Here is a 288,358-nt window from a genome sequence, read left to right on the forward strand (position 1 = left end):
AGAAATAATTAAATTACATACTTTTAAAATTTTAACATACTTGTTAAATTAAAAATATATTTACATATTTAATCGCATGTAATATGCATGTAATTAATTATTCAATTAACTAATCCCTGGATTAATTAAAAACTAATGAAGTCTAATATATAATTAGTAGCTAATTAAGAAACTCTTCTATTAATCAACCAAATAATCCATTTAATGTAACACATAAGTTAATTAAATTAATATTATTTAATTAATTAGTAATTAATAAATCAATTAATTTATAATTAATAATAAAGTAAGTAAAAAAGTACTTACCTAATCATTTGTGCTACTTAATAATTAACTAACTAACTAAATAATTAATAAAATTTTAAATATATTTATTTATTTAATTAATAATTCATTGAATCGATAAATTAACTTAAAAGGATTAATGGAGTAGGTGGGAAATATAATTGGATCGCAACTAAATCAGGTGCACCTATCATAATCAAACTAGACCAACTTCGAAATCCACCTATCATAGCCGGTATAACCATGTAAAATATCATTAATCAGTTGAAGCATTAGTGTAACCAATTGCAATGTTAAGTAACTAATTAACCATTTAGTGAAGCAATTAATCAGGTACTAATAATATAATTAAGTAATTGAGTAACTAAGTACTTAATCATGCAAGTAGTTAATTACTAAATTCTGTAGTCAATTATTTAATTACTTAAATTACTTAATTCGGTTCATAATCAATGTTAAGAAAATTGCTTTTTTCTTAGATGAAATTTAATTTTCATTCTTTTACGTGAGATAAAACTAAATATTGATAATTAACTGTAGTTATAAATTAAGATTAACAATTTTGATCAATTTTTATTCCATTAACTAAGTTAGAAAAGTGATTAATATTTTGATTATCAACTAATCTAATAACTAATTAATCAACTAATAATTAATAATATAGACTAAGTATGAAATTAATAATTTAAAAAGTTAATAATTAATTTCTTTCTTTTTTATTTTTTAACTTTTAATAATTTTTTCATACTTTTATATTTTTTCCTTTTTTCCTTTTTTATTCTTCTATTTTTTATTTTTTTATTTTTCTCTTTTTTTATTTTTAATTTTTTTCCCTTTTCTTCTTTTATCTTTTTTATTCCATTTTTTCCTTTTTTAATTTTTACTTATTTTTTCTTTTTTATTTTCCCTAAGTTTTTTATTTTTATTTTCTTATTTTTTATTTTCCCCTTTATTATTTTTCACTTTTTTCCTTTTCCTTTTCTATTTTTTTCTTTTCCCTCTTCTTCCTTTTTCTTTGTCTATTCTTTTCTTTTTCCTTTTTTCCTCCCTCTTTTTCCCTTTTTGTTTTCCCTCCTTTTCCTCTTGATTCCCCACTTCTTGCCGCATGACTGCTAGACTACATTGGACAATGTTGATGGAGCCCTGGGTGGGTTCTAGGCCATTCTGGGTTGATCTGGATTTTTAATATTGTGATTATCTATTATAATTTTTAATTATACTGATTGTGAGACTTTTTCATACATTTAGGAGAAAATACCCATCAATCATCATGAAAGAGGGAGAGAATATTAAGATTAGTTTGATCAGACATACTATAACAATAACTTAAACATGTATAATAACAGAATGACATATAGCATTAAAAATGAGCATAAAAATGGCATGTAAACTATAATTATAATAATAACATAACTCTAACAATAACTTTAACATAATTATACATCTATATAAGAAGATAATTAACATAGTGCCACAAACTTTGACATAATACATTAAAAAATGAGCATGATAAGAATTTTAATTTTTGCAATACGAAGCTAAAAAGGGCACAAATTGAAACTAAACGTAGGAGTATCATTAAAATTTGTGGATAATATGAAAGCATAAATCATAACATTGTGCATAACATGTAAGATGCTTATCAAACTTTAGCTTAGGTAGTTGCTGACATTACTAGTCTTTTTGAAATACTTGTCTTTCTATAATACATGTCTTTCGTTGTTTATAGTGTAGTTCTCACAAGTGTCTAATGTCTTGCATTTACACTGTTAGATTGAAATGTGACTACTCATTCAAGAGATTGTAATGTATATGTTAGCATTGAACCAAGTTTGGGATTTATATTATGTCCAATAAATTGCACAAATAATAAACATACTCATACAACTCTTGAATTGTCCTATTGGACAGTTCATTACTCGCAAAAATGTTTACTATTGTTAGTATTATAATGTCATCATGCACTTCTCGATGCATTTGTATGCATCTCCCACAAATTCCTAGAGTGTTCTACTACGTACTTAGTTGACTAGTATGCACTTTACTTTGGTAACGGAGGTGCATGCACGTCTACTAATTATGTTGGTATAACATGAGGGAATGAGATTTTGGCAAGTGTCTTCAACTATAATCATTAATAGTAAAAAATTGCTAGTCTTGGATGGGCGAGATGGAGTCAAAAACTCAAGTGAAAAAATAACGTTGGATGAGATTACCTCCCCCATCTAGACTTAAGTGTGTTAAAGTAGAGTATTCGCTAATATAGTTGGACGTTAGCGATGACTGATTTTATGGGTTTTTATAGAAAAGAGTTGGACGAAAATTGTTCGCAACAGACCCTTGAACAAAGTATATGACAAGGGAGTAGAGGTGTTTATTCTTATGGCATACACCAATCGTGTGGTAGGCAAGACAATAAGATGCATTGTCCATGTAGGTAGTGTGCTAATGAGTTTTTTCAAGATATACACTCGATAGAGGATCACTTGTACGTGAGCAAGATGTGCCTAGCTATACCTAATGAACCTTACATGGTGAACAATTAGATACCTACAAGGAAACCCCTCAAAGGCAAAATTCTACAACATTAACAAACCGTCAAACAGGAAGTGAGAATGGTGGTATCCATGATCGCATCCTTGATATACAAGCTGAACAGACCTTTACCAATGACAATCAAACATAGTCTAGTAGTCATGTTGAAGAGTCGGAAGTTGGACCAAGTGGGCTTAATAAATTCACTCGCTTGTTCATTGATGCTAACAGATTATTATATCCTAGCTGTCAGAAGTTTTCTAAGTTGAAGTTTCTCATCCATTTATTGCATATCAAAACAACTTCTAACATGAGCAATAAATCATTGGATAATATACTCTCTCTTCCCAAAGAGAAGTATTTCCTTCTAGGGAGTCACTAGCTCACAACTATTACGAGGCCAAAACACTTTTACATGAGTTGGGATTCCATTACGAAAAGATACATGCATGTAAAAATGATTGTATTTTATTTTAGAAGGAATATAAACAAGTATCTACATGTCACAAGCCTAGGAATATACATACAAGTATTTGCAAAAAGATACAAATAGACGTCAATTTTGCAGAAGGTCTTACATTATTTTCCACCCAAACCACAACTTCAGAGGTTGTTTACATCAAAAGATACAACCAAGGTTATGAGGTAGCGTGTCGAGGTGTGTTTGGATAAAACCGATACATTGAGAAATTCGATTGATTCTGAACTTTGTCATGAGTTTAACAAAGAACAATTGTGATTTGCTGCGAACTCATAGAATGTATGTTTAGGGCTTGCAAGAGATGGTTTCAACCCATTTGGCAATATGAGTACATCATACAACATATGGCCCATGGTGTTGATGTCGTATAATTTGCCCCCGTGGAAATATATGAAAGATCACTACTACATGATGACTTTACTAATTCTTAAGCCAAAGTCCCCGACAATGACATTGATGTATAATTACGCCCTTTGTGGACAAGTTGAAAGAGTAGTGGTTGGCAAGTAGGGGTGGCTTCGAACCGAGCCGGCTCGGTTCGGCTCGGTTCAATTCATCATGTATCGAGCTTGAGCACCGAAATCGGCTCATTTACCTTAACGAGCCGAGCTCGACCGAAGCTAGGTTCGGTTTGTCGGCTCGCGAGCCGGCTCGAAATGAGTCGGATCGGTATGAATCGGCAAGATCGAGCGAGCGAGCGAACGGGGAGCGGGAGCGAGAGCGAGGGGGGGAAAAATTTTTCCTCCCTCCTCGTCACCGCCAACCCCTCCCATCGGTTGTTGTCGCCGCCTCTACCGCCGTCGTAGCTGTTTGCCGGCGTCTATACCACCGTCGCAGCTGCTCGCCGGACGCCACTGTGGCCGTCCATTCGATTTCTTCCTCTCCTCGCCGTCGCCTCTGTTTCCGTCACTGCCGCTTCCGTCACTGCCGACTCCATCGTGGCCGTCATCCCCGACGATAGGTCCTCCCCGACGCCGTAACGCCCTTCCCTCCGCGACGTCTCGGCAGAAAACCAAAACAGGGGAGAAATAATCTCCCCCTTCCTCGCGAGAAGATGATCTCGTACGTGCGATTTCGCATGTGCGAGATCATAAAATAATAAAAAAAACTTTTTCCTCTGGAAAAAATTAAAAATAAATTTTATAGAAATAATTTTCTATAAACTATTAGTGTCTCATGTTTTTTTAAATATTTTTTTAATTGAAATTTTTTATTAAAAATCATATAATTTTCTAAGTAAGATTTTTCGTACCAAGATGGGGTAGAAAACTGTATAGAAAATTTTTGAATAAGTATTTAACAGTTGATGTTGTAATACTTTTAGCATGAAATAATTTTCATTGCAATTTTGTGTTTGATATTTTATTTAATTAAAAATTTATTGATAAGTATAATAATATATTAGATTGATTATTAATTTTTATTTATTTCCCTAGAAGAGACAATAAAAGGTCCATTTAACTTTCCTAAGAAAATTTTAAAATATTTCCTGTAATTTTCTAATAAGTCACTAATAGTAATAAGATTTTATTTAAAGTTTTTTTTGGGAATATGTATCATAGGAAAAATATTTTTAGTTTTTCCTAGAATATAAATTTTTATCTAGGGGCACTAAGGAGGCCATAATAAATTATGGCCAGATTCAAAAATTACAAAACAAGCTAGACAACAATTGGAGTAAAAAATATTAATATTGGTGCATTTTAATCCATTATTGAAATTCAATCCTGAACCTCCCCTATCATTATATTTTTTAAAAATGTATGCATAATTTTATATATAATTTATTCAAAGCCACCCCTACGTGCGAGATCGTAAACAAGGAAAACAAAAACTTTGTCCCTTCCTCATGGCTCTTAAATAAATTGAAAAGATATTTTAGTAGAAATACGTTTTTAGGGACTATTAGTGGTTTTTTCAATAAATGTTGAAAAAACATTTTTAATAGAAATATAGGGACCATTAGTGCCTCATATTTTTTCAAAATATTTTTCTAATTATAAATTCTTTTTATTCATATAATTTTCCAAGTAAGATCTTCTTGCCAAGATGGGATAGAAAATTTTTGAATAAGTATTTGACAGTTGATGATATAATACTTTGAGCATGAGGCAATTTTCATAGCAATTTTGTGTTTGACATTTTATGTGATTAAAAATTTATCGATAAGTATAATAATATATTAGATTAATTATTAATTTTTATTTATTTCCTTAGAAAAGGCAATAAGAGGTCCATTTAACTTTCCTAAGAAAAATTTAAAATATTTCTTGTAATTTTCTAATAAGTTTGTAATAGTAATAGGAATTTATTTAAAGGATTTATAGTTTTTATTTGGGTGATTGTAAATTGATAGTGATATTTTATTTAATTTTGTTGTGTTTGATTATTGTATGGAGTTTATTTATAATGTTATGCAGTGTTTAGATTATTTTATGGAGTGTATAAACAATTTCATGAAGTGTTTATAGAATGTTTATGCAGGTATTATGTATATTGATTATGCCCAATTTTAAGTAGAGGTCGTGCCAAATTTTATACAAGTATTATATATATAGATTATGCTAAATTTTAAGTAGAGGTTATGCCCAATCTTATACGCATATTATATATATAAGTTATGCCCAATTTTATGTAAAATGTATGCATAATTTAATATACATTTTTTTCGAATATATTTTTGAAAAATTTTAAATATATGTTGAGGCTCGAGCTCAGCTCGAACCTCGGCTCGAACCCGTTGGGCTCGAGCTCGATAACAATTTTAGGCTCGAGACGAGGCTCGGCTCGAAGCTCGGCTCGAAATATTTAAATCAAACTCGACTCGAACATAAGCAGGTTCGGGCTCGGCTCGGCTCTGCTCGATGCCACCCCTATTGGCAACTGTGCAGAGTTTTGATGCACATGCAGAACAGGTGTTTAAAATGCATGCTACACTTCTTTGGACCATAAATAATTTTCCAGCTTATGGATCATTTTCAGGTTGGAATACAAAGGGAAAGTTGGCATGTCTAATATGTTCGAGTGAAACACACTATGTGAGATTGAAACCTGGAAAAAACATCAATAATAGGTGATGAAGGGATAGAAAATTTGACGGCACACTAGAACATCGATATTCCCCCCATGGTAGTGTTCAGTGGATTTGACTTTGATCAGCAATTGCAAGACCTCCCCCCTAAAGTTTATGACAAAACTCAAGCAAATAGGAAGAGAAAATAATCTAGTAATGAAATGAATTGGAAGACGAAGAGTATAGTTTTTGAGTTGAGTTATTAGTCAAAGTTTAGATTGAAACATAATTTTGATGTACTGCATATAGAAAAAGAACATTTGTGACAGTATTTTGGGCACACTGTTGAACATAAGTGGTAAGATAAAAGATTCGGTGAATGCTAGACTTGACTTAGAAGATATGGAATAAAAAGGGAACAACATTTGAAAAAAGACAATTTTTTACATGGCTCTGTAGCATCAAGTTCCTTGATGATCCTGCTTCAAATATATCACGTTGTGTCAAGGTAGATCACCTAAAGTGTTGGGTTTTAAAAGCCATGATTGTCACATAATGATGCAATGTTTGCTTCTGGTGGGATTATGTGGTTATCTATTAAACAATGTAACTACTCCAATCATTGAGCTAGGATTATTCTTCAGAGAGATGTGTTCAAAAACACTTGAAAGTTGAGGTATTGAAAAACTTACAATGAGACATCGTTGTGATCGTATGTAAGTTGGAAAACGATTTCCACCTTCATTTTTTATATAATGTTTCATCTAGAAATTCATCTATCTCAAGAAGCAATACTAAGAGTTTTGGTACAATATCGATGGATATACCCAATCGACAAATTCCTTCATAAATTGAAAATATCATATATAATAGAGCTCATTAGGAGGGTTTAATTGCATAAGAAAATATTGACAACAAAAATTTGACATTGTGCTCATTGTACTTAGGTGATGTTGAGACAAAATTTAACGGGACGGATGAGAATTATGACGGTCCTTTCAAACGCCAGAAGGGCAAACTCTTTGTTTTTTCACCCATTGTACGTGAACTAAGTAGAAGAAAAGAATTAAACCTTGACATGAAATTGTATGACACGAAGTTGTATGACACGAAGTTGTATGAAAAGATATCATGGATTATGTTTAACAATTGCAATGAGATTGAACAATAGATCTTGTTAGTACTATGAACAACACATCTTTGTCAAGCTTTTAGTTATTGAATATTATTCATTAATTGTGTTGCAGTTTTATTATACAGTGAACATAAAGAAATTTTGAAAACAAAATGTACAACTAACTTAAACCAAAGACATGAGCAAAAATTTATCGTTTGGTTTAAATAAAAGTTTACTTGTATCGATTAACTATATGGGCTCATGATCTCTAGGTTTATTGAATATTTTTTATGTCATCGAATTTATTACATGCCAAAATTCTATTAGCGTTTGGCCAATTTGAAATGAGCCATGATATATTTCATCTTGGAATGGGTTCAATACAAAGTAACGGCTACTCGAGTTGTATTATCAATAGCATGTGCATCCACACTAAGTAACTTGAGGCAAATTGTAGGAGTCAAAATAACAACATTGTTGTAAAGGGGTACTACGAAGATAATTGCTTTGATTAGTATGGTACTTGGGCAATAAATTTAGCTTATGTGCTCAAGTACAAGTGGTTCGATACAAGCAATAGTATGAAAGGTATTAAGACAGATGATTGGTTTAGTAATGTTAATATACCACAAACTTGGTGCAATGACAACCCTTTTATATTAGTGTTTCAAACCGAATATGTATATCACATGGAAGACCTAAAAACTGCTAGTTCATGGGGTGTAGTTCAAAATGTGGTTATGAGACATGTGATTGATGTGGTAGAGCATCAATTCTCCACGACTAATGAAACGACTGTGTACCAACAAGAGTTGTCAAATGCTAATCTCCATGTTGACCAAGTGGACAATGATGTTGGCAAGTTGACAAGATCAGATGTTCCTCTAGATCGTATTAGTCTATGAGTGGTTGAGGATGGAGACAAAAAAGAGGATGTGGAAAATGAAGATGAAGTTGAGGTAGGGGATAGGTTCGATGACAAAAAATATGAAATGGGAGAAGAAGAAGGGTTGGCAGAGAGGTGGAAGAAAGTGATGAAGACATATGATTTTCTTAGATAGTAATTATTAAGTTGTGGAGCTTAATCAACCCTACACTAAGTAAGTATGCGGATCAACCTTCATGGTAAGGTCGCCACAAGGGTTTGAAGGGGGGCGGGAAGCCCCCTCCCAGGGGTGTTGGGGCGGAGCCCCTGCTCGGTCCACGATATATTAATTATTGTTATATTAAGGACAACTTGGGAATTTTACTCTTGTATCGCAGTTGCCCTAATTTTTTCTTTATAATTGAGGGGTGCTGATACTAGGGTTTTATCATCATTGAGATGGAACTGGAGCTATAGCCCGAGAGAGGTTAGAGAAAACACCTATAAGAGTGTGCGATTTCTCTTGTAAACTATTTCATCCTTATAGTAGATTACTGCAGCAGTGGAAGACAGGACATAGTCTCACCTTGAGGCAAACCTCTATAAATCTTGTTTTTTCATGCATGTTTTTCTTTTCTTCTGTGTTTATTATTATTGCTCTCGTTAGTTTAGAATTAGGGTGCCTAATTCCTAACAATAATAAATTGAAATTTTTATTTCATGGGTCTACAATGTTAGTTGTTTTGTAAAATTATTTATTTCATACATCATTAGTGCTATTCTTTTCTTTCTAAATAACATTATTGATGTTATAGAAATACTCCAAATGTAGGTTAATCTGATATCATGCATCTTTGTCAACTTAAGCAATGACTTGCCGCACTTTCTGCATCATTCGAGACAACGTCGACACCACCACCATCTGAGATGCATGATATCGAGTTATGTGGGAGGTGTCCTAGAGATACAAAATAAAAAAGTCAACTAAACCCCTTTCATTTATGGTAAATGATATTTTGTCCTAGTAATTTATGTTCCTTATATATAGATACATTCACATCTTCTCCATCCACATTGGCTCCATATGCATCCTTCCATATGAGATAATGACGAGGCCCCAACAGGGGCACCAGAGTTGATGAGTGGTGGCAGACCTCGTTGGAAGGAGGATCCTAGTGGATTTCTAAGATGGGAAGAAGAGGGTGACGAAACTCCATACTGCCATTTTCACTCATTAAGTGGGTCATGTACTGAGGACATTTATGGAGGTAAAGGTGAAAAAGTTCAAATCTTACATTGAGGATCAAATAGGATGTGACTATCCTTATATTGAGGTAAATATTACAAATTGTTCAATTTAATTTTCCTTTTAGTTTTCTAGTTTACAATTTTAAGGTTGGTAATATTTTGTGTTTTAGGAAAATTTTGATGTTGATCTTAATCGTAATGAGCAGCACAAGCTGTCTTGCATGCTATATTCGATACTACATTTTAATTAACATACTCCGAACTGCTATGAATGGGTGGTATAATGAGCATGGAGGCCACCCTGTGACATTGTCTACTCCTTATAAGGGGTTTCCCTTGAGGACAAGTAATGGTTGTGCATGAACGTGTTTCAGGGAGAGGTTCAAGGTAATTAGATTTGTAAGAATTTTGTTTTAAAATCTCAATTATTTTCTATTTTACTCATGTCTAATTTTCATTCACAAAGACATTTACGAATAAATGCAAAAAAATATTAGAAAAAAAAATATTCAACATACCATGAGATCAAAGTATTTTATGCAGATCAGAGAGGAGATGGTTTGTAGGTTTAATTTGGAGTATATTTTATTTCTAATGTACTACTTTTCTAACATATTTACATGCATGTCCCTATAAATATATAGGGTACAAATTGCTCTAATATTGAGCAATCTTGGCTTCCTCATCAGTCTGATGAAAGCAGGTGGATTGACGGATCTAAGGAACAAAATGTACGTATAATTTTATTATAAATATTATATTTTATTTTAAGCTTGAATAATTAGAAATTACCTCATGTTATTTTTTTCACATGAGAAGATATCGCGACTAGTCCTCACAGGAGGTTGGTGAGCTAGTTGATGAGAGTGTCATTGTGTATTGGACTTGTGGATCTTTGTCTGGCTACATTAAGGGGTTGGGATTGTGTCAACTTCCTCTATCCAAGATGGCTCGATCGTCTTTGCCCCAGTCACCAAAACATATAGAAGATGAGTTGCGGATAACTAAAGAGGGGTTGTAGGCGACTAAATAGAAGCTATTCGTAATTCAAGAAGCTGACCAACGAAAACCGTCATACTGAGGATCAAGAGAATAAGATAAATAACTTAGAGATGTAGATGTAGTGGTTCTTTTAGTAGACGTAGACTCAGAACTAGTGGCCACCATATGCTCATGTAGATGGACTTTAGTTATGTATAATTTTTGTATAATTTGTAATTTTTTATTTTGTAAAATATTTTTTAAATTTTTATATTCAATAACATAATTTTTTCTATACATTGTTTATTTTATTTTTAAATTTTATTATTTTATGAATCATTTAATATGCAAGAAATAAAAAAATTGCTAGTGAATTTAAAATTTTTTGGTAGAGATTTCTACAAAATAAAATTTATCTTAATGAAATTAAAATTCATTGTCAAATATTTCTACCAAATTTAAATTCGCTAGCAGAGAGAAATTCTCTTGACCACGTGGTTTGTGCTTACGGAGTCACGAGCAAACTTGGGGTTTCATATATGGCCGACAAAGACTTGTCCAGTCTCGTCTAAACCACTCTGTTCATGTTTTATTTGGAGATCGATTGAAGAAGACACAGAGATATATAATAGATTATAATTGTTGGGTTCTTTAATGAGATTCGTTTGCTAGCAAGCTTCTCAGGTTCTGAAGCATCCAGTAATTACATGGACAAAACACAAACAGGAAAGATTTCTGAAACGATCAGTGGAGCTGACTGATGGCCATCATAAGAGACGGATTTGCAGCGGTAAATCCGCCGTCGACGAGGAGATTGAGGCCACTGACGTAACTGGCGTCATCACTGGCCAAGTACAGAGCGGCTCGAGCAACGTCGTCAGGCTTCAGTTGCGCACCCTTGAGATTACCCACCTCGCTCATGAACTTGGCGAACTCGTTCGGATCGGCGACAGGCCCCTGGTTTTTGTTGATATTAGTTCCGACTACGTACGGCGAGACGCAATTGACTCTGATTCCAAACTCGCCCAACTCCGCAGACAAATTCTGCGCCAAACCCAGTAATCCTCTTTTGGATGCGACGTAGGAGTGCTCCGGCATGCAGGCGATGGACGCCGTGGCACTTCCGGTGAAGAGGATGCAGCCTTGTCTTCTGGGGACCATAACTCTGGCGGCGTGCTTGGCACCCATGACTGCTCCGACGAGATTCACCTGCAGTACCTTCTCCAGCTGCGACTTCTCTATGGTGAGGATGCTCATGCAGCCGACGTTCATGATTCCGGCATTGTTGAACATGATGTCGAGCTTCCCGTACTTCTCCACGGCGAAATCAACCGCGTCCCGGATGTCGTTCTCGCTGGTGACATCGCAGTGGACGTAGATGACGTTGTCGTCGAGTTCCTCGCAGATGGATTTCCCCCGCTCGGCCTGCACATCCGCTATGATAACATACGCTCCATGGGTCCAGAAGAGACGGGCGGTGCTCTCGCCGATGCCGCTTGCACCGCCGGTGATGATTGCTACCTTCCCTTCTAGTCTCCGGGCTGTGGTCGCCATCTTCGAGGTATCTGCAACTGGGTGTGGAAGAGATTGGATAAGTGTGGAGGCATATATAAGCCAACTACAGATTAAATTAATACGGGATATCAACGATCTCGAAAATATTTCACCACAGGAATAATAAACTTACGGAAGGTCCATTTGAAGGAGATCCCATCGAGAGATTTAACGTGGGAAGGAGCTCGTGGGAAGCCACTAGGCGTAAGAACGTTGACTGCTCTGGTTTGTAATAAACTGGAGATTTGTTTACGGTTCGGATCTCCTCCACTTGTTTTATTAGATTGGCGTTTTCACTTTCTGGATTCATTTAACGAGTCATTGAAGCACAATGCGAAGATATCGGGGATGAAGCACGTGGGATGATTTGTTGGGATTCTTGGGAATGGCAAGCTCACCATTGAGGTCCGTCCAAGAGAAAGATAAAGAGAGAGAAAGATAATGGATAATGAGAGAGAAAATAAAATAGATATAGTTTCTCTTGTTTGAATATACATGAAAAATAAAAAATAAAAGAAAATTAGTAATGTTTTTAATTTTTTAAAATTTTCTCTCAAATTTTTATTTCATTTATTCTTCCCCCGAATTCCATTATTTTGTAAGAGAGTGATTTTCTCTAAATGATTCTTTGCTGCCGAACAATAGAAAATATTTTTCTCTCTCCTTTTCTATGGGTTCCAAATAGGCCTTTAAAACATCATGCCTATTAACACAAAGCTAATAAGCGACACAACACACTGCACTAAGCATATGTAAAAAGATCAATAAATTAAAGATATGCAATCTATGGAATGATCGTGTCACTTCTAAGTTTAATCACATCTGGTAGTCTTAAATACCTTCAACTAGCAAAAAAAACTCTACAGGATGCACAAGATGAAAAATGGGTCCTGAAAAAAAAGCTTACCATTCAATGTTGCCCTTTTTATTTTTTTATTAATTTTATTTTATCCATTATACTTTCTAAGAAATCTTTGAGAATCGGTGCTTGGGTTGGGACACCGTGATGGAGGAGCTTATTACTACATCTATGTTATTTGGTTCAAGTTGGGATCATTACCATTACCTCCAAACTTAGGGGGTAAAGTACAAGAAAGAGGTATTTTATTCTATATGTGTTATGCCCCGGATCGAACACGCGATGAAGACGATGAATAGGGAGGATGGTTGTGATGTTTTGAGCCTTCGAACGGAGCTCAACCCTGGACCTCAAGGGAGAATCCAACCTAGACATCAGAGGGGAGAATCTGACCTGATTACAACTAATTAATTCAATGCTTACCTTCTCATTCATCTTACGCCCTTATATAGGGAATTAGGGAAAACATGCCAAAGGCCATAAGTTCTACAAATTACAAACAAACCCTTAATAATTACAAATAAACCCCTAATGAATAGATAAACCCCTAATATTCAACAAATTACAAATAAACCCCTAATGAATAGAAATTGCAAATAAACCCCTAATGAGTCCATAACATTACTCCCCTCCTGCAGAACGAGCTTGTCCTCAAGCTCAATGTAGAATTTTGTTCGTACAAAAATAGTGCAACCTAGCAGAGGAACAAAATTTTTTTATTTTTTTTTAGGTAACCTCCTCACTGCAATTCTTGCTTATGTTAGTATCATGCAATGCACAGGTTCCAAAACCAGGTTTGATAACTGGTGGTAAACAGAGTCTACTACCTCTGCAATTTCATTATTCAGGCCAGCACTAGATCAAATAACAGCCCACAGAACCTTGGGAGGGTGTTGGTTATCTTTGGCAAGGAGCTCAGTTAAGCACCTAGCCAATACTATCCAAAAGACCGGCCTGGGGCTTTTGTCTGGATCTGACCTGTTGACAAACCCATGGCCATATCAGCAATAAAGGTATCCTCAGTTCCATCACTCCAGTGACTGTTATCAATGCTTTCTCCACACGCTTTGAGTTAGTAAGAAGAAAATGATCTCCAACACTCTGAACTTGCTCCCTAATCTCCTTCGTTAGCTTGTTGTAATGTTCCCAATCAGCCTTAGCAATTCGATCCGCAATAGACACAAGTGGGTAGTAGGCCACAAAGGACTTGTAGACAATCTTTAAGTTGTCTCCTGAAATTTTCTGGGAGCTATCATGGTTTGCCACATTGAAATTCAAATCATATGACTTATCCTCATGGTCAGAGAACTCAGATGCGGCGACATCCATGCCAATCACCACCTGGCCAGGATATCCGGTTATGGCTCCATGAACAGCACTATGGGCAAGAAGAGTACAGTAGATGTTGTCTGATGCATTACTAGGAATTACACGGATCATGTAAGTTGGATCAATATACTGCAGGTTTATTGTTGTCTTCTAGCTGTTTGGGAAATGATCATTGACTTTTTGAGACTACCAGAGGCCAACATGAAGGAGTAAATGAGTCCTTGATGTATCTTTTGTATCCATATGACTCATGTTGTGAGCAACATACTCCTGCCCAACACCTTCGGCTAACACAATGATAATATGCCCATTTTCTTTAATTCGCTGCTAGAAAAATTCAAAAAGTCCACCTTCCCCTTCTAAGTAAAATTGAGACTCAGGAATTAAGCAACAATCCACATCTCGGCTTGCCAAAGTAGCATACATAGCTATAAACCCACTGTAACGACCCCTAAGTTTCACAATTCCAACACCATTCTCAACAATTTCAAATGCAATGTGTGCAACATTAATAGGCCTCTGAGCCTCTTCTACAGCTGTGTCAAAACCGAAGGATTTGTTGATCACTGCAATGTCATTATCAATAGTTTTAGGGATTCCAGCAATAGTGACCAGGAGCCTGCGTTGCTCAATTTCCTCATATATGGCATATGCTCCTTTTTGGGTTCCATGACCTCCAATTATGTAAACCTTCTCCTGAGGACCTGCACGTCGAAAATGTACTCCTCGTTGCCTATTTTGCTGGACAACAATCTTATGGGTAACCACAACTTCTGGATTGACAAAGTTCTGGTTAAGGCTTTGAAAGGCAGGGGTTTTTTCCTCTGAAAATCGGTTTCCAATTGAGAAACCCAGAAGGACAGCATCAATTCCATCCTTTGATAAAGCAAGGCATCTGACAAGCTCTGTTACTATGTCCATATGAATCAACACCGTATCAAATAGCCCCGGAGTGTCAATAACATTCACAACATGTCCATCTCCAAGAAAAGTTTTATGCAATTCACAGTTAGTCGGAACACCAGAAGCCTTAGTCTTTGAAAGAAAGACCTTCCGTCCAAGTTTCAGCTTCAACTTGACTACCCAAAAGAATTCTATCTCCCTGAAATCCAGAAAAGGAAATCGCCCCTCTACAATTTGACAATTCACCTCCCCACAGCTACTGTACACATCCACCGAAAAAAAAACCCACCAAAAAAAAAATTCCCGACGTTCCTAGAAAATTAGTTTTACAGATTCTAGCATCATCCCAACAATTTGATCTCGACTGGCATAGACCCAAGCCGAAATTCCCGCATTTGGGCTCTGGTTTGTGGCTTCCCGATAGAGAGAGCTTTCGTTCCCAATTTTCGAGCAGCGTTGCTGCTGCTCAGCACCTTGGAGGCCCTTCAACCTCATGGAACCATAGATTTGAACATAAAATAGATGGCGCTTCAAAATATTACCCCAAATTTCGTTGGATATGGTTCCCCGCTGGGCTTCTGAGGGCAAGGGTGAGGGTGAGGGTGAGGATGAGAATCCGGAAACCAAAGCCCACCAGATTTGTTTCCGATGGCGCCGACGGAGCCTCCTCCATGTCCGGTGGTGAAAGGCAAACCTGCGCTGATGTGGTGAATATGGCAACCGCTCGTCGGCCCGTTCCGGCGGAATTTGTGCCCCATAAACCTTTAGTTCAGCTAGTGTCGTGGTTTTCTTCATCGGTGGAAGATGTATGGTTTTGTGGGAGACAAGGGAGGGGAAACACCCCTCTGATGTGCATGATTTGGGGTTGCCGCCGTCTGATGTCTGGGTCGAAATAGTCACCGGAATATATTCCTTTTGCAGATCAGGATGGGGTTCTGCTCGCCGTGAGTCATGTTGGTGTGCTTCCAGATTTAAGTTCTCCCCCGATCTGACCAACACCAACGATGTCGTAGCCAAAAAACCCTCTGATTTTCCCAAATCGTCGTCATTGTTCGGCTTTGAAATTCCGTGTGCGAAAATCTTAATTTGTGGTGACGCAAAGCCTCTTTGCTCCACCGGATCTGAGGACCTCAAATCCTCTGCAGAGGCTTCGGCTGGTCGACGGGACAAAGTCGTTACTTGGTCACCCGATTTGCTGTCGGAGATAGCTTCTCCAGCGAATGCCTCTCGATACTCCGTTGTTAGCCAATACTTCACCCAGGCATCACGCCATTTCTGTATCTCTTCCACTGCAAAGCCATCTGTAGCCATTTCACGGACTTGTCCGTGCATCGCCAAACATGGGTCTTCATGGCACATCATGTTCCCGCTCTGATACCAAATGTCAAGTACCTAACCAATACTATCCAAAAGACCAGCCTGTTAGGAACAGAAGACATAGGTACTTAACCCAAGACCATAACATCACACCCCACCTTCACGAGCCGACGACCACAGCGGCGCAACGACACTGGCCCAACCGCAGCATCGCAACAGCGGTGCGACCTACCAGTATTTTAATCCAGCCTTTATGCGCAACACAACGGCACTGGCCCAACCGCAGCATCGCAACAGTGGCGCGACCTACCAGTATTTAAATCCAGCCTCTGCGCCGTTCCCGGGATTCAAACTCGCGATCGAGCGCTAGCTCTGATACCAAGTTGTTATGCCCCGGATCGAACATGCGATGAAGACGATGAATAGGGAGGATGGTTGTGATGTTTTGAGCCTTCAAAGGGAGCTCAACCCTGGACCTCAAGGGAGAATCCGACCTAGACCTCAGAGGGGAGAATCTGACCTGATTACAACTAATTAATTCAATGCTTACCTTCTCATTCATCTTACGCCCTTATATAGGGAATTAGGGAAAACATGCCAAAGGCCATAAGTTCTACAAATTACAAACAAACCCCTAATAATTACAAATAAACCCCTAATGAATAGAAATTGCAAATAAACCCCTAATGAGTCCATAACAATATGTTGTAGTAAGTTTTATGTGACCAAAATATTCAAGAAAGGGAGAGCACAAAAGACGAAGTTTTTGCATCTATGGAAAATTGTATTTGTCAAGAACTTTTTTCAGCAAAAGAAAATTGAAGACCAAAAATCCTTTTTATTGCAAGCTAAAGTTATAAACTCCACCTTGAGGGAGAGTGTTGAAGAGCAAATATAGAAGAGTCTTACATGATTCTCACAATAAAAAGTCTTACAGAGCCACAATTATTATAGAAGGAGGTCTCACATAAGATTTCAGTTTAAAGGTGTTTTAGTTATACTAGTTTTTTATTTATGTTGAGTTATTTAATTAAGCTTGGACTTATCTTTAAGTGGTAGAGTTTGGGTGTAATTGGGACAAAGGTAGTTTAATTGTAAATGGACTATACTACTTTCCTCTACTATAAATAGGGGTTCATGTACTCTTATTACACCAAGTCAATACAGTTTTTTCTCTTTTCCATAAATTCAACAAATTGTGGTTTATGAATAGAAAAAAATGTTCATTCTGAGCTAAACTTGTAAGACTCTATATAATAGGAGTCAAGGTTCATATACAAGAAGAGACCAATTGAAGTTTAAATTGCAATAAGTATCATATTAAGATGCAAAAGAAGTCAAGCATAATACTAAAGGAGTTGAGTTGTTATGCCCCAATATCTAACTTGCAAGATATCGGGCATGACAAAACCTCTTTTGAGTGTTTTTTTTTTTTTTTTTACCAGACATCATTACAACGTTTTGACACTTGCCATAATATCATACTCTCAGAAAAACACTCCTAAGTTACAAAAAAATATACATACATTGAAGGGCCTATTATCATATGCCTTTCTTTGTAAGCTACATACTTAGACACATTTCCATGTATCCCAAGGTACTGACCTTCCAAAGTGTAAGTTTAAAACATATAATTATCTCAACAAACTTAAACTCTTACACCTACCCAATCTTCTATTCATGACTCCTTGTGTGTTTTTGCCTACGTGTGAAGCAAGCTACCTAGCTCCCTTAGTCCTCTGAAAAATGTCAACATATAGGGATGAGCTATTGCCTAGTAAGTCCTACTCATGGTCATTAAGAAATGCAAATAATATAAGCAAACAAAAAAATCAAGGGAACTCCGGTTCAATACTCAATTTCAATTTGTAACCAAATCATACATTTGCTTGTTATACCACATTTTCATTTCATAAGAAAAAGATCATTGTATATTTTCCTTACACACACACATGCCCTTGTTGGTCATCAAACAAAGTCTTTATAGTTGCCTTACACATATACATACCCTTATTGGTCAACCAACAAGGTCCTTATTGTTGATGCCCTTCTTGATTTGATAACAAAACTTACTTGAGTTAACAATTGCAATTCAAGTATTTTAAATGCATTTTTTTCAAGAGACACAAAACTCAAAGCTCTAAGCAATGCATCAGCACAAGCTTCTCAATGACCTCAAGCTCTATGGAATGTCAAAGAATTCTTGAAGAAGTACCATAAAAAATAAGCGAATAATTGAAGACTAGGTAGTCTAAGAAAATGTCAAAACTCAGTCTATGTAAGAGAGCAACCCAATTCTTCCAAAACTTGAGGTACAATATAAATTTTGACTACATAGGTGATTAGTCAACGATGGAAACGGAAGGCTCAAGAACCATGTCTAAGGATGGCTTAGCAAGGGGCTCTAGAAGAGGTTGGTTAAGTGCCACAAGAGATCGAGCAAGAATTTAAAACCTAGAGGGTATGTTTGGGCATAGTACTATGCAGATCCTCAAGGAGACTAACATTAGCAAAAATAAAGTTTATATGAAGAGATGAAGGTAAAAAATATAACCTTTTTGCTTTTTTAAGTATCCATGAATGATCAAATATATTGCTACCAAGTGAGAGATAATGAAGAAAACAACTAAAACCAAACACACAAGGAGGCAAAGGAAAGAGTGCATAATCTAGAAAAAGTTTTGAGAAAGGTGATTTGTCATTAAATACACTAAAAACATGTGATTAGTAAAATATCAAGTGGTAAAAACAACATAGGGCCAATAAAATTATGAGACATGCTCGAACAATATTAAAACTCCTAATAGGAAACCCCAACTAATAATCAAACTTTAAACAAGACTTTCACCAAGAAAACAGTTAAACTACTACTAGGAGGCTGGTGCCCCTCTCCTTCTTGTTTGTAGCCCAAGGCATGTTACAAACTTCCCGATTATCCTTCTAACATTACTTGTTGTTGAATTTATGGAAAAGAGAAATACTTCTTTGACTTAATGTAATCAAAGTACATGAACCTCTATTTATAATAGAGGAAGGTAATAGAGTCTAATTACAATTAGACTACCTTTGTCCCAATTACACCCAAATTGTAACACTTAAAGATAAGTCCTAGCATAATTAAATAACCCAATATATATATATATATATATATATATATATATATATATATAGAGAGAGAGAGAGAGAGAGAGAGAGAGAGAGAGAGAGAGAGAAGACAAACATGACTAAAACTCTTTTAAACTGAAACTCCTCTGTGAAACCTGCTTTCATAATAATTCTAGCTCTGTAAGACTTCTTATGCTACCTCACGTGATCATGGTGGGTCCCACCAGCTCGTGTGAACATAGTGGATCCATATCTTATGGGTTTGGGCCCATATTCCAACACACTTGGATATGTGGGTCTTCCTTAGTCGTGTGGGCTTGGGCCCATCTTCCAACACTTGCTTACTCCAAACTTAAAAAAAGCTTGTAATACAAAATTTTTGAACTCCATCAAAGAAGAGGCTCTACTCAAGAATGTTCACCCAAACTTCAGAATGTCTAGCTCAAAAAGAGGGTAAAAGAATAAAAATGATTAAAGGAGTTCACTCAAAATTTAGAATGTCCAACCCAAAAAGAGGGTAAAAGAATAAAAATGATAAAAGGAGTTGACCACATCGCAAAGAATCAACCACTTCAATAAGATATGAAGAAAAGAGGCATAATGAAAAAATAAGTCAAGCAAAAAGCAAAGTGTCGACTACTTGAAGAAATAGAAAAACATAGAAGTCTAATAGTAAGCAAAGTAGTCAATCGCTTGAAGAAACAAAAAAATAAAAGGAGTCGACCTCATGAAGAAACCAAAAAGAAAAGCAGTTCGCTTTCAAAAGCAATGGGCCACTTAAAATAAAAGCATTGGACCACTTCAAAGCAATCGACCACTATCTCTAGCAGAACTAGGCAGAGAAAGAAAAAAATCGACCATTGTGAGAGGAGTCGACTACATTTACTCACAAAATCAAGCCATTTAAACAAAAAAGAAACTGGCCAAGTTTTGTAGAAATTCAAATTTTATAAATTTTTGAACCCAAACTAGAAGTTGTAGGTCTTATAATCTTGTAAGTGTCCTATCAACATATTTAGTAGCAAAAAGAGGATTTATTTTTTATTTTTCATATTTTTTGGAGTTAGTTTTCACCTAGTTTTGCTACATACCAAAAGGAGCCTTATCCAATCATAACAACTAGGTTTTTTTTTAAAACATTTGGAATCATATTGTTTAAACCAAACTTGCCCCAAATGAACCATCCCTTTTGTCACAATGAAAAATAAGTCTCCCAAGCCCTTACACTCGTTTTGAGAAATTTTAGTTTCCTCCAAGCATTGAAAAGGAAGCCAAATTATGAAGTGTTCTCCGTTGAGCTAAGTATTTCAATGGTTATATTTCTAAATATTGATTGAATACTTAGAATTCAACTTGCCCAACGTGTGCCAAGAAATTTTAAGATTATATTTAATTTACTACTTGAAATCTGTTTTGAAAACCTATCCTATTTTCAAATATTCTCATTCATGTTAAGATGATGATTTATTGAAAGGGCATTTCAAATCCAAGTATTTACATGTATATTACTTATTGAAAACCTATCCTATTTTCAAATATTACTTATTGAAAACCTATCCTATTTTCAAATATTACTTATTGAAACTTGGGGATAAGATTTCAAATCCAAGTATTTACATGTATATAACTTGAGACATATTTCCAATACGTGGTCGAGTACAATAAACTAGTGTCATAACACTGAAACCATTCATTAAAGTTCATATTACTACTTGTGGGTTATATTTTGAAATCAATTATTATATTGAGTTGTTTTGTGTATATTGCCCAACTTGAAAACCAATCCCAGATTTACATTGAGCCAATATTTCCAAATCAAGTCATTGAAGACCATTTTGAGCTCCCTATATTTTCAAATCAAGTCATTAAAGACTATTTTGAGTTGCCTATATTTTCAAATCAAGTACTTGAGGACTATTTTGAGGTGATGATTACATTGAGTGGCATAAGTCCCTATGTTGGTAGCATTATAATTTGTTATAGATGTTGTAGGGCAATCCAATCTTAATGGACCCTCAAGGTGCTAAAACATCTTTGTTGGTGGACTTGCAATCCGCATAATGATTATGAACCACCTAAAAACCATGTGTGTGCTTGTCTGTGATTGCTTCCACTTGTACTTTGATCACTCTGCATAAACATAAACAGTAAAATTGACTCTTCACATTGAATTAATTAAAATAAAAAATTAACTAACCTCTTCAGCCTCCCCCTCTAGGTTAGTCTAAAATCCTTCAAAGAAGGGATATTCATTGACATCGGTGTATTTGATAATGGTTTGTGCATGTTTTTATACTTTGATTAAGATATTATGTGAGACTTCTTATGATTGCATGCATGCATAAATTAAGGGGAAGTAGAAAATGATGTAGTTGTACACAAGAAAACTATACATGTCATAGAAAGGGAGAGTAAAATGCAATAGCCGAGGAAAGAGAGCATGCATAATAATAGGGGGAGCATATTTGTAGTCCCCATAAATTTTTTAATGATGTCAAAAGGGGGAGAAAATATTAAATATGCATATAAAATTCTAACAAAGAGGGGGAAAAATTTAGTAGAATTCTCATATTAAACAACTCAAATGGGAAAATAAGCATAGTTTTAAATTTAGGGAGAATCAAGATAGAAGTATTAGATATCATACTTAGGGTGAGTTTTTTACAATTCTCATTTATATTTATGCACTCACTTGCAATCATATTTTTATAAGCTTGTCAGTATTTATCATCATAAAAAAAGGAGAATGTTGTCTCAAGATCCCCATTGAGAAAATTTGGATGGCAAAAAACACTTAAAGTTACTAATGATGTGCATTAAAAATGATTTACAACTCAAAAAGACCCTAAAAGATATTTTTGAGAGCATACTCATTCAACTTGCACATGACCAATTGGACGACCTATACAAAAAGGAAGCAAGCAACCCACAATAGAAAGTACAGTACAAAATGGCGTAGTAGTATCATTTGACAAAGCAAGAGATCTCTACACAACAAGCATGGAAAGTCTTAAAAAAGAAAGAGAAAATAAAAGAGAAAGAAAGAAGAAACACATGGCCAAAGAAGACCATCTGACTAGACATCATCTGTCCAACCAAATAGAAGAAAGAAAAACCATGTAGTAGAATATATGAAAAAGAAAAGAGGAAGAAATAAAGGCATATGAAGGAAGTTGCCCAATTGGGTTAGAGTCAACTAGATAACTCATACAAATAGTCCAGAAAGGTAGGAGGGAGGAGATAAAAGCTCATTCCTCTGAGTTTTGACCAATAAAATAGTGCATAGAAAAAGACCTAAGAGCAAAGATGCAATCGACTGTTTGGCTACAACTTGACCAACTAAGTGGAAAGAGAAAGTCTTGGGTCATAGTCTTAGATTGAGATGACCAGACGAATAAAGAGCACAGAGGCATGACGTAAAAGGAGTACTAAAGAAGTTGACCTACCAATGTCAAGACGACCAAACGAGTTCAGAAAGAAAAATGTCTTTCTTGAGTCGTTCGACCAGTTGAGCATACAACCAGTTCAAATGAAGTCAGATGAGAAAGAGGCGTCCAATGAAGATTGGCCTATTGAGTCAAAGTCACCTGGATGACTCACTTTAGAAGAATAAGATTGAAGACTTCAATTAGGCTAAGATAGATGTCCAATATCTATAAGTGACATGTCCATACAATTAGTAACCATTACAAAAAATTTAACCATTTTCTCATAAATTTTAACATAGATTTGTCAAGATTTCAAAAAGGACAAAAGGCCATTTTTGAGCTCCATGGTTCAATTTTTGAACATTGAGAACTCAACTATATAACTTGATTTCGCCCCAAAATATATCCCTCTTGACTCCTATAGCAAAAACTACCACTCCTAAGTTTGGTGCTTTGAAACTGAATTTGGAGATTGGAGTCGTAATTTGAAAAGCTATATAAGAAAGAGTTAAGTACTTCTTGTGATTTTATTTTGAAACCCTATTTGCTTACCTTGATTCTTGCTAGTCTTCATATATAATTACTTTGAAATCATATTGATTGTTTTAGTAAGTGAAATTGAAGTAGTTGTTGCATCTATTTGAATCCATCCAAAGTAGTAGAAAGGAACCATTTATATTGGTTTATTGGTGGTGGTGGTGAACTTTGATTATGTTTACTTATACATGAATGTAAAATTACTTGTACAGGTTGTCTTAATTGAATAAATAAAAGCACACATAGAATTTTAAGTCAAAAGGAGTCAAATTAACAAAGCTATTCAATGTTTCAAAGTCCTATGGACATATTTAAGTTGAAGTTTTCACAAATGTAAATTGGGCCGGTTCTCCTAATGATAGGAAGTCATCTTTAGACTATTGCATTAGGGATGTTAACAATCTTATCACTTAGCCAAATAAGAAATAAAGTGTGGTGGCAATATCAAGTGCAAAGGCAAAATATTGTGCTATGACTCATGTGTTGGTCTAGGTGGCTTCTCAAGAGGGGCGTAAATCAAGATTTTAAATTAAAATTGTAACTAAGCTAAACGTTCATATAAGTTGTGATCAATTTAAACGCAAAAATCTTATTGTCCATATAAAGGCGATATAGATAAACACATTCAACACATATGCACACAACCAAGGGACACGAGATTTTTTTTATCGATGTTCCCCTATTGGTAGTCATTGCCCAAGAACCCTTGCTTGGGAAATTTCCATTATATGCTCTAATAGCTAGAAATTTCAAAGAGTTTCAAACATTCTTAAGCTACGTGTAATCCCACTTACATGATTTCTAATCTCCCAATAGATTCGATATAAAGGAGTAGATTCTGGATCTAGTCATGTACTCCCCCTTCTAGATTCCTGGTTCTAGAAAGCAATTCCTCTAGCTTTCTAGGCACTAGTGAACCTATAAAAGAAGAAATGAAAAAACAAAAGTCGAATAAAAACTTAGAATTTCTTCTTAATATGGGGGACAACCCTTTTCCAAATGAGAAACAGGTTTCCAAAATGTGTAAACAAGAATGTCTAAAGTGAAGGAGCTTGATGGAACTAAGTATGCTTTGGAAATTTTGTGAGATGTAGGAAGATTTGAGAAAATTAGGGTTTTTCTCTCAAAGGGGGTAAAATTGGAACTTTGATGCTCAAATTAATTTTATAGAGTTTGGGTATGCAAGTAAAATCTCAACTCATATTCCTCAAGATGTTTGGAGTGGTATTTATAAGTTTCTCAAGCCAAATTAGCAATTTTTTGCTCGTTTTCAAAAATCAATTTGTTGATTGATCGATCACTATAAAGTGATTGATCGATCAATCAATCATAATGGTTATTTTTCTGTCAGGATGTGACTTATTAATTGATGGATTGATCAATTAATAAGTTGTCATTGGTCCTAGAAAATTAAATTGATCAATCATTATCAGTGGATGATCGATCAATCGAAATTCCATCTGGTTTGTGCAATACAAGTATGATTGATCAGTGATCTTCCAATGATAGATCATGCTTTATGTCACTGATAGGGAAGATTATGTCTAATTGATCAATCTGGTGGGATGCTTGATCATTCCATATAAATTCTGCTTCCCTAGATAATATTGATCAATCAATTTAAAAGGGATGATCGATCATGCTTTATAGCATGATATGACCATGTTCTGGATGATCAATCGATTGACTTAGGTTGATTGATCATGCTTTATAAGCTTGACCTATGTGCTTCCCAGTGCCAATTCATTTAAATGAACTTTAAAAACATGGGAATGAATGATCCTAAGTGCTCTAACATGTTTGAAAAGATGTATATGATATTTTAAAACATGTATGAATACAAAGTACGTCCTAAAGTTTTTTCCTGAGTTCAAGTGATATTTTAGTTTTGGGAAAAGGCTAAAACTTGTGTTATGATTTCAAAACCTTTGTATGTGATGATTTTGAGCATGGTTATGAAAACATGAGGTGTCCTAAAGCTCCAATGTAAATATGTGCTTAAATATCAGAATTTTGGATGACTATATACTTACATGATTAAAATTCTTAAGATTTATAATTTAAACTCAACTCTTAAGTCTTCAATTCTTCACTCATATTTTTTTTGTAAGTTCTTCTTAGCAATAATCTTCAAGGTCATTTTGCTTTGGGTTTTGACTTGGTGACTTGATTTATCATTCTTTTTGCTTGAACTTTGCCATAGGTCGCATAATGTAGGTGTCAAAAGGTTTTTACGTCTAATCACACTAATAACACCGCTAGTAGCAAAATTTCAAGGTACCCATTTTGTTATCATAAAAATACTGGAGATCAACATGATTTTTTATTTTTCCATAGGTCTAACATCATGGAATAAGTGAGATGATTTAGCTGAAATAATTATTAGCACTTTGTCTGAGAGAAGGTACAAGCTGGAATCATTAACATGTACTATATTCCAACCAAGAATAAATTTGTAGACATCTTTACAAACGCAATTCCAATTGGTCCATTTCATAGTTCTTATTCCAAGATAGGAATTTTTTTGTATTTATACATGTTTTAAAATAGTACTATATTCATATTAACTTTCCCTTTTCCCTAGTTTGGTTTTTCTCTTTATTTAGGAGTCTTTGTTCCACTCTTATATGGATAATGTATTTTTTTGTTATTATGCAATATTTTTTACTCATTATAAATAAAGATGAAAGGTTGTACCCAATTCAAGGGAGTCTCTTCTCCTTAAGACTCTGTTCTCTCTTCAATAAGCTTCTCTTTTTCCTCTCTTCTCGAGCTTTTTAGTTCTTCTTTTCTCTTTTTCTCTCTCTTCACCACTCTCACTAAAGCCAAGTATAACATGTGTTAAGGCTCTGGAATTTAACAAAACTAAACTATAGATTTTTTTGCCTTAGTTCAGCCTGACCTGCTTGAGATACACTAGTAGACTACATGGGTCTTGACGAAGCTTACACTAGTAGATTACCTGCTCTTTACAAACAACAAAACAACCCAATCATTTCAATCTATTGGAGGTTCACACGAAACCTCTAAATTTCTAGGCACCAAACCCATAAGAGAAAAGAAACAACGCCTCATGTACCGCGTTAGCCACACCTCTACCAGAAAGAGACGAGCAGAGAAAAAAAGAATCTTTACTGTGTGGACCCCATTGTCTGTGGAGCGGAACAGCGATAAACAACAACGTATTAGAACACTCCACCAACCTTTTGTCTTCTGTCTCTTCTTGATACTGGTTCAAATCTATGTTGGTGTAGGGTAAACTGTCTAATGGCGATACCTCACTTGTTTAACTTTTGCGTTATACCGCCTAAATGCTATTCGTTTCTAGGCCCACCGTTTCCGTCTTGTAGGAAACTGATCATTTCTTGCTCTGCCGAGAAGTCCAGGTTCTTCGCTCTTTGCTGAAATCTTTTTTCTGTTTAAATTTCATGTGAGTAAGAATGATTCCGCTACTAATGTTTGCCACTGAGTTTTTTAACATGTTTGTTCATATGCTTGTCTCGTAGAGTGTTTTGCATTTTACTCAACCTTTACTAGTTTGGTTTTGCTCGTGGGTTTTGAATTTTGATGTTCTGAATTTTTCGTTTCTTTGTTATCGATTCATTTGATGAGTAACGGTATACGACCTGGAAAGATGCGTTTATTTCTGCTTATAACCCGTTCAAGCCTTTATGGCCCTTCTTTTGATAGGCAATAATTTTTTTTATCTTCTTTGCTTATTTGCTTTTCTGAAGCTGCTATCTCTAGCTTGATTGCATCTTCATGTTCAGAACTTCTGTTTGTATTTATGAACAAGCGATTAATAGAGCATGATTTACATTCTCATTTGACGATTTTCCTTTCCCTGAGCTGTAAACCAGAAAAACAAATGGGTCTCCTTCAACTAAACTACGAAGCATTTTTTTCTCTAACCTATTAGTTAGTTGATTCATTGAAATTATTGAGTTGTTAAACATATTTCAGTGACAGGGGTAACAAGAGGGTCAAAGCATCAAGACCGACTAAGACCAATGAGGAGCTATGTAGAGATCTCCTAGAGTTTATATCTACAGTTGGGCTTCCGGAGCAATCTGTGCCTACCATAAAAGAGCTTTGTCAACATGGAAGGTTTTTTTCCTTTTCTAGTTTTTGAACATCTTTACATTTTCTTTTAACTGCATGTTCCATGATCTCTATCTCAATTTGTCCATTTTAATATTCCATGTTTTGTCTAGTTTTAGATGGGAATTTTGTGATAAGTAGAGTGGCCTCTTATTGTGCTTAAAGTCGAATAACCCTGAAATGCATCCATTGCCCTCCAATTCTCTCTGTCTCTGTCTGTTTGTCTGTCTGTCTGTCTCTCTCTCTCCCCATCTCTCTCTGTCTCTTTCTGTTTCTTTCTCCATTGTGTGTGTGGTTGTGGGTTTTTGATGGAGAAGGAGGTTGCAATGCAAGAGAACAGGCAGAAGTGAAGTAGTGCACTTCATGATAGATGATTAATAACATCTATATTGAGGCCCCCCTTGTAGGTCTTTTAGTGTGTTATGCTGTTTTCTTTTTGATAAGTGTATTTAGTGTGTTATTCTTACCACCACTGCTCTACTATCTATAATGATAAGGCTGATGTAGGTTCCACCAAATATCCAACCAAGACGAGGTATCCCTTTCCAGTTGTCTTGTGCCACTTTTCTTCATTATTTTTTAGGGCCTCCATTTTTACTATTTAAGAAATAACGACAATGGATTTTTGAGCTTATCCATGTCAAAGCTTTTGACTGGCAATAAAACATGCCATACGCAAATGATCGTAATAGTTGTTATTTTACCTTTTTTTTTTTTTTTTTTTTTTTGAACTACAGTAAACAGCTTCCCCATGCTAGCTCTTTGTTGTCAGACCTTCGACACTATGTACCAGGTAGCAACTCTCATGCCTTAGCATATAGTGACAAAGTAACAGACCAACTGAAATTGCTTAGGATATATCAGATCCTCTTACTTTTTGTTAGTCTTTGAGGTTTTTAATCTGCTGCAAATTGGAGAAAGAGGAGCAGTTGTCTATAATATCTGGATTCATGAAATGTAACCGAAGGAATTTATTCTATAATGAAGAAACAAGTACCTTTATATCGGAGAAAAAGGCAATTTATTCTTTCTGAATTATAAATGTCCATTGAGTGTCTGAATCCTACTAAAAGCTGGATATGACAAAAGTGACCAATAATAAGATGCAAACGTAAGGAACTTGCTGCACACTCTAAGCATTAGTCTCCCCTGGATATTCATTATGAGAACCATGGAATATTAAATGCGAATCTTTCATTTCCAGCTGAGCTGTATGTTTTTCATGTCATGCTTATTTAGAAGGGGCTAGCTGCCTAGCTGTAGAGAGCCCATATCATGTTTTTTTGGGTCAAATTTTGTTTTTTGTGTTTTTATTTTGGTGTTATCTTGCAAAATTCATAGGAAGGACCTTGCATACCTTGTGAGGAGGCGAGGGTACAAGCTAATGCAGGAGCTTCTATTGAGTGCCTCGGAGAATCAGTGTATTGAAGTGGGAAATGTAGAACTTTCATCAAGTGTGACAATGGAGTTAGCCAATCCAAAGGAACCATTAGCTGAAATTCAGGACATTGAAAGTTGTCTTAGCAATAAATCATCAGGTTTGCCTTTTTCTTGTAATATCATACATTTTTCCCTCTTTAGAATGAACCTGAGTATCTGTTGATTGCCTTATATATTTGTAGAAGGTTTGGACTGCAGAACAAAAGAATTTGTTGAAGGTACTTCGTCATTGTTTGAAATATCTACAAGATAATGTTACTCTGACTAACGCTTCTTTGCATATGAAATCGAACCTCTTTCCTCCCAAGACTGAAGACCGACCAATTAGTCTATCTCTTCATAGTGGAGAGTTGGATATCTTTGAAGGTGGACCAGATGGTTCTTTTTTTGCTCTTATGCTATGTAACATCATGAGTTAAAGAAGGGAAAGACAGAATATTTATGAGGTTTGCAGTAAAAGAGTGAATAAGAAAGAGAAAAACTAGAAGAAGGAAGAAGAAGAAGAAGAAGAAGGATATTGCTTATATATTAAGCATAAATTAGGTCCAATTACAAAAATATCCCTCAGCACATACCTATGAATTAAGACCTACAAATTAACTGCCAAAACTACCCCGACAATGTGAAGCACATTTTGACAAATTTGTTTATTATTTTGTTCAATATCTATAGTTGCACATGGCACATATAACATATGACAGCTAAAGGCTGTCATGTAAGGAAAAATTAAAAGCAGGGTTGTAGCATTTCTATTGAAATTTTCAGCTAACTAATGAAAGCTGCAATTCGAAAGAAAAATCTAATTAGATAGGGCTCAAACTGTTGCTTTAATGGCCACTACCTATTGGCCCAAATTTCAAGTACAGTAGTGAAAACCCTTGGATAGATTCACTATTGTCCCTATTGACAAGACTTTTCAAACTATACGTATCCTTCTGCTAGATTATTGGAATTGTGATTCTGGTTGGAAGTAACTACATATGTGGATGTAGTCCATAAATTTCTGTCAATTCTTTTAAGTTTAAGTATCATGAAGAATTATTCTAATGCTCATCTCATGTTTATTTTGTCCCAGAAGCTGAAAATATGGATTGCAGCATTTATAAACTAATACATATGAATCTCTAGGTACATTATCAGTTGGCAATAATCATTCCTTGAGCAGCTTAGATCGTGGATTTTTAATATCATCTTCAAATGATGATGAAGAAGGCAGGAGATGTTCTGAAAGAAAAGTTGACATAGACTTTCAAAATAAAGGCCTTCCCATTGAGACAATGCCAAAGTTGAATAAGGGTCGCATCACTTCCTTGGAGGCTGCAGTAGATGACAATACTAACAGGTTATTATCTTAATGGAGTTCTGCACACTCTTTATTTATTTATTTGTCTGGGGAAGAAATCTTAATCTCTCTCTCTCTCTCTTCCTGTTGTAAATGTAGGTGTGCCAATAGTTTTATGATGACTATTTTTCTTGTGGTACACGACACTGAATCATGGTCATGCTTTCATTACTAGGCTATTTTTGTCTATTAAGGTTTATGGAACTTGAGATAAACATTATCAATCAAGGGTGGCATGCAGTTGAACTTACACGCAACTCAGTCAATCTGTTGCTGTTTTCTTCTATAATTGCTCTCCACCATTTTTAATCTTTGACCTGTTAACTCGCTGATAAGTTCAAGTGTATCGAAGCAAACAACAGTTTTAGCAATGTTATGTATGATATCTGTTCTGTGTTGGGTACCTAACAGTTTCTGCTAGTGCTCTTCAGGCAGAGCTATCCTGGGAACTTCCATTTTTCTGAATGAGGTACTTTTGTAGTATCCTTCATATAACATGAAAATAAAAGCAGGAGGATTGATCCATGTGGTGGTTAGCCTATCCCTTCTCCTCCCTCTTATTTTCTCTCTCGTATACTTTTTTCCTCTAATATTTTAATAGTTTCCTTCTGTTTCCTCTACTCTTCTTTTATTTTTTTGGTTTACAATGCCTATCTAGCTATACTATTGACATATTGATTGTCTCCTCATTGTACTAAAGAAGTTTAAGGTTTGATTATTCGAAGTTAAGAGATTGAGTAAGAAGAAGAGTAGAGGAAGGAAGGAGAGAAAGAGAGAAGATGGGAAGAGAAGAAAGAGAGGAAAAAGAGGAGTCACATTTCAAGAGAGGGCAAACCCCTGAAACTCGAGGGCTACACCTCTTAGGGTATTCTATTCACTTAAATAAAAAAGGCTTACATGATTACAAAATGCCCTCAACACTCTCAAGTAACTACAATCTATACATTTTAAGCACAAACCGCATGCCACTTAACTTATCTTTTAACACCCCCCTTCAAGTTGGTATATATGCATTAAATAATCCCAGCCTGGGACAAAGAATATCAAAACGAGCTCCAAGCAATGTCTTAGTAAAGATATTTGCTAATTGATGTTCAATTCGTTCATAAAACAAAATTGATGTTCAATTCTCACATAAGGAGTTATGATTTTCCCACTTAACACTTAGTCTTTGATTCTCAAAAAATAAAAAAAGAAATGACAATCTATTTCAATGTGCTTGGTTCTTTCGTGAAAGACAAGATTCTTAGATATAAAAATGGAGGCTTGATTGTGAAAATTCATAACCATTGGTAACCCTATTTGTGCACCAAATTCTGACGAAAGGGAGTGTATCGAGATCATTTACATGCAGTATGTGCCATAATTCTTATGTTTTGCCTCTGCACTTAATCTTACATTCTGTTTTTACTCCTTCAGGTTACCAAATTTCCTCCAACAAATGTACAGAAACTAGTAGTTGACTTCCTGTCACTCTTTGATCCATCATAGTCTGCATCAAAGTATCCCATTATTTTGGTGTGACCATGGCACTTGTAAAATGGTCCTTTTCTAGGTTTTCCTCTTAGATAATGAAGTATTCTATGCACAACTTCAATATGAAGTTTTCTTGGCTTCTCCCTAAACCTACTAACCAGTCCTACAATGAAAGTACATATGGTCTAGTCATTGTAGCATATATGAGTTTTTCAACTAGTCGTCTATAAGAAGTAACATCTTTCAAGGAAGGAGAATTATCATCAAACAGATCAAGATTAACTTCTAGAAGTGTATCAACCGGTTTAGCTCCCAACCATCCTGTTTCACTTGAGAGATTAAGTATGTGTTTTCTTTGAGATAGGAGAATTCCTGATTTGTTCCTTTGCCACTTCTATACCCAAAAAATATTTGAGAGTGCCCAAGACTTTGATTTTTATTTTATTTAATGAATAGTGTATTTTTTTAAGCAGAACTATAAATAGTACAAACTAGGGGGCGCCTCCCATCACAGCAAAGGATTGAAGGGATGTGCCTTGTTTGGCCTGACCGTCAACAAAGTGATTTTGCTACCCGAGGAACATGGGTCTAAGTACAATCAAGAGTGGAAACATTATTACAAATATCTAAGTAAGTGTCCCAATGTCTCCAAGGGGGAATTCTTGATTTGGCGCACCAATTAATGACAACCTTGGAGTCGCCCTTCACAATAAGGGGACTACAAAATCAATCTTGGAAGATGATGAAGCCATTGAGAAGGCCAATGAGCTCTGTAGAGGTGGAGTCAAAGACACCAAGGGGGCCGACAATGGCAACCAGAAGGGTACCATCGTCAGAGTGGATGTCGCCACCGAATCAAGAAGAACCAGGGCAGCCCAGAGTGCTGCCATCGAAGTTCAACTCGAGGTAGTCAATCAGAGGGGGTTACCAAGCTTCCATAGTAGGAGGCCGGGGGGTACTAGCCATCGCAGTTGTGAGTCTCCAGTTCCCTTGGAGATGGATGCCTTGCAAGTGAAGGAATTCCTTACTCAAGAGTAGCCAGGAGGAGACTTGACTGACGATGGATTCAGGAAGAGAGTCGGCGTCGGCATCTGTCGATTTTAGTTGGAATCTCCTTTTGTTTCTCTCCTTTCAGAGAGACAAGGGGATGCAACCCACACAACTGGATAGGAGCAACTTACCCAGTTTTGGCAGCCGGGAACCTAGGAGGGAGTGGATCATGGAGGGGAAGTCATGTGTTGTGCAGGTTAGGAAGCCAATCCTATGGAGCCAATTGGACCATATGTCACGGGCGTAAGGGCAGTGAAGAAGCACATGGCTGATTGATTCAGGCATCGAGTTGCACAGGGAGTCTTGTATGGAGTTTTCACATTGGAGGATAGAATCTTGCTTCTGTAGGCAACCCAAGTGAAGAATTGAGCATGTGGCGGGGCAACAAGGCGCTAAGTAGTGGCGGCAGGGTGGCAGGAGTTGGATGTGGGGGTGATGTATTGCAGGTTATAGGCCGAGGCAGCCGAGAAAGAGTTGTTGATTTTTAGGACTTCATGGATTACGCCATTGAGAAAAGGAGAAAAGGCATGTTGGAGAGAAAACAGGAGGAAGAATGAGGTTATGGACTTGTGTCCTAACCCTCCCCCTGAAGCTCTATTTATAAATGAATAAAGGTACAATATTACAATTATGCCCTTCACCATAGAAGAGTGAAGAAGAGACAAGAAACTTCAACTAATTATATCATTGCCATCTTTATGAGATGACTTCTTATTTGCCATCATGCCACCTCGCTTGGACTTGTGGGCCTTCTCCTTGGTCATGTGGGTTTGAGTCCATCTCCTAACACACCTCTCTCTTTATGAGATGACTTCTTGTTTGCCACCATGCCAGCTCTCTTAGATGTGTGTGCCTTCCTTAGTCGTGTGAGCTTGAGCCCATCTTCTAACACCCCCTCAAGCTGGGTAAGAGAACATCATAAATGCCCAACTTGCTACAAATGGTGGATACGATCTTCGCATATAAAATAGCAGTCCACCTCAATTACATCATATTTTCCAATACTCCCCCTCAAACTGGTGATCTCTTTGTTCTTTACCAAGAGACTTAGCTGGCATAATATAATAGTGAGAGAAGAAAAATCACTCCTAGCCATATGACAAAACTCCATACTCCAGTCAAAATGGTCACAGTTTGAAACACTCTCTGCTCAATTTCAAAGGCAGAAAAGTAGCCCAACTGTGAGGCATAGTCTACTCACTTTCTAAGGGTAGCTAAAAAAAACATCTCTTGGGTGAAAAATAGACTTGATTCAAGCTGGATGTTGGGCACACTCCTATACTTTGTAGGTAGTGGGTCTATAGTCATTGTTTAGAAGTGATTTTAACAAATAATAAGAGGGTAATGGGAATCAAAGAAAGATAAGATGGTGGGAGCTACCATGTGCTTTATTTTCTTCATCAGAATAACCAATGCTGACAACCATCAGCAATCGAGGAGTCCTTCTTCAATAATAATGTCTTAGTCCAAGAGACACAATAGCAACAACGGAAAAGGGCCAGGGCCCAAATAACACTTACCAAGTAATAAAAGTCCTTAATAAGGATGCATGAAATAATCCGCTGCGAGTCCATCAGAAAGCTGTGCACCAAATAATACGCTGACCGAGTAATAAGCTGCCAAAAAATTCAAGATAATAATTTGTGTCAATAAATGAGTCACACCGAGTCAAGAGACCGGGTTGAGATGGCCGAGTCAGGCTGACCTGGACCGAGTTTACTCCATTAAACCTGACAGAACAACAAACATAATGGTGGCTGTCTTGGTCTGAGTCTGGTCCGGCAATTAAATTAAATCAGAGGGTGTATATTCGTCTTCCTTGTGATGCCAGTGTGGTAGCAGAACTGGCAGTAACTTGGAGAGATATTCTACTTGCACTTGGTAATAATGCCACCTTTCTTCTCTCCCAGCAAGCAATAACAGAAACCGGAAACAGAACTTGGCAGAGTTTTGGTGTCGTCATCTTCAGCAACAGCAACAGCAACAGCAACGGAGTTGTTGCTCGGGAAATAATCAGCAAACAAAAACTTGAAAATAAGAGCAGTCAGCCAGCTGTGAGATAAGCTGAGAAATCAACAACATGTATAATCCTCCGCAACGATCAAGCTGAGACAGGAATAAGCCAGCGAAGGAAAGATATCTTCCGGATTAACAACAGGAGCAACAACAATGTGCGAAGGAAAATGTCCGAACAATAAAAAACAACAACACAGAACAGCGAAGCTATGTGAAACTTCAGCTTGGGGTGGAAATCTTGTTCTTCCAGAAATAGACGATCTGCAATCAAACAGCCAGGGATTGACTGGATCGCTGGATAAATCTCTTTAAATAAATGGCTAGTAGAGATTAATTCGCTGGATCAGGGAGACTTCGTTAGCAATGCACGACAACAATATGGTGATGCTTCTTCAGAATAGAGGTAATGATACAATTTCGGAGAGACTAACTTGGAATGAATCCGATACCAGTGAGTAGACAGAAATTTGAATCAACACGTATAATCAACAAGACGTGCTCTATTTGGAACTTGGTCCGAGTTGCCTTGGTTGTCTGGTTCACTGTTTTCTCGGCGGACGTCGAGGGAAGCAATGTCAGGAAAGACAAGCAGTGCCTTTTTTCTCCGTTGCTTGGCAATTGACGACGAAGGAGTGAAACAACACAGAGCAGGATGAGAGCGCTGTTAGCAACGAAGGAGCCAATTCTCATGGTTGACAGAAAGTCACGTATCCCAAGTGCCAACGGAAGAATGCCAAGTCTACTATAGATCCTAATGGAGCTGTCCATAAGCCTAATGTTTTTTGGTCGTTGGATCAGCAAACGGCAGAGCACCGTTCCGTTCCTATACTTGACCAACGCAAGTTAGTTTCATCAATTCATCATTGCTTCCTCCTTTGGGGAATTTTTCCTTCGTGAATGCCTACTGATGTATAAAGATCACCAGCTTGGTAAAAACAGTCAACTGAAACTTGGTTTTGAACTTCATCGTGTGTATAAACTCTGCTGTAATCAGCAGATAGTAGCAATGCCAAAAAATACCAGAAGGACTGAAGACGCCAGAGTTCCAACAACCATATTGCGGAGGAAGACGAGCCAGAAGGTAGCAGAGCACCAGATTAACAAGAAGGTCTTGAACGAACAGCAACAAAGAGACGATGATAATCAAAATACCAAAGTAGAAGAAAAATGAGTTCGGAGTAGAAAAGCAAATAATTTGAATACTAAAAATTCATAGCTACGAGTCCTGAAAATCTATGCTTTGATACCATGTTGATTTTCAGGACTCCATGGATTACACCATGGAGAAAAGGAGATAAGGCATGTTGAGGAGGAAAAATGAGGTTATGGGCTCGTGTCTTAACCCTCCCCCTGAAGCTTTATTTATAAATGAATAAAAGTAAATATTAAAATTATGCCCTTCACCCTAAAAGAGTGAAGAAGAGACAAAAAACTTAAACTAATTACATCAGTGCCATCTTTATGAGATGACTTTTTATTTACCATCATGCCACCTCTCTTGGACATGTGGGCCTTCTCTTTGGTCTTGTGGGCTTGAGCCCATCTTCTAACAAGAGCCATTGGAGTTGGGAGTCCAGATGAGTTGGTCTAGCATCAAAGGTCCATGCTTCACTTTTGCAAGGGTCGGAAGAAGGTTAGAAGCCTCAAGGGCCTTAATTTTAGTAAGTCACCACCGGAATTGGAGGTTCCAATTCTGGGACTCCACCAAACCTCAGCAACAATAGCAATAGTGGAGTTGGAGAGGCCAATGAGGTGGCTGAAGGATTCTGCCAACGGTTTGTCGCCTAGCCACCAGTCGGTCCAGAACTTAATCCCGGTGCCATTGCCCAGATAGCATTTAACCGATGAGGCGAACCTAGGGAGAAGCAGGAAGATGTTCCTCTAGATTGGGGAGAGGCGATGGCGACGAACTCCTCCCATCCACCAGCCATCAATCTGGTTGGCTTTGGCAGCAACCATGGCTCGCCAAGTCAGGAAGGGCGAGGAGTTGAATCTCCAAACCCATTTGAGGAGGGCGGAGTTTGTGCTAGTGACATTTCTAATGCCAAGTCCGCCAAGGTGGAGGGGTTGACAAACATCAGCTCAACGAACCAAGTGGTATTCACGCTCCCCGTTCGGTCCCTCCTAGAGGAATCGTCACTTCAAGAATTCAATTCGATGGGCTACAATAACAGGGCAAGGGAATAAGGAAAGGAAATATCTGGGGATACCATGCAAGCAAGACTTGATAGGGATGAGCTTGCTGACCTTGGAGAGGAGTTTGCCCTGCCAAGTGGCAAGGCGGCATTCAAGCTTCTCAATGACTGGATTCCAGCAATGCTTGTTTGGAGAACAATCCAGTAAGGGGAGGTTCAGGTACTTGCTAGGTAGATTTATGACCTCACAACCGAGGTAGTGTGCCATGGATCAAAGAACACTAGGGTCAATGTTATAGCCAGTAATGGAGGACTTATTCCAGCTAATCTTTTGACCCGAGGAGATTTCATATAGGCCAAGCAAGGCATTGATTTTCTTGATTTGGTCCATAGAGCCCTCACCAAACAGTAGTGTGTTATCGCCAAGTTGGAGGGCTGTAATGTCTTGATCGGCATGACTGGAAATTGGGGTGAGCCAACCGATTTGCTTAGCGTGCTGGATCATGGTAGAGAGGTGGTCGATGACAATTGTCAAGAGGAATGGTTCAATGGGTTCTTCTTGCTGGATTCCCCGAGAGCCGTTGAAGTGCCCGCATGATACACCATTGATTGATATGAAGTAAGAGGCAAGGATATGCAGCTACACATCTAGAATCTCCATCGGGTGCCAAAGCCTATGCGCCAAATGAGATGATCAACCAACTTCCAGTTCACGCGGTTGAAGGCCTTTTCGAAATCAAGCTTGAGGGCAAATTTGGGTAGGGTTGAACGCTTGAAGGAGTCCAGCAGCTCATGGGCAGCCATAGCAGAATCCAAGATGTTTTGGCCACAAATGAAGGTGCTCTAGCTGGGCTGAATGATCTGAGGGAGGACTTCCCGAAATCGGTTAGCCAATAGCCAGGTGATCACTTTGTACGTGCTGGTGGTAAGGCTGATTGGCCAGAAGTTTTGAGGCTGTTCGAAATTGATATTCATGGGCACCGAGGCGATAAAAGAGGCTCCCATGGCACGGTAGGTAATGCCACATTAGTGGAAATTCTTGACCAAAGCATAGATGTCATCTTGGATGGTGGTCCAACCATGGCGGTAGAACTCCCCGTTGAACCCATCAGGCCCAAGGGCTTGGTCAAGGGGCAGCCCGAGGGCAGCAAGTTCAATTTCAGAGATGGGGAAAGGAAGTTCCAGCTTGAGGACAAATTGATTGCTGATTTGATGGTAGCTGAGGTGCTGGAAAATGGGCTGATTGAACTCCTTTTCAGTGTACAACTCTGTGAAGAATCTCACAATTGCATTAGTGATTGAGAGCGTATCTGAGCTCACCTGACCCTCAATATTGAGAGGTGATTCGGTTAGCTCTTCGTTTGGCTGAGGCTTTTGGAGTGAAGGATTTTGTATTTCCGTCTCTATCAGTCAGCCAGCGAAGCCAAGCCCCTTGTTTCCAAAGGATGGCATTGAAATTCATGAGTGAGATTATTTCTAAGAGAGTTCAGGGGGGAAAAGGGTCCTTTGTTCCTCAATGCAGTTGAGTGTGGAGATTTGGTTGAGGAGAGAGTTCTTCTTGGCAGTAGAAGTGGAGCGGCGGCAAGAGGACCAAGATCGGAGTTTAGCTTTAAGTAGTTTGAGCTTGAGGGGGAAGGTCCAGTCAGATTTGGAGTTGGGCAGCAGGCACTGCCACTACGCTGTAAAGTTAGAGTCGAAGCCAGCAGTTCTTAAGCTGGAAGGGCTTGTGACCCCAATGCATGAACATTGTGTCAATGAGGATAGGTCAATGGTCCGAGCAGGCACGATTGAGAACACATCCGGTGGAGTTACCATGGAGCTGAAGCCATCCGAGGTTGGCGAGGAAGCGGTCAAGTTTGGAGAGGATTGGCCGCTGCTGCCCGTTGGATAAAGTGAATTCCTTCCAAGAAAGGGGGATCTCCTCCAGGTCACTATTACCGATGAAGTCTGCAAACACGCACATGGACGAAGTAATTCTACTGGTTGGGGGAGACTTCCCCTTGCAAAGGCGGATAACATTGAAGTCGCCAGTCAGGATCCAAGGTAGATCCCAGCGTTGGATCTGGACGAGCAACTCCTCCCGGAGGAAAAATAGAAGAGGAAAAAGAGTTCTAGAAGAGGAGCAGCTTTGCTGCCTTGGAATCTTCTGTTATTCTGTTCTTTGCAGATATGGGCAACTGCATGCCAGTTGGTGCGCAGGGAGACATGCTTGAAGCAATCAAATTCCTTTATGATGTGCAGCCAGGTGGAGATGAGACCGGTAGTGTAGCAAATGACCTTGTCAGTGGTATTGTACTTGCTATTGAATCTTCTGTTATTCTGTTCTCTCTTGATGCACCAGGGGATGTGGGGGGTACAAGCTGAGAGAAGAAGTTTGCCCGATTGGGGAGGCAAACCCCAAAGGAGAATTGACACATCTCTCCCAAGTCTCGGGGGAGACATAAGTGAATACCCACTCTACTAAAAAGTGGAGTCCAAATTTGCTAGGCAAAATAATAGTGGAGGAGAAGGTGGCTAACAATTTCCTCTTCCAGATTACAGTGCGGGCAATGAGGGCAAGCGACGGAGTTGCCCTGTTTTTGGAGGTTATCAGCTGTGAGGATATTATGGCACACTCAAAACCCAATTCATTAGAAGCCTGACTACTTGAATTTGATTCTCCTTTTTACGAATGTCATCAACATTCGTTGTAAATGGATAAAAGGTGTTGATTTCTTGTTGCACCCTTCTCATCTCAGTGAAATAATTTTTCAATGATCTATCTTTGTGCTTCATATTAAAGTACTTGACATATAATTTATAGGTTCAAGACAAATTTCTCTCTTGAGATAACATAGGCTCCAAGGTAGTCTCCATTGCCTTTGCTATAATATAACTCAAAATTTGGTCACTAATTTGTCTCCATACTATTCATCAACCAAGTCATAACTAGATTGTTTTCTGTTTTCCAGTCTTCAATAATTGGTACTGGGGGATCATCTCTAATATGTCTAACCATCCTTCTAGCCTTCAAATACATCAAAATAGACTTTACCCAATTCACATAGTTTGATCCATTCAATCGGATCATAGTTATCTGAATTGGTTGAGGGTGTTTTCCATCTAAGCTCTTAGTTGTCCTTTTGACAACAACTTGTCTGCTAGATCAGCCATTCAATTCCACAAAAAAAAATCACAATTCAACCCAATATGACGTCAATAACCAAATAGAATATCTTTCCCCAATTTAATTTTGCCTGCTTAGGCAAGTGGGCTCCATAATCAACTCAATTAGGGCAAAACAACAAGCTATGTATCAAATTAGCAATCCAAAGTTCTCATATTCAGCAATCAAGATCTCAAATTCATTGAAGAATGATCCAATTGATGATGATGCAAGCTTCTGGGTCGATGATGTAGGCAAGAATGAAGCATGCTTCAAGTAGAGAGCATTGAATGGCTTAAAGTCCCAATAGTCATTCAATTAAGAGTAGTAGTCACTAACCAATAGGCTATGGCAGGTAGAAAAAGGGTAAAGGAAAGATTTTTACTCTACCAGTTTAAGTTTCTGGGAAGAACCTTCAATAAAGTTATTGAAGATTGAGAAAAGAGCCACAAAATTGGAAGAAATCGGCTCAAGATTAACATTACTGCTCTGATACTATGAAAATGAAGCAATTTGAGGGAGAAAATGAGAGAACAAAGAGAGGACAGCAGGCAACCTTGGCTGTATTGAAGTTTGTGCTGGAATGGCACTTGCTTTTTTTTTTTTTTTTTTTTTTGAAATAGCAATGATTTTATTTCAAGAAAAGAAGAAGATACATAAAGGGAGACCTCCCCTTACAACAAGAGATTGAAGGGAGGGACCCAATTTAGTGCAAGAATCTACAACCAAATTGGCTGATCTGAATACATGGGACTAGGTGCAAGGGATAGAGGGTACAAGATCCATATTGTCAAGATAAAGCTGCCAATGAGGCCAAGGCGAAATGTGGAAGAGGAGCACCATCAGATGACCACCCATGAGTCTCCTTCAATAATGAGCAAACTGCTGAAATGATCATGGAACATACGAAGTTCATAAAGGGGACTGAATAACTCCGCCATAGTCGAATCAGCAATGCCGAGAGGACCTAAGTAGGATATAATAGCGTTTCCACCAGGGTCGAAAATCACCCCACTGAAGCCCGCCAACCCAGGGCAACCGAGAGCACATCAATTGGGGGAATCTAAACAACCATCTAAGGGGGTGGAGCGGGAGTGGACATCTGAGCAATCACCTTCCAGTTGGTGTAGAGGGGGGCACAAGAAAGACACTCAAATTCCTTTCAGGAGTGTATCCAGGCGGATATGAGGCCCATGGCAATGCAAGAGACCTCCACAGTTGTGCAAGAGATATGATCAAAACTCCTAGAATTCCTCTCCTTCCAGAGGCACCAAGGGATGTGGGCAACACAAGCTTGCCTAGTCTAGGGAGGCAAGTCCCAGAGGGGCAGAGATAACATGCTCAAGTTCTGAGGTAGGCAAAACTGGAGGCCCAAGCTGCTGAGGAGAGAGGACCAAACCTACCAGGCGAAGGAGCAGTGGAAAAGATGTGACAAGTAGATTCCTCCTTAAACCCACAAAAAGGGCAAAGAGGATCCGATGATGAGTTGTAGCGCCGAAGAAGATTGTCAGGTGTGAGAATCCTGTTGCAGCAACCACTCGAAAGGAAGAATCTGACACGGGAGGGGGGTGCATGAAGTGCCAGGCAGTAACGGCTGGGTGAGTAGTAGGGGGTCTGGTCCAACCCATGAGGAACCAGTAAGCCGAGGAAACCGAAAAACGGCCACTGTCATCGGGGAGCCAAATCATCCGGTCAGCCACGTGAGCCCTAATCGTAACATCACTAAGATCATCAATCAAGCTGTAGATGGCAATAGCCTCCTCAGTAGTGAGATCACGTCTCAAATGGAAGTCCCATGAACCATTTACCCAAGCATCAACAACAGAGAGGTCACGACATGTAGTAAGTTGGAGAGGCTGTGGGAAGGAGGAGGCAAAGAGGGCCAACACCTGTCCACCAGTCAGTCCAAAAATTGAGACTGGATCCATCACCAACAAAAAATTGGACAGCAGACCGGAAGACTGGGAAGAAATGGTGAAATGAGATCCAAAGGAGACAGAGGTTGTGCCTACTGCCATCGATGATCCTTCTAGACCCAAGAAAGTGGAGATTGGAGGCCACCATCAGTTTCCAAAAGGCCGTTGAGCAAGAATTGAGTTTCCAAAGCCACTTGATGAGGAAAGCAGCTCCCATATCCTTAGTGTGTCTAATCCCTAGTCCACCCATAGTTTTTGGCATATAGACATCATCCCAACTTTTTTTTTTTTTTTTTTTTGAAAAGGATGTATATATATTAACAAGAGACAAATTACAAAGGAAGAGGGAGAAAATCCCTTACAACAAGAGATTGCAAGGTCGCTCCCTGCTTGACAAGCACATCTGCTGCCGAGTTTGCAGATATCAGAATGTGAGACCAAATACAAGAAAAGAGTGAGTCAATTTCTAGAATCTCCCAAAGAATGTCCCAATGGCGCCACGGGGGAGGGGATGCGTACTCACACCAACCAATGACCACCTTCGAGTCGCTTTCAATGTGGAGGGGGCTACTGTAGTTGTCTCTGAAAACGCGAAGCCCATTGAGGAGGCCATGGAGCTCCGCTCACTTTGAATCAGAAATGCCTAATGGGCCAGCATACGAGAAACATTGATTGCCAGATGAATCCGAAATGACTCCTCTAAAGCCAGCAAACCCGGGATTATTGAGAGAAGAGCTATCAAAGTTCAACTTTAGGAAACCAGGTTTAGAAGGAGTCCATTCTTGCATGACTTGGACCTCGGTCCCAATCTGCATCATTGCCAAGTTGCTCCAGTTTTCACGAATAGAGGTACCCACAAAGGAGGAAAAGGGCTTCTTAGTCAGAAGCCAAGCCGAGATTTGGCCCGACACCCGGTCCGTGACTCTTACCGCTGATTCACATTTGATATCAAAACGCCTTCGGTTGCGTTTATTCCAAAGCCCCCAAGGAATAAAACCAGCACATGCGGAGATCATTAGTTTTCTGACACCATGAAGGGGAGTACCAGTGAGCGACAAGCTGAAGGAGATCAGATCTGCCGTTACAAAGTTGCAGCCCCGTCTTGCAAAGAATGGAAGTCCACACAATCCAGGAGAAAGAGCACTGTACCAAGATGTGACTGGTGGTTTCAGCCTCTGTGTTGTAGAACGGGCGGACGGGGTCGATTGATGGGTGGCCCCTTCTTCTAAGCACATCTGTCGTGAGAATCTTTCTTTGGCAAGCGTTCCACATGAAGAATTTTATCTTTGGCGGTGCACAGAGTCACCATACAATGTATACCTCATGCTCCCTTTCATTTGAATTCCAGCCATTAATATATCTGTATGCAAATGATACTGAGAAGGTACCGCTTTTGTCGGGCCACCGAATGAGCTTGTCCCTCTCCGAAGGTCTTATTCTGACAAAGTTCAAAGAATCCATCAATAGGCTTACCTCCAAAGCCTCCGTGTCGGAAAGACCCCTTTTGGGGTGTAGGCTCACACCCCAACCCCCTCAAAAGCATCGGCTACTGATATCTCCCTTTGTGAAGAAAGGAGAAAAAAATTCCTGAATGAGGTCTGTAAAGGTTCTTGTCCCGCCCACCAATCATCCCAAAATTTTAGGGATCTACTGTTTCCAACGAAGAATCTATTGGCAAAGGAGAATTTTGGAAGAAGTGAATGTAGTGATCTCCAAATTGAGGATAGGCATCTCCGGTTCTCACTTGAAATCCACCATGGAGTAAGACAACCAAGCTTAGCAAGAACCATTTCCTTCGAATGATTGGATGATATTGTGTTGAATTTCCATACCCACTTTAGGAGTAGAGTTTGGTTCATTTCCTTTGATTTCCGAATTCCCAGACCTCCCATGCTTTTTGGCAAACAAACTTCATCCATATTTAAAGGCATTGCTCGATCCCTTCTAGAGAAATCTTCTTTTTAACTTATCCATAACTTTTCATATGGAGGTGGGGCAAGGCATAAAGGATAATGCATAGTTCGGTATGCCCGCAATGCAAGACTTTAGGAGGATGAGCCTCCCGACTTTGCTGAGCAAACGCCCTTCCAGGATGCTGGTCAGGACTCAACCTTTTTGACCACAAGATTCCAAAGACTTTGGTTTATGCGACCATTGAATAGGGGGAGTCCTAGGTAAGTTGTTGGGAGGTTAGGTGTTGTACAACCAAATAGATTTGCCATCTTAGCAAGGAGCTCAGGTCTGACGTTGAAACCCATGATTGATGTTTTCCCCCAATTAACTTTCTGCCCTGAGGCTAATTCAAGGAGTCCCTAGGCCGCTTTGATCTTTCTAGCTCCTTCCATATTTTCGATTCCAAAGATGATGGCATAATCCGCATACTGGAGGATGGGGACATTAAAAGCCTATTGGAGACTAGTAGGGGGGAGCCATCCAAGATTAAAAGCCAAGTAAAACATTGAGGAGAGGAATTATGCTACCATGTTGAATAAGAGCGCAGATAACGGATCACCCTACCTTATTCCCCTGGTCCCTTTGAAATATCTGTAGATCGAGCCATTGAGTATGAGTGATTAGGAGGCTGAACCCGCACAACTTTTGATCCAAGATCTCCATTTTTCTCCGAAACCCATTTTTTCCACTATCTCATCAAGCAAGATCCAATTTACTCTATTGAAAGCTTTTTCCAGATCGAGCTTGAGGGCAATTCTCGGATCCTTGTTATGGCGGAAGTGATCAATAAGCTCATGTTCTGCCATTATGGAATCGAAGATTTCTCTCCCTTTGAGGAAAGTGCCTTGCCCTCTGTGGATGACGATCGGGAGAAAAACCTTTAATCTATGACCCAAAGGCCTAGGAATGTTTTTGTAGACACTCGTAACAAGACTGATTGGTTGGAAGTTTTCTGGTTTCTCAACATTGGCTTTCTTCGGAACCAAAGTGATAAAAGATGCGCCGATGCTATGCAAGGTGATGCCATTCTTTAAGAAACCTTGTATCATTGCTATGATATCCTCCTTGAGTCGTGACCAAAACCTTTTTAAAAAATCTCCATTAAAGCCATTAGGACCCGGGACCCTATCACTTTCCATGCCTAAGATGACACACTCGATTTCTCCACTAGAAAAAGGGGATACATAATGAAGTAATTCAGTTGGATCTCCCGATGCGATGACATGAAAAAATTTAGTATTTGCATCACCTTCCATCAGGACCCAGGTTCCATGCCTAAGACGGCACACTCGATTTCTCCACTAGAGAAAGGGGATTCTAACGAAGATGCAGCTGTTGGAGAGAGACGAGAGAAACTGATGTGTTGAACCTTTGGCTTGATTGGACACTCCTCCGAATATAAATCTGTGAAAAACTGAATCAACACATTAGTGATCGAGGTCCGACACGATGTTACCTCATTATTAATACATAATGAAGTAATTTGGTTGGATCTCCTCTTTGCCGATGCGATGACATGAAAAAATTTAGTATTTGCATCGCCTTCCTTCAGCCATTTAAACCTGGCTCTTTGCTTCCATCGGATCTTCTCTTGATGCAGGATGGTATTGAGATTAGTATATAGAGAAACTCGGGAAGAGAACTCAGCAGGAGTTAAGTACCTTTGTTCCTTTACCAGGTGCAGGGCAGCGATTTGAGAAAGGAGAGAAGCCTTCTCGGCATCCAAAGAGGTACGATGACTTGTGACCCATTCCTTTATTTTTTCCTTGATGAACAACAACTTTAGAGGGAAAGCTCACTCCCTTCTTCCAAAGCTTGGACCCTCAGCCCACCATCCATCAATAAGAGTTTCAAAGTTTTCCTCAACCAAGCATGAATTTTGGAAACGGAAAGGGGAAGGTCCCCATTTCTCAAAAGAGGTGGTCAGTATAATAGGCCAATGATCAGACCCAACCCTGTTGAGCACTCTTTCAGTGACGTTCCTAAAAAGTTGCGACCAGTTTGGACAAGCCAGAAAACGGTCCAATTTTGAGAGAATTGGTTGCTGCTGGCCATTAGACCAGGTATAGTTCTTTCCGGAAAGAGATATCTCATCCAGCCTACATCCTCCAATGAAGTCCGAAAAGCCTCGCATTGAGGTAGATATGCAGGTTGCTGGTGGCTTCTTTTCATCGTAGTAGTGTATGGCATTAAAATCTTTTGCAAATAGCCAGGGGTGTCTCCATGTTTGATGAAGCTCACTGTGCTCATCCCAAAAAAGGCTTCTCTCCCGATATCTAGTCGGGCCATATACTCCACCCAAGCACCAAATTCTACCGGAGGAGTGATCCCGGAGTTGGATACCCAATGAGAAACGACACTCAGTAACATTAAGAGAATCAAAATTCACTGAGTCCCAGGCAACAAAGATGCCACCGGAGTGACCAATGGCGTTTACCGCCACCCACTTTATCGAAGGACATGACCAAAGTTCCTTAGCTATGACATTGGCCATCTCTTGACATTTTGTCTCTTGAAAAATTACTATGGAGGGCTTAAATTGAGAGAGGAAGTTAGATATCATGCCGCGCTTCCTGACAACACCAATTCTTCTTTTTTTTTTTTTTTTTGAAATGATGCTGAATTTTATTATGAGAGCTCAAACAAGCAGATTACACGAGGGGAAGCCTTCCCAAACAATGAGAGATTGTTGGGATGTTCCAGATTTTGCCAATTTATCAGCCAAAGAATTGGCTGGTCTAGGAACGAGGTTCCAATTACAATGAATGGATGACACAATGTCAGCAATACAATCAATGATTGGCCAGTGCCGCCAAGGAGGGGTGCTTTCTTTTGAACACCAGTTGATGACAATTTTTGAATCGCCTTCAATAATCAGCTTGCCATGGAGCTACTCTTTAAAGATTTGGAGGCCGAACAGAAGAGCACTCACTTCAGCAGTATTTGAATCAGCAATACCCACCAGCCCTGCATAAGATAGAATAGGATCTCCACTGCTGTCTCTGAAAACACCACCAGCTCCAGCCGGCCCAGGATTGCCTAAAGCATTGCCATCAAAATTGAGTTTGATGCAGTCGTAAGGGGGAGGATCCGAGGTGGCCATAACCGGATTCCTACGTGGGCCCACCATATGCGCTATCAAACCTAATTTTCTCGAAGGGAGACGCCCGATAGAGAAGGAAACTCCTTCCTAGAATGTAGCCAGCTTGAGATAAGGCCCACCGCCTGAGAAGCTATATTATCCAGGTTGCTAGCCTTGGAGTTGAATCTCTGGTAGTTTCTCTCTAGCCATATACACCATGGGACATGCGCAAGGCATGCCAAGAGAATTATCTTGCCCAGCTTAGGAAGGCGTATCCCCATAACCATCTCAAAGGTGCCAAAAAGGTCCTGATGTAGCCCTATTTGGTGACCAATCTTTTGAAATATCTTCATCCAGATTTGCCATGAAAAGCCGCAATGTAAGAGAACATGCTGAACACCAATTCTTCTTAACATTCCAAGATAACAAGATCATTTGTTACCTTGTTTCTGGATTCTCGACGTGGTGCTGACCCTTGTAAACAACTCCCATAAGGCGCTCCAAATTCATCATTTGCTGCCACGTCTCATCATCATATCTATGGTGTTCAACTTGGAGTTCCTCCACTAGACGAAACGATCTTTCATTTGGGGGAGGGTTGAGTACTGTTATATCTCTCAGGAGATCGAAGATTGCCTAAACTGGGTTGATCCTACGGGATAACATTTTCCTGGTACCATCTTCTTCTTTGGTAAGTAGCTAGGACAGGGGGGGATGCTGGGTGTAAAGGAGGGGGTGATTTCGAATGTGGATTTAGAATCTGGGTGATCGGGATTTTCGGACTCCATGTGGGGGTGAGGAGGAGAGGCAGGAGGCAACGCCATTTCTGTTCTCAGATGAGAGGTGTCTTGCTCAACAGGGGTACGTTGGAAGCTGGATTCACTATGGTCATTTCCTGGCCATTGGGTATGCCATTCTTTGAGAGATAAAGAGCTTGAGGGGAAAAGGATTCCATCAATAATATCAATGTTGTTTCCCTCTGTGTGATTTCCAATATGATGTGACCAATCAAGAGGGTTTGGACGGGTGAAAAGGACATTATATGCATTGGGCAGAGGGTTAACATCATCCCAGCTGACAAGATGATAATGAAACTCGTTGCTGGTTCCACGCCACAGGAATCACCTTTTAATCATGTCAATGCTTCGACAAATGGAGGCAGGGCAAAGAACAAATGAAAGGAAGTAGTTGGGTATACCTGCAAGATGAGTTGAAAAGCATCAATCTGCCAGCTTTAGAGAGGAGCCGCCCTTTCCAAGTAGACAAACGTCGCTTGAGTCTTTCAATCACCGGGGCCCAAAGCCCTTTCCGGGGACTACAGTCAATGAGGGGGAGCTAAGATAAGTAGAGGGGAGAGTCATGATCGAGCAACCCAAAGTGTTTGCCATAAGCTGTAGTAAAGGGGATCAATATGAATTTCCATTATAGTCGTCTTGCTCTAGTTGATCTTCTAGCTGGATGTGATCTCAAAAAAACCAAGGAGAGCCTTAATATTGCGGATTTGGTCAAGAGTGCTAGTGACGAAACAAATGGTGTCGTCTGCAAACTGGAGGAGTTGGATATCAAAGGCACTTTGATCCGATATAGCATCAAACTAACTAAGGTTTTAGGCTGAGTTGAACATGGAGGACAATTACTCGGCAATAAGATTGAAGAGTAGCGGGGAGGGAGGGTCTATTTGCCGAATGCCATGGGAGCCATGAAAGTAGCCACAAACGGTGCCATTGAGGAGCAAGGAGTAAGAGGCCGACGAAATGCAACTCAGAATCCAAAATCTCCATCTGTCCCCAAAGTCCATACGCTGCATTACATTGTCAAAAAGTGTGCAATTCACGCGGTCAAAGGCTTTCTCAAGGTCAAGCTTGTGGACGAAGCGGGGGAGGCCCAATTTGAAGAGGTGGCCGATAATCTCATGAGCAGCCATGGCGCATGCTTCATCCTTTTATTTCAGGGTTTAAGTCATAATTACATAAATGACAGAAATTCCTCTAAATACAAAAATTCACGAATCTCCTAAAATACACCTCTAATTTGAATGAAACTTGAACCACAAAAATATTAAAACATTATCTATCTAACAAACATAGGCTAGGATAAAACATAATATGGGAGATAACCAAAATACCCCTGCACTGGTATTTTAACAAGCTTGTTCAAATACATTGCTGCGATAAATTTCTTTTGTGCACTTGAAACAATATGGCGTAGAAACTCTGTTACTAGACTAATTGCTTTATTCTTTTTTATGTCATACAGGAATGATCATGTGTCTCTGGATGAGTGTAATTTTTTAGATATTGACAAGGAGTTGGCTGCTGAGGTTAGTGTCATCTATAGCTTTTTTTTTTTTTTTTGTTGCTAGTTCCGTCTTTTATTTGATTTATTTCTGTCTCTTGTAGGCCAACGAAAAGGATAACCTAGTAGAGGTTGATCATTTGAAAGCAATGCTGGTATAATTGCTAGTGCTATTTTTTGTCTTTCCTCTTTATTTGTAGCATATGTTCTGGTCGTATATTTTTATTTGAGGGTCTTATGTTGTGTTTGTATTTCATGTCGTAGCATCAAAAGGAGCTGGAGTTATTTCAGTTGAAAAAACAGATTGAGAAGGAGAAGGTATATAATTTCTGATACATATCAAGTTAGAAAATTAACATCTCTTAGCTGCTCCTAGGTGCTGGATGCTTGCTTCTTCCATTTTGACCGTCTTCCACATACAGCAATCCAGGTCAAGCAAGTGTAGTCCCACAGTGGAGTCGTGTAAACGTAAAACTTCTTCATGTAGATAAAAGTGTAAATTTTTATATTATACATTATTTTGTATCTCTAAGTCAAAGGCATTTTAACCTTTTAATGTACCATAGTACTACTATTAATTTGAATGAACATGATGGCTGGTTCCTCTATTGCTGCCTGCAGCACTCTAGCAGTCCATTTTTCTCCCTCCTTTTTCTTGATTTGAATGTCGATAGATCACTGATCAGAGACTAAATGTTAAAGTTTTACAGTTCCTGCTAAATCAAATCAAATAAAAATTGGTTGTCTATGTGATGGTAAGAGGAGGTGGATCTTTCATCATGGCAAACTTCAGTTGAAAGGTGAAGCAGAATTTTACCCTGCTTATGTGTGACTTGTTAACGTCACCTAATTATAGAAACAAAGTTAATACAGAAAGCTGGAATACAGGTATCTCAACCTTTGTCTTCTCAACTCTGGAAAATGCTGGTTTTCAAGTTCCAAGGGAAGAACTTGAATATTCTGGTGTTGTTTTGTACCTAGCTGTAGCTAGCACAGGAGAAAAAAATGCACTAGTAAATTATTCTCAACCAAATAAATAATGCTCCAGTATCCAAAGAGAGAATCCGTATTATTTTTGAACAACTTATGAAAGTTACCATAAATCTACCTATTTATATAGACTCTAAAACTACCATGTCTTTGCCAGAATATACCACTTTTTTTTTTTTTGAAATAGAGCTGAGTTATATTAAAAGGTTAAAAAAAACAAGATTACAAGGAGGGGGAACCGAGTCATATCAAAAGGCCCTATTTACAAGGAAGCTTAAAAGATTAAAAGAACCAGAATATACCACTTTGGTAGAATTTTCCTAGGACTAGAATAGGATTAGAACATTGAACACCTCATGACTTTCCGAAATTGACTACTAATGAAGGAAACTACTGACCACACTTTCCTAAATAAAGCTCTCCTAGTTGGTACATATTAACAAACTAGGGAACTTCATTTAAAAAAAACAAACAAACTAGGAAACTAATAAAAATAGAAATTTGTTGACTTCCTTTAATAGAAATTACTAAACCATATTACTTTCCAACAGTAGTATGTTATTGTCTTTTAGTCTTCCTCTTTCTTTTTCTGCTTCCTCCTTTTATAAACCTTTAATGGTTTAAGATGAGTTAGGTGATTCCAAGACCGTCATTATTTGGGCTAAAGGTTCCATACTCATAGCTGGAGATTTGACCAAGAGTTTGTTCAAATTAACACTTTAGCTGAGATGCTTAACATAAGTTGGAATCAGGTCCCTGACGAAGCCAATCTCACTGCTAACCATTATGCTCGACAGGGTCATACCCATCCCGGTTTGATCTTTTGTACAGATTTTTAATCTTTAATCTGGCCCCAATGCACCCCCATCCCCCCCATCTTTTTGTATCCTTTTCTTTTTTATTAACAAAAAATGTGCCTTTTCGAAAAAAAAAGTTCGTCTTCATACTTTTCAGTAATTTCTTCAACATTAGAGTTGTATACTATGACACTTGTTACAAAGCTTATAGATATGAGAAATATTTTCTTCTGTACCACATAAATTGAGTTGCTTGTGATTTATGTGAGTAAAAACATGAAAGTTAAGAAGAAATAGAGGAGAGAAGAGAAGAAAAAATAGAAGAGAACACGTTGAGAAGGCTTCGTTGAATAGAGCCCCAGCCATTAGGGTCCGGAAACAACCCTAAATTCACCTATATACTCACTTAAAAAAGCGGTACTAAATTATATATATGCCCCTCTACATATAAACCCTTATATCTCCGTAAACATCTTCAATTGAAACAAAAATTTAGCAATGTAACTCTAACATTTCAAAAAAAATATATCTCTAGCATAAAGATAAGCTAACTGCTATCCTACGAGGGATATACAACAATAGTAAATGACCCAAATACCCTTTTCAATAGATATTTCAACACTCTCTCTGAAGCTAGAGTGTATATATCAAGAAGCCCTAACTTGTTATAAACATTCCCAAATTGTCTCTTTCCTAATGCTTCAGTAAAAATATCACTAAGATGATCCATGGGCTTGACATAGGCAGTGATTACAGCTCTACTTATTATAGCATCACAGACAAAATGAAAATCAACTTCTACATGTTTAGTCCATTCATGGAACACTAGGTTGTTGGCAGCGAATATTACAGCTTGGTTGTCGCAAAACATCTTCATTGATTCTGTAGGATGAAAACCCAACTCTTGTAACACTGACATCCCACACAAAAGTTCATTAACTGTGTGGGTCATTTCTTGGTACTATGCTTCTGCATTAGAGTAGGCTACAACATTCTATTTCTTGCTCTTCCAACTAACCATGTTTCTACCAACAAAACTACAATACGTTGGGTAGAATTTTTATCCAATTTAAACCCCGCATAACGGCATCAATAACCCTTTTCTTGGTGCACCCTACAGATATTGTAATATCTTGTGTGCGACTTCCAAATGTATCTTCTTCATATGCTCCATAAAGTAGCTAACTATACTTACTGCAAATGATATATCAAGTTGAGTCACTGAAGCATAAATAAATTTGCCTACTAACCTTTTGTACATAATTTTGTCTTTAAGCTCAGCACCACCATCTTTATGGAGATTGTGGTTACCTCCATAGGCGTCTCAACAAACCTAGCACGTAGCAGCCCATATTCCTAAAGCATACCAACAACACATTTTGTGTCAAGACACTGCTTGTTTTATTTCTTGCTACCTCGACGTTGAGTCAGCAATGCCTAATGGGCCAACATACAAGAAACACTGATTTTCGAAGGTATCCAAGATAACTCCCCCGAAGCTAGTAATCCCAGGATTACAAAGGGAGGAACCATCAAAATTCAACTTTAGGAAACCAGGCTCTGGAGGGGTCCGTTCCTGCATGATTGGGGCCTTGGTTTGAAACCGCATCATAGCCATGATGCTCCAATTATCTCGGATAGAGGAACCCACAATGGAGGAGAAGGGCTTCTTGGTAAGAAGCCACGCTGAGATTTGGCCCGACACATGATCAACCACTCTTACTGCGGATTCACTTTTTGCATCAAAACACCTGCGATTGCGTTCATTCCAAAGCCCCCACGAAATAAAACTAGTACAAGAAGAGATCATTAGCTTTCCAAGCCCAGGAAGGGGAGTGCCAATGAGCGACTTGCTAAAGGAGATCAGATCTGTAGGCATAAAAAATTGCAGCCCCCTCTTATAGAAGATGGGAGCCCACATGTTCCACGAGAAAGAACACTGTAGCAGGATGTGGCTGGTGGGTTTGACCTCCGAGTTGCAGAAAGGGCAGAGAGGATCAATAGATTGGTGGCCTCTTCATCTGAGCACATTTGCCGTGAGTATCTTTCTTTCGCAAGCACTCCATATGTAATTTTTTTATCTTTGGCAGGGCACAAAGACTTCGTGCAAAGTATATCTCATACTCCCCTTTGATTTAAATGCCAGCCATTGATGTATTTGCTTGCCTCCAAAGCCTCAGTATTGGAAAGAGCCCTTTTGGGGTGCAGGTTCAAACCATCTCCCTCAAAAGCATCGGCGACCGATATCTCCCTTTGTAAAGATAGGAGAAAAAGATTCTTGAAAGATGTCTGTAAAGACTCCTGTCCCGCCCACTAATCCTCCCAGAATTTTAGGGATCTACCGTTTCCAACATAAAATCTGTTGATTGAGGAGAATTTAGGAAGAAGTAGATATAGTGATCTCCAAATTGGGGGTAGACATCTCTGGTTACCTCCTGAAGTCCACCATGGAGAAGGACAACCAAGCTTAACAGTTGCCATTTCCTTCCCAAGATTAGAAGAAATTGTGTTGAACTTCCAAATCCATTTTAAGAGCAGAGCTTGGTTCATTTCCTTCGATTTCTGAATCCCCAAACCTCCCATCCGCTTTGGCAAACAAACTTCCTCCCATCTGACCAAATGATATTTAAAAGTATCACTCGATCCCCTCCATAGAAATCTTTTCTTTAACTTATCCATGGCTTCACATATGGAGGCATATGTAAATCACTTACCTTAGGAATTGTAGATGAAGAAGGCACTGGTGTGGGTGGAGGAGTTGCTCCTTGTGTGATGGCCTTGGAAGGTGTCATTCGTTTATAGATCTGTAGTTGTTTCTTTGTTGGTGGATCAAACCCACTATCAGTATGCAAAACGTGAAGTGAGGCACCAAACTGATTCATTATTTCACTATACAAATTTATGAATATATCAAAGACTTTGGTTTTCTTCCATAGGGAATATATCCATGTGGACCAACTAAAGTCATCAATAGACAAAACAAAAAACTGGAAACCAAAGATATTAGATAATTGATAGGGACTCCATACATCTAAGTGAACTATTTCAAATAAATTGTGGTGGGCAAATGCGCTATGGTGCTCCCTGAGCTGACAAGATTCCACTGAAATGATAAAGTAGAAGGTAGATTTAGAAATAATTGGAGTAGCTTGTTTGGGAGGGATGTCCTAGCTGGAAGTGCCACTAGAAAGAAGAAACGGCTACATTGAATGCTAAAGAAGATAGCTATACTGAACCGTCCAATTGGTAAAGCCCCTCTTTCTCACATTAGACACCAAATCGACCTCCTTCTTTGGAGGTCTTGAAAAACAATGAGTAGATAGAAAGTTACTGAACACTACAATGATTTAGTAAGTACACTAATCAATGACAAGTTAATAGGAAACTTAGGTACAAACAGAGCAAAATTTAAAGACAAGGGTGGAGTAGATTGAACTGTCCCAAATTTACTCATAGGCTAGGAGGAACCATCTGCGAATGTGGCATGTTTGAATGAGGAAGAATGAGTGGGGGATGAAAATGATGAAGACATATCTAACATATGCATTGATGCACTGTAATAACCCATGAAAAGACTGGAGATGCATGTACTGCAGAAATACCTAAATTTGCCATGGTAGTTGTATTGGTGGAAATATTCTAGGCCATGGATAAGGAGGACGCACTCAACTATGCCATGTACCGAGCCAGCTATTGAAATCCATCTAGAGCACCAGGAACAACTCCAACTACACTACTAGTAGACGGTTCTCCACTTTCAGACAAACTCGAGTTAGGACAAATAGGCTTGACAAATGTTGTGCCAAAAAGTTCCCAACATTTGTCTAAAAAATAGTTATTACACCCATAATGGATGCACTTTTTCTGACACTACCATCACTATGGCCTCTTCCACGCTCAGGTTTATGTCTGCCTCATCCTCATCCACCCTGGCCATGTCCACAAAGTGTCTCTGAATGACCCTGAACTGGCTGGATATTGAGGTAGCAGCTTTTGTCCATTTGTCATCCTTGCTGCTATGTGGAACTGCAAGTACCTCTACACGCATTACTCTATTAAAAGCTTTCTTGAGTGTAGGCATAATATCATTAGAGTACTTAGGCACTAACTGCATCCTATTCAAAACCCAAACATGAAATTCGAAGCTTAGTTCCTTAGTAGTGAAGGTATGATAAGTCTCAAGTTCCTGTAAAATACTCTGTAATTCAGTGAAATAATCAATAACCAATTGATCTCCCCTCTTTAACCCAAAGAACTTGTATACAATTTATTGATTTGAGACGAGTTGTTCTCTTGATCATACATATCTTCTGGTGGCATCCAAATTTCTTTTAAGGTCCCATAATTCATCACTTTCTTCCTGAATTTTGATTCCATGCTGTTGAATAGCCATGTCATGACTTTATCTTTTGCTTCCTAATCATCAGTAACCGGCTCAAGAGGATCATCCCTCAGGTATTTTTTTCATCCACTAAGCCTTCAGATAAATCTAGACAGTTTTGGACCGGCCCAGATAATTTTGCCCATTCAAGTTCTTTGGGGCGATACAATAGTATTCTTACCAGCCAAATTACCAGACTCTTAAGCTGGTGTAATCACTTCGCCTGATTCAGCCATCATCTACTATCAACAACAACCAGAATTTTCACAAATAACACACTGGAATACACTACCAAAAAATAATCAACACCAAAAACCACTAAAAATTAATGTGTACACTTGCATAAATGAGGTGGGGTCCACACAACACAGAAAATCAGGACACCAAAAGTGCAATTGAAATTATCATTCTGCTACCATCTATTAATCAAGAAAGCGAGCTGAATAGGAAATCAACTAGGGATGACCTTAGCTCTGGGGATGATGATGCAAGCAGTTTGCAAGACTTGCTTAGGTATAATATTGGGAGAGAATGACCTAGACAATTCTCTGGGGCACAAAACTTTGTAACGCTGTTTAATTGACAGCACAAACCACCAATTCTAGGGTTATGACAGAAATAAAGGGTAAAAGGTTTCACCTTTAACTTCAATCAGCAATAATTTTGGAAAATCCCCCTTCCTGGAGAGTTTGCTAACTTGATGAGTAGAAAAAGCTCGTGAAAAACTCACAACAATCAGATCGTATGTTCTGATACCATGTAAAAATATGAAAATTAAGAAGAAATAGAGAAAAAAAAATATAAGAGAAGAAGTTGAGAAGGCAACGTTGAATAGAGCAGCGGCCATCGGGGTCTGGAAAAAACCTGAATTCACCTATATATTCACTTAAGGAAAGAGGTGAAAATAACATAAATAACCCTCTACATATAAACCCTTATATCTCCCTATTTACATTTTAGAATAAAAAAAATTAACTTTATAATTCTAGCATGAAGATAAGCTAACTGCTATCTGTGAGGGATATTTCAACAATGTGCATTTAGTAGAAAGAGAAAGTGTACTGTCACTAGATTTCTTGCGGACTATTTGGTAAATCTCAAACTTTTGCTTCACATTTCCCATGATCTAAGCCTAACCACCAGAGAGTAAGTGCTTTTCTCTAGCATGTTCAACTCAGGTGACTGTTTAACTTTCCTTTTCTTGCCAACAGCTTGGGTTGGCTATTTTGCAAACCAAAGCAAAAGCTGAGATTGGGGATGCTGAAAGAATTATTGCGGCAAAGGATACAGAACTAGTGGCAGCTGAAGAGAGTCTTTGTGACCTAAAAGAGGTAGACTGTTAGACTTTTCATGCTTATTTTCTTTCAGATATAGAGAGATGTTGTCTGCCTTGATCATCTGGCTCTTGTTTGAGCATGTTTGTATGCAAATACAATGTTTGGTTGTAGTAGGTTCGGATAGAATACCAAGGAGTAGGCGAAATTGTAGAAGTAGCTGGCAGCTTTAACGGCTGGCATCACCGAGTAAAAATGGATCTTCAGCCTTCATCAGAAACCATGCAACAAACTGTACCAAGGTGGATACTATACTGAGGTCTATCTAAGAATTTCTCCTCTCTTTTAACCTTTTATGTGGGTAATCTTCATTTTCATCCATATTCCATAGTCATATTAATTTTTTTTTCAAAGATAATTCGTTGTCTTCCTGCTAGATTTTACTTTTCTGGACTAATTTGAGGTGTTCGTCTAGGAAACCTTTACTTTGGTCAACGATGTTATGGCTTTATCCTGGAATATATGAGGTAAGCAGAACTTTCTAAGTGATTGTCTTTGTTGATGAGTTTAATGTCCAATGTGCTTCTTACTTGGAATTTTAATCCCAATCCTGAGACATCTGCTATGTGCTTCTTATGGAGAATTTTAATCCTAATCCTGAGATATCTGCATGTTTTTACAACATTGGGTGAAGACAGATGTTTGCTGTGAAATACCTGTGTGCATGAGCAGTTGTGATTATCTTACTATCATGGGTAGTTTGGTCATTATAGTACATATGTTTCTTACATGGCTTGTGTATATATTGTGGTAAATGCAGGGGTAATTTAGTCATCTTAATTTTTATTTATAATTTGAGTGGGGAATAGACTTGACCTTACAACATATTTTTTGAGTTAATGATATATTAGGTGGGGATCGTGCTTGACCCTTCCTAGTTCTATTTTGATTTCAACTCTGAAAGCTCCTTTGTTTCTCCATTGTTTTTCTATTTTCCTTCAATTTCTCAACCCTAAACCAATTTTACATGGTACCAAAGTGGGATTAAGCATTCTTATGTATTAACTGCCCACTCTTTCCTTCATGTTCCAATAAAATTTGATGTCTGAAATTAAGAGAAAGATGGCATCTTAGTTTAGGGGTTTCTCTTTTTAGAAGTTAAGTTGACAGTAGACTTAGTTTAGGAGTTGGTGTCTAAGTTTGCCTAAGATTAGTTAGTTTCTTTTCCTATTCAAAATTTATGTAGCTTCTTATTTAATGAAGGTTTAAGGAAGTGTGGTATCCTTGGGCAAAACCTAATTTTCTTCCTAAATTCTCTTCTTTATCTTCCTCCTAAAATTTTTCGTCTCTCTAGATTGAGTTCTCTCTCTCCTTCTCCTTTCTTCTCTATTTTTTTCTCTTTTCTCTTTACCTCTTGTCCTTCGCAACCAAAGTTACTGGAGAAGCCATGTTTCTTAAAATTTAGGTTCATAACAATATGGAATGCTCAACATCATTTAAAAAAAAAAACAATAAGGTGTACTCATTTCATCTTATACATATTATCCTTCTAAGGTTAGAAGAGTGTTATGTTTTTGTTAGAGTTTGTTAAAATACAAGTTCTGGGGTATTTTGGTAATTTCTTATGTAAAGTCTTCTGACCAATTGGGAGATATATTTACCAAGCCGTTGGGGAGACATGAACATGTATCCATTAGTGACAAGTTGGGATTGTTTGATATCTACTCTCTAGCTTGAGGGGGAGTGTTAAAATACAAGTTCAGGGGTATTTTGGTCATTTCTTATATTTTCGATATTACATTTTTCTCTTATAGTATGACTATTAGATAGAGAATGTCTTATTTTATCTCTAGTTAAATTTTCATTGAAAAAATTGAAGAATACATCAAATACTTTAGACTTCTCCTGTAGGAGATACACCCAAGTGACTCTACTGAAATCATCAATGAACAACACAAAATACTTAAAACCAAATAGCCTAGGAACCCGTCCCCATACATTAGAGTGGACTAATTCAAACAACTTGGTGTTTTGACTAGAACTAACTGAGAAACTGGAGTAACGATGCTTTCCTAGCTGACAGGATTCGCAATCAAATGAAATATCGACGGATAGTAGGTAAATTGATCTATGCTATAGTTACCAGGCCGGATATGTCATTTGCTATGGGAGTTGTGAGCCAGCTCATGGAAAATCCTCAAAAAATCCATGTAGAAGTTGCTCAGAGGATTTTGAAGTACTTGAAGGGTGCACTTGGAAAAGGTCTTCTGTATACTCATAATGGGAAAATTGATATACTTGGGTATTCTGATGCTGATTATGTTGGGTGTAAGATGGATAGACTTTCTACATCAGGCTACTATTGTTTTGTTGGAGGCAACCTGATAAGTTGGAAAAGTAAGAAACAAACAGTTGTGGCTAGGTCTAGTCCAGAGGTCAAGTATCGAGCAATGGCTCATACAGTTAGTGAGCTTATATGGATTAAGTATGTGCTTCTTGAGTTTGGTTTTATGTTACCTGACCCTATGGTTATGAATTGTGATAAACAGGCAGCCATTTTTATTGCCAGCAATCCTGTATTCCATGAGAGAACGAAACATATAGAGGTTGACTGCCACTTCATTAGAGATGCAGTTATGCAGGGGAAGGTGGTAACTCCTTATGTAAAGCCTTCAGACTAGTTGGGAAATATATTTACCAAGCTTTTGGGGAGACGTGAATATGTATCCTTTAGTGACAAGCTGGGATTGTTTGATATCTACTCTCCAGCTTGAGGGGGAATGTTAAAATAGAAGTTCAAGGGTATTTTGGTCATTTCTTATATTTTCAATATTACATTTTTCTCTTATAGTATGGCTATTAGATAGGGAATGTCTTATTTTATCTCTAGTTAAATTTTCATTCTCTATCTAATAGCCATACTATAAGAGAAAAATGTAGGATTGAAAATATAAGAAATGACCAAAATACCCTTGAACTTGTATTTTAACAGAGTTAAATTGGTCTAGCGTTGGTTTTTATTCCTTTCCTTCGAATGAAGTCCTCGAGATTCCTGATTCCTTTCCTTCAGTAAGTGGTCATTAGAACCTCAAAATTATTTCCGACAACTTTGCCTTTTGGATCCACCTTGCTTTTAGTGATCTGGAAGTCCTCTCCCCCATGATTCCCAACTCGCGAGATCCCCAACTCAACATCACTCGCTTCCCCCATCCTGCCCCGACTCGCGCTGAGTCAACTTGAGCTCTCGCCACCCCAATCCCTCTGACTCGGCCCCAACTTTGTCTGAGTTCACCCACTCCCTCATCACTTGCCCAAATTCGAATTTCAAAAAATCTCTCCATGTCCCCTCGATTGGTCCGCCCCTCCAGAGCCTGACAACCCTTCTTGCCAGCTCAGCCACCCTTGTCCATTCCGAACCCTTGACCCTATAGTCGGGTGGTCTTCTCAACCTTTGAGGAACTGCACCCTCATGATTGATCACAATCAAATCCTCCCTAGCAGTCACCAAAACCAATGCTCCAGCCTTATCCTCTGGAGGCTTCCCTAGCTTTGGAAATGATTTCTTTGACATTGTTTGCCCATACGCCTCCCGGCTCCCTAAAAGAACTCCCCTCTATCAACACTTGTCAACCCCCCTGCTTCCACCTGTCCCCTCCCTCGCTGAACCTCTCCTGTCTCTTCACTTCCCTAGTTCGCTGGGCACCTAGGAAATTGATGACAATCAATTCTCTCTGGCTTTATGTTAGTTCCTCGAGGATGGTCTCAGAGACCGATGTACTCCCTTGTCAAGTCACCTGGATAAGTCTGACTAGGTGCTCGATGATTGCATGCACGACACGGAACCATTTCTCTCATGGAATCTCGAGGTGCCTGGATCTTCATTTCAAAATCCTCTTCCCGACATGTGGCACCCACTACAACTCCTTCCGCTGCGCTCACACACCATCAATCAACCAGCAACTGCTATATCTAACCGAGCCCCCTCCATTCTGTGCCCCACCTTGCTCACCATCATGAAGCCAAACACGACCCTTTCGGCCAAGCTCTCTGATGCCGAATCTTCCTCCCAGTCCATCACCGCTACCCAACAATTTACCACCCTGATCAAATACACCTACATCTGGTGTCGAAGTAAATCCCGGCCCCAAAAAGATGCTCTGGCCGAATCCTGCAAATCTACTACTCTCCCCATTGGCTCCCAATCTGCTCCTACTCCATGGCTACCAGCCCTCTCCCCCAATGGGCACTCCCGGCGGTTCATTTAGGCTATCCAACCTGAAAAGCACCGATACCCACCTCTCACGAATGGGCCAAGATGAGTTGAGCTCGTCATGTAGTTCGGTGAAATCTACAATGGCCGGCTGAATAATGGAGAGGAGCCTGCACCAATCCCCCAGATCTCCCTCCTACGATCATTCTTTCTTGGAATATCAGGGGAATCAGTCTATGCTCGAAGTGGGCTACAGTCAAAGCTATCCTCTCCGAATGTAAACTGTCTATTGTAACTTTTCAAGAAACTAAAGCACAATATCTTGATAATGCTATAATCCGTGACCTTTGGTACTCTCTGGACCCAGAGTGGATTGCTATTAATGTAGTTGGTCATTCCAATAGTACCCTCATTATTTGGAACCCCAACAGTGTTGAAGCCTCTCATTGCCTCTGCCACGTACTTCATTGGAATCCAATTCCAGGATCGTTTTTTGGGCCATACTTGGGCCCTTGCGAGCATCTACAGCCCCACTAGCCATCATGACCGTGCCAATTTCTGGGATGAACCTTCCCTGGCTCCTTGTTGGGGATTTCAATGCTATCCACCTCTGCTATGAAAAGTCCCTTCTATCCACAAAAATCACCTCCACTATGCGGGCCTTTGCTGACCTTATCGACTGCCTTGAACTTTCAGAAATCCCACTCTCTGGGAAAGAGTTCACTTGGTTGAATGGGCAGTCCCCTCAATTCTCTCCAAACTTGACAGATTCCTTGCAAACTTGGACTGGCTACATTTGAATGGAAATACTTCTGGCCATGTCCTCAATCTCGCTTGCTCGGATCATTGGAACATAGATGGAAGAAATAAATACAAGAAACTGACAACATGAAGAAGACAATCGATGGTGAGAAACAAAGTTTGAAATAGGATGAGAAGTGGAAGGCCTAGTGCAAGTCCGATGCTTCTTCCGTAGAGCTATAGGTCGAGTATCAAATTGTAAGCCAAATACAACAGGGAAAGATGGACTTACCTCAGAGGGATCTTTAAACTCCACAGGTGTGGTGTTGGCCAAGTCTTCAGGGGGTTGAAGTAGTATTGCAGCAAGTGGCACAACGGGCTTCAGAGCTAGCTGAACTGATGAAAGACCAGGGGGTGCATCTTTTGAGGAATAAAAGGATTTGTCCTAAAAACAGGTGACATTCCTAGAGACAAACAACCTCTGAAGAGAGGGATTATAACGGACATAACCTTTTTGGGTACGAGAGTAACCCAAAAAAATACACTTAAGTGATTTTGGCTCAAGTTTACTCTTTTGAGGGGATATGATATGAAAAAAGCATGTGCAACCAAAAACTTTCTAAGGGAGAAGGAGTCTTCATTCGGAAATAATAATGAGCATGGGGATTTATGACTAAGAATTGAAGAAGGTAGCCTATTAATAAAATAGTAGGTTGTAAGAATTGCATGAGGCTAGTAAAAGTAGGGTACCTTCATAGAGTAGAGTAGGTTGCGGGCTACCTCAAGAACATGTTGGGATTTTTTTTCAGCTACACCATTTTGTTGAGGGGTGTAGCCACATGATGTTTGATGAATAATGCCATTATCGTGACAAAAGCATTGGAATTCACTAGATAGGTACTCTTTGGCATTATCTGATCGAAATACTCGTATTTGTTTTCCAAACTAAGTGGACACCATAGTATGAAAAGATTTAAATTTGGAAAAAAATTTCAGACCGCTCTTTAAATAGAAATAGCCATGTGACTCAAGTAAAGTCATCAACAAAAGTGACAAAATATTTTACTTGAGATATGTTCGAGACACTTAAGGGTTCCCATGCATCTGAATGAATTAATGAAAAAGGAGCAACACCTTTAGTTCGGTTCAAGGAGAGTATGATGTCCTCTGGTGTTTACTCAACTGACAGACTTCACAGTTGAAGGTTGGTAAAGTTTTTAAGGATGGAAGTAAGTGCCGCAGCCATGCTCTAGATGGATGACCAAGTTGGTTGTGTCATAACCTTGCCTCTGTCTGAGAAGTGGCAATCGCAGTAACTGGAGGTAGGTTCAAGTAATAAAAGTCCCCTTGTTTATGGCCGCCACCAATCACTTGCTTCGTTGTGAGATCCTGGAAGACACAAGAAGAAGGTGAGAAGGTGATAGATCAATTAAAACGTTTGGTTAACTGGCTAACAGATAATAAATTTAAAGGATATTAAGGGAAACTAAGACATCAGTAAGCGGAAGAGATGGTGTAACAAGGGAGGATCCCTTCCCAAAAACTTTGGTTTGGGATCCGTTATCAATGATAACAAACTTACTTTGTAGACGTGGAGATAGAAAATGTAATAGACTCTTATTACCTGTGAGGTGCTCGGTGGCCCTTGAGTCGATATTCCAGGATAAAGAGGAGGAAGTGGCAGAAAACATAATTGAAGCAGTGGTGGCAGCAGCAGCAGTAGTTGAAGGTGGTGGAGAAGATGGAGGAGATACCATCAAAGTTTTCATCCTCTAGAAGAGGTCATAATCATCATCGATTAAAGTCTGTTTTCTTCGTTGTGACTTGGATTGGGCAGCTTTCTTCTCATTTTCAACTGAGGCTTGGTTGGCAGTGACCCAGTCTGGTTTGCCATGAAGCTTCCAACATGTATCCACCAATTGGTTCAGTCCACTACAGTGAGTGCATACTTGTTTGCCTGAACTTGAATGACCAGAGCCATTCCTACCACTTTTTGCTCGGCTTCTATAATTTCTACCGCGCCCTTGGGTGGTAGAAGATGTACCCCTATTTCCTGAGTACATAGTTGATGATACTTCAATATGAGAGGTGGAAGAAAGATCTGCTATTCGAAGTAAAGTTACACTGATATCAACGAATGATGGAAGTGCGGAGGAGCTAAGTAGTTGAATTTTGGCCACTTCAAGATATGACTTAATATTGGACAAGCAAATAGCAGTTGTTCAGGCCTCCCTTTGCTTTTCTTGAACCGATATATCGGTTAAATAGGGTTGAGCAAGTTTCCACTCCTGAATCAACCCTCTAAATCTAGCCAAGAAGTCATGTAGGTTCACTCTTTGTTTTGTAGGAAACATGTTCTGAAACACATTATATAATTTTTGAAAATTTCCGGTGCTAGAGTACAACTTGGAGCCAGTGTCCCATATCTGCCTAACGGTCTCAAAGTGGACAACATTATTAGCCACATGTTCCTCTATGCTATTGATGAACCAACTAATGACAAGTGTGTCATTTTTTAGCCATTTGATACAGGAACTATCATTTCCATCTATGGGTGAAACTGATGTAGTCAAATGTCTTAAGATATCTCTAGTGATAAGGAATCTCTTAACCGACTGTGCCCAACTTAAGTAATTGGATAACCCTCTTAAGGGTATAGTGGTAATCTTAAGTAGGTCATTTTTACCACTCATATTCACATATTCTTCACCCATCACTAATGAATGAGCATTGCACTATATCAACCAACCAATAATAGAGGAGAGGAAATCAAGCAAGCCAAACCGAGCCAAGTCAATCACTAAATCAACCAAATCAAGCCTTAATCATGCATGTAATCAAGGAGATTTTGACTCCACGTGGTAATCCAAATCATGTAAAATTGATTCTAAATCTTTCTCAATTAAGAAAGAATTATAAAGGCAAGTAAAATCTCAAGAGATCTTGGACAACTTAGAGGATCTTCTTAAAGAAGGAAACTTTCCTTATATGTCACTTGTGCCAACTACCAAGATAATATCACAATCTTTGACTTGCTTTTTTTTTCCTAAATGATTTAGGAACGAAATTTCAGAGAATAATCCAATATAGGAAGCCTAAAATTAAACCAATCACAGCAATATAGTATCACAATCTTCAAGTGCACCAGCTCTAAGGAAGGAGGAAACTTTCCTTCTATGCAAGTGCGCCAAATTTGTGATCGAAATTACAGCTAGATCTTACCTTTTCTCCTTGATTTTTTTTAGGTAAGGTAATCCAGAGGATAACACATCTAATGGAAGATTAAAAATCGTGCAAAAGCCCAGCACCTTTTTCAAAAAAAATCCTCCTCTCGGTAATAAATAAAACAGCCTTCACCAGGCTCTTTTAGATAGTAATCATGCAAACATCAACATAAACCAGTCTTGAACGAATTTAATCATGCTTTGATCATGATAATCCTCATATACTGCAAGAGGACAAGAAAAAACTTCATCCAACATATGTCTTTCTAGGAGAGAAAATTGAAGCATATGCTTAAATCCAACATATGCTCAAACTGAGCATTTAACATTGTCTTGCATGATTCAAAGTAAAACGAGCATAAGAGATCTTGCATGAGATGGAAAGCTTATCTTTTATCCATAGAAGGTTCAACCAATGAGCCTCTTACCGAGATAAAAAAAACCTATCAAAATCATCTCATGAAAGGTAGGAAAAAAAACTTATCTTGCTTGCTTGCTAAGCCTTTGCTTCACCAACAAGAACACATGAAGTTTGATAAAACTCACTTAATTACCACCTTAATGTAAGGATCCTAAACCCATTGCTCTGATACCATGTTGTTTTTGGATCCCATGATAAGGTCCTCGACCAAAGTGGTGAGAGAGGAGAGGAAGAAGAAGAGGAAGAAAGAAGAGAAGAGGAAAAAAAGAGAAGGTTAGAGAGAGATGGAGCTCGAGAGAGCTTGGGAGAAGGGAGAAAGGCTACAAATGAATTTGAGGGAAGAAGGGAAGACTCAATGATCTACCCCTTACCTTGAGTCTCTATTTATAGTTGATGGGGGAAGGTTACAATGACTACAATCTTTCAAAAGGAAAAGACATAAGTAGCCATACATCATCTTACATAATTACACCCTTGTGTTATCCTTATGGGAAGAACACTTAATTACCCTTTGTGCCACCTCCTTGACATGGGCAAGGATATTACCAATTGAGGTGTCTTCCAATAGAGAGAAACAAAAGAAGATTCCAGCTCAAAGCCACTGATGCTGCCTATCTTACAGAATTTATTGCCGGGCATGTCTCCTCCCGGCTCCTATCAAGAAAGGAATTCCTCCACCTGCAAGGCATCCACCTCTGGGGGAACTGGCGGATCATGGCAATGATGGCTTGCGGTCCCCTACCACCTGCCATGGAAACTTGGCAACCCCCTCCAATTAGCTATCTCAAGTTAAACTTCGATGGCAGCTCTTTGGGCTATCCAGGGCTTGTTGGATTTGGTGGTGGTGGTATTCATTCTGTTGATAGCACCATTTTGGTTGCCTTCACTGGCCACCTTGGTGTCTCTGAAACCATCTCTGCGGAGCTTGCTGGCCTCCTCAATGGCCTCATCATTTTCCAAGATTGATTCTCTGGTCCCCTTATCGTGTAGGGTGATTCCAAGGTCATCATTGACTAGTGCCCCCCCCCCCCCCCCCCCCTCTGGCCGACATTGGGACACTTACCTCGATATTTGTAACATTACATCCACCCTTGATTGTACATGGGCTCATGTGCCCTGCACAGCAAATCATTTTAGGGGATCTCCCTCTCTGATGTCTGTTGTTTGCTTGGCTTTAGGTTTATGAAATTGCATCTTTGTTAAAAAAAACAAAGACAAAACAGTAATGAATTTATAAAATAAAGCACTGCTGGATCAAGAGGAGAATCGACCTCTATTCTGACATCTCTTCTTCATCCACTCTTCTCCTTTCTTACTGTTCTTCCTCTGTCTTGCTTAGTCGCTCTTATCTGCAATAAAACTTCAGAGTGTAGCAGAAATATCTGATTCTGAGATGTAAGTACTAATATCATTCTTTGAAACCCATTTTCTTAGGTCAATTTGAAAAATCCTTTTTGAAGATAGATTGCTGCAGAATATGTAGAGAATCTTTTAGAGCAGAGAACTCTGTTCCCTTTAATTTTCAATCATAACTCTTCAGCTGAAAGTAATTGTACAGTTAAGTAGGGCTCATGGAGTATCTGAAGTTGAAGAGGTCCTGTAACGGAAAAGAGTAGAAGAGAAATGACAAATGATCTTGAGAGAGGGAAGAAAGAGATAAGATGAAAGACGATTAGGAGAGCTCAAGCATGAAGAAAGAAATTCTAACATGAGAAGGCTTGAGCTGTCCTCTCTTATTTAAAAGTAGGATTGGAACTATACCCATGTTTATATACAATCAGAAGAAGAAACTAATAGGGATAAGAGCAGAAAATGAAGCAACAAGACAACCTATAACCTAATTCAGGGACATAAGTGCTCTTTGAAAAGAAACATAGTATTGAAATCTTGAGCCCGTAACCTGGTTACTGGACTAGGCTCATATGCCTTTTCATATTATATGGAACATTATTATATTCCACAGTGATTCACTCTTTTTCCCAGTTAGAGATATTGTAGGTGGTCCATTCATGTTGTCATGCTCAAAATTTAACTTCGTCTGTAAAATTCCTTTTTCATGTCAGAGATATTTTGTTTGAATCTGTGGTATCTCTAGTTCTCTTTGCAGTAACTTCCTGGTTAGAGAATGACACTTGATCCTGTATTTTCTGTTCCAAGATAAAGTTCGTTGTCGATGGGCTCTGGATGATAGATCCACAGAAGGAATGTTCCTACCGAGGTCACATACAAAATAACATTCTTAGAGTAGATAGATAACACCGTGGATGCTTCTAGGATCTTGCCTGAGGTAATCACCTCACATTTTGGTAAGAATCTGCAGTTCCTGTTGACATGCCTACTTTGATGCCTTTGGTGGTAGCTACAACATTTGGAATTTTTGGCTGCCTAAATAAGTGACTTTTTCCTTTTATTTATTCTGTTCTGTGCTTCACAGGTTATCAGACTCCAAGACTGTTGAAGATTCTAAACATTGTCGATTCTGGACCGACTCCATATGGATGCAAGCATAGATTCACAGAAGCTTCTTCTGCTTCGTCGCAGAATACTCCCATGTTGTTCATCATGTATGTTGTTCCACAACTATCAGGCATTCTTTATTTGATTATCCCGGGGAAGGTTCTTAGGAATCTACACGAGGTTACAAAATAAGTTGATCAAATCCCTTGGATTGCAAGTGATGGGAAAAATGCCAACTGTTTGTCAATTGTGCATTTGCATCCATTAAGTCATTGCTGATTTTGATACACATAATTTCTTGCTTTTGGTGTTCTAATTGGCAAAGAATGAAGAAAGAAGAATTCGATTTTCTACTAACATTGATATAGAAATATGGAATATGGTTGAGATAGTCGTTGATCATGATCGGACTGTTGAGATAAATGTTTTGCATATTTCGCACCAAATGACTTTTCATAGCATATGATAAGGTGGCCCAATCGAACCCCATGTAATTCAATTGAACCTAGTACCTTTTCTAAGTCAACATTTAAATTATTTCCCGTGGTAGTAGTTACTATTGAATTTTTAATTTTATATTGCTTGTTTGATTGAGCTACTTTTGGGGAACCCGAGTACATAGAAAATAAGACTTGAGCTATATGGGTTCTGTGCTATTTCCACCAATTTTCAAGAAAAGGCCAATTTATTTTCCCAACAAATTGGTGGAAATAGCAAAGAATTGTATAATGGAAAGCCACAAACAAAAAAAATATCTAAACATTCTTTTCTTTAATTTTCAATAAATAAGAAAAGAAAACCTAAACAAGAACAAGTACAACTTCGATTTGGCTTTTTTTTTTTTTTTTTTTGGAAAAAAAGACAGAGAAAGCAAGGGGCCTAGTCACTAAAAAGAAAACAAATGCCTTGGTCAATTTGAGTTACAAAGAAGAAGAAAAATTGAAGAAGACAACCAAACCCAAAGAAGAAAAAATTAAAACACACTTAAAAAGATAAAAAAAAAGCAAATCCATTTCCATTTTCAAACAATAGAGGAGGTAAAAAATCGATGTGGTAACCCAAAATGATTAAAAAGCTGAACGTGGTTTTGAATTTTAGGAATTATAAGCTATACGACATCGTGGTCTAGAACCACACATCGTTTTGCACAATTGAATCGATGCATCTTGTTTGATTCTAGCTCGTCATTAACCTCCAATTGGAGGTGATTTTGAAGTCGAAAAACTAGTGATTGGTTATTTTTCTATCTTTACTTTGAACCAATTGGCCGAGTTTATTTATATGACATATATTAAAAATAATTTTTAAGTTCAACAAATTTTTTTAAAATTTTTTATTGTTAGAAATTAATCTAACTTATATATATATGAACTGTTATAATAATTAATTATAAATTTTGTACAATATTTACCTTTTTATCCCATACTTAAATTTTTTGGAATAAGTTTTTATTATATTTTTATTAATAAAATTAATTTAACTGATATATAATAAATTTAATAATTTTTTAATAAATTTGAATTATTTTTATTAGAAATTTAATAAAAAAAATTATCTTTTTTCATCCCAAAATAATTTTTTAAAAAAACCGACTAATACTCGACCTGCTACCACACGGGAAATGGGTCCTCTCGAGCCAGCCAGGTGACAAGCACGGTCCAGCAGATTCCGTTTCGGCGGCGATGGGGTCGGTGATGGGATAATCTGAAATTGTGCGTTTCGTAATCGCGTGCAGGCCTGCGGTTTCAACGAACCCGCACACAAGCCGCCCTGCCGCAAGCCTCTGACATAGTCCCGATGTAACCGGTAATCATTCCGGTGGTCGAAGCGTATGGTTTTCCCTTCCTAAATTCTCCATGAAGTCTTGCTTATGACTTCTAACCAACGACTATTTCCACGCCCTTTGTTTGTCATCTGGTCTCTCTGCCATGGCAGCAGCTTCGCTCTGCAATGGCGAGAGGGCTGTCGTTCTACTCTACCTCTCAGGCGTCGTTTTATCCGCCCCAATCTCCCTTCTCCTGGAAGCCGGCGGACTTTGTATCCTCGCATTTGGTGCTCTCCTTGTGGAGATTGCTTCCGAGAGCTCGAACGCTCTGAGTTGCTTGAAGACTAGGTAAAATTCAATGCCTAAACCGTCAATTTTTTTAATATTTCAAGTGGGACGTTTTCTTTGGCATGTTCTTTTACATTTTTTTTTTTTTTTGGTTTCTTTCGCTTGTTGCATTATTTGGGCTTTGTATAAAGTCAGATTCTCATGTAGTTATTTGCACTGGCAAATTTTTATAAAGTGCTTATAACTTTTCGTTCACTTGAGTTTACTGTGTAATTCTGCACCTCTTTTTTTGGTGAACAATGAGAATGTTATTAAACAGCAGGGAAAAGAAGATATAAATATAACTTATACAATAAGCCAAATTTAAAGGCTCCTACAGATGCAAAAGGACAAAAGATAAAAGGTTTTAATACTTGATTGACCCAGTTATCCTTGCCATCCATGACATGTTTCATATTTATATAACAGTAGGGTTGTCTTTCCTACGTCTGTTTTTTTTTTCTTTCTGTAATTCTCTCATCGATTTGGGATTATTGAGGAAGTTTGCTTCTTCTGTAAATTTACGTATGTCCTTCCATCATATGTAAAACTAACTTAGCTGCCTTCCAGTCGGACTGAAGAATACACTTGATAGGTGCATATTATTGATTGGTCATAGAGGACCTACCTTCAATTAGGATCTAAATGAACAGAGACTCTTTGAGTCTGTAGGATAAGATAAGATGACCTGTGAAGATAAGGTGCTTGAAGGTTCATTGACCAGTTTTTGATAAAAGTCAAGCTATTTGGCTTTCAACTCATTTCTACTTCGGTGACTAATTTGTACCACAAACTGATTCTTTTTGTTACCTAGGCATGATCATTGGAGAGTAGGGAAGATTGAGGACTATGCAAGTCATAGATAAGTGCTGGATTGTTAAAGTGGAGGTTATTACTAGGTAACTTTTATGAAAGCCATGCTCAAGAAGGCCCAAATTAAGGGCATTGTAGAAGTAGCATTTAAAGAAGATGGATATGGTAGGGATAAGAAATTGAGGATGATGTGATGGATGTCTTAGAATGTAGGAAAGATGAAATAGAAATTAATATATGGAGAAACTGAGGAGTGGCTTTGATTACCAATGAAAAGGAGTTTGCTGTTTGATGATTTATTTTTTTATTTTTTGAGAAAGTACTGTGTGATGATGTTGACAATGCATAGGACTTGTGCCAACAAAGGAATGCACAAGAAGTATTGAAGGGCCAAAAATGTCATGGGTGGAAAGGGTGTGGAAAGTTAAAGAATATCGATATGAGAAGGTGGATTGGAGGGGAAGTTGTTAAAGAATCAACATAGTTATGAGAAAAATGGCTTCTTGTGCTTTCTTCAAGTATTTAACCATGACTCGATGAAACCCACCTCAAGAAGGGTGGACTGAATTAGAATTTGATAGTGGCTCGCGAGGAAATATATGCCTTGTGGGAGGGGGAGGGGTCTTCAGAGATTGCTTTTGTTTAGTAATCCGAGTATTTTCTACTCCCTTGAGCATTATTGGTGTCTTTGGCTCTTTATTGGCATACGTACCAAAACAATTTTGAATCCCAGTCATGTCTGTAGAGAGGCATCTTGCAAATTAACTTGTGATATTCTCTCTTGCTTTGCAGACAACTCTCAGTAAATCAACCCTAGTTAGCCTGTCTAATTATTATCTTTTTTTCTTGCTCCCAAAAATGACGGTGGCGAATATATTGGAGGCCATTGAGAGAAAATTCCTTTGGAGAATACCTCCATAACTTTAAGCAACATCTAGTCAAAAGGAATGATATTTACAAGCCTACATGCATTTGTGGACTTGGAATAAAAAACATAGGAAGCATGAATTGCACCCTTGTGACAAAGTGGTGGTGGAAGTTTGGCAATGACAGATGTAGTATGTGGAGATAAACTTATCAAGCAAGTATCACTATGCTGGCAATCTTTGGCTTCCTCTTTCGTGCCCCTCCTCCCATGTGTTCAGCCTTTGGATGCATATTGTAGACTACAACCACATTTTGAGGAGAGCTTCTCCTTTCATGATAGAAGTGGAGAGCTCACCTTCGTCTAGCTGGACAATTGGTTAGTGGAGTAATGCCTTTCAGATTGCTTCCCTACCATATTTAGGTTAACTAGGGATCAAGGCATATCGGTCAAAACTCAATAATGTTATCAATGGTTCTCAAAATTGGAGGGCTTAACACTGCCCATATTATAATGCAGATTTTTAAGCTGTCTTGTCAAATTTCCCCTTCAATCTGGATGACACCCAATGATCACACAACAGTTTTTCGTTATGAGAGTTTACAACTGCTGGTGAGCTTGGATCGGCTCAACACTCCTCATTGCTTCCTCCTTACCCAATCACTAGCCTTATTTGCTCAGCCCATCCCATGACTGGGGTTGTTCATCCTATTTAGTTGATTCTCAACACACTTCCATTGGGTCTTGGTCTACTACCTAAACTTTTTTTTTTTTTATGTAAATTGTGAATTTATAAAGAGAGAAAATTACAACTTGGGGGGGGGGGGGGGGGGGGGGGTGCTTGGATTTGGCGCACCAATTTATGATCACTTTAGAGTCTCCTTCAATGATGAGGTGACCAAATAAGCGATCACGAAAGGATTTCAACCCTTGAGGCAACCCAGCAAGCTCCGCCGTGGTGGAGTCCGAGATGCCCAAGGGGCCGGCATAGGAGAGAAGGAGGTTGCTGCGATCATCATGGATGACACCACCAAATCCCGCAGGCCCAGGGCACCCAAAGGCGCTACCATCAAAGTTTACTTTAAGGTAACCAAAATGCGGAGGGTTCCAGGTAACCATAGTAGGAGGGCGATAGGCCCCAACCATAGCAGCAACAAGATGCCAATTTCCTTGGAGGTGGAAGTTTATGAGATGGAGGAAATATTTCTTTGTTAAGAGCCAAGTAGAGACCTAACCCGCAATAGATTCAGCAAGTTCAGAGGCAGTGGAGGCCTTGAACTAGAATTTCCGCCAATTCCACTCCTTCCAAAGCGCCCAAGGGATATGACCTGTGCAGCTAAAAATGAGGAGCTTACCAAGCTTGGGAAGTCGAGAGCCAACAAGTGATTGGATCATCGAAGGAAGATCACGGGCGACACAGTATTGGATCCCGATTTTGTTCAGGAGGCTGGCCCATACCGACTGGGTGAAGCTGCAATGTAGGAGTACATGGATGGCGCTTTCTGGTGAGTTGTGGCAAAAGGGGTAGGATGGGCCGGTGACAAGAGTTTCGCGGCGAAGCAAGACATCGAAAGTGAGAATCATATTCCAACAGGTGCACTAGAATCTTGTGTGAGGGGAGCTTGAAGAGACCAAGTAACAACAGTTGGGTGGTGGGCTAGGGAGGCATCATAGCCCATCAAGAGGTTGTAGGCGAAAGCAGCAATAAAAAGACCCTTCGGCCAGGGCATCCAGATAAGAGTATCTAGGCTGGAAGGCCTGATTTTAATCTTCTCGAGATCAGAGAGAAAAATCTACTACCTAAACTTGTTGTAACAAAAATGATGTCCTACTAGGTTGATACAAGTACTATAACTACTATTCAAGTGTGGCTGGTCTTCACATTTGCGAGGACAAAAGTAGTAGCCTACCAATACCATCTGACACGAGGTTGCCTCATTTACTAAATATAATGGTACGACAAATAACATTAATCAGGTTGCAGTAAAAGGAAATCTGCTGCTTTTGCCCACCAAATCGCAGAGCCTAACAAGAGATAAGCCACAAATACGAAATGAAGGCCCCTTCTGTAGGAGTAGGTGACAACTTTTGCTAAAGAAAATGGCTGAATGTGAGTATTTCGACGAGTGGCATTGCTGAGGCCTATCCTTCTCATTAGGATTGAGGGGTGGGTACAAACGCTAAAAGATAAGTACATCGCCTGCCTACTAGCTAGGTGAATTGAAGTGATCTTTCGATCAATTGTCCACCTAGTAGCCGCTATTATTTACTTGACTAACTAACTTGAGCTTATGTAATCGAAAGGTAACCATAAGTTTATTGCCGAAGGGTCTCGGTTCTTACCAAGTGAAGCGGTCTTACTAAGTAGTGTGAAGGGGTCTCAAGCAAGTGCTCATTGGCGGAAACACCAGCAAGGTAGCTACAATAGATCTCTCTTATTGGCAACTGGAACCGACCTCGAGAAAATCGTCGAGGATGACTTCTTTGTTGGTGAAACAAAGGGGGGGAAACCATGTGAGTGGTTCTTTGAGCCGGTTTGGATTTCCAAGGGTTTTATTAATTAGTCAATTTGTGAAGTTGAGTCCAAGGCCCATCCCAAAATGACTAACCAACTTAGAAAACCTCTTTCCCAACTAATAAACTCAAGATCTTTGTACTCACTAAGGCTCTACAAGTGGATAGTTTTAGGTAGAGGGCCTCTTTTGTGGCTTTACAAGTGGATAGTTTAGGTGTAAACCCACTTATGAGTATCCGCTCAAATATGGAAAGTCTTTTGTCTCGCTGTGGCGATCGCGAGAGAGAAATGGGGAAGCCATCCACATTCTCTCCCACTTCGGAATGAAGAAGTCTTTCGTTGCTCTACCAATCCAAGACGCTGAAGCTTTCATCACCATATTCGACAAAGTCCTGGCCGACTGGATGGGCCGAAGCTTCGGGCGATCGCTCCTCTCTGAAGATCTAGCATTCCATCTCCACACTCAATACCACCACGATATTCTGGAGTGCTCCATCCCGCAACAGTGAGGAACAATTACCGTGGGAATGGTTTTTCTGCCACAAAGCTCCAATACCAGATTTGACTGGAACACGTTTTGTTGTATCCTCATGCAAATCATGGATCAGCAAACTCGTTTGCTGATTCTCTTGCTAAAAATGGAGCTTCCCTCCAATTCCTTCGTTGTAGGGGAGAACTCCTCTAATTTCTGTTGTGAAGTTGGGTCCAAGGCCTATCCCAAAATGACTAGTTAACTTAAGAAACCTCTTTCCTAACTAATAAACTCAAGATCTTTGTACTCACTAATCCATGTGGAACTATTCCTTAACACTCTCCCTCACGTGTAGGCCCTTTTTTGTGGCTCTACAAACGAATAATTTAGGTGTAGGCCCTCTTTTGTGGCTCTACAAGTGGATAATTTAGGTGTAGGGCTCTCTTTTGTAGCTCTACAAGTGGATAATTTAGGTGTAGGCCCTCCCTCTACAAGTGGATAATTTTAGGTGTAGGTCCTCTTTTTGTGGCTCTACAAGTGGATAATTTTAGGTGTAGGCCCACATATGAGCACCTGCTCTGATACCATGTGAAGTTGAGTCCAAGGCCCATCCCAAAATGAATACCAGGTGAAGTTGGGTCCAAGGCCCATCCCAAAATGACTAGTCAACTTAGGAAGCCTCTTTCCCAACTAATAAACTCAAGATTTTTGTACTCACTAATCCATGTGGGACTATTCCTTTACAACTGTAATTTCATTATGGTTGCTTTTTGTTTCTAATAAATTTTCACTTCATTAAAAAAAAAAAAAAAGATGTCTGAAAATACTTAAGCATCTCTTGGTTATTCACTCCTTGTAGCATCAATGTTGCAGCCTGGCAACATCTACAGGGTAGCACCTCTCTGCCCCTTTGAGTTTCTTTTTCTTTCTTTTTCTAGAGTAGAGTTTGATGTTGTTATGTAATCTCATATTTGTACATTTTCTTGCTCAGGGGCTGTCTTAATAAATCCTCATTTCTCATTGTCATAAAAAAAGAGCAGGTAGCTGAATTTTAGTATTTCGTAGTAGTTCAATAAGTTAGTTGCAGATGGTAGTGAACAACTTGTTATGTTGTATTGCTCTATGTGCATTATCAGATTAAATCAATGAACAATTCTTGTTGATTTATTGTAGACTGGATGTCTGAAAGTAAACAGTAAGAAAGTATCTATTATTTAAAAAATTGAATAGCATCACAGGTTTGATGCTATGGCACTTGCTTCAGTAGCTGAAGTGCCAACTAGAAGTATAACCGTTGGAAATCACCAATCAGGTGAATGCTGAACTCCCCTGAGTTGCTTCAGATTAGACCTCCCTTTTGATTTTTAAGAATTTGTGCTTTTCTCTGCTGAAAATTTCTAAATACTATTAGATACTTGAAGCAAAAGGATTTTCCTACTGTTTCCGGAACATCTATTTTGACTTTTGTTTTTATTTCACTCTTCAAAACATGTTGACACATCTTGCATGCTTTCCGTGAATTTTTTTTATTTTTTATTTTTTTTGGCATTTAGCCGTAGAGTTGTTCAGATTTTCCTATGATTGAGAGTTTGTTTTCAGACAGGGGGCTTCAACAGGAATATTACTGGGAACAGTTACATTACCAACTGTCATGTTCTCACGGTTGATGCAGATGTTGCGAGCACTGTCAATTCAAGATGTTAGTCCTGAAGGTAGGCTCTTCAGATGCTTTGAGGAACCATACACAGCTGAACTTTGGCTTCTTTTCATTTATCAGTAACTAAACTGCGAATATCTATGTACAAATGCTCTTTCATGCATTCTTTCTGTCTCTTTTTGTCTCTCTCTAAGTGCAGTAGGGTAGGCTTGTGGGAAAAATAGATGTTCGCCTTCCTGGTTTGTCCCTTCTCGGAGATTTTGAGTAGCAGTTTTACTATGACATGGTGGCTTTTCTAATCAAAGACCAGACCTCTTAAAATAAATATTTCACTTTCTTGGTATCTGTTAAGTATTTATTCCTCAAAACAATTTTGTTGCTGATGCAGCACATTTAGGAGACAAATACTTGTGGAAATACATATTCAAGAAAAAAGAAGAAAGAATCTCTGAAGTCCTACTTTTAGATCTGTCCTTTATAAAAAGTCAGAATTGTCCTTTTACATTGTGGTTGTTTCTAAAAAGAGTGAGTCAACCTGTCCATACAATAGATTAGTCAAGATTCTTTTTTTAGGAGACTCTTAATGATTGTAAATCATAAATTATTCATTTTAAATATTTCAAAAAAAACTATTCATTTTTAAAATTTTTTACAATTTAGTTAAGCAAATTAAAAATATAAATGTTGGATGTTATTAACTAAATAAATATGTTACTTTAAAATATAAAATTTAGTTTGAAGTATTATTCTATAAATAAGTTGTTTGGTTGGGGAGGAGGGCTGCTACCCTCCTTATTCTATTGGGAGGAGGGTGGATGTCCTCCTTTGTCTTCCTTGGTCAGGAGGAGGGGTACCCTCCTATCAGAAGGAAGGGGAAGGAGGCATCTCCTTGCTCCCCAAGTGGGAAGAGGGGAGGGCCTCTTCCCCCTTGCAGTTTCTGCCTAAAGGAAGGCCACCTTTCTCCTCCGAACTGAGAAAGAAGGGTGGTGGCCCCCCTTCTCCCAACTGCCTTGCAGATGAGGAGGGCATTGGCCTCCCTCCTTCAGACAGAGAAAGGAGGAGGGTGACTGGCTCTCCTCTCTTTTTTTTTTTCAAGTTTTCATTTTATCCTCTTTTTCTTCTTCCTTTAAGAATTCATCTGAGTTCTTGGAGAACTGAACTGAATTCCTTAGTTACTAGAAAAATTGGGTCATTTGGAAAATATTTCCAGAGCTAATTCCAAACACACTAATTGTGCAATTGCTGTTGATTGTTTTGGGTTCCAATTTAAGAGTAATTCCGGACACACTAACCCCCCAGGTTAAATTTAAGGCCCATTAGAGGGTTTGATTCATTTTCGAAAAAAAAGAAAAAAAGAAGAAGATAATTGATTCCTGGATGTTCATTATTTTATGTTTTCAAAAAAAGGGCCCATAGGATTCCTTTAATTTTTAATTTTGGCTTTTAATTTTTAGTTATCGTCTTCTTTTAATCTACGTTGCTGAATATTAGGGTTAGTGGCCACAGAAAGCCAATAGAGTCTTGTGCCAAATCAGTTGATGAGTGAAAATTGCAAAGTTCTGCTTTTCGCAGTAGGGATGAAGCTCTTGGGAAGTGATTTCTAAATCAAGGTGCGGGAACCAAACTTTCTGTTTTTTGGAAAATTTCCTTACTTTTTGGAAATCCTTTATCAGGGGTTAAGAGGTTGATGGCAAATACTATTATTGTGGTTCAAATTGATATTTGAATAAATCTGAGAGTACCTTTAGCTCAAATATTTGTTTTTTTCTTCTATGTTTTTCTTAGTCTTCGGCTGGATTTGTTCACAAATTCAACTCAAGCTTATAGACTACATTACTCACAAAAATTTCTGTTTGATTGCTCTCACAGAGATTGGATATATAAAAATTCAGTACTGGGCTGTCTCTGTCAGCTGTATCTGCATGCTTATTTTCCTCTGTGGAATTAGAATGGAATCCTCAGATAAGAAAAATCTCTTTAAAATGTGGTTACTTCAAGATACAAAATGTACCTTCCTTTCAGTCAGCTATGCGGCACTATGCTTTATTTCTCTGGTTGCAAAATCCTATTCAGGTTTGTTCTAAATCCTTTTTTTTCATGTGTTTGAAATTAAGGAGTGAAGACAAATTTATGCTTACAACTTTTAAAAAAAAAAAAAAAGTTTACTTGTATATGTGTTAAATCTTAATAATTATTCAGAAAACAAATCTTGTTAGTCCTATAAAAAGGTTCCTTCTTTCGTCTAAAAAAATGAAGGACTGACAGCATGATTTTCTTTCTGGGTGTCTTTTATTTTGCAGATGTGCATGTGGCAATGAAACTATCTTGGATATTCTTTCAGGGAGTGGCATCTGTCAAATTAATTCAACATATTCTTTATACATTCCCCTTTTGTGCATCAATAGGTATAAATAATCTTCTCAATTAGTCTCTAGGTTTGTATTTTTTCTTTTTGAATACATTTACAACTCTTCTCAAAAAAAATAATCTTCTCAATTGGTATTGGAGAAATTTATCTGGCATATTTATTATTCATCATATGCTTTTCTAGCCAATTCTTATACTATTATCTGCGTACTCAGCATAGAAATCCCTGCATTAGGATTATGTTCTACATTCTTTTCTTTTTCTTTCTTTTTTTTTCAACTGAAGCTAATGCCTTGGCAATTGTTTTGTTTTAAATTGTTACAATTTGGATGAAGAACCTAGATTTTATTTTCCACTCTATTAATTATAATAACAATACTGAAAGAATAAAGATGATAGAAAAAGAAAGAGAGGAAAGCAAAGAGAGAAAGTGAAGAAGAGGTTCCAGGCTATTGGTTTATGGGAAGATCATTCATTTAAGTATACAAGAAACTCAACAAGAATAGTAGCAATCGAGCCATTCAAAAAGGAAAAAAAAAAGACTCATAGCAATCGGACTCAAGTCTGGCAAGATGGAAGAGTTTACATTCAAGGCTGCAGTCGAGTTTATCTCAGATTGGAGGAAACAATGGCATGGAAGGAGGGGTAGACCAAGGGCAATACTATTAGTTGATTTTACTTACTATGCCTAGAATCTGTTACCTGTGCTGGGCCATAATTTTTTATCTGTTACTTCTAAAATTTGTTGAACAGAACTAAATGGCCATTTTAGTTTATAGAGAAGCAGCAATTTAGTTGACTCACCTTTTCTTAGCTGCCTAGGTTTTTGTGGCTGAGTTCTAGAAATGTTACTGTCTTTTTTGTTCCTCATATCTTAGCTGCTATAATTCTTGCTTCCCTAACATTTAGTGAATGGGGTCTGGTCAATTGTATTGTAGTGAGCACAAGATGAAAATCCTTTCCCTTCTCATTTTCTTTTATTCAGCAGAAAGAGTGATGCAACTTAGAAAAAGGGTTTGATGTTAGTTTCAAAAGGGTTATTTTTTCTTTCATATTAGTGCAGAAACCTATTTAGAAGTGTGAATTGTAAGTAAATGAGAGTTGAGAGGGTGGAGAAGAGAGAAAAGAGAGAACGTGAGACTTTGAGAGAAGAGTATAACTGCTCTGGATGAGGGAGGCTGATGATCTCCATCAGGGTTTTATTAGATAAAGTGATTAGGAATGAAATGCCATCTCTACCTCTCATACGCATAAACCTTAGTATCTCCACAATTACGTGTCCAAATTCAATGAGAACTGGACCATAGACTGGTACTGGCATATTGACTCTACTGGTGTTCTCACTGATACATATACATTGTGGTAAATGACCAAAATACCCTTATATCGTATTTAACTCTTTCTTTTAGAAAGGGTATTTTTATAAACAAAAAACAAAGGCTACAAAAGCTCAAGGGAGTAAACCCTTTACAACAAGGGAATGGAGGGAAACTCCCTGCTTATCAAGAACATTAGCAACAAAATTGGCAAATCTCAGAATGTGAGACCAAAATTGGCATATATTGGGATTGAAATAAAAAATTGTTTCATACCATTTCTCATCGTGAGCCTTATAATAGGTCTTTTTCGAGTATTGATTCTTCGAATGCTGAAGGATGAAGAGCCATACTGGAAAAAGTCTTTTTTAGTCGCCCCTATGGAAGAATCTGATCTCTTGTTTTTACTTGCAACTAGCCAATCAGAGTTATCATCATTCTCTGGATGTCCAAGTATAGCATCTGCATCTGCAGATGAAGGCCCATTTTCTTTTAGTTTTCTCTTTGTTATTATTTTTCTTTTAATTGGCAGTTCATTTTATTTTTCTGTATTTATCTCTATTTTCTTTCATGTGTTTTATCGCAAGAGGCTATGGTTAGGGATTCATTCCCTTTTGATGATTGCATTTTTCTTTCATATTTTCATGATATAGGTCCTCAGGACCAACTTTGATTTTCTTTCCTCTTTTAATGAAATTCTCAAAAATTTTGAAAAAAAATAAAGTTTTCCTCATCTTTATTTTGTGAAGGGGAAGCATTTCTGGCTACTTCTGGTCTTGTTCTTTTTTTTGGAGATATGACAGCATTCACTCTTTCTAAGGTTTGTCTTATGCGAAACCTTCATATACGGCCATTCTCTTGATAAATTTAAGGAAAATTTATGGATTAAATATTAAATGATGATATATTCACGATTCAGTCTTTAGGACAAAAATGCCTCTGTTTCAAACCTATAACTCTCATAACATAGGATTATGACGGTGCAGAACATATATTCCACTAAAGAAAAATATCCTTACATTTAAAAAAACAGAAAAATATCCTTGTTTCCAGCCCAATGTAAGACATCCTTTTCCAGGGAAAAACTATGCTACTATATAATGAAATACTATGTTATTCACTACTGTGGTGCTATGTTAAACAACAAATAATAACTATGTTACTCTATAATGGAATACTATATTATGCATTGACATAATCCTATGTTATGAAATAGTTGTGGGTTGGAAACAGAGGCATTTTCGTTCCAAAGACTATGAATTGTGAATATATCATCTTTGATCTATGAATGTAGATTTAGCATCATTTAATATCTAATCCGTAAATTTTCCTAACTTTAATTTTATTTTATTATGAATTTCATGCTGCTATTGCAGTTATCTTTCTTCAAGCTTGGAATTGGAAAAAGTGAGATAAGCATCATTGTGCAGGTAAAATTTTTAAACAAAGGAAAAATATTGCATTTCCAAATTAAATCATTTTGTGAGTTTTTGTACTGTGTACAGGGGTTGCTTCTTGGGCTTCTTCTGTTGCCCTTCTTTTTTAAAGTTCTTATTCTGGTAGGCAATCGCGTTATGAGACAAATCAAATCCATTGATATAGAAAGCAAAGGAAGTACATCTGGAGTGATTGGCAGATCAATTGTGTTTTATGCTTCTCTGGGAATTGTATTGATTCTGCTTGTCCCGGCCTGGATGCTAGTGGTTCATGATTTTGGTATGCATCCCATAATATGGTATGTGCCCAATGAATATTATACTATATTAACTTAGCATTGGAATGTTGTATTTTATCATAGCTATTTTGTTATAAGAAAGTTCGGCAGAAAGAGTGGGAATTATTATATAAATTATTTATCATGAGATGACTTTTTACATAAGTGATCCACAGGAATTTTTTTTTTTTTTTTGAGAGGAGGTGTGAATGTATTACTAAAGAAAAAAAAAATTACATACCTTGAAGCTAATAAATGTGAATGACTCAGGGCTCAAACTCCATATTGTCCATTCTTAGGTGTTTGATGTATCTCCATCACTTCTATAAGATTGCAGTCATCCCTATCATTAAATACGAGTACTAACTATAGAGTAATAACGTTAGATGCAGCTGACTTTAGATCCAACTTAGATGAGCATCAGTCAATGATCTTTGCCTTCTTCCTCTCTCAGCAGATGTTTCCTAGGGACCAAGTTGACATGTAGAAATGGGTTAAAATGGGGAGTTGTGGTGTGGGTGCGTTGAGCATTTTTTTCCCCCCTAATGGCAGGTTCTTTTCATTGCAGTACGACAATCAAACTACTTTTGAAACAGAAGCCAGATAGATAGCTTGATAGTGTATTCTCCCAGAGTTTTTTAGATCTGCTATCACTGGCAATGAGTAGTATTCCGCACTTGCTCCCTGCATCACCACTCATCTTCTTGTGATTTGGTTGGAACTTGGAAGTATAGAAGTCTGGAAGGCAGAAGAGATTTACTGATGCTTCTTAGATACAGAAATTGGAGAGTACACAATAGGAAATAGAATGGTGAAGGAAAAAAGAGTCTCCAAGAGTGGAGTTTGAACCAGACAAGATGAAATGGTTCTATTGAATTTCTGAAAAAGAGAAAAATTTCGTTGACTTGTTGTAATCCGAGTACATGAACCCCTATTTATAATAGAGGAAAGTAATAGAATCCAATTACAATTAAAGTACCCTTGCCCCAATTACACCCAAAGCCTAACACTTAAAGATATGCCCTATCATAATTAAACAACTCAATATAAATAGAAGACTAGCATAACTAAAACACCTTTGAACTGAAACTCTTCTGTGAGACTTCTTTCTGTGAAACTCATGTAAGACTTCACCATATTAATTCTAGCTCTATGTGATTTCTTACTGTGAGAGTCATGTAAGAACTTCCCATATCCCCTCTTCAACACTCCCCTCAAGCTGGAGTTTATAACTTCAGCTTGCAATGAAAAGGATTCTTGGTTTTTAATTTTCTTTGCTACAAAAAGTTCTTCATAGATGCAAAAACTTCATCTTTTGTGCTCCACCTTTCTTGAATATTTTGGTCACATAAAAATTACTACAACATGTGGAACAAAATACCTCTTTCTTGTAATTCTTTTTCTACTTCTCCTCCTCAAGTTGGGGATAAAAAGCATAGAGACCCAACTTGGACAAAACACAATATGGGTGAAGAAAATAACTCCTTGCCGGACGACAAAGCTCCATACACCAGTTAAAATGGTCACAGTCTGAAACACACTCTGTTCAATTTTAAAGGCGGAAAACTAGCCCAACTTTAGGGTTAAAACAAGTGACTACTCACTTTTTAAGGATAGCTCAAACACAAATCACCTTTTGGGTGAAGAATAAAAGAGTTTACTTAAGTTGGATGTTGGGCACACTCCTATACTTTTTAGGTAGTGGGTCTAGGTATTGCTCTGAAGTGATAACAACTCAAGATGATAAACTGAAGAAATACTTGAGGAAAACAACTTTAATCGGAAGGAGGAGACTATGAAACACTTATACTTCCAAAGTGACCTTTTTTTTTTTTGGAAAACTAGGGGAGACTATAACTGTAGAACTTAATAAACTTGACCAAGTATAACTTTTTTTGGGGTGACCACAATTTTTTTGTAGTTAACTATGCAGAAGATATACAACCAAGTAACAAAAACACAAAGTTTGAAAACAACATTGTTGCAAGATATTGCATATCTTGAATGAGCACATCATGGAGTAATTAAGTTAGAACAAAACTTTCTGATTAGAAGACGAAATTTGGCTAAAAAACTTGGATTTTACAAGAAAAAAAACTCAAATCACGTCACTGCCTGGAGAGATAATAGAAGAGAAAATAGGGAAAATGAGAGATTTTTGGTAGAACTGACCTTTGATACTTTTGATATCAGTATCTCCAAAAATATAGCTCAGAATCACAAACGGTTTTTTTTTTTTTGAGTAAAAGGTGTGAATGTTTAATAAAAGAGTGAAGATTACAGTACCTGGCTAAGAAGGACCTTCCTCCATAACAAAGTGTTGGAGTGAAACGCCTAATTTAGCTCGAGTATCCACTAGATGATTAGCTGATCTAGGAATGTATTTCCAATTACATTGCAATTGAGAAATTAAATTACAAATATCATAAAAAAGAGGTGCGGGTTGACAGGCTTCAAAGAGGTGCAAATAAGGACCACGCAATAGCTGCGGGTTGACAGGCTTGAGGGGGGTTGGGAGAAAGTAAAAAGTTGAAAGCTGAGGCAGTAGAAAACATACCTTATCTGCATGGAGTCCAGATGAGTGAATCGGGTCCATTTCCGAGTTGTGCCGAGGATAGACAGGTGATGAGATTGGAAGCCTCAAGTGCTTCAGTATCTGACAGTGCTCTCCGGAGATTTAAATTCCATTCGCTAGAATTTGTCCTTTGTTAAGATATAGTCACATCCTTATTTCTTGTCAAGGAAAAGATTTGATTGTAGCTGATATTGATGCAGCTCGGCCCCACCCACCAATCTGACCAAAATTTTGTCAGACATCCTGATCCGGTGTAGCATTTGACTGCTTTTTTTGAATTCAGGTAGCATTTTTACAATTTTTTTCTACACGGGGGATAGCTTGTTATATCTTCCACCTTCGGTCCACCAACCAGTATATCTTCCACATTCCACGCTCTGCTAATCACTTAGCAGACTCTCAGGCTAAGGCGGGTGTGTCTCGCCAACACTTTGTTGTAGAGTTAGACCCCCAAAGCTAGGTTTGTATTCCCCCCTTGTTTATCAATATATGCACTTTCATAAAACAAAAAAAAAAACAATTATTTTGTTTGCTATAGCAGCAACAATAGTCCACCAGATCAAATCAAGATGCATGTTAAATTTCCAAATCCATTTTAGTAACAAGGCAGAGTTAGTTGTTGTTGTATCCCGGATCCCAAGGTCTCCCATGGCTATAGGTTTACATACCTCAGCCCATTTCACGAGGCTGTACTTCCTTTCCCCATTTGGCCCACCCCCATAAAAACCTCTTTTTTAGGAATTCAATTATTTTTTGAACGGAGGCAAGGCAAGGCAACGGTACAAGGAAAGGAAATAAGAAGGAATACCGTGAAGGCAGGATTTGATGAGGACAAGCTTACCTGCTTTGGACAAGAATTTTCCTCTCCAGGAAGCTAGACAGCCTTCCAAACGTTCAATGACAGTGGAAGGTAGTGCAGATGATAGAGGAAGTGGGGATATGTACAAGAGGAGATGCAATTTTACATCCCAAATAGCTAACCATAGAGTTCAAAATAGAAGGATCAATATTGAACCTAGTTATGGATGATTTTGTCCAACTTACCTTTTGCCCAGAAGTGAGTTCAAATAAGTTGAGTAGAGCTTTTATATGAGAGATTTGGTTCATTGTACCTTCACCAAAGAGTATCGTGTCATCAACATACTGAAGAAGTGCAATATCTTGGTTGGGATCATTTGAGATAGGGCTTAGCCAGCCCAAGCTTTTAGTAAAACGGACCATCGAAGCTAGGTGTTCAGCAATGAGATTAAAGAGAAACTGAGAAAGAGGGTCTCCTTGCCTTATTCCTCTTGTTGCATTGGAAAAACCACACGGTATCACAAACGGTTTGTTGATCAAGAAACTAGACTCTAATATCTTTAATTTGATATCTAAATTGACATACAAATATTCGTTCTTGAATCTTTTATGAACTCTTGATTCTCTTCATGTTGTATCTTGACCCTTGCTGACTGCAATGCGAATATCTCCTTAAATATAAATCATATTGACATGAAATTTTCTCCTTCTGAAACTAGACTTCAATATCTTTCATCTAAGTACAACTTCACTTCATAAAATATATTTTTTGAGATAAATAAGTTGATATATTTGGGGAATTTGTAATTTGGCCGAACTTAGTACACTTTCTTCTTTGGCTAATATGACCATCCTCTAGAAAACTCAGATTTAGAATTGGTTGGATAGGTAAGAAAATAGACTTATGGATCTTTCTTTGGATATATAATTCTCCCTGTAAAGTCTCGTTCTTGATGGCATTAGACAGCTTGAAATTTGACTATTTCTGCTGTTGCTTGAACTTTTCTTGTAGTCTGACCTTTTCTGCTTCAAATATTGATTTCTCTTTGTAGAAAACTTCGATTGCCAAAATTCGTTTTGCGTTGGAAAGTAGACTCGAATATATTTTTGTCAATATATAATTTGCAATATTAAAAGCTCAGTATGGAGGTGTGAACGCCAAGAAAAAATGGGTATTGGAATTGAAAAGAGAAAAAAAGATAGAATACGAACCTAAACTACTAGAGATGATAGATCAGAAAAGGATCACATTATCTCTGTGGGTTGACCGAGTCAACTCACAAAACTTGCTCTGATACCATGTTGAATTTCTCGTAAAAAAGAAAAAAAACTTGACTTGTTGTAATTTGAGTACATGAGCCCCTATTTATAATAGGGAAAAGTAATAAAGTCCAATTACAATTAATGTACCCTTGTCCCAATTCTACCAAAGTCTAACACTTAAAGATAAGTCTTATCCTAATTAAACAACTCAACATAAATAGAAGACTAACATAACAAAAACACCTTTAAACTAAGACTCTTTTGTGAGACCTCCTTATGTGACTCTTGTAAGACTCTATATTAATTCTGGCTTTGTAAAACTTCTTACTGTAAGAGTCATGTAAGAGCCTTCTATATCTTATCTTCAACAGGTTCAAATAGGAAGGGCTGGCTGTTGGCTTCCACTAATAGATCCTCTCTTGACTCTTCGCTTCTCCAGTTTACAAACGACATTATCTGCTTTTACAACGGTAATGTTGATAATCTTCTCAATGTTGAAGCACACCTCACAATCTATGAGCTCCTCTCAGGGCAAAGGGTTAATTGGGAAAAATCTACATTGGTGTTAACATACATCCAGAGATGGCTCAGAATGGCTGGAATAATGGGCTGTAAGGTTGGCCACCTGCTCATATCTTAATTGGGCACACTGGCTGTCAATCTCCTTCCTTTTTGGGATCCGGTCTTGAGTAAATTCAGCAGCAGACTTTCACCGTGGAAGGATAAATTCTTGATGTTGGCTGGATGGCTCGCCTGCCTGCTCATATCTTACTTGGGCATACCTTATGTGCCCTTTGGGATCCAGTCTTGAGTAAATTCAACAACAGAGTTTCTGTTTGGAAAGGTACATTCTTGACATTGGCTAGATGGCTCTCCTAACTAAGTCAACACTTGCTGGATACTGAGTTTCTTATTCCTTCTAAGTTGCTCAGTCGATATTGCACAAAATATTGAAGCTATTGAAAGAAAATTCCTATTGAGTGGTGTTGAAGACAGATTTAAATACCACCTGGTCAACTAGGAGTGAAGTTTGCATGCCCAAGAGAGAGGGGTCTGGGTATCAGAAGAGTGAAGGTTCTAAATGCTACTAAAATGGTTGTGGAGGTTTCAAAAGAGAGTTTCATTTTGTAAAGACAGATAATATGTGCTAAACACCGTATCTAGTATGGTCTCCTTAGTCCTACAACAGCAAGAGCTACAAATTCCTCCTCATTTTGGCTGGCAATTGATTACTTCATTGAACAGTTCTCTGAATTCTCTTAGTTGTGGCATAAGATCAGGAGATAGAACTAATTTCTGGAATTACTGTTGGCTTCACAACCAAACCCTTACTGAAGAATTCCCCTCACTCTTCATGCTTGTGCTGGATTCATCCAAGTTAAGTAGCTCTTCAGCCACCCTGAAGGAGGCAGTTGGAAGTTGTTACTAAGAATGCTGTTGTTTGATCATGCACTTGATACCATGGAATTGTTGTTGAATAAGCTTCGTAGGACTTTTATCAGGCCTGAGGAGTGGATCAGTTAATCTGGACAGTGGTCTTCTGGCATTTTCTCTGTTTTCTCTTGCTACAAGTTGATTTTTAGCCCTGGGGTGTCTCTCCCCCCCTATCCAGAAGCTTTCTAGGCAGAGGTTGCCCCTCCCAAAGTGAAGATCTTTCTATGGCGACTCCTAAAAGAAAGAATTTTAACCTATGATCAGCTTCAAAGAAGGAGCACCAGTCCAGCCAATTGCACGTGTAAAAATTCTGATATTGTAGACCAGAATCCATCAACTACTCCTTGCTTCATTACCATTTAGCCTGAGAAGTTTGGAGTTACTTTCTAAGCCGGTTTGGGCTTTGTCTTTTGTATGCTGGGCTTCTTCCGGAATTCAGCACTGGTAGTATTCATATGCAGCGGCCTAAATGGACTTTCTTCTCTGGCAGATGACTGTTGCTGCAGTTGGAGCGCAATGACTGCACCTTTGCTTCCAAGACAGGTTCCACTGGGGGTTTATTGAGAAGTCCGTTCATGCTGTTCCACAATGGACCAATTTGGTCCATGACTTTGATGAGTTGCCGACTGCTATTATTTGGGAAAACTGGAGATCATTAGCTGCTTGCACCTCCTATATGCCTGAAGTGTTGGCAACCTGGTCTCACCCCCCTTTTGGTTCCATGAAGCTAAACTTTGATTGGAGTTCCCTTGGGAATCCAAGGCCCTTTAGTTGGGGGAAATTTTGCTGTTGTGATCAGTTAGTCTCTTTGCATTCCCCTCCCTATGGTGGCTCCCAGAGTATTTTGATGAGATCATTGACATTGCTTTTCAAGGTTACTTTGGTGCATCTTTTCCCCAAGCCAACCCATTGGCAAATACACTTCCACGAGATGAGGTTTCTGAACAACATCTTGTTTTTAGAGACTAATTTTAGCTTGCCCCTACTTAGTGTTTGCTTGAACTTCTCTCCTCGGGGGCTCTTTTTTATTTGCATTTTTTTTATGTTGATTACACACGCCACCCTTTCATCCAGTGAGACTTAAACTCAAGACCTGATACTTGAGACCCCTCGTGACCATTGAGCCAAAAACCTAAGCCATTCATGTGACGAAAAACATTTCTTTGGCATTTAAAAGTGAAGAATAACAAAGAGCAATTTCTTTGTAAAATTTGAAGTATGTGAGAAGACTTAGGATTTGCACAAATAATAAGAGTGAAAAGAATTGTTTGGTATAGTATAAGAATAGTGCACTTGAGGGAAGTGTTGCTACTTCGATGGCTAGAAATGATCGAATGTTGTATAATCATAGATGAAGGTGACAAAGGAGTGGCCTCCAGTTTTGTATTCCTTGGGATTTGTGCACTCTGTGTCTCTTTCTCTTATGGATGCGACTTCCTAGACTAAGCAAGCTCCTATTATCTGCCTGTGTGGCCCACATCCCTTGGTGCCTCTAGAAGGAGAGGAATGCTATAAGATTTGAATACATCTATCACACGGCTACAGCGGTCTGTTGTACTGTCACCGGTCTCATTTATGCTTGGATCCTCCCCCCCCCCCGGTGGCCACTTCAAGCTCAATTTTGACGGGTGCGTTCTCGGATGCCTTGGTTTGGCGGGCTTTGGCGGAGTGACTTACAATGCTAGTGAAATCGCTATTATTTCCTACTAGGGCCCTCTTGGCATTGCTGATTTAACTATGATGGATCTGGGCTTCTCCACGAACTCGGTATCTTCCATGATCATTTCAACCGTCCGCTCATTGTGGAAGGAGATTCTCGGGTCGTCATTGGTTGGTGTTCCTCCTCCACCTTCTCACCCTGGCGTCACTGGCAGATTTATCTTGACATTATGGTTCTCGTACCCTCTATTCCTTGTACCTAGTCTCATGTACTCATATCAGCCAATTCGGCTGCAAATTCAAATTCTTGTGCTAATTGGGTCCCTCCCTTCAATCCCTTGTTGTAAGGGGAGGCCTCCCTTGATGTTTCTTTTTCTTTCTTGAAATAAAATCATCACCACTTCAAATAAAAAAAATAAAAAGGAGACAAAGATCTATGTTCATTAGCTGGGTTATAGCTCTCATAATCTTGAGGAGCTTAATCCTTTTTTTCTTTCTTCATCCATATTTTAATTAACTTTTCCTGTTGTAAATATGATTTACAATGTCTTCCTCCTGAAGATGTTTAAATGGTATAATGGCAATTGAGTTATACTTTATTTAATGTTGAACTAATGTTCATGGCAGTTGTTCTTTGTTTGCAGGATGCTTTATTTTGTATTCACAGGACCACAAGGTCGGATGTTGTTATGTATTTATTGGATGGTCATTATGTGTCTGTCAGTTGTGTACTTCTATAATGTTTCAAAAAGCAACAAAGTAGAAAGGATTCTTCTTCGAAAATACTACCATTTAGTGGCAGTCCTAATGTTTGTGCCTGCTCTCCTTTTTCAGGTAAGTGCCTGAACAATGTGCTAATAAAGCAGCTTTTATATGATTCAGTGAATGGCTTTAATGATTAAACCTGTTGGACTTGTGCAGCCAAGTTTTCTGGATCTATCATTTGGTGTTGCTTTGGCAGGTTTCTTGGCATTAGAAATAATTCGGGTAAGTATACTCGTTATGTGATTCTTTATCATTGAGACGAGTGATGTTGCTCAAATGTGGCTGTTTTATTTACCAAATTGTGCATCTTCGTGGCAATATGAACCTTGTATTCATGGTTAGTCTTCCCTATTTGTCTATCTATTTAATGGATGAATATTTGTAACTAGAGTCATTTGTATTGCTGATGACCACTGGATGATTCTGATGGATCTCTAAAATCAAGCTACTTATTGACGATGTCTTTGAGTAATTTGTGGCTAATAGATAAATTCACTAGGAGGAGCACATGTATTACTACACTGAAACAGAGGAAAGAGGTTGGTAGTGTGTTCATAGAAGGGCCTATGTAATTGGTGTTATCAGGGCCAATCATTCAGACACAGAGATACCGTGTAATGATCCTAAATTGTCCATTAGAGAATCATGACTGTGTGCAGTTGGTTTGGTCTTAGATATCCTTGTGATGGGTCAAATAATCCCAATTACATTTGATCCCTCTAGATGGGCATTATCTGCAGATTTTGGGCCTACCTACGTAATTCTCAAGCCCTTTTGTATTTTGCCTATATGTAATGAGATTCTGCCATGACACTGCAAATACCAACATTGCCTACCTCATCAAATGGATCGGGCGATTTAACTCGTCTCCTGATCTGATTTGGAGGGCCTTGGTCGCTGCCAAAGCTGATAAGACGGTTAGTTGGTGGCTTGATGGTGGCTGTCGTTATAAGTTGTCGCCTATCTTGCAAAAAATCTCCAGCTTGCTTCTTAAATTCTCAAAGTTTGTTAAGAGTTACCTGGGGAATGGGCATCTTACAAAATTTTGGACGGATTGGTCGACAAGCCACTGGACAAAAATTTCAGCCATCTCGAGCCTTTCCAGCCTCCCCGTTGCTTCCATTGCGGACATTTGGTCTTGTTTTGGCAGATGGAACCTTCATCTCCACAGAGCCCTCACGAAGTCTGAGGCTTTGATGGCTTCCAACCTCCTCTCCTATTATGCCAATGTTAAAGCCCGTGACCACATTCTGGACACTCTTATTTGGACCCCTTGCCCTAAAGGTTCCTTTATTGTGGCTTCAACTTACAATCTATTGTATGGATCCAACACCTCTTGGCCTCACCACCCTGTTGCTCTAGCCTGGTCTCTTCTTGCTCCTCCTTGTGCCAATATTTTTACATGGTGTGCCTGTAGAAACAAAATCCCAACTTGTCCCCCTTTGCTGCTTCACTCCAGAATCTGCCACCCATGCCTTACTCCACTACCATGTTGCCCAAGCCATCTGGGCCAACCTCCTCAATAGAGTTGGCGTACAATATTGTGTTCCCCATAGCCTGCCATCTATGATCCAATCTATCACCAACTCTCGGCTTCCTAAGATTGGAAAATTGTTTATCTCTAGCTGCATGGGTCGCATTCCTTGGGCTCTTTGAAAAGAGAGAAATAATTGAAAATTCCAGTTCAAATTCTCTCTTATCGATGTGTTTGCTAAGAACATCGCTGGTCAGGCCTCCACCTGGCTCCTCACGAAGAAAGAATTTGTCCACCTCAACAGCTCTGATTTTCGTGGGAATTGGCACTTGATTGCTGCCATGGCTGGGTCTTCTCGCACCCCAAATATGGTAGTGTGGTACCCTCCCCCTTGGTCACTTCAAGCTTAATTTCGATGGTAGTGCTTTTGGTTGCCTTGGGCTGCCGGATTTGGCAAAGTAATTCATGATCAAACAAGGAGCCTCCTACTACTCCCTCCCCCCCCCCCCCCCACCCACCTCGGCGGCACTGGAATGTTTTCTTTGAAATCTATAATATCTCTTCTTACCTGAATTGTATTTAGAGCCACACCCCTAGATCCACCAACCACTTGGTAGACTCTCATACTAAACGAGGAACCTCCCTCCAAAACCTTATTGTGGAGGGTGGCCCCTCTCTATAGGTTTTATTTTCTTTCCTCTGTTTATAATATTCACACATTCCATAAAAATAAAATGAGATTCTGCCATATATAAGAAAAAATCCTAAATAATCTGGACACACTTTTCTTCAAGTTTATGTTTTCTTGTTCAATATTACTCACTTTGTACTTTTTAGTTTTTACTGCTAGCCGTCTTCCTCGGCTCTTTTGTTTTTGGGATAGTGTAACTCCTCTATTGAATGAATTTCTCATCATCTTCAAAACAATGTTATAAGTGCAAATCAGTTATAGTGTAAATTCCCTATCCCTAAGTGTTGTTGCTAAGTTAATGCTATGCTTAGATTTACATAAAGTTTGTTGTTCCTGACCAAATGCGTTATTCATCCATCTGAAGCTGGATGTAAGTTTCAAATCCTAATATGGGTATCAGTGGAAAGCTCGGACTTTGTTGCAACTGTGTAATTTTAACCTAAACCAAAGTGAAACCATGTATCATGTTTGAACTGTTCTTGAAAATGTTGATTGTGTTGTCACCTTTAGATTTCCTGTTCTTTTACCAGCCTTTTGACAAAAGTCCACCCTACCAATGCATTATGATGGCTTAGGATCTTTTAGGCACTCATCCTCCTGTTTCAGGTCTGAATCTTTTTTTGAATGATTTGTGAAATTTCATTCCTCAAAGAATGGTACAAAGGAAATACAAAAGAAAATAAAATACAATCAATGAGATGCCCCAAATTCACTGCTAGGTGTTGAACTCAGACACATTTTTGGCCAGTTAATCAGCCAAGGAATTCGCAGTGTGCGGGACATGCTCCTATCAACATTGTGATGAAGATATGAGGTCATAAATCTGTAGGAAATGAGGATCATATCTCCAAGGCAAAGTGCATATAGCTTGAAACCCCCCTCTCCGTACCTCAAACGTTATCTTGCTAATTTGCTTATTTGAGTTTGTTGTTCCCTTAGACTAGAACTTCATTTCCCATATGACATTTCATCCCATTTAAATGAGTGCTAAAACATTACAAGCAAGAGAATTAACAGAAGAAAAAACAACATCCATATAGGAAGTGCCAGGCCCAAGTTAAAAGAGGAAGAGAGGTTCTTATAGAGAGTTGATGCCCTAGAAACCTCTTCTCTAGCTGAGGTGTCAGCAATGCTATTACACTTCTTGGGGCATGTGGCCAAGAAACATAAGTATTACATAAATCTTCTACTTCATCTATATTCATCAAGAAGTACCTTGGAGAATTTTTCTTTCCACAAGTCCAACTAATGACCATTGCAGAATTCCCTTTCACAATCAAGGGAGCAGTGAAACTGCTCAGCTAAAGTCTAATGCCCTCAGAAGGGACCTCACCTCCACCATAGTAACATTCCCATAGCCTAAAGGAGCAAAGTAAACAAGAAAGATAATACTTGAGGAGTCTCTGATTACACCACCCCCTCCAGCTAGACCCGGATTACCTTTGGAGCTCCCATCAAAGGGAAGATTTAGCCTATTTCTAGGACTAGGGTCTAAGTAACAAGGTTTGTGATGATGTGATCCACGGAGTAGTTGTTCTATTTCCAGCTTCTTTAATTAAGACCCTTGCCTTTCATTGTGCTTGCTCAAAATAGCACACAGTAGATCAGCTGCAGGGAGGAAAGGGATGGCGCGAAGCGTGGCGAGGCGAGGGCTATTAGGGAGGGATATTATAACAATCAAACCCCCCTATATCCGCGTACCGACTTAGCGTAAAGTGTTGACTAGGCTCCACAACTTTTTATTTGAATTTTTTTTTTTTTTTGGAAAGTAGGCTTCACAACTTAACAATGAAGTGATCAGCCAAGCGCAACAGACAAATTTTGAAGGCAAAGAAGATAGGAGGAAACAGAAAGAAAAGGGAAAGGAGATTGTTGTGGAGCTGTCAGTGATTGACGACGCTGCATGGCAGGTCGTTGAAAGTAGAGCTGATCGGAGGAGAAAATCTGTGGAGGAATGAAGGACTGACATATCTACCTCCACCATTCAGGTAGGAAGCACTTCCTACTCCATTGCAAAAGTCACTGATAGGTGAGTCAGCTAACCCATATCTCAAGCACAACGGGGAGCAAGCGGTCCTTTATTTCCATTCCTTTGGTGGCTTGTGATGCTTTCGTCCAACAGTTTGACATTGTCATCCATTCTTTGGGTGATGGAAGAAGAACCAAAGAACTTTGGGCCAGCCGTATCGTTTTTTACCTCTTTGTTTTCAAGTACAAGGGGGCTAAAACATGTAAAGTTACAATGCAAAGAGGGAGCCATCATAGGAAGAATCTACCTCCCTGAGCTTTCCAAGTCTGGCTTCGGATGGAGACAGGTCAGAAATTCTCCAGCTATCAACACTCACCAAGCATGCCCACGGACCAGCCTAAAGACAACAACACCATTCTCGCCACTCCCTAAAACCTATTCGCCAAACCCAAACGAACTCCTACCAAACAACCTCCGACAACCAAGCTCCACTCTAAACATCTCGCATGCTGCCCACGACCTTGACCTACTAGTCATTAACCTTTTTTTTTTTTTTTATGAAACTTGTCATTAACCTGGCAACGCACTACTTGGACAAGGGAAGTGAAATGATCACTCTCTTTTATCTACTCTTTTGACCAGCCCACAATTGACGTAACCTAAACCATTTGTTGGAAAACCAAAAACCTCCTGCTTACTTACAACCCAAATCACTCATACTTGGGTAATCAGGACTGGCTTATTTACTTCCACACCCATGAAGAAAAATTGCAGGCCGAGGTGCTTCCCCTCTCCCCAGAACCCACATCAGGAAGATCCATGTAAGGCCTCCTTTCCACTGAGACCACCTCCTTGGACAATGGATCAACATCTTTGGCCTTCCGACTGAGCTGTGGCAACTGAGTAGCTTCACCCAAATTGCTGAATGCTATGGACTGTTTGTTAAGCTGGGAGATGTCACCGCTATGAAGACCAGACTTGACATTGCAAGCATATTTCTCATACCCTCCCAAGCGAGATGTGGCTCCTCTCCTCAAGATCTCAATCGGAAACTTCACTATCTGGATCAAGGTCGCTGGATAAAATGCGATGGCGGATCTCTCCCAATCCTCCTTGAATTACACACTGGTTTTCTGAATGTCATGGGCTTATTATATTTGGCTCCTAGTTCTTGAAGTCCTTTATAAAAAATCTTTGTTTTTTCCATTTGGTGAACTACCATCATTGTTTTCTGATTGAATTAAGATTGTATTGTTATTTCTGTTTATCCAGTATCAGTTATCCATTTAAAATTTTTGTTTTCGTTTTCTTGATAATTTTGTTTTAACTTGGAATTTTAAGAACCTGACTTTTTGCTTTTGTTTTGTTTAAGTAAAAAATTTGGCATTTGTAGAGTTACACAGTTTGTGCTAAAGTGCAACTTCTGTAAACAGGTATGGCAAATTTGGCCTCTAGGTCATATTGTAGACAGATTCATGAATGCTTTTACAGATCATCGTGACTCAGATATTCTCATTGTGAGGTATATCCTTTATCTCTTCTTCCTGATTGTGTTGTGCTATTGAGCGCTTCATTGCTAACAAATGTTTGTTTGACGTAGTCATTTTTCTCTGTTACTGGGTTGTGCAATTCCCAAATGGATGTCTTCTGGGTTCAATGACCGACCACTTGCTCCTTTTGCTGGAATATTAAGTCTTGGAATTGGTGATACAATGGTGAGCGTCGAATTGTTTAAGTTGAAATTTTAATTATGCATAAGTGGGTTTTTGCTGAGTCTAGTTGATACGACTGCAAAAGGCATCAAAATGATAATTTGAATTTAGTTCTTTTTCTTGTGAGTCCATTTAAACTTGGATATTTGGAACTCTTGGTTGGAAGAAGAATGAGATATTACACCATCAGTGCTTATCAATATCTGCTTGCATATCCAGTGGTTAAATGTGCATTGGAGATCATGACTTACATTTAAATTTATCTGTGGTGATTGTAACTGTAACATCAATTCTGGCTCGCTGTGTTCAGGCATCAGTGGTTGGTCACAAATATGGTGTCTTGAGGTGGAGCAAAACTGGCAGTAAGTTGTTAAGTTCTCGTAACTTCTTGGTTATATCTTTTCAATAAATTTATTCAGGTCCTAACAGTGTTCATTTTTCCTGTTGTAGAAAAAACTGTTGAGGGTACTGCTGCTGGTATAATGTCTGTGTTCATTGCCTGCTCGGTTCTTATCCCGTTTCTAGCCTCAACGGGTTATATACTCTCCCAGGTTTGTTTCCATCCTTTAAGAATAAACTGAAAGAAGGAAAATCATATTGGCCAGCCTTCACTTCAGGACCCTAACTACACTGGCGAGATGGACTAGGTCACTTCTGGTCTGGGACTGTGGCCTGAATTTTCTAACCCATAAACTTAAAAAAATTGTGTTGTGGGTACAGACAGGCCATGTCATGGAACCGAGCATAGGGTAGTGTTATACTTTTACCTTACTGGTTACTTTATGGCTTTATCCAACTATGACTAGAATGATTATCATATCATCAGTATCTATGAAATAACTGTTACTATTATCTCATTGTATATGTTTTGAATGCAGCATTGGGTATCATTGCTTATGGCGATAGGCGTTAGTGGCTTGTTGGAGGCAAACACTGTGCAGCTTGACAATGCATTTATCCCTTTAGTATTTTACAGCCTTCTTTGTTTATGAAGAAGATGCTAATTTTATTAGTGTTGTCTGGGTAAAAGTGGGATTGATCCATCCCCACCCGGTTTTTGATGATTGAACTTCGATGCTCAAAACTCGATAACATACACAGTAACACAATTAACTAGTCAATAGTTTTGTGCTTCCGTTGAGCACGTTTATACAGAAATCACTATTTACCAATTCTTTGTTGAAGCAAACCAAAGCCAACAGAAATGATTATGAAAATTTCCTTTGATTCCAATGCTTTATAGTGTGTGCATGTTCACCAAATATACGCATATCATATTTGGGGATTCAACTCAAATGATTGTGCAGGGATGTCAGGTTCCTTCGTTTTGTGTGATTAGAGCATTTTGCTCGTATAAGGAATGAGCATTCAAAGCTAGAATATGTTGCAGAGATGGACCAAAAGAACTTGGCATTCAATACAGCCATTTTGTTTAATCTCAAGCTGTGCTAACAACTACAAAATGTTTTGGTTGTCGGTTTAGGAATCAAAACCACGGTCATTATAGGGTGGATTTGGCTTGAAGAAGATTTTAATTTTTAACTTAAAAATCTGGTTAATTTGTTGAAAATGTTCATGAAGCTCTTTTTACAGGGAAAAAAAATAACAGGTACATTTGGAATTAGCATTGAACAGAGAAAAGTTCCAAACAAATTGTGTTAAAAAACAAGACAGACTTACAAAGGTGGAGTTGCAAATTTGTTTCCTTTTGATGCTGCAAGGAGCAAAAATTTGGCTACTTATAGGAAACATTTTCCACTATGTAGTGTGAAGTTGGGTTTAAAGTCTATCACAAAATGACTAATCAATTTAGGATATCTCATTCCTAACTAATATACTCATGATTTTTGTATTTACTAATACATATGAGACTATTCTTTAATACTCCCCTTCACGTGTATCGTCTTTTGTAGTTTTACAAGTGGATAATTTTGGGTAGAGGTCCACATATAAGTACTTGCTTTGATAGCGTGTAGGATTATTCCTTTACACGTACGAGTAGGGATATGATTTTAATTAATGGCCATCTTTATATAATTTTGTTTTTCTATTAAACACTTTTTGTTCTCTTGCATAGGACAAACAACCAGGTGATAGGACAGGAGACCTCCGTAGAGATCGATTTGGTTGGCTGCAACATTTAGCAATCGATAAATAGCATGCATAGCATAAGCATAACTGTAGTTTCAGAGAATAGGATATCCGATCAAAAGTGACGAGTTTGAAGTTGGCCAAAAACACTAGTGCTTCAAACTAGGGTAGTGAAAATTTGGGAAATGTCAACTGGTTTGGATAACCTACAGTTTGTCTGAAATGGCTCCAAATCCAACTTTGGGGTTCTAAATCATATCTGATTTAATAATTTAACATTTGTATTAGGTACAACAATAAACATAACATTACTTTATGTTTTCTTTATAATTTTGTTTAATCTAACTTTAATGGGTCGTTTGTAAAAAAAAAATATCTTTCAACATATTGTTTTGATAAAATAGTACTAACTCAAATCCATTCTTAGAGGACTTCAACATGCTCCACCATATTTGGAGGAGATTGAATCTATATTCAAATTTGAATCTAAATCCAAATCTGAATCTGAATCAGAAGTCCATAGGATGTAATTTAAACCACATAGGTGAATCCAAGATAAAGCATGAGGCCAGCGAGGAGGAGAAAATTCGATAGATGGGAGCAAGCAAGACAGTAAAAGTGTCAAGAAAATTCTTAGAGACGTAGCACCAAAGTATGATTGATCAATCATATCACGGCTATGTTTTTGTCACATTTTAGGTTGATTGATTGATGCAATGATCGATGAATGCATGTCGGGCAGCTCTAACAATTTCTTGTTGTTGAAATGATTGGTTATATTGTTACCTAGTTGAGTGAAATTGATATATTTAGATCACTTAACTGATGTTGGATGGAGTCGGTTGCTCTTATTCCTTAGTAACTTGTTGACTAAAGTCTTGTTTGCCACCATTGTTGAGAATGAACAACCAATTTTGTGCCTGATTTGAAGGTTATGACTTTGGAGTACTGGGAGAATTTATTCATATGTTGGAAGCGGAAGTTGAGCCATAATTGTTGTGATCGAAGATTCATAAGGGGCATTGAAACCATACATTCGTCCTCCTCTCAAATACGACTCTATATGGTTTCTAAAGCATCACAAGCACCTTTCAATTTTGTAACATAATCTTATAAAGTTTGTTCATCACTCTTCTTCATGATTTGTAATGTTTGGCTAAGATGCATCTCACGAACATTGGATTGTTTTATAAAAATGTTTTCACATTTTCCCCACACGTCTCTTGTTGTTCATTGTCCATCCACATGGCAAAGTGTCTTTTCAACGATTGTGGCATTTAACCAACTAACAAGCAATTGATCTTTAAGCTCCCACTCTTCAAAAGATGGAATTATCATGGAGGGATTCACATTGTAATTGATAAACTAGGGTGGCGGAATAATTGATCCATCAATGAACCCCATGTGGCATTAGGATTTCAACACCAGAATTCAGTGACTTCTCTTTAGAACATAGTTATTGGAAGAAAGTTTAACTGAGATAGAAGCAATAATGGATATAACTAACTCGAGTGATAGATTAGAATGCATTGAGACAACTTTTTAATTCATGTTCCTTGAACATTGACTCTCAATTCCTTGAAAATCTTCCTAAAGTGTATTTTTGAGAAAGAGTGAGCCAAAACTTTGGAAAATTCCTTTCTTTTTTCTCATACCATCTCCGTTACAGACATCTTAGTCAAACTCCATCATTCTTCATTATGCTACAAAGGTTGAAGACTTGGATCACTCAAAGGAGAAGGTTTGTCTTCAACCGATAAGGGTGTAAGTTCTTACCTTTTTTTATATTTGAAAAATATAGGTTCATCTAGCACCTAATTAAATCTTAATAAAAAGGTCCTTGTTAGAGCAAGAATCTGGCCAATCTCTTGGGAAGATTGAATTGTAAATCGTGTATTTGAGCATACATGTGGCTTAAATAAGACTGGAATCTTTTTTATGTAAATTCTGGTTAATAGAGTTAGATTAATGAAATTTCCCAAGCACGAGTTCTTGGGCAATGAATACCAATTGGGAACATCGATAACAAAACATTTGGTGTCAATTCTTATGGTGTGTGAATTTCTACGCTTTGTTTTGCATGTTTGCCTGATTTATTATTCCACGCCTTAAAAGTTTTTTAAATTGTAATTCTCAATTCACCCCCTCTTAAGAAGCCACCTGGGCCAACACTATTTTTATCAATGAAATAAGAATTTTGGTATCAAAATTTAACTCTGCCAACAAAAAATTCACTAGCAAAGTTAAAAAATTCTTCTAGTGAAATTAATTTTGGTGGTAGAGATTTCACTACTAAAGGGATTTGTTTGTAGTGAATTGCAACCCAATATAAAAAGTCTCTCAAAAGGTAGATTTCACAATTCAAGCACAAACAAATAGGTACACAAACCTAAGTACTTATTCAATGATAAAATAGAAGCTCAACAGGTCTTAGTTTGACTAGATTTCAAAACAAAATTGGATTGGTTTTTAAAATAAGGAAAAACCACATTAAGTGCTTGGACCTATATAAAACTGATTTAGTAGTACAAGTTGTCTAGTTAGTAATTTGAATATAATAACTTAAGCTCAAATTTGTTAGACCATAATCATTCAATATATTTAAAAGAATAAGTTTTGTGACGTGTAAAAAAACATTTTTAAATGGCCCGACAAATTAGTAAGCTAGAATGATATGAGTTTAGAGTATGAGAGAAACAATTGTAACATGAAATTTTTAAGTAATTAATGATTTCAAAACGCCATATTTATTTCAAAGTACGAGAGCAACATGGAATGGTTGTTTTTACTTTAAGAGTCTAGGTAACTCCAAACCTTAGGGCGAAGGGCGAAATTGACTTCAATAAACTAGTTTTCAATGTTCAAAAATTGAATTGTTGAGATTGTCCTTTTTCCTAGATCTCAAATAAAAATATTATGTAAATATTTAAAAAAAGTAATGAGCTACTAATTATATAAATAGGCCACTTACAAAATTTGAAGACCTATCTTGGTTGAATTAAAGCCTTCAATCTCATTTCAAAAATTTAGTGGAAGATTTCGATAGCTATGAGTTGGTCTAACGGACTTCATTGGACTTTTTTTGTTCTCTTTTGGATTTTCGACTTCTTTGACTTTGTCATTTAGTCATGTGGGGATTCCAAACAAAAACTTTGCTCTCTCTTATTGATCAAGGGTTGGATTGGCTATTGCTTGATTGGTTGGACAATTGTCATAAAATTGTTTCTTCTCTCTTCTTCAATAGAGTTGGATGACCAAAAGGTGATTGTAGTACCTTTTCTCTCTCATGTCGTTAAAAAAGTGGACGATTTGGTCGGATGATCTTATTTGCATAGCCTTGTTTTCTCGGTTTTTCTTTTCTACCTTTGTTGGGGTGGTCATTTGGTTGTCTAGGTAAAGAGACTTTCGAGAGCCTTTTATTCTCTTCTTCTTAGTCGAATGAGGGATATTAGGTTAGATGGCTCTACATTCCTTATTATGTTGAGTTCTTTTGTCCAATCAAATGGTGTTGCTAGTGCAGATGAATGGTGTGTTTTCTAATATGAGCTACTTGTCCCTTTTTGTATGACATATTTAAATGATTTCAATGAGTCGAATTAGGCTATTTTAAGCTATCAAACATACTTAATGTATGTCATTAGTAACTTCAATGGTTGTAATCGTTAAAATTATCTTAATAGGGATCTTGAGACTAATAGGTTTCACAAACATACCAACACTACAAAATTTTGATACATATACCTTATATGAATGAATGGTTGATATTGCAAAAAAATGTTACTTTGGGCTCATATAACTTATGTCGGACCCACCACATAAATTGTATAGAAAACAGGCTACCTAAATTAAGTTTACATATATGATGAGACTCACTAATCCTAAAATTGGTAGACTCATAATCTAGCCTTTAAATTAGTCCCATAATGTATTATATTTAATTTATTATACATATTATATAAAAATTAAAATATTTTAATAATTTTTATATAAAATAACTATATAACATATTTTAATAAATTTATTTTTAAAAATATATCTTGATATATTATTTTATTTAAAAATTAAAATACTTAAAGAATCATAATATTTTATTTCAAAATATCTTTATAAAGAAGAACCCTTAATGAGAACCTTCTCAATAAGGCTCTAGACAGCAATGAACTGATGCCATGAAAAAAGGTCAAAACAAGGTGGGACCCGCGGGCGACTACGAGTCAAAGAAATGTACTGAAACTTAGCCTCCAAGAAAAAACACTAGCAGCGAGTGTTCCAAGAAAATGGTGGCGAGCACCGGAGACCCCTGGCGCTGTGCTCAAATCCGCGTTAAAATCCAACAAATCTCCGTCCCCTCTCTCCCTTTCTAGTGAAGGTCCAGAGCGGAAAGCAACAATGCCTCAAATCGTTACCTAACGATATCAGAAATTTCCTTCAAAGTATGCCAATAAATCGTCTTGACGCTCTGCTTCTCGTTTTTCTCCTGGCTCTGTGCTCAAATCCTCGTTAAAATCCAACAAATCTCCTTCCCCTCCCTCCCTTTCTAGTAAAGGTCCAGAGTGGAAAGCAACAATGCCTCAAATCGTTACCTAACGATATCAGAAATTTCCTTCAAATTATGCCAATTAATCTTCTTGACGCTCTGCTTCTCGTTTTTCTCTTGTGCTCATCACCTCGAAGATCTCCAAGGTCCCTGGTCGAGTCTGTTCTTCTCCTTTATTTCCCCTCTTCTTCTTCTTCTGGACCTCAGGATTGGAGTTCGCGTTTTCCAATCGGTGCGGAAGAAGGAGATTTTGATCTTCTCTTCGAGCTGGAATCGAGGAGCGTCCACATTTCACTTTTTTGCTTCCTTATTGTTCAAGATTTTTACGCTCGTCTAGATCAAAGGATACGCCGTCTTCGAGTCTCAACAAAATGCCTTAAACCCTTTGAAGATTGATGTCGGTCTTCTTATTTGTCCCATTGTTTTGGTCATGAACTTGGTTAGATTTTCGTCTTCTTTTGACCTTCTGTGCTGTCGATGGATGCCATGTCACGAGTTATTCCGTTATGTCCCTTTTTCTTGTTTTGAGTGGGCCGTGAATGGCGCAAATCTGACACGGTCTTTGGTGGATCAATGGTGGCCGAATCGAGGGGCGATGAAGAGCTTGGCAGCTCTGTTGATGATTTTTACCATGCTGGCGGAAATGCGAGAGATTATGTCGTGGTCAATGTATCCGTCCTTTCATAAAGGGGATAAATTCGTTGTTGAGAAGGTACATCATTCTCTTCTCTATTTCCATTTCGCTCCTTCTTCCTTTTATTTTTTACTTTTTAATTTCTGGGTCGTTTCCAACAGAAAATGTAGCCTACTTAATTTTTAATCAAATGCCAAATGCTTATAAGATTTATCGGGGAAGGAATATAAACGGTAGCTTATGAACAACAGAAATGTATGACAGTGGAAACAGTCCTGTGTAAAACTGATACGTCTAAAATAAGGGAAAAGGGTCAAAAGAAAGTGGAAGAGGGAAAGAGCTACGAACTGTGAAAGAGTGGTGATGATAATGACGCCAATCTGAGAAAGGGCCTTGTCCAAGTTCTGAAATCAGAGTCAAGATAGGTTGGAATACGTCTGCTGCTTCTGGCAACTCGTGCTCTATTTTGTTGCCGCTAATGAAAAGAGATACAATGTGGTAATTGCCCCTATAATCAGTTCTCTCGCCACCTTGTTACAGCTTTACTGAAAAGGCTAAATACCCAAAACACCCCTACTGATCTCCCTTACCCATCAACCCATAATTGTTGAAATTAACAATATAAAAGTACCTCATTTGTAAAACCGTATCAAAAACCTATTCTATCTATATCTATATGCTGTTATGTGCTTGTCAAGAGTTAGTTTGCTCTCCAAAATGTTTATCTCAATTAAAGGGTTGAAGTTTGGAATTTTATTATTAGAAAATAATTTTTGGAATTTGATTGAGTTTGGACATATGTTTTCCCCTCAATTAAGTAAGAAGAAAGGGGGTTTTGGAAGGTTGAGAAGGGGAGAAAAGGAAGGGGAGAAAGGAAGTTTTCTTTCTTGTCGGTAATAGCTCCTCCATTATCTTATGATATTTCTTTCAAATGCTTCAGTTACTTCCATTCTAAAGGACTTCAAAAAACGATCTACTCATGGTAATCACTATTACTGTTTGACAGTGATGGAATTCTAATAATTCTAACTCCAACCTATCCAAATGCACCTACTAACAATTTGAAGGTCTGTATGCGTAATTGAACATTTGATAGCTATTGGTTCTTGGCTTTAGTAGTCATGTACATGCAATTCTGAAGTTGACATTTTGTTTATGAATACATAAAGAGAACTTAATTATTTATTAATTAATTTGTTTATCAATTTGCTTAATGGTAGAATGCTTAACTTAATTGAGGTGGGCAAACACTCATTTTAACCTCTGACGAGACAAATTGATGATATCACTGTTCTGGTTTACTTTTATGACATATTTACTGTGTGCTGGAAATGGAATCTCACAAGCGTTCATCCCCAGCTGAAGAAACAACAACCTCTTATATGTAACGCTCTGTCAATTTTGAAGTTCTAATTAAAATACTCTCAAAATGAGCAATTTTAGTAACAAAATTTGTTGTATAAATTTGAACCATGTTTTTGACAAGATTATGTTTAGAACCCTTTTAAGTCTCTTGTGGGGACATAAGATTGTGCACAACTTTGAGAAAAAGAGTTTCTTGAAGGAAAAAGAAGAAGATAGGTTGATTGGAGCTTGTGCTTGTGTTGCAAGAAGACCCTCAGAGAGAAAAAAAGATAGGGATAGGGTTTTTCTTGGCTTTCCTATTCAACCACAAATGTCACTTTAAATAGATGATTACACCTCTAACATTAATCCTAACTGCTATTTAATGACCAAACAAACATTGCGAACTAAAGTAATTTCCTTTTCATTCTGCTTACACTTAAATTACATTAATACCCTTCACAAGATATTATTTCTCTCTTTCTAAAAAAAATCTTTCTAGAAAAAAAGACATTATTTCTCTACTAGCCAAGATAGTGTTAAATTCCTCCCTCTAATAAGAAACTCTTCCTCGAGGTTCGACCATGACCATTGTAGCTTTTGTCATCCATTCGTCCCATGGTCTCGGGCTTTTGTAGATGCCTGCTCCCAGTGCAGGATCAACTGGTAGTCGAGTTATAGGCCACAGGGAGTTGAAAGGAAGAGATATTGAGAAAACATCATGGTCACCTTATCTGAGAAGAAGGAATTTCAATCATAATTACCTTGGTAGGGCCTCTTCTTTTTGGGAAAAAAAAAATCTGCAAGCATGTTTGGTAGTAGGTGGAGCATAGCCTTCAAACCAACTACAACACATCCTCTTTTAGTTACCATTTTGTTGTTGGAGCCTTTGTGTGGGGTTGTCGGCATGAATTTTGGGAGCCTAAGATGGAGTCACAGCCTCAAACATTGGTTGATCTATCTTTTTTGGTTGAAAGGCTGAGGAAGTATCATTAACAAGTTGTTCGACATGAGGACATTGTGATATCTAAAGCTCGGGATGAACGCTTTGGGTTAGGCACTCCTTCCAATCTCAAAAAGCTTCTTCCAGCTTGGTTTTGATGACATGCAAGGGCTTGGAGTTGCCAAGCATGCAAGCCTTTGTTTTAAGTATGATTTTGGAAGACATATCTCAGGTTTTAGGAGACAGAGGCTACTCTAGTTTGTGACAACTCTGTTTCTAATTGCGACTTTTCTGCTTTGCGCAACATATGTCTAGTATGATATTTGGTTCTTTTAATGTCGATTTCTCTTTGTTGAAAAATTGGATTGAGAAAATGTTTTTTGGTGTTAGGAAATAAACTCATTAGTCTTTCATTAGAGGTATAATTTACAGTATGAAGTTGAGTTCTTGATTGAGCAAATTGTTAGTTGATTAAAGCTTCAGTTTGTCACTCACAACTTGCTTCAGCTCTTTTTTTGCCGCTTCAAATTTCTAATATCGCTAGGTAGAAAAATCAAAATGAAAAGCTGTTTGATGCGTTGGAATGTGGACTTGAAGGGTTTTCCTTCAAGATATAATTTGTGGTAAAAACAATTGTGGAAATAGAGGGGTCTGCTTTCCAATTTTTTTTTTAATTAATTAGGACTTGCTAAAAAACCAGACCTTTTTATCTGAGGAACGAACTGCTCTGTTACCTATCATTATAAGTCTCTAAAGATGACATAAGAGTGTGCACAACAATGGGAATAAGGATTTCTAGAAGAAAAAAAGAAGAAGATAGACCAATTGGAGCTTGTGCTTGGGCTTTTGAATGAAGAAGTTACAACCCTAATACTAATCCAAATTGCTATTTAATGACCATGCTACCCTTATGAGCCTAAGTTCTTCCCTTGACATCCTGCTTACACCCGAATGACATTTATACTTATCAAGACACCATTTCTCAACTAGCTAGAGAGGGCCTGATAAATTACTTTGTTATACTTTCTGTGATTATGTGAAATAAACTGTGTTGCCTCTTAAACTTGTATCAGGTGACTTATTGCTTTCGAAGCCCTTCTGTTCATGAAATTGTGTTATTCCGAGTTCCTAGGAACATCCAGGTCAGTATTCTGACAGTTCATAGTTTTCTTGAAAACCTGTGTTGATTTAGCTTAATCAAGTCAATTTGAAGCTCACATATTATTCATCATCAGGTTTTGACATTTTCAACTATTTATTTTGATACTGTCTGGCCTCATATTTATGACTCTGAGTTCAGTTGGCAGATAAGTTTCAGTTTATATGATAAATTTTATGTTCAAATTGCTATTTGTCCCATCATGTTGCAGGAAAGGGAATATGAGAAGGATCTTTTTGTTAAAAGAATTGTAGCAACTGCTGGTGACATTGTTGAGGTATGCTTCAAATGTTATGGAACTGAACTTTTACAAAAATTGTCTCCTGCTATTATATTGTAATTTAAGGCAGAAAGATCTTGACTCTAAAACTAAGTAACCCTTAATGCTATTTTTTTTATCAGCTGATTTTGCACAAGGCAGTAAAATACTCATTTACATAAATGTGGTGAAATATCTTAAAAGTGGGGCCCACTGGTGGACTCATATGTTTCTACCTAGCGAATGTATTTTTGTGATGTTTTTGCTGTTCCCAGTATAAATGCCCAAGACAAAGATAGATATAGCTCTCCTGAGAGTTCTTTTATGCAGTTGTACATAAGTAGAAAGTTTGTGCAGGAGCAACATTAAAATTTTGTATAATGATAGAAATCAAGTGAGACAAACTGCTATAGTGTTATATTTTATAGCTTTTTTTTTCACATCTATGTTCTACTCAAGTAACTTAAGGGGCTTGATTGCAGCTTTAAAAAGCAATGGCATTTATGTTAATGCAACTCCTACTAGAATACCTTAAAATGAATTATCTTTTTATTTTTTTATTTTTTATTATATATTTTGAACGTTGATTACTCATATATACTACCTCCAATACCCTAGATGAGAATTGAACCAAGACCTCATAGTAAAAACTGCTCCATGTGGTTATTGAGCTTAAGGCCAAATCTATTGAAAATAATATAATATTATCTTTTTGTGATGTACACTTTTTTTTTTTTTTTCAAGAGAGCAAGTTTTATGGTGATGTGTAATATTGCTGTTAATTGCCAACCATTGGGTTCATTTGCTGTCATGTCATTGATGGGGATGAGCGATTCTTGTGTTAAATGGAGTGTACCAATTGGCTTTTGAGGATGTTTCTTTCATCATTTGATGCTGGCCACATTAACACATTAAAGATAGTTCTATTTAGTTGACATATTTAAAAAAGCAGAAAACTTGTTTCTTATGAGCGATATACTTAAAACTAAGTTAGGGAAATGAAAGAAGTTTCTTTTATAAAGATATATCTTTGCTTGTGGATGTAGACCAAATCTGATTATCGAAGGCTTAGTTGTTGATGTTATCTTTCTTTTCTAATACTTTCCTGATCGTGGCAGTCTTTGTTATTAGTGAGTGGATCAAGTGGTTTGAAGAACTTTGTTGTAGCTTCACAAGTAGCAAATTGTCCAATCCAAGAGTGCCTTAACCGTAGAGGGAGGTCGTAAGTGGCTACTAATTGCAAGAACCTAAGGATATTTTTGTTATTCATAAATTTATGGAGGAGTAATTTAAGAAGTTAAGTGTAATGGGCACAAGGGGAATACCTTTAGTTTATTGGTGTGGCATAGTTATTAGGTATCCTTCATAAAAAAAATAGTTATTAGGTATCAGTTGGGGTTTTATCTTAGGGATGCAATCATCAATTTAATAAGAAATTCTGCGGTTTGGGGAATTGAGACATGAACTGACTCTACGAGGAGCATAAGGGTAACTGAGAAAAGGTCTGTAGGGCATAGTTGTATCTTGAATGTGTGAATAGCAGAATCAGTAACTTATTTTCTGCTGCTATGCATACTGCTATTCATTCTAAAGATGCCTTTCCTCACCGGGAAAGAGAGAACCTAATCTATTCTTTCAAACATAAGAATAATCCCTTTTTCCTTGGCTTATCGAAGAAGTTTTTTAAAAACATGGGAACTAAGAGGAGAAAGCAGTGGAAGAGACAAGCAATAGCACAGGAACCTAAGCCGACTACCTATTGATTTTTAGAAGGAAAACTTGATTCCCTAAATCCAAGGAAGAAATGCTTGTTAGCACTCATTAGAGGAACTCCTTATTAATAACCTTCACTCACATTCTTTTAAATTTAATATAATGTGAGATGAAATCGAGTCCATTATTAGAAGATCATTATTATAAGAATGCCTTTATTGCTCTTTAACTCTCTTCCAAAGGTCTAACAATAAGGAAGGGTAGGGGCATTTTGGCTATAAGAAGGTTGGTGGCAATCCGATTAGTGCAGCTCACTTCTAGGCTGAAAGGGAAAGAAAGACCTTTCTTTTAACTCGACATCTTTGAGAGGGATTTTCTTTCTTTTTCAGGACAAGAAAAGGAACTCCTTCCTTTTCAGGATTGAAAAGAGCTCTTCGCCCATCTTTGGCCCTATCAAAGGAAAAATGTTAACCGTTTTATCACCTTTTTAGGGACAAGATAAAAGGGGACATCTGACTTGCTTCCTTTTGTTTTTACCTCTACTCCTGAAAGGGTGAATAGAGCAATAGTATGAGGCCAGGGAGATGACTAATGCAATGCAAGTTGACAAATCTATAAACGATACATAGAGGAAGTATTGTCATTTGGTATCAATTAGGATTAATCTTAGTACTGATATCATCTATTTAATGTGAAACTCATGGTTGAGTAGGACAGCCAAGAAAAACACCTACTTTGTTTTTGCTTCTCTCTATCTTCTGCTCAAGCTTAATTACAAACTCCAACTAGACAACCTTTTTTCTTTCTTTTTTTTTTATTTTTTATTTCGAGTAGTCCTCATTTAATTTTTCTAGCACTCTTTTCCCTCTCACATTTGAGACATAAGAAAGTTTGTAATAGTTTTACTTCATTGTGGATTACATTTAGAAGGGATGCAAAGAGTCCCAGGTCAACTTCTGCAAACGTTGGCACAATGTATGTGGTTGGAAACAAGAAATGACAAATAATTTTTCCAAGGCTTGGTTGATGAACTTCATATTAGTTAAAATGTGGCATTATTTTTTGTCATACCACTATAAGAAAAGGAATCTTGTCGGACAAAACCATAGAGCCTCCAACAACAAGGGGATAAGAGTAGAATAGAACTAACGACCTCCATGGGCTTCGCATCTTCCAGGATCGCTTAAGAGGTCCACTTATCGTAGAGGGTGACTCCAAAGTCGCCATTGGCGGGTGTTCCAATGCTTCTTTCCCCTCATGGTGTCATTGGCAGTTTTTTCTTGATATTATGGACATTGTTTCCACTACCTCTTGTACTTGGTCCCATAGTCTTAGATCAGCCAATTTGGCTGTTGATTCGTGTGCTAAATTGGGTCCCTCCTTGTAATCTCTTGTTGTTAGGGGAGGCCTCCTTTTGATGTATTATTTTGCTTTTCTTCATAATAAAATCATCACTGTTTAAAAAAAAAAAAAAGTAGAACTAACAAAATATCCTCAGACTGCAAAGACAAACGTGAAGCTTTGCTTCCTCAGACTTCAAAGACAGACATGAAGCTTTGCTGAAGAAGAATCACATAGTTCAAATGGGACAGAGTTCAAACCTCACACAGTGACTAATTTACAAACAAAACTATTCAGCAATTGGATAGTATCTGGTATTCTAATGATAGTTCACAAGGGAACAGTTATCTCAAGATAAAACTTCAAAGTGTAAATTATGAAGCAAGTTTATGCTTCCTTGTTTAGAATTCAGGGAAGTGGACCTGGATTGACTCCCTGTGGTTGATTCGTTACTGAGGTTTCTATATTTGTTAGACTGATGGTTTTCTTTCTGTTTGTCAATCCTTTTAGTCTCTTTAGCCAATTATTAACTACCACTTCTTTAAGTCACTCTGCTATTTTGTCCATTACTAAAATCAAAGTGCAGGTTAAGCATGGATTTCTTTATGTTAATGGACGGGCTCAAAGAGAAGACTTCATATTGGAGCTTCCAACTTACACAATGATGGAAACTGTGCGTTCATATTGTCTTAACTTAATGTTGCTTAATTCCAATATTTCTTTTTGTTGTTTGGTGTGCCAGCGGCACGTGTTCTTGAACAACATTTTGGAGTAGTGACCGGCTGGTGGAAGGTCCTGGTAAGTTTTCATGCAGAGTACATCATCAGACCAGGCGATACTAAAATAACTATTAAGAAGGAAAATGAATCTTGTTCAGGTCAACGAGGCTCCATGTTGTTGACATCTGAATGCTTCATGATATGGACCTCCATCATGAGCGTCAGATGGTTCAGTGTCTGCTTGGTGTGTCCTAAACTTTTTTTCTTATTGGTGGCACTTAATTTTACTGGGATTGCAGCATGTACCAAGCGGTCATGTTTATGTTCTGGGCGACAATCGGAATGATAGCTATGACTCCCATTATTGGTAAGTATTGACTATGCCAATCAAATCAGCATGATGTATCTCAAAGAATCGTGTTCTTCTAATTAACAGTCTTTATTGTATTTTCTTTTTTAAGCGGACTTCTGAAAATGTTCATCTTTCAATGACAGGGGCCCTCTTCCTATTGAGAACATTGTGGGAAGATATGCCTTGTGTCATCTGAGAAAGCCACATATCTGATTCTTCTTATCAGGAATTATAAGAGGTATGTAACTGATAAACTATTTTACAGATTATGTATCTTCATATTTTTTTAATTGCATTAAATAAGGTTATGTAGTCAGAAGCTTTCACTTAGGGCATAAAAGAGTTGAATTTGGTTGTTCAGTGTTAGGCCCTCAAGCATTTATAAACATTTTATGGACTATTACCTACCCTTTTACCAGAATCCTTGTTCTAATTTTGTGATTATGATCCCTTTCCTTCTGGCATTTACTTATAATTGAAGTTCATTATCTGCTTAATCTCCAGGAATGCCACAGGATGAAGCAGCTCTCAGTTTACCCCTCTCAACGCCAAAACTTTCATGAACACTTCATCTCGAATTTATCCCTTCACATTGGTTTCTATTTCAGTGTGAAGATTGCACTAGACAGCTTCTATATATTCTCTGCAATTTTCTCTTTTGTCTGCTGTAAGGAGCAAAGTAGTGTTAACTTTATAGACTAGTGTTTGTAGTGTTTGTTTATGGCCACGTGGAGTTAAGTTGGTGCTGATGTGTGCACTTTCAAAAAATTCTGAAAGAAGCTGATAGTCTGAATCACTTGATTTGCCCCAGTTGTGTAAAAGAACAGAATTTATTGCCCAGAAGTGTTTATAAGCAACAGATACGATTGAGAGGGCTACAGAATGGCAAAATTCGGAACAGGTCAAGGTTACTCTGACCTGTTTTATTTATTTTTCTACTATATTTCCAAATTATCTTATACTCATTTTATTATTCTTTTACCTAAAGATTGTAAGTTATTTTTTATTATTCATTTATTTACGCAAAAAGAGAATAGGGAGAAGCCTCTGATTCCATGTTCGAACAAGTTCCAAATTATTCAAATAGACTTTATGGTTCAAATGAATTTTTTAAAACAAAAGGCAACTAGATAAAAAGTTGTTCAAACAGAAGTTTACTTCGATTGTTAAATAATTTCGCATACTACAGTAATTGTAGTTCGATTTTCAGATATTTTTTAAGATAAGAGCATCAAAAGAGAGAAGAAAGGAGGATGAAAAGGTGAAAAGAAGTTAAAAGAAAAACAAATATACCGGTCACCGGAGGAAGAGAAGCAACCGACACAGCTAGAATGCGGGCTCTTCCCCCTTGGCTCGGCGACAACTTCATAATAATACCGAAAAATAGATCTTATAACTGCATCGTCCAATCAAAACTCTAATCAAACCGGTCAGATAAAATGACCGTACATAAGCGCACGTAACTGTTTGGGGGCTGGACACTACCCACTGTTGAGTGATATTCCAAAAATCGAAGTCGTACTCTTTGTTCAGAGTAGTTATTCCTGCCCACCTGGATCGCTAGATGCTGCGATGAACTGCCTTCAAAATATTCCCCGGTAATAAAAATCTTATCGATATTCTTCTTATTTTGCTCTTTACCTTTTCTTGTACTGAATCACCTTTCTGATGGAGATTGCGTTTTTTAAATTTCAGATGTGCTGCTTTGCTTTCACAAGCCCCGAGAGATGATGGACGAAATCTGCCAATCTTTTCACTGATGGTGGCTACTTTTAATTGCCTTTTTGGTTCTGCACATCTATTGCACCACTTTCGATATCGCTATATTTGAATGTTGAATTCATGTTGGATAATTTCAGGATATGGCAAAATCAGGACATTCTAATTTTCGACAGAGGATTTCTCTAAAGGTTAGGTTTTGTTTTTTCTCTCGAATGGACCCGAAACCTATTTGCTCATTTGCAAATTTGGATTATCATCGTTTTCTTGTTGAGGCTGCAAATTTGGGTACTCTAACCATTTTTATTTTTTATTTAATTTTTCCATCTAGAGGCTTAGATGTGTTTTATGTAGTGAATTTGAGCTCTTAGGTGTAGATAATTATAGAAGAGTTAAGAGTCTGTAAGGATGCATACTGACGTTCTTTAAGCGTTTTTTGGATTCTCTTATTGATAATTTTTTGGGCCACCGTCACTTCATGTTCCCCTTGAAACTTCAGGATCAGGTCCATATGTGATAATTTTTTTAAACTGTTAACATTCGCGTATTTTCTTCTTTCTTAGCGGGTTAGAATCTGTATTGAAGTGTCAGGGTCCGATAGGGATGGTTGAGTCCCTGACTGTCGACTTATTGCTTCTTGTTCATAGATTGTTTTTATTCAATGTGTAAATATCGCTCCGAGTTTGCATCAGATGGTGCTTTAGTTGCTTTTTGATTCTGAGAGGCCTTATCGTTCTGCTGATTTTGTTTTTATAGTATGTTTAAGTAATCATCAACAAAGCCTTGTCCCTGCTATTGCTCAGCTAATGGGGGAATTTCTTCCATTTTTGTCTGTGATATGCTTTATCAATTCTTAGGTAACACTTTTCTAGTCTCTAGCATGATTCAAATGGAAATTGTTGAATTCTAGAGTCCCATTGAAGGAATGGAAGTGGGGCAAGAGGAATAGGCAGGGCAGCGGGAAAAGAAAAGAAGAGAAGAGAGAGTTTTGCTTCAGGAAACCTATCCCTCTTTTTCCCACAATTTTATTTATAATCTTCTTTTAGCAAGAGATCCTAGCTTTAGAAGGATTGACAAAGACTTATAAAATACAACAACTAAGAATCACACTCAAATTAGAAACTTTTCCAATTTCTCATATACTCAAACAATCCTCTTCAACCTGCGGCATATAGATCATGTATACCCAGCTTGTATCAGATTGAAGACAACTATGTTGGTTGCAAAGTTTTGGTGAACATGTTTGCAAGATGTTTATGAGATGATACATGTTAAGGAAAGAAAACTTCATTATAAATCTTGTATTGTAAGAAGTGGCAATTTACTTCAATATGTTTAGTTTTTTCGCGGAAAACTAGATTATTTAAAATATGGATGCTTGCATGGTGATCACAAAACAATTTCATTGGGTCTTTCACTAGTAGTTACAATTCTTGAAGAAGAGACTTTAATCACATCATTTTGCAAATTGCATGAGCCATGATTTTGTCTTTTGCTTCGTTGATCTTGCTACACATTTTTTTGAATTACGCCTAGTAACCAGATGTTATGCATGCAATAACATTAATATTTAATTATTTTTATTTAATTTACATTATTTTTTTTCAGTTTTAGGCCACAAGGGTATTATTGGAATATTTTATTTATAGGGGTATTTTTGTAATATTTTATCGTAAACCCTAACAGGGGAACCCTATTTAAGGGGTAAGAGTAATGAGAAAGGGAAGCATTGATTTTAGGTTAAATTTACGTTAAACAGGCTTAGAGTTCTCCTCAACGAGCTCTAGGGTTTTCAAACTTCCCTTTGGCTTGATTTTGATCTTCATTCTCCATGTCTCCTTACAATTCCACCATGTCTTTCTACAATTCCCCATGGCTGAATCGGAACTTCAACAATGAATCCTTGTGTTAGATCCAGAACCGTAACAACTGGTATCAAAGCGGGAACACTTATTCCCCAGAAGAATGGATGGCGATGCACAGAGAAATATACCTAGAAGAATGGATGGCGATGCACAGAGAAATCAGATAAATGTGGTGGGTTGGCATTGAAGAGGAAAAAATATGGGAATGGCGTGCAGCCTACGTGAAAAATTTTCTTGCAAGGAAGCAACTGGCTTCCGCAGAAAAGGTCACACGACCTGAAATCTCCGAGCAGGAAACACCAGCGACGGCCTTGTCAAAATTGATTTCCGGCTCATGGAAATCTGACGAGCAAGACCCTGCACTTCCGAAATCGAAGTCGATATTAACTCCGAACCCGGCCTCAGCACTTCCAAAATCAGACGGCGGGACATCAGATTTTAGGACATCGGACGGGTTTTCTGCCAAAACGTCGTCGGTAGTGGACGATATTGGGGCGACCCCGAATCTGACTCCGGGGACCTTGCAAATCTTCGAGAAGGACCCGGGAAAGCCGCAATCGGAGAGGTATTCTGCTACACCCTCGTCGGTGCTGGAAATCTCTGAGCATGGACATCATGCGCAAATATCCCGAGCTGGGCATTGGGACCCAGAAATTCCAAAATCAAACCTCCCATGCTCAGGGCAAGCCACACTCTGTCCCGAACGGGAGAAGGAAAATTTTCCGGCCACTGTTCTGACCAGGAAATATTTCCGAGAGACCTCTGTCTCGGAAAATACCCAAGTGGCGAAGCCCCAAAGAGCTGCCCTTTGCCACCGGACACGGAGGAGGCTCTGTCGTCACCGTCGGAAACATGTCCGGTGGGATGTGACTTCCGGCCACCACCTCCCACTCGCACTCCACTTAACGGCAGACCAGAGCATACCCAAGTTCCAAATTGGGGGGGGGGGGGGGGGGGGGGGTAAGGTCTCAAAATTTTTTTTTTTTGCGAGGCTTTGTTTTTCTGTGGATGTGAATCTTCAAATTGCAGACGTGGGGTTTAATTTTCTGGATCCCCATTATGCTATTCGGCCACGAATTTCACTTTCGAATTTTTGGCCGGGTGAGTTTCTGTTCCAGGAAGCACAACAACACATCCAGCATCGTTTTGGCTACCTTACGGCTGGTGTGTATGAATTCCGAGAGGGAATTTTTCTGGGGATGCCGGGCACGATCGCTAAATTTTTCTGGATGTCATTTTCTTCTTCTCCTGCCGAGACCAGCAGCAGTCTTCTTGTCCATCATTCAATTAGCAACCTTGTGTTTAATCTTTTAGATGTTTAGGATGCTGCTCGTCCACTGTTTGTCCAAATTCTTCAACCAGTGCCTGTTGGTGATAAAATTCTTCACCTCCAGGCAGAATCAGACTCTAGGGAATTTTGGGTTCTCTTGGGTGGATTTGCCCCGATTGGGAAAACGAATGTCAGTGAGGATGAGGCTTCTCTAGAATCTACCTCTGGGAAACGCTATAGTATTATTGATGGTCAGGTGAAGATGCTTGCTGAAGAGTCACTCTCTAAAGTCATGCTGGAAAATAACAAATGGTACTTGCTGGATTGTGGAGCTGAGGTTTTGTTTGGGTTGGTCGTGTAACTCAGGTAGAAGACAGGAAAGCTGCTATCCAGGCTGCAGAGGAATTTAGTACCAACCAAAACAGACTGAAGTCCACAAGAATAACACAACTAATACAAGGTTTTGAGACTCATGCATTCAAGTCCAACTTTGAGTCTTGGTCAGTGGGCTCCGGGACTTCTGGTACAGAGGAAGGAAGAGGGCAAGTGGCAGCTCTGCTGAAGCAGCAAGGAGTTGATGTTAACGGAATGGTAAAAGGTGGTCCTGTTGTTGAGGATGTTCCTCCCTTGCTGGAAATGGGTGGACAAGTTGAGGTCTGGTGCATCAATGGCAGTGCCAAGACTCCAATTCCCAAGGAGGAGATTGGTAAATTTTACCCGGGAGATAATATAGCTGCACTCAGTGATGAAGTGTTGTGGCAGAAGGGATCATATGCTAAGTTCTGGAAAGCACTGGGCAAGTCCATAAAACTAGGCATCATCGAGGATGCAACTAACAGGAGCCATCTAGCAAAGCTTCTTCGCTTTGAAAGTACCAAGTCTAAAGGGAAGTTAACATCACTGGATCAGTACATTTCTAGAATGAAATCTTTTACATTACTAGGACTAGCATGGAACAGTTGGAAAAATCTCCATTCCTTGGGAGGCTCACCAAGAAGGACTATGAGGTAATTTTCTTCACAGACCCAGTATTTGAATTTGGAGAATTTGGAGGCAATCCAGCAGAAGTGTCCTTCCATACTGTTACTGTTGGCACTGCTTGTGCCTCTGTCCCCGAAGGGAAGACATTAGATCTGCAACCATTCACTTTTTTGCATAGTTTTGGCAGGGACGAAGATGACCACGATGAATGTACCCCAACAGTTGACAGAGAGGAACTCCTGAGGGAGGTGGACAACGTCAAAGATTTTGCTGGAAATTGCTTGGCGGATGAGAATGTTCTTATGCTGTTTTATATGAACTTGATTATGTTCATGGACCCCTTAAGAAGGTACATGAATATGTTCATGCATTTCCACTTGCTGCTTACAAGGCCCAAAATGTTATTGCTGGAAATGGCATGTCGGGGGGGTGAGCTTGGCAGATTGCCTGCACGGGAAAGGAAGGATAAAAGTCTGTAGGTTTCTTTTGCAAATGTTGCTGCCAGAGAAATCAAGAATGTCAACGAGAATTATTTTGGGGCGTCCAGTTCTTTTGGAAGTCACAGAGAGATGATCAGCGAGATGGTGAGGACAGATTCTTATAGGGGAGCTATTCTGAATAATCCTTCTCTCATGAGCCATGCAACAGTTCTGGATGTTGGTTGTCGTACTGGAATACTGAGTTTATTTGCTGCTCAAGCAGGGGCCATTCTCCCTGATATGGCAACTATGTTTTGCTGCTGGAGTTGGGAGAGGTGGAACTAGCGTTCCATTCTGGGAAAATGTCTATGGATTTGACATGTCTATCATTGGGAAGGAAGTTCTGGAAGATGCTACCAGCTTCCTATTGTTGATGTAGTCGCCAGTAGTGATATTGTAACAGGAACATCAGTTCTCAAGACCTTTGCAGCACGTGGGTTCTTCCACCAATTTTTTTGTGCTGCTGCTGTGGCACTGCAGCAACCAGTGCTGCCAACAGTGCCAATGCTGCAACCAGAGCTGATTATTCAGAAAGTAGTGGCAGCAGTGACGAAGAGATCCTACATGAATGGGCTACCTAAAGATACCATCCATATGAAGCTGACAGGAAGTGCTGGACAAAGCCTTGGTGCATTCCTCTGTCCAGGGTTCCCTCTTGCACTAGAAGGGGACAGAAATGATTATGTAGGCAAGGGATTCTCTGGGGGGGAGATTGTAGTGTATCCTCCCAGAAAGAGTCAGTTTGATCCAAAGGAAACTATGGTCAGTGGTACTGTTGCACTCTATGGAGCAATTGGAGGGGAGGCGCATTTTAATGGAACTGCTGCTGCGAAGTTTTGTGTGCAGTTCAAGGGGGATGGTTATAGCCATTGTGCAGGAAGGGGGCCCTGCAGGCCAAATGGAGGCAGTGCAACTTTGCCAATGGGGGGCCGCCGTGAGGGGCTGTTTCACACCAGTCTAGGACTGAGGGAGGGCAGCGTTGCTGTTGGGCAACCTGTAGCGACAGTCGGCTCGCTTTCCTACAGTTGATAGGGCAAAAAAAAAAAAAAAAAATAGTTGACTTAGTTAACCTTATAGGCAATAAAGGAATAAAATTAATAAAACCAATAAAATATTCCTCTGAAGAATTAGCTGGATTAGATTGGAACTTAAAATTTAGGGAAGAAAAAGTAATTAGTCCAGAAGAAAGCATAATATACACAAATACTAGAGGAAATATAAATATTAGATTTAATAATTATGAACAAAAAATATCAGAAGAAACAAAATCTGTTGCGAGTGAAGATTATGGCTTAGTCAATATAGAAATAGAACAAGGTTTTGGACAGATTGGTGGTTAGGTCAGGCTAGTCTAAACTCTTGCTATGGTCAAATCTACTCTCTCGTCAGAAACAAGGAGGCTAATATTTCTACTGTTGGCCAAAATTCTTGTGATTGGAATCTAAATCTCCGTAGAGGGCTGACAGAAGCAGAAACTATTGAAGCTGCCAAACTCATTACGAGCCTATCTTCGGCCCGTGTCAAAAATGGCCCAGACACCCTGATATGGACACTTTGTCCCAAAGGTACGTTTTCTGCTTCATCTACCTATAAAGCTCTTCTACCCCCCTCCCATGCTCAATCCTGTCACCCATCAACCATTGCGTGGTCTCTACATGTACCCCCGAGAGCAAAATTCTTTATCTGGACAGCATGCCAAAACAAAATCCTAACATCGGATGCGCTAATTCATCGGGGAACACACGTTTTGGATCCTCTTTGCCCGTTTTGCATGTCCTCCACTGAAATTGCGGATCATGTACATCTGCATTGTAATTATGCGCACTCGGTATGGACAAATCTCATCAACAAAATTGGCTTACACTATTGCTCATCCCAAAATCTCGTTTCTACAATCCACTCGATTACAAAGGTTAATCTCCCTAAAATTGGAAAGTTATTAATCTCCTGCAGCGTCAGTCACATTATTTGGGGCCTTTGGAAAGAACGGAATAACAAAAGGTTTAATAACAAATCCCTTCCTGACTACACTCTGCAATTAGATTGTGAGGCAAGTCACCTCTTGGATTCGGATGAGGAAAGAATTCAAAAGTCTTGGAGGGATCATTCTTCTTGAAAATTGGGATCTTGTTGCAAAATTGTCCTATCCCCCCCGCCCTCCGACTATGGAGACTTGGTCTCTTCCTCCGACTGGATTTTTTAAACTAAACTTTGATGGAAGTGCGTTAGGTTGTCCGAGGTTAGCTGGATATGGGGGGGTTATCCATGACGACCAAGGGAAATTGCTCCTCTCTTTTTGCGGGCCACTCGGCATATCAAACTCAACAACAACCGAATTATCTGGGTTGTTCAATGGCTTGAAGCTGTTTCATCAGAGAATGGAAGGACCTTTATTTGTCGAAGGCGATTCACAAGTTGTTCTCAGTTGGTGTAAGAAGACATGCAAACCCCCATGGTGGCATTGGGATCTTTTTTATGATATATGTACTTTAATTTCCCAAATACGATGTAAGTGGAATTATATTCCTAGATCCGAAAATCACTTGGCGGATAGTCGGGCTAAAACAGGTGTTTTCTCCAACAGCTTGTTGTGGAGGAAGGTCCTGTTTAGTATGGTTTGTATTTTTTCTCTCTCTCAGTAATATCTTCACACCTTTTTAAAAAAATATATATAGAAATAGAACAAGATAAAATCATTTACCCTAAAGAACTTATGCTTGAATTAACTGAAAGAGAATTATTGCATCTAGAAGAAGACCTTATAAAAACAAAACAATAAAAGAAGAAGAATATCTTTACTATGACCATGAAAGAAATATTAGGATAGGAACAATGCTGTTAGAACTTGAAGCAGAACAGGCAAATGAGGAAAATATTAGTCTAAAAGATTTTATGGATGCAGAAAGCTCAGTAAGAATGCCTGGTTGCAGTTATGTTAGAACTCCTACACCACAAGTATATACTTCAGGAAACATGCCTAGATATCCTTATACACAACCAGTAGAATTTTCTTACAAAGTTAAGCCAAAAGGAAAAAGAAAAGAAGTAGAAAGACCCATAAAATTTAGAGAAATGGGAAAAGGAAAAATTCTTAATTTATCAGCCCATGATCCCCAAGAATGGACTACAGTTTTAGACATTTGGAAAAATCAAGTAGTATCAGATTATATACAAAATTTTCAAGCTCAAGATCCAGAAGAAATGTATAGGTATTTAGAAACATTTTTAGGAGAAAGTGTAAAAGCTTTATGGGAAACTTATAAGAGAGAAAATCAAGAAGAATTTGGTAGTCTAATGAACTTAGGATCTAATCCTTATAATTTTGTAAATAAAATTTATCATCTAGTAACAGGAGATAATCCCAATTCAGGATTTATGACACTCCAGAAAGATGCGGTAGTATATTTAGAGCAACTTAGTCTTTATAATTACAAATATGTTAAAAAATTCTTACAAGATTATTTTTATTATACTTGTATCTCAGGAAATGCTTTTAATAAAGATTTAGGTACAAAATTATTTAGAAAACTTCCAAGAGCTTTAGGAAAAGAAATTCATGATAAATGGCAATAATTAGAAGAAAGTAATCTTGGACTTGCTTACTCAATAGGACAGAGAACTAAATTCATCATGACAATCTTACAAGAAAAATGTACTGATATTCAAATACAAAGACAACTTAAAGGTGATGACTTTGGCTTTTGCAAACAGATATATACCACCCAAGCTTATGGTCTAAAAGACTTAGATGATAAACCTAGAAAACATTAAAAATTCTATAAAAAAGGATATTTTATTAGAAGATCAAAAAGTAGAAAACCATATCTAAATAGGGATAGACATGTAAGAAGATTTAACCCAAAAAGAACATATAAAAATAAGCTTACTTGTTATATATGTGGCCAACCAGAACATTTAGCAAATACTTGTACAAAAAGACAAAATATTAATTCTAGAAGATCTTCCTTAGTTGAAAATGTTCAACAAGACTTAATAGAAGTAGATGAATATATGTCCGATACAGAATCAATTTATAGTATAGTCATTATAGAAAATATGTTACATGAACAATCAGATTCAGATGATGAATTAATTATAGATCCTAATACTTAACCATCATGTGAACTTATGGATGTTAATTTATAATGCCAACACACTTGGTCATGGCAAACAGGCCTTGATAGTAATCCCTGTTTTAGATGTAATTGGTACCCTAGCAAGAAAAATAGAGCTAAATGTAATTTATGTTTTATAGAAGCCTGTATACCCTGCTTAAAAATCTTAGGCATAATGCCAGAGGATAATACCTTACATAACAAGATCAGTACTACCAGATTAGAAATTATATCTAGAAAACTAGAAAACTGTGAAGCAGAAATTAGCCTGTTAAAACACAGGATAGACACTTTAGAAAAAGACTCCTATGATGGCATTACTGTAGGATTAGACGAACCTGAGACTTCTTATGTTTGTAACCAAGACAAGACATTTACTAGTATAATTGTCGGAGCTAAGATTATTTTTCCAGATAAATCTGATATTACCTTAGATGCTCTTGTAGATTCAGGATGTACCAAATGTATTATACATAAAAGACTTGTCCCAGCAAAATATCATAAGCAAACCACTAAACAAGTTATGAGTCAACAATTAGATGGTACTTATAATCCTTATACAACTTATGTTGACACTGCTAATCCTATAACGATTGTTCTTCCTTTTCCAGTATTTATCCTCTTCCTCTTACTTGGATTAGAGACTTAAAACTTAAAGTAGACTTTATCTTAGGCCTTAATTTTATTCTCCATAACAATGGTTCTTTAACCATTTCCTGTGGCTATCTTCATTTTACTAAGAATAGTAGTACCATTCCTGTCTACACCTCTTATTCACCCACCATCACATCCTCCCATCCAGCACATGTCTATGCGTCAGCGGAGCCTGGTGGATCCCGTATAACCATAGAAGATAATAAGCCTGATTGTAAGAATAAAAAGTGCAAGTGTAACATACCAGGTAGTTGTCAAACTTTAGCCTAACAACAACTAGAAAATCATGATAGTTGTCAACTTTAACATTAGGAAGTCAAAACCATCCTATTCTCATAGAAAAAATTTCAAAACTAGACAACAAACTATTATGTTATGAAGAACTTTCTCCAAATGAAGAATTTCCTTCAGACCCTTTAGCTACACTTTCTTCAGAACCCTCAGGAAAATTAATTAAAACTAACATTTTTCAGCCAGAAGACTTCATGATAGAAGATGAAGAAGACATTGAAGAATGGATAGAACGTCTATTAGACTCAGAATCCTCATTCTTAGACACAAAAAAACTTTATTTAGAAATAATTAATATTAACCATGAAGAAAAATTCAATCTCCAACAAATTATAGATAAATTAGATAAATTAGAATATTTTGGAGAAAATCCCCTTAAACATTGGGAAAATAATCATCTTCAGTGTAGGCTTGAATTACTTAATCCTAATTATATAGTTAAAACTTCTAACATAGAAGCTACTAATATAGATAAAGAAGATTTTATAAAACACATAATTGAACTATTGTACTTGGGAATCATTAGAAAATCCATAAGCCCTCATAGATCAACAACTTTTATTGTAAGAAAACATAGTGAACAAGTTAGAGGAAAATCTAGAATGGTAATTAATTATAAGAGACTAAATGATAACACAGTTACAGATAGTTACAATATTCCTGATAAAGCTCAACTAATAAACATAATCCAAGATAAAAGAATTTTTAGTAAATTTGATTGTAAATCAGAATTTTGGCAGGTTAAAATGCACCCTGATAGTATAGAATTGACAACCTTTACATGTTCTGAAGGTCATTTTGAATGGTTAGTAATGCCTTTTGGATTAAAAATTGCACCAACAATATTTCAAACAAAAATGGATAATATATTCAGAAAATACGATACTTTTGTTTTAGTTTATATAGATGATATTTTAGTTTTTAGTAAAACAATAGAAGATAATATTGGTCATCTGTTATGGTCCTGAGTTAAGTACCTATGTCTTCTGCTCCTAACAGGCTGGTCTTTCGGGTAGTATTGGCTAGGTGCTTAGGCGCTACGTCCCGACTTTGAGTCCCCGTGGACACAGGTGGACTGCACGCCCCTGGCGGGATGCTAGAAGGGGATTATGGGATCCCCTGCCCTGGGGTTGCGTGGCTGTGTTATTGCCGCCATGGTCGTCGGCTCGGGAGGGCAAGGTGTACTGTTATGATCCTGGGTTAAGTACCTATGCCTTCCGCTCCTAACAGGCTGGTCTTTCGGGTAGTATTGGCTAGGTGCTTAACATCATCTTCAGTTAGTTTTAGCTGAATTTATGAAAGAAGGAATTATTATTAGTAAAACAAAGGCAGAACATCTTGTTGTTAGGGATCTGCTCCCTATCTCTTTGTAATTTTTTGCCTTTTAATGAATTGCATCTTTATAAAAAAAAAAAAAAAAAAACAAAGGCAGAATTATTTAAAGAATATATAAAATTCCTTGGAGTTAATATAGGGCAAGGGCAAATAGAATTACAAGATCATATTTCTAAGAAAATTCTTGAAATGCCAGATGACCTTTCAGACACAAAACAACTTCAAAGATTCTTAGGATTAGTAAATTATGCTAAACCCCATAAATATAGTATGAAAGATGAAGAACGAATCTGTAGCTATGCTAGTGGAAAAATAAAAGAAAAAGGAAACATGAGCAGTATAGATGCAGAAATTTTAGCAATTATTTACTCCTTAGAAACATTTAGACTTTTTATTATTAGTAAGAATGAATTCACATTAAGAACTGATTGCGAAGCTATAGTAAAATATTTCCAAAGAAGCAAAGAAAATAAGATAAGTAGAAGAAGATGGTTAAACCTAGTCGACATAATTACAGGAAATGGATATAAGATAGAATTTGAACATATTAAAGGAAAAACAATAGTCTTGCTGATACACTAAGTAGAAGAATTTTTTATTCTTCCATTGTTAATTGAACAGATGGATCCTCCAGAACAGATGTCCTCAAGACCATCTTCCTCCAGATTCAATAATTATGGTCAAGAATTTTTAAATTTTGGTAATCAGAAATTAGTAGTTTTTCCCAGATCTAATATTACATTTAAGACTCTACCTCATATCTTTGTTGGCAAAGAAGAACAATGTTTATTAGATAATTTATGGCTTTCCTAAAGACCAAAAATATTTCTTAGCCAATATTAATAGTTTATCAGAATATTTTTGTCAGAAAAAGAAACGTTTTAATTTTTATGTAGTTTTTAAAGGCAAAACCCCAGGAGTCTTCCATTCCTGGACAGAAGTAGCAGCAAGTATTCAAGATTTTCAAAGACCTGTTTATCAAGGCTTTAATAATTTACAAGAGGCATTAGAAGCAGCTAAATTAACTATTGGTACTAATTACTATATAGCCCCTTCCTTAAGATTCATGAGAGAAGATCAAGTGTCATATGGACTCGCCAAAGACACTACAAGATTATTTTCTGTGAGCACTGTGAGACTTTATCCAAGATTATCCAAAGATTAAATGAAAAGAGAAGGTTACTCTTAGAAAAGAATGATTTCCAGAAAGAATATATTAACACTTTGGAAGAAGAAAATCGTCAGCTCAAGGCACGCTTAGTAGGTACGTTTTCTACTCAGATACCTACTAGTGAAGGTATATCACTAGCTAGTCCAGCTCAAACAGTAGCTGGTAAAGACAAATCAAACCCGTTGATGGCTGGACATTTTCCTAAAATGTCAGATAATAACAAGACAGACAAACATCAGACAGACCCAGAGGAGATAAAAAGAATGATGAAAGAACACTTCCAAGAATACCTCAAAGAACAAGGCTATGAAAAACAAGACTCAGAAACATCCAGTAAAACTGGATCTACTGGAACCGGTACTCAGATTATCCAGTGCTACTCTCAAGAAGAAGATGAAGAATTTGACTTTGACTCAGAAGTCATCCACAACTTGACAACTTTGGATGGAAAATAGGTAAAAGCACTGAGATGACTAATTTAAAAAAGAAGACATTTTCTAAAAAGACATCAAAGAATATTTTGAAAAGACAAAGACTATAATTCAAGTTTCAGCACTCAGTTTCAGCCCATGGTTTTAGCACCCGGTTTGAGAAGAAGATTCCAAGTGGTTTCAGCACACAGTTTTCTAGCCCATGGTTTCAACCCATGGTTTTAGCATATGGTTTGAGAAGATAATTCCAGCACACGGTTTCAAGATCAATGATTGTAAGAAGCACATGGTTTTAGAAACCAAGACTTTTGTAAAGTTGTACTTTTAGCCCATGGTTTTAGAAAACCAAGACTTTGTAATTTTGTTTTTTAGCTATTTTCAACCAAGGCCACACACCTGGAAAGTAATTGGATAATCTTCATTGACGATGGGGCCCAAAGAGCACCCGGATGAAGAATCCAGAGTTTCCAAGAGAAGGCTAAGGTTGTCTATAAATAACCATTTGTACAAAGCAGAAAGTATGAATGAAAATCTAGAGTTTCGGACCACTTTGCTTCAATCTCTCCATGACTTTCTTCTTCATGTACCAGCTCTTAATATAATTTCTTTAACCAAGTAGTTCTCCAGTAAGTTTTTTATTTAACCGTATTTTTATATACCTTAGGAGTCTCCCCGAAGGGAAACTCTAAACCTATTCTGTTAAGATCTGTAAGCTCTTTCCCTAATACAAGGTTTATCCTGAGAATTGTGGTATTCCTCAGATGTTGCACGGTCCTGAGTCTCTTGTTTATACCCGCTTGTGCCAAAGGTGGCTTTAGGGTTTTGTGTTCTTGAGACGAAGAAGGAGTCCGTGGCAGAAGCAAATTTTTATTTGCTAGGAAACCACACAAGTCACTTTGTCTTAGGTTCCTCATACTTGCGGGAAGAGTCATAAAGATCTAAACAGTAAAGGTTTAGAACTTACCTTCTGGGAATTTTACAAATATTTGTTTTTCAACTCTTTTTGATGGTGCTTTTTGCTGTATTAGGAATAATTAGTTGTTGTTTAATTTTAACTGCATTTATTGTGTATTAAAAAGAAAAAGAAAAAGAAAAAAAAGGGAGTTTATTAGGCTGGAAACTACTGGGTGAGGGCTAGTAGCTCTGAGAGATCCCAGTGCACTGAAAGACAAGGATTGCTCCTGGTTGTCACAACGCCACGAACTTCCTTTTAAAAAATTTTATGCTTGTCTTGTTTATAGTCTTCTTTATAGTATTGTGTGCTAAACTTTACGTATTTTCTGTGATTTTATATAAGATTTTATATTTAGGAAAAGCATTTAGAATATAAGATTTATGATATTTATTCCAGTACTTTTAGCTTTAACCATAGTAGAACTCTCATTAAGAAACCCTTTTTTAATTCCAATTTATGTTATTTCTTTCTTTTGTTTTAACCATAGTAATAATCAACCTATCTCTGTTTTTTTGTATTTGTATTGTATTATCAACCTACTCTTATAGAAGATTTATAGATAATCCCAAAATTATAGTACCCCCTAGAATTGGTATCAGAGCCAAAAGACCTGGAACCACATAAAAGAATAGATTATTTAGACTTAAGAATACCTGCTAAGATAGAAACAAAATATATAGGCAATTCTAACCCGTACTTGTCACTTTAATTCAGATGAACATTTACTCCACGGAAATAATTCTCAACTTAATACATTAGTAGATTTGTTAATAAATCTTTCCCAAAATCTACACTTAAAAAATATTTGAATTAGAACAAACAAATATTAAGATATTAGAAGAACTTAGGCAAATTAAAATAAAAACAAATAGGTTACTTGAAAATACTGATTATTTAAAAACCAGCGAGGGACAACAACAAAATATTGACAAAGAAATAGACCAAATAACTCAGAAACTAAAAGAAATTAGAGTAGATCAGCCGAGAACAAAAAAACCTAAAAAATCATGGCTCTTTCACAGGGAAGTGGAAGGACCATTTCAGAAGTAGGAAGTTTTTCTAGTTCTCTTATTATTATTGAAAGAATAACAGGAAGAAGAAGTATAGACCAAAGAGATATACAACTAGATGAAATTATAGACGTAAACCAAGATATTACATTATTTAGTAATAATCAGTTAAGTTTTTTAAATCCAAGACAACTCTATAGGATAGGACCTTTAAATTTCAATATAGGATTATTTAGACATTACAGAGAAATCCAAATTAGTTGTGTAGGACAAAATTCTGTTAATCTTAATTTAATAGCAGAACAAGCCTTTAAACAAATTAGAAATATATATAACTTAGTTCATTTAGGTTTAATAGTAATAGGAGTAAAAGAACTAGGTAGAAAACATTTAGGTACCAAAACACTTTTAAGTATTTATGATGACAGATGGGTAGATCCCAAAAAGGCCATGTTAGGAATCATAGAAGTAGATATGAACATGAATGGTGGTATCTTTTATTGTTCACCAAATTTTCTTATTGGCATAAATGGCTTTAAAAGATATATTAAGATTGGAATTCAAACAAAAGGATATGAATCCTTTGTAGGAAATAATTTATTATTATGCATAGGATTTTTAGGAAGATGTACAACTTCTAGTACTACTAAATTTAAAGTTAAAATAGATGACGTAGTTAACCTTCTAGGCAATAAAGGAATAAAATTAATAAAACCAATATAATATTCCCCTGAAGAATTAGCTGGATTAGATTAAAAAATTCTGGGGGGTACTATAATTTTGGGATTATCTATAAATCTTCTATAAGAATAGGTTGATAATACAATACAGATACAGAAAAACAGAGATAGGTTGATTATTACTATGGTTAAAACAAAAGAAAGAAATAACATAAACTGGAATTAAAAAAGGGTTTCTTAATGAGAGTTCTACTATGGTTAAAGCTAAAAGTACTGGAATAAATATCATAAATCTTATATTCTAAATGCTTTTCCTAAATATAAAATCTTATATAAAGTCACGGAAAATACGTAAAGTTTAGCACACAATACTATAAAGAAGACTATAAACAAGACAAGCATAAAATTTTTTAAAAGGAAGTTCGTGGCTTTGTGACAACCAGGAGCAATCCTTGTCTTTCAGTGCAGTGGGATCTCTCAGAGCTACTAGCCCTCACCCAGTAGTTTCCAGCCTAATAAACTCCTTTTTTTTTTTCTTTTTCTTTTTCTTTTTAACACACAATAAATGCAGTTAAAATTAAACAACAACTAATTATTCCTAATACAGCAAAAAGCACTATCATAAAGAGTTGAAAAACAAATATTTGTAAAATTCCCAGAAGGTAAGTTCTAAACCTTTACTGTTTAGATCTTTATGACTCTTCCCGCAAGTATGAGGAACCTAAGACAAAGTGACTTGTGTGGTTTCCTAGCAAATAAAAATTTGCTACTGCCACGGACTCCTTCTCCGTCTCAAGAACACAAAACCCTAAAGCCACCTTTGGCACAAGCGGGTATAAACAAGAGACTCAGGACCGTGCAACATCTGAGGAATACCACAATTCTCAGGATAAACCTTGTATTAGGGAAAGAGCTTACAAATCTAAACAGAATAGGTTTAGAGTTCTCCTTCGGGGAGACTCCTAAGGTATATAAAAATACGGTTAAATAAAAAACTTACTGGAGAACTACTTGGTTGAAGAAATTATATTAAGAGCTGGTACATGAAGAAGAAAGTCATGGAGAGATTGAAGCAAAGTGGTCCGAAACTCTAGATTTTCATTCATACTTTCTGCTTTGTACAAATGGCTATTTATAGACAACCTTAGCCTTCTCCTGGAAACTCTGGATTCTTCATCCGGGTGCTCTTTGGGCCCCATCCTCAATGAAGATTATCCAATTACTTTCCAGGTGTGTGGCCTTGGTTGAAAATAGCTAAAAAACAAAATTACAAAATCATGGTTTTCTAAAACCATGGGCTAAAAGTACAACTTTACAAAAGTCCTGGTTTCTAAAACCATGGGCTAAGATTACAAAACCATGTGCTTCTTACAATCATTGATCTTGAAACCGTGTGTTGGAATTATCTTCTCAAACCATGTGCTAAAACCATGGGTTGAAACCATGGGCTAGAAAACTGTGTGCTGAAACCACTTGGAATCTTCTTCTCAAACTGTGCTAAAACCATGGGCTGAAACTGAGTGCTGAAACTTGAATTATAGTCTTTGTCTTTTCAAAACATTCTTTGATGTCTTTTTAGAAAATGTCTTCTTTTTTAAATTAGTCATCTCAGTGCTCTTACCTATTTTCCATCCAAAGTTGTCAAGTTGTGGATGGCTTCTAAGTCAAAGTCAAATTCTTCGTCTTCTTCTTGAGAGTAGCACTGGATAGTCTGAGTACCGGTTCTAGTAGATCTAGTTTTACTGGATGTTTCTGAGTCTTGTTTTTCATAGACTTGTTCTTTGAGGTATTCTTGGAAGTATTCTTTCATCATTATTTTTATCTCCTCTGGGTCTGTCTAATGTTTGTTTGTCTTGTTATTATCTGACATTTTGGGCAAATGTCTAGCCATCAACAGGTTTGATTTGTCTTTACCAGCTACCGTTTGAGCTGGACTAGCTAGTGATGTACCTTCACTAGTAGGTATCTGAGTAGAAAACGTACCTGCTAAGCGTGCCTTGAGCTGACGATTTTCTTCTTCCAAAGTGTTAATATATTCTTTCTGGAAATCATTCTTTTCTAAGAGTAACCTTCTCTTTTCATTTAATCTTTGGATAGTCTTGGATAAAGTCTCACAGTGCTCACAGAAAATAATCTTTGTAGTGTCTTTGGCGAGTCCATATGACACTTGATCTTCTCTCATGAATCTTAAGGAAGGGGCTATATAGCAATTAGTACCAATAGTTAATTTAGCTACTTTTAATGCCTCTTGTAAATTATTAAAGCCTTGATAAATAGGTCTTTGAAAATCTTGAATACTTGCTGCTACTTCTGTCCAGGAATGGAAGACTCCTGGGGTTTTGCCTTTAAAAACTACATAAAAATTAAAACGTTTCTTTTTCTGAGAGTTCTAGGTATTCGTGGATTTTGTATGAATTTTATAACATATGGGTCTTTTCTGATATTTTTGAAAATTTTGGGGCTTTTCCTGATTTTGTGAAGGTTGGAATTTACAAAGGTTTCTAAAGTTTTTGAATTTTTTCGTAATTCTTGTAAACTTGGGTCTTATGATTTCTGGAAATTGTTTTTAAAAGAGCTGAAGGAATGGAGGATTTGAGAAGATAGAGAGAGAAAGGAAAGAGAATAGAGAGAGAGAGAGAGAGAGTTTCTGAAAGAGAGCAAAGTCACTTTCGTCTACTAGGGTCATACTAGATCCCTTTTCCTTTTAACTTAAGTGACAACTTGTCTTAAAAGACAATAATGCCCTTTAAATACATTGTATATCTTTTGTTGAAGAGAAGATATGAAAGACTCTTACATGACTCTCACGGTAAGAAGTCTCACATAGCCAAAATTTATATGGTGGAGTCTTACAGGAGTCTCACAGAAAGAGGTCTTATAGAAGAGTCAAAGGTGGAGTTTTATAGGAGTCTCAAGTAAAAGGTGTTTTTGAGTTATGTTAGTCTTCTATTTATGTTCGGTTATTTAATTATGCTAGGACTTATCTTTAAGTGTTAGACTTTGGGTGTAATTGGGACAAGGGTAGTTTAATTGGAATTGGACTTTACTACTTTCCTCTATTATAAATAGGGGCTCATGTACTCATATTACAACAAGTTAGTGAATTATTTTTTTTCCAGATATTCAATATAGTATCAGAGCAAGTTCACTTGATCAACCCACAGAGATAATGTGATCCTTTTATGATCTATCATCTCTAGTAATATATTGACGGAAAGATCTTCGAGTCTACTTTCCAATGCAAAACGAATTTTTCAATCGAAGTTTTCTATAAAGAAAAATTTATATTTGAAGCAAAAAAGGTTAGACTACAAGAGAGGTTCGAGCAATAGTAGAAAACTTCAAATTTTGAGCCATCTTATGCCATCAAGAACGAGACTTTACAAGCAGAATTATATATCCAAAGAAATATCTGTAAGTCTATTTTCTTACCTATTCAACAAATTCTCAATCTGAGTTTTTAAGAGGGAGATATCGATCTTGGAAGAGTCAATGGTCATGCTGGCCAAAGAAGAAGAGTACTCAGTTCGGTCAGATTACAAATTCCGAAATCTATCAGATTATTTATCGCAAAAGAAGTATATTTTATGAAGAGAAGTTATACTTTTATGAAAGGTATTGAAGTCTAGTTTGATAAGGAAAAAATTTCATGTCAATCTGATTTATATTTAAAGAGATATTTACATTGGAGACACTTTCTCTGTATCATTTGCATATGGATACATTAATGGCTGGAAACCATCTAAAAAGGGAGCATGAGATCTATTTTGTAGGGCGTCTCTGTGCTCCTCCAAAGATAAAATTCTTCATGTGGGGTGCCTGTCAAAGCATGATTCTCTCGGCAGACGTGCTTAGAAGAAGAGGTCACCCCTCAATCGATCCCCTGTGCCCTTTCCACCACTGAAGTTGAAACGACAAGCCACATTCTACTACAATGCATTCTCATGGAAAGTGTGGACTTCCATTCTTAGTATGTTGAGGCTACAATTCTGCATGGCGGCTGATCTGATCTCTTTCAATAAGTCGCTCATTGGTACTCCCTTGCCTGGCCTCGAAAAATTGGTGCTTTTTGCTTATGCTAGTTTCATTCCGTGGGGGCTTTGGAATGAACTCAATCGAAGATAATTTGATGCTAAAAGTGAATCTTTAGATCGGGTCGTGGACCACGTGGTGGGACATATTTCTACTTGGCTTCTGACTAAGAAGTCTTTCTCCTCATTTGTAGGTACCCCTACCCGTGAAAACTGGAGAAATTTGGCAACGATGCACTCTAGGATAAAGGTTCCAGTTTTGTAGGAATGGATCCCTCTTGAACCCGGTTAACTTAAGTTGAACTTTGATGGCTCTTCTCTTGGTAATCCTGAGATCTTTGGTTTCAGAGGGATTATTTTGATTCTACGTCAGCTGAGCTTCATGGCCTCCTCTCCGGGCTCTGTGTTTTCAGAGACAAGTGCAGTGGTGCACTTCATATCGAAGGGGACTCAAAGATGGTCATTGGATGGTGTGAGTGTGCATCCCCTCCCCTGTGGCGACATTAGGATATTTTCTGGAGATTTAAGAAATTACCTCAATTTTATCTTGTATTTGGTCTCACATTCCGAGACCTGCAAATTCTGCAGTAGATGTGCTTGCCAAGCAGGGAGCTACTCTACAATCGATTGTTGTCCGGGATTTGCTCCCTCCTCTTTTGTAATTCTCTTGTTAATATAAATACATCTTTATAAAAAAAAAGATATTCACATTGGAGTCAGCGAGGGTCAAGATACAGAATAAAGAGAATCAATACATCGTGAAAGATTCAAGAATGATCCCTCATTTTGATTCTGAGCTATAGTTTTGGAGATATTGCTATCAGGAGTATCAAAGGTTAGTTCTGTCGAAAATCTCTCATTTTCCCAATTTTCTCTTCTATTATCTCTCTAGGCTTTGACATGATTTAGGTTTCCTTTTCTCCTAAAATCCAAGATTTTTAGCCAAATTTGTCTTCTAATCAGAGAGTTTTAGTCCAACTTATTCACTCCATGATGTGCTCATTCAAGATATACAATATCTTGCATCAATGTTGTTTTCATGCTTTGTGTTTTTGTTACTTGGTTGTATATCTTCTGCATAGTTAACTACAAAAAAATTGTGGTCACCCAAAAAAAAGTTATACTTGGTCAAGTTTATTAAGTTCTACAATTATAATCTCCCCTAGTTTTCCAAAAAATGAAAAAAAGGTCACTTTGGAAGTATGAGTGTTGGATAGTCTCCTCCTTCCAGTGAAAATTGTTTTCCTCAAGTATTTTTTTAGTTTATCATCTTGTATTTTATCACTTCAGAGCAATGCCTAGACCCACTACCTAAAAAGTATAGGAGTGTGCCCAACACCCAACTTTAAGTAAAGTATTTTATTCTTCACCCAAGACGTGATTTGTGTTTGAACTACCCTTAAAAAGTGAGTAGTATCTTGTTTTAACCCTAAAGTCGGGCTAATTTTCTGCCTTTAAAATTGAGCGGAGTGTGTTTCAGACTATGACCATTTTAACTGGTGTATGGAGCTTTGTTGTATGGCTAGGAGTGATTTTCTTCTCCCATATTGTGTTTTGTCCAAGCTAGGTCTCTATGCTTTTTATCCCCAGCTTGAGGGGGAGAAGTAGAAGAAGATGTACAAGAAAGAGGTATTTTGTTCCACATGTTGTAGTAATTTTTAAGTGACCAAAATATTCAAGAAAGGGGGAGCACAAAAGATGAAGTTTTTGCATCTATGAAGATTGTTTTGCGGCAAAGAAAATTGAAGACCAAGAATCCTTTTCATTGCAAGCTGAAGTTATAAACTCCGGTTTGAGCAGGAGTGTTGAAGAGAAGATATGGAAAACTCTTACATGATTCTCACAGAGCCAAAATTTATATAGTGGAGTCTTACAGGAGTCTCAAAAAATGAGGTCTTAAAGAAGAGTTTCAGTTTAAATGTGTTTTAGTTTTGTTAGTCTTCTATTTATGTTCAGATATTTAATTATGCTAAGATTTATCTTTAATTGTAAAACAAAGGAAAAGATAAAGTCAAAGACCCCCCCCCCCCATGTCCTTCCAATGGAGCGTCCTCCTTGGCTCGATCTCCCCCCTGCCTTCCCCTCTGGAATCCTCCCAACTTGGTCCGACATCCCCCCAGCTATAATCTCCAAATCTACTCCAACCATGGCCTTAACTCCCACTCTGCGGGATGATCTCCTCCTATTTCTTCTGGAGCAAGAACAAGATTTCCCACGAGAGGAATTTTTCAGAAATGACGGAGCTTGCAAACATCTTATGTTCGGGCTACCTCGAAGCTGGCTTGGCGATGCGGAATATCAACACCTTCCGATCTCCATGATTGTTCTATCATGGAATGTCAGAGGGCTCGGCTCTTTGTCTAAGCGAGCCCTCATCAGAGCGGCGCTTTTTTATGTTAAACCAAAAATTGCTATTCTACTTGAAACTAAGCTGCAATTTTTTTATTATTCATTTGTTTGTGATTTATGGTATGACACCAACCCTGTGTGGGCAAATGTGGATGCAATTGGCCATTTCGGTGGCATAATTGTCATTTGGGATCCAACTGCTTTTGATGCAATATCTGTCGTTCCGGGACAAATACTCAATCGGTCTCCAGTTTCTCGATCACAACCTCGGAACTTCTTGGGCGCTAGCCGGCATCTATGGACCTACTCGTTACCGTGACCGGGCAACTTTCTGGGAGGAAATCCTCCAGCTTGTCCAGTTATGGGACCTCCCTTGGCTCCTTGGAGGAGACTTCAATGCAACTCTTCTTTGCTCTGACAAAAGCCCTCCTGCCTCATGAACCTCATCAACCATGAGAGCTTTTTCTGATTTCAATAGTCTTGCTCTATCCGAGGTTCCTCTCTCGGGGAAAAAAATCACCTGGACAAACTGCCAAATCTCCCCCCCCCTATTTTGTTTAGGAAGGTTGTCCCACCAATGAGCTACATTACCCTGTAAAGCATGGGTAAAGAAATTAAATGCTGATTCATGCATATTTGCAGCATTGCTCATGCTTCTTTCCCAATCTTTAAGGACCTTTTCTCCATCCTTGGGGCAATCCAAGTTGAGGTAAAATCCAAAAGGGTTTATGCTATCTATGGTTTGATGTCCCTTAGTAGCATTTGAAGGATCGACATTTGTGTATTTTGTCGCATACCTTTGTCCTCCCAGGGATATTTTGGAGTGGGAGAAACTTTCTCGTTCTTGCGGGTGAATCGCAGTACGGTTTCGGAAGTTATCTTGAAAGCTATCTTCTATGTGGGTGTCTCGTACCTTTGAAGTTTCTACTTCAAAATGGTCGCTACCACGAAGCATTCGAAATCTTTTACCAAGATTATCTGCCTTTTTGTCTTTAGCAGAGTAGTTTATTTTCTTGGTATTTTCTTCTGCAACTTTATCAGATTCCCAGGCTTCTGGTTCACTGTCGTGTTGCTCTTGTTGTTTACTAGAGGAAGGTTTTTCCTCTTAAACATAATAAATCGAAGGTATTACATTCTGCGTAAACTTCATCATCGGTGGAGGAGGATGCTTTTGAGGCGATCCTAAAAGCAGGTGGTGCTAGATCCTTTTTTCTTCTAGGTGCTATGCAAGGTGTTGCAAAGTACACTAGGTTTTTAAGCCATCCGGTGATGTCAGGAAGGCCTAATGGTAATGGAGTTTCCATATCCATTAAGTAGAAAAACTCATTCATTTTTACAAAGCTAAGAGGTTTAGCTTTTGTTTAATTTTTTCGATCTTGCATCGTAATCTATGGATGCGATTCGTATATCTTTCCCAATGGAAATAGTACATATCCATGGCGTAGAGAGAATCATCTTCTGGTTAAAGCATGTTTCTTAGTAAGAGAGTGAAGGCAAGGCCATCTCTCTTTCTTTGTAAACGATCTAAAAGTTTTTGTCTATAGATCATCTATTTCGGGATGCTATCCAAGCTTGTTTAGCATCGTCCTTTGTCCGGAATTTTCTGTGAGAATTTCCGGGAAATCCTATGACTTGAGCTTGGGCTTCTTCCCAGCTGTCATATATTCCTGTTTCTCTTCCTATGAAGACAACATACCAGTATTTTGTCTTTTTTGGTTTTCCGTATGTACTTGTAGAGGCTTCTCCTGTTGAAGTGGTGTCTACAGGTTGAGATACGGTTTCTTCTTGGGTCATTCTATAGATTTCTCTTTGCAGAATGATTACCAAATCTTCTAAGAATTGCTTAGATAGCATATTCTTAAAGTTCAAGTTGTTCAATCCTGATTTGGTGTTTCAGGTCTTTGATAACTTGTTTTAATCCTACTGGACCGAGTCCTAAGAATCGTCCATCTCGGATTATCCTTCTTCCTTCGTTGTTATATTCTACAACTAAAGGATTTTCTTCGAGCTCTTTGAGTTTGGCTTGAACTCGTGAGAGTCGATCTTTTAACTGTCGAATCCAGACCCTCTGGAATTCGATTTGATTATCATACCTTCTGGTCATGATATATTCTCGCAGTCGAGAATAATTTATAAGTCTTATCGTTGGATTAGACCTATTTTGTTCCATAATGGACTTTTGGTTTTGTACATTTGTTCCTTACAAATGTTTACATGGGATGTGACCGGTATGGGTCGTAACTGTTTGGGAGTATGTATACCTAAACAGAAAGAATCAAAGTTAAGCTTTGACTTCTTTGAGACATACAAAACCAAGTCTACTACTCGGCTCTGATACCATTTTTAAAACACAGGGTGAGTCTCTAGCAGACTCTGATAGCGGAATACTGATACCAAAAGCTCTATTGCTATGATATCGACACAAAGTCTCTAATAGACTTGCACACACAGTGGGAGAGAACCTAGGGATGAGGGCAGCGGAACAAGAATCCTAGGGACTGCTACCTGCCAGTCTCGAGCTACAAGCAGTGGAAAACATTGATGATTCACACAATACTATTCCTATAGTTACAGTTCTACAGTTCTATCATTTCACTATCATATCACTCTCTGCTTCCTACCGCATGTCACTGTTCTGTACTCGTTTGTGTCTATGTCATAGCTATCTAATAGGCCCAACATGACTTCTGCTGCTACTTAGAACTTCTTCGGGGTTTGACCCTATTCCTGCCGGCTTACCACCAAGTGGGCAATTCCGTCGATGCGGTCCTCACGGTCTCCAGAGGCCCCCAAGCCATTCCTATTAACCGTTGCGGCTCCATGGCTGCTTCAGCAGGGTAGAGCACAGCTCCGTTTCGTTTTCTACCTCGGAGCATAGCTGAATAATTCCAAGTCTCTAGCTTCTGTCCTATTTGGCACTATTTCGATACTATTTCTTTTTGACAAGTGAACAGTAAACATGAATAGTAACCATGAATAGTAAAAATGAACAGTACTTTTGAACAGTAACTTTGGAACAGTAAAAACAAACACTGTGGAGATCATATTATATAGATGCGGAATATGAACAGTAATAACAACTATTGTGGAGATCATATTTATATATTCGGAACGTGAACAGTAATAACAAATACTGTACGAATCACAATATTACAAACATGCGGAAATATAAAAAACATTGTTCAAAACAATAAAAACATAACTAAATACAGACCGATACTTTGTAAATACTGAATGGAACCTCCTCTTCCCAAATGTCTCTAGCCAAGTCCTAAATAAAATAGGACTTGGCCATTGGCCTATCCAACTCAACACTCGGCCAGTTACGTGGGAAAGATCTCCTTTTCGTTTTGAGAATGCTTGGCTGTTAACCGAGGCCTTCATTCCCTTCTTCAAAATGTGGTGGCTCGAGCTGGAAAATCATCCTAACCCAGGCTGGGCCCTCCCTCTGAAACTCAAAGCCCTCAAGCCGAAGATTAGACTGGGGGAAAAAAATCTCCGAATTTCTGCTGCTTCCCAGAAAGAATCGATTCGCCGCCGCATTTCTGAGTTGGATCTACTAGAGGAACACAGGTTAATCTCTCCTTCTGATTTCTTAGTTAGAAATAATTTAAATTCAGAATATCTTTCGTTTCTTCGTTCTGAATCTGTTCATTGGAAACAACGTTCAAGATTTCGATGGATGGCCGAGGGAGATAGGAATACAAATTTTTTCCATTCCATCGCCTCAGCCAGGAGGAGGACTAACCGTATCACTGCTCTCTGTAACGGAGAACAAGTGATTTCGGATAGTGCCTCCATTTCTAACCTCTTGGTGTGAAGTACTTCGCAGAACTATATTCAGAAGTCTGTTTCAGAAGACCAAAACTCCATCAGCTTGACTTCGAGCGTATCTCATCTATAGACAAGGTAAGATTACTAAATTACCCCTCATGACATCTTTTAAAAGAAATTTAAAAACCTTTTTTCTAGGAAAACATTGATTCAAAGAATTGAAATTCTCTTCCTTCAAAGTGAAGGTTTAGGATTTCTTCATTAGTGATTTCCTAGAGCTAATTTCTCCCAAAAAAAAGCCTCTAGGATGAGAATATGTGCTTATGACATTTCCTTTTAAACACTAACACTCAAAAATCTAAATTGAGGATGTCACATAGTTCTGTGACAATTTCGACAAGCTTGGGAGTATTGGAACTTTAATTTTTCCTTCAATCGAAGATAAAAAACCTTTGCACTACAATTTCTGATCAAGATGGAAAGGAAACATTGAAAAAGTAAGTACTTATCTAGGTTATTGTTTGTTTTTTCCTAGGCTAGATATTTCCTTTTCTGTCAGTGTGATCAATTGGTATATGCAAAAACCTTGAGTTTCCTACTGGTTGGCATTAGAACGAATTTTGGAGTATCTGAAGAAGTCACTCGAGCAAGGATTGCAATATGCTTCTTCATGAATTTATCTTGAATTGGGATCTTTTGGCTCAATACTTTATCCAAGTTTTGTTGAGGTAGCAACCCCAAATTTCACCTTGAATTGGTCAAAGTATGTGAAATTTCTTACTTTTCGGGGAGAATTAGACCTTGTTATAGGGGATCTATGGTTGACCAATACTGTGCACCATCATTTAGCTATTGCATTTATTTTTTTGATAGTTCGTCATAGGACTAACTAGGGCATCGGTCATGATTTGAAAGATATTTTAGAGGCTCATAAAGGTCCATTTGTAGGTCAGGGCCATAAAGGTCTCTATGAGATCCTAAAAACTAGCATACTTAATTATCTCTTAACTTGGCTATTTTAGGCTCTTCAACCATTGTTGTAGCTCCCCATATGTAGTCCATGCTCCTCTATCCATACTTAGCTATTGACTATTTTTTTTTTTTTATAAAGATGTATTAATAAAACAGGAGAAATTACAAAATTTGGGGGAGCATTTCCCTTACAACCAGCGATTGTAGGGTAGCTCCTGCCTACAAGTACATCAGCCGCCGATACTTAGCTATTGACTATGGGACACAACTTTTGTTGTTCTCATGTCTCATGTGGATTGGTGGATTTCTCATAGTTGGTGCTGCTGCACATGCAACCATTTTTATGGTAAGAAACTATGATCCAACTACTCGATACAACAATCTATTAGATTGTGTACTTAGGCACTAAGTCTCATGGTCATATTCACATTGAAGGCTTTTCTGATTCTAACTGGGGGGGGGGGGGGGGGGGGGGGGGGGGGGGGGAAGATCTTTCAGAAAATAGGGCTCCAACTGGGGCTACATCAGGACCTTTTTGGCACCTTTGAGATGGTTCGAGGGATTCTCTTTCCTCGGTTGGGCAAGTTAATTCTTTCGGCTTCTTGTGCATGTTCCATGGTGCATTTGGGTCATGCGGAACAACTGGAGATTCAACTCCAAAGCTAGCACCCCAGACAACACGACTTCTCATGTCGTCGGCCTCATCTCGAGCTGGCTTCATACAAAGAAGGATTTTGCCACTCTATCTGGGGTTTCCCTTCGGGAAAATTGGAATTTGATCGCGCACATGTCTGGCCCCAGGAGAGCTCCAAGTATGGCTATTTGGGATCCTCCCCCTTGCGATTGCATAAAACTGAATTTTGATGGTAGTGCTATTATTGTAAGGGATCTACTTCCTCTTCCTTTGTAAATATTCTCTTGTTAATATATATACATCTTTTTCAAAAAAAAAAAAGAAAAAAAAAAAGATAGTTGTGTTATTGGATGTCCTTGGTCCAGCAGGAGGTGGTGTGTTCAGAGGTCACAATGGAGACCCTATTTTTTCTTATGCTGGTCCGGTGAGCATTGTTGATTCTAATACTGCTGAAGTTAGTGCTCTGTTGTTCGGCCTACAAATCTTCAGGGATCGTCTCCATGGCAAGTTAATCATTGAAGGCGACTCGAAGACGGTTATTAGTTGGTGTTCCAAGGACAACCTCCCCCCTTGGCGCCACTGGCCCATCACTGATAGTATTGCCGACATTGTGTCTTCTACACATTGTAATTGGAATTTCATTCTTAGATCAGCCAACTCTTTGGCAGATAAATTGGCAAATTTGGGAACTTCCCAACAATCTCTCATTGTTTGGGAAGGCTTCCCTCCCTTGTAATATACTCTCTTGAGTTTTTGCCTTAATAAAAATCAGCATCATTTAAAAAAAAAAAAAAAAAGATGATAAAAAGTCTACTTTAGAATATTGTACCTTGGTGGGAGGAAACTTAGTTACCTGTAGGGGTAAACAAATATAGTAGCTTGGTCAAGTGCTGAAGTAGAATTGAGCCATGACTCATGCAATAAGTGAAATTCAGTGGAAATGCACTTATCTTTTGAATAGCCTTTACCTCTCCATTGTGATAATCAAGTTGCTATGCACATGACCTTCTACCCATATTCCGTGAACACATAAAGTATATTGAGGTTGATTGTCATTATATATGGGAAAAACTGAAAAATGGGATTATTTCTACAAACAATGTTCCACCAAAGCATTAGCTTCTGGTCAGTGTGTTTCAAGCTGGGTTCTAATGATGTGTATGCCACAACGTGAGGAGTGATAGAAAACTACTGAAAGACCACTGGATTTATAATTTCTGTTATTTTTTTAGTTCATTACCGAATGATTGTTTAGCCCTCACTTTTAAGTGTATTAGTGAAGGGTATTCTAGACACTTTATATTGAGTCTGTGTTGACTCCTTCTAGTATAGAATTAGGAAACGAGATCCATCAATCTCGATAACTACTTTTCACTCTCCCTCATACTTCTTCCTCTCTTCTCTTCTAAAGCTCTCTCAAATTTAACCTAATATGGGATCCTGAAGCTGTAACATTACCAACACTTTCTTAAAGAGGATTCTTCTAATTGGACTTGTTGATAACTAAGAAACTAATAAAAGTAGAAACTTGCTGACTTTCCATGGTAGAAGTTATTAAAACATATACTTTTTTTAAAAGTCTCTTTCCAAAAATAGTAAATTGCTGTTCTCATTCTTCCTCTTTCCTTTTTACTTCCTTCTTTCGTGAACATTTGATGGTCTAGGATGACTCACTCTGTCCTCATAGTTTTCAGTAACTACTTTAACATTACTATGTACTACTTCAGCGCTGACCATCTTTATATTCTGGTATGAATAAATCTAATCAACTGATGCTCCACGCACTGCATTAGAAATAGCAAAATTCATTGTTACATTGATGTTAGTGTTAAAATCACCTTTCTCCAGGCTTTATCTGGTCGGACATCAAATACAGAGATGAGCAGCTCTGAGCTAAAGGAGGAAAAGAGTGAGATATACAGTCACGACATGACACAAGCTATGGGTGCTGGTATGTGCATATTCTTTTGTTGTTTCCACATTATCAACTGCCCTCAAAAGACTGTATACATGATCAATTCAACATATTTTTTTCTCTTAATAGTGGTGATCCATCCTAACGTTTATTTTCTTCTTCTTATCATGACCATACAGCGCTGACATACCGGCATGAACTAGGAATGAACTACAACTATATTCTCCAAGATTTGATTGTTGGATCTTGTTTACAGGTAATCTCACAGCCAATTCTAAATGCAATCTTTCCCTCTCTTTTTTTTTTAATCTTTTACATTTACATCACTAAACACAGACACCTGAAGATGTTGACAAGCTTCGCACCATTGGAGTGAAGACCGTTTTCTGCTTGCAGAAAGATTCAGACCTTGAGTATCCCCAATTATGAGGTTTATTGTTGCTTTCTAGATCAATCTCTAGCATTTTTTTTTTCATTATAATCTTTAGAAATTTTACTTATCGAATTTCCTTTTATTTTATAGCACTCTTTGGTTAAATTTCTTTAACTAGCTTTCCTAGATATTTTGGGGTTGACATTGGTGCCATTCAAGATTATGCAGAGCATTGCAAAGATATTGAGCATATTCGAGCTGAAATAAGGTTAGATTAACTCTATGGAGGATCATCATCTCTTATGAACTGTTGTATATGTGGATCTTCTGTGAAATTGATCAAGCTGTTAGTAAGCTACCGTGAATTTTTTGTTTATAAAAAGCACAAATTAGCTTCAATAATTGACAACAATTGCAGTTTAGTGTTCTGTCTTGTCGATAATAGAACATGCATAGGCAAAGAGAATGTTCTCATGTGAAATTATTCTGTTTAATGAGGTCAGCTCACCAAATTTGTAATAAGTCTATCTTTGCTGCATAATGAAGCCAGAGGTAACTGCCATTAGCATATAGCTTGTAATGTATGGTTTATTGAAATTGCTTGCTACTGTGCATTTACAATGTTGTCTATGCTCCACATAACTTATGTTTTTTCAGTTAATATATTGAATTTTTTATCCACTAATAAGTACTCCACATTTTACAAAGTGTCCTGTTTAACATGTGACTCAACAGGGACTTCGATGATTTTGATCTACGAATAAGACTTCCAGCTGTATTGAGCAAATTATACAAGGCTGTAAAGCGTGATCAGGGTGTCACCTATATACATTGTACTGCTGGGCTTGGAAGAGCTCCTACTGTAGCGGTTGGCTATTTAATTAACATAGTTTCACCAATATCATTTGTTGCACACAGATTGTTTTCTTGTTGCACACAGATTGTTTTCTTGTTGCAAAATCTACTTGTTGGTCTTCATGCAGTTACTTGTTTTCAAACAATTCAGTTTTTCCTTTTTTAATATCATATAACTTTATGCATTAAAAAACGCTAATACTTTTTCGGAATTTTTTTTACTACAGTTAGCCTTGATGATCTGGATTCTCGGTTACAAACTAAGTGAAGCCAATCAGTTGCTACAGGTTAGTCTCACTTCTTTTGTTTCGATTTCAAGTAGAATTCCACGGTTGTTAGTTGCATTATGGGACATGCACAGAGCTACCAATTTGCATTTTAATGTGGAGAGTAGGAAGAGTAGGAAGGCCGGGTGGTAGCCATTGCGATGTTGGAGAGGCAGCTAGTTCCTTTAGAGATGGTTTGGGCCGGGAGGGTGAGGGATGTGAACTCCGGGGAGGGGCGGAAGTGGGGGTGGGGGATCAGGCTGGCTGGAGTTCGGGGGGGTGTTTGTGGAGGATGCATTAGTGGAGTTCGAAGGCGTGGTAGAGGTGTTGAGGGAAGTGGAGGGTGTTGATTGGACTAGCCAGGGTGGTGTTCGGAGGTGGTTGAGTATGTGGAGTTTGTTTTGCTGCTAGGGTGATTTGTAGAAAGCAAGAACGAAAGGTGGCCCAACCAAAATCGGAATTTGTGATTTGGGGTAAGAAAAAGAGAGCCATGATTGTGTTTTTGTGCCATTGAGTGATACTACACTCCAGGGAGCCGAGGTGGTGTTGTGTGAAGAGGAGGAAGGCGAAATCGCCGGCTCGCAGAGTGTAGCCGAAGCTGTGACCAGGTTTGTTCAAGAGGACCTTGTCAAGCAGATGGAGGAACGAATCAGTAGCTGAGATAGGTAGTGATGAAGGAGCGCTTCGTCCCCAACCGGGAGAGGATTCTGACAACGTCATTGGATTGCTCGTGGGTCTTTCGGATTGTTGTGGTCGTCTCTTCCCATATCGAAACTCGAACGCGGGATTTTTAATAGTCGAGGCCAAATGGATTCTTCTTCGTGATGTTCGGTTGACCACCATTTGCCAGCCGTTGTTGGGATCGCCTTGAGGACCAGGTGTCGCGTGCGTGCTATGCTGCTGCTGTTTCGGGTGGAGAGATCTTCTGCCATCGGATTCGGTGCCGAGTCCCGCCAGAGGAGGCAAGGGGAGACGGTGACGAGACACTCCTGAGTGGAGGAGTGCCGAGCTCGAGGGGGGGGGGGCGGGGGGGGGGATGCCATTTTAAACAAAGGAGGTTATGGCAGTTGACAAAAGAAAAAAATGATTTTTCCCTACCAGAGAGGAGATTGATCTGATTTCTTCCTTTTGGATTGAGAGATCTGAGAGAGAGAAAATCTGCTGTAAAAACTCCCAAGAACTGATGATACTACTTTGATACCATGATTAAAACCAAACAATTAGAGAAATTTGGAGTTGGAAGAGGAGGAGATGTAAAAATGGGAAGAGAATTGAGAGAAGCAGCAATAGGAGGCTGCGTGATTAGTCTCAGAAACCAAGACTAATCCTCATTATAACCTCTTTAAGTGAAAACATGATGAAAGGACTAAAATGCCCTTCAAGTACAACCCTACATATTTTCCTCTATACAAGCCAGATTTTCACACAATTTGAAACATAGGCATATGACATTAAAGACTACCTATCTGATACATTATGACACTTATCAGATATATGGAAATGACCAAAATACCCCTGCCTATGTAATTAAACAGTGGTTAATGTTGTGCCTTTTTTCTTGGGTTTTGTTGTTATATAGGCAATCTTGATGTCCAGTTCATCCTGCCTATGTTGCTTACTATATCTTTCAGGCCTTCTCCATAATACTTAGGATGTTAAATGTAATTTTTACTGTTAGTTATGATGCAAATCATTCAACTCCTTATCAATTCAATAACGTTTAGTCTCTAAATTTGGAATCGTCATCTTGGTTTGACTAGAGTATTATCCAAGGCATATTTTATTTTTCTGGAAAGAGAATTGCTGCTGTGATCATTATGTATTTTTAAAAAAGTTGATTTTCTCAATGTCTCTAATAAGTTGTCATCCTTTACTTTTTATTGCAGAGTAAACGAGCCTGCTTTCCAAAATTGGAGGCCATAAAGAGTGCAACCGCTGATATTGTAACACCATTTCACTTGTTTGTACTGAATTGCAAAGATATTCTCTATTTGAATGACAGTTTTAAGATGCCTGGAAAGCAGCTGGATATCATGCCTATCCAAATACTTCAATCTTTGTCCTTAATTTTTTATCTATTATATGTCCTTAGTGGTGATATTTTTTACTGGAGAATTAAAATTTCATTTCTTCTCTAAGTTTTTAGGGTTAAATACTATCTAACTTGTGGATTTACTCAGATATTAATTGGAACTATTAATGATGCAATGCTGACCGAAAATGCTGATGCTGATCGATTGTCCAATTTGTTGCATAAAAAATGGGTGATTCAAGATTAGTAAGATTCAAAATTTATATGGTTCTTTTAACAGAATGTATTGAAAGCTGCGCACCATTATGTGCCCCACTTACCTGCAATTGTCCAAATTATCTGAATATCTTTGAAGAACCGTCCCAAGTCTCTTACCAAAAATATGGAAAAGAATTTGCAATTCTGTGTTTCAAAGGTCGGATACAAACATATTATACATAAAAGTCTATAGTTATAGAAGACAAATGAATTTTTAATTAGTAAGGATTTGTTTGAAGACTCAATGCTCTTATGGAAGCAGCACCTAGAGGTCAACTGAAATAGGCCTATATCTATCTCTGGTGTATGATTGAATGAAGGAGTTTGTTTTTGTTTGGAATTTCCCTTTTACTGTGCTTAGTGATGAACTTTTTTGAAGTTGGTGTTATAGTATATCTTTTGCTGTTCACAACTTTGAACCTTTCAGGAAAAAAAACACAAAACTGCCTTTCATGGGTGAGGTGCTTAAGGTCTATTTGTATGGCGATTGAAAATGGAAAATCTCATATCTGAATTTCTTCATTTAACCCTTTCTTGTTAAACGGAGTATCTAATAAAAGGTCTTCTTATTTCCAGATTACTGGTCTGGAGAAGAGCTTTGTTTCACTGACTTGGGAAGGTGATAATTTCTCTTCTGTTGAGGTCTCTGGTCTTGATATTGGATGGGGTCAGGTAATAGATATCTCCATCTTCTTCTTTATTGTTTAGTCTCATATTTCAAACAATAATTTATTAGATTTTTCTCACTATTGGTAGTTTTGCTACATAACGAGATTGCTATTTTACTATAGTCAACAGGAGCTTCTGAGTGTTACTTTAAATTCAAATGTGTTGGTGATAACTCTTTGGTTTTTGTTTGTGTTAATTTGGATGGTTTCTTAGCTAATTATTGCCAGTGGATCAGTTTATACTTTTAATCTCATTTCTAAGGAACTGATTCAACTTTATCATAATATCAGAGCCAACCCAAGCCCATGTTTGTCCTCTATGTGGCTTTGTTTGTGTTCTATATGGACCGTGTGAGTATATCCTGTCTTGAGACAGGTTGCATGTTTAGGCCTGGACGTGTGTGAGAGTGGTGGTTGTTAAAAATTTCCCCTTCTTTGGTTGTACGTGCTCCATGTCTAAGGTTTGTTATTTAAAGTGAAAGTTGTTGCAAGTAGGGGAATAGTTCCAGATGGGTTTGGGCTTGAAGAGCTCTTATGCTTATTATTTTGGCAACTTTGGGTAGTCCATTTGGGAGGAAGTAACCCAACTTTAACAACAGTGTTCTTTTATGCCCTGTATTAGAAACAGAGTCCATGCGAGGCCCTCTTGTCCTTTGTATTATGACCTTGACTAAAAGCTTTCAACTGTTAGGTTATTTTATTTCTTCTTGTATTCTCAATTTAATTCTCATGTCAAGATTGTTTTCAAAAATAAAACACAGATAATTTCAGCCTTTGGTTTATTTTCTTCCCTCTTGATTCACAAATTATCTTCATAACATGACTGTTTTCAAAAAACTCACATTGAGTGGTATTATAATCTATCTTCCTTTATTGTATTAGCATTTAAATGTGAGACAGATGTCACAATTTTATGCTTTTCTTCTGTCTATTTCTTCTCTGTGCGCATGTTTATCCACTGACTCAGGCTGATATGTGTGAAATGAAAGTATTCAAAGAGTTTAGAAAGAGAAAGATAAAAGAGGAGATGTGAACTGCTATCAAAAAAGAGAAAGTGTTTCTAGGGGGAGAAATTGACCCCTAACTTGTTATTCCAGCGACTTAAGTGAACATCGTTTTTTAAAAGATGCTGATTTTTATTAAGAGAAAGCTCAAATGAGCAGATTACAAGGGGAGAAGCCTTCCCAAACAATGAGAGATTGCTGGGAGGTTCCAAATTTTGCCAATTTATTGGCCAAAGAATTAGCTGATCGAGGAACGAGGTTCCAATTACAATGAATAGATGACAAACACAATGTCAGCAATACAATCAGTGATAGGCCAGTGGCGCCAAGGGGGGGAGTTATCTTTTGAACACCAGTTAATGACAGTCTTAGAATCTCCTTCAATAAACAGCTTGCCAAACTTAATTGAACATTAAAGTACAGTGACCAGAATGCACCTCTTCCCTACAAGCCATAAAACAAACAAGTGTCAAACACATCAATCCCATACATATGTCTGTACCCTTTATCTAACAGTCTTACTTTATATCATTTGACAGTCCCATCTGATTTATACATAAATTTATACACCTCGCTATTGCTGCCCCTTTTGATGGATCACATAATGTTCAGGTTCCTTGGGAGGTTTATATCTCATCATCCACACATATTTGGGAGCTCTCTGATCATATTTGGAATCGGTAATATTGATGGAGCTAGAAGGATTAAAGCGGTTTTGGGTCTTTTCGAATTACCATCAGGGCAGAAAGTTAATTGGGGGAAAACCTCTCTCATTTCAATGTCAATCCTGAGCTCCTTGCAGGATGGCAAATATATTTGGCTGCACAACAAGTCGCCTACCAGCAACCTATCTCGGCTTTCCCTTATTCAATGGCTGCATAAGCAAAAGTCTTTGGAATCCAGTGATTGAGAAGATTGAATCCCGGCTAGCAGCCTGGAAGGGGCGTTTACTCAGTAAGGCTAGGACGCTCATCCTCCTCAAGTCTTACATTGCGGGCATCCCAAACTATGTACTCTCTTTTATGCCTTGTCCTACATCCATATGTAAAACCATGGATAAGCTCAAATGAAGCTTTCTATGGAGGGGATCGAGTGATGCCTTTAAATATCATCTGGTCAGATGGGATGAAGTCTATTTGCCAAAGAATATGGGTGGCCTACGGATTCAGAAATCCAAGGAAATGAACCAAGCGTTGCTCCTAAAATGGTTATGGAAGTTCAATACACCTTCCAATCTTTGGAAGGAAATGGTACTTGTTAAGCTTGGTTGTGGCTCTCTTTGGTGGATTTCAGGAGGTAATCGGAGATGTCTATCTTCAATTTGGAGAGCAATATACTTACTTCTTCCAAAATTCTCCTCTACCAGTAGATTCTTTGTTGGAAATGGATGGTACTTGTTAAGCTTGGTTGTGGCTCTCTTTGGTGGATTTCAGGAGGTAATCGGAGATGTCTATCTTCAATTTGGAGAGCATTATACTTACTTCTTCCAAAATTCTCCTCTACCAGTAGATTCTTTGTTGGAAACGGCAGATACCTCAAGTTTTGGGATGATCAGTGGATGGGGTAGGAGCCGCTTCAGAATTCTTTCAAAAGTCCTTTTCTCCTCTCTACACGTAGAGACATATCAGTAGTTGATGTTTTTGAGGGGGGTGGTTTGTGCCTTCATCCCAGAAGGGGTCTTTCTGACCCAGAGGCTTTGGAAGTCAGCCGCTTGGTGGATTCTTTAAACTCGGTAAAAATTTGACCTTCGAAGGCCGACAAGCTCATATGGTGGCCTGACAAAAGAGGTACTTTCTCCGTATCATCTGCATTCGGATACATTAATGGTTGGTATTCGTCTCAAAGGGAGCATGAGGTCTACTTTGTATGGCATCTCTGTGCACCTCCTAGGATAAAATTCTTCATGTGAAGCACCTGGCAAAGCAAGATTCTCTCGACAGATGTGCTTAGAAGAAGAGGACCCCCTGTGCCCTTTTTGCAACACTGAAGCTGAAACCACAAACCACATTCTGCTACAATGCATCTTCTCATGGAAGGTGTGGATTTCCATTCTTTGTATGTTGAGGTTACAATTCTGCATGACGGCTGATCTGATTTCTTTCAGCAAGTTGCTCATTGGTACTCCCCTTCCTGGTCTCAAAAAAAGCAATGTTCTCCGCTTGTGCTAGTTTCATTCCATGGGGGCTTTGGAATGAACGCCATCGAAGGTGGTTCGATGCAAAAAGTGAATGAGCGGTACGTGTCATGGACCGAGTGGTGGGACATATCTCTTCTTAGCTTCTGATTAAGAAGTCTTTCTCCCTATTCGTGAAAACTAGAGAAACTTGGCAATGATGCATGCTGGGACAAAGGTCCAAGTCATGCATGAATGGACCCCTCCTGAACCCAGTTACCTCAAGTTCAACTTTGATGGCTCTTCTCTTGGTAATCCCGGGATTGCTAGCTTCAGAGGTGTTATTTTAGATCCTTCCGATAATCAACATTTCTCATATGCCGGCCCTTTAGACATCTCTGATTCTACGTAAGCTGAGCTACATGGCCTCCTCAACGGGCTCCATGTTTTCAGAGACAAGTGCAATGGTCCCCTTCACATTGAAGGGGACTCGAAGGTGGTCATTGGTTGGTGTGAATGTGCTTCCCCTCCCCTGTGGCGCCATTGGGACATCTTTTGGGAGATTCTAGAAATTACCTCAATTTTATCTTGTATTTGGTCTCACATTCCGAGATCCGCAAATTCGGCATCAAATGTGCTTGCCAAGCATGGAGTTACCTTACAATCGCTTGTTGTTGTTAGGGATCTGCTCCCTCCTCTTTTGTATTTTTTCTCTGGTTAATATAAATACATCTTCATCAAAAAAAAAAAAAAAAAAAAGGACGGAGCATGATTGTATGATTCATTTGATTTTGGAGGGGGTGAATCTCTTCGTGGGGTGGACTTGTCCCTTCTATTTCTAAGCAAGTCCCTTTGAATTGTCTCGACTACTCTGAGTTTGGAGGGATAACTCGCCGCTATTGGGGTATCACCATCATCACAGAGAAGGACTCTGAGTCATAGCCCGAGAGAAGTTAGAGAAAAACACCTGTAAGTGTGTGCGATTTCTTTTTTTAAACTATTTCATCTTCACAGTGGATTACTGCAGTGGCGGAAGACAGGACGTAGTCTCACCTTGAGGCAAACCTTGTTTTATTTTCGGTGCTTGTTTTTCCTTTCTTCCGCGATTATTATTATTTCTCTCGTTAGTGTGGAATTAGGGCATTTAATTCCTAACACCAATAACATATATGAGAGAAGAAAAATCACTCTTAGCCAACCAACAAAGTTTACACACTAACAAACAAGTTAATCAATATCCACCAAAGAACTCAACGCTTTACTGATTTTCTAACTTCCCACAACCCCTTCTAGTGATAGAACCAAAATCAAGGAAGAAAATCCTGCTCATCAACTCTGGTTGGATGTATTCCTTGCTACAACAGTAAAGAAACAAGTGGATACCCGTCAATCCTTGAAGGAAGGCATGTTGCAAAGTGTTGATATGGGTAATGGTTGTGTGGACATTGTTCCAATGTGATAAAAAACATAACCAACTGAAGAAGTACTACTACAGGTTTCACAGCTTACCCTTAAAAGACATTGTTCCTTAGTTGAGAAGGAACTAACCAGGTTAGACTTAAATTACATGATTGAATAGCTTTAACACCAAGGAGGGCTAGAGAAAACATGTTACAGTAAAAATCTGACATACATCAGCACCAATGACAATAGTATTCCAGCAACAACCAACAACATAAAGAGAATCCCTATGTATCCTAAAATTTAGCCAACAATCATGGCAGTCACAAAGAGAGGAATTTTGGATATTAATTAGTTGTTGTCAGTATGGTTTTCCATGATTTTCTAGTAGCTTCGATTGTGGAAGAACGTTATCCTTTCCCAATATTCTTTTTACAGTAAGAATATCGAAGCCAGCAAGGATAAGGTTGAAGAAAACCGAAGCAATAGATTAACCAGCAGAAAAGAGGAAAGAAAAAGACAATCGAGCTTAAAAATTGTGTTTTCTGCTCACAACAGACTTCCAACCTAACCTTTCCTTTTTCCAATGTCTATATCTCTTTTAAAAAATCGAATTGAGAAATTGTTTGTTAGATTAGAGATTGAACTCACAGAGGTTTCTTTTGACATATAATTCTTTATATAAATTGTTGTTCTTGATGGTACAAATCATCCTACAATTTAATGCTTTCTGCTGTAGCTCGAATCGACATGCTGTCTGATCTTTGTTGCTTCAGATGTAGATTTCTCTTTGTTGAAAACTCCGATTGTCAAAGTTATTTTTATGTTGGAAACTAGACTCAACAATTTTTCCACCAATATATGATTTGCAATATGTAAATTGTGTATGATAGTGGAAACTCCTAGGAAAGAATATGTGCAGGATCAGGAACAAAAACTATTGGTAAAAATATGGACAGCAACTCCCTACACTGTTTTAGGGAAATGCCTTTGAACATCATGGTACAAGCCACATGGGAAAGTGTCTATTTTTTTCTTTCTTCAAACTCAGCAGATGTGGAGTCAAAGATGCCCATAGGCCCAACATAAGAGTAAAGAGAGGAGCTGTCTAGATTCCTGATAACACTACCATAACCAGCAAGTCCGGGGTTGCCAAAGGCACTTCTATCAAAATTGAGTTTGAGAGCACCAGCTGGCCAAGTTTCATGGCAGGAGGCCGAGGTAGGGCGGATATTTGGGCCATGGCACGCTAATTGAAATGGAGGGAGGTGCCTCTGAGGTTTTGAAATTCCTTTCTGGTGTGGAGCAAACGGAAACTTGGTGGCCAACAATTAAGTTGGAAACCTCTTCCTTATTTGGGAATTTACAATTGAACCGGCGGTTGTTTCTCTCCTTCCAAAGGCACCAAAAAGTGAATGCAATGCGGCGGGAGAGGAGATTCTTTACCCAATTTCGGGATATTGATCCCCAAGACTGTTAGCCAAGTGGAGGTGAAATCCTTGGGAATACAGAAGTGGATACCAATCCTGTTGAGCACCTTCCAAGCAAATGGGCATAGGAGTAGGTGGTTGACACATTCCTCGACAACATTGCAGAATGGGCAGAGAGTAGATGGGTTAATGTTGTCACGTTATGAAGATTATCCACGGTTAAGATTTTGTTGGGGCAAGCTGTCTAGAGGAAGAACTTGACTTTTGGTGGCCTAGATAGCTTCCAAACAATTGCAACGTCAATGGGATTGAGGCCAGCAGTCTACCCCTTTAGATGGTAATTAACCGAGGAGATAAAAAACACTCCGCTGGCATTTGACATCCAGATCATCTTGTCATGGGTGTGCGCATGGATTTTTTGAGTGGTCAGATCTTCCAAGAGTGCAAACATCAATGGCCTCATCATCACTGAGGCAGTACCAGAATTGGAAATTCCAGTAGCCTTTGGGGGCCCAAATATCAGCTACAGTCACCGAGCATTGCGAGGTGATGGTTAGCAATGAATGATAAGAGGAAGCTAAGGGGCCAATCCCATTCCACCAATCCGACTAGACATTTGTCTTTGACCCATTGCCAATGTAGTAGTGAACAACAGTAACGAATTCTGGCAGGAGGAGGAAGAAGGATCTCCATAGAGGCAAGAGGCAATGGCAGTGCCCCCCAGCAGTCCACCAACCATTGATCCACTTGAGCTTAACAGCCACCATTGGTCTTCATGTAGGCTTGGGCAGTATGTTGAATTTCCAGGTTCACTTAAGGAGGGCGGAGTTCATATTAGAGGTGAGCCGAATGCCAAGGTCACCCGTGGGTTTCCACCTGCAGATGTTGACCCAGCTGACAAGATTATATTTAAATTCAACATGGGGCCCTCTTCAAAGAAATCATCGCTTAAGGACTTCAATACAATGGCAAATTGAGGCGCGAAAAGGGATAAGGCAGAGGAAGTAGGTTGGAATCCCAACAAGGCAGGATTGTAACAGCATGAGCCTATCAGCCTTGGAAAATAGTCTACCCTCCATGTTGCCAGCCACTTTTCTAACTTTTCAATCACGGGAGACCAAAGATTTTTATGAGGTCAACAGTCAATAAGAGGTAGGCACAGGTAGGAGCTAGGCATTGAGTCCAACAAGCAGCCAAGGTAGGTGACCATGGAGTTTAAATCATCAGTATCAATGGAATATCCCATAGGTGTACTTTTTTGCCCGTTGATCTTCTGACCCAAGGAGAGCTCAAAGAGGCTGAGGAGGGCCTTAATGCCTCTGACCTGCTTGAAGGAACCTTCACCAAAGAATGGGTGTCATCAATGAATTGCCGGAGCGGAATGTCTAGCTCCGGTTGATTGGACATGGGTCGAAGCCATTCATCTTCCTTGTCTGAGTATATCATCGAAGATAGATACTCCACAATCAGGTTGAAGAGGAGAGGGAGTACCCCTGTCGGATTCATCGGGAGCCGTGAAATAAACTACAAGAAGTGTTGTTGAGGAGTAGGAAGCCAAAGAAATACAACCTCTAATCCAGAACCTCCAACAGGTGCCAAAGCCCATATGTAGGAGGAGGTCGTCGAGGAGCTACCACTTGACATGATTGAATGCATTCTCAAAATCGACCTTGAGGGCAAATCAGGGGTGGCCAAACCTCTTGGAGTAGTCCAGGATTTTGAGAGTTGCCATGGCTGAATCTAGGATGCTTCACCCTTTCGCAAATGTACTCTAGCTCTGATGGATGATCATAGGGAGAATCGGCTCAAATCTGTGAGCAAGGAGCCGGGAAATGATTTTGTATGGGCCAGAGACGAGGCTGATCAGTTTGAAGTCGCGAGCATGCTCGACACTGACCTTCTTGGGGACGAGTGCAATGGAGGCCCCCATAGCCCAGTAGGTGATACCATTTTGATTGTGGATCATGGCAGTGAGGTCGTCCTTGATGATTGGCTAGTAGCTTCTATAGAATTCTCTGTTGAAGCCATCAGGCCCAGGGGCTCTTGATCAAGGGGCATCCCAAGGGCAACAACTTTGATTTCCTTGGAGGACAAGGGCAACTCAAGAAGGTCGGCATCGTAGCGAGAGATTCTGGGGAGTTGGATGTTTTGGAGCCTGGTTTTGTTGGTACATTCCTTTTGAGTATAAGTCAGTGAAGAAACTTATGAGAGCGTCAATAATGAAGGCTCTATTCAATGTTACTTCATTGTTGATACACAAGTAGCTCAGTTAGTCCTTCTGGCTGAATAGATTGAAAGAACTTAGTATTTCCGTCACCCTCAGCCAGCCATTTAAACGCTGCTTCCAATGAGTGTGTTCACTAAGAGACATCAGCTGAGCTCCATGGCCTCCTCAATGAGCTTCGCGTTTTTAGAGACAATTGAAGTGTCCCGCTTCACATTGAAGGGGACTCGAAGGTGGTCATTGGTTGGTGCGATTGTGCGATTGTGCATCCTCCCCTGTGGCGCCATTGGGACATTTTTTAAGAGATTCTAGAAATTACATCACTCTTCTCTTTTATTTGGTCTCACATTCTGAGATCTGCAAATTCAGCAGTAGATATGCTTGCCAAGCAAGGAGCAATCCTTCAATCTCTTGTTGTTAGGGATTTGCTGCCTCATCCTCTGTAGTTTTCTCTGTTAATATATACATCCTTTTCAAAAAAACAAAAAGCAAAAATTGATGGGGATTTGGTTTGGAGAGAGATGCGAGTATTAAATTTGGGTGAATGAGAGACTTTGGTTCTTCAACACCGTCAATCTGGGAGAGGAGAGAAGCTTTCTTAATGCAGCTGGCAGCATGTCAATCCAGGACCAGCCTTTTCGGGATGGGCTTAAGAAGCTTGAGCTTGCGGTGAAAGTTCCAGCCAGGATTGGTTGTGGCCGAGAGGTTGTCCCACCACCCCAAGAGAAGGGGATCAAAGTCCTCTATAAGATGCCAACTGCTTTCAATCTGAAGGTTTTGGCACCCAAAGTCCCGAATTTAGTGTCCAGCTTGAATGGCCAGTGGTCGGATCCAGCACTGTGAAGGAGATATAGCTATTTCTTTGGGTTAGTAAATTTTCTGGTCTTTAGTTTTTTCGAGTTCTGTTCTAAGAATGCATTTGCAAGATATAGCTCTTTCTTTGGCTCTTGTATTCCCACTATTATTCCAGGGCGGTTGTGCTGAAACTAAATTTTGATGGGAGTTGAAGAGGTAATCTGTCATGCTGGGGATAGGGATGTTGTTAGGGACTGCTTTGGGCTTCTGCTCTATGTATGATCTACACCATTGGGTTACTGTGATTCGATTGTGGCTGAACTTGAAGCCATTCTCTGGGGTTTTAAGCTCTTCTTTGAGAAGTTTTCAGGTTCCCTGGTTATGGAAGGTGATTCGTCTGTGGTTATCTCTTGGTTTTCTTTGGGAAACCTCTTCCTTGGAGGTTTTCTCATATTTCATGATGAGGTATTCTTGGCAGCTTGATATCCAGCATGTGAAGTGTGAATTCAGTGGCTGATTCTTTAGAGACATATGGGGTAGATTTTTCTAATAGTTTCAGATTCTTTTCCATGTTCATTAGCTTGATTGTTTGCTTTCTTCTAATTGTACATCCTTTCTCTTATAGAGGATTTTCTTATCATTCTCAAAAAAAGTGACAAAATAGTTCAGGTGTTTAGTAAATTGACTGATAGAAAGTAAATTGAATAGAATTTTAGGAATAAACAGCACTGAAGATAATAACATGGAATGTTGCACAAACAACACTCTCACCATGAATATGAGAGGTGGACCCATTAGCAAGTATGAGATTAAAAGTCAAAGACTTAGAAAAAGATTAAAATTAAGAAAATGTACCTATCATGTAAGCTAAGGCTCCGAATCAATAACCTAACTAGTGGGAGGTGATGCATGAAACACATGCAAACCTGAGTGGGCCAAAGTGGCGCTGGCTGAAGATTCCCCTGATCCTTCTCTTAAAACTTAATATTAAACGAAAAATTAGAGCTAACTAGTGACTTTTCCTACCCAAACTATAATAGAATAAGAGGGACATAGTACCCTTTGAACCACATTTTCTAACAATAAGCGTGTTTATCAATTCCTTCTAGATTTGACTGTCTTAACTATGTTCTCATATGTCTTTTCTGTGATACAGTATTCCTATTTTGCATCCGTCAGCTAACTTTGATGTGAAATTCTTTCAGAAAATTCCTTTGACATTTGATAAAGAAAAAGGATTATGGATTTTGGAGAGAGAATTGCTTGTAAGTGTTAAATATTTTTCCCATCCCCTAATTTTTTATGAATGCAATCTCAGTTTTATTGAAGGTTTTTAAGGTTACGTATGCACTTAACTACAATGTTGTAAAGCTGACCAGTTATTGACCCAACAAAGTGACCGGGTTTGTTTGCACGGGGTTCAATGGCATATCCAAGTCATAATATGATACAAAAAGGAAAAAAGGGGGAGTCTTCTATACCAACCTAGATAATGAAAAGGAGGAGCAAGCCCCACCTGCTAGTGGAGAGGGACTTCCGCCTTCCCCTCCATTATGCGAAAGTTTCACATGGGTGGGTTGATGGTCTTCCTCTCCTAATAGACCGAAGGGTATGGTAGGGCCCCTCCCCTGGTGACAGAAAGGGAGGGTAATGCTGCAAAATTAGAGAAATAAAGTTGAAGGACGGTGCTGGAGTGTGAGTAACCTAGCCTGATATGTCTCAACTCTTAGGAATTTCTGGTTTTCAAGCTCAAAGAGAAAAACATGTATTTACAGGTGGTTTTTTGGTAACCAACAGTAGCTAGCTTTCGAGAAAAGTCACTAAGAAATTATTCTCAGCAAAAAGAAAGAGAGACTGGTGCTCTGGCAACCAAAAAGAAAATTTATATTAATCTTAAATGTTGATTTAAAGTTTCAACATATCTCTGTATTTATAGACTCTAAAATAATCATGGATATGCCAAAAATTAATTACTTCACCAAAATGGCGCCACTGGCCAATCACTGATTGTATTGCTGACATTGTGTCATCTATTCATTGTAACTGGAACCTCGTTCCTAGATCAGCCAATTCTTTGGCTGATAAATTGGCAAAATTTAAAACTCCCAACAATCTCTCGTTGTTTGGGAAGGCTTCCCCCCTTGTAATCTGCTCATTTGAGTTCTCTCTTAATAAAATTCAGCATCATTTCAAAAAAAAAAAAAAAAACTTCACCAAAATAGAACTTTTCTAGGGCTAAGCTTTTTAAATACAATTAAATTAGATCCTGCTAAATTGACCACTTCCAAGAAAGAATTCTAACAACTAACTTAGATGGATACCAATAATAATGGACTTTGGGATTTTTCTAATTTGACTATTAAATAAGACTTACTAAACTAAGAGTTTCTTAAAGAAAATTCTCCTCATGGAATTTCTGTCGAACGAGGAAACTATTAAAGATAGAAAACGTGTTGACTTTCCCAAGGCAGAAATGCTAAAAGTTGGTTACTTTCCCAAAGTAGGAAGTTTTCAATACTAACCTGTTGTATTTTGGCCTTTTTGTAATTTTCCCTTCTCTTTTTCTGTAGTTTCAATTGTTTTGGAAGAAATTCTATATCTTCATATTGTTTAGCTTTTTCTTCCACAACTAAATTATATACTACCTCCTGCCCCCGCTCCCTCCTTACCAGGTTTACTGAAAATGGAGGTATTGGCAGGGCCCTTGTTGATTGAATGAGGGCAAGAGAGATCCCTCCCTATTTCCTTTTCTCTTGGTGCTGGAAGAGCAGAGGATAGGCCACATTGCTCTTTTCACTGTTTCTCTTGGAATCAAGAAGTTCTTTCTGTTGCACAAGGAGAGTTTCTCATGCGACCCAAGCCAAATGATCGGGCTGCATCAGCTAGTTGAACTGGGTAACTAGCTTGGTTAACAGGATTTTTACTCTTTTTTGAGTCTGATTTTTTCGTGACTTGGAAGACGGGTGCGGAATGTTCCTGGATTAGTTAGGTCCAATCTGAGTCTGCTGACATTGCTTTTAGAACACATAGTTCATATATTTCCTGCGTTTGCTTTCATGTCTTTTAAGCTCTAAAATTGGCTAAGGTTAATAGCACAAGCAAGATCTAGAGATCCTATGTCAACTTGTCAAAGCTTTATATATGCTTGTGTTACAATGGCTTTGTTCTGTACTTGGGGCAAAGTTGTAGAGTTGTCCATCTTCAGTTAAGCATACAGAGACCAAATCAATGAGGCAATACAAGTAGTGTGAGAAAGTAGTAGTCAGTCTGTACCTAACTGGTAGGTAAACTGACCCAGATGTCGGGACACATGTTCAAGTGCCAGCTCACATTCAAGGACAGAAAATGGAAAGGAGATTTGGAAAACTGTTTGTGCAGAAAATATACTTTGTTAGAGAAACTACTCTAAAAATGAGAATAATGAAAAGCTCCAAGAAGGTGCTGATGGCAATTTTCATTTAGTCTGTCACATGTTTAGTTCGAGTTACTATGTTCCACATGTTACCTACTTCAATTGGTTGCTGAAACCTTTGATGACTTTTCATTGGAAATATTTCTCATTAATGTTGGTGGCAACGTTACTATGTTATAGGACGTTTTTTTATGCTGTTATTATTACTCAAAAACTTTTTTTTGTGTATATATATATGCTGGTTTTGACTGTTCCATCGGAACTATTCTTGCAGGAAGGACGTTATGAATACAAGTATGTAGTAGATGGTGAATGGCTTTGCAACAAATATGAATTAATTACTCGACCCAACAAAGATGGCCATGTCAACAATTATGTGCATGTAAGATTTGAGACAGTCAAAAACTCTTTTAACTTGATAATTATGAAGAATAAACTATATGCTATTTTAAGAATAGCCCCACATGGTTCCATTGTTCAAAAGATTGTTTATTTATGCTTGGGAAGATATCTCCTAATCTTGGTGACTTAATTTTGAGATGGATCTAACCAAACTTTAACATGGAATTAAACTATGTATTTATAGATGGACATCAACTTGAAAAAATTATCCTTGTGTAGGAGTCACAAGAGAAAACCGTATGTGTGGGAGTGTTAAGAATAATCTCACATTGATCCAAGATTCAAAAGCTCATATACTTATTACGCGAAAAGAGGCTTCCAAATTTTTGTTAGTCATTTTGAATAGACGGGGGCCCAACACCTATAGAAATTTTTTGTTTGGTTTTTCATTGTGGGATCATCTGATGAACTGAAAATTTGTCAACATGATGTGAAGGACCCCGACTATATGCTTCTGCATCTAACATTCAAGGTTTTCTGTTGGGTTTTTCATTCTAGGATCATGTATCTAATGAACTGAGAATTTGTCAACATGATATGAAAGGACCCGATTATATGGCTCTCCATCTGACACTTGATTGGTATTTAACTGCATTAATCATTCAAGGAAATATCTTGACATTCAAAGTTTATCCATAGTCTCATAGCACTTGAAACTTTTTTTTTTTTCTCTGGAAATTCTGTTTCTGTAGGAGCTTCGTGGTTGGTCTTGATTTTTATTTGAATGCTCAATCTTGTAATCAACTGAAAAGTCATTTCATGTGCGGAATCTACAAGTTTGATTGACCGCTTGTTTATAGACCTGCAGATTTGGAGATCACTTTTTCTTGGAAGTGGATGAATAAGTTTTGTCTGCCTTACTTTACAGGTCAACAGTGTAGATTCTACTGATGTGAAAAGAGAACAGAGGAAGCGGTTGATGGATAATGATGTTGATCTGACAGAAGAGGAAGGGTTGATTATAAAGCAATTTCTTGAAGCTTAACTGGATGACGAGGAGCTACCAGGACCTTAGCAAACAGCTGTGGCTATATGTGTATACTATGTTGTAAGGTGCATATTTATGTCTAATAGATTCTATAGGCCATATTTGGAACTAAGTTGTATTTAGAATTAGACCATGATCGTATCTAAAATTATAGCATCGACGAAGACTGTATTTAGAAAAACTGCCTGTAAATGTATATATTATGGCTGTGCAAAAGCTTTGAAAATACACCATGATCGTATCATTTACCCTTGCTGGTGTAGCAGCTTTCTTATGACTCATGAATCCAGCACCTGATGAACCCAATATAACAGGAATTTTCATGGAATCAAGGTCCTATAGATTTACCTCTCAGCAAAGATAATATTGGAGGATCTGCTGCACTTCCGCTGTGGTGAGAGGAGATTCATATGTGATTTGTTGAACCCAATCAAGGATAGTGTCCCTTTGCTCTGTGGGTGTTCTTGAAGAGGCAATGGAACATCACTCAAGAGTCACTTTTCTCATATCCTAAGATTGGCCAATCAAGAAAACACTTTTATCTAGTTCTTTCGGCACATTTTTCAGGTTCATATGAACTTTCCCACCAAAAAAAAAAAAAAAGACCTGAAAACTTTAAAAAATTTATTTTACCAATAAAACAAAGGAATGTCATTCACTTTCGAGCAAGTATTGTTAAATAATGTACCCCTAGGAGGCAATATCATAATCTTTCGCTATAGATAATTTAGGGAAAGTTATGTTGTCACTCTCCTCTGACTAGTTAGTTATGTCGTTAGGTGCAGCTATTTGTATTTAGAAAGCAGTTAATTATGTAACTAAGGAGAGGTAATTCTGTAATTTTTCATTGAGATAACTACTCATCATCTCTCAACCCCTAACCACATCATTCTTGTGGCAAACTTATATCTCTCCCTAACCACAGCATCTCTCTCCTTGTGGAAAACCCATTTCTCTCTCCTTTTCTCATCCTTCTTATCTTCTCTTCAATCTTTTTCCATCTCAATATTTAACTAGATCCACCCGGGGTTCTAGATGTAGGGGAGGAAATAGAGGTAAAGGTAGATATAGAGGTGGACATGGTCAAGGATGTAGTGATAAGAAGTGTCCATAGTAGATATACCAATCATTTTTTAGATATGTTGGGAAAATTTTGAAAACCAGCATGGGCCAAAAAAACTTTTTTTTTTTTTTTTTTGAAAGAAAGTGTGTGAATATTCAATAAATCAGAGTAAGAAATACAACCTATTGGGGTGGGCCGACCTCCACAACCAAGTGTTATAGAAAAAATCCTCGTTTAGTGTGTAAGTCTGCCAAATGATTGGCAGATCTTAGGGTGTGAGTCCATGTACAATTTAGACAAGAAATTATGTTATAAATTTTGAAATAAATGTCCCAATGTTTCAAGGGAGGGCGAATTCCTTTTGTACACCAATCGATGGCAACCTTAGAATCTCCTTCAATGATGAGGGGCCCAACGAGATGGTCTTGGAAGACGATGAACCCTTGAAGCAATCCGTTGAATTTTGCGGGAACAAAATCAAAGATCCCCAAAGGCCCTACGAAAGTGTAGAGAAAATGGTTTTTATTATCATGTATAACACATCCGAATCCAACTAGACCTGGGCAGCCAACGGCACTACCATCAAAGTTCAGCTTGTAGTGGGCCAGTGGAAGGGGGACCAAATCTTCATGGTTGGGGTGGGGGATATCAGTCATCTCGGCGATCAGCCTCCAATTACCTCTAAAGTCAGTATTACTAAGATGAGTAAATTCTTTCCGGATCAATAACCAAGCAAAGACCTGACCAATAATGCTATCAACAATTACCTCAACAAGGGAGGCTTTGAATTGAAATTTTTGATTGTTTCTTTCTTTCTAGAGGGCCCAAGGGATGTGGCCCACACAACTGGAGTTTAATATTTTTCCAAGTTTTGGGAGATGAGTGTTTGTGATGGAAAGGATCATTGAAGGTAAATTTTGCGGCACACAGTATTTAATTCTGATTTTGTTTAGAAGGTTGGGCCAAAAGTGTTTGTGCAAAGTGGCAATGGAGGAGGACATGGGTGGCAGTTTCTGGATTATTTTGACAAAAAGGGCAAGAAGGGTCCTGTATGGGGGTGCCTTGTCTGATGAGGGAATCAGATGTGAGTATCTTACCTCTGCATGCACACCAAATAAAAAATTTCACGTGGGATGGGGCAAACAAGGACCAAGCAATCGCCCCAAGGTGATGCGGTTGGGAGGGGTCGGGGCTGCAAAGAAGGTTGTAGGCAAAAACTGTACAAAATATTCCTTTTGGGAACGGGGTCCAAATGAGGATATCCAACATATGCTCACGGATTTTGACTTGGAGAGGCAAGTGAGGAGATTTGAGGCCAGAAGAGCTTTTGAGCCTATGAGGGCTCTCCGAAGGTTAAGATTTCAACTACTATGTTCAAACCATAAGTCTGGGATAGAAGTGTTTTTATCTCTGGCCAATAAGGAGATAGGACCAAAACTAATGTCAAGGATTTTTTTCCCCCAACCATAAATCCGTCTAGAATTTTGTGGTATGGCCATTACCCGGGTAGCATTTGACTGCCTTGTTAAAAGTAGGGAGCAAGAGCGAAATTTTCCTCCAAACAGGAGACATGTTGTACCGACGGCCCCCTTCAGTCAACCAACCATTCGATTTGTTTACGTTGGCGGCAACAAATGTCCTCCAAATCAAATCTGGAGATGAATTAAATCTCCATATCCATTTCAAAAGGTAAGTTGAGTTGGTTGATGCGATATCACAGATTCTGAGACCACCAAGATATGAGGGTTGACATACATCATCCCATATAAGTAAGTTATATTTTCTTTTTCAATTAGGTCCACCCCACAAAAATCTTTTTTTGAGACTTCGTAGCCGGTTTTTAATTACTGCAGGGCAGTGGAATAGAGAGAGGAAGTAACTCGGTATCCCATGAAGGCAGGATTTGATGAGAGTGAGCTTACCCACCTGTTAATTACCCGCCAAACAAAGTTTAAAGTCAAGAAAATTTCGGAATTCTCCCTTTACTCAACCATTAAGAAAGGGGCACCTCTTTCCATCCTAAGACAAGTGGGGACACTGAGAGTAGCATTGCCATGAGCATCAAAGAAGACATGACGAAATTAATGCCACAATTTTGAGACGTTTTCAGCACCACCTCCTTCATAGAAGCAAACTGATCCTTCATCCCTAGCAAGTATTCCATTGGCACAGTTTTTTACTAAAGCATTTCATGCTTCTCCTACTAGTTAATGGTTTATAGAATCTAGAGCCTCTACTCACATAGTAGGTAATTCTTTAAAATTTTCTTCTCTTTTGCCATTCTAATAATCCTTCCATGGTTTTAGCTGATGGATCTTCTTCATGTAATGATGGCAAGGGGTAATCTATGCTCTTCCTTGAATCTCGCTATCTATGGTTAATATGTACCTAATCAGTCGGTGAGTTTACTCTTTGTCAATAAAATTACCAATTGTTTTAAAAAGAGGAAGAAATTGAAGAAGAACGAAAGAAAGAAGAGAAGAGAGAATAAAGAGATTGGATGAGAGAGTGCTCAAAGCCAGCACTCGTAGGAGGTTCAAAGTAAACCTCCCTCTTCTTTTATTTCACTTAAGTGATTACAAGAGTAACTTTATAATAATGCCCTCATAGCTCCTACTCATAGAACTTCATGTATACATATCAGAATTTAACCAAACTTGAAACATAGGTTCCTAACATGACATAGAATCTACTGCTAACTCTAACAAAAAATGACCAAAATACCCTTAATGTATATTTTAACATATTTAAATTGCCATTTTTTTTATCATTTATCTTGTCTTCTGGGCTCTCAACATGAAGAAGATGATTGGAGGCTGTGAAAGAGGAGGCTTGTACTAACTTGGAGTTGCTAAAAAGATACCTATAACATGACAAAGTTCAATAACTACCAGTGGCACCTTCAATTTGTTCATCCTTCGTCAGTTAATGTCCAGCAGCCCTTTCCATTTTTTAGTTTTATTTTCACTTTCATTTCAGTGGGAGGCATGCAAACAGGGAAAACACCATTAGTCCACCTTGCCAAATAGAGTCATTAAGAGGAGTGGAACTCCCCTCCTTGTAGGGTGTCAAGTGTTCTAGGGTTTTAAGTATTTTGCTACTTTTGTTGATGTTTGCAATTGTACTTCTTGAAGGGCAAAAGAGAGGTCTTTGATGCATTTCTCAATTTCCATAGTTAAATAAAAAAACACTTACTTCTATTCAAATCTTGCATACTAACAACAAGCTTGAACTTACTCACAAGCCATTTGACAATCATTATGCTTCTCATAGGATCATTCATCAAACATGATGTTTGTGTACCCATGAGCAAAATGGGGCACTAAAAAGAAAATTTGTTAGTGCAAGAGGCATTGAGCCAAAAAAATATGGAGGCAGGTTGTGGAAAAAAGGAGATGCTCTCATTTTTTTTATAGACTTGAGAATTATGTCTCCAACTAGAATGTGATGCAATTGTGGGTTTGTAGGCAGGTCTTTACCGTAATTTGTAATACCAATGGGTCTATTGACATATACAACGCTTAACCAGTTGCCAAAGTCTATACTAAGACATATCACATCGACTACCTTGATACTTTTCACAAGCTGTTCAATTAAGTTCAAAAAGCATTCTAATCTCCAAGTTGTTATTCAAGAGTGATTAATGTTTCAATTAGATATCAAGAGTGAGTTTTTGCAATCTTGAGGAAGAGATTTACAAGAAGCAATCTCGTGGGTATGTTGCTTATGAGAAAAAAAAAAAAAAATTAAGGATAATCTCAAGAAACCAATCTTCAGACTAAAACAAAGTCCTAGAACATGATTTGATAAATTCAGCAAAATTTGTTGTGGCCTTTGACTTCTTGCACAATCACCATGCTCAGTCACTATTTGTACTGAAAAAGGAATTACAAGATTGCAATTTTGATTGAATATATAAAGAAATTGTCCAGTCTAGTTTTTTTTTTTTTTTTTTTTTTTAAGTGATGATAATTTTATTTCAAAGAAAGGGAAGATACATTAAGGGAGACCTCCCCTAACAATAAGAGATTGAAAGAAGGGGGTGGGGGTTGATCTAAGTACATGAGACCAAATACAAGAAATGGTGGATACAATGTCCAAAATATCAAGAAACATCTGCCAATGACACCATGGGGGAAGGATGAGGTGGAGCACTATCCGATGATGACCTTGGAGTCTCCCTCCACGATAAGGGGACCACTGAAGCGGTATTGAAAAATACACAAGCCATGAACGAGACCAGAGAGCTCAGTAGTGGTTGAGTCAGCAATTCCGAGATAGCTAAAGTAAGAGAGTCTGGTAGTGCCTTCCGAATAAAAAATCACCCCGCCAAAGCCCACCAAACCTGGGTTCTCAAAAGTACAACCATTAAAATTCTGCTTTAATGTCCAGTGGGAGGAGGTTCCCAAACAGCAACTCGTCGGGGGACAGAGGGGATAGACATCTAAGCAATAATCTTTTAGTTGGTGCGGACCGGAGAACAAGAGAGGCAAGTGAATTCTTTCCGGGTGCGGATCCATATAGAGATGAGCCCTGTGGCGGTGTAAGAGACCTCAACAGTATAGCGGAAAGTACAGTCAAACTATCTGGAGTTCATCTGCTTCCAAAGGTACCAAGGGACAAAAGCAAAGCAGGCAAGTAGCAGAAGCTTGCCCAGGTTGGGAAGGCAGGTCCCAGAAGAGAAACGACACATGGTGCTCAGGAAAGTGGGATGCAGAAGCTGAGACACATGCTATCAATCATGTAAGTTCAGATCTTCCAGGCGAAGTCATAGTGGAGTAGAAGGTGACTCACAGTTTCAGCTTTCGTCCCACAAAAGGAGTAAAGAGGATCAGGAGTGGTGTTAATGCTCCTAATAAGGTTGTCTGCAGTGAAGATCTTGTTGCGGCAGGCACTCCAAATAAAAAACTTCACCTTGGGCAGGGCTGAGAGGTGCCAAACAAAAGCAATCGGATGGGGGGCGGATGGCTGAGGAGGCCTAGAATCACCCATTGTCATCAGAGAACCAAATCATCTGATCAACCGTCTAAGGACAGATCATAACACTACCAAGAATATCAATCAAGCCACATACAGAAATGGCTTCCTCATCAGTAAGGTCGCATCTAAGGCAAAGATTCCATGAGTCATTCCCCCAAGTCTCAGAGATAGATAAGTCGCGGCTGGTGGTGAGTTGAAGTAGAGGTGGATAAGACGAGGCAAGAGAGCCATCACCCGACCACCAATCTGTCCAAAAACGCAGAATGGAACCATCCCCAACAAAGAATAGAATGGCACTACAGAAAGTGGAGAACAAATTAAATATGGCCTTCCAGATGGGGGAGAGATGACGACAGTTGTCGTCAGTGATCCATCTATCTCCAAGACACAAAAGTTTGAAGGCAATCATCGACTTCCACGAAGCCCTCGAGGAAGAGTTGAGCTTCCAAAACCACTTGAGCAATAGAGCATGCCCCATTTCCTTGGTGCATCTGATCCTGAGCCCACCCAAAGACTTTGGTCTACACACTTCATCCCAACTGACAAGGTAATAGTGAAACTCATTTTTAGTGTCACACCATAGAAAACGTATCTTGATCATGTCGATGCATCCGCTAATAGAGGTGGGGCAAGCCAGAAAATAGAGGAAGTAGTTAGGAATACCCATGAGGCATGAGTTTAAGAGGATCAATCTATCCGCTTTGGAGAGCATCCTACCCTTCTATGTGGAGAGGCGACGTTCAAGCCGCTCGATCACTGGAGACCATAGCCCCATTCGGGGTCTATTGTCAGTAAGAGGGAGGCCCAGATAGTTTGTGGGAGCAATCGCAACAGAACATCCCAAAGTCTCTACCATGATCTGAATCAAGGGGGGGTCAATATGATATCCCATAATGGTCGACTTTCCCCAGTTAAATTTCTAACAGGAAATAAACACAAAAAGGCCGAGAAGGGCCTTAATATTACGGTCCTGATCAATAGTACCAATGTTGAAGCATCTGGTATCGTCCGCAAACTGGAGCAGGGGGATGTCAAAACAACTCTGATCAAAGACAGCCTCTAGCCAACCAATTTTGTAAGCAAAGTAGAACATAGAGGATAAGTATTCAACAATGATGTTGAAGAGGAGCCGGGAGAGGGGGTCTCCCTAACGGATGCCATGAGTGCCCTGAAAGAAGCACAAACCGTGTCATTGAGTAGCAAGGAGTACAAGGCTAAAGAGATACAACTACGGATCCAAAACCTCCATTTGTCTCCAAACCTCATACGCTGCATAATGTTATCTGAGAGGGACCAACTAACCCGATTGAACGTTTTCTCAAGGTCCAACTTGAGAACAAACCGTGGCCAACCCAACTTGGAAAAATGATCCACAATTTCATGTGTGGCCATAGATGAGTCAAGTATGTCATGGCCTCTGATAAAAGCTCTGACCCTGGTGGATGATAGTAGGAAGAACAACCTTGAGACAACGGGCCAGGATGCAGGCGATGATCTTGTAAGGACTTGAAACGAGATTGAACAGCCAGTAATCCTAAGGGTGTTGCACATTAGCTTTCATGGGGACCGGAGCAATAAGGGAAGCACCCACGCTCTTAATAGCGATTCCACGATCATAAAAACTTTGGACCATGGAAATGATATCCGATCTCAAGGTGGGCCAGCAAGCCTTAAAGAATTCCCCGTTGAACTCGTCAAGCCCCGGGGGAATCCCATGACCACATCCTCAACCTCCAAGTCAGAGAAATGAACCTCAATGAAACTCACCAACATGGGGGAAATCTCAGTGAAGCGAAGGCTGGAAAGTTTGGGCCTATGGTGATACTAGTTGTGAATGCAAGTAATAGGTGTTGTGAAAGAATATTTAAAAACTCATTTCCAGACTAAAGATAGCAATACCTTGAAATATTTCTATGGGACTGAAGTGGATAAAGGCAAGTCTATATTGGTGCTTTCACAAATAAAAGACATTACTAACTTGCTACATGAAATTGGACTATTAGGGGCTAAACTATTTAAAACACTAATGGGAAGTAATCTTGACCTTCATGATGATCAGAATCCGAATTTGAATTAGAAGACACAGCAAAGGAGATTTGATGGAAGAGCTGACCTATGCTACAGTCACAAGGCCAAATGGGTCTAATCAATCAATCTATGAAAATCCTATAACTGTATATCATGAGGAAATGTATAGGATTTGAAATATTTCAAGGCATCACTAGGAAAATGACTTTAGTATAAAGCTAGAGGCACTTAGAGATTTAAGGTTTTGCAAATGCTAACAATTTTGGTTCCAAGCTGGATCAAAGATCCATGAGTGAGTAAGCACCTTTGTTGTGGAAACCAAGTGATGTGGAAGGGAAAAGAAACAATTTATTTTAGAAAAGTCAAGTGCTAAAGCCAAATACATAGCCATGGCCTTATTGCCTGAGATGTGGGTAAAATCTCTTATTGCAAACGTGGGATTGATGAAAAGAGACACGAGGTAATGGATTCTAATAACCAAGCCACAACTTCCATTGTCAACAACCAAGTTTTCCACAAGAAAGAGTATTCAAGTTGATTTCACTTCATCATAGATGCAATTATGAGTAACAAAATTACCACCCCATATGTCAAGTCAATAGAACAACTTAGTGGCTTCTTCACTAAAGCACTTGGGACAAAGAGTTAATATCTTTTGTAACAAGTTAGGGTCATTTAATATATGTGCTTTAGCATAAGGGAAGTGTTAAATAATGTTATCCGAGGCCAATATTTAAATCAAAGTTTTTTTTCTTGAGAACTATGAGAATTTCATTAAGAGGAAGAGACTAGTACCAAAATTTAAGGCACAAAAACAAGGTGGAAAAGTTGAAGATTGAGAAGTAGAAGAGAAGAGAACAAAGAGAGACAAAAAAGTAGAGAATTAAGAATAGCCCAAAATCAGAGCTCCTTGGGGGTCATGAATTTAATTAAGTGATTCTAATCAAATTAAAAAAATACCCCTTTTGTAGGCTTAATATACCTTTTGTGATATCTTGTTCTTTTTCTTAAATTAATAAAAAGCCTTCACTATTTCAAAAAAAAAAAAAGAGATGCAAACCCATCCACCTTTGTTCATTCCTTGGGCCACATAGTGGTCTTGTTTTAACCTAGTTAAATGTTGTAGATAGACAAATTATATAGTACATGTTGTTCCTCTTAAGAAACTTACTCTTTAGCTACCATTAACAAGCAAACATCTCCAGGTGGGATTTTTGGGGAACTAAGCAAAATATAAACAGATAGCACAAAATTGTATATGATGACACATTTAACATTATTGGTATTGCTAAATATAGCCATTCCATCATAGTATGGCTTCCATAATTATTTTCATTTTTTTTTTAACAATATCAGACCGTCAACTTTCTAAGTATCATTATCAATTGCCATAGACAAGAGACAATTAAAACATGCATATCCTAAAATTAATTCATCAAGTTGATGATAAAATCGATGACAAAAAATCAACTTCCCATTATTGTACACCTGTTAAAGGTTATTTAGTCACCTAGATAAGCGAAAAATAGCATGTTGTGGGCTAGGTCAAGTGTTGAAGTAAAATACAAGGTCATTACTCATGCAGTAAGTAAAGTGTTATGGCTAAAAAAATTTATGACAAAACTTTAGATTTCTGACAACTAAGCTTATGCAACTCTATTCACATTGCAACCAATCCAGTTTTTCATTAAAGAACCAAACACATTAAAATTAATTTTTTTTTTCAAGAAAAATCGCAAGCAAGTGTCATATCCCGATATTCCAAGAACCAGTTAGCAGATATTTTCACAAAAGTTATTCTTTCAAACTTTCTCTCAATTACATGTATCAAGCTTAGGCTATTTAATGTTTTTGCATTAACTTGAGGGGGAATGTTAAAGTAGTATTGGTGGTTCTAATTAAATGAGTAAGTGACATGAATTGTAATTAAGATAGATTTTATGTTCCTCTTCTTTTTACTCATGTACTAGAGTTTCTACTCTAAAACTATAAATATCAAGGTAAGGGGGAGGGCACAAAATTTGTACTCAATTTTCCTCACTTTCTCCAATCTTCTTTCTTGCATCACTTGCCTAGCCTTCTTTCCTAAACTCCCTTCTTTCCTTTCCTCCTTTCTCCTTCTTCCCCTAAACCCTAGTCATTCTAAGCATAAAACCCTAAAATTTAACAATTTCTTCATAGAAAGACATTAGAGGGAGTGAGAACAACAAAACTTAAACATCAAAGAAATGAGAGCAAATAGAATATTTCAAAGAAATCGAACAAACTTACCAGATTTAGGGATTGTGAACATCTAACCCATTCTGAGATTCTACTTCAAGATCATTTCTTTCAAAATTTAACAATATCAAAATTCTACAAAATCAAAGTCTAACTTGTAACATTCTATTGATATCCATTAGTTCATTTTGCTAGCCACACAGGGAAGAAGCACCATTCAGGGGTAAGAAGTCCTCACTGGGAAGGCTCCTTTTTCCTAAAACACATCAGGTGGCAAAGATATCAAGAAACAAACAAATATATCCAGCCTGCGGTTAATATACACAACCTCTCTCATAAAACTTCAACCTAATTATAAATGTTTACAAGTTTTAAGTCTCATAAAGGGCATCCAACAAGCACAGCTGTTAGAATGCATGGAAATTTTGACCAGAGAAAACTCTAGTCCCATACTCATCCACACGGTGTCAGTTTCTTATTTCCAGCCCCACGAGGATGATCATCTTTCCAATCATCCCATGCTCTTGCCTTTTCGACAGCCTCATCGTCATCATCTCCATTGTCTGCTTGCTTCTGACCATTGTTGTGCCATGATGAATTAGCTTCTTCGATGTATTTGGCAGTCCTCTCTTGCCAGTTATTCATCATCTCCATTTCTCGTAGGCCAGCCTCTTCAATACTCATAGTGGGCAACCTATAGGAGCCACAGATTTAGTGATTGAGAGAGAGAGAGAGAGAGAGAGAGGGAAAGGGAAAGAGAGAATAATATTCAACCAGACCTATGACCAGGTTGGAAGACTTGTGCTGCCATCCTTTCTCTTTCACTAGTTAAACCTCTGTTCACCAGGCTTGCAGGTCCAAACATGATAGGCTGGTGCTTGTGGTCTTGAGCTTCCGAGACTCTGGCCCTCCCCTCAATAACATCTTGAGCAAAAGTAGCGCATGTTATAGGCTGTGCAGGTTTTGTATATTGTGACCGAGCTACAGCACTTTGATGCCAAGCTTCAGCTTTCTCAGTTCTTTCATCAAGGACTGTCTGAGAAAATACCCCTTCTCCTTCCTGTGATTCATATGCAATGTATAAAAGTAGTCACCATAGGTTGATTAATATACATTTCAAAACAAAAGTTGATTGATATTTTCATAGAAGTATCTTACAGGTTTTGTTCATGTCTTTGTATACGACTTTTTATTGATTTTGGTTTTCTATAACTTTTTTATTGAATGTTGATTACACAAGTACACACAACCCCCCACCCACCAAACTGACCATTGAGCCAAAGCCCCAATTAACCTACCCATTGACCCACAGGTAATTGGATAAAAAAAAGGCAATTAAACCCCCATGCTACGTATACATTTCCCAATAAAACAGTTAATTGAATGAGTGCAAACCATTGGAATGAGCAAACGGATCACCCTTGCACCTTAAGATCATTGCCAGATAGAGCCATAGGCATGAGACCAAATATGCAAATTCCCTCATAGGATGCATTTGAGCAGCATTAGCACAGCAATAGATACAATTTTAAAGATGATCATACAGTCTGAGCTGTTTACTACATCAGACAGACATTGACAATTTTCAACCAAGTTTCTTGCTTCGATCTGATAGAATTAGAGAAATCATTAGGCATAGTACAGAAAGGTGGGAATATAAGTAGCTTTCTTATTTATTCAAATGCAGATGAGCACCAATGCTTGCCCCCTTTATTTTCTTTTTTATTCCCCAAACATGTCATCCACATGAGCACATCCACAGTCAGCATGTGACAGCACTACAATTTGTTAGCACAGACTAAGAGATACCTGTAACTGTTTCTCCTTCACAGCTGTAAGCATTTCTTCCTCTTTCTTTAGCATATCCAGAAGATCAAAAGCCTGTGAAAGTATACAGATAAGAGAAGCACATAAGACATTGTGAACAGTCACTAAAGTGCTAACAAAATTGGTAACTTGGCAAAACTGACCTTGCATAAAGCCAATGAAATGGTAATAAGCCAAGCCTGCACAATAAAAGCATTTAACTTCAAAATTAACGTGATTTGCAGACAGAAGACATACATCATTAAGCAGAACAATGGCAAAAGACACTTGCTCTCTAATACTAAATATATACTGGTAAAGGTTTTCCCCCAAAATCTGTATCACAAATCTGATCAAAAGATATGAGAAAAATACAATACTCTTTTGCAAGTATAACTATGAGTCAAACTGACACAGGCCTCAATGACTTGCTGCTTCTAGATACAAGATGTTCAACATTTAATAAACAAGAAATTGACCTCACGCTCTTCTTCGCTATCATCATCCAATGTGTCATCTTCCCCATTCTCAATGGGACTTGAAAAAGCTCCTGCTCTAGTAGACCGGCGTTGCCGCTCCTTTCTTTCTTTAATTTCTTGCAGTTTTGCCTCTGCAAACTTCTGTCGTCTAAATCGAGCAATCTAAAGATGAGGTAACCACAATAATCAGTACCAATTTGTAGTGAAAATGGGAGGTAGCATACATAAAGAGATTAAGGTTTTCAATAATAAATCAGTTACCATAAATAAACTTTGGACACAAAAAATTCATTGAAGAATCTAAAACTGCCATCAGAGAATAATTCCTAAAAAAAAACTTGCCTTTCTAGCCCTTTGAGCAGCAAAAGTAACTGATCCCTGCTGCAAATTAGTGTCTAACTCTTCTTCAGGTACAAGCTCCATTGCCTCACATGTTGAGATGAATTCCTACGAGATATACCTACATTACTCAACAATGATGCTTACACCCAAGAAAAAGAAGAAGAAGAAGACAGAAGACAAGATACTAGACAAGATCCTTGCACTTGAAGATCCATGTAATAGACAAGATAGAAGATATTTACCTTTAGTCGGTCCTCAGAAATTTTTATAGTCTGTATCCTGTCGTCACTTGCAACCTTTTCAGTCAACTCTCCAAGATAAAATGGTATCTGAAGAGAAAAATAAGAGAAGACAAAAGTCAACATAAAATTGAAGGTAGGGCAACCTCTTCTTAATAAGTTGACACAACAAGGTAAAACTTGGAAATATGTATGGAACTGGTTGGACACAATGACACATAAACTAATCTCCCTCCACCTCAAAATCAGCAGTTACCAGCTTTTATGCAGTACCCAGCAACCTTCAAACCAAATACATGCACACAATTGAAATTCAAAAGGAAAAAAAAGAAGAAGCGTTTCCATCACTTAATAAAGTAGAACAAAGATATGCATCACAGAATCATAGAAATGGAAAGACTGAACAAGCTTGAATATGAATAAATAACCTAGCCAGTGTGCAATACGCACATAGGTATCCTTGTACTTGATACCTGTGAGGATGCATTTATCAATGTTTTGTTTAACAAGGAACTAAGTGCCCATGCAATTCATGGCTTGAAAACACTAAAGGATTAATTGTCTCTATATAACAAAGTTCTCCAGAATTCAGTAAAACATGGCTAACCTAACTTGATAGTTAATATGAACATTGTTTTCTATCCAAAAAAAAAAAAAAAAGTATGAACTATGTTTTACTTTTCAGAGATAGCATTTATTGAGTTGTTCTTTTGACAGTTAAGATGAACCTTTTTTTTTTATTTTGAACCCCCTACCCTAGTGAGTTGAACCCAAGACTTGACACTAGACATAAAAACATGTAGACATTCACCAACTTGCCGAAAATGACCTATAAGGAATACTTCTATAGATCCTTAACCCAAATGCCCACACTGATTTTTCATCTTAACTCCTCCAAAAAAAGCCAATTGAAATGTTTGTGAAGAAAATTTATTAAAGCAGCAAATATAAAAGGAAGAGCCACAATAACAACATTGGAAGGTCAAATCCAAACTCCTATTTCATATTGACCACCAAATTTCATCTTAATTTCCACAATGCAATAAATTTGGTAAAACAGAAACTCCAATAACTTCTCTTCAAAAAAAAAAAAAAATCCTCTAATAGTACAAGAAACAACAAAAAAGGGAACCATGAAACTGGAACAAAATAACCAAAAGTTTACATGCAGATTTCACACAGTATTCAAGAAACAACATATTCCAATAACTACAACAAAAAATATCAACCCAAGTACAGGGAAGAACACAACCACAAACCTGATTTTCTTAACTGCAACAAAAAACCTGAATTAACAATACCTCCAACATTTTAAAGTGAAAATTAATTGCTATATCCACAAGTCAAATTAGAACATAAGTAGATACCAGCAGATACTTCAAATTAACAGTGCTAATATCCTCCTTGGTCTCATTGCTGGAAAACAAGCCAAGCTTGCCAACCATTTCATCACATTGTTGCAACAATTGACATCCTCTTTTCAAAACAGCCTGAAAACATTAGAAATATACTTAAAATCATCTCATCAAAACCAAAAAGAAAATAATAAAAAACCATATATCTATAAAATAAATAAGTAATGACACCAAAAGAAAAGCCATAAAGCTTACCTGATCTGCGCCGGAATCTGCCACAAAATGTATTTCACGAGCTTGCTCAAAGAGCGTTGGAAGAGGTGTTTCCTCCATTTTTACTTCTCACAAGAATTTAAAAACCCTAAAGAGCAAGTATGGGAACAAACTTGTAGCTTAAAGTCCAGAAGATCAAGCAGTAGAATTTGAGGATTCTATGAAGGAGTACAACATGAAGAATAACAAAGATTTGGACAGGGCTTGACCCAAAACCAAGGAGGTAGGAAATTTTATAGTCAGAATGAAAATGAAAAGCAGCAACTTTACAATGTAAAACATACAATCAGTCAGGGATGTAGCACAGTAGTAGTTCTAGGAGTGGAAGAGGGAGGGATCCAATAAGATTTTCACAAAACCCAATATCACCCAGAAGAAAACCCAACAATTGAATCCACACCTTGCCCTCCAATCAAACCCATCTCTGCCTTGTTCAGCTAATCTTAACCTTAACATGCCCCTCTGTGACATACCTCTGTACATATCTATAACCAACAAGTGGTAGTCACTCTTATTCAATCCAATATTAGAGCTTTTTTAACAGTTTCAAATATTACCAAAAAACGAAATGAAAATGATACAAAAAAATGGAAAACCAGCAATCTCGTCATCATCTACTTCAAACCATAAGCAGTTTGTACGCATAGGGTAAAAAAAGACTCCAGTCGAATCAGGTAAAGTTATCAGATAAAAAGAGACAATCTGGAAGCAAGTTATCCCAAGCAAAGACCAAGGTCCATTAAACCAAACAAGTCTAATCTATGTTTCCTCTTCTTCTTCTTTTTGTGAATAATAGGCATACTAGCCAATTCATGAATCCGCAGCAATTCACTCCAAAATATAGAAGATTGGCATTTATAAATTTCTCAATACCAGATTAGACAATAGAGCTGAAAAGGAGCTGAAGCGAATACAACAAAGGAGAAAAACCAAAGAGCGTGGATTACAAAAACAAAATGAAGGTGTTACCTGAGAGAGAAGATTGCTGCAATGGTAGGAAGAGACCCTAGAGAGAAGGTGAAGAATAATGGCGATTACTGGAATTTCGGACCTGCAGGGCGCGCTGCTGGAGATGGGCCAGATTTGTCAGTTGAGGAACGATTAACAAAAGAAACTAAAACGAATCTTGAATGGAAACTGCTGGGTTTTACACGAACCCGACCTTTCTTCACGGACACGAGTTTCCGACCTCCCCAGAAAGAGGTTTCCCAATAACTTTCTCCGCACTTTTTCCTGCCAATAGAGAGGACACCCTCTGACTTTCTACTTTTCAAATATGGCATACATTTTGTAAGAGGTTGCCCTTCAGGCTTTAATGTAAATTATAACGCTGAACAATCAAACTCTTCAATGCCCTGATATTCTTATTGTATTTTTAATTAGTTTTTAACTCTTAAGGAACCACTTTCCTTCTTATGTTTACATTTTTAAAAAGTATGCAGGGTTGAATATTAAGCATAGTAATTTAAGTATTCATGGTACACAATCTTAAAATTACATTAAAAATTTTTAATCCTCAAATATGGTATAATAACAACAATCATTCTCATCAACTCCAACTTCCCCAATATTCATAAAAATATAGCTCCTCATTTATAAAAAAATGCATACACCTTCATCATCGATTTGAATTTTTGTATCAGTACGTTTCCACTCTTCTGTATGTTTTCATTATGAATAAGGTTTAGTCACCATAACTTATTCTTGACTGTTTAATCTATATCTTCAAATGATATTTGGATCATATTTCTTTTTTTAATTTCTTACAGTTTTTTCGACTAGAAAGCACAATTTCATATCAATATTATTTCTCAATTAATAAGATATAAATAAATACCTATATTTTATTTAGTCCCCAACCATATATTTTAACAAATTAACTAGGATTATTAAGATTTTCATACCCAAATCTGAAAATGAGATGACCAATGATGACAAGTTACAACTCCAAACCAATTCTAAGGCTTCATATATGTTGTGTTCTACCTCAAGTGAGAATTGAAGGCACTTCAAGGGTAAGTTGTCAAGAATTAGTCTCTTGACCACAACATGAGAAATTTGATATACACATTCTTGGTTCACAAACAACATTATTGTCAATAAATTGAGAAATTTTGGCAAAGGTGTTAGTCTGAAGATCTCCATTGAATTACTTTTGATGATAAAAAAAAAACACTTAAACTACTAATTGAGTGTCTTAAGTAAGTTTGAATAATGCTCAAAATGCACCAAATTAAGATTTGGCAAAAAAAATGTTTGAATAATCAGAGATAGTTCACATCGCAAATAGAAAATGGTTTGAAACAACTCAAGCTAGAAAGCACAATATTTGAATTGCTTAGAGGCAACTACTTGATTGATCAATCACATGTTAAAAGACACCCACGTGTGTATGGGTGGCATGACTAGTAAATAAAGAGAACTTCCATAGAGATGGTATAATATTATAATTATGGAAACTGGTGTTTGTCCTCTTATGTCATTTTTCATTTGAAGTATTAAAACTTAGGATTCCATGTTGTATAATCAAAGTAGAAGAGGATTAAGGGGTGAGAAGAAAAAGAAGGTTTAGGAGGAGGAGAAGAATGACAAAATTGGAGAAGGAAAAAGAGGTTGGAGAATTAGGTTTATGGATGTGTGTCCAAACCCTCTCCCTTAAGCTCTATTTATAAATGAATAAAATTATAATATTATAATTATCCCCTTCACCCTAATAGATTAATGACAAGAAACATACATTAATTAGATCAATGACACCCTAATTACATCTTATCTTCCAACACTCCTCCTCAAACTTGGAGGCAATGGCAGTGATCCCAGCTTAAAACAAATAACATAGATGTAGTAATAAGTTCCTCCATCACAGTGTCCCAATGATAAGTACGACACCGGACACAAACTCTCAAAGGGTAGAAATGGGAGATAAGTCGAAACCTACTTCAAATGATTTCAAACAAATATGATGATAATAATCACTAAAGTGGGTAATGCTTGTCATTCACAAGACGGTCATATAAAACCCAAGGGTACCAATAAAAAGCCTCAAAGAACTTAAAAAGACATATAAGTATATATAAGGGACCAACCAAAGTAACGCTCCAAAAGGGTTTAAGTGAGAGACAAATAAAGGATGGTAGGAAAAAGGCTGCCAAATAATAAAAGGGTAATGCATAATGAGGAAGATAAGATGAAGAAGTCGGAGTCATCAAGTGCTTTATTCTTCAACATATGGACCAATAAACCAATGCCGACAACAATCAACAAATAATGAGCACGCAAGCAACTGAGGATTTCTTCTTCAATAATAATTTCTCAATCAAAGAGACAATAGCAGCTGCGGTAATGAGCCGATGCCCAAATATTGTAGCAACAGATTGTATGAAATAAGAAGCAAAAACTCTCTTAAATATAGTTTGAGTAAACAATAAAAAAATCATTTCTCACAGAAAGTAAGTTGATTAAATAGAGCTCATTTCTATGTTTTTCTCTTCTAGCCTTTGTTGGCCTAGTCATTCGAATGTCTAGGTGAATTATCTATAAAAAAAACTTTCTCCTAGTAATTTAGAAGATGTTTACCCTATCAAATGGTCCTCCTGATAGTGCAACACTTTATTTTCGCTTATGGTTTTTATTACTTTGAACATTTGGGGTGGACGTAAGTAATTTTTCTCTCTCCTCTTTGGTCGAATTGCTCAGCTTTGATCTTGAGTTGTTGTTTAGTCCTTTTGGAATGGTGCATCTGGATAGTCTTGGGTCAGTTGAATAATGTTCTACAAGTTTTTCTTTTGAAACACTTGTTGCTATCTATGCTTACCTAATAATATAATTAGTTGATTAAGTGTTTTTATTATAAAAATTAACGTAATGGAGATCTTGAGACCAACATCTCTGATTGCCACATAAGACAAAATATGTTAATTGATGGACTTGAAAAGCTGCAAAAAATTAACTATTACTAAAAGTGAATCTAATGAAACCAAAATTTAAATGTGGCACTGCTAAAAATTGTTGAAGAGCTAATACGAAAGACTTTTCCGTGAATCTCACAGAAAGAAGTTTTACAAAGGTAAAATTAATATAGCAAAATCCTATAGGAGTCTCATGGAAAGAAGTCTCAAAGTGTTTCAATTTTGAGGTGTTCTAGTTTTTTCATTCTCTTTAAAATTGTTTACTTCAATTACTATAGGAAAATAAATGGGGGTAATGATATAAATTATTTCAGGTTGTATTCCCTTCTTTATTCCTACCCTTTATTCAAGGGTACACTTGTAATTTTTAAAGGATGCAAGGAATCGTAAATAGACAAGGAGAGAGGTTGATAGGGCGATTCTCTTATACCCTAAGTCTCCCTTAACATTTTCTCTATCTCCTTGTGTCCTCTTCATCTTCCTTTCTCTATTTCCTTCCCTCTAACCTTCTCCTCACATTATCCTCTCTTCTTAATTCACACTCAAGGACAAACACTTTAACCATGTAATCATGAGACCCTAGAATCTAACATGGTATTAGAGCAAGGAGTATAGGTTCTTTTTGTTACCACTCAATGTTGTAACGTACTACTGCTACAAGTGCTATAAAGTTGGTTCCTTTTTTCTATTACATGATCCCAAATACGTTATTTATTTGTGCATTTTTTCAAAATTGAAGTCATTTTTTAATATTAATTGAGCCCACATATCGTTTCTCAAATCGTGTTCTACCTCTCCAAGTTGAAAAATGTAAAAATCTATCGATTTGATGGGATCACACACCTTCAGCTATTCCACTTATTATTGTTGTTTATATAGCAAAAACATGTTGTTTCTACTCTTTGATGAGTTTCAAAACCCCTCCTAGTCTACCCTTAATCATCTTTGCTCTTGGAGTTTGAAAATCAAAAGTTTCTTTTTTTTTCAACATTCTATGTACGATTGATCAATCCTTGTCTTATTGATTGATTATATTCTTTTAACCCTCTTTATTGTACTGTGTATGATTAATCAATCATTGTCATAATGATCAATAATATGTTTTAAACCTCCTTAAATACACTATGCATGATAGATCATCCCTTACAAGAACCAACTATTTGTTGAAGAGCAAGTATCAAAAAGTCTTACATTACTCTCATAGTAAGAAGTTTCACAGTGTCAAAATTAATATAGTGGAGTTTTATATAAGTCTCACAGGAGGAGGTCTCACAAAAGAGTCTCAGTTAAAGGTATTTTAGTTATGTTATATTTTATTTATGCTTAATTTTTCTAGGACTTATCTTTTAGTATTTAACTTTGGTTGTAATTGGGATAAAGGTAGTTTAATTGTAATTGGAATTTACTTATTTCCTCTATTATAAATAGAGGCTCACATCAAATTAGGGAAGTTTTTCTCTTTTTCAAAAATTCAATATGGTATCAGAGTGGGTTATGTGAGTTGACTTGGTCAAACCACAAAGATAATGTGATTTTTTTTATCTATCATCTCTTGTAGTTTAGGTTCGGATTCTATTTTTTTTCTTTCATTCTTGTCCTTATATCTGTTGTTTTCTTGGCTTTTGCACCTCCATAATGAAATTTTCATATTAAAACTATATATTTATGAAAATATCTTCTAGTCTACTTTCCAATACAAAAAGAATTTTGGCAATTGGAGTTTCTACAAAGAGAAATCGATATTTGAAGCAGCAAAGGTTAGACTGTAAGGGTGGTTTGAGTAGCAGCTGGAAGCTTCAACTTTCAAGGAGTTTTATTCTATCATGAACGAGACCTTATATAGAAAAATATATATTTGTAAGTTTATTTTGTTACCTATTAAACCAATTCTCAATTTGAGTTGTCTAGAGGGAGATATCACTATGGGAAGAGTCAATGGTCATGCTAGCCAAAGAAGAAAGAGCACTTAATTCGACCAGATTAAATAGTTCAAAATCTATTAGATTCTTTTTTCTCACAAAAAATATATTTTATGAAGAAAATTTATACCTGAATGAAAGATATCGAATTCTAGTTTTAGAAGGAGAAAATTTCATGTCATTCTAATCTATATGAAAAAAAAAATATTCACATTAGAGTTGGCTATGGTCAAACTACAAAATGAAGAAAATCAAGTGGTCATAACAAATTGAAGAATGAAGGCTTTTATGTCAAAACATGTATCAAATTAAAGTTATTTAAGTCTAGTTTGTTTAGAAATAAATATTTTATAATTTTTATCTATATTGTGAGATATATTGATATCATAAATACTAAAGGTCAGTTTTGTTAAAAATATCTCATATATTGATATATTTTTTCTTTTTTCTCTCCTATTATCTCTTCATGCATTGTCTTGAATTGAGTTTCCTTTTCTACTAGAACCCTTGTTTTTAAGCCAAATTTCTCTTCTAATTATAAAGTTTTGGTCAAACTTAATCACTCCATGATGTGCTCATTCAAGGTATGCATGGCTACTATATGGTACATGTAAAACAAGGGTTTGATAGAGAGAAAATTATTATGATGTGCATGCTTGTGAATTTATAAGGCATGCAATTGAACAGACAAATTTTGGACCCCAAAATTTATGTACTCAAAGGAAAAGGAACCAGAATTGAAACACATTGACTTAACTTTGAGAAAAGGGCTTAAAATTTGGATTTTCGCAAGCAATATAATTCTAGCATGACGATTGATTCTTTCGATATTGATATCTCTCTTTGGAAAAATGGGAACGAGAAATGGTTTGTTGGGTTAGAAACTAAACTCACAAAAATTTTTTTTAGAGATATATTTTTAAATATAAACTCTCATTCTTTATAGGATAAAATGCCTAAAAAATTAAGCATTTTGCTACCGCTTGAACATTTGCTGCTACCTTACATTTTCTACCTCAAATATCGATTTATCTTTGCAAAAAACTTCAATTGATAAAATTCTTTTTTCATAAAAGATAGAGTCAAATTCTTTCCCATAAATATATTATTTTTTCTATGGAAAAAATAGGATGAAGGAGTGAACTTCAAGGAACAAATTAGTACTGGAATTGGAAAGCATCAATATGGAAGAAAAAGAAGCATGCAAATCGGAGCAAATAGGGATGATCGATAAAAATAGATCACTTAATCTCTATGGGTTGACTGAATCTCTCATGGAATATACTCTATTATTATGTTGAATTTCTAGAGAATTAAAATAATTCACTGACTTATTATACTAACTGAGTAAAATAAGCCTTTATTTATAATAGAGCAAAAAAAAAAGGATCATGTTATAATTAATTTAGCCATGTCCCAGTTCTAGCCAAAGTCTAACTTCTAAAGATATATCCTAGAATATTAACCAATTGTAACATAAATTGAAGATTAAAATAACTAAAACTCCTTTAAATAGAAACACTTTTGTGATACTTCATCCTATAAGACTCGTATTAGACTCCACCATATTAATTCTCCTTCTTTGAGACTTAGGTCTATGAGAGTCAAATAAGACTCTTCCACAATTACTCTCAGAAAATTTTCATGTGATGTTTGCTAATTAAAAGTCAATTAATAATACTTATTATTAGTATTTAGCTTTTGGTATTAGCATTATTCGTGAGCATAGTAAAAACATTTTCTGAATTAATGTGGATTAGAACAATCACAATTTACTCTTGGTTCTTTAATTTTTACTACTTAAAAGAGCTTGTTTACAATGAAATTGTTTTCTAAAATCCATATTCAAATCCAATTTTTAGTTTATAGTTTCCATGTAGAATTATATTTCATATTACATTTCAGTACTTAGACTCTTTTAAATGTCTTCTAATTTGAGATGTAGAGGTAGGCACCAACCAGAGTAGCCAAGTTATTTTTAAATTGGCCGTCAGAGTTGCCGTAGATGGAATAACCTGCTGCTAAACCCTTATTTTGTTGGGCATGCTGAAACCAACCTGTTGATTCACTCGACGTACGTTGTCTGATGGTGGCTCTTAAGCTGTTGGGATCCATTCCTTGTCTACAAGAGGAAGAAGCATGGGTGGGTCGAGCTTTCAGTTTCCCCTATAAATGCAACGCACCCTTCAAATCCTCTCCAAGACGAGTGAAACGTAGCAAAAACCCAATACAAATTAAAGATGGGAAAAGCTCAACAATTACTTGCTATGGTGTCCATGCTACTGCTGGCAACGACTCTCAATCTTGTGAGCTGCTACTCTTCCTCTTCCCTCGGCAGTTGCAGCCCTAGTGGGTATTTGAAAGGCAAGACCGGAAAGTGTAACACAGAGCATGATTCCGACTGCTGCAAGGCCGGTAAGTTGTACCCGCAGTATCGTTGTTCTCCTCCCATAACCGGCAACACCCGTGCAACCATGACAATTAACAGCTTTGCGAAAGGCGGTGATGGCGGAGGTCCATCTGAGTGCGATAACAAGTACCATAGCGATGAGGAGTACGTGGTGGCGTTGTCGACTGGATGGTACAACCATGGAAGTCGTTGCCTCAAAAAGATCAGGATCAATGCGAATGGGAAATCTGTTTTGGCGAAGGTTGTCGATGAATGTGATTCGGTCTATGGTTGTGATTCTGATCATGACTTCCAACCCCCATGCCCCAACAACATTGTCGATGCTTCTCCTGCTGTCTGGAAAGCGCTTGGCATCCCCAACTCCGAGGTCGGAGATTATGATATTAACTGGTCAGATGCGTAAAGATTGTCTTCTTAATGTTGGCATCTCTACTTGATATATAGATCAAAGTAACGAGTTTGTATACTATATATGTATGTGAAACAAATAATGAGTTCTTCTTTTCTTTCTGTTTGGTACGTAATAGAGTTCATTTTTAAACACATGGACAAATTCACCGAAAAAACCTGGGGAAAACCCGTGGACAAATTCGATGGGAGCGGGATTCGAATTCGGGACCAACCTGCTCTGATATCATGTTGAAACCAATGCGCTAAAAGGCTCAAACCTGTTAGGAAAGCAACCCCACGGATCTTATACAAGGACTGGCCCGGTCGATACAAAAAAATATTCCAACAGCAGTTGCTCTCTCCAGTGATACTGCTCGGTGATCATGTTCTGACTGTGGAGTTACTATACCGAGTTTATTCATCTCATTTATCTAGCTATCGAGCGAGTCCAGTTAATTCCAATTGATTTATTTTCTGAAGATTGCCGAGCTGGTTTCTCCTTTTCTTTTGTAATTGATCTGCAGTACTGCGGCTGGAACAGCTGATCCTCCCTGGTTCCTTTCTTCTTAGGGAATTTCACTTAAATACCCATTTAAAATAAAATATTTTTAAAAATACCGACGTCATCAAAATATTTCTAAAACTACCCAACTTTGACCGGTCAAAGCCTATGTGTGCAGTCAAAAGCGACACATAAGCTTTGACTGCTTATGTGTCACCACATCATCTGTGCAGTAAACATAGATCAACACGTCGTCTGCCACGTCATTATTTTACCATGTCATCTGCCACGTAAGTTGACACGTCATTAAATAAAAATTAAATATTTTTTAAAAAATAAAAAAATCAGATAAATTTTTTATTACCTAATATCTATTTATCTTTGGGAAAAGTAATAAATGTTAGGTCTCGAAGCCTAAAAATTATTTTAGAGTTTAAAAATACAATTTATTTGTATAATTTTTATCATATTATTTAAAAAATAATAGATTATTAAAAATATATATTAGTTAATTAAAAATCTTACAACACCTTTTATTATCAATTAAAAATATTTATTAACTAAAAAAATATAAAAATTTTACTTGAGTTTAAAAAATAAATGTACCGGTACACTTTTTATTACCTTATATTTAAAATAATAAGTTATAAAAAATCTTACTCTTACCATTTTAACACCTTTTTATTATCGATTTAAAATTTATTTTAATAAAAAATTTTGAAAATTTTAGTTTTGAGTTTAAAAATCAAATTTATCAATACGTTTTTTTTTCAAATTTATTATTACCTTATATTTAAAATAATTAAAAATAAAATAAATATATTATTAATTAAAAAAATTTACTCTTACTAATTTAACATATTTTATTATCTATTTAAAATATTTTTTAATTTTTTAATTTTTTAATTTTTTAATTGAGAGGGGGGGGTCGAGGGCGAAGTCTGAGGCCGAGCAGTGGGGAGCGGCAGCAGCAGGCACTACGAGAGGGGAGAGGAGAGGGGGGAGAAGAGAGGAGAGGAGAGGGGAGAGGGGGGGAAGAGGAGAGGAGAGGAGGCCGAGGCTGAGTGACGGCAGTGAGAGGAGGCCGAGGCCGAGCGGCGATGAGAGGGCGAGAGGAGAGGAGGTCGAGGCCAAGAGACGACAGCGAGAGGAGAGATGGCAAGGCCAGAGGAGGCCGAGGCAAAGCGGTGGCGAGCGGGCGAGAGGAGAGGGGGTGAGAGGAGAGGAGAGGGGGCGAGAGGAGAGGAGAGGAGGCCGAGCGGCGGCGGCGGCGGCGAGAGGAGAGGGGAGGCCGAGCGGCGGCGGCGAGAGGGCGAGAGGAGAGGAGAGGAGAACGATGAGAGGGGACACATAAGGTATTTAAAATAATTTATTTTGAAAAACAATGTGGTGGAATACAGTGAGGATTATTTAATTTTTATTTAATGATGTGTCAGCTTACGTGGCAGATGACATGGTAAAATAATTATGTGTCAGACGACGTGTCGATCTATGTTTACTGCACAGATGATGTGGCGACACATAAGCAGTCAAAGCTTATGTGTCACTTTTGACTGCACACATAGGCATTTGACCGGTCAAAGTTGGGTAGTTTTAGAAATATTTTGATGACATCGGTATTTTTAAAACTATTTTATTTTAAATGGGTATTTAAGTGAAATTCCCTTCTTCTTATTGCCAAAACCAGACACCGTAAGTAGACGATTGCTTCAACCTGCACTGCCGTCTTCCAAGCCAATTACTAGCTCTACTTTTAGAAGATCTTTCCCTGTTGTTGCATTGCTGTCTAGTTTTTGCCAATCCCAGCAACTCGATCTTTATTTCTGGAACATTACTGGTTCATCGCTATTTTTCTGTTGACGGGAGTTTATCATGGTTCAGAAAGTTTCCTTCACTCACTGTTGCTTCTCCTGGATCTTACCACTATCTTCTGAGCAGTAATCAGTCGCTGCTGGTTTCGGAAATTTGTCTCCGCTGTCTCTTTGCTGGTTCCACTATCCATCGATTATTATTGCCGATTGATTACTGGAAGCACTTAACAGCCATTGTGCCAGATTTGTTTTTGTTTCTGGAGGGCGAAGACTACTGCTATTTCTGAATTAATTAAACTACTGCCAAGTTAGGTGGTTGTTTTAATTTAATTTGCGGAGTTAACCCAACGAACCAGTAACATATTGTTCTCCGTGACTTGGACCAGCGATCAGCTTGATTTAACTCAGGTCACCTCGGACCGAGACAACATGGACCCGAGTCAGTATGACTTGGTCCACTTACTCTCTACCTCTGGTATACTGCTCCGGGTCCCGAGTTCTATACCGATTCCTCCCACGACTCGACTATATTTGTTTGATATCTGACTCAACTCGACCTAGTTGTTTGCCTCAGTTTGACTTGATCCTATTTATTACATGGGGCACAACTTCCTTATTTAATGGGGGATTCACTGCGGATTATTTCATGAGTCTTTATTACTCTTAAGGATTTCCATTATTCGGTACGTGTTATTTGGGCATTGGTCTATTTTTACTGCTGTTATTGAGACTTTATTACTAAAGAAGAACTCCTCAAATGTTTGCCTTGGATTCATTATTTGATGAATGTTGTCAACATTGGTTCATTGGTTCATATGATGGAGATTGCATTACTTAGGAAAATAAAGCACATGGTGACCCCAACATCTTATCGTCCTTTGATTCCCATTACCATCTTATTATTTGGCAGTCTTTTTCCTACCATTCTTTATTTAACTCTCACTTACCCCTTTGGCCAATCCCTTTTGGATTGTTGCTTTGGTTGATCTTTTGTATATATATGGGTGTTTTGAAGTCCTTTGAGACTTTTTATTGGTACCCTTGGGTCATTTATCGCTATTTTGTAAATGATAGACATTACCCATTTTAGTGATTATTATCACTATATTTATTTAAAATCATTTGATGTTGGTTTTAACTTATTACCCATTTCTACCCTTTGAGATAGACGTAGAGCACTGCAAATAATAAATAGCATCCTATTGTCTTGGCATATTGTTCGTCTTTGTAATTGAGCGCAAGCAGGAGAAAGAGTTGGAAACCCCTTGATATGATACAAAACTCCAAACTGCCATAGAGGTAGACGTAGACCAAGATTAGAAAACTCAAATGGAAACTCCTAGAGAGATTCTAATTGCTTCGGGTTACAATTTCGAATTTTGATAATTTTTAACCTAGAGTCTTGAAAGAGGATGCCTGAAACTGCAACTTGAAAACACCTGTGTACCAAGGAAATTCCCAATTTCTTTCACTTCTTCATTCATGTATAGCTTCTCTGCCTCCTCTTTGTCCAGTTCTATTGATTATTTTTAGTTGAGCTGCACTTTTCCATTAACGTTTGGAATAGATGAGACATAGTGGGAGCTGGTAAAACTTACAAAAAAATATATCACAATGCCCCATTTTTCAGATCCAGTGGAATACCCAATATTTTCAATTTGCTTTTGATTTAGGTTTATAGAAAGCATAGAGGTTCCCAATCTCTTTCACTGCCTCGTTCAAGTGCATATAGCTTCTCTTCCTCCTTGTTATCCACCCCTATAAGGATTAACGTAGCTTTGATTATTGATTGTTGGTAGGCAAGTGTCAAGTGACACTCCCAGTGTCTTTGTCTTGACGACTAGTTTTCATCTACCTATTTACTTATTATCTAGCAAAACTGTTGTGGACTCGATAGCAGGATGGGTCACCCAGAGGCAGACATGGTGAGTTGACTCAGACATAAGATGTAGGGGAATTAGGGGCCAAAAAGGGACTTGGGCGTAATTATAATTTAAATTAATTTCAGTCACGCATAGGGAAGCAGTAGGGCAACATTGTAATAATTTGAATTTTTGGACTTAACTTAAGATCCGCGGAATGAATGAAAGAAAAAAGGAAATTAATCGGGATCTGAGTTCTCCCTTTCGAACTAGGGTTGGCGTTCCCCTGGAACCCCCGGTGACGGCTCTCGGCGACGAGCCCTAATCTCTCTTCCGGCATCCTCTGGCTACGTTTTTCTTCCGTAATCACTTTCGACTTTCCGTAAACCCTTCCCGGCCTTCATCTCCCTCAAACCGACACCATAGGTCGTCCCGAGAGGTCTCGGCGGCCAGATTCGACTCAGAAACGGCAAGGTGATCCCTCCCTCCGTCGTGTAACTCGTTCTATGGCCTGGGAACACAACAGCTTGGTATCAGAGCAGGCCAAAATGGGAGAACCGTCGAATAGCAAAAATTGGGTATCTACCGTCAGAGGCATGATTCAAGCGAGCCAGGACAAAACCGAGGGACGTCTGGCAATTTTGATGGACAGCAGAGGGTCTCAGGTAAATGCTTAAATCCAACAGATTTCTGAAAAACTCGATGAGTTATTGGGGGTAAGAAACCCTACTCCTCGTGAAGAAAGGAGGAGCCCTGCTGCAAGGCAGGGAGACCACTGTATGGGTCGAAGTGATCACACAGAAAATGGTGTTAACTCGGGTTCTGGGGGTGGGACCATCCCTAGGTACACTAAGTTGGATTTTCCTATGTTCAAGGGATCTGAGGACCCTTAATTTGGTTGTATAGATGTGAGAAATTTTTCTCCCATCAAAGAACGACGGCAACTGAGAAGGTTCGAATAGCCACATTCCATATGCTCGATGAAGCCCAGCTATGGGGCCACCAACTCGAAATGGAAAATCTGAACATCGACTGGGAGGAATTTAAGGAATCATGCACGATTCGATTTGGACCGCCTGCTCAGAGTAATCCATTAGGGGACCTAGTCCTGTTGCGTCAGACCGGCACAGTAGAGCAGTATCAGAAGGCATTTCAGGAAAAATTGGCCAGAGCCAGTAAGATAGTCCGGGTGGACCAACAGGTGGGGTTATTTACTGCTGATTTATCATAATCACTAAGGTTGGAGGTTGAGCTCCTCGCTCCCTCTAATTTAGCCCGAGCAATGAACTTAGCCCGCACTCTAGAGGCCAAACAGAAAATTCAGAATCGTAGACCTTGGCCAAACAACAGGTTGGGCCCTAGCAGCACATGGCGATCCAGTACCACTGCAGGCTCTTCTCCAGTGCCTAAGGGTTCTCAGCCTACACCGGGATTTATTAAAAAATTGTCCAGAGTAGAAATGGAAGACCGCAGATCACGGGGGTTGTGTTATAACTGTGATGAGAAGTATACCTTTGGGCATCAATGCCAGAAACTATTCTGGTTGGAAGGGGACGATAATGAGGAGGAAGAGCCCATTGCCACAGAGCAGGTAGAGGAAGAACCGAAACCTGAAATTTCACTGCACGCAATAACAGGCCAATCTACTAAAACTATGTAGTTGTGCGTCATCATCAATGATCAGCCTCTCCTCAATTTGGTTGATTCCGGGAGCACCCATAACTTCATTAGCAGCAGTGCAGCCCAGCAATTACAATTGCACGTGCAACCTCACCCTGTGGCCTCCTTGTCAGTGGCCAATGGGGAGAAACTTCCGAGTTATGGAATCGGCAAGGTCGTATTATTCTCTGTGGAAGGTACTCAGTTTGAAGCAGAATTTCTAATTATTCCATTAGTTGGCTTTGATATGGTTCTTGGCATTAAGTGGTTGCAAACCTTGGGACCAATCTGGTGGGACTTCACCGCATTAACTATGATGTTTGAGTGGGCAAACAAACAATTACAGTTACAGGGGCTCAAAGCAGATTTTCACCCGCAATTGCATCTACTCCAGAAACAGCCCCCCTGGACAGCGTCATTGGAAGATTTACTAGAGGACTATTCTGATGTTTTCCAAGAATCTACGGGACTTCCTCCACTACGAAGATGTGACCACAGGATTTGTTTGAAGGCAGGCTCTGAGGTGGTAGTAGTGAGGCCCTATCGCTACCCTCATTCACAGAAAGATGAAATTGAGCGACAATGTAAGCTTATGCTAGAACAGGGAATCATCAGGAGGAGTATGTCTCCTTTTTCATCCCCAGTCCTCCTGGTCAAGAAACATGATCAGACTTGGAGATTTTGCGTGGATTACAGAGAACTCAATTCCAAAATGGTCAAGGACAAATTCCCTATTCCGGTGGTTGATGAATTATTTGGGGCCCAATTTTTTACAAAGTTAGATTTGCGCTCGGGGTATCATCAAGTTCGTATGTTTCGTCCAGATATTTAGAAAACAGCCTTCCGTACTCATCACGGGCACTTCGAGTTTCTTGTCATGCCATTCGGCCTATCTAACGCCCCCTCCACATTCCAGGCATTGATGAACGAGGTATTTACTGATTATCTCCGAAAATTTGTTCATGTATTTTTTTATGACATTCTCATATTCAGCAAGTCCTGACCAGAACATTTGCAACACCTCCAAAAGGTTTTTCAACTTATTCGAGCTCACCGTCTTTATTTGAAGAAAACAAAGTGTACCTTTGGGAGCCAACAGGTTACTTATTTGGGGCACCTTATTACACCAGCCGGGGTTACAGTGGACCCAGACAAAATTGCAGCTGTTACCCAGTGGCCAGTACCGAGCACCATTTCAGCTTTGCGGGGTTTTCTGGGCTTAGCGGGCTATTATCACAAATTCATTCAGGACTGTGCAGCCCTCGCCGCACCGTTGACCAATCTGTTGCGTAGAAACTCCTTCCAGTGGAATGATGAGACCACCACTGCCTTTCAGAATCTGAAAACAACACTGGCGACTGCCCCGGTATTACGGCCACCCGATTTTGGGGAAATGTTTATAGTGGAATGTGATGCCTCAGGTGGCGGCATAGGAGCGGTTCTGCTACAAGCCAACCACCCTATCGCCTACTTCAGCCGACAGCTTCCGCTACACCAACATAAACTGGCCGCCTATGAAAGAGAATTGATTGGTCTAGCCAAGGTGGTTCGCCCTTATTTATGGGGGAGATATTTTACCATCCGCACTGACCATTATAGTTTGAAATATCTATTAGATCAGCATATTTCTACATCCCCGCAGTAGTTATGGATCAGTAAGTTACTGGGGTTCGACTTCACTGTGGAACATCAAGCGGGCCGATTGAATACAGTTGCTGATGCTCTCTCACGTAGATCTGATTCTTCAGCTCAATTGCATGCCATTAGTCAGCCCACTCCTACGTTGCTGGAAACTATCAAGACCGAGCATAGTTCGGTTTCCGAGTTGCAAGAATTAAGCCAAAAAATTATGGCAGGCCACATGCCCTCTGCATGGCGCGTTCATGACGATGTTATTACTTACCGGCACCACATTTACTTGGGCCCAGACTCTCCTCTCATTGTTGTCGTGCTCTCAGCTTATCATAACAGTTATCATGAGGGTATCCAGAAGACTCTCTTCCGCCTCAGGAAGGATTTCTATTAGGTTAGTATGAAGTCATCTGTTACTGCATATGTCACTGCGTGCACAGTCTGCCAGCGCAACAAGGCCGAGCATTTGAGCCCCACAGGGGTCCTCCAACCCCTCCAGCTTCTCACTCAGGTTTAGTCCGATATCTCAATGGATTTTATTGAAGGTCTTCCGAAGTCATATGGCAAGTCTGTTCTTCTGGTGGTAGTGGACATATTCTCTAAGTATGGGCACTTCCTTCCATTGGAACACCCCTACACCACAGCTTTCGTAGCAAAAACATTTTTTACTCACATCGTGCGGCTCCATGGCATTCCCGAGTCCATTGTCAGTGACAGGAACGTCATTTTCACTAGCCAATTTTGGCGTGATTTATCCCACCTATGCGGCACCAAGTTGAATTTTTCCTCAGCCTATCACCCTCAGTCCGATAGCCAGACAAAGGTTCTCAACCGCACCATTGAAATGTACCTCCGATGTTTAGTGGGCGATCGTCCACATCAGTGGGTGGAGTGCATTCCTTGGGCAGAATATGCTTACAATACCTCATTCCACACGACTTTATCGGAGACTCCGTTTCGGGTTGTATACGGCAGGGACCCCCCTCAGCTCCTTTCATATGTTCCAGAGTCCACTAGAGTGGACGCAGTTGACGCTGCTCTTATAGCGAGGGATCAGTTCCTCGTGGTTATTCACCTTCGTCTGTGGCAGGCCCAGGTCAAAATGAAGGAGTATTATGATCAAGGCCACCGAGATGTTCAATACCCCGTTGGTGACTTGGTTTGGTTGCGACTTCAACATTACAGGCAGTCATCCATGGCAGGCGACAGGCACAAGTTATCACCCAAATATTTTGGGCCATTCGCCATCTCTCAGCGGGTGGGTGAGGTAGCCTACAAACTCAACCTCCCCCCAGAAGCGCAGATCCATGACGTTTTCCATGTGTCCTTTCTCAAGCCCGTCAAGGGCAGTGATCATCCACGCACTCCATCTCTACCACCCATGGAAGAAGGTCAGTTATCCCTCATGCCGCACCACATTTTAAATGCTCGTCAGAATGCCCACCGCAGGGAGGTGTTAGATCAGTGGACCCACTCCGACGCCAGCAACGCTACTTGGGAGGATGTTGATGTTTTCCAGCGGGCTTACCCCACGTTCGAGATTGCGGACAACCTCGTTTTTAAGGGGGGGAGTGATGTTGTGGACTCGATAGTAGGACGGGTCACCCAAAGGCGATGCGGTGAGTTGACTCAGACATAAGATGCAGGGGAATTAGGGGCCAAAAAGGGACTTGGGCATAATTATAATTTAAATTAATTTCAGTCACGCATAGGGAAGACGTAGAGCAACATTGTAATAATTTAAATTTTTGGACTTAACTTAAGGTCTGTGGAACGAATGAAAGAAAAAAGGAAATTAATCGGGATCTGAGTTCTCCCTTTCAAACCAGGAAATTAATCGGGTTGGCGTTCCCTTGGAACCCCCGGTGACGGCTCCCAACGACGAGCCCTAATCTCTCTTCAGGCATCCTCTGGCTGTGTTTTTCTTCCGTAATCACTTTCGACTTTCAGTAAACCCTTCCCGGCCTTCATCTCCCTCAAACCGACACCATAGGTCGTCCTGAGAGGTCTCGGCGACCAGATTTGACTCAGAAACGACAAGGTGATCCCTCCCTCCGTCGTGTAACTCGTTCTATGGCCCGGGAACACAACAAAAACCTTCTCCTAATGTGGAGGAAGGTTTTCCTTGTTGTTCAATACTAATTGTCTGAGGACCATATGTGTGCAGCAAAACTAGTCACCAAGCAAAAGTCAGAAATGGATGTCTATGTTGGATTTAGGATCTCATGATGAAGGAAGTGAAGTACTTAGTCAAAGGTAGATGATAGGCCGACTAGTCCCCAAGCAAAAGCCAGAAATGGATATCTATGTCAAACTTAAGATCCCATGATGAAGGAAGTGAAGTACTCAGTCAAAGGTAGATGATAGGACAAAAGGAAGAAAGAAGAGAAGGAGAAGAGAGAAACAAGAAGAGAAAAAGTGTGTGAGAGAGAGAGGTCGACGGCTAGAGAGTTTGAGAAGGGGGGAAAGAAGGATTAGGGTTTTAGTCGCGACCCTAGTCCTCCCCCTCACATGTATTTATAATAATTGATATATCAAGAATTATATCAATACCATTTACCCAAAGAAGGGAGGAAAATGGAAAAAAATAAAGGATCGTTTACATTATTGCTATTATATAAGTTGTTTCTTCTAACGCTCGCCCTCAAGTTGGGGGATATAAAACATCGTAGATACTTTGTTTGCCGCATATAATGGCTTGGATCTTGGATGTGACTAACTTAGTAAGTATGTCTGCCACCTATCCTTGAGATGAAACATGTCTAAGATATAAAATACCGGCTTGAAATTTCTCCCGTATAAAGTGACAATCTACCTCAATATGTTTTTTATTTTTCTCGTGGAAGACCGGATATGAAGCAATATTAATGGTTGCCTAGTTGTCACAATATAATTCCATAGGGGTTTCTTTGTAGAACTCTAATTCAGTAAGAAAGGATCTGATCCATAGAAGATCACTCATTGCATGGGCCATAGCTCTAAGATATCATGAATCGTCCATCCAATTCATGATGTTTTAGTTTCTTTGTTTTTAGTTTGTTTTTGCCTTGTTTTCTATTATGCCTTCATCTATATTGAAGAAAGAGAAATATCTAGTCATCCCATTCTTTTATTTCCTTCAAAACTCCTAGATTTTGTACATTGTCTTCCTTCCCTCATCGAGGGCCCATTCCGAGTGTGTCTGCAATGAAAACCATTGCCTTCTCTTATCGAAATTGAGCTCTGCTCCAACCTCCAAGAACTCCAAACGCCAAAGGTTTATCAAAACTAGTTGTTGGTCTTCTATGCGCTCCTTCTTCTACCTCTTCATCTTTGCTTCACTTAATGATACATTCATTTACGTTACTGATTTATCTGGATGTCACACGACGCTGCATGTTAGTGGTGGGGGAGTGAAAGCTAAAGCAGACAAGGATGAGTCTTCACCATTTGGTGCCTTGCTTGCCGCACAAGACGTTATACACGTTGCAAGGATCTTGGAACTGATGCTCTGCATATCAAGCTTACAAGTTTTGCCGTTGAGGGATAAAGTATTACAGACCCATATCCAATCTTATTTATGGTCTCCCCAGTCTTATTTAATGCCCAAGAAGGGAAGACGAAGACCCCTTGGCCTCCTCTTTTTGTTTTTTTGTGAGAAATTCTAGCAGAAATATAAGAGAGGAGTCCTCCCTCTCTAATTACTTAATTTATTTATTTATTTATACATTGGACAGGAGGCAGTAGCAGTAATTAAATTCGTGTCCATGTATTCCAGATGCCTTGTAAAGCGAACAGCAACACTTTAAAAGTATCTGCTGCTAAACCCTTGTTTTGTCTGGGCATGCTGAAACCAACCTGTTGATGTCCTTTTATTCACTCGACGTACGTTGTCTGATGGGGGCTCTTAAGCTGTTGGAATCCATTTTTTGTCTACAAGAGGAAGAAGCGTGGGTGGGTCGAGCTTTCAGTTTCCTCTATAAATGCAACGCAGCCTCCAAACCCTCTCCAAGAAGAGTGAAAGGTAGCGGAAAGCCATACAAATTAAAGATGGGAAAAGCTCAACAATTACTTGCTCTGGTGTCCATGCTATTGCTGGCAACGACTCTGAATCTTGTGAGCTGCTACTCTTCCTCCTCCCTAGGCAGTTGCAGTCCTAGTGGGTATTTGAAAGGCAAGACCGGAAAGTGTAACACAGAGCATGATTCCGACTGCTGCAAGGCCGGTAAGTTGTACCCACAGTATCGTTGTTCTCCTCCCATAACCGGCAACACCCGTGCAACCATGACAATTAACAGCTTTGCGAAAGGCGGTGATGGCGGAGGTCCGTCTGAGTGCGATAACAAGTACCATAGCGATGAGGAGTTCGTGGTGGCGTTGTCGACTGGATGGTACAACCATGGAAGTCGTTGCCTCCAAAAGATCAGGATCAATGCGAATGGGAAATCTGTTTTGGCTAAGGTTGTCGATGAATGTGATTCGGTCTATGGTTGTGATTCTGATCATGACTTCCAGCCCCCATGCCCCAACAACATTGTCGATGCTTCTCCTGCTGTCTGGAAGGCTCTTGGCATCAACTCCGACATAGGAGATTATGATATTAGCTGGTCAAATGCGTAAAGATTGTCTTCTTAATGTTGGCCTCTCTACTTGATATATAGTTCAAAGTAATGAGTTTGTAAACTATAAATGCATGTGAAACAAATAATGATAGTATGACATACTTTTCATTATATTTTCTCTCTGTTTGGTACGTAATAGGGTTCATTTTTAAACAGATCCGATAAAAAAAAAAAAAAAAAGCCCCTCAAACAGATCAGTTTTCACTAGTCTTATATACGACCCATCCATCCTATGTCAGTGGATCTGTTTCATATAGGAGAAAGAGTTGGAAGCTATTGAGCAGTAACAAGGATGAAAAACCCAGGAGGCCGCTTATACAACCCAATGTTCTTAGATTGGGAGATCCAACATCGCATGACATGAAATCATGGTTTTGAAAATCGAAACGTGTCAGCATTTCTCTGGCAACATGTTTCCATTTCTTACTTGGGGAAACAAAAACGCTAGGGAGTTTCCATTTACAGGAAACTAACCAAAAAGTTGATGGGTTTAGTTGAGTTTCCTGATTTATCCCGTAGACGATAGACCTAGATTAGAAAACTCAAATAGGAAAAGTTTGAGATATTTGTTCCCAAGAGAGATATGATACACAACTCCAAACTGCCATAGAGGTAGACATAGACCTACATTAGAAAACTCAAATAGGAAAAGTTTGAGATATTTGTTCCCAAGAGAGATTCTAACGTCTTATGATTTGTTGAAGAATAGGTATGGAAGAGTTTTACATGATTCTCACAATAAGAAGTCTCGCAAAGCCAAAATTATTATGGTGGAGTCTTATAGAAGTCTCACAAGATGAGGTATCACAAAAGAGTCTCAGTTAAAGATGTTTTAGCTATCTTAATCTTCTATTTATATTCACTTGTTCTATTTAGTGTTTAACTCTGGGTGTAATTGAGACAAGGGTAGTTTGATTGTAATCAGATTTTACTTGTATCCTCTATTATAAATAGAGGCTCATGTACTCAAATTACGACATGTCACGAAGCTTTCTCTTTGAGAAATTCAAGGTATGTAATATTTTGCTTCGATGTTGTTTTCAAGTTTTGTGTTTTTATTACTAGGTTGTGTATCTTTCGCATAGTTAACTCCGAAAAATTGTTGTCACCCTAAAAAAGTTATACTGGGTCAAATTTATTAAGTTCTACCATTATAGTCTCTCCTAATTTTTTTTTTAAAGTCACTTTGGAAGTATGAGTGTGTTATGGTCCTGGGGTTAAGTACCTATGCCTTCCACTCCTAACAGGTCGGTCTTTTGGGATGTATTGGCTAGGTGCTTAATATTTGGTATCAAAGCGGGCTTCCACGTCGTGAGTTTGAGTCCCGGGATGTGCAAAGGCCAGATTAAAATACTGGTAGGTCCTTGTGATAAGCCCTGGGTAGGGCCAGTGTCGTTGCGCGGGTGCAAAGATTGGATTAAAGTACTGGTAGGTCGCGTCTAGGTATTATTGCGGTCGGGTCAGTGTCGTTGCGCTGCCGTGGTCGTCGGCTCGCGAAGGAGGGGTGTACTGTTATGGTCTTGGGGTTAAGTATTTATGCCTTCCGCTCCTAACAGGCCGGTCTTTTTGGATGTATTGGCTAGGTGTTTAATAGAGTGTTGCATTGTTGCCTAATTTGACGTAAAAAGCTTTGTTCATGAATATTTTATAACCTGTTAGATTTCTTCATTCTAGAGTTTAAAAATACAATTTATTTGTATAATTTTTATCACATTATTTACAAAATAATAAATTATAAAAAAAATATATTAGTTAATTAAAAATTATAATATTCGTTCATGAATATTTTATAACCTGTTAGATTTCTTCATTCTGTAATTTGACCCTTGCCAACTCATATGCGGATATCTCCTTAAATATAGATTAGCTCCAACTTTTGAGCCATTTTATACCATCAAGAATGAACTTTATATGAAAAATTGTACATCAAAAGAAAGACATGTGAGTCTAATTTCTTACCTATCCATCCAATTCTAAATTTGACTTTTTAAGAGAGAGACATCAATCTCGGAAGGGTCAATAGTCATGTTAGTGAAAAAATAAAGAGTACACAGTTAGACCAGATTCAAGACTCCAAAATCAATCAGATTATTTCTATAAAAATAAGTATATTTTATATATTAAAGTTATACTTTATGGTATCAAAGTCTAGTTTCAAAAGAAGAAAATTTCATGTCAACCTGATCTATATTTAAGAAAATATTCGCATTGGAGTCATCAAGGGTCAAGTTATAGAATGAAAAAAATCAAGATGGTCATAAAAGATTCAAGAAAAAATGTTGTAAAGTCAATATAGGTATCAGTTTAAATCTATTTGAGTCTAGTTTCTTAAGAAATAATTTTTTTATTATTTTGAGCTATATTTGTTAAGATATATTAGAAGTACCAAAGGTCAATACTACCAAAAATATTTTTTTCCCTATTCTCTCTGCTATTATCTCTCCATGCATTGACGTGAATTGAGTTTTCTTTTCCCCTAAAATATAAATTTTTTAGCCACATTTCTCTTGTAATAAGAGAGTTTTGGTCAAACTTAATCACTCTATGATATGCTCATTCAAGGTGTGCAATATCTTGCTTCAATGTTATTTTCATGTTTTGCATTTTTGTTACTTGGTTGTGTATCTTATGCACCGTTAACTCCAAAAATTGTGGTCACCACCCACCCCACCAAAAAAAAATACTTCGTCAAATTTATTAAGATCTACCATTATAGTCTCCTCTAGTTTTTTTTTTTAAAGGTCACTTTGGAAGTATGAGTATTGCATAGTCACCTCCTTTTTGTTAAAATTTATTTTCCTCTAGTATTTGTTGAACTTATTATCTTGTAATTTTATCACTTCAATGCAATACCAAGACCCACTCCCTAAAAAGTATAGAAGTGTGCCCAACAACTAGTTTGAGTCAAGTCTTTTATTCCTCACCTAAGATGTGATTTGTGTTTGAGCTACCCTTAAAAAGTGAGTTGTCTCTTTGTTAAGCCTTAAAGTTAGGCCATTTTTTCGCCCTTAAAATTGAGCAGAGTGTGTTTTAGACTGTGACCATTTTTTAATAGTGTATGAAGCTTTGTCATATGACTAGGAGTGATTTTCTTCTCCCATATTGTCCAAGTTGGGTCTCTCTGTCCTTTTTATCTTCAGCTTGAGGGGGAAAAGTAGAAGAAGGAATACAAGAAAAAAGTATTTTGTTCCACATATTTTGGTAATTTTATGTGACAGAAATATTCAAGAAAAGGGGAGCACAACAAATGATGTTTTTGCATCTACGAATTTTCTTCCAGCAAAAGAAAATTGAAGACCAAGAATCTTTTTCATTGCAAGTTGAAGTTATAAACTCCAGCTTGAGGTGGAGTGTTGAAGACCAAGTATGAAAGAGTCTTACATGACTCTCACAATAAGAAGTCGCATAGAGCTAAAATTAATATGGTGGAATTTTATATGAGACTCATAGGAGGAAGTCTCATTGAAGAGTCTCATTTAAAGGTGTTTTAGTTATGTTAATTTTTTATTTATGTTCAATTATTTTAGGAATTATATTTTAGTGTTTAACTTTGGGTATAATTGGGATAAGGGTAGTTTAATTATAATTGGATTCTACTTGTTTTCTCTATTATAAATAGAGGCTCATTGTACTCAAATTACAAGAAGCCAGTGAAGTTATTTTCTTTTACAGAAATACTATACAAATTACAATTAAACTATATTTATCCTAGTTACACCCAAAGTTAAACACTAAAATATAAGTCCTAGAACAATTGAACAACTGAACATAAATAGAAGAATAACCAAATTAAAACACCTTTAACTGAGACTCTTCTCTGAGACTCTAAGTCTATTTTACGATGGTAAAGTGTGTTTGAATCACAATAAAGATATTTAAAGATGGTCCAGTTCAAGTGGCATGAAGTGTTTGAGATCTCTAATGATGTAGGTTTGGGGAGTTTGAAGAGAAATCTAACAATTACAATGAAGGTAAAAGAGAGCAAGATTTGAAAATTGGAAGAATTTGGAATGATTTCACCCAGTGCCAAAAGAAGATTACAATCGAGTCGAAGGTTCACGACAAGGTTCAATCAAGCTAGAGAGGTCATATGAGCTATAGAGGACAAAGAAGAGTTCAAGTGCCCAACCAACCCCCACAACCCCCAACACCAAGACAATCCGTAAAATATTAAAAAAAAAGAAAAGAAACTGACATGATATCGGTCAATGGCATAGGTCCCTTGATCAGTGGCACTAGAAAATGCATGAAAGAAAGAATTAAAGAGAAAAGAGGAGAAAAAAATTCTCCATGCACAAATAACTGGGTTAGAATTCCTCGTAGAATTATTTTTGAAATAACTACTAATTTTTTGGTGGATATCAAATTCTGCCAAAATGATTTATTCATAAAAAGAAAAGCCTAAATAGGGAAAGGGATAAAATTAATTGCAAAGAGGGCAGAAACTTCATGATTAGAATTTGTTAGAGAAATTATTTCTCACTATAAATTAATTTTTTTCTAGAGGATTCCAAATCCATTGAAAGTGGTTATATTGAAAACATAAATCCAAAGAAATTTATTTTACACCAAAAGGTTGGTCGAGAGTAGGAAAGTTATGAGGTAAAGAATATTTTTCACAAAAAAAAATTTCTTCAAAAAATTAGTACCGTTATTGAGAAAATTCTTTACACAAAAAATAAATATTTCTAATATTTTTTTACTGATAAATAGGGTATTTTTCTCAAAACAAAATCCATTTAAAAATAATTTACAGCTAAATAATATTTTTCTTATGGTGAAGCTGTAAAATTCAATATAAAGAATTGCTCCCCAAAAATCAAAATCTTGAAGTGGAAGTACTTATAGAGGAAGAGGAAGTGTGAGATTGCCGACTAAGTTGTAATTTGTTAGTTAAAGTGTAGTAAGATGATAGTAAGAATTATGTGGTTTGAATGCTGCAAACTACTTATTTTTGTTGAATTTTTGCAGAAGAAAATTAATTCACTAATTTATTGTATTAATTGAGTACAATGAGATGTATTTATAATAAGAAAACTAGTATAATCAAGTTACAATAAGACCACTCATTTCCTAGTTACACCCAAAATCTAACTCCTATGATGAATACTATAATAATTAAAAAATAATCAAATATAAAGAAGACAAAAATAAATAAAAACTCATCTAAACAACAACACTTTTATGATACTGCCTCCTATAAAACTCTAGTTAGACTCCACCATATGAATTCTCCTTATTTGAGACATTTTCTTATGAGAGTCATGTAAAACTCCTCCACAATTGTTCTTCAACACCCCCCATCATGTTAGAGTTTGTAACTTTAGCATTAAAGGAAAAAGATTATTATTCTTCAATTTTCAACTTGAATAAAATAAATATGAAACTCACTCATAGTTGTACAACAAAACTCAATACACTAGTCTTGAAAAAAAAAACTCTACTTAATTTCAGACGCAAAAAAAGGCCTAATTTTTTGACATAAAAAGAGATTATTCAATTTTTAGAGATTATTCAATTTTTAAAGGTAGCTAAAAAATACCTTTTGAGTGAAGAATAAAATGACTTGAGTCACACTAGATGTTGTCGCACACCTATACTTTGTAAGTAGTGGGTCTATGCATTAATCCATAGTTAATTTTGTCCTGCAAAAAAAAGTTTATTGAAGAGGGAATTTTAAAAAAAAATCATCTATATAAGATTGAATTTGTAGCATACAAATAGAAGGTAATACTGAAGAGATACAAAGAGAAACTTTGGCATGCATGGGTACTATATGGTACATGTAAAACAAGATTTTGATAGAGAATAAAGTAGTATGATGTGTATGCTTGTGAATTTATGAGGCAAGCAATTAAACATACAAAATTTGGAGCCTAGAATTTATGGACGCAAAGGAAAATGAACCAGAATTGAAACACATTGGCTTAAGGTGTGAACTTCAAGGAACAAATGAGTACTAGAATTGGAAAGCATCAATATGGTAGAAAAAGAAGCACACAAATCAAAGATGATAAAAAAAATCACATTATCTCTATGGGTTGAATGAGCATCTGTTTATAACAGAGGAAACAAGTAGAATCAGGCTACAATTAAATTACACTTGTCACAGTTCTACCCAAAGTCTAACTTCTAAAAATAAATCCTAGAATACTAACCAACTGTAACATAAATTGAAGACTAAAATAACTAAAACTCATTTAAACAAAAATACTTCTGTGATACTTCATCCTATAAGACTCGTATTAGACTCCACCATATTAATTCTCTTTCGTTGAGATTTCTTCCTATGAGAGTCAAATAAGACTCTTCCACAATCACTCTTGAATAAATTTCATGTGATATTTTCTAACTAAAAGTCAATTAATAATAGTTATTAGCTGTATTTAGCTTTTGGTATTAGCATTATTCATGAGCATAATAAAAATATTGACAGAATCAATATGGTTCAAATTGTTTAATTGGATCAAATCACAGTTGACTCTTGGTCCTTTAATTTTTACTAGTTAAAAGAGTTTGTTTACAATGAAATTGTTTTCTAAAATCCATATTCAAATCCAATTTTTAGTTTACAGTTTCCAAGTAGACACTTTTAAATGACTTGTAATTTGAGATGTAGGGCTCCATGAAAGCAAATATAGAGCTGGTTGTTGATGGTCATTAATTTCGAAAACCCAATTGTGCTCAGCGTGTTGGAAGGAGTCATTTTATCCAAGTGAGTCCTAATTTACTGGTCCTGTTGTTTTCAGGCGAAGACTTTGACTTCTCATTTCTGTAAGAAAAAACGCAGCCACGGTTGAAGAACATTTGCACAACACTAACGTCTTTTATGGGTTAGAAAAACTTAAAAGCCTTACCCATGAAAGTCAAAGACTAAGTCTTTTGGTTCATCGAACGAGGGGTCTCGATGGATTGTCCTGACATGTAGAAAATGTAGAGCTGGTCGTGGTTACAGATTGGAATGCATAACCAGTCAAATTCAGAGGTGGGAACCAACCAGAGTAGCCAAACTTATTTTTAAATTGGAAGAACCAACTGCTAAACCCTTATTTTGTTGGACATGCTGAAACCAACCTGTTGATGTACGTTGTCTGATGGGGGTCCTTAAGAAGTTTCCCCTATAAATGCAACGAAGCCTTCAAATCCTCTCCCAGACGAGTGAAAGGTAGCAGAAACCCAATACAAATTAAAGATGAGAAAAGCTCAACAATTACTTGCTCTGGTGTCCATGCTACCGCTGGCAATAACTCTGAATCTTGTGAGCTGCTACTCTTCGTCCTCCCTCGGCACTTGCAGCCCTAGTGGGTATTTGAAAGGAATGACCGGAAAGTGTAACACAGAACATGATTCCGACTGCTGCGAGGCCGGTAAGTTGTACCCACAGTATCGTTGTTCTCCTCCCATAAACGGCAACACCCGTGCAACCATGACGATTAACAGCTTTGAGGACGGCGGTGATGGCGGAGGTCCATCTGAGTGCGATAACAAGTACCATAGCGATGAGGAGTACGTGGTGGCGTTGTCGACTGGATGGTACAACGATGGAAGTCGTTGCCTACAAAACATCAGGATCAATGCGAATGGAAAATCCGTTTTGGCTAAGGTTGTCGATGAATGTGATTCCGTCAATGGTTGTGATTCTGATCATGACTTCCAGCCCCCATGCCCCAACAACATTGTCGATGCTTCTCCCGCTGTCTGGAAGGCGCTTGGCATCCCAAACTCCGAGGTCGGAGATTATGATATTAGCTGGTCAGACTCATAAAGATTGTCTTCTTAATGTTGGCCTCTCCACTTGATATATAGATCAAAAGTAATGAATTTGTATTAATAGACTTCATTTTTAAACAATAAGTAGCACCATGCCCTTCTTAGTGTGCTTGACAAACACTAAATGCTCCACAAAACACCTATTGAATATGAATCAAAGCATGGCTTGATTGAACTTGTCAAACCAAGTTCGCGGTGACTGCTTTAACCCATACAGGGATTTCTGTAAATGGCACACCAACTTTCCCTCTACATATAAATCTCCTCCTTAATATCTCTATTGAGAAAAATATTTTTCACATCGAGCTGAAACACCAACAAACGAGAGTTAGCAACAAGAGATAATAAGAATTGTACTAAGTTGACTTTGGCGACAGGGGAGAAACTTTCTTCATAGTTGATGCCATGGCACTGAGTGTAGCCTTTTGCTAAGAGGTGAGCTTTAAGGCGGGCCATCGAGCCATTTGGGTTGTTCTCAATAGTGAAGAGCCATTTACATCCCAATGGTTATTTCCCAAATAGGAGGGGAACAAGTGTCCTAGTCAGATTTTCATGTAGAGCTACCATTTCTTCATCGATCGCCGCTTTCCATCCTGGATGTTGAAAGACCTTCTGATAAGACTAATGAATAGCGGTGGATGATCTGAATGCAAGGAAGTGATGACAAGATAGTGATATCATTGAGTTCATAAAAAACTTGGAGATGGGAAGAATGGTAGACTGTCTTGTACAAGACCTCGGCTCCTATCGAAGAGCAATTGGTCGACTATCAAAGGGAGGACAAAATAATGAGGGGAAGAAGGAGAACTTACCTCTGAAGAAGTTGGAGACACTACAGGTGTGGTGTCAGCCAATGCTTCAGGAGGCTAAGAAGATAAGTCATCCCATATTATAACGTAAAGAAAGATTTTTTTATTTTTTTTAAAAAAAATTCTTCTTAAAATTTCTATCTTTATTTAGAGAAATTTTTTACACAAAAAATTAATAAAATAATTTTTATAGAATTTATTTTACTGATAAATAGGGTATTTTTGCTTTAAAATTCCACTTAAAAATAATTTACCGCTATATAATCGTTTCCTTATAGTGGAGCTGTAGAATTCAATATAAAGGATTGCTCCCCAAAAATCAAAATCTCGAAGTGAAGTATTTATGGAGAAAAATGTTGTATGAGATTAACCACTAAGTTATAGGGTAGTAAGATGATAGTAAAAATTGTATGTTTTAATGTTGTAACCTAATTATTTTTGTTGAATTTTTGGAGAAGAAAAATAATTCACAAACTTATTGTATTAATTGAGTACAATGAACATGTACTGATAATAGAGAAAACACAGTCCTACCTAAACTCTTAACTTCTAAAGATAAGTACTAGAATTTTAACCAACCAGTGACATAAATAAAAAATTAAAAAACTAAAACTTCTGCGATACTTCATCCAATAAGACTCATGTTAGACTCCAATATTAATTCTCCTTCTTTGAGACTTCTTCCTATGAGAGTCAAATGAGAATCTTTTACGATTGCTCTTGAACAAATTTCGTATGATATTAGCTAATTTAAAGTCAATTAAAAATAGTTATTAGTAATATTTAGCTTTTGTTATTAGCATTATTTGAGAGCATAGTGAAAACATTGACTGAATCAATGTGGTTCATTATGTTTAATTGGAACAAATCACAATCGACTCTTGGTTCTTTAATTTTTACTACTTAAAAGAGCTTGTTTACAATGAAATTGTTTTCTAAAATCCTTTATATGACCTATTTAATTTTTTTCACATTTTATGTGTTTTTATTTTTAAAATTTATGTGGGTCGACCCTAACCTAGCTCTGGATCAAGCCTATATTTCTAACCTATTTATTAAACGGGTTGGGTTGGGTTGGGGTCAACCCTTTTAACAGCCAACTAAAGTCATAGGTGGGCACCAACCAAAGTAGCCTAGTTATTTTTAAATTGGCTGTGAGAGTTGCCGTACGTAGAAGAATTAGTATCAGAATAAGATTGTAGTCCAAAATTAATCTATCGATTAAAGAATTAGTAATTAATATAAAGAATCAAAGAAACTTTCACAGTGAAACACAAAATTAAATACAAGTGTCTGTTTACAAAGGAAGTTATCATCAAGATCTTCATAGAAGGTCTATTGAGCAAGCAAACAAACTCCTCTGGGCCGAACGTTCTTCCTCGTTTCAGCTACCTCACGAAGTTTTTCTTGAGCCCTTTGTATGGTGTCAGCAAAACGGTTCTTCAACCGGAGTTGGTGATCGTTGCAGCAATTGGCAGAAAAAAGCTCCGGGCAATCAATATGTTCGATGATTGGAGAAAGCATTCCAGTCGGTAGTTCCGATGAAAGAGTAGGCGCAGCATTAATCCCTTGCAGCACTTGCGATCCACAATGGACTTCTGAAGTAGTTGGAAATATCTTTGTAACCAACTTGAGGCGCTTCTTGGTACTGTGACGATCCTCATCTTTGGACATGGCGGTGCGTTTCGGCATTTGCGTGCTAAGTGGTCGAGTGATGGAGAATTTGAGAGAAGGTTGAGACTGAAGTAGAGTGAGTGTTATATATAGGCCGAGGTTACAGATAGAATTCCAATTGGAATGGGATTTGAATTGAAAGAAACCGTGTTTCCTTTTTTAGGATAGAAAGAATGGATAAAGGGCATAAACTTGGTAAGTAGTGAATTCGCACGATTAGCCTTAAAGAATAAAGACCCGCATGCATAGCTGTAATCCAACTTCGATGAAATTCATCACATGCTCTCCTACCAACGACCTGAATCCGAATTTTTCGAGCGATTCCAGCAGTGGCGAGGATCTGGCCAGAAGGATCGATCTCCAAGACGCCGAGCGTGTCGGAGATGGCGGAGTGAACGGCATTGGTGAAGACCTTTCTTCTGTTCTTCATCTTCGTCGTCGTCTTCCCTGCCTTCGCTTCTTCAGCTGGGGTCCATTTCCCATTTATTGGAGACGGTGGAGGTGACGGTGGCGGTTTTGGAGTCTCAGAATGGGCGAGGGTGAGGATAGGGAGGAAACCGAAGGTGAGGTTGAGATAAAAACTGTTGGGGTGGAGGGGTTGGTACCCAAGAACCTGGCCTTCCTCTTTGCAGAGGCTTTATTGTTTACATACTATCATCTGTTTGTTTGTTTGTTCCTTCGAGTTTTGATTTTTCAAGATGGCTTTCACTGGGACTCTTGAGAAGTGCAAGGCATGTGATAGGACTGTTTACATTGTTGATATGTTATCTGCTGATGGTGTGGCCTATCACAAGACCTGCTTCAAATGCAGACATTGTGGAGAGCCCCTTGTGGTTAGTATTTTTGTATTAGGATCACAGATAAGCTTCTTCTTTTTTCTTGTTGTTCTGGGTAGAAAGTGTTGTATTGTTGAAATCAGTATGACCCATTTGAAATGAGCTTATCTGTTTTTATTTTCCATTAATTATACTGATGATGTATATCTTTAGAAGAGTAACTACTCTTCCATGGATGGAGTCCTCTACTGCAAGCTTCAATTTGAACAGCTCTTCAAGGAGACATGAAGTTTCTCCAAGAATTTCCAGCATGAGGATTTATGCCCTTTCCCTACATGGGTTTTCTCATACTTGAAACCGATTCTTTCTCTCTCTTTCTTTTGTGGGTATTTTTTTCATGTGTGCAGTTTTATGACTTTCCAGATAGAAAACCTTCTGAAAAGTCTAATGATCTGGTAGGTTGTATCATTATCTTCTGCAATGGAGTTTTTCTTCACTTTACTTGTCCAGAATGCTCACACGTGATGGATCATTTACCTCACAGAGTAGGCAGCCCAGCAAATTGTCTTCCTTCTTCTCTGGGGCCCAAGACAAATGTGCCACTTGCCAGAAAACAGCATATCCACTTGAAAAGGTCTGTCACTTTTTTTGTTCTCTTGTATTGATCCAAATGAGTTTGGTTTTCATATATAGCCAGAGGAGTTTGTTTGCTTGCTCAATTGACCTTCTATGAAGATCGCGTTTATGGTCAGATATGAGGTTCTTGATGATAACTTCCTTTGTAAACAGACACATGTATTTAATTTTGTGTTTCACTGTGAAAGTTTCATTGATTCTTTATATTAATTACTCATTCTTTAATCGATAGATTAATTTTGGACTACAATCTTATTCTTTACATTAACCCTTTTAACAGCTAAACCCTTATTTTGTTGGGCATGCTGAAACCAACCTGTTGATTCACTCGACGTACGTTGTCTGATGGTGGCTCTTAAGCTGTTGGGATCCATTCTTTGTCTACAAGAGGAAAAAGCATGGGTGGGTCGAGCTTTCAGTTTCCCCTATAAATGCAACGCAGCCTTCAAATCCTCTCCAAGACGGGTGAAACGTAGCTAAAACCCAATACAAATTAAAGATGGGAAAAGCTCAACAATTACTTGCTCTGGTGTCCATGCTACTGCTGGCAACGACTCTGAATCTTGTGGGCTGCTACTCTTCCTCTTCCCTCGGCAGTTGCAGCCCTAGTGGGTATTTGAAAGGCAAGACCGGAAAGTGTAACACAGAGCATGATTCCGACTGCTGCAAGGCCGGTAAGTTGTACCCACAGTATCGTTGTTCTCCTCCCATAACCGGCAACACCCGTGCAACCATGACGATTAACAGCTTTGCGAAAGGCGGTGATGGCGGAGGTCCGTCTGAGTGCGATAACAAGTACCATAGCGATGAGGAGTACGTGGTGGCGTTGTCGACTGGATGGTACAACCATGGAAGTCGTTGCCTCCAAAAGATCAGGATCAATGCGAATGGGAAATCTGTTTTGGCTAAGGTTGTCGATGAATGTGATTCGGTCTATGGTTGTGATTCTGATCATGACTTCCAACCCCCATGCCCCAACAACATTGTCGATGCTTCTCCTGCTGTCTGGAAGGCGCTTGGCATCCCCAAATCCGAGGTCGGAGATTATGATATTAGCTGGTCAGATGCGTAAAGATTATCTTCTTAATGTTGGGCTCTCTACTTGATATATAGATCAAAGTAACGAGTTTGTAAACTATATATGTTTGTGAAACAAATAATGAGTTCTTCTTTTCTTTCTGTGTGGTACGTAATAGAGTTCATTTTTAAACACATCTGGTAAAGAAAAAAAAAGTAGTAGAGGAAGACGATGAGGTAGCCAGAGAATAGTCGATGCACCCATTTGCCTAATCTATTCATTTTGTATCTCTTTGTTTTCAGTAAGTCACTGCAAATAATAAATAACATCCCATGTTTTGGCATTTTGATCGTCTTTGTAATCGAAGCTATTAAGAGAAAAAGTTGGAAGCTATTAATCAGTACCAAGGATGAAAATCCTAGGAGGCAGCTTATCAAACCCAATGTTCTTAGATTGGGAGATCAAGGAGAAAACATCACATGACATGAAACCATGGTTTTGAAAATCGAAACGTGTCAGCATTTCTCTGGCAACATCCTAACCAAAAAGTTGATGGGTTTTGTTGATTTATCCCGGAAACCCCTTGATATGATATAAAACTCCATACTGCCATAGAGGTAGACGTAGACCAGGATTGGAAAACTCAAATAGAAAACTCTTAGAGAGATTCTAATTGCGTAGGATTACAATTTCGAATTTTGATAATTCTTAGCCTTTTTTGAAAGAGGAAGCTTGAAACTGCAAGTCATGGCAGCAACATGAAAACACCTGTGTTACCAAGGAAATTCCCAATTTCTTTCACTTCTTCATTCTCTGCCTCCTCTTTGTCCAATTCTATTTATTAATTTTAGCTGTGCTGCACTTTTCCGTTAACCTTTGCAATGGATGAGACATAACGGGAGCGGGTAAAAATTACAATAAACAAGAAGATCACAATGCCCCATTTTTCAGATCCAGTGGAATACCACATATTTTCAATTTGCTTTTCAATTTTGCTTTTCAATTCTCTTCCTCCTTGTTATCCACCCCTATAAGGGGTTTGCGTAGCTTTGATTCTTGATTCTTGGTAGGCAAGTGTCATGTGACACTCCCAGTGTCTTTTGTCTTGACGACTAGTTTTCATCAACCTGTTTACTTATTATCTAGCAAAACCTTCACCTAATGTTGAGGAAGGTTTTCCTTGTTGTTCAGTACTTATTGTCTGAGGACCAAGCAAAACTAGTCACCAAGCAAAAGCCAGAGATGGATGTTTATGTTGGATTTAGGATCTCATGATGAAGGAAGTGAAGTAATCAATCAAAGGTAGATGATAGGCCGACTAGTCGTCAAGGAAAAACCAGAAATGGATATCTATGTTAGACTTAAGATCCCATGATGAAGGAAGTGAAGTAATCAATCACAGGTAGATGATAGGACAAAGGGAAGAAAGAAGAGGAGGAAGAGAGAAAGAAGAAGAGAAAAAGAGTGTGAGAGAGAGAGGTGGACGGCTAGAGTATTTGAGATGGGGGGAAAGAAGGATTAGGGTTTTAGTCGCATCCCTAGTCCTCCCCCTCACTTGTATTTATAATAATTGATATATTAAGAATTACATCAATACCCTTTACCCAAAGAAGGGAGGAAAATGGGCAAAAATGAAGGATCATTTACATTATTGCTACTATATAAGTTGTATCTTCTAACGCTCGCCCTCAAGTTGGGGGATATAAAACATCGTAGATACCTTGTTTGTCGCATATAATGGTTTGGATGTGACTAACTTTGTAAGTATGTCTGCCACATGTCCTTGAAATGAAACATGTCTAAGATATAAAATACTGGCTTGAAATTTCCCCTGTATAAAGTGAAAATCTACCTCAATATGGTTTTTATTTCTCTCGTGGAAGATTTATATTTCATATTACATTTCAGTACTTAGACTCTTTTAAATGTCTTCTAATTTGAGATGTAGAGGTAGGCACCAACCAGAGTAGCTAATTTATTTTTAAATTGGCTGTCAGAGTTGCCGTAGAGAAGAACCAGCTGCTAAACCATTATTTTGTTGGGCATGCTGAAACTAACCTGTTGATTCACTCGACGTACGTTGTCTGATGGGGGCTCTTAAGCAGTTGGAATCCATTTTTTGTCTACAAGAGGAAGAAGCGTGGGTGGGTCGAGCTTTCAGTTTCCTCTATAAATGCAACGCAGCCTCCAAATCCTCTCAAAGAAGAGTGAAAGGTAGCGGAAAGCCATACAAATTAAAGATGGGAAAAGCTCAACAATTACTTGCTCTGGTGTCCATGCTATTGCTGGCAACGACTCTGAATCTTGTGAGCTGCTACTCTTCCTCCTCCCTCGGCAGTTGCAGTCCTAGTGGGTATTTGAAAGGCAAGACCGGAAAGTGTAACACAGAGCATGATTCCGACTGCTGCAAGGCTGGTAAGTTGTACCCACAGTATCGTTGTTCTCCTCCCATAACCGGCAACACCCGTGCAACCATGACGATTAACAGCTTTGCGAAAGGCGGTGATGGCGGAGGTCCGTCTGAGTGCGATAACAAGTACCATAGCGATGAGGAGTTCGTGGTGGCGTTGTCGACTGGATGGTACAACCATGGAAGTCGTTGCCTCCAAAAGATCAGGATCAATGCGAATGGGAAATCTGTTTTGGCTAAGGTTGTCGATGAATGTGATTCGGTCTATGGTTGTGATTCTGATCATGACTTCCAGCCCCCATGCCCCAACAACATTGTCGATGCTTCTCCTGCTGTCTGGAAGGCTCTGGGGATCAACTCCGACATAGGAGATTATGATATTAGCTGGTCAGATGCGTAAAGATTGTCTTCTTAATGTTGGCCTCTCTACTTGATCTATAGATCAAAGTAACGAGTTTGTAAACTATAAATGCATGTGAAACAAATAATGATAGTATGACATACTTTTCTTTATCTTTTCTCTCTGTTTGGTACGTAATAGGGTTCATTTTTAAACAGATCCGATAAAGAAAAAAAGAAGGGAATTTCACTTAAATACCCATTTAAAATAAAATATTTTTAAAAATACCGACGTCATCAAAATATATCTAAAACTACCCAACTTTGACCGGTCAAATGCCTATGTGTACAGTCAAAAGCAACACATAAGCTTTGACTGCTTATGTGTTGCCACATCATATGTGCAGTAAACATAGATCGACACATCGTCTGACACATCAATATTTTACCACGTCATCTGCCACATAAGCTGACACGTCATTAAATAAAAATTAAATATTTTTTTAAAAAAATAAAAAAATCAGATACATTTTTTATTACCTAATATCTACAATATTGGACATTTATCTTTGAGAAAAGTAATAAATGTTATGTCTCGAAGCCTAAAAATTATTTTAGAGTTTAAAAATACAATTTATTTGTATAATTTTTATCACATTATTTACAAAATAATAAATTATAAAAAATATATATTAGTTAATTAAAAATTATAATATTCGTTCATGAATATTTCATAACCTGTTAGTTTTCTTCATTCTGTAATTTGACCCTTGCCAACTCATACGTGGATATCTCCTTAAATATAGATTAGCTCCAAATTTTTAGCCATTTAATACCATCAAGAATGAGACTTTATATGAAAAATTGTACATAAAAAGAAAGACATGTGAGTCTAATTTCTTACCTATCCATCCAATTCTAAATTTGACTTTTTAAGAGAGAGACATCAATCTCGGAAGGGTCAATAGTCATGTTAGTCAAAAAAGAAAGAGTACACAGTTAGACCAGATTCAAGGCTCCAAAATCAATCAAATTATTTCTATAAAAATAAGTATATTTTATATATTAAAGTTATACTTTATGGTATCAAAGTCTAGTTTCAAAAGAAGAAAATTTCATGTCAACATGATCTATATTTAAGAAAATATTCGCATTGGAGTCGTCAAGGGTCAAGTTATAGAATGAAAAAAATCAAGAAGGTCATAAAAGATTCAAGAAAAAATATTGTAAAGTCAATATAGGTATCAGTTTAAATCTATTTGAGTCTAGTTTCTTAAGAAATAATTTTTTTATTATTTTGAGCTATATTTTTTAAGATATATTAGAAGTACCAAAGGTCAATACTACCAAAAATATTTTTTTCCCTATTCTCTCTCATATTATCTCTCCATGCATTGACGTGAATTGAGTTTTCTTTTCCCCTAAAATATAAATTTTTTAGACAAATTTCTCTTCTAATAAGAGAGTTTTGGTCAAACTTAATCACTTTATGATATGCTCATTCAAGGTGTGCAATATCTTGCTTCAATGTTATTTTCATGTTTTGCATTTTTTTTACTTGGTTGAGTATCTTATGCACCGTTAACTCCAAAAATTGTGGTCACCACCCACCCCACCAAAAAAAAAAAATACTTCGTCAAATTTATTAAGATCTACCATTATAGTCTCCTCTAGTTTTTTATTTAAAGGTCACTTTGGAAGTATGGGTATTGCATAGTCACCTCCTTTTTGTTAAAATTTATTTTCCTCTAGTATCTGCTGAACTTATCATCTTTAATTTTATCACTTTAGTGCAATACCAAGACCCACTCCCTAAAAAGTATAGAAGTGTGCCCAACAACTAGTTTGAGTCAAGTCTTTTATTCTTCACCCAAGATGTGATTTGTGTTTGAGCTACCCTTAAAAAGTGAGTTGTCACTTTGTTAAGCCTTAAAGTTGGGCTGTTTTTTCGCCCTTAAAATTGAGCAGAGTGTGTTTTAGACTGTGACCATTTTTAAATAGTGTATGAAGCTTTGTCATATGACTAGGAGTGATTTTCTTCTCTCATATTGTGTTTTGTCCAAGCTGGGTCTCTCTGTCCTTTTTATCTTCAGCTTGAGGGGGGAAAGTAGAAGAAGAAATACAAGAAAAGAGTATTTTGTTCCACATATTGTGGTAATTTTATGTGACAGAAATATTCAAGAAAGGGGGAGCACAACAAATGATGGTTTTGCATCTACGAATTTTCTTCCAGCAAAAGAAAATTGAAGACCAAGAATCTTTTTCATTGCAAGCTGAAGTTATAAACTCCAGCTTGAGGTGGAGTGTTGAAGACCAACTGTGGAAGAGTCTTACATGACTCTCACAATAAGAAGTCGCATAGAGCTAGAATTAATATGGTGGAGTCTTATATGAGACTCATACGAGGAAGTCTCATTGAAGAGTCTCATTTAAAGGTGTTTTAGTTATGTTAATTTTCTATTTAAGTTCAATTATTTTGGGACTTATATTTTAGTGTTTAACTTTGGGTATAATTGGGATAAGGGTAGTTTAATTATAATTGGATTCTACTTTTTTTCTCTATTATAAATAGAGGCTCATTGTACTCAAATTACAAGAAGCCAGTGAAGTTATTTTCTTTTACAGAAATACTATACAAATTACAATTAAACTATATTTATCCTAGTTACACCCAAAGTTAAACACTAAAATATAAGTCCTAGAACAATTGAACAACTGAACATAAATAGAAGAATAACCAAATTAAAACACCTTTAACTGAGACTCTTCTCTGAGACTCTAAGTCTATTTTACGATGGTAAAGTGTGTTTGAATCACAATAAAGATATTTAAAGATGGTCCAGTTCAAGTGGCATGAAGTGTTTGAGATCTCTAATGATGTAGGTTTGGAGAGTTTGAAGAGAAATCTAACAATTACAATGAAGGTAAAAGAGAGCAAGATTTGAAAATTGGAAGAATTTGGAATGATTTCACCCAGTGCCAAAAGAAGATTGCAATCGAGTCGAAGATTCACGACAAGCTCCAATCAAGCTAGAGAGGCCATATGAGCTATAGAGGACAAAGAAGAGTTCAAGTGCCCAACCAACCCCCACAACCCCCAACACCAAGACAATCCATAAAAGATTAAAAGAAAAAAAGAAACTGACATGATATCAGTCAATGACATAGGTCCCTTGATCAGTGGCACTAGAAAATGAATGAAAGAAAGAATTAAAGAGAAAAGAAGAGAAAACATTTCTCCATGCACAAATAACTGGGTTAGGAATTCTTCGTAGAATTATTTTTGAAATAACTACTACTTTTTTTGTGGATATCAAATTTTGCCAAAATGATTTATTCATAAAAAGAAAAGCCTAAACAGGGAAAGGGATAAAATTAATTGCAAAGAGGGCAGAAACTTCATGATTAGAATTTGTTAGAGAAATTATTTCTCACTCTAAATTAATTTTTTTCTAGAGGATTCCAAATCCATTGGAAGTGGTTATATAGAAAAAATAAATCCAAACAAAATTATTTTACACCAAAAAGTTGGCCGAGAGTAGGAAAGTTATGATGTAAAGAATGTTTTTGACAAAAAAAAAAATCTTCTAAAAATTAGTACCTTTATTGAGAAAACATCTTTACATGTAAAATAAATAAAGTATTTCAAATATATTTTTTTACTGATAAAAAGGGTAATTTTTTGCAAAATAAAGTCCATTTAAAAATAATTTACAGCTAAATAATCTTTTTCTTATAGTGGACCTGTAAAATTCAATATAAAGAATTGCTCCCCAAAAATCAAAATCTTGAAGTGGAAGTACTTACAGAGGAAGATGATGTATGAGATTGCCGACTAAGTTGTAATTTGTTAGTTAAAATGTAGTAAGATGATAATAAGAATTATTTGGTTTGAATGTTGCAAACTACTTATTTTTGTTGAATTTTTGGAGAAGAAAATTAATTCACTAATTTATTGTATTAACTGAGTACAATGAGATGTACTTATAATAAGAAAACAAGTATAATCAAGTTACAATTAAACTACCCATTTCCTAGTTACACCCAAAATTTAACTCCTATGATGAATACTATAATAATTAAAAAACAATCAAATATAAAGAAGATAAAAATAAATAAAAACTCATCTAAACAAAAACACTTTTATGATATTGCCTCCTATAAAACTCTAGTTAGACTCCACCATATTAATTCTCCTTATTTGAGACATTTTCCTATGAGAGTCATGTAAAACTCTTCCACAATTGTTCTTCAATACTCCCCATCATGTTAGAGTTTGTAACTTTAGCATAGAAGGAAAAAGATTATTAGTCTTCAATTTTCAACTTGAATAAAATAAATATGACAGAAAAAAATTACTCATAGTTGAACAACAAAACTCAATACACTAGTCTGAAAAAAAAACTCTACTCAATTTCAGACGCAAAAAAAGGCCTAATTTTTAGGAATAAAAAGAGATTATTCAATTTTTAAAGATAGCTAAAAAAACACCTTTTGAGTGAAGAATAAAATGACTTGACTCACACTAGATGGTTTCGCACCCCTATACTTTGTAAGTAGTGGGTCTATGCATTAATCCATAGTTAATTTTGTCCTGCAAAAAAAAGTTTATTGAAGAGGGAATTTTAAAAAAAAATCATCTATATAAGATTGAATTTGTAGCATACAAATAGAAGGTAATACTGAAGAGATACAAAGAGAAACTTTGGCATGCATGGCTACTATATGGTACATGTAAAACAAGATTTTGATAGAGAATAAAGTAGTATGATGTGTATGCTTGTGAATTTATGAGGCAAGCAATTAAACATACAAAATTTGGAGCCTAGAATTTATGGACGCAAAGGAAAAGGAACCAGAATTGAAACACATTGGCTTAACTTTGAGGAAAGAGCTTAAAACTCGGATTTTCACAAGCAACATAATTCTAGCATGACCTTTGATTCTTTTGATATTGATATCTCTCTTTGGAAACATAGGATTGAGAAATAGTTTGTTGGGTTAGAAACTAGACTCACAAAGATTTTTTTTAGAGATATAATTCACAATATAACCTCTCATTCTTGATAGTATAAATTGCCTAAAAAAATTATGCATTTTTGTTGTTGCTTGAACCTTTCTTGTTTCATAAATATATAATTTAGGCATGGAAAGTATAGGATGAAGGTGTGAACTTCAAGGAACAAATGAGTACTAGAATTGGAAAGCATCAATATGGTAGAAAAGAAGCACACAAATCGGAGCGAACAAAGATGATAAAAAAAAATTACATTATCTCTATGGGTTGAATGAGCATCTGTTTATAACAGAGGAAACAAGTAGAATCAGGCTACAATTAAATTACACATGTCACAGTTCTACCCAAAGTCTAACTTCTAAAGATAAATCCTAGAATACTAACCAATTGTAACATAAATTGAAGACTAAAATAACTAAAACTCTTTTAAACAAAAACACTTCTGTGATACTTCATCCAATAAGACTCGTGTTAGACTCCACCATATTAATTCTCCTTCGTAGAGATTTCTTCCTATGAGAGTCAAATAAGACTCTTCCACAATCACTCTTGAAAAAATTTCATGTGATATTTTCTAACTAAAAGTCAATTAATGATAGTTATTAGCTGTATTTAGATTTTGCTATTAGCATTATTCATGAGCAAAATAAAAACATTGACTGAATCAATATGGTTCAATATGTTTAATTGGATCAAATCACAGTTGACTCTTGGTTCTTTAATTTTTACTACTTAAAAGAGTTTGTTTACAATGAAATTGTTTTCTAAAATCCATATTCAAATCCTATTTTTAGTTTACAGTTTCCAAGTAGATTTATATTTCATATAACCTTTCTGTACTTAAACACTTTTAAATGACTTGTAATTTGAGATGTAGAGGTAGGCACTAAAGAAAGGGAAACTAACCAGGGGGTCAAGACAGTGAAAATTCAAGATAAGTCTTTTTGCTGAAATGGACGAGTAGGGCTCCATGAAAGCAAATATGGAGCTGGTTGGTGATGGTCATTAATTTCGAAAACCCAGTTGTGCTCAACGTGTTGGAAGGAGGAGTCATTTTATCCAAGTGAGTCGTAATTTACTGGTCCTGTTGTTTTAAGGCGAAGACTTGACTTTTCATTTCTGTAAGAAAAAACGCATCCACGGTTGCGAGGCCGGTAAGTTGTACCCACAGTATCGTTGTTCTCCTCCCATAAACGGCAACACCCGTGCAACCATGACGATTAACAGCTTTGAGGAAGGCGGTGATGGCGGAGGTCCATCTGAGTGCGATAACAACTACATAGCGATGAGGAGTAAGTGGTGGCGTTGTCGACTGGATGGTACAACGATGGAAGTCGTTGCCTACAAAACATCAGGATCAATGCGAACGGAAAATCCGTTTTGGCTAAGGTTGTCGATGAATGTGATTCCGTCAATGGTTGTGATTCTGATCATGACTTCCAGCCCCCATGCCCCAACAACATTGTCGATGCTTCTCCCGCTGTCTGGAAGGCGCTTGGCATCCCCAACTCCGAGGTCGGAGATTATGATATTAGCTAGTCAGACTCATAAAGATTGTCTTCTTAATGTTGGCCTCTCTACTTGATATATAGATCAAAAGTAATGAGTTTGTATTAATAGATTTCATTTTTAAACACATCTGGTAAATGTGAAGGTACCCCACATGAGTATGATCCTTTAGTTGTCAAGTATTAAGAAAGACAAAAAAAAAAAATTAAGAAAAAAAGAGGTAGGTATTGTTTCTCTTTTAAAGCAAACTATAGGAGGGAGAGAATGTTTTAACATGGATGGTGATGAAGATGATGGCTACTAATGTTACTATGTCAAATCAAGAGAGTAGATCTAGAAATGGTTTTGTGAATTAGTTGTTAAGAAGCTAATAAAAAAACAAAAAAGAATGTTAAGTGGTGCAAGTAGTTCATGTACAAGGAAACAAGAAATGATTAGTCAAACTCAAATTGTCAAAGAATGTTTAGATCATAAGAAGAAAATATAAACACTAGCCATGTGTAGTTGACATGCCTTATTATAAAACCATGATTTTTTATATCAAAGAAACTGGAAAGGATGTTAGGCAACCAACATCTAGAGAAATCTATGGGTTATATTTAGATGTTGAAGTGGAAGAACTAGAGATATACCCCGAAGATTCAAAAAGGAATGGGAAACAAATGAGTTGTTGTTATAAGGTCATGTAAGAAATAAACAAAGAGACGTGTGAATAGGGGAAGGAGTTCTCTCTTTTTACCCTATGTGCCACTCTTCATGGGTGGTTTTTTACCCTATGTGCCACCCTTTCTAACACTCCCCCTCAAACTGGTGGTGAGAAGACATCATGGTGCTCATAGAGGAGAAAACTTTTGAGCTAACTGATTTTGTAAATACATTCGCAAGTTGGTTGTGAGATGAGACATGTTTGAAACTAATAATGCTTGCTTTCAGCTTCTCTCTGACAAAGTGATAGTCAACTTCGATATGCTTAGTTTTTTTATAAAATACTGGGTTGGAATTAATGTGAAATACAACTTGATTATCGCAATGGAGTTCCATTGGGCCATTTTTGTTAAATCCCAGTTTAGCTAGGAGGGATTTGATTTACCGCATGTGCCATAGCTCGATATTCTGCCTCAACACTGGATCTTGACACAGCATTTCATTGTTTACTTTTCCAAGTTAGGAGGTTGCCTCTAACTAGGGTACAATACCCTGAGGTGGATTTTCTATCATCTGGAGATCCAACCCAATCTGCATCTACAAAGCTTTCAATTCTGAGATGATTGTGGTACTTATATAAAAGCCCTTGTCTTGGGGCTTTCTTCAAGCAACTGAGGATTCTTTCTAGTGCCTGCCAGTGAGAGACTTGAGGTTTGTGCATGTGTTAGTTGAAAACACTAATTGCAAATGAGATATCTAGTTTAGTCACTATTTTTTTACCAGCCTTTGATATTTGCCCACATCAACTTCTTGACCAGAGCTTGCACATACTTTTATATTTTTATCCATTGGAGTGTAAACAGGGTGACATATCATCATTCTTGTGTCTTTGAGCAATTCATGAACATACTTTCTTTGTGATAGGGTAATTCCATGCCTGGACTGAAGAACTTTAATACCCAGGAAGTACTTGAAGAGTCCCAAGTCTTTTGTCTTGAATTCATTGCATATTTTTTGTTGATTTTGATTTATGCCATCAGTATCACCTCCCATTAGAATAATGTCATCTACATATACAATAAGTTGCACCGTGCCCTTCTTAGTGTGCTTGACTAACACTAAATGCTCCACAAAACACCTATTGAATATGAATCAAAGCATGGCTTGATTGAACTTGTCAAACCAAATTCGCGGTGACTGCTTTACCCATACAGGGATTTCAGTAAATGGTAGACCAACTCTCCCTCAACCACATAGTCAAATGGTTGTTGCATATAAATCTCCTCCTTAATATCTCTATTAAGAAAAATATTTTTTACATCGAGCTGAAACACCAACCAACGAGAGTTAGCAACAAGAGATGATAAGAATCGTACTAAGTTGACTTTGGTGACAAGGGAGAAACTTTCTTCATAGTCGACGCCATGGCACTGAGTGTAGCCTTTTGCTAAGATGTGATCTTTAAGGTGGGCCATGGTGCCATTTGGGTGTTGCTCAATAGTGAAGAGCCATTTACAGACCAGTGGTTGTTTCCCAAATAAGAGGGGAACAAGTGTCCTAATCAGATTTTCATGTAGAGCTACCATTTCTTCATCGATCGCCGCTTTCCATTCTGGATGCTGAAAGACCTTCTTATAAGACTAATGAATAGAGGTGGATGATCTGAATGCAAGGAAGTGATGGCAAGATAGTGATAATCATTGAGTCCATAAAAAATTGGAGATGGGGAGAATGGTAGACTATCTTGTACAAGATCTCGGCTCCTATCGAAGAGCAATTGGTCGAGTATCAAAGGGAGGACAAAATAATGAGGGGAAGGAGAACTTACCTCTGAAGAAGCTGGAGACATTACAGGTGTGGTGTCAGCCAATGCTTCAGGAGGCTAAGAAGATAAGTCATCCCAAATTATGACGTAAAGAATGATTTTTTTTTTTAAAAAAAAAATCTTCTTAAAATTTCTATCTTTATTTAGAGAAATTTTTTACACAAAAAATAAATAAAATAATTTTTATAGAATTTATTTTACTGATAAATAGGGTATTTTTGCTTTAAAATTCCACTTAAAAATAATTTACCGCTATATAATCGTTTCCTTATAGTGGAGCTGTAGAATTCAGTATAAAGGATTGCTCCCCAAAAATCAAAATCTCGTAGTGAAGTACTTATGGAGAAAAATGATGTATGAGATTAACCACTAAGTTATAGGGTAGTAAGATGATAGTAAGAATTGTCTGTTTTAATGTTGTAACTTAATTATTTTTGTTGAATTTTTGGAGAAGAAAAATAATTCGCTAACTTATTTTATTAATTGAGTACAATGAACATGTACTGATAATAGAGAAAACACAGTCCTACCTAAACTCTTAACTTCTAAAGATAAGTACTAGAATTTTAACCAACCAGTGACATAAATAAAAAATTAAAAAAACTAAAACTTCTGTGATACTTCATCCAATAAGACTCATGTTAGACTTCACCAATATTAATTCTCCTTCTTTGAGACTTCTTCCTACAAGAGTCAAATGAGAATCTTTTACGATTGCTCTTGAACAAATTTCGTATGATATTAGCTAATTTAAAGTCAATTAAAAATAGTTATTAGTAATATTTAGCTTTTTTTATTAGCATTATTTGTGAGCATAGTGAAAACATTAACTGAATCAATGTGGTTCAATATGTTTAATTGGAACAAATCACAATCGACTCTTGGTTCTTTAATTTTTACTACTTAAAAGAGCTTGTTTACAATGAAATTATTTTCTAAAATCCTTTATATGACTTATTTAAATTTTTTCACATTTTATGTGTTTTTATTTTTAAAATTTATGTGGGTTGACCCTAACCTACCTCCAGACCAGGCCTATATTTCAAACCTATTTATTAAACGGGTTGGGTTGGGTAGGGTTTGGGTCAACCCTTTTAACAGCCAACTAAAATCATAGGTGGGCACCAACCAAAGTAGCCTAGTTATTTTTAAATTGGCCGTACCTAGAAGAATTAGTAACAGAATAAGGAAGACAATTTGCTGGGCTGCCTACTCTGTGAGGTAAATGATCCATCACGTGTGAGTATTCTGGACAAGTAAAGTGAAGAAAAACTCCATTGCAGGAGATAATGATACAACCTACCAGATCATTAGACTTTTCAGAAGGTTTTCTATCTGGAAAGTCATAAAACTGCACACATGAAAAAAATACCCACAAAAGAAAGAGAGAGAGAGAGAGAGAGAGAGAGAGAGAATCGGTTTCAAGTATGAGAAAACCCATGTAGGGAAAGGGCATAAATCCTCATGCTGGAAATTCTTTGAGAAACTTCTTGTCTCCTTGAGGAGCTGTTCAAATTGAAGCTTGCAGTAGAGGACTCCATCCATGGAAGAGTAGTTACTCATCTAAAGATATACATCATCAGCATAATTAATGGAAAATAAAAACAGATAAGCTTATATCAAATGGGTTATACTGATTTCAACAATACAACACTTTCTACCCAGAACAACAAGAAAAAAGGGGCTCTCCACAATGTCTGCATTTGAAGCAGGTCTTGTGATAGACCACACCATCAGCAAATAACATATCAACAATGTAAACAGTCCTATCACATGCCTTGCACTTCTCAAGAGTCCCAGTGAAAGCCATCTTGAAAAATCAAAACTCGAAGGAACAAACAAACAAACAGATGATAGTATGTAAACAATAAAGCCTCTGCAAAGAGGAAGGCCAGGTTCTTGGGTACCAACCCCTCCACCCCAACAGTTTTTATCTCAACCTCACCTTCGGTTTCCTCCCTATCCTCACCCTCGCCCATTCTGAGACTCCAAAACCGCCACCGTCACCTCCACCTTCTACACCGTCTCCAATAAATGGGAAATGGACCCCAGCCGAAGAAGCGAAGGCAGGGAAGATGACGACGAAGATGAAGAACAGAAGAAAGGTCTTCACCAATGCCATTCACTCCGCCATCTCCGACACGCTCGGCGTCTTGGAGATCGATCCTTCTGGCCAGATCCTCGCCACTGCTGGAATCGCTCGGAAAATTCGGATTCAGGTCGTTGGTAGGAGAGCATGTGATGAATTTCATCGAAGTTGGATTACAGCTATGCATGCGAGTCTTTATTCTTTAAGGCTAATCGTGCGAATTCTCTACTTACCAAGTTTATGCCCTTTATCCATTCTTTCCTATCCTAAAAAAGGAAACGTGGTTTCTTTCAATTCAAATCCCATTCCAATTGGAATTCTATCTGTAACCTCGGCCTATATATATAACACTCACTCTACTTCAGTCTCAACCTTCTCTCAAATTCTTCACTCTCAACCTTCTCTCAAATTCCCCATCACTCGACCACTTAGCACGCAAATGCCGAAACGCACCGCCATGTCCAAAGATGAGGATCGCCACAGTACCAAGAAGCGCCTCAAGTTGGTTACAAAGATATTTCCAACTACTTCAGAAGTCCATTGTGGATCGCAAGTGCTGCAAGGGATTAATGTTGCGCCTGTTGGAATGACTTGTCTTTAATATGCATGTTGCGCCTTCGCTAACAGACCGGTCTTTTGGCGCAATGTAAGTAACATGGTATCAGAGAAGGTGGTCTCGAGTTCGAGTCCCACTCCCCCCGTTTGTTTCGTCCCCGCATAGGTGGGACTTTGTCTTTGTTTCGTCCCCGTATAGGTGGGATTGTGCATTTGCATTTGTACACGGGTGTTCCCCGTGCGGGGGAGTGTTGGAATGACTTGTCTTTACTATGCATGTTGCGCTTTCGCTAACAGACCGGTCTTTTGGCGCAATGGTAAGTAACAGCGCCTACTCTTTCATCGGAACTACCGACCGGAATGCTTTCTCCTATCATCGAACATATTGATCGCCCTGAGTTTTTTTCTGCCAATTGTTGCAACGATCACCAACTCCGGTTGAAGAACCGTTTTGCTGACACCATAAAAAGGGCTCAAGAAAAACTTCGTGAGGTAGCTGAAACGAGGAAGAACGTTCGGCCCAGAGGAGTTTGTTTGCTTGCTCAATAGACCTTCTATGAAGATCTTGATGATAACTTCCTTTGTAAACAGACACTTGTATTTAATTTTGTGCTTCACTGTGAAAGTTTCTTTGATTCTTTATATTAATTACTAATTCTTTAATCGATAGATTAATTTTGGACTACAATCTTATTCTTTACATTAACCCTTTTAAAAGCTAAACCCATATTTTGTTGGGCATGCTGAAACCAACCTGTTGATTCACTCGACGTACGTTGTCTGATGGTGGCTCTTAAGCTGTTGGGATCCATTTTTTTTCTACAAGAGGAAGAAGAGTGGGTGGGTCCAGCTTTCAGTTTCCTCTATAAATGCAACGCAGCCTCCAAATCCTCTCCAAGAAGAGTGAAAGGTAGCGGAAACCCATACAAATTAAAGATCCCAAAAGCCCAACAATTACTTGCTCTGGTGTCCATGCTACTGCTGGCAACGACTCTGAATCTTGTGAGCTGCTACTCTTCCTCTTCCCTCGGCAGTTGCAGCCCTAACGGATATTTGAAAGGCAAGACCGGAAAGTGTAACACAGAGCATGATTCCGACTGCTGCAAGGCCGGTAAGTTGTACCCACAGTATCGTTGTTCTCCTCCCATAACCGGCAACACCCGTGCAACCATGACGATTAACAGCTTTGCGAAAGGCGGTGATGGCGGAGGTCCATCTGAGTGCGATAACAAGTACCATAGCGATGAGGAGTACGTGGTGGCGTTATCGACTGGATGGTACAACCATGGAAGTCGTTGCCTCCAAAAGATCAGGATCAATGCGAATGGAAAATCCGTTTTGGCTATGGTTGTCGATGAATGTGATTCGGTCTATGGTTGTGATTCTGATCATGACTTCCAGCCCCCATGCCCCAACAACATTGTCGATGCTTCTCCTGCTGTCTGGAAGGCGCTTGGCATCCCCAACTCCGAGGTCGGAGATTATGATATTAGCTGGTCAGATGCGTAAAGATTATCTTCTTAATGTTGGGCTCTCTACTTGATATATAGATCAAAGTAACGAGTTTGTAAACTATATATGTTTGTAAAACAAATAATTGAGTTCTTCTTTTCTTTCTGTTTGGTACGTAATAGAGTTCATTTTTAAACACATCTGGTAAAGAAAAAAAAAAGTGGTAGAGGAGGACGATGAGGAAGCCAGAGAATAATCGATGCACCCATTTGCCTAATCTATTCATTTTGTTTCTCTTTTTTTTCAGTAAGTCACTGCAAATAATAAATAACATCCTATGTTTTGGCATTTTGATCGTCTTTGTAATCGAGCGCAAGCAGGAGAAGAAGTTGGAAGCTATTAAGCAGTACCAAGGATGAAAATCCTAGGAGGCAGCTTATCAAACCCAATGTTCTTAGATTGGGAGATCAAGGAGAAAACATCACATGACATGAAACCATGGTTTTGAAAATCGAAACGTGTCAGCATTTCTCTGGCAACATCCTAACCAAAAAGTTGATGGGTTTTGTTGAGTTTCCTGATTTATCCCGGAAACCCCTTGATATGATATAAAACTCCATACTGCCATAGACGTAGACGTAGACCAGGATTGGAAAACTCAAATAGAAAACTCTTAGAGAGATTCTAATTGCGTAGGATTACAATTTCAAATTTTGATAATTCTTAGCCTTTTTTGAAAGAGGAAGCTTGAAACTGCAAGTCATGGCAGCAACTTGAAAACACCTGTGTTACCAAGGAAATTCCCAATTTCTTTCACTTCTTCATTCACGTATAGCTTCTCTGCCTTCTCTTTGTCCAATTCTATTAATTAATTTTACAAAAAATATAGCTTTGCAATGGATGAGACATAACGGGAGCAGGTAAATATTACAAAAAAGAAGAAGATCACAATGCCCCATTTTTCAGATCCAGTGGAATACCACATATTTTCAATTTGCTTTTGATTTAGGTTTATAGAAAGCATAGAGGTTCCCAATTTCTTTCACTGCTTCTTTCAAGTACATATAGCAGCTCTTCCTCCTTGTTATCGACCCCTATAAGGATTTGCGTAGCTTTGATTCTTGATTGTTGGTAGGCAAGTGTCATGTGACACTCCTAGTGTCTTTTGTCTTGACGACTAGTTTTCATCTACCTGTTTACTTATTATCTTGCAAAACCTTCACCTAATGTTGAGGAAGGTTTTCCTTGTTGTTCAGTACTTATTGTCTGAGGACCAAGCAAAAGCCAGAAATGGATGTCTATGTTGGATTTAGGATCTCATGATGAAGGAAGTGAAGTAATCAATAAAAGGTAGATGATAGGCCGACTAGTCACCAAGGAAAAGTCAAAAATGGATATCTATGTTAGACTTAAGATCCCATCATGAAGGAAGTGAAGTAATCAGTCAAAGGTAGACGATAGGACAAAGGGAAGAAAGAAGAGAAGGAGGAAGAGAGAAAGAAGAAAGAGAAAAAGATTGTGAGAGAGAGAAGTGGACGGCTAGAGTGTTTGAGAAGGGGGGAAAGAAGGATTAGGGTTTTAGTCGGATCCCTAGTCCTCCCCCTCACTTGTATTTATAATAATTGATATATCAAGAATTACATCAATACCTTTTACCCAAAGAAGGGAGGAAAATGGACAAAAATAAAGGATCGTTTAGATTATTGCTACTATATAAGTTGTTTCTTCTAACGCTCGCCCTCAAGTTGGGGGATATAAAACATCGTAGATACCTTGTTTGCCGTATATAATGGTTTTGATCTTGGATGTGACTAACTTTGTAAGTATGTCTCCCACCTGTCCTTGAGATGAAACATGTCTAAGATATAAAATACTACCTTAAAATTTCTCTCGTATAAAGTGGCAGTCTACCTCAATATATTTTTTTATTTTTCTTGTGGAAGATCAGATATGAAGTAATATTAATGGTAGCCTAGTTGTCACAATATAATTCCATAGGAGCTTCTTTGTAGAACTCCAATTCAATAAGAAAGGATCTGATCCATAGAAGCTCACTCATTGCATGGGCCATAGCTCTAAGATATCATGAATCATCCATCCAATTCATGATGTTTTGGTTTCTTTGTTTTTAGTTTGTTTTTGCCTTGTTTTCTATTATGCGTTCATCTATATTGAAGAAAGATAAATATCTAGTCATCCCATTCTTTCATTTCCTTCAAAACTCTTAGATTTTGTACATTGTCTTCCTCCCCTCGTCGAGGGCCCATTCCTAGTGTGTCTGCAATGAAAACCATTACCTTCTCTTATTAAAATTGAGCTCTGCATCAAGAGTGACGACTTTTAAACTCACACACGCAACGTGGAGAAAGTTGAACAACTCTGCTCCAACCTCCAAGAACTCCAAACGCCAAAGGTTTATCAAAACTAGTTGGTCTTCTATGCGCTCCTTCTTCTACCTCTTCGTCTTTGCTTCACTTAATGATACATTCATTTACATTACTGATTTATCTGGATGTCACAAGACACTGCATGTTAGTGGTGGTGGATTGAAATTTAAAGCAGACAAGGATGAGTCTTCACCATTTGGTGCCTTGCTTGTGATACGAAGGATTTGGGATAAGAGAAGACAATAGAGGAAGAAGAGACGACGAAGAATTAGGAGGAGAAGAGAATTAGAGATAAGAAGAGACTAATTGAGAATCAAATCCATATGCCTTTTATTGAAATCATTCAGGCTTTATATAGCCATACAACTGACGAAAATACAACTGATCAACACCCACTACAAATAACTAAACAAACATGATCACCCACGTACATATAACTAAACAACAACTGCTAATGGTCTTTGTGGTTTGGTGCATGTGACATGGCACATATCATTCCCCACAGCTTAAAGATCCTTGTCCTCAAGGATGAAATTAGGATATGATCCTTATCCTTAAGCTAGTTTATAATCTACTTTCTTATTGGTATGGAACAAAGAAACGTTGGGAGAACTTCATGGAGGGTTTGCTTCTGGTGGATCGTTCTCAACATCCTCGATGCCCATATGGGGTGAATCCTCGATCATAAGTAATTGTAGTCGTTCGTAACGATGGCCTGGAACGAACTTCTCGTCACAATAATAACATAACCCCTTCTCTCGATGTTCTCGTGCCTCTTGGTTGGTTATTCGGCAGAAGGTTGCTAGTTGAGTTTTGGTTTATGCATTGGGGTGGTGGAGGTCCTAGCACACCAGTTATTGGGTTGGATGAAACCTTGAGTGTCACAAAAGTTGGTTGGAAAAGTAGTTGGTGATTTGGTTGCATCTGCAACTGATTGCGTTCCTCAATGAGCCGAGTCACTCCTATTGTATCACCCAAGGTTCTAGGTTGTTTAATTTTAACGTCGATGTGAATGTTGTCTTGAAGTCCTACAATAAAATAACCAATTAGAAACTTTTCTGGTAGGCCGTCCACTCAGTGGGAAATCATTTCAAAAGCTTTTTGATAAGTTTCTACGGTTGTGGTTTGTTTGAGGCGATTCAAAGCTTCTGAAGGGTCCCCGTAGTCGGTTGGACCAAATCGAAGTTGTATAGCCTTGGTAAACTCATCCCATGCGAATGGTTTGCGAAATTTCGTCAACCACCTTTGCCATTGCAAGGCGATGCCCTCTAAATGGAAGGAGGCTGGCTGAACTTGTAGTTCTGGTACAATTTGTTTGAATTCAAAGTATTGCTCAGCCTTGTAAATCCATCCAGTTGGGTCATCTCCGTTAAAATTTGGAAAGGACAACTTGAGGTGTTGATGAGAGCGGTCATTTATAGTGTTTGAGCGAGAAATATGTGGGTGTGAGGATTCATCACGTGCAAATGGGTTGGTTTCAGAAGGGCTAATGTTTTGGCTACGGAAGGCTCGAAGAGCCTGGAGCTCGGTTAACACTGCTTGTAAGGCTGTGTTCACCTGATCGAAACTTGACTCGTGTCGTGCCAAGATTTCGTTGACCTCGTTGCAGAACTCTGTGTTCGTTTTGCCGCGAGTATCCATGGACGGAATCAGATTTTTTTTTTATTTTTTTTTTGGCTCTAGGTTTCGGAAAGCTCTGGGCTTTCATCAAATCCGGACGAGTCTACGGAGACGTCAATAGCAGCAGCAAACAAAAACTTTTTCTTCCCTAAATTCTCGATTCCGGTACCGTCAGTGGCAATGACGAAATTATCAATTTTGGTTCCGTCGGCGGCGATGACGGCTTCGGTGGTGCAGCTCAAGTCCTAGCAACAGCAACGACAGCGCTAATGAAGCTCTGCAGCTCTGAGTTTGCAGCGGCGAGGAAGGTTTGTGGCTCAGATTTCTTCCCGAACAGAGATTTGCGAGTCTGAATTCGGAATTTCTTCCCAACGACCGGGTAAGGTCTGCGGTGACTCTGATTTTGGAATTTCTTTCCGGTGACAAAGGAAAGTTTGCGGCGATTCCAACAGCATTGAGGAAGATCTATGGGTCTGATTCGCAGTGGCAACGGTAGAGGCGAAGAGGCGATGATGGCTTCAGATGCAGAGCTCGAGTCCCGACAGCAGCAACGACAGCGTTGAGGAAGTGGGTGGCTTCAGATTTTCTTCCCAAACAAAGATTTTCTATGATTTCGAAATTTCTTCCTGAACAGAGATTTTCTCTGATTTCAGAATTTCTTCCCAACGACAGAGGGAAGGGCTGCGGTCACTCAAATTTTCGTAATTGCTTCTCAGTGATGGAAATTGACAGCCGAGAGAGAAGGAAAGATTCACAGCAGAATTCAGTACGACTTGGAAGAGAAGTTGCGTTGGAGAGACCAAAAAAAAGTTGGAACAGAGAGGTTTGAAAGGAAGCGGCGACAGCAGTTTGGAGATTGACAGCCGAGAGAGAAGGGAAGATTTACGGCAGAGTTCAGTACGACTTGGAAGACGAGTTGCCTCGGAGAGAACAAAAAAATGTTGGAATAGAGAGGTTTGAAAGGAAGCGATGACAGCAGTTTGAAGAAGATTATTTCGAGTTTTCGAAAGACGGAAAGGATGGAAGGAAAGAATTTGATTTTCTGGGTAGAGTTGGGGGAATTGAAGAGCATCGGCAGAGAGAGACGTAGAGACAGAGGAAGGGAACTAGCAGAATGGAATCCCGGAGTCGTAACTGCTCTAATACCACTGATACAAAGGATTTGGGATAAGAGAAGAGAATAGAGGAAGAAGGGACGACGAAGAATTAGGAGGAGAAGAGAATTAGAGATAAGAAGAGACTAATTGAGAATCAAATCCATATGCCTTTTATTGAAATCATTCAAGCTTTATATAGCCATACAACAGATCAACACCCACTACAAATAACTAAACAAACATGATTACCTACATACATATAACTAAACAACAACTGTTAATGGTCTTTGTGGCACATATCAGCTTGCTGCACAAGACGTTGTACACGTTGCATGGAACTTGGAACTGATGCTCTGCATATCAAGCTTACAAGTTTTGCCGTTGAGGGATAAAGTATTACAGACCCATATCCAATCTTATTTATGGTCTCCCCAGTCTTATTTAATGCCCAAGAGGGGAAGACGAAGACCCCTCGGCCTCCTCTTTTGTTTTTTTGTGAGAAATTCTAGCAGAAATATAAGAGAGGAGTCCTCCCTCTCTAATTACTTAATTTATTTATTTATTTATACATTGGACAGGAAGCAGTAGCAGTAATTAAATTCGTGTCCATGTATTCCAGATGCCTTGTCAAGCGAACAGCAACACTTTAAAGTACGAAGCTTTCTGTAATTAATTTATAATTTTTATCTTAAATTGGCTGTGAGAGTTGCCGTAGATAGAAGAACCTGCTGCTAAACCCTTGTTTTGTTTGGGCATGCTGAAACCAACCTGTTGATGTCCTTTTATTCACTCGACGTACGTTGTCTGATGGGGGCTCTTAAGCTGTTGGGATCCATTTTTTGTCAACAAGAGGAAGAAGCATGGGTGGGTCGAGCTTTCAGTTTCCTCTATAAATGCAACGCAGCCTCCAAATCCTCTCCAAGAAGAGTGAAAGATAGCGGAAACCCATACAAATTAAAGATGTCAAAAGATCAACAATTACTTGCTCTGGTGTCCATGCTACTGCTGGCAATGACTCTGAATCTTGTGAGCTGCTACTCTTCCTCCTCCCTCGGCAGTTGCAGTCCTAGTGGGTATTTGAAAGGCAAGACCGGAAAGTGTAACACAGAGCATGATTCCGACTGCTGCAAGGCTGGTAAGTTGTACCCACAGTATCGTTGTTCTCCTCCCATAACCGGCAACACCCGTGCAACCATGACAATTAACAGTTTTGCGAAAGGCGGTGATGGCGGAGGTCCGTCTGAGTGCGATAACAAGTACCATAGCGATGAGGAGTTCGTGGTGGCGTTGTCGACTGGATGGTACAACCATGGAAGTCGTTGCCTCCAAAAGATCAGGATCAATGCGAATGGGAAATCTGTTTTGGCTAAGGTCGTCGATGAATGTGATTCCGTCTATGGTTGTGATTCCGATCATGACTTCCAGCCCCCATGCCCCAACAACATTGTCGATGCTTCTCCTGCTGTCTGGAAGGCTCTTGGCATCAACTCCGACATAGGAGATTATGATATTAGCTGGTCAAATGCGTAAAGATTGTCTTCTTAATGTTGGCCTCTCTACTTGATATATAGTTCAAAAATAATGAGTTTGTAAACTATAAATGCACGTGAAACAAATAATGATAGTATGACATACTTTTCTTTATCTTTTCTCTCTGTTTGGTACGTAATAGGGTTCATTTTTAAACAGATCAGATAAAGAAAAAAAAAGAAAGCCCCTCAAACAGATCAGCTTTCACTAGTCTCAGACCCATTCATCCTATGTCAGTGGATCTGTTTCTTATTGGAGAAAGAGTTGGAAGCTATTGAGCAGTAACAAGGATGAAAAACCCAGGAGGCCGCTTATACAACCCAATGTTCTTAGATTGGGAGATCTAACATCGCATGACTTGAAATCATGGTTTTGAAAATCGAAACGTGTCAGCATTTCTCTGGCAACATGTTTCCATTTCTTACTTGGGGAAACAAAAACACTAGGTAGTTTCCATTTACAGGAAACTAACCAAAATGTTGATGGGTTTAGTTGAGTTTCCTGATTTATCCCGTAAACACCTTGATATGATACACAATTCCAAACTGCCATAGAACAAAACACAATGTAGACATAGACCTAGATTAGAAAACTCAAATAGGAAAAGTTTGAGATATTTGTTCCCAAGAGAGATTCTAATGTCTTCTGATTTGTTGAAGAATAGGTATGGAAGAGTCTTACATGATTCTCACAATAAGAAGTCTCACAAAGCCAAAATTATTATGGTGGAGTCTTATAGAAGTACCACAAAATGAGGTATCAAAGAAGAGTTTCAGTTAAAGATGTTTTAGCTATCTTAATCTTCTATTTATGTTCACTTGTTAAATGACTTATCTTTTAGTGTTTAACTTTGGGTGTAATTGAGACAAGGGTCGTTTGATTATAATCATATTTTACTTGTATCTTCTATTATAAATAGAGGCTCATGTACTCAAATTACGACATGTCACGAAGCTTTTCTCTTTGAGAAATTCAAGGTATGTAATATTTTGCTTCGATGTTGTTTTCAAGTTTTGTGTTTTTATTACTTGGTTGTGTATCTTTCGCATAGTTAACTTCAAAAAATTGTGGTCACCCTAAAAAAGTTATACTGGGTCAAGTTTAATAAGTTATACCACTATATTCTCCCCTAGTTTTTTTTTAAAGTCACTTTGGAAGTCTGAGTGTTGCATTGTTGCCTACTTTGAAGTAAAAAGCTTCGTTCATGAATATTTTATGACCTGTTAGATTTCTTCATTCTGTAATTTGACCCTTGCCAACTCATATGTGAATATCTCCTTAAATATAGATCAGCTTCAACTTTTGAGCCATTGTATACCATCAAGAATGAGACTTTATCTGAAAAATTGTATATCAAAAGAAAGACATGTGAGTCTAATTTCTCACCTATCCATCCAATTCTAAATTGAACTTTTGAGAAGGAGACATCGATCTTGGAAAGGTCAATGATCGTGTTAGCGAAAAAAAAAAAGAGTATTTAGTTAGACCAGATTAAAGACACCAAAATCGATCGAATTATTTCTAGAAAAATAAGTATATTTTATATATTAAAGTTATACTTTATGGAATCAAAGTCTAGTTTCAAAAGAAAAAAATTTCATGTCAACCTGATGTATATTTAAGAAGATATTTGCATTGGAGTCGTCAAGGGTCAAGTTACAGAATGAAGAAAATCAAGAAGGTCATAAAAGATTCAAGAAAAAAATATTTTAAAGTCAATATAGGTATCAGTTTAAATCTATTTGAGTCAAGTTTCTTAAGAAATCATTTTTTTAATATTTTGAGCTATATTTGTTAAGATATATTAGAAGTACCAAAGGTCAATACTACCAAAAATCTCTTTTTTCCCTATTCTCTCTCATATTATCTCTCCATGCATTGACGTGAATTGAGTTTTCTTTTCCCCTCAAATCTAAATTTTTTAACCAAATTTTTCTTCTAATAAGAAAGTTTTGGTCAGACTTAATCACTCTATGATATGTTCATTCAAGGTATGCAATATCTTACTTCAATGTTATTTTCATGTTTTGCATTTTTTTTACTTGGTTGTGTATCTTATGCACCGTCAACTCCAAAAATTGTGGTCACCCCTCACCCCACCCCAAAAAAAAAAAAAAAAATACTTCATCAAATTTATTAAGATCTACCATTATTGTCTCCCCTAGTTTTTTTTTTTTTTAAAGGTCACTGGAAGTATGAGTATTGCATAGTCACCTCCTTTTGGTTAAAATTTATTTTCCTCTAGTATCTGTTGAATTTATCATCTTGTAATTTTATCACTTCGGTTCAAAGACCCACTACCTAAAAAGTATAGAAATGTGTCCAACAACTAGTTTGAGTCAAGTCTTTCATTCCTCACCCAAGATGTGAATTGTATTTGAGCTACCCTTAAAAAGTGAGATGTCTCTTTGTTAAGCCTTAAAGTTTGGCCATTTTTTCGCCCTTAAAATTGAGCAGAGTGTGTTTTAGATTGTGACCATTTTTTAATAGTGTATGAAGCTTTGTCATATGACTAGGAGTGATTTTCTTCTTCCACATTGTATTTTGTTCAAGTTGGGTCTCTATGTCTTTTTTATCTCCAGCTTGAGGGGGAGAATTAGAAGAAGAAATACAAAAAAAAAGTATTTTGTTCCACATATTGTGGTAATTTTATGTGACATAAATATTCAAGAAAGGGGGAGCACAACAAATGATGTTTTTGCATCTATGAATTTTTTTCCAGCAAAAGAAAGTTGAAGACCAAGAATCCTTTTCATTACAAGCTGAAACTCCAGCTTGAGGTGGAGTGTTGAAGACCAAGTATGGAAGAGTCTTACATGACTCTCACAATAAGAAGTCGCATAGAGATAGAATTAATATGGTGCAGTCTTATAGGAATCTCAAAGGAGGATGTCTCATTCAAGAGTCTCATGTAAAGGTGTTTTAGTTATGTTAATTTTCTATTTATGTTCAATTATTTTATGACTTATATTTTAGTGTTTAACTTTGGGTATAATTGGGATAAGGTAAAAGATAAGTCCTACAACAATTGAACAACTGAACATAAATAGAAGAATAACATAACTAAAACACCTTTAATTGAGACTCTTCTCTGAGATCTCCCTCCATGAGACTCTTATTAGACTCCACCATATTAATTTTGGCTACGAAAGATTTCTTAATGTGGGAGTCATGTAAATCTTTTCTATACCTGCTCTTCAATAATAATGGTGGAAAATTTTTGGAGATTTTTTGTGAAAATTTGTAGAGGTTACTCTAATTCTGTTTTATGATGGTAAAGTGTGTTTGAATGACAATAAAGATATTTAAAGATGGTCCAATTCGAGTGGCATGAAGTGTTTGAGATCTCTAATGATGTAGGTTTGGAGAGTTTGAAGAGAAATCTAACAAGTACAAAGAAGGTAAAAGAGACCAAGATTTGAAAATTGGAAGAATTTGGAATGATTTCACCCAGTGTCAAAAGAAGATTACAATCGAGTCGAAGGTTCACGACAAGGTTCAATCAAGCTAGAGAGGCCATATGAGCTATAGAGGACAAAGAAGAGTTCAAGTGCCCAACCAACCCCCACGACCCCCAACACCAAGACAATCCGTAAAATATTAAAAAAAAAAAGAAACTGACATGATATCAGTCAATGGCGCATAGGTCCCTTGATCAGTGGCACTAGAAAATGCATGAAAGAAAGAATTAAAGAGAAAAGAAGAGAAAAAAAATTCTCCATGCACAAATAACTATGTTAGAAATTCTTCTTAGATTTATTTTTGAAATAACTACTACTTTTTTGGTAGATATCAAATTTTGTCAAAATGATTTATTCATAAAAAGAAAAGCCTAAACAGGGAAAGGGATAAAATTAATTGCAAAGAGCATAGAAACTTCATGTTTAGAATTTGTTAGAGAAATTATTTCTGACTATAAATTAATTTTTTTCTAGAGGATTCCAAATCCATTGGAAGTGGTTATATTGAAAAAAAAATCCAAAAAAATTTATTTTACACCAAAAAGTTGATTCCACCATAGAAACAACTTTCCCTAGAGTAGGAAAGTTATGATTTAAAGAATGTTTTTGACAAAAAAAAGATTTTCTTCTAAAAATTAGTACCTTTATTGAGAAAAAAATCTTTACACGGAAAATAAATAAATTATTTCTAATATATTTTTTTTACTGATAAATAGGGTATTTTTTGAAAAAACAATCCATTTAAAAATAATTTACAGCAAAATAATCTTTTTCTTATAGTGGAGCTGTAAAATTCAATATAAAGAATTGCTCCCCAAAAATCAAAATCTTGGAGTGGAAATACTTACAGGGGAAGAGGATGTGTGAGATTGCCGACTAAGTTGTAATTTGTTAGTTAAAGTGTAGTAAGATGATAGTAATAATTATTTGGTTTGAATGATGCAAACCACTTTTTTTTTTAATTTTTGGAGAATAAAATTAATTCACTAATTTATTTTATTAATTGAGTACAATGAGATGAACTTATAATAAAAAAAAACAAGTATAATCAAGTTACAATTAAACTACTCAATTCATAGTTACACCCAAAATCTAACTCCTATGATGAATACTATAATAATTACAAAACAGTCAAATATAAAGAAGACTTAAAATAAACAAAAACACTTTTGTGATACTACTTCCTATAAAACTCTAGTTAGACTCCACCATATTAATTCTCCTTATTTGAGACATTTTCCTATGAGAGGCATGTAAAACTCTTCCACAATTGTTCTTCAAAACTCCCCATCATGTTAGAGTTTGTAACTTTAGCATGGAAGGAAAAAAATTATTAGTCTTCAATTTTCAACTTCAATAAAAAAATATGACAGAAAAAAAATCAATCATAGTTGTACAACAAAACTCAATACACTAGTCTGAAAAAAAAAAAACTCTACTCAATTTCAGACGCAAAAAAAGGCCTAATTTTTAGGCATAAAAAGAGATTATTCAATTTTTAAAGATAGCAAAAAAAACACCTTTTGAGTGAAGAATAAAATGACTTGACTCACACTAGATGTTGTCGCACACCTATACTTTGTAAGTAGTGGGTCTATGCATTAATCCGTAGTTAATTTTGTCCTACAAAAAAAACAAAAACAAAAAGTTTATTGGAGAGGGAATTTAAAAAAAATCATCTATATAAGAGTGAATTTGTAGCATACAAATAGAAGGTAATACTGAAGAGATAGAAAGAGAAACTTTGGCATGCATGGCTACTATATGGTACATGTAAAACAAGATTTTGATAGAGAATAAAGTAGAATGATTTGTATGCTTGTGAATTTATGAGGCAAGCAATTAAACATACAAAATTTGGAGCCTAGAATTTATGGACGCAAAGGAAAAGGAACCAGAATTGAAACACATTGGCTTAACTTTGAGGAAAGAACTTAAAACTCGGATTTTCACATGCAACATAATTCTAGCATAACCTTTGATTCTTTATATATTGATATCTCTCTTTGGAAACATAGGTTTGAGAAATAGTTTATTGGGTTAGAAACTAGACTCACAAAGATTCATTTTAGAGATATAATTCACAATATGACCTCTCATTCTTGACAGTATAAAATGCCTAAAAAAATTAAGCATTTTGTTGTTGCTTGAAGCTTTCTTGTTTTAAATGTCGATTTATCTTTGTATAAAAAAATAGACTCAAGTTCCTTTCATAAATATATAATTTTGGCATGGAAAGTATAGGATGAAGGTGTGAACTTCAAGGAACAAATGAGTACTAGAATTGGAAAGCATCAATATGGTAGAAAAAGAAGCATACAAATCGGAGCGAACAAAGATGATAAAAAAAAAATCACAATATCTCTATGGGTTGACTGAGCCAACTCACATAACATACTTTATATTATTATGTTAAATTTCTAGAGATTTAAAGTAATTCACTGAATTGTTGCATTAACTAAGTAGAATGAGCATTTATTTATAATAGAGGAAACAAGTATAATCAGGTTACAATTAAATTACCCATGTTCTACCCAAAGTCTAACTTCTAAAGATAAATCCTAGAATACTAACCAACTGTAACTTAAATTGAAGAGTAAAATAACTAAAACTCCTTTAAACAAAAACACTTCTGTGATACTTCATCCTATAAGACTTGTGTTAGACTCCACCATATTAATTCTCCTTCGCTGAGATTTCTTCCTATGACAGTCAAACTAACCAGGGGGGTCAAGATAAGTCTTTTGCTGAAATGGACAAGTAGCGCTCCATGAAAGCAAATATAGAGCTGGTTGGTGGTCATTAATTTCGAAAACCCAGTTGTGCTCAGCGTGTTGGAAGGAGTCATTTTATCCAAGTGAGTCCTAATTTACTGGTCCTGTTGTTTTCAGGCGAAGACTTGACTTTTCATTTTTGTAAGAAAAAACGCAGCCATGGTTGAAGAACATTTGCACAACACTAACGTCTTTTATGGGTTAGAAAAACTTAAAAGCCAAACGTAAATGCAACGAAGCCTTCAAATCCTCTCCAAGACGAGTGAAAGGTAGCAGAAACCCAATACAAATTAAAGATGGGAAAAGCTCAACAAGTACTTGCTTTGTTGTCCATGCTACTGGTGGCAACAACTCTGAATCTCGTGAGCTGCTACTCTTCGTCCTCCCTCGGCACTTGCAGCCCTAGTGGGTATTTGGAAGGAGAGACCGGAAAATGTAACACAGAGCATGATTCCAACTGTTGCGAGGCCGGTAAGTTGTACCCACAGTATGGTTGTTCTCCTCCCATAATCGGCAACACCCGTGCAACCATGACGATTAACAGCTATGAGGAAGGCGGTGATGGCGGAGTACGTGGCGGCATTGTCGACTGGATGGTACAACGATGGAAGTTGTTGCCTACAAAACATTAGGATCAATGCGAATGGAAAATCCGTTTTGGCTAAGGTTGTCGATGAATGTGATTCCGTCAATGGTTGTGATTCTGATCATGACTTCCAGCCCCCAAGCCCCAACAACATTGTCGATGCTTCTCCTGCTGTCTAGAAGGCGCTTGGCATCCCCAACTCCGAGGTCGGAGATTATGATATTAGCTGGTCAAACTCATAAAGATTGTCTTCTTAATGTTGGCCTCTCTACTTGATATATAGATCAAAAGTAATGAGTTTGTATTAATAGACTTCATTTTTAAACACATATGGTAAATGAGAAGGTGCCCCACATGAGTATGATCCTTTAGTTGTCAAGTATTAAGAAAGATAAAAAAAAATTAAGAAAAAAAGAGGTAGGTATTGTTTCTCTTTTAAAGCAAACTATAGGAGGGAGAGAATGTTTTAACATGGATGATGATGAGGATGATGGCAGTATTGCTAATGTTACTATGTCAAATCAAGAGAGAGTAGATCTAGAAATGGTTTTGTGAATTAGTTGTTAAGAAGCTATTAGAAAAACAAAAAAGAATGTTAAATGGTGCAAGTAGTTCATGTACTAGGAAACAAGAAATGATTAGTCAAACTCAAATTGTCAAAGAATCTTTAGATCATAAGAAGAAAATATAAACACTAACCATGTGTAGTTGACATGCCTTATTATAAAACCACAATTTTTTATATCAACGAAACCGGAAAGGATGTTAGGCAACCAACATCTAGAGAAATCTATGGGTTATATTTAGATGTTGAAGTGGAAGAATTAGAGATATACCCCCGAAGATTCAAAAAGGAATGGGAAACAAATGAGTTGTTGTTATAAGGTCATGTAAGAAATAAACCAAGAGACATGTGAATAGGGGGAGGAGTTCTTTCTTTTTACCCTATGTGCCACTCTTCATGGGTGGTTTCTAACACTTCCCCTCAAACTGGTGGTGAGAAGACATCATGTAACCCTAGCTTGGTGCTCATAGAGGAGAAAACTTTTGAGCTAACTGATTTTGTAAATACATTCTCAAGTTGGTTGTGAGATGAAACATGTTTGAGACTTATAATGCCCGCTTGCAGCTTTTCTCTGACGAAGTGATAGTCAACTTCGATATGCTTAGTTTTGTTATGAAATACTGGGTTGGAATTAATGTGAATTAAAACTTGATTATCGCAGCGGAGGTCCATTGGGCCATTTTTGCTAAACCCCATTTTAGCTAGGAGGGATTTGATTTACCACATGTGCCATAGCTCGATATTCTGCCTCAACACAAGATCTTGCCACAACATTTTATTTTTTACTTATCCAAGTCAGGAGGTTGGCTCTAACTAGGGTACAATACCCTGAGGTGGATTTTCTGTCATCTGGAGATCCAACCCAATCTGCATCTACAAAGCTTTCAACGGTGAGATGATTCTGGCACTTATATAAAAGCCCTTGTCTTGGGGCTTTCTTCAAGCAACTGAGTATTCCTTCTAGTGACTGCCAGTGAGAGATTTGAGGTTTGTGCATGTGTTAGTTGAAAACACTAATTGCAAATGCGATATCTGGTCTAATCACTATTTTTTTACCAGCCTTTGATATTTGCCCACATCAACATCTTGACCAGAGCTTGCACATAATTTTATATTTTTATCCATTGGAGTGTAAACAGGGCGACATATCATCTTTCTTGTGTCTTTGAGCAAGTCAAGAACATACTTTCTTTGTGATAGGGTAATTCCATGCATGGACTAAAGAACTTTAATACCCATGAAGTACTTGAAGAGTCCCAAGTCTTTTGTCTTGAATTCACTGCATATTTTCTTTTTATTTTGATTTATGCCATCAGTATCACTTCCCATTAGAATAATGTCATCTACATATACAATAAGTAGCACCAAGCCCTTCTTAGTGTGCTTGACAAACACTAAATGCTCCACAAAACACCTATTGAATATGAATCCAAGCATGGCTTGATTGAACTTGTCAAACCAAGTTCGTGGTGACTGCTTTAACCCATACAGGGATTTCTGTAAATGGCACACCAACTCTCCCTCAACCACATAGTCAGATGGTTGCTGCATATAAATCTCCTCCTTAATATCTCTATTAAGAAAAATATTTTTCACATCGAGTTGAAACACCAACCAACGAGAGTTAGCAACAAGAGATAATAAGAATTGTACTAAGTTGACTTTGGCGACAGGGGAGAAACTTTTTTCATAGTCGACACCATGGCACTGAGTGTAGCCTTTTGCTAAGAGGTGAGATTTAAGGCGGGCCATGGAGCCATTTGGGTTGTGCTCAATAGTGATGAGCCATTTACAGCCCAGAGTTGTTTCCCAATTGGAGGGGAATAAGTGTCCTAGTCAGATTTTCATGTAGAGCTACCATTTCTTCATTGATCGCCGCTTTCCATCCTGGATGCTGAAAGACCTTCTGATAAGACTAATGAATAGAGGTGGATAAACTGAATGCAAGGAAGTGATGGCAATATAGTGATAATCAATGAGTCCATAAAAAATTGGAGATGGGGAGAATGGTAGACTGTCTTGTACAAGACCTCAACTCCTATCGAAGAGCAATTGGTCGAGTATTAAAGGGAGGACAAAAATAATGAGGGGAAGAAGGAGAACTTACCTCTGAAGAAGCTGGAGACACTACAGGTGTGGTGTTAGCCAATGCTTCAGGAGGCTAAGAAGATAAGTCATCCCATATTATGACGCAAAGAAAGTTTTTTATATAAAAAAAAAAAAATTTCTTAAAATTACTATCTTTATTTAGAGAAATTTTTTTACACAAAGACGCTGAAGGTGGCCAGAGAATAATCGATGCACCCATTTGCCTAATCTATTCCTTTTGTTTCTCTTTTTTTTCAATAAGTCACTGCAAATAATAAATAACATCCTATGTCTTGGCATTTTGATCGTCTTTGTAATCGAGCGCAAGCAGGAGAAAGAGTTGGAAGCTATTAAGCAGTACCAAGGATGAAAACTGCGTACGATTACAATTGAGAATTTTACCAAAATACCAATTTGAAACAACTTATTTATGAAAATAACGAAGATCTAAAATTATTTACAAAACTACCGAACTTTGACCGGTCCACTGTATATGTGGACAGTCAAAGGCGACACACGTAAGCTTTGACTGCATATGCGTCGCCCCATCATCAGAGCGATGCTGGAGATGAACACATAGGATGCCATGTCATTACTATTGACATGTCATCAACCATGTCATTTTATGATTAAAATTTGAATAAATTAAAAAAAATAAAAAATCAAATACACTTTTTATTACCTAATATCTAAAATAAATAATTATTTAAATTTTTTAATAAACAATTAAAATTTAACTTTTACTTATGTAAAACCATTTAATATCAATTAAAATATTTATTAATTAAAAAAATTATAGTTACACTTTTTATTTCTTTATATTTTAAAAAATAAAATAAAATAAGTAAATTAATTAGTTTTAAAATATTTATCAATTAAAAAAACAAAAAAATTATTTCAGAGTTTAAAAATACAATTTAATTGTATACTTTTTATCACCTTATTTACAAAATAAGAATATTTAAAAATTTTAAATATTTATAAATAGAAAAAATCTAACTCTTACCCATTTATTATGGATTTAAAATATTTAAAAATTTAAAAAATCTTACTCCTAAGTCGTACCCATATAATATCGATTTAAAATATTTAAAATTTTAAAATAATATACAAAAAAGTTATTTTAGAGTTTAAAAATACAATTTATTTATATATTTTTATCATATTATTTAGAAAATAATAATATTTAGAAATTTAAAATATTTATAAATATTTTTTTTTACTTTTAAGTCTTATTATCTATTTAAAATATTTATAAATAGAAAAAAAATTACTCTTAAGTCTTACCCATATATTATCCATTTAAAATATTTATAAATAGAAAAAAATTTACTCTTAAGTCTTACCCATACATTATCCATTTAAAATATTTATAAATAGAAAAAAATTTACTCTTAAGTCTTACCCATACATTATCCATTTAAAATATTTATAAATAGAAAAAAATTTACTCTTAAGTCTTACCCATACATTATCCATTTAAAATATTTATAAATTAAAAAATATATACAAAAAAGTTGTGTTATTGTTTAAAAATATAATTTATTTGTATACTTTTTATCACCTTATTTACAAAATAATAAATTATTAAAAATATATTATTTAATTAAAAATATTAAAAAACTTTTCAATAATTTTAATTTGGCAAAAATTTCATTAACATAAAATCAGAAATTAAACAGTAAATCACAAAAAAAATCAATACAGTAATTAAACACCTAAACTCAAATCAACATTATAATTAAATACAATAATTCGATTCAATTAACAAAAACCCTAAAAAATCACCCTCCTAGGTTTTGAGAAAAGGAGCGACGAGAGGACGGCGAGAGGATTAACAGAGTAGGTTTTGAGAGAAGGGGCGGCGACAGGACGGCGAGAGGATTAACAGAGGGTAACGGAGAAGAAGAACTAGAGATGAGGCTGAGACGAAGAGAGAGCGGGTAGAGGGGGGCGTCGAGGGCGAGGCCGAGAAGCGGCAGCAGGGGAGCGGCCGAGGCCGAGCGACGGCAGTAGGGGAGCGACGAGAGGAGAGAAGAGAAAGATCGTGGAAGAGATTAGATTTAAAAATATATGTGAGGGCTGACGTGGCGGGTGCTTACGTGGCCTATATGACAGGGCAAAAACAAATATTTTAAATCCATAATAAATGGGTAAGGGTTAGATTTTTTCTATTTACAAATATTTAAAATTTTTAAATATTATTATTTTGTAAATAAGGTGATAAAAAGTATACAAATAAATTGTATTTTAAACTCTAAAATATTTTTTTTGTTTTTTTAATTTATAAATATTTTAAAACTAATTAATCAAATTTTTTTATTTTATTTTTTAAAATATGAAGAAATAAAAATTGTAACGATAATTTTTTAATTAATAAATATTTTAATTGATATTAAATGGTGTTAAATAAGAAGAGTTAATTTTTTAATTTTTTATTAAAAAATTTTAAAAATTTTTTTATTTTAAATATTAGGTAATAAAAAGTGTGTTTGATTTTTAAATTTTTTTTAAATTTATTCAAAATTTTATCATATAATGATGTGGCAGATGACGTGTCAATAATAATGACATGGCATCTTATGTGTTCATCTACAACATCGCTCTGATGACGGGGCGACGCGTAAGCAGTCAAAGCTTACGTGTCGCCTTTGACTGTCCACATATACAGTGGACCGGTCAAAGTTCGATAGTTTTGTAAATAATTTAAGATCTTCATTATTTTCGTAAATAAGTTGTTTCAAACCGGTATTAATTGACTTCATTTTTAAACAGCTCTGGTAAATGTGAAGGTACCCCACATGAGTCTGATCCTTTAGTTGTCAAGAATTAAGAAAGATAAAAAAAATTAAGAAAAAAAGAGGTAGGTATTGTTTCTCATTTAAAAGCAAACTATAGGAGGGAGAGAATGTTTTAACATGGATGGTGATGAAGATGATGGCTACTAATGTTACTATGTCAAATCAAGAGAGTAGATCTAGAAATGGTTTTGTGAATTAGTTGTTAAGAAGCTAATAGAAAAAAAAAAAAGAATGTTAAGTGGTGCAAGTAGTTCATGTACAAGGAAACAAGAAATGATTAGTCAAACTCAAATTGTCAAAGAATGTTTAGATCATAAGAAGAAAATATAAACACTAGCCATGTGTAGTTGACATGCCTTATTATAAAACCATGATTTTTTATATCAAAGAAACTGGAAAGGATGTTAGGCAACCAACATCTAGAGAAATCTATGGGTTATATTTAGATGTTGAAGTGGAAGAACTAGAGATATACCCCGAAGATTCAAAAAGGAATGGGAAACAAATGAGTTGTTGTTATAAGGTCATGTAAGAAATAAACCAAGAGACGTGTGAATAGGGGAAGGAGTTCTCTCTTTTTACCCTATGTGCCACTCTTCATGGGTGGTTTTTTACCCTATGTGCCACCCTTTCTAACACTCCCCCTCAAACTGGTGGTGAGAAGACATCATGGTGCTCATAGAGGAGAAAACTTTTGAGCTAACTGATTTTGTAAATACATTCGCAAGTTGGTTGTGAGATGAGACATGTTTGAAACTTATAATGCTTGCTTTCAGCTTCTCTCTGACAAAGTGATAGTCAACTTCGATATGCTTAGTTTTTTTATAAAATGCTGGGTTGGAATTAATGTGAAATACAACTTGATTATCGCAATGGAGTTCCATTGGGCCATTTTTGTTAAATCCCAGTTTAGCTAGGAGGGATTTGATTTACCGCATGTGCCATAGCTCGATATTCTGCCTCAACACTGGATCTTGACACAGCATTTCATTGTTTACTTTTCCAAGTTAGGAGGTTGCCTCTAACTAGGGTACAATACCCTGAGGTGGATTTTCTGTCATCTGGAGATCCAACCCAATCTGCATCTACAAAGCTTTCAATTCTGAGATGATTGTGGTACTTATATAAAAGCCCTTGTCTTGGGGCTTTCTTCAAGCAACTGAGGATTCTTTCTAGTGCCTGCCAGTGAGAGACTTGAGGTTTGTGCACGTGTTAGTTGAAAACACTAATTGCAAATGAGATATCTAGTTTAGTCACTATTTTTTTACCAGCCTTTGATATTTGCCCACATCAACTTCTTGACCAGAGCTTGCACATACTTTTATATTTTTATCCATTGGAGTGTAAACAGGGTGACATATCATCATTCTTGTGTCTTTGAGCAATTCATGAACATACTTTCTTTGTGATAGGGTAATTCCATGCCTGGACTGAAGAACTTTAATACCAAGGAAGTACTTGAAGAATCCCAAGTCTTTTGTCTTGAATTCATTGCATATTTTTTTTTTATTTTGATTTATGCCATCAGTATCACCTCCCATTAGAATAATGTCATCTACATATACAATAAGTTGCACCGTGCCCTTCTTAGTGTGCTTGACTAACACTAAATGCTCCACAAAACACCTATTGAATATGAATCAAAGCATGGCTTGATTGAACTTGTCAAACCAAATTCGCGGTGACTGCTTTACCCATACAGGGATTTCAGTAAATGGTAGACCAACTCTCCCTCAACCACATAGTCAAATGGTTGTTGCATATAAATCTCCTCCTTAATATCTCTATTAAGAAAAATATTTTTTACATCGAGCTGAAACACCAACCAACGAGAGTTAGCAACAAGAGATGATAAGAATCGTACTAAGTTGACTTTGGTGACAAGGGAGAAACTTTCTTCATAGTCGACGCCATGGCACTGAGTGTAGCCTTTTGCTAAGATGTGATCTTTAAGGTGGGCCATGGTGCCATTTGGGTGTTGCTCAATAGTGAAGAGCCATTTACAGACCAGTGGTTGTTTCCCAAATAAGAGGGGAACAAGTGTCCTAATCAGATTTTCATGTAGAGCTACCATTTCTTCATCGATCGCCGCTTTCCATTCTGGATGCTGAAAGACCTTCTTATAAGAGTAATGAATAGAGGTGGATGATCTGAATGCAAGGAAGTGATGGCAAGATAGTGATAATCATTGAGTCCATAAAAAATTGGAGATGGGGAGAATGGTAGACTATCTTGTACAAGATCTCGGCTCCTATCGAAGAGCAATTGGTCGAGTATCAAAGGGAGGACAAAATAATGAGGGGAAGGAGAACTTACCTCTGAAGAAGCTGGAGACATTACAGGTGTGGTGTCAGCCAATGCTTCAGGAGGCTAAGAAGATAAGTCATCCCAAATTATGACGTAAAGAATGAATTTTTTTTTTTTTAAAAAAAATCTTCTTAAAATTTCTATCTTTATTTAGAGAAATTTTTTACACAAAAAATAAATAAAATAATTTTTATAGAATTTATTTTACTGATAAATAGGGTATTTTTGCTTTAAAATTCCACTTAAAAATAATTTACCGCTATATAATCGTTTCCTTATAGTGGAGCTGTAGAATTCAATATAAAGGATTGCTCCCCAAAAATCAAAATCTCGTAGTGAAGTATTTATGGAGAAAAATGATGTATGAGATTAAACACTAAGTTATAGGGTAGTAAGATGATAGTAAGAATTGTCTGTTTTAATGTTGTAACTTAATTATTTTTGTTGAATTTTTGGAGAAGAAAAATAATTCACTAACTTATTGTATTAATTGAGTACAATGAACATGTACTGATAATAGAGAAAACACAGTCCTACCTAAACTCTTAACTTCTAAAGATAAGTACTAGAATTTTAACCAACCAGTGACATAAATAAAAAATTAAAAAAACTAAAACTTCTGTGATACTTCATCCAATAAGACTCATGTTAGACTTCACCAATATTAATTCTCCTTCTTTGAGACTTCTTCCTACAAGAGTCAAATGAGAATCTTTTACGATTGCTCTTGAACAAATTTCGTATGATATTAGCTAATTTAAAGTCAATTAAAAATAGTTATTAGTAATATTTAGCTTTTTTTATTAGCATTATTTGTGAGCATAGTGAAAACATTAACTGAATCAATGTGGTTCAATATGTTTAATTGGAACAAATCACAATCGACTCTTGGTTCTTTAATTTTTACTACTTAAAAGAGCTTGTTTACAATGAAATTATTTTCTAAAATCCTTTATATGACTTATTTAATTTTTTTCACATTTTATGTGTTTTTATTTTTAAAATTTATGTGGGTTGACCCTAACCTACCTCCAGACCAGGCCTATATTTCAAACCTATTTATTAAATGGGTTGGGTTGGGTAGGGTTTGGGTCAACCCTTTTAACAGCCAACTAAAATCATAGGTGGGCACCAACCAAAGTAGCCTAGTTATTTTTAAATTGGCCGTACCTAGAAGAATTAGTAACAGAATAAGGAAGACAATTTGCTGGGCTGCCTACTCTGTGAGGTAAATGATCCATCACGTGTGAGTATTCTGGACAAGTAAAGTGAAGAAAAACTCCATTGCAGAAGATAATGATACAACCTACCAGATCATTAGACTTTTCAGAAGGTTTTCTATCTGGAAAGTCATAAAACTGCACACATGAAAAAAATACCCACAAAAGAAAGAGAGAGAGAGAGAGAGAGAGAGAGAGAGAGAGAGAATCGGTTTCAAGTATGAGAAAACCCATGTAGGGAAAGGGCATAAATCCTCATGCTGGAAATTCTTTGAGAAACTTCTTGTCTCCTTGAGGAGCTGTTCAAATTGAAGCTTGCAGTAGAGGACTCCATCCATGGAAGAGTAGTTACTCATCTAAAGATATACATCATCAGCATAATTAATGGAAAATAAAAACAGATAAGCTTATATCAAATGGGTTATACTGATTTCAACAATACAACACTTTCTACCCAGAACAACAAGAAAAAAGGGGCTCTCCACAATGTCTGCATTTGAAGCAGGTCTTGTGATAGACCACACCATCAGCAAATAACATATCAACAATGTAAACAGTCCTATCACATGCCTTGCACTTCTCAAGAGTCCCAGTGAAAGCCATCTTGAAAAATCAAAACTCGAAGGAACAAACAAACAAACAGATGATAGTATGTAAACAATAAAGCCTCTGCAAAGAGGAAGGCCAGGTTCTTGGGTACCAACCCCTCCACCCCAACAGTTTTTATCTCAACCTCACCTTCGGTTTCCTCCCTATCCTCAAGGATGAAATTAGGATATGATCCTTATCCTTAAGCTAGTTTATAATCTACTTTCTTAATGACTTGGTATGGAACAAAGAAACATTGGGAGAACTTCATGGAGGGTTTGCTTCTGGTGGATCGTTCTCAACATCCTCGATGCTCATATGGGGTGAATTCTCGATCATAAGTAATTGTGGTCGTTCGTAACGATGGCCTGGAACGAACTTCTCGTCACAATAATAACATAACCCCTTCTCTCGACGTTCTTGTGCCTCTTGGTTGGTTATTCGGCAGAAGGTTGCTAGTTGAGTTTTGGTTTATGCATTGGGGTGGTGGAGGTCCTAGCACACCAGTTATTGGGTTGGATGAAACCTTGAGTGTCACAAAAGTTGGTTGGAAAAGTAGTTGGTGATTTGGTTGCATCTGCAACTGTTTGCGTTCCTTGATGAGCCGAGTCACTCCTATTGTATCACCCAAGGTTCTAGGTTGTTTAATTTTAACGTCGATGCGAATGTTGTCTCGAAGTCCTACAATAAAATAACCAATTAGAAACTTTTTTGGTAGGCCGTCCACTCAGTGGGAAATCATTTCAAAAGTTTTTTGATAAGTTTCTACGGTTGTGGTTTGTTTGAGGCGATTCAAAGCTTCTGAAGGGTCCCCGTAGTCGGTTGGACCAAATCGAAGTTGTATAGCCTTGGTAAACTCATCCCATGCGAATGGTTTGCGAAATTTCGTCAACCACCTTTGCCATTGCAAGGCGATGCCCTCCAAATGGAAGGAGGCTGGCTGAACTTGTAGTTCTGGTACAATTTGTTTGAATTCAAAGTATTGCTCAGCCTTGTAAATCCATCCAGTTGGGTCATCTCCGTTAAAATTTGGAAAGGACAACTTGAGGTGTTGATGAGAGCGGTCATTTATAGTGTTTGAGCGAGAAATATGTGGGTGTGAGGATTCATCACGTGCAAATGGGTTGGTTTCAGAAGGGCTAATGTTTTGGCTACGGAAGGCTCGAAGAGCCAGGAGCTCGGTTAACACTGCTTGTAAGGCTGTGTTCACCTGATCGAAACTTGACTCGTGTCGTGCCAAGATTTCGTTGACCTCGCTGCAGAACTCTGCGTTCGTTTTGCCGCGAGTATCCATGGACGGAATCAGATTTTTTTTTTATTTTTTTTTGGCTCTAGGTTTCGGAAAGCTCTGGGCTTTCGTCAAATCCGGACGAGTCTACGGAGACGTCAATAGCAGCAGCAAACAAAAACTTTTTCTTCCCTAAATTCTCGATTCCGGTACCGTCAGTGGCAATGACGAAATTATCAATTTTGGTTCCGTCGGCGGCGATGACGGCTTCGGTGGTGCAGCTCAAGTCCTAGCAACAGCAATGACAGCGCTAATGAAGCTCTGCAGCTCTGATTTTGCAGCGGCGAGGAAGGTTTGTGGCTCAGATTTCTTCCCGAACAGAGATTTACGAGTCTGAATTCAGAATTTCTTCCCAACGACCGGGTAAGGTCTGCGGTGACTCTGATTTTGGAATTTCTTTCCGGTGACAAAGGAAAGTTTGCGGCGATTCCGACAGCATTGAGGAAGATCTACGGGTCTGATTCGCAGTGGCAATGGTAGAGACGAAGAGGCGATGATGGCTTCAGATGCAGAGCTCGAGTCCCGACAGCAGCAACGACAGCATTGAGGAAGTGGGTGGCTTCAGATTTTCTTCCTAAACAAAGATTTTCTATGATTTCGAAATTTCTTCCTGAACAGAGATTTTCTCTGATTTCAGAATTTCTTCCCAACGACAGAGGGAAGGGCTGCGGTCACTCAGATTTTCGTAATTGCTTCTCGGTGACGGAAATTGACAGCCGAGAGAGAAGGAAAGATTCACGGCAGAGTTCAGTACGACTTGGAAGAGAAGTTGCGTTGGAGAGACCAAAAAAGAGTTGGAACAGAGAGGTTTGAAAGGAAGCGGCGACAGCAGTTTGGAGATTGACAGCCGAGAGAGAAGGGAAGATTCACGGCAGAGTTCAGTACGACTTGGAAGACGAGTTGCGTCGGAGAGAACAAAAAAATGTTGGAACAGAGAGGTTTGAAAGGAAGCGGCGACAGCAGTTTGAAGAAGATTATTTCGAGTTTTCGAAAGACGGAAAGGATGGAAGGAAAGAATTTGATTTTCTGGGTAGAGTTGGGGGAATTGAAGAGCATTGGTAGAGAGAGACGTAGAGACAGAGGAAGGAAACTAGCGGAATGGAATCCCGGAGTCGTAACTGCTCTAATACCACTGATACAAAGGATTTGGGATAAGATAAGAGAATAGAGGAAGAAGAGACGACGAAGAATTAGGAGGAGAAGAGAATTCGAGATAAGAAGAGACTAATTGAAAATCAAATCCATATGCCTTTTATTGAAATCATTCAAGCTTTATATAGCCATACAACTGATCAACACCCACTACAAATAACTAAACAAACATGATTACCTACATACATATAACTAAACAACAACTGTTAATGGTCTTTGTGGCACATATCAGCTTGCTGCACAAGACGTTGTACACGTTGCATGGAACTTGGAACTGATGCTCTGCATATCAAGCTTACAAGTTTTGCCGTTGAGGGATAAAGTATTACAGACCCATATCCAATATTATTTATGGTCTCCCCAGTCTTATTTAATGCCCAAGAGGGGAAGACGAAGACCCCTCGGCCTCCTCTTTTTGTTTTTTTGTGAGAAATTCTAGCAGAAATATAAGAGAGGAGTCCTCCCTCTCTAATTACTTAATTTATTTATTTATTTATACATTGGACAGGAAGCAGTAGCAGTAATTAAATTCGTGTCCATGTATTCCAGATGCCTTGTCAAGCGAACAGCAACACTTTAAAGTACGAAGCTTTCTGTAATTAATTTATAATTTTTATCTTAAATTGGCTGTGAGAGTTGCCGTAGATAGAAGAACCTGCTGCTAAACCCTTGTTTTGTTTGGGCATGCTGAAACCAACCTGTTGATGTCCTTTTATTCACTCGACGTACGTTGTCTGATGGGGGCTCTTAAGCTGTTGGGATCCATTTTTTGTCAACAAGAGGAAGAAGCATGGGTGGGTCGAGCTTTCAGTTTCCTCTATAAATGCAACGCAGCCTCCAAATCCTCTCCAAGAAGAGTGAAAGATAGCGGAAACCCATACAAATTAAAGATGTCAAAAGATCAACAATTACTTGCTCTGGTGTCCATGCTACTGCTGGCAATGACTCTGAATCTTGTGAGCTGCTACTCTTCCTCCTCCCTCGGCAGTTGCAGTCCTAGTGGGTATTTGAAAGGCAAGACCGGAAAGTGTAACACAGAGCATGATTCCGACTGCTGCAAGGCTGGTAAGTTGTACCCACAGTATCGTTGTTCTCCTCCCATAACCGGCAACACCCGTGCAACCATGACAATTAACAGCTTTGCGAAAGGCGGTGATGGCGGAGGTCCGTCTGAGTGCGATAACAAGTACCATAGCGATGAGGAGTTCGTGGTGGCGTTGTCGACTGGATGGTACAACCATGGAAGTCGTTGCCTCCAAAAGATCAGGATCAATGCGAATGGGAAATCTGTTTTGGCTAAGGTCGTCGATGAATGTGATTCCGTCTATGGTTGTGATTCCGATCATGACTTCCAGCCCCCATGCCCCAACAACATTGTCGATGCTTCTCCTGCTGTCTGGAAGGCTCTTGGCATCAACTCCGACATAGGAGATTATGATATTAGCTGGTCAAATGCGTAAAGATTGTCTTCTTAATGTTGGCCTCTCTACTTGATATATAGTTCAAAGTAATGAGTTTGTAAACTATAAATGCACGTGAAACAAATAATGATAGTATGACATACTTTTCTTTATCTTTTCTCTCTGTTTGGTACGTAATAGGGTTCATTTTTAAACAGATCCGATAAAGAAAAAAAAAGAAAGCCCTTCAAACAGATCAGCTTTCACTAGTCTCAGACCCATTCATCCTATGTCAGTGGATCTGTTTCTTATTGGAGAAAGAGTTGGAAGCTATTGAGCAGTAACAAGGATGAAAAACCCAGGAGGCCGCTTATCCAACCCAATGTTCTTAGATTGGGAGATCTAACATCGCATGACTTGAAATCATGGTTTTGAAAATCGAAACGTGTCAGCATTTCTCTGGCAACATGTTTCCATTTCTTACTTGGGGAAACAAAAACACTAGGTAGTTTCCATTTACAGGAAACTAACCAAAATGTTGATGGGTTTAGTTTAGTTTCTTGATTTATCCCGTAAACAACTCCAAACTGCCATAGAGGTAGACATAGACCTAGATTAGAAAACTCAAATAGGAAAAGTTTGAGATATTTGTTCCCAAGAGAGATTTTAATCTCTTATGATTTGTTGAAGAATAGGTATGGAAGAGTCTTACATGATTCTCACAATAAGAAGTCTTGCAAAGCCAAAATTATTATGGTGGAGTCTTATAGAAGTCTCACAAGATGAGGTATCACATAAGAGTCTCAGTTAAAGATGTTTTAGCTATCTAAATCTTCTATTTATGTTCACTGGTTCAATAACTTATCTTTTAGTATTTAACTCTGGGTGTGATTGAGACAAAGGAAGTTTGATTATAATCAGATTTTACTTGTATCTTCTATTATAAATAGAGGCTCATGTACTCAAATTACGACATTTCACGAAGCTTTTCTCTTTGAGAAATTCACTTGGTTGTGTATCTTTCGCATAGTTAACTCCGACAAATTGTGGTCACCCTAAAAAAGTTATACTGGGTCAAATTTATTAAGTTCTACCATTATAGTCTCTCCCATTTTTTTTTTTAAAGTCACTTTGGAAGTATGAGTGTTTTATCGTCCTGGGTTTAAGTACCTATGCCTTCCGTTCCTAACAGGCCGGTCTTTTGGGATGTATTGGCTAGGTGCTTAATATTTGATATCAGAAACGTCGCGAGTTCGAGTCCCGGGACGTGCAAAGGCCAGATTAATATACTGGTAGGTCCTTGTGATAAGCCTTGGGTAGGGCCAGTGTTATTGCAAGGGCGCAAAGGCTGGATTAAAATACTGGTAGGTCGCGTCTAGGTATTATCACGGTCGGATCAGTGTCGTTGCGCCGCCGTGGTCATCGGCTCGCGAAGGTGGGTGTACTGTTATGGTCCTGGGGTTAAGTACTTATGCCTTCAGCTCCTAACAGGCCGGTCTTTTGGGATGTATTGGCAAGTTGTTTAACAGAGTGTTGCATTATTTCCTAATTTGACGTAAAAAGCTTCGTTCGTGAATATTTTATGACCTGTTAGATTTCTTCATTCTGTAATTTGACCCTTGCCAACTCATATGCGAATATCTCCTTAAATATAGATCATCTTCAACTTTCAAGCTATTTTATACCATCAAGAATGAGACTTTATATGAAAAATTGTATATCAAAAGAAAGACATGTGAATCTAATTTCTTACATATCCATCCAATTCTAAATTTGACTTTTTAATAGGGAAACATCGATCTCGGAAGGGTCAATGGTCATGTTAGTAAAAAAAAAAAAAGTACACAGTTAGACCAAATTAAAGACTCCAAAATCGATCTGCTTATTTCTGTAAGAATAAGTATATTTTATATATTAAAGTTATACTTTATGGTATTAAAGTCTAGTTTCAAAAGAAGAAAATTTAATGTCAACCTGATCTATATTTAAGAAAATATTCGCATTGGAGTCGTCAAGGGTCAAGTTACAGAATGAAGAAAATCAAGAAGGTCATAAAAGATTCAAGAAAAAATGTTTTAAAGTCAATATAGGTATCAGTTTAAATCTATTTGAGTCTAGTTTCTAAAGAAATAATTTTTTTATTATTTTGAGCTATATTTGTTAAGATATATCTCTTTTTTCCCTATTCTCTCTCCTATTATATCTCCATGCATTGACGTGAATTGAGTTTTCTTTTCCCCTAAAATCTAAATTTTTTAGCCAAATTTCTCTTCTAATAAGAGAGTTTTGGTTAGACTTAATCACTATATGATATGTTCATTCAAGGTATGCAATATCTTGCTTCAATGTTATTTTCATGTTTTACATTTTTGTTACTTGGTTGTGTATCTAATGCACCATCAACTCCAAAAATTGTGGTCACCACCCACCCCACCAAAAAAAAAAAAAAAAAATACTTCGTCAAATTTATTCAGATCTACCATTATAGTCTCGTCTAGTTTTTTTTTTAAAGGTCACTTTGGAAGTATGAGTATTGCATAGTCACCTCCTTTTGGTTAAAATTTATTTTCTTCTAATATTTGTTGAATTTATCATCTTGTAATTTTATCACTTCAGTGCAATACCAAGACCCACTACTTAAAAAGTATAGAAGTGTGTCCAACAACTAGTTTGAGTCAAGTCTTTTATTCCTCAACCAACATGTGAATCATGTTTGAGCTACCCTTAAAAAGTGAGTTGTCTCTTTGTTAAGCCTTAAAGTTGGGCCATTTTTTCGCCCTTAAAATTGAGCAGAGTGTGTTTTAGACTGTGACCCTTTTTTAAAAGAGTATGAAGCTTTGTGATATGACTAGGAGTGATTTTCTTCTCCCACACTGTATTTTGTCCAAGTTGGGTCTCTAAGTCCTTTTTATCTCTAGCTTGAGGGAGAGAAGTAGAAGAAGAAATACAAGAAAAGAATATTTTGTTCCACATATTGTGGTAATTTTATGTGACATAAATATTCAAGAAAGGGGGAGCACAACAAATGATGTTTTTGCATCTATGAATTTTTTTCAGCAAAAGAAAATTGAAGACTAAGAATTCTTTTCATTGCAAGCTGAAGTTATAAACTCCAACTTGAGGTAGAGTGTTGAAGACCAAGTATGGAAGAGTCTTACATGACTCTCACAATAATAAGTCGCATAGAGCTAGAATTAATATGGTAGAGTCTTATATGAGACTCATAGGAGGAGGTCTCATTGAAGAGTCTCGTTTAAAGGTGTTTTAGTTATGTTAATTTTCTATTTATGTTCAATTATTTTAGGACTTATATTTTAGTATTTAACTTTGGGTATAATTGGGATAAGGGTAGTTTAATTATAATTGGATTCTACTTGTTTTCTCTATTATAAATAGAGGCTCATTGTACTCAAATTACAAGAAGTCGATGAAATTATTTTCTTTTACATAAATATTATACAAATTACAATTAAACTACATTTATCCTAGTTACACCCAAAGTTATACACTAAAATATAAGTCCTAGAAAAATTGAACAATTGAACATAAATAAAAGAATAACCTAACTAAAACACCTTTAACTGAGACTCTTCTCTGAGATCTCCTTCCATGAGACTCTTCTTAGACTCCACCATATTAATTCTGGCTTTGTGAGATTTCTTAATGTGGGAGTCATGTAAGACTTTTCTATACATGCTCTTCAATAACAATGGTGGAAAAGTTTTGGAGATATTTTGTGAAAATTTTTAGAGATTACTCTAATTCTGTTGTATGATGGTAAAGTGTGTTTGAATCACAATAAAGATATTTAAAGATGGTCCAGTTCGAGTGGTATAAAGTGTTTGAGATCTCTAATGATGTAGGTGTGGAGAGTTTGAAGAGAAATCTAACAAGTACAATGAAGGTAAAAGAGACCAAGATTTGAAAATTGGAAGAATTTGGAATGATTTCACCCGGTGCCAAAAGAAGATTACAATCGAGTCGAAGGTTCACGACAAGCTCCAATCAAGCTATAGAGGACAAAGAAGAGTTCAAGTGCCCAACCAACCCCCACAACCCCCAACACCAAGACAATCCATAAAAGATTTAAAAAAAAAAGAAACTGACATGATATCAGTCAATGGCATAGGTCCCTTGATTAGTGGCACAAGAAAATGCATGAAAGAAACAATTAAAGAGAAAAGAAGAGAAAAAAATTCTCCATGCACAAATAACTAGGTTAGGAATTCTTCATAGAATTATTTTTGAAATAACTACTACTTTTTTTGTGGATATCAAATTCTGCCAAAATGATTTATTCATAAAAAAAAAAAGCCTAAACAGGGAAAGGGATAAAATTAATTGCCAAGAGGACAGAAACTTCATGATTAGAATTTGTTAGAGAAATTATTTCTCACTCTAAATTATTTTTTTTCTAGAGGATTCCAAATCCATTGGAAGTGGTTATATTGAAAAAATAAATCCAAAAAAAATTATTTTACACCAAAAAGATGATTCCACCATAGAAACAACTTTCTTGAGAGTAGGAAAGTTATGATGTAAAGAATGTTTTTGACAAAAAAGAATTTCTTCTAAAAAATAGTACCTTTATTGAGAAAAAAATCTTTACACGAAAAATAAATAAATTATTTCTATTTTTTTTTACTAATAAATAGGGTATTTTTTGCAAAAACAATCCATTTAAAAATAATTTACAGCTAAATAATCTTTTTCTTATAGTGGAGCTGTAAAATTCAATATAAAGAATTGCTCCCCAAAAATCAAAATCTTGAAGTGGAAATACTTATAGAGGAAGAGGATGTGTGAGATTGCCGACTAAGTTGTAATTTGTTAGTTAAAGTGTAGTAAGATGATAGTAAGAATTATTTGGTTTGAATGATGCAAACCACTTTTTTTTAAAATTTTTGGAGAAGAAAATTAATTCACTAATTTATTTTATTAATTGAGTACAATGAGATGAACTTATAATAAAAAAACAAGTATAATCAAGTTACAATTAAACTACCCAATTCATAGTTACACCCAAAATCTAACTCCTATGATGAATACTATAATAATTACAAAACAGTCAAATATAAAGAAGACTTAAAATAAACAAAAACACTTTTGTGATACTGCTTCCTATAAAACTCTAGTTAGACTCCACCATATTAATTCTCCTTATTTGAGACATTTTCCTATGAGAGGCATGTAAAACTCTTCCACAATTGTTCTTCAAAACTCCCCATCATGTTAGAGTTTGTAACTTTAGCATGGAAGGAAAAAAATTAATAGTCTTCAATTTTCAACTTCAATAAAAAAAATATGACAGAAAAAAAATCACTCATAGTTGTACAACAAAACTCAATACACTAGTCTGAAAAAAAAAAAAAAACTCTACTCAATTTCAGACGCAAAAAAAGGCCTAATTTTTAGGCATAAAAAGAGATTATTCAATTTTTAAAGATAGCAAAAAAAACACCTTTTGAGTGAAGAATAAAATGACTTGACTCACACTAGATGTTGTCGCACACCTATACTTTGTAAGTAGTGGGTCTATGCATTAATCCGTAGTTAATTTTGTCCTACAAAAAAAACAAAAACAAAAAGTTTATTGGAGAGGGAATTTAAAAAAAATCATCTATATAAGAGTGAATTTGTAGCATACAAATAGAAGGTAATACTGAAGAGATAGAAAGAGAAACTTTGGCATGCATGGCTACTATATGGTACATGTAAAACAAGATTTTGATAGAGAATAAAGTAGAATGATTTGTATGCTTGTGAATTTATGAGGCAAGCAATTAAACATACAAAATTTGGAGCCTAGAATTTATGGACGCAAAGGAAAAGGAACCAGAATTGAAACACATTGGCTTAACTTTGAGGAAAGAACTTAAAACTCGGATTTTCACATGCAACATAATTCTAGCATAACCTTTGATTCTTTATATATTGATATCTCTCTTTGGAAACATAGGTTTGAGAAATAGTTTATTGGGTTAGAAACTAGACTCACAAAGATTCATTTTAGAGATATAATTCACAATATGACCTCTCATTCTTGACAGTATAAAATGCCTAAAAAAATTAAGCATTTTGTTGTTGCTTGAAGCTTTCTTGTTTTAAATGTCGATTTATCTTTGTATAAAAAAATAGACTCAAGTTCCTTTCATAAATATATAATTTTGGCATGGAAAGTATAGGATGAAGGTGTGAACTTCAAGGAACAAATGAGTACTAGAATTGGAAAGCATCAATATGGTAGAAAAAGAAGCATACAAATCGGAGCGAACAAAGATGATAAAAAAAAAATCACAATATCTCTATGGGTTGACTGAGCCAACTCACATAACCTACTTTATATTATTATGTTGAATTTCTAGAGATTTAAAGTAATTCACCGAATTGTTGCATTAACTAAGTAGAATGAGCATCTATTTATAATAGAGGAAACAAGTAGAATCAGGTTACAATTAAATTACCCATGTTCTACCCAAAGTCTAACTTCTAAAGATAAATCCTAGAATACTAACCAACTGTAACATAAACTGAAGAGTAAAATAACTAAAACTCCTTTAAACAAAAACACTTCTGTGATACTTCATCCTAGTCAAACTAACCAGGGGCGTCAAGATAAGTCTTTTGCTGAAATGGACAAGTAGCGCTCCATGAAAGCAAATATAGAGCTGGTTGGTGATGGTCATTAATTTCGAAAACCCAGTTGTGCTCAGCGTGTTGGAAGGAGGAGTCATTTTATCCAAGTGAGTCCTAATTTACTGGTCCTATTGTTTTCAGGCGAAGACTTGACTTTTCATTTTTGTAAGAAAAAACGCAGCCATGGTTGAAGAACATTTGCACAACACTAACGTCTTTTATGGGTTAGAAAAACTTAAAAGCAAACTATAGGAGGGAGAGAAAGTTTTAACATGGATGATGATGAGGATGATGGCAGTATTGCTAATGTTACTATGTCAAATCAAGAGAGAGTAGATCTAGAAATGGTTTTGTGAATTAGTTGTTAAGAAGCTATTAGAAAAACAAAAAAGAATGTTAAATGGTGCAAGTAGTTCATGTACTAGGAAACAAGAAATGATTAGTCAAACTCAAATTGTCAAAGAATCTTTAGATCATAAGAAGAAAATATAAACACTAACCATGTGTAGTTGACATGCCTTATTATAAAACCACAATTTTTTATATCAACGAAACTGGAAAGGATGTTAGGCAACCAACATCTAGAGAAATCTATGGGTTATATTTAGATGTTGAAGTGGAAGAATTAGAGATATACCCCCGAAGATTCAAAAAGGAATGGGAAACAAATGAGTTGTTGTTATAAGGTCATGTAAGAAATAAACCAAGAGGCGTGTGAATAGGGGGAGGAGTTCTCTCTTTTTACCCTATGTGCCTCTTCATGGGTAGTTTTTAACACTCCCCCTCAAACTGGTGGTGAGAAGACATCATGTAACCCTAGCTTGGTGCTCATAGAGGAGAAAACTTTTGAGCTAACTGATTTTGTAAATACATTCTCAAGTTGGTTGTGAGATGAGACATGTTTGAGACTTATAATGCCCGCTTGCAGCTTCTCTCTGACAAAGTGATAGTCAACTTCGATATGCTTAGTTTTGTTATGAAATACTGGGTTGGAATTAATGTGAATTAAAACTTGATTATCGCAGCGGAGGTCCATTGGGCCATTTTTGCTAAACCCCATTTTAGCTAGGAGGGATTTGATTTACCACATGTGCCATAGCTCGATATTCTGCCTCAACACAAGATCTTGCCACAACATTTTATTTTTTACTTATCCAAGTCAGGAAGTTGCCTCTAACTAGGGTACAATACCCTGAGGTGGATTTTCTGTCATCTGGAGATCCAACCCAATCTGCATCTACAAAGCTTTCAACGGTGAGATGATTCTGGCACTTATATAAAAGCCCTTGTCTTGGGGCTTCTTCAAGCAACTGAGTATTCCTTCTAGTGACTGCCAGTGAGAGATTTGAGGTTTGTGCATGTGTTAGTTGAAAACACTAATTGCAAATGCGATATCTGGTCTAATAACTATTTTTTTACCAGCCTTTGATATTTGCCCACATCAACATCTTGACCAGAGCTTGCACATAATTTTATATTTTTATCCATTGGAGTGTAAACAGGGCGACATATCATCTTTCTTGTGTCTTTGAGCAAGTCAAGAACATACTTTCTTTGTGATAGGGTAATTCCATGCATGGACTAAAGAACTTTAATACCCATGAAGTACTTGAAGAGTCCCAAGTCTTTTGTCTTGAATTCACTGCATATTTTCTTTTTATTTTGATTTATGCCATCAGTATCACTTCCCATTAGAATAATGTCATCTACATATACAATAAGTAGCACCAAGCCCTTCTTAGTGTGCTTGACAAACACTAAATGCTCCACAAAACACCTATTGAATATGAATCCAAGCATGGCTTGATTGAACTTGTCAAACCAAGTTCGTGGTGACTGCTTTAACCCATACAGGGATTTCTGTAAATGGCACACCAACTCTCCTTCAACCACATAGTCAGATGGTTGCTGCATATAAATCTCCTCCTTAATATCTCTATTAAGAAAAATATTTTTCACATCGAGTTGAAACACCAACCAACGAGAGTTAGCAACAAGAGATAATAAGAATTGTACTAAGTTGACTTTGGCGACAGGGGAGAAACTTTTTTCATAGTCGACACCATGGCACTGAGTGTAGCCTTTTGCTAAGAGGTGAGATTTAAGGCGGGCCATGGAGCCATTTGGGTTGTGCTCAATAGTGATGAGCCATTTACAGCCCAGAGTTGTTTCCCAATTGGAGGGGAATAAGTGTCCTAGTCAGATTTTCATGTAGAGCTACCATTTCTTCATTGATCGCCGCTTTCCATCCTGGATGCTGAAAGACCTTCTGATAAGACTAATGAATAGAGGTGGATAAACTGAATGCAAGGAAGTGATGGCAATATAGTGATAATCAATGAGTCCATAAAAAATTGGAGATGGGGAGAATGGTAGACTGTCTTGTACAAGACCTCAGCTCCTATCGAAGAGCAATTGGTCGAGTATTAAAGGGAGGACAAAAATAATGAGGGGAAGAAGGAGAACTTACCTCTGAAGAAGCTGGAGACACTACAGGTGTGGTGTTAGCCAATGCTTCAGGAGGCTAAGAAGATAAGTCATCCCATATTATGACGCAAAGAAAGTTTTTTATATAAAAAAAAAAAAATTTCTTAAAATTACTATCTTTATTTAGAGAAATTTTTTTACACAAAGACGCTGAAGGTGGCCAGAGAATAATCGATGCACCCATTTGCCTAATCTATTCCTTTTGTTTCTCTTTTTTTTCAATAAGTCACTGCAAATAATAAATAACATCCTATGTCTTGGCATTTTGATCGTCTTTGTAATCGAGCGCAAGCAGGAGAAAGAGTTGGAAGCTATTAAGCAGTACCAAGGATGAAAACTGCGTACGATTACAATTGAGAATTTTACCAAAATACCAATTTGAAACAACTTATTTATGAAAATAACGAAGATCTAAAATTATTTACAAAACTACCGAACTTTGACCGGTCCACTGTATATGTGGACAGTCAAAGGCGACACACGTAAGCTTTGACTGCATATGCGTCGCCCCATCATCAGAGCGATGCTGGAGATGAACACATAGGATGCCATGTCATTACTATTGACATGTCATCAACCATGTCATTTTATGATTAAAATTTGAATAAATTAAAAAAAATAAAAAATCAAATACACTTTTTATTACCTAATATCTAAAATAAATAATTATTTAAATTTTTTAATAAACAATTAAAATTTAACTTTTACTTATGTAAAACCATTTAATATCAATTAAAATATTTATTAATTAAAAAAATTATAGTTACACTTTTTATTTCTTTATATTTTAAAAAATAAAATAAAATAAGTAAATTAATTAGTTTTAAAATATTTATCAATTAAAAAAACAAAAAAATTATTTCAGAGTTTAAAAATACAATTTAATTGTATACTTTTTATCACCTTATTTACAAAATAAGAATATTTAAAAATTTTAAATATTTATAAATAGAAAAAATCTAACTCTTACCCATTTATTATGGATTTAAAATATTTAAAAATTTAAAAAATCTTACTCCTAAGTCGTACCCATATAATATCGATTTAAAATATTTAAAATTTTAAAATAATATACAAAAAAGTTATTTTAGAGTTTAAAAATACAATTTATTTATATATTTTTATCATATTATTTAGAAAATAATAATATTTAGAAATTTAAAATATTTATAAATATTTTTTTTTACTTTTAAGTCTTATTATCTATTTAAAATATTTATAAATAGAAAAAAAATTACTCTTAAGTCTTACCCATATATTATCCATTTAAAATATTTATAAATAGAAAAAAATTTACTCTTAAGTCTTACCCATACATTATCCATTTAAAATATTTATAAATAGAAAAAAATTTACTCTTAAGTCTTACCCATACATTATCCATTTAAAATATTTATAAATAGAAAAAAATTTACTCTTAAGTCTTACCCATACATTATCCATTTAAAATATTTATAAATTAAAAAATATATACAAAAAAGTTGTGTTATTGTTTAAAAATATAATTTATTTGTATACTTTTTATCACCTTATTTACAAAATAATAAATTATTAAAAATATATTATTTAATTAAAAATATTAAAAAACTTTTCAATAATTTTAATTTGGCAAAAATTTCATTAACATAAAATCAGAAATTAAACAGTAAATCACAAAAAAAATCAATACAGTAATTAAACACCTAAACTCAAATCAACATTATAATTAAATACAATAATTCGATTCAATTAACAAAAACCCTAAAAAATCACCCTCCTAGGTTTTGAGAAAAGGAGCGACGAGAGGACGGCGAGAGGATTAACAGAGTAGGTTTTGAGAGAAGGGGCGGCGACAGGACGGCGAGAGGATTAACAGAGGGTAACGGAGAAGAAGAACTAGAGATGAGGCTGAGACGAAGAGAGAGCGGGTAGAGGGGGGCGTCGAGGGCGAGGCCGAGAAGCGGCAGCAGGGGAGCGGCCGAGGCCGAGCGACGGCAGTAGGGGAGCGACGAGAGGAGAGAAGAGAAAGATCGTGGAAGAGATTAGATTTAAAAATATATGTGAGGGCTGACGTGGCGGGTGCTTACGTGGCCTATATGACAGGGCAAAAACAAATATTTTAAATCCATAATAAATGGGTAAGGGTTAGATTTTTTCTATTTACAAATATTTAAAATTTTTAAATATTATTATTTTGTAAATAAGGTGATAAAAAGTATACAAATAAATTGTATTTTAAACTCTAAAATATTTTTTTTGTTTTTTTAATTTATAAATATTTTAAAACTAATTAATCAAATTTTTTTATTTTATTTTTTAAAATATGAAGAAATAAAAATTGTAACGATAATTTTTTAATTAATAAATATTTTAATTGATATTAAATGGTGTTAAATAAGAAGAGTTAATTTTTTAATTTTTTATTAAAAAATTTTAAAAATTTTTTTATTTTAAATATTAGGTAATAAAAAGTGTGTTTGATTTTTAAATTTTTTTTAAATTTATTCAAAATTTTATCATATAATGATGTGGCAGATGACGTGTCAATAATAATGACATGGCATCTTATGTGTTCATCTACAACATCGCTCTGATGACGGGGCGACGCGTAAGCAGTCAAAGCTTACGTGTCGCCTTTGACTGTCCACATATACAGTGGACCGGTCAAAGTTCGATAGTTTTGTAAATAATTTAAGATCTTCATTATTTTCGTAAATAAGTTGTTTCAAACCGGTATTAATTGACTTCATTTTTAAACAGCTCTGGTAAATGTGAAGGTACCCCACATGAGTCTGATCCTTTAGTTGTCAAGAATTAAGAAAGATAAAAAAAATTAAGAAAAAAAGAGGTAGGTATTGTTTCTCATTTAAAAGCAAACTATAGGAGGGAGAGAATGTTTTAACATGGATGGTGATGAAGATGATGGCTACTAATGTTACTATGTCAAATCAAGAGAGTAGATCTAGAAATGGTTTTGTGAATTAGTTGTTAAGAAGCTAATAGAAAAAAAAAAAAGAATGTTAAGTGGTGCAAGTAGTTCATGTACAAGGAAACAAGAAATGATTAGTCAAACTCAAATTGTCAAAGAATGTTTAGATCATAAGAAGAAAATATAAACACTAGCCATGTGTAGTTGACATGCCTTATTATAAAACCATGATTTTTTATATCAAAGAAACTGGAAAGGATGTTAGGCAACCAACATCTAGAGAAATCTATGGGTTATATTTAGATGTTGAAGTGGAAGAACTAGAGATATACCCCGAAGATTCAAAAAGGAATGGGAAACAAATGAGTTGTTGTTATAAGGTCATGTAAGAAATAAACCAAGAGACGTGTGAATAGGGGAAGGAGTTCTCTCTTTTTACCCTATGTGCCACTCTTCATGGGTGGTTTTTTACCCTATGTGCCACCCTTTCTAACACTCCCCCTCAAACTGGTGGTGAGAAGACATCATGGTGCTCATAGAGGAGAAAACTTTTGAGCTAACTGATTTTGTAAATACATTCGCAAGTTGGTTGTGAGATGAGACATGTTTGAAACTTATAATGCTTGCTTTCAGCTTCTCTCTGACAAAGTGATAGTCAACTTCGATATGCTTAGTTTTTTTATAAAATGCTGGGTTGGAATTAATGTGAAATACAACTTGATTATCGCAATGGAGTTCCATTGGGCCATTTTTGTTAAATCCCAGTTTAGCTAGGAGGGATTTGATTTACCGCATGTGCCATAGCTCGATATTCTGCCTCAACACTGGATCTTGACACAGCATTTCATTGTTTACTTTTCCAAGTTAGGAGGTTGCCTCTAACTAGGGTACAATACCCTGAGGTGGATTTTCTGTCATCTGGAGATCCAACCCAATCTGCATCTACAAAGCTTTCAATTCTGAGATGATTGTGGTACTTATATAAAAGCCCTTGTCTTGGGGCTTTCTTCAAGCAACTGAGGATTCTTTCTAGTGCCTGCCAGTGAGAGACTTGAGGTTTGTGCACGTGTTAGTTGAAAACACTAATTGCAAATGAGATATCTAGTTTAGTCACTATTTTTTTACCAGCCTTTGATATTTGCCCACATCAACTTCTTGACCAGAGCTTGCACATACTTTTATATTTTTATCCATTGGAGTGTAAACAGGGTGACATATCATCATTCTTGTGTCTTTGAGCAATTCATGAACATACTTTCTTTGTGATAGGGTAATTCCATGCCTGGACTGAAGAACTTTAATACCAAGGAAGTACTTGAAGAATCCCAAGTCTTTTGTCTTGAATTCATTGCATATTTTTTTTTTATTTTGATTTATGCCATCAGTATCACCTCCCATTAGAATAATGTCATCTACATATACAATAAGTTGCACCGTGCCCTTCTTAGTGTGCTTGACTAACACTAAATGCTCCACAAAACACCTATTGAATATGAATCAAAGCATGGCTTGATTGAACTTGTCAAACCAAATTCGCGGTGACTGCTTTACCCATACAGGGATTTCAGTAAATGGTAGACCAACTCTCCCTCAACCACATAGTCAAATGGTTGTTGCATATAAATCTCCTCCTTAATATCTCTATTAAGAAAAATATTTTTTACATCGAGCTGAAACACCAACCAACGAGAGTTAGCAACAAGAGATGATAAGAATCGTACTAAGTTGACTTTGGTGACAAGGGAGAAACTTTCTTCATAGTCGACGCCATGGCACTGAGTGTAGCCTTTTGCTAAGATGTGATCTTTAAGGTGGGCCATGGTGCCATTTGGGTGTTGCTCAATAGTGAAGAGCCATTTACAGACCAGTGGTTGTTTCCCAAATAAGAGGGGAACAAGTGTCCTAATCAGATTTTCATGTAGAGCTACCATTTCTTCATCGATCGCCGCTTTCCATTCTGGATGCTGAAAGACCTTCTTATAAGAGTAATGAATAGAGGTGGATGATCTGAATGCAAGGAAGTGATGGCAAGATAGTGATAATCATTGAGTCCATAAAAAATTGGAGATGGGGAGAATGGTAGACTATCTTGTACAAGATCTCGGCTCCTATCGAAGAGCAATTGGTCGAGTATCAAAGGGAGGACAAAATAATGAGGGGAAGGAGAACTTACCTCTGAAGAAGCTGGAGACATTACAGGTGTGGTGTCAGCCAATGCTTCAGGAGGCTAAGAAGATAAGTCATCCCAAATTATGACGTAAAGAATGAATTTTTTTTTTTTTAAAAAAAATCTTCTTAAAATTTCTATCTTTATTTAGAGAAATTTTTTACACAAAAAATAAATAAAATAATTTTTATAGAATTTATTTTACTGATAAATAGGGTATTTTTGCTTTAAAATTCCACTTAAAAATAATTTACCGCTATATAATCGTTTCCTTATAGTGGAGCTGTAGAATTCAATATAAAGGATTGCTCCCCAAAAATCAAAATCTCGTAGTGAAGTATTTATGGAGAAAAATGATGTATGAGATTAAACACTAAGTTATAGGGTAGTAAGATGATAGTAAGAATTGTCTGTTTTAATGTTGTAACTTAATTATTTTTGTTGAATTTTTGGAGAAGAAAAATAATTCACTAACTTATTGTATTAATTGAGTACAATGAACATGTACTGATAATAGAGAAAACACAGTCCTACCTAAACTCTTAACTTCTAAAGATAAGTACTAGAATTTTAACCAACCAGTGACATAAATAAAAAATTAAAAAAACTAAAACTTCTGTGATACTTCATCCAATAAGACTCATGTTAGACTTCACCAATATTAATTCTCCTTCTTTGAGACTTCTTCCTACAAGAGTCAAATGAGAATCTTTTACGATTGCTCTTGAACAAATTTCGTATGATATTAGCTAATTTAAAGTCAATTAAAAATAGTTATTAGTAATATTTAGCTTTTTTTATTAGCATTATTTGTGAGCATAGTGAAAACATTAACTGAATCAATGTGGTTCAATATGTTTAATTGGAACAAATCACAATCGACTCTTGGTTCTTTAATTTTTACTACTTAAAAGAGCTTGTTTACAATGAAATTATTTTCTAAAATCCTTTATATGACTTATTTAATTTTTTTCACATTTTATGTGTTTTTATTTTTAAAATTTATGTGGGTTGACCCTAACCTACCTCCAGACCAGGCCTATATTTCAAACCTATTTATTAAACGGGTTGGGTTGGGTAGGGTTTGGGTCAACCCTTTTAACAGCCAACTAAAATCATAGGTGGGCACCAACCAAAGTAGCCTAGTTATTTTTAAATTGGCCGTACCTAGAAGAATTAGTAACAGAATAAGGAAGACAATTTGCTGGGCTGCCTACTCTGTGAGGTAAATGATCCATCACGTGTGAGTATTCTGGACAAGTAAAGTGAAGAAAAACTCCATTGCAGAAGATAATGATACAACCTACCAGATCATTAGACTTTTCAGAAGGTTTTCTATCTGGAAAGTCATAAAACTGCACACATGAAAAAAATACCCACAAAAGAAAGAGAGAGAGAGAGAGAGAGAGAGAGAGAGAGAGAGAATCGGTTTCAAGTATGAGAAAACCCATGTAGGGAAAGGGCATAAATCCTCATGCTGGAAATTCTTTGAGAAACTTCTTGTCTCCTTGAGGAGCTGTTCAAATTGAAGCTTGCAGTAGAGGACTCCATCCATGGAAGAGTAGTTACTCATCTAAAGATATACATCATCAGCATAATTAATGGAAAATAAAAACAGATAAGCTTATATCAAATGGGTTATACTGATTTCAACAATACAACACTTTCTACCCAGAACAACAAGAAAAAAGGGGCTCTCCACAATGTCTGCATTTGAAGCAGGTCTTGTGATAGACCACACCATCAGCAAATAACATATCAACAATGTAAACAGTCCTATCACATGCCTTGCACTTCTCAAGAGTCCCAGTGAAAGCCATCTTGAAAAATCAAAACTCGAAGGAACAAACAAACAAACAGATGATAGTATGTAAACAATAAAGCCTCTGCAAAGAGGAAGGCCAGGTTCTTGGGTACCAACCCCTCCACCCCAACAGTTTTTATCTCAACCTCACCTTCGGTTTCCTCCCTATCCTCAAGGATGAAATTAGGATATGATCCTTATCCTTAAGCTAGTTTATAATCTACTTTCTTAATGACTTGGTATGGAACAAAGAAACATTGGGAGAACTTCATGGAGGGTTTGCTTCTGGTGGATCGTTCTCAACATCCTCGATGCTCATATGGGGTGAATTCTCGATCATAAGTAATTGTGGTCGTTCGTAACGATGGCCTGGAACGAACTTCTCGTCACAATAATAACATAACCCCTTCTCTCGACGTTCTTGTGCCTCTTGGTTGGTTATTCGGCAGAAGGTTGCTAGTTGAGTTTTGGTTTATGCATTGGGGTGGTGGAGGTCCTAGCACACCAGTTATTGGGTTGGATGAAACCTTGAGTGTCACAAAAGTTGGTTGGAAAAGTAGTTGGTGATTTGGTTGCATCTGCAACTGTTTGCGTTCCTTGATGAGCCGAGTCACTCCTATTGTATCACCCAAGGTTCTAGGTTGTTTAATTTTAACGTCGATGCGAATGTTGTCTCGAAGTCCTACAATAAAATAACCAATTAGAAACTTTTTTGGTAGGCCGTCCACTCAGTGGGAAATCATTTCAAAAGTTTTTTGATAAGTTTCTACGGTTGTGGTTTGTTTGAGGCGATTCAAAGCTTCTGAAGGGTCCCCGTAGTCGGTTGGACCAAATCGAAGTTGTATAGCCTTGGTAAACTCATCCCATGCGAATGGTTTGCGAAATTTCGTCAACCACCTTTGCCATTGCAAGGCGATGCCCTCCAAATGGAAGGAGGCTGGCTGAACTTGTAGTTCTGGTACAATTTGTTTGAATTCAAAGTATTGCTCAGCCTTGTAAATCCATCCAGTTGGGTCATCTCCGTTAAAATTTGGAAAGGACAACTTGAGGTGTTGATGAGAGCGGTCATTTATAGTGTTTGAGCGAGAAATATGTGGGTGTGAGGATTCATCACGTGCAAATGGGTTGGTTTCAGAAGGGCTAATGTTTTGGCTACGGAAGGCTCGAAGAGCCAGGAGCTCGGTTAACACTGCTTGTAAGGCTGTGTTCACCTGATCGAAACTTGACTCGTGTCGTGCCAAGATTTCGTTGACCTCGCTGCAGAACTCTGCGTTCGTTTTGCCGCGAGTATCCATGGACGGAATCAGATTTTTTTTTTATTTTTTTTTGGCTCTAGGTTTCGGAAAGCTCTGGGCTTTCGTCAAATCCGGACGAGTCTACGGAGACGTCAATAGCAGCAGCAAACAAAAACTTTTTCTTCCCTAAATTCTCGATTCCGGTACCGTCAGTGGCAATGACGAAATTATCAATTTTGGTTCCGTCGGCGGCGATGACGGCTTCGGTGGTGCAGCTCAAGTCCTAGCAACAGCAATGACAGCGCTAATGAAGCTCTGCAGCTCTGATTTTGCAGCGGCGAGGAAGGTTTGTGGCTCAGATTTCTTCCCGAACAGAGATTTACGAGTCTGAATTCAGAATTTCTTCCCAACGACCGGGTAAGGTCTGCGGTGACTCTGATTTTGGAATTTCTTTCCGGTGACAAAGGAAAGTTTGCGGCGATTCCGACAGCATTGAGGAAGATCTACGGGTCTGATTCGCAGTGGCAATGGTAGAGACGAAGAGGCGATGATGGCTTCAGATGCAGAGCTCGAGTCCCGACAGCAGCAACGACAGCATTGAGGAAGTGGGTGGCTTCAGATTTTCTTCCTAAACAAAGATTTTCTATGATTTCGAAATTTCTTCCTGAACAGAGATTTTCTCTGATTTCAGAATTTCTTCCCAACGACAGAGGGAAGGGCTGCGGTCACTCAGATTTTCGTAATTGCTTCTCGGTGACGGAAATTGACAGCCGAGAGAGAAGGAAAGATTCACGGCAGAGTTCAGTACGACTTGGAAGAGAAGTTGCGTTGGAGAGACCAAAAAAGAGTTGGAACAGAGAGGTTTGAAAGGAAGCGGCGACAGCAGTTTGGAGATTGACAGCCGAGAGAGAAGGGAAGATTCACGGCAGAGTTCAGTACGACTTGGAAGACGAGTTGCGTCGGAGAGAACAAAAAAATGTTGGAACAGAGAGGTTTGAAAGGAAGCGGCGACAGCAGTTTGAAGAAGATTATTTCGAGTTTTCGAAAGACGGAAAGGATGGAAGGAAAGAATTTGATTTTCTGGGTAGAGTTGGGGGAATTGAAGAGCATTGGTAGAGAGAGACGTAGAGACAGAGGAAGGAAACTAGCGGAATGGAATCCCGGAGTCGTAACTGCTCTAATACCACTGATACAAAGGATTTGGGATAAGATAAGAGAATAGAGGAAGAAGAGACGACGAAGAATTAGGAGGAGAAGAGAATTCGAGATAAGAAGAGACTAATTGAAAATCAAATCCATATGCCTTTTATTGAAATCATTCAAGCTTTATATAGCCATACAACTGATCAACACCCACTACAAATAACTAAACAAACATGATTACCTACATACATATAACTAAACAACAACTGTTAATGGTCTTTGTGGCACATATCAGCTTGCTGCACAAGACGTTGTACACGTTGCATGGAACTTGGAACTGATGCTCTGCATATCAAGCTTACAAGTTTTGCCGTTGAGGGATAAAGTATTACAGACCCATATCCAATATTATTTATGGTCTCCCCAGTCTTATTTAATGCCCAAGAGGGGAAGACGAAGACCCCTCGGCCTCCTCTTTTTGTTTTTTTGTGAGAAATTCTAGCAGAAATATAAGAGAGGAGTCCTCCCTCTCTAATTACTTAATTTATTTATTTATTTATACATTGGACAGGAAGCAGTAGCAGTAATTAAATTCGTGTCCATGTATTCCAGATGCCTTGTCAAGCGAACAGCAACACTTTAAAGTACGAAGCTTTCTGTAATTAATTTATAATTTTTATCTTAAATTGGCTGTGAGAGTTGCCGTAGATAGAAGAACCTGCTGCTAAACCCTTGTTTTGTTTGGGCATGCTGAAACCAACCTGTTGATGTCCTTTTATTCACTCGACGTACGTTGTCTGATGGGGGCTCTTAAGCTGTTGGGATCCATTTTTTGTCAACAAGAGGAAGAAGCATGGGTGGGTCGAGCTTTCAGTTTCCTCTATAAATGCAACGCAGCCTCCAAATCCTCTCCAAGAAGAGTGAAAGATAGCGGAAACCCATACAAATTAAAGATGTCAAAAGATCAACAATTACTTGCTCTGGTGTCCATGCTACTGCTGGCAATGACTCTGAATCTTGTGAGCTGCTACTCTTCCTCCTCCCTCGGCAGTTGCAGTCCTAGTGGGTATTTGAAAGGCAAGACCGGAAAGTGTAACACAGAGCATGATTCCGACTGCTGCAAGGCTGGTAAGTTGTACCCACAGTATCGTTGTTCTCCTCCCATAACCGGCAACACCCGTGCAACCATGACAATTAACAGCTTTGCGAAAGGCGGTGATGGCGGAGGTCCGTCTGAGTGCGATAACAAGTACCATAGCGATGAGGAGTTCGTGGTGGCGTTGTCGACTGGATGGTACAACCATGGAAGTCGTTGCCTCCAAAAGATCAGGATCAATGCGAATGGGAAATCTGTTTTGGCTAAGGTCGTCGATGAATGTGATTCCGTCTATGGTTGTGATTCCGATCATGACTTCCAGCCCCCATGCCCCAACAACATTGTCGATGCTTCTCCTGCTGTCTGGAAGGCTCTTGGCATCAACTCCGACATAGGAGATTATGATATTAGCTGGTCAAATGCGTAAAGATTGTCTTCTTAATGTTGGCCTCTCTACTTGATATATAGTTCAAAAATAATGAGTTTGTAAACTATAAATGCACGTGAAACAAATAATGATAGTATGACATACTTTTCTTTATCTTTTCTCTCTGTTTGGTACGTAATAGGGTTCATTTTTAAACAGATCAGATAAAGAAAAAAAAAGAAAGCCCCTCAAACAGATCAGCTTTCACTAGTCTCAGACCCATTCATCCTATGTCAGTGGATCTGTTTCTTATTGGAGAAAGAGTTGGAAGCTATTGAGCAGTAACAAGGATGAAAAACCCAGGAGGCCGCTTATACAACCCAATGTTCTTAGATTGGGAGATCTAACATCGCATGACTTGAAATCATGGTTTTGAAAATCGAAACGTGTCAGCATTTCTCTGGCAACATGTTTCCATTTCTTACTTGGGGAAACAAAAACACTAGGTAGTTTCCATTTACAGGAAACTAACCAAAATGTTGATGGGTTTAGTTGAGTTTCCTGATTTATCCCGTAAACACCTTGATATGATACACAATTCCAAACTGCCATAGAACAAAACACAATGTAGACATAGACCTAGATTAGAAAACTCAAATAGGAAAAGTTTGAGATATTTGTTCCCAAGAGAGATTCTAATGTCTTCTGATTTGTTGAAGAATAGGTATGGAAGAGTCTTACATGATTCTCACAATAAGAAGTCTCACAAAGCCAAAATTATTATGGTGGAGTCTTATAGAAGTACCACAAAATGAGGTATCAAAGAAGAGTTTCAGTTAAAGATGTTTTAGCTATCTTAATCTTCTATTTATGTTCACTTGTTAAATGACTTATCTTTTAGTGTTTAACTTTGGGTGTAATTGAGACAAGGGTCGTTTGATTATAATCATATTTTACTTGTATCTTCTATTATAAATAGAGGCTCATGTACTCAAATTACGACATGTCACGAAGCTTTTCTCTTTGAGAAATTCAAGGTATGTAATATTTTGCTTCGATGTTGTTTTCAAGTTTTGTGTTTTTATTACTTGGTTGTGTATCTTTCGCATAGTTAACTTCAAAAAATTGTGGTCACCCTAAAAAAGTTATACTGGGTCAAGTTTAATAAGTTATACCACTATATTCTCCCCTAGTTTTTTTTTAAAGTCACTTTGGAAGTCTGAGTGTTGCATTGTTGCCTACTTTGAAGTAAAAAGCTTCGTTCATGAATATTTTATGACCTGTTAGATTTCTTCATTCTGTAATTTGACCCTTGCCAACTCATATGTGAATATCTCCTTAAATATAGATCAGCTTCAACTTTTGAGCCATTGTATACCATCAAGAATGAGACTTTATCTGAAAAATTGTATATCAAAAGAAAGACATGTGAGTCTAATTTCTCACCTATCCATCCAATTCTAAATTGAACTTTTGAGAAGGAGACATCGATCTTGGAAAGGTCAATGATCGTGTTAGCGAAAAAAAAAAAGAGTATTTAGTTAGACCAGATTAAAGACACCAAAATCGATCGAATTATTTCTAGAAAAATAAGTATATTTTATATATTAAAGTTATACTTTATGGAATCAAAGTCTAGTTTCAAAAGAAAAAAATTTCATGTCAACCTGATGTATATTTAAGAAGATATTTGCATTGGAGTCGTCAAGGGTCAAGTTACAGAATGAAGAAAATCAAGAAGGTCATAAAAGATTCAAGAAAAAAATATTTTAAAGTCAATATAGGTATCAGTTTAAATCTATTTGAGTCAAGTTTCTTAAGAAATCATTTTTTTAATATTTTGAGCTATATTTGTTAAGATATATTAGAAGTACCAAAGGTCAATACTACCAAAAATCTCTTTTTTCCCTATTCTCTCTCATATTATCTCTCCATGCATTGACGTGAATTGAGTTTTCTTTTCCCCTCAAATCTAAATTTTTTAACCAAATTTTTCTTCTAATAAGAAAGTTTTGGTCAGACTTAATCACTCTATGATATGTTCATTCAAGGTATGCAATATCTTACTTCAATGTTATTTTCATGTTTTGCATTTTTTTTACTTGGTTGTGTATCTTATGCACCGTCAACTCCAAAAATTGTGGTCACCCCTCACCCCACCCCAAAAAAAAAAAAAAAAATACTTCATCAAATTTATTAAGATCTACCATTATTGTCTCCCCTAGTTTTTTTTTTTTTTAAAGGTCACTGGAAGTATGAGTATTGCATAGTCACCTCCTTTTGGTTAAAATTTATTTTCCTCTAGTATCTGTTGAATTTATCATCTTGTAATTTTATCACTTCGGTTCAAAGACCCACTACCTAAAAAGTATAGAAATGTGTCCAACAACTAGTTTGAGTCAAGTCTTTCATTCCTCACCCAAGATGTGAATTGTATTTGAGCTACCCTTAAAAAGTGAGATGTCTCTTTGTTAAGCCTTAAAGTTTGGCCATTTTTTCGCCCTTAAAATTGAGCAGAGTGTGTTTTAGATTGTGACCATTTTTTAATAGTGTATGAAGCTTTGTCATATGACTAGGAGTGATTTTCTTCTTCCACATTGTATTTTGTTCAAGTTGGGTCTCTATGTCTTTTTTATCTCCAGCTTGAGGGGGAGAATTAGAAGAAGAAATACAAAAAAAAAGTATTTTGTTCCACATATTGTGGTAATTTTATGTGACATAAATATTCAAGAAAGGGGGAGCACAACAAATGATGTTTTTGCATCTATGAATTTTTTTCCAGCAAAAGAAAGTTGAAGACCAAGAATCCTTTTCATTACAAGCTGAAACTCCAGCTTGAGGTGGAGTGTTGAAGACCAAGTATGGAAGAGTCTTACATGACTCTCACAATAAGAAGTCGCATAGAGATAGAATTAATATGGTGCAGTCTTATAGGAATCTCAAAGGAGGATGTCTCATTCAAGAGTCTCATGTAAAGGTGTTTTAGTTATGTTAATTTTCTATTTATGTTCAATTATTTTATGACTTATATTTTAGTGTTTAACTTTGGGTATAATTGGGATAAGGTAAAAGATAAGTCCTACAACAATTGAACAACTGAACATAAATAGAAGAATAACATAACTAAAACACCTTTAATTGAGACTCTTCTCTGAGATCTCCCTCCATGAGACTCTTATTAGACTCCACCATATTAATTTTGGCTACGAAAGATTTCTTAATGTGGGAGTCATGTAAATCTTTTCTATACCTGCTCTTCAATAATAATGGTGGAAAATTTTTGGAGATTTTTTGTGAAAATTTGTAGAGGTTACTCTAATTCTGTTTTATGATGGTAAAGTGTGTTTGAATGACAATAAAGATATTTAAAGATGGTCCAATTCGAGTGGCATGAAGTGTTTGAGATCTCTAATGATGTAGGTTTGGAGAGTTTGAAGAGAAATCTAACAAGTACAAAGAAGGTAAAAGAGACCAAGATTTGAAAATTGGAAGAATTTGGAATGATTTCACCCAGTGTCAAAAGAAGATTACAATCGAGTCGAAGGTTCACGACAAGGTTCAATCAAGCTAGAGAGGCCATATGAGCTATAGAGGACAAAGAAGAGTTCAAGTGCCCAACCAACCCCCACGACCCCCAACACCAAGACAATCCGTAAAATATTAAAAAAAAAAAGAAACTGACATGATATCAGTCAATGGCGCATAGGTCCCTTGATCAGTGGCACTAGAAAATGCATGAAAGAAAGAATTAAAGAGAAAAGAAGAGAAAAAAAATTCTCCATGCACAAATAACTAGGTTAGAAATTCTTCTTAGATTTATTTTTGAAATAACTACTACTTTTTTGGTAGATATCAAATTTTGTCAAAATGATTTATTCATAAAAAGAAAAGCCTAAACAGGGAAAGGGATAAAATTAATTGCAAAGAGCATAGAAACTTCATGTTTAGAATTTGTTAGAGAAATTATTTCTGACTATAAATTAATTTTTTTCTAGAGGATTCCAAATCCATTGGAAGTGGTTATATTGAAAAAAAAATCCAAAAAAATTTATTTTACACCAAAAAGTTGATTCCACCATAGAAACAACTTTCCCTAGAGTAGGAAAGTTATGATTTAAAGAATGTTTTTGACAAAAAAAAGATTTTCTTCTAAAAATTAGTACCTTTATTGAGAAAAAAATCTTTACACGGAAAATAAATAAATTATTTCTAATATATTTTTTTTACTGATAAATAGGGTATTTTTTGAAAAAACAATCCATTTAAAAATAATTTACAGCAAAATAATCTTTTTCTTATAGTGGAGCTGTAAAATTCAATATAAAGAATTGCTCCCCAAAAATCAAAATCTTGGAGTGGAAATACTTACAGGGGAAGAGGATGTGTGAGATTGCCGACTAAGTTGTAATTTGTTAGTTAAAGTGTAGTAAGATGATAGTAATAATTATTTGGTTTGAATGATGCAAACCACTTTTTTTTTTAATTTTTGGAGAATAAAATTAATTCACTAATTTATTTTATTAATTGAGTACAATGAGATGAACTTATAATAAAAAAAAACAAGTATAATCAAGTTACAATTAAACTACTCAATTCATAGTTACACCCAAAATCTAACTCCTATGATGAATACTATAATAATTACAAAACAGTCAAATATAAAGAAGACTTAAAATAAACAAAAACACTTTTGTGATACTACTTCCTATAAAACTCTAGTTAGACTCCACCATATTAATTCTCCTTATTTGAGACATTTTCCTATGAGAGGCATGTAAAACTCTTCCACAATTGTTCTTCAAAACTCCCCATCATGTTAGAGTTTGTAACTTTAGCATGGAAGGAAAAAAATTATTAGTCTTCAATTTTCAACTTCAATAAAAAAATATGACAGAAAAAAAATCAATCATAGTTGTACAACAAAACTCAATACACTAGTCTGAAAAAAAAAAAACTCTACTCAATTTCAGACGCAAAAAAAGGCCTAATTTTTAGGCATAAAAAGAGATTATTCAATTTTTAAAGATAGCAAAAAAAACACCTTTTGAGTGAAGAATAAAATGACTTGACTCACACTAGATGTTGTCGCACACCTATACTTTGTAAGTAGTGGGTCTATGCATTAATCCGTAGTTAATTTTGTCCTACAAAAAAAACAAAAACAAAAAGTTTATTGGAGAGGGAATTTAAAAAAAATCATCTATATAAGAGTGAATTTGTAGCATACAAATAGAAGGTAATACTGAAGAGATAGAAAGAGAAACTTTGGCATGCATGGCTACTATATGGTACATGTAAAACAAGATTTTGATAGAGAATAAAGTAGAATGATTTGTATGCTTGTGAATTTATGAGGCAAGCAATTAAACATACAAAATTTGGAGCCTAGAATTTATGGACGCAAAGGAAAAGGAACCAGAATTGAAACACATTGGCTTAACTTTGAGGAAAGAACTTAAAACTCGGATTTTCACATGCAACATAATTCTAGCATAACCTTTGATTCTTTATATATTGATATCTCTCTTTGGAAACATAGGTTTGAGAAATAGTTTATTGGGTTAGAAACTAGACTCACAAAGATTCATTTTAGAGATATAATTCACAATATGACCTCTCATTCTTGACAGTATAAAATGCCTAAAAAAATTAAGCATTTTGTTGTTGCTTGAAGCTTTCTTGTTTTAAATGTCGATTTATCTTTGTATAAAAAAATAGACTCAAGTTCCTTTCATAAATATATAATTTTGGCATGGAAAGTATAGGATGAAGGTGTGAACTTCAAGGAACAAATGAGTACTAGAATTGGAAAGCATCAATATGGTAGAAAAAGAAGCATACAAATCGGAGCGAACAAAGATGATAAAAAAAAAATCACAATATCTCTATGGGTTGACTGAGCCAACTCACATAACATACTTTATATTATTATGTTAAATTTCTAGAGATTTAAAGTAATTCACTGAATTGTTGCATTAACTAAGTAGAATGAGCATTTATTTATAATAGAGGAAACAAGTATAATCAGGTTACAATTAAATTACCCATGTTCTACCCAAAGTCTAACTTCTAAAGATAAATCCTAGAATACTAACCAACTGTAACTTAAATTGAAGAGTAAAATAACTAAAACTCCTTTAAACAAAAACACTTCTGTGATACTTCATCCTATAAGACTTGTGTTAGACTCCACCATATTAATTCTCCTTCGCTGAGATTTCTTCCTATGACAGTCAAACTAACCAGGGGGGTCAAGATAAGTCTTTTGCTGAAATGGACAAGTAGCGCTCCATGAAAGCAAATATAGAGCTGGTTGGTGGTCATTAATTTCGAAAACCCAGTTGTGCTCAGCGTGTTGGAAGGAGTCATTTTATCCAAGTGAGTCCTAATTTACTGGTCCTGTTGTTTTCAGGCGAAGACTTGACTTTTCATTTTTGTAAGAAAAAACGCAGCCATGGTTGAAGAACATTTGCACAACACTAACGTCTTTTATGGGTTAGAAAAACTTAAAAGCCAAACGTAAATGCAACGAAGCCTTCAAATCCTCTCCAAGACGAGTGAAAGGTAGCAGAAACCCAATACAAATTAAAGATGGGAAAAGCTCAACAAGTACTTGCTTTGTTGTCCATGCTACTGGTGGCAACAACTCTGAATCTCGTGAGCTGCTACTCTTCGTCCTCCCTCGGCACTTGCAGCCCTAGTGGGTATTTGGAAGGAGAGACCGGAAAATGTAACACAGAGCATGATTCCAACTGTTGCGAGGCCGGTAAGTTGTACCCACAGTATGGTTGTTCTCCTCCCATAATCGGCAACACCCGTGCAACCATGACGATTAACAGCTATGAGGAAGGCGGTGATGGCGGAGTACGTGGCGGCATTGTCGACTGGATGGTACAACGATGGAAGTTGTTGCCTACAAAACATTAGGATCAATGCGAATGGAAAATCCGTTTTGGCTAAGGTTGTCGATGAATGTGATTCCGTCAATGGTTGTGATTCTGATCATGACTTCCAGCCCCCAAGCCCCAACAACATTGTCGATGCTTCTCCTGCTGTCTAGAAGGCGCTTGGCATCCCCAACTCCGAGGTCGGAGATTATGATATTAGCTGGTCAAACTCATAAAGATTGTCTTCTTAATGTTGGCCTCTCTACTTGATATATAGATCAAAAGTAATGAGTTTGTATTAATAGACTTCATTTTTAAACACATATGGTAAATGAGAAGGTGCCCCACATGAGTATGATCCTTTAGTTGTCAAGTATTAAGAAAGATAAAAAAAAATTAAGAAAAAAAGAGGTAGGTATTGTTTCTCTTTTAAAGCAAACTATAGGAGGGAGAGAATGTTTTAACATGGATGATGATGAGGATGATGGCAGTATTGCTAATGTTACTATGTCAAATCAAGAGAGAGTAGATCTAGAAATGGTTTTGTGAATTAGTTGTTAAGAAGCTATTAGAAAAACAAAAAAGAATGTTAAATGGTGCAAGTAGTTCATGTACTAGGAAACAAGAAATGATTAGTCAAACTCAAATTGTCAAAGAATCTTTAGATCATAAGAAGAAAATATAAACACTAACCATGTGTAGTTGACATGCCTTATTATAAAACCACAATTTTTTATATCAACGAAACCGGAAAGGATGTTAGGCAACCAACATCTAGAGAAATCTATGGGTTATATTTAGATGTTGAAGTGGAAGAATTAGAGATATACCCCCGAAGATTCAAAAAGGAATGGGAAACAAATGAGTTGTTGTTATAAGGTCATGTAAGAAATAAACCAAGAGACATGTGAATAGGGGGAGGAGTTCTTTCTTTTTACCCTATGTGCCACTCTTCATGGGTGGTTTCTAACACTTCCCCTCAAACTGGTGGTGAGAAGACATCATGTAACCCTAGCTTGGTGCTCATAGAGGAGAAAACTTTTGAGCTAACTGATTTTGTAAATACATTCTCAAGTTGGTTGTGAGATGAAACATGTTTGAGACTTATAATGCCCGCTTGCAGCTTTTCTCTGACGAAGTGATAGTCAACTTCGATATGCTTAGTTTTGTTATGAAATACTGGGTTGGAATTAATGTGAATTAAAACTTGATTATCGCAGCGGAGGTCCATTGGGCCATTTTTGCTAAACCCCATTTTAGCTAGGAGGGATTTGATTTACCACATGTGCCATAGCTCGATATTCTGCCTCAACACAAGATCTTGCCACAACATTTTATTTTTTACTTATCCAAGTCAGGAGGTTGGCTCTAACTAGGGTACAATACCCTGAGGTGGATTTTCTGTCATCTGGAGATCCAACCCAATCTGCATCTACAAAGCTTTCAACGGTGAGATGATTCTGGCACTTATATAAAAGCCCTTGTCTTGGGGCTTTCTTCAAGCAACTGAGTATTCCTTCTAGTGACTGCCAGTGAGAGATTTGAGGTTTGTGCATGTGTTAGTTGAAAACACTAATTGCAAATGCGATATCTGGTCTAATCACTATTTTTTTACCAGCCTTTGATATTTGCCCACATCAACATCTTGACCAGAGCTTGCACATAATTTTATATTTTTATCCATTGGAGTGTAAACAGGGCGACATATCATCTTTCTTGTGTCTTTGAGCAAGTCAAGAACATACTTTCTTTGTGATAGGGTAATTCCATGCATGGACTAAAGAACTTTAATACCCATGAAGTACTTGAAGAGTCCCAAGTCTTTTGTCTTGAATTCACTGCATATTTTCTTTTTATTTTGATTTATGCCATCAGTATCACTTCCCATTAGAATAATGTCATCTACATATACAATAAGTAGCACCAAGCCCTTCTTAGTGTGCTTGACAAACACTAAATGCTCCACAAAACACCTATTGAATATGAATCCAAGCATGGCTTGATTGAACTTGTCAAACCAAGTTCGTGGTGACTGCTTTAACCCATACAGGGATTTCTGTAAATGGCACACCAACTCTCCCTCAACCACATAGTCAGATGGTTGCTGCATATAAATCTCCTCCTTAATATCTCTATTAAGAAAAATATTTTTCACATCGAGTTGAAACACCAACCAACGAGAGTTAGCAACAAGAGATAATAAGAATTGTACTAAGTTGACTTTGGCGACAGGGGAGAAACTTTTTTCATAGTCGACACCATGGCACTGAGTGTAGCCTTTTGCTAAGAGGTGAGATTTAAGGCGGGCCATGGAGCCATTTGGGTTGTGCTCAATAGTGATGAGCCATTTACAGCCCAGAGTTGTTTCCCAATTGGAGGGGAATAAGTGTCCTAGTCAGATTTTCATGTAGAGCTACCATTTCTTCATTGATCGCCGCTTTCCATCCTGGATGCTGAAAGACCTTCTGATAAGACTAATGAATAGAGGTGGATAAACTGAATGCAAGGAAGTGATGGCAATATAGTGATAATCAATGAGTCCATAAAAAATTGGAGATGGGGAGAATGGTAGACTGTCTTGTACAAGACCTCAGCTCCTATCGAAGAGCAATTGGTCGAGTATTAAAGGGAGGACAAAAATAATGAGGGGAAGAAGGAGAACTTACCTCTGAAGAAGCTGGAGACACTACAGGTGTGGTGTTAGCCAATGCTTCAGGAGGCTAAGAAGATAAGTCATCCCATATTATGACGCAAAGAAAGTTTTTTATATAAAAAAAAAAAAATTTCTTAAAATTACTATCTTTATTTAGAGAAATTTTTTTACACAAAGACGCTGAAGGTGGCCAGAGAATAATCGATGCACCCATTTGCCTAATCTATTCCTTTTGTTTCTCTTTTTTTTCAATAAGTCACTGCAAATAATAAATAACATCCTATGTCTTGGCATTTTGATCGTCTTTGTAATCGAGCGCAAGCAGGAGAAAGAGTTGGAAGCTATTAAGCAGTACCAAGGATGAAAACTGCGTACGATTACAATTGAGAATTTTACCAAAATACCAATTTGAAACAACTTATTTATGAAAATAACGAAGATCTAAAATTATTTACAAAACTACCGAACTTTGACCGGTCCACTGTATATGTGGACAGTCAAAGGCGACACACGTAAGCTTTGACTGCATATGCGTCGCCCCATCATCAGAGCGATGCTGGAGATGAACACATAGGATGCCATGTCATTACTATTGACATGTCATCAACCATGTCATTTTATGATTAAAATTTGAATAAATTAAAAAAAATAAAAAATCAAATACACTTTTTATTACCTAATATCTAAAATAAATAATTATTTAAATTTTTTAATAAACAATTAAAATTTAACTTTTACTTATGTAAAACCATTTAATATCAATTAAAATATTTATTAATTAAAAAAATTATAGTTACACTTTTTATTTCTTTATATTTTAAAAAATAAAATAAAATAAGTAAATTAATTAGTTTTAAAATATTTATCAATTAAAAAAACAAAAAAATTATTTCAGAGTTTAAAAATACAATTTAATTGTATACTTTTTATCACCTTATTTACAAAATAAGAATATTTAAAAATTTTAAATATTTATAAATAGAAAAAATCTAACTCTTACCCATTTATTATGGATTTAAAATATTTAAAAATTTAAAAAATCTTACTCCTAAGTCGTACCCATATAATATCGATTTAAAATATTTAAAATTTTAAAATAATATACAAAAAAGTTATTTTAGAGTTTAAAAATACAATTTATTTATATATTTTTATCATATTATTTAGAAAATAATAATATTTAGAAATTTAAAATATTTATAAATATTTTTTTTTACTTTTAAGTCTTATTATCTATTTAAAATATTTATAAATAGAAAAAAAATTACTCTTAAGTCTTACCCATATATTATCCATTTAAAATATTTATAAATAGAAAAAAATTTACTCTTAAGTCTTACCCATACATTATCCATTTAAAATATTTATAAATAGAAAAAAATTTACTCTTAAGTCTTACCCATACATTATCCATTTAAAATATTTATAAATAGAAAAAAATTTACTCTTAAGTCTTACCCATACATTATCCATTTAAAATATTTATAAATTAAAAAATATATACAAAAAAGTTGTGTTATTGTTTAAAAATATAATTTATTTGTATACTTTTTATCACCTTATTTACAAAATAATAAATTATTAAAAATATATTATTTAATTAAAAATATTAAAAAACTTTTCAATAATTTTAATTTGGCAAAAATTTCATTAACATAAAATCAGAAATTAAACAGTAAATCACAAAAAAAATCAATACAGTAATTAAACACCTAAACTCAAATCAACATTATAATTAAATACAATAATTCGATTCAATTAACAAAAACCCTAAAAAATCACCCTCCTAGGTTTTGAGAAAAGGAGCGACGAGAGGATGGCGAGAGGATTAACAGAGTAGGTTTTGAGAGAAGGGGCGGCGACAAGACGGCGAGAGGATTAACAGAGGGTAACGGAGAAGAAGAACTAGAGATGAGGCTGAGACGAAGAGAGAGCGGGTAGAGGGGGACGTCGAGGGCGAGGCCGAGAAGCGGCAGCAGGGGAGCGGCCGAGGCCGAGCGGCGGCAGTAGGGGAGCGACGAGAGGAGAGAAGAGAAAGATCGTGGAAGAGATTAGATTTAAAAATATATGTGAGGGCTGACGTGGCGGGTGCTTACGTGGCCCATATGACAGGGCAAAAACAAATATTTTAAATCCATAATAAATGGGTAAGGGTTAGATTTTTTCTATTTAAAAATTTTTAAAATTTTTAAATATTATTATTTTGTAAATAAGGTGATAAAAAGTATACAAATAAATTGTATTTTTAAACTCTAAATTTTTTTTTTTTTGTTTTTTTAATTTATAAATATTTTAAAACTAATTAATCAACTTATTTTATTTTATTTTTTAAAATATGAAGAAATAAAAATTGTAACGATAATTTTTTAATTAATAAATATTTTAATTGATATTAAATGGTGTTAAATAAGTAAGAGTTAATTTTTTAATTTTTTATTAAAAAATTTTAAATAATTTTTTATTTTAAATATTAGGTAATAAAAAGTGTGTTTGATTTTTAATTTTTTTTTAAATTTATTCAAAATTTTATCATATAATGATGTGGCAGATGACGTGTCAATAATAATGACATGGCATCCTATGTGTTCATCTACAACATCGCTCTGATGACGGGGCGACGCGTAAGCAGTCAAAGCTTACGTGTCGCCTTTGACTGTCCACATATACAGTGGACCGGTCAAAGTTCGATAGTTTTGTAAATAATTTAAGATCTTCATTATTTTCGTAAATAAGTTGTTTCAAACCGGTATTTTGATAAAATTTCCATTACAATTTTATGATTTGATTCGAAAGACCAAGTGCAATTTACTAAGATGAGGCATCATGGGTGTGGGTAGTCCACCTCCCATGCTATAAAAGCAGCCAGCAGAGATGAGAATAATCAGTAATTACTCCTTGCTGAAGTGCAAGCCCCACATCAACTTTCTTATTTTGAGCTTGAGTTCGGATCTCATTGAAAGCACCAGGACTACTACAGCAATGATGGAAGGCTAAAGACTAGATAGAACTCAGTGTTAGCCACTATTGGAAGATATGATGTAATTAGGGTGGCAATGACATAATTAGTTTATGATTTATGTTTATTATTCACTCTTAATATGATAAAGGGTATTCTTTTAATATTAATACTTTTAATATCTATAAATGCAACTTAAGGGGGAGGGTTTGGACTAAATCCAAGACCATAATTTCTTCTCTCATTTTCCTTCATGTATTCTCTTTTCTCTTTTGGACGTGTATGATACTCTCTCATGTCTTCTCTCTTCTTTCTTCTTCCTTCCTTCTGTCCTTCCTTTGCTTAACCTTATTATCTATGGAATCCTGAAAATCAATAGTCACGTTTCATCATAAATTAAGGACTCAGTGTTACGATCCGATTGAATAAGTTGAGCTCCTCCTTCGCATGTCCCTGTTTTTTATATTTACAAATGCAAGCGTCTTGATCAGCACTATATCAGTAGCCTCTCAGACAGCAATAAGCTTCAATAATAACCAGAAGTATTCAAACTATCTACTGCTACTATTTTATCAATATTAGAGATAATCAATAAATCCTTCTCAAAATAGAGAATGAATTCTGAAGAATATCAATGAATAACCCTTTCAAAGCTTGAGATAATCAAGCTTGCTGAAAAGCTGCTTGTGACCAGCTAGAATTACAGCAGCTTTCTGATTCATCATCATGTTGGAAACAAAAGAATCAAACGTAGGCAGCAGAGACATGCAACAGTGTTTTGATGAAGCACGTTGGAGAAGAAACAACAACATGCTGGAAGCTCTCTTCAACATGTCTTCCAGGCAATTAAAATTCTGAATCAAGAAGGCTTCTCAGCAATGTGTCTTCGAAGGTCTCTTAGCAGACAGCATCGCGTCTTAATTTTGCTCACAGCGGCTAGCCAATACAACCCAATAGACCGGTCTGTTAAGTGCGGAAAGCCAAGTACCTAACCCAGGTGGACCAGGGGTGGACAGAACCTAACCCAAGTGGATCGGAACCACCTAGCTCTAACACCCATTGTTCCCGTTCCCTATCACTTTTTTTCGGGATTTGAACGCAAAACGTGGTGCCCAACTCTGATACTATGTCAAACACCAAGCCAATACACCCAAAAGACCAATCTGTTAGGTGTGGAAAGCTACCGCCTACAAGAGTGGACGGAACCACTCTGACACCCACCCCGCCCATTCTTGATCGCATCTCACAAGATTCGAACGCGGGACGTGGCGTGCCCAACTCTGATACCATAACAACGGCTAGCCAATACACCCAAAAGACCGATCTGTTAGGTGCAAAAAGCTACCGTCTACAAGAGTGGACGAAACCACTCTGACACCCACCCCGCCCATTCTTGACCGCCTCTCACGAGATTCGAATACGGGACGTGGCATGCCCAGCTCTGATACCATGACAGCGGCTAGCCAATACACCCAAAAGACCGATCTGTTAGGTGCGGAAAGCTACCACCTACAAGAGTGGACGGAATCACTCTGACACCCACCCCGCCCATTCTTGACCGCCTCTCACGGGATTCAAACGCGGGGCGTGGCGTGCCCAGCTCTGATACAATGACAACGGCTAGCCAATACACCCAAAAGACAGATCTATTAGGTGCGGAAAGCTACCACCTACAAGAGTAGATGGAACCACTCTGACACCCACCCTGCAGATTCTTGACCGCCTCTCACAGGATTCGAACGCGGGACGTGGCGTGCCCAGCTCTGATACCATGACAGCAGCTATCCAATACACCCAAAAGACTAATCTGTTAGGTGCGAAACACTACCGCCTACAAGAGTGGACGAAAGCACTCTGACAGATTCTTGACCGCCTCTCAGGGGATTCGAACATGGGACGTGGCGTGCCCAGCTCTGATACCATGACAGCGGCTATCCAATACACCCAAAAGACCGATCTGTTAGGTACGAAAAACTACCACCTACAAGAGTGGACGGAACCACTCTGACACCCACCCCGCCCATTCTTGACCGCCTCTCACAGGATTCGAATGCGGGACATGGCGTGCCCAGCTCTAATGGCTAGCCAATACAACCCAATAGACCGGTCTACTAAGTGCAAAAAGCCAAGTACCTAACCCAGGTGGACCAGGGGTGGACTAAACCTAACCCAGGTGGACCGAAACCATCTAGCTCTAACATTTGCAACAGGAGAAACGATGAATCCATAGTTCATAAACCTCTTCTACTAGTAGAGTAATTGTGCTCGTCCTTAGTTGAATCGAGAACTCAAGACTTGTCTTCTTGCTTACTCTACAGCTACCCGACATTGTTGCAAGGTTTTTTGAGTTTTTTTTTCTTAAACTCAAAGATAACACATGGCTAGATATCAAGATTTAAAACACGTCGAGCATCAGAAGTAATTACTTAAACCGTGCTTCATCAAAGCAAGGTAAGTTCTCTTTTAGGAACCTTAGTCAGAATAAGAAAATTTGCCAAAGTGAAACCAATATTACTCAGTCTTATCAACAAAAGATATGTCTGGAAAACACCTTCTCAGCTGAAACTGAAACCTTGCTAAAACAATATATAGTGACTTGCTAAAGCAACGTAATGAGTTAAGCAGCAATATGGTTAAGAGACTCTTGCATGAAGAGCTTAAAAAACCATGATCAAAGCCATACGAGCATCATGAAGAACTCAAAAATCAAAACCATAAGAAGCAATTGATTCATACGTATTCATGCATGAACAAACCCCATGATCATCAGCCAATTGATCATCCACCGAACAGCATATGAAACACTTTGAGCGGCTCCTTCAAATTGAGTAACAAGTTAATATTTCATAATCTGAGCAGCAAAAAAAAATATTTAGAATCTTGAAATCATTACTCTAATACCATGTTGATTTTCAATAATCTATAGCCTTAAGATCTTTGGTAATGAAGAAGCGAAAGAAGAAGATAAAGAAGAAGAGGGGTGAGAGAGAAAGAGAGACGTCCCAGGAGAGAGAGAGAGAGAGAGAGAGAGAGAGAGAGAGAGAGAGAGAGAGAGAGAGAGAGAGAGAGAGCACGTTGGGAGAAAAAGGAGGAAGGTTAGGGTTATGGACTTGTCCTAACCCTCCCCCTTAAGCTTTATTTATAGATGTAAAAAGTACCAATATTACAAGTATACCCTTCACCCTAAAAGGAGTGAATAAGAAACAAAAATTATAAGATAATTACATTAATGACACCTCAACTTATTCATATCTTTCAACAACCAAACTTCCTGCTTTGATGCACATTGTGAATGAGCATGGAGCTTTACTAATCGAATGCAAGGAGTACGATTTGAGAAAAGAGGAAAAGATTTGCAAGGAAGGTTTTTTCTTTCTCAAAAATCGACTTAGAAAAGGAATTTCAAGATTGAAAATCTCAATGTAGTGGATTTGTCAATAAGTGCACATTAATTTCTCAAAAGAACGTTTGGTGGGGTGTTTATCAGTTCCCCTAGCCAAACTACCATTTTTTGCTCGTTCACAAAAAGTTTACATGTCATTGATCCAATTAGTGTAAAGTATTGATGCATCTATCGAGTGTGACGGCTATATTTTTGTTATAAAATGGCTTATTGATCGATGTTATGATGAATCAATATTCTTCCTTTGGGTTTAACATGTTAAATTGATCGATCAATGGAGGGAATGATCAATCAATCAAGATTCCTACTGACAGTGTATTGCAAAAATGATCGATCAATGGTGTTTCAATGATCGATGATACTTTATGTCCCTGGTTAGTAAACTTTTGGACGATCAATAAATCTCAAGTAGTTGATCGACCAATCTTCATAATTTTGTATTTCCAAAACATCATTGATCGATCTTTCCACATGGAATGATTGATCATGTTTTATAACTCAGTTTGGCCATGTTTTGTTGACCAGTCAATCAACCTTGATTGATTGATCATGTTTTATATTATTTTTTTATGCACATTCTGGTTGATCAATCATTGGCAAATGTTGACCACTTAATCCAATGTTGGATTTATATTTTCATAGCATAACTAAAATTGATCCCAAGTGATTCTAACATGTTTAAAACATATGTATGCATCGATAAAACATATAAATTATGCAATTTGTCCTAAGGCTCCAAAAATTTCCATTGTACCTCAAGTTTGAAGGTTTGGGGCTGCTCTCTTACATAGATTAAGTTTTTGTAATTTTTCAAGACTTTGTAAACTCTAAACTTCAATTATTTGCTTGTTCTTTATGAGGGTGCTTCTTCAAGATCACTTTGACGCAGTTGTAGCTCAAGGTCTTTGCGATGCTTTTTCTAGTTCTTACCTGGACTTTTAATGCTAGACCTTGACTTTGCCATCTGAAATGCTAGAATTTCAAATGTTAGATTAATTAAGTTTTGTTATCATCAAAATCAAGATGAAAGTCAACACTAATTTCTAGGGAGATACATTTTTTTCCAAGAAAATGAAGGGTACTAGTGCTCCTTGATAATAGAAATGTCACTAATAATCTCTTATAGTTCGACATACACGTTTTACTTTGGATATATGCCTAGTTTCATAGCATGAATCCAGGAGTGATGCATTGCTTCTTGTCTACTCCTTTTAGCATGCATGTGATACATAAATCACAATAGTAGTGTTAAGAAATAGATAACACTGCATTTAATGAACATGAAAGGTGGAACTAAGACCTAAATGCTCCAATACTCCATAGAATAAGGTTGTGCACTTTGTTAGACCTGCAAAATTCAAAAAGTTGACAAATTTTAATAGTTATTGTTATGCCTTAGCTGGTATATGTATAGAAATATTATAGACTCCATAATTACTTAACTTATCCACTACAAAACTTATCATTTTATGTGGTAATCTTTGTGCCACTTTTCTTGCAGCAAAATGTTTTTTGTGTTCTTGGTCCTTGACCCAAGTGACATGTCACTATATCCTTATACTTCAACAAAAAAATACTTTTAATGACTAAATTGTTTTTTGTCATTAAGTAGAAGACTCATCTATCAACAAAAAACACAATGTAAGCCAAG

The 288,358-nt window shown here is 37.3% G+C and overlaps 9 protein-coding genes and 3 pseudogenes across 17 annotated transcripts; 10 read left to right on the plus strand and 2 right to left on the minus strand.

The window, feature by feature from the left end:
* Positions 1-11,150: 11,150 nt before the first annotated feature.
* On the minus strand, positions 11,151-12,095 carry LOC137944705 ((+)-borneol dehydrogenase 1-like). The gene has a single exon (XM_068790425.1). It carries the CDS (start codon positions 12,077-12,079, stop codon positions 11,270-11,272), a length of 810 nt encoding a protein of 269 aa, XP_068646526.1. The 5' UTR covers positions 12,080-12,095; the 3' UTR covers positions 11,151-11,269.
* A 14,693-nt stretch (positions 12,096-26,788) lies between these two features.
* LOC137944276 (protein PTST homolog 3, chloroplastic) lies at positions 26,789-68,736 on the plus strand. Of its 5 annotated transcripts, none has more exons than XR_011110800.1 (12): positions 26,789-26,943; positions 27,521-27,664; positions 29,000-29,196; positions 30,227-30,440; positions 49,470-49,533; positions 49,613-49,663; positions 49,773-49,826; positions 56,888-57,007; positions 57,128-57,252; positions 57,426-57,477; positions 67,704-67,852; positions 67,981-68,736. XR_011110800.1 is itself a non-coding variant. In XM_068789911.1 (12 exons), the coding sequence occupies exons 1-11, from the start codon at positions 26,825-26,827 to the stop codon at positions 67,800-67,802; spliced, it is 1,239 nt and encodes a 412-aa protein (XP_068646012.1). In that variant the 5' UTR covers positions 26,789-26,824; the 3' UTR covers positions 67,803-67,833; positions 67,981-68,736. The 5 variants fall into 5 exon arrangements, 1 of the variants encoding a protein (XP_068646012.1); XR_011110802.1 differs by having other exon boundaries at positions 30,239-30,440; XR_011110801.1 differs by having other exon boundaries at positions 27,527-27,664.
* A 960-nt stretch (positions 68,737-69,696) lies between these two features.
* On the plus strand, positions 69,697-97,380 carry LOC137944423 (dolichol kinase EVAN). Its single transcript, XM_068790105.1, has 14 exons — positions 69,697-70,116; positions 76,360-76,472; positions 78,287-78,490; positions 78,718-78,822; positions 80,850-80,920; positions 81,477-81,530; positions 81,606-81,835; positions 90,188-90,377; positions 90,465-90,530; positions 95,876-95,964; positions 96,043-96,157; positions 96,465-96,516; positions 96,605-96,705; positions 97,033-97,380. The coding sequence occupies exons 1-14, from the start codon at positions 69,932-69,934 to the stop codon at positions 97,144-97,146; spliced, it is 1,689 nt and encodes a 562-aa protein (XP_068646206.1). The 5' UTR covers positions 69,697-69,931; the 3' UTR covers positions 97,147-97,380.
* Positions 97,381-102,524: 5,144 nt separating this feature from the next.
* LOC137944410 (chloroplast processing peptidase-like) lies at positions 102,525-112,184 on the plus strand. Of its 2 annotated transcripts, XM_068790088.1 has the most exons (7): positions 102,525-103,494; positions 106,777-106,845; positions 107,074-107,139; positions 110,762-110,848; positions 111,194-111,261; positions 111,390-111,484; positions 111,751-112,184. In XM_068790088.1, the coding sequence occupies exons 1-6, from the start codon at positions 103,213-103,215 to the stop codon at positions 111,457-111,459; spliced, it is 642 nt and encodes a 213-aa protein (XP_068646189.1). In that variant the 5' UTR covers positions 102,525-103,212; the 3' UTR covers positions 111,460-111,484; positions 111,751-112,184. The 2 variants fall into 2 exon arrangements, with proteins under 2 accessions (XP_068646189.1, XP_068646190.1); XM_068790089.1 differs by lacking the exons at positions 110,762-110,848; positions 111,194-111,261; positions 111,390-111,484; positions 111,751-112,184 and adding an exon at positions 108,240-110,753.
* A 483-nt stretch (positions 112,185-112,667) lies between these two features.
* LOC137943902 (phosphoglucan phosphatase DSP4, amyloplastic-like) lies at positions 112,668-160,404 on the plus strand. Of its 3 annotated transcripts, none has more exons than XR_011110770.1 (14): positions 112,668-112,844; positions 112,942-113,008; positions 113,106-113,156; positions 141,811-141,913; positions 142,057-142,133; positions 142,214-142,290; positions 142,438-142,518; positions 142,986-143,118; positions 143,333-143,392; positions 145,258-145,314; positions 146,238-146,333; positions 156,502-156,561; positions 157,969-158,191; positions 158,983-159,070. XR_011110770.1 is itself a non-coding variant. In XM_068789333.1 (14 exons), the coding sequence occupies exons 1-14, from the start codon at positions 112,819-112,821 to the stop codon at positions 160,093-160,095; spliced, it is 1,113 nt and encodes a 370-aa protein (XP_068645434.1). In that variant the 5' UTR covers positions 112,668-112,818; the 3' UTR covers positions 160,096-160,404. The 3 variants fall into 3 exon arrangements, 2 of the variants coding, with proteins under 2 accessions (XP_068645434.1, XP_068645435.1); XM_068789333.1 differs by lacking the exon at positions 157,969-158,191 and adding an exon at positions 159,979-160,404 and having other exon boundaries at positions 158,983-159,090; XM_068789334.1 differs by lacking the exons at positions 156,502-156,561; positions 157,969-158,191 and adding an exon at positions 159,979-160,404 and having other exon boundaries at positions 158,983-159,090.
* Positions 160,405-170,669: 10,265 nt separating this feature from the next.
* On the minus strand, positions 170,670-176,131 carry LOC137943903 (PP2A regulatory subunit TAP46-like). Of its 2 annotated transcripts, none has more exons than XM_068789335.1 (11): positions 176,046-176,131; positions 175,853-175,949; positions 174,866-174,971; positions 174,623-174,745; positions 173,259-173,345; positions 173,017-173,121; positions 172,675-172,836; positions 172,360-172,395; positions 172,199-172,270; positions 171,169-171,449; positions 170,670-171,083 (listed from the first exon to the last, which is right to left on the minus strand). In XM_068789335.1, the coding sequence occupies exons 3-11, from the start codon at positions 174,941-174,943 to the stop codon at positions 170,843-170,845; spliced, it is 1,185 nt and encodes a 394-aa protein (XP_068645436.1). In that variant the 5' UTR covers positions 174,944-174,971; positions 175,853-175,949; positions 176,046-176,131; the 3' UTR covers positions 170,670-170,842. The 2 variants fall into 2 exon arrangements, with proteins under 2 accessions (XP_068645436.1, XP_068645437.1); XM_068789336.1 differs by having other exon boundaries at positions 175,853-175,946; positions 176,046-176,128.
* LOC137943515 (uncharacterized) lies at positions 175,874-195,575 on the plus strand. The gene is made up of 4 exons (XM_068789012.1): positions 175,874-175,968; positions 181,110-181,162; positions 183,015-183,519; positions 195,104-195,575. The coding sequence occupies exons 1-4, from the start codon at positions 175,874-175,876 to the stop codon at positions 195,573-195,575; spliced, it is 1,125 nt and encodes a 374-aa protein (XP_068645113.1).
* A 7,194-nt stretch (positions 195,576-202,769) lies between these two features.
* Positions 202,770-208,314, plus strand: LOC137943517 (ripening-related protein 3-like; annotated as a pseudogene).
* Positions 208,315-210,500: 2,186 nt separating this feature from the next.
* LOC137943518 (kiwellin-1-like) lies at positions 210,501-211,070 on the plus strand. The gene has a single exon (XM_068789013.1). The coding sequence runs from the start codon at positions 210,501-210,503 to the stop codon at positions 211,068-211,070; it is 570 nt and encodes a 189-aa protein (XP_068645114.1).
* Positions 211,071-223,432: 12,362 nt separating this feature from the next.
* On the plus strand, positions 223,433-230,791 carry LOC137943519 (uncharacterized). Its single transcript, XM_068789014.1, has 2 exons — positions 223,433-224,154; positions 230,264-230,791. Exons 1-2 carry the CDS (start codon positions 223,433-223,435, stop codon positions 230,733-230,735), a joined length of 1,194 nt encoding a protein of 397 aa, XP_068645115.1. The 3' UTR covers positions 230,736-230,791.
* A 6,475-nt stretch (positions 230,792-237,266) lies between these two features.
* On the plus strand, positions 237,267-251,025 carry LOC137943520 (uncharacterized; annotated as a pseudogene).
* A 19,120-nt stretch (positions 251,026-270,145) lies between these two features.
* On the plus strand, positions 270,146-277,931 carry LOC137943521 (uncharacterized; annotated as a pseudogene).
* The last annotated feature ends 10,427 nt before the right edge of the window (positions 277,932-288,358 follow it).

The sequence above is a fragment of the Aristolochia californica genome, unplaced genomic scaffold (genome assembly GCF_029961685.1).
Source record: "Aristolochia californica isolate CCGP_79_NKW_82.1479 unplaced genomic scaffold, dmAriCali1.0.hap1 SCAF_11, whole genome shotgun sequence".
Classification (NCBI taxonomy): Eukaryota; Viridiplantae; Streptophyta; class Magnoliopsida; order Piperales; family Aristolochiaceae; genus Aristolochia; species Aristolochia californica.

Bases quoted from the DNA above. Each gene is read 5' to 3' on its own strand.
- LOC137944276 (XM_068789911.1), top strand. From the start codon at position 26,825: ATGGCGATACCTCACTTGTTTAACTTTTGCGTTATACCGCCTAAATGC. The intron at 27,665-28,999 runs GTTTTTTTCCTT...CAAAATTCATAG, and splicing joins GAGCTTTGTCAACATGGAAG to GAAGGACCTTGCATACCTTG. The intron at 57,253-57,425 runs GTGGATACTATA...GTGTTCGTCTAG, and splicing joins ATGCAACAAACTGTACCAAG to GAAACCTTTACTTTGGTCAA.
- LOC137943519 (XM_068789014.1), top strand. From the start codon at position 223,433: ATGGTGGCTCTTAAGCTGTTGGGATCCATTTTTTTTCTACAAGAGGAA. The intron at 224,155-230,263 runs GTAAAGATTATC...CTCCCTCGGCAG, and splicing joins GATATTAGCTGGTCAGATGC to TTGCAGTCCTAGTGGGTATT.
- LOC137943515 (XM_068789012.1), top strand. From the start codon at position 175,874: ATGGTAGGAAGAGACCCTAGAGAGAAGGTGAAGAATAATGGCGATTAC. The intron at 175,969-181,109 runs GTCAGTTGAGGA...TAAATACTAAAG, and splicing joins GCTGGAGATGGGCCAGATTT to GTCAGTTTTGTTAAAAATAT. The intron at 181,163-183,014 runs CCTATTATCTCT...CGACTCTCAATC, and splicing joins ATATTTTTTCTTTTTTCTCT to TTGTGAGCTGCTACTCTTCC.
- LOC137944423 (XM_068790105.1), top strand. From the start codon at position 69,932: ATGGCAGCAGCTTCGCTCTGCAATGGCGAGAGGGCTGTCGTTCTACTC. The intron at 78,491-78,717 runs GTTTGTTCTAAA...TTTATTTTGCAG, and splicing joins GGTTGCAAAATCCTATTCAG to ATGTGCATGTGGCAATGAAA. The intron at 90,378-90,464 runs GTAAGTGCCTGA...GGACTTGTGCAG, and splicing joins TGCCTGCTCTCCTTTTTCAG to CCAAGTTTTCTGGATCTATC.
- LOC137943902 (XM_068789333.1), top strand. From the start codon at position 112,819: ATGAACTGCCTTCAAAATATTCCCCG. The intron at 112,845-112,941 runs GTAATAAAAATC...TTTAAATTTCAG, and splicing joins TGCCTTCAAAATATTCCCCG to ATGTGCTGCTTTGCTTTCAC. The intron at 113,009-113,105 runs GTGGCTACTTTT...GGATAATTTCAG, and splicing joins TGCCAATCTTTTCACTGATG to GATATGGCAAAATCAGGACA.
- LOC137944705 (XM_068790425.1), bottom strand. From the start codon at position 12,079: ATGGCGACCACAGCCCGGAGACTAGAAGGGAAGGTAGCAATCATCACC.
- LOC137943903 (XM_068789335.1), bottom strand. From the start codon at position 174,943: ATGGAGGAAACACCTCTTCCAACGCTCTTTGAGCAAGCTCGTGAAATA. The intron at 172,271-172,359 runs GTCAGTTTTGCC...ATACTTTCACAG, and splicing joins TTTCATTGGCTTTATGCAAG to GCTTTTGATCTTCTGGATAT. The intron at 171,450-172,198 runs GTATCTCTTAGT...TATGAATCACAG, and splicing joins TGAAGGAGAAACAGTTACAG to GAAGGAGAAGGGGTATTTTC.
- LOC137943518 (XM_068789013.1), top strand. From the start codon at position 210,501: ATGGGAAAAGCTCAACAATTACTTGCTCTGGTGTCCATGCTATTGCTG.
- LOC137944410 (XM_068790088.1), top strand. From the start codon at position 103,213: ATGAACTTGGTTAGATTTTCGTCTTCTTTTGACCTTCTGTGCTGTCGA. The intron at 107,140-110,761 runs GTATGCTTCAAA...ATCAAAGTGCAG, and splicing joins CTGCTGGTGACATTGTTGAG to GTTAAGCATGGATTTCTTTA. The intron at 111,262-111,389 runs GTAAGTATTGAC...TTTCAATGACAG, and splicing joins AGCTATGACTCCCATTATTG to GGGCCCTCTTCCTATTGAGA.